This window comes from Eschrichtius robustus, chromosome 11 (genome assembly GCF_028021215.1).
Source record: "Eschrichtius robustus isolate mEscRob2 chromosome 11, mEscRob2.pri, whole genome shotgun sequence".
Lineage (NCBI taxonomy): Eukaryota > Metazoa > Chordata > Mammalia > Artiodactyla > Eschrichtiidae > Eschrichtius > Eschrichtius robustus.
Genome location: NC_090834.1, coordinates 41,874,498 through 42,162,855, shown reverse-complemented (window position 1 = coordinate 42,162,855; position 288,358 = coordinate 41,874,498). Strand labels below are relative to the sequence as shown.

The 288,358-nt window shown below is 43.2% G+C and overlaps 1 protein-coding gene across 1 annotated transcript; it reads left to right on the top strand.

The window, feature by feature from the left end:
• The first annotated feature begins 142,177 nt into the window (after positions 1 to 142,177).
• AMOTL1 (angiomotin like 1) lies at positions 142,178 to 250,216 on the top strand. The gene is made up of 13 exons (XM_068554604.1): positions 142,178 to 142,472; positions 176,590 to 176,736; positions 181,065 to 182,001; positions 198,271 to 198,562; positions 206,251 to 206,395; positions 207,583 to 207,672; positions 226,227 to 226,372; positions 229,772 to 229,921; positions 235,484 to 235,674; positions 238,475 to 238,600; positions 239,690 to 239,916; positions 243,042 to 243,317; positions 244,419 to 250,216. The coding sequence occupies exons 1-13, from the start codon at positions 142,424 to 142,426 to the stop codon at positions 244,523 to 244,525; spliced, it is 2,883 nt and encodes a 960-aa protein (XP_068410705.1). The 5' UTR covers positions 142,178 to 142,423; the 3' UTR covers positions 244,526 to 250,216.
• Positions 250,217 to 288,358: the final 38,142 nt, after the last annotated feature.

Here is a 288,358-nt window from a genome sequence, read left to right as displayed (position 1 = left end):
ACTGGTGTGAGGTGATACCTCATTGTAGTTTTGATTTGCATTTGTCTAATAATTAGTGCTGTTGAGCAGCTTTTCATGTGCTTCTTGGCCATCTCTATGTCTTCTTTGGAGAAATGTCTATTTAGGTCTTCTGCCCATTTTTGGATTGGCTTGTTTGTTTTGTAAATATTGAGCTGCATGAGCTGTTTATATATTTTGGAGATTAATGCTTTGTCCATTGATTTGTTTGCAAATATTTTCTCCCATTCTGAAGGTTGTCTTTTCATCTTGTATATGGTTTCCTTTGCTGTGCAAAAGCTTTGAAGTTTCATTAGGTTCCATTTGTTTATTTTTGTTTTTATTTCCATTACTCTAGGAGGTGGATCAAAAAAGATCTTGCTGTGATTTATGTCAAAGAGTGTTCTTCCTATGTTTTCCTCTAAGGGTTTTATAGTGTCCTGTCTTACAATTAGGTCTCTAATCCATTTTGAGTTTATTTCTGTGTATGGTGTGAGGGAGTGTTCTAATTTCATTCTTTTACATGTAGCTGTCCAGTTTTCCCAGCACTACTTATTGAAGAGACTGTCTTCTCTCCATTGTATATCCTTGCCTCCTTTGTCATAGATTAGTTGACCATAGGTGCGTGGGTTTATCTCTGGGCTTTCTATATTGTTCCATTGATCTGTATTTCTGTTTTTGTGCCAGTACCATATTGTCTTGATTACTGTAGCTTTGTAGTATAGTCTGAAGTCAGGGAGTCTGATTCCTCCAGATCCGTTTTTTTCCCTCAAGACTGCTTTGGCTATTCGGGGTCTTTTTTGTCTCCATACAAATTAAAAAATTTTTTTGTTCTAGTTCAGTAAAAAATGCCATTGGTAATTTGGTAGGGATTGCATTGAATCTGTAGATTGCTTTGGATAGTATAGTCATTTTCACAATATTGATTCTTCCAATCCAAGAACATGGTATACTCTCTCCATCTGTTGGTATCATCTTTAGTTTCTTTCATCAGTGTCTTATAGTTTTCTGCATACAGGCCTTTTGTCTCCCTAGGTAGGTTTATTCCTAGGTATTTTATTCTTTTTGTTGCAATGGTAAATGGGAGTGTTTCCTTAATTTCTCTTTCAGATTTTTCATCATTAGTATATAGGAATGCAAGAGATTTCTGTGCATTAATTTTGTATCCTGCAACTTTACCAAATTCATTGATAGCTCTAGTAGTTTTCTGCTGGTGTCTTTTGGATTCTCTATGTATGCTATCATGTCATCTGCAAACAGTGACAGTTTTACTTCTTCTTTTCCAATTTGTATTCTTTTTATTTCTTTTGCTTCTCTGATTGCCGTGGCTAGGACTTCCAAAACTATCTTGAATAATGGTGGTGAGAGTGGACATCCTTGTCTTGTTCCTGATCTTTGAGGAAACGCTTTCAGTTTTTCACCGTTGTGAATGATGTTTGCTGTAGGTTTGTCGTATATGACCTTTATTATGTTGAGGTAGGTTCCCTGTATGCCCACTTTCTAGATAGTTTTTATCATAAATGGGTGTTGAATTTTGTCAAAAGCTTTTTCTGCATCTATTGAGATGATCATATGGTTTTTCTTCTTTGTTAAAATGGTGTATCACATTGATTGATTTGCATATATTGAAGAATCCTTGCATCCCTGGGATAAACCCCACTTGATCATGGTGTATGATCCTTTTAATGTGCTGTTGGATTCTGTCTGCTAGTATTTTATTGAGGAATTTTGCATCTATATTTATCAGTGATATTGGTCTGTAATTTTCTTTTTTTTGTAGTATCTTTGGTTTTGGTATCAGGGTGATGGTGGCCTCATAGAATGAGTTTGAGAGTGTTCCTTCCTCCTTAATTTTTGGAAGAGTTTGAGAAGGATGGGTGTTAGCTCTTCTCTAAGTGTTCTATAGAATTCACGTGTGACGCCACCTGGTCCTGGACTTTTGTTTGTTGGAAGATTTTTAATCACAGTTTCAATTTCATTACTTGTGATTGGTCTGTTCATATTTTCTATTTCTTCCTGGTTCAGTCTCGGAAGGTTATACCTTTCTAAGAATTTGTCCATTTCTTCCAGGTTGTCCATTTTATTGGCATAGAGTAGTTTGTAGTAGTCTCTTAGGATGTTTTGTATTTCTGCGGTGTCTGTTGTAACTTCTTTTCCATTTCGAATTTTATTGATTTGATTCCTCTCCCTATTTTTCTTGATGAGTCTGGCTAATGGTTTATCAATTTTGTTTTTCTTCTCAAAGAACCAGCTTTCAGTTTTATTGATCTTTGCTATTGTTTTCTTTCTTTCTATTTCATTTATTTCTGCTCTGATCTTTATGATTTCTTTCCTTCTGCTAACTTTGGGTTTTGTTTGTTCTTCTTTCTCTAGTTCCTTTAGGTTTAAGGTTAGATTGTTTACTTGAGATTTTTCTTGTCTCTTGAGGTAGGCTTGTATAGCTATAAACTTCCCTCTTAGAACTGCTTTTGCTGAATCCCATAGGTTTTGGATCATCGTGTTTTCACTGTCATTTTTCTCTAGGTTTTTTTTTATTTCCTCTCTGATTTCTTCAGTGATCTCTTGGTTATTTAGTAATGTATTGTTTAGCCTCCATGCGTTTGTGTTTTTTACGTTTTGTTCCCTGTAATTGATTTGTAATCTCATAGCGTTGTGGTCAGAAAAGATGCTTGATATGATTTCAATTTTCTTAAATTTACTGAGGCTTGATTTGTGACCCAAGATATGATCTATCCTGGAGAATGTTCCGTGTGTACATGAGAAGAAAGTGTAGTCTGCTGTTTTTGGATGGAATGTCCTATAAATATCAATTAAATCTATCTGGGCTATTGTGTCATTTTAAGCTTGAGTTTCCTTATTAATTTTCTGTTTGGAAGATCTGTCCATTGGTATAAGTGAGGTGGTAAGGTCCCCTACTATTACTGTGTTACTGTCGATTTCCTCTTTTATAGCTGTTAGCAGTTGCCTTATATATTGAGGTGCTCCTATGTTGGGTGCATATATATTTATAATTGTTATATCTTCTTCTTGGATTGATCCCTTGATCATTATATAGTGTCCTTCCTTGTCTCTTGTAAGATTCTTTATTTTAAAGTCTATTTTATCTGATATGAGTATTGCTACTTCAGCTTTCTTTTGATTTCCATTTGCATGGAATATCTTTTTCCATCCCCTCACTTTCAGTCGGTATGTGTCCCTAGGTCTGAAGTGGGTCTCTGGTAGACAGCATATATATGGGTCTTGTTTTTTTATCCACTCAGCAAGACTGTGTCTTTTGGTTGGAGCATTTAATCCATTCAAGTTTAAAGTAATTATCAATATGTATGTTCCTATGTCCGTTTTCTTAATTGTTTTGGGTTTGTTTTTGTAGGTCCTTTTCTTCTCTTGTGTTTCCTACTTAGAGAAGTTCCTTTAGCATTTGTTGTAGAGCTGGTTTGGTGGTGCTGAATTCCCTAGCTTTTACTTGTCTGTAAAACTTTTGATTTCTGCATCGAATCTGAATGAGATCCTTGCCAGGTAGAGTAATATTGGTTGTTCTTCCCTTTCACCACTTTAAGTATATCATGCCACTCCCTTCTGGTTTGTAGAGTTTCTGCTGAGAAATGAGCTGTTAACCTTATGGGAGTTCCCTCATATGTTATTTGTCATTTTTCCCTTGCTGCTTTCAATAATTTTTCTTTGTCTTTAATTTTTGCCAATTTGATTATTATGTGTCTTGGCGTGTTTCTCTTTGGGTTTACCCTGTATGGGACTCTCTGCAATTCCTGGACTTGGGTGGCTATTTCCTTTCCCATGTTAAGGAAGTTTTCGATTATAATCTCTTCAAATATTATCTCGGGTCTTTCTCTCTCTCTTCTCCTTCTGGGACCCCTATAATGTGAATGTTGTTGTATTTCATGTTGTCCCAGAGGTCTCTTAGGCTGTCTTCATTTCTTTTCATTCTTTTTTCTTTATTCTGTTCTATGGCAGAGAATTCCACCATTCTGTCTTCCAGGTCACTTATCTGTTCTTCTGCCTCAGTTATTCTGCTATTGATTCCTTCCAGTGTAGTTTTCATTTCAGTTATTGTATTGTTCATCTCTGTTTGTTTGTTCTTTAATTCTTCTAGGTCTTTGTTAAACATTTCTTGCATCTTCTCGATCTTTGCCTCCATTCTTTTTCCGAGGTCGTGGATCATCTTCACTATCATTATTCTGAATTCTTTTTCTGGAAGGTTGCCTATCTCCACTTCATTTAGCTGTTTTCTGGGGTTTTATCTTGTTCTTTTATCTGGTACATAGCCCTCTGCCTTTTCATCTTGTCTATCTTTCTGTGAATGTGGTTTTTGTTCCACAGGATTGGAAACTGCAGGACTAGTTCTTGTTGCTTCTGCTGTCTGCCCTCTGGTGGATGAGGCTTTCTAAGAGGCTTCTACACGTTTCCTGATGGGAGGGACTGGTGGTGGGTAGAGCAGGCTGTTGCTCTGGTGGGCAGAGCTCAGTAAAACTTTAATTCACTTGACTGCTGATGGGTGGGGCTGGGTTCCCTCCCTGTTGGTTGTTTGGCCTGAGGCGACCCACCACTGGAAACTTCCTGGGCTCTTTGGTAAGGCTAATGGCGGACTCTGGGAGGGCTCAGACCAAGGAGTACTTCCCAGAACTTCCACCACCAGTGTCCCTGTCCTCATGGTGAGACAGAGCCACTCCCTGCCTCTGCAGGAGACCCTCCAACACCAGCAGGTAGGTCTGGTTCAGTCTCCTGTGGGGTCACTGCTCCTTCCCCTCTGTCCCGATGCACACCCTACTTTGTGTGTGCCCTCCAAGAGCGGAGTCTGTTTCCCCTAGTCCTGTCGAAGTCTTGCAATCAAATCCCACTAGCCTTCAAAGTATGATTCTCTAGGAATTCCTCCTCCCATTGCCAGACCCCCAGGTTGGGAAGCCTGACATGGGGCTCAGAACCTTCACTGCAGTGGGTGGAATTCTGTGGTATATGTGTTCTCAGTTTGTGAATCACCCACCCAGCAGTTATGGGATTTTATTTTATTGTGATTGTGCCTCTCCTACTGTCTCATTGTGGCTTCTCCTTTGTCTTTGTATGTGGAGTATCTTTTTTGGTAAGTTCCAGTGTCTTCCTGTTGATGATTGTTCAGCAGTTAGTTGTGATTCCAGTGTTCTCGCAAGAGGGAGTGAGAGCACGTCCTTCTTGCCATTTGTATTTTTTGTTTGTGTTTTTCTTGACTTCTATAAGGCTTTTGTATTTTAAAGATATTAATACTTTGTCATACTTTGGTAGCTATGCCCCTAATTTACCATGTGCTTTTAAATTTTGTTTATGTTGTCTTTTCAGCTTCAGAAATTTTAAGTTTATATATTCAAATGATCACTGTTTTCTGTTAATGTTATGAAAGCAGAGTGTGATTTGAAACCTAGAAAATCTATGCCTGTCTAGATATTTGACAAATATGACCTTTTTTTGGTTTTTATTTCCTTTCCTATAGTGCTGTGCATCCATCTAGATTATATTTTAGTGTAAAGTGAGTACTGTATCTAAGCTATTTTCCCCAAATCTGGAAGAGAATTGATGGGTTTAAAAGAGAACCAAATATAAATCCTGAAAATGAAAAATAGAATCATTGAAATAAATACCTCAATCGATTTGTTAACTGTAGACTAAAAACAGACAAAGAGAGGATTAATAAATCAGAAAGCAGACTTTAGGAAATCAGTAGATTTAGAATGCAGTACAAAGAGCTACACGTGGAGTGTAAAATGAGATGCCTCACCACACATTTGGTAGAAGTTCCAGAAATAGGAAATACAAAAAACAGGTAGAAGGTGGAGGCAATTTTCAAGAGATAATGCCTTCAAGTGTTCCAAAATTGGAACACACATTCTTAGAGTGAAAAAAAATCACAAGGAGAATAAATAAGAAAGTTTCATACTTAATACAGTTTGATGAAATTATAGAACATCAAGTATAAGGGAAAATCTTAAAAGATTTCCAAGAAGAAGTGTAGAGTTGCAGACCACCTGCAAAGAAGCAATGACACTGCCTGTAGCGTAAATGAGAAAAAAATTGAATAATATCTTTAAAGTCTTGAGAGAAAAGAATAATGAAGCTAGAACTCTATGTGCAGCTAAATGAACTTTGAAGAATGAGTGATAAATTAAAAAATTCAAATATAATGAGGGTTTACTGCCCACAGACCCTTGCTGAAAGAGCTACTAAAGAATGTACTTCAGTAAAGAGAAAACAAACCCACTGAACAAAGCAAAGATGAGTAAAGAAATTAGTAAAATATGTTGTAAATCTAAACTAATATTGGTTGTTTAAGCTCATACAACTCAATAAGAACAACAACAAACAAAATTGAAAAATGGGCGAAGACCTAAATAGACACTTCTCCAAAGAAGACATATAGATGGCCAATAGGTACATGAAAAGATGCTTATCATTGTTAATTATTAGAGAAATGCAAATGAAAACTGCAATGAGGTACCACCTCACATGGGTCAGAATGACCATGGTTAAAAAGTCTACAAATAGCAAATGCTGGAAAAAAAGGTGTGGAAAAAAAAAAAGGAACCCTCCTATAATGTTGATGGGAGTGTAATTTGGTGCAGCCACTATGGAAAACAGTATGGAGTTCCTTAAAAAACTAAAAACAGAGTTGTCATGTGATTCAGCAATCTCACTTCTACACACACATCCAGACAAAACTATAAATCAAAGAAGATAAAGGCACCCCTATGTTCAGAGCAGCACTATTCACAATAGCCAAGACATGGAAACAACCTAAGTGTCCATCAACTGATGAGTGGATAAAGAAGATGTGGTATATATACACAATGCAATATTACTTAGCCATAAAAAAGAATGAAATAATGCCATTTGCAGCAACATGAATGGGCCTAGAGATTATCATACTAAGTGAAGTAAGTCAGACAGAGAAAGACAAATATCATGATATCCCTTATATGTGGAAACTAAAAGAATGATACAAAAAAAATTTATTTACAAAACAGAAACAGACTCACAGACATAGAAAACAAACTTACAGTTTCCAAAGGGAAAAGGTTGGGGGGGAGGGTAAATTAGGAATTTGGGAGTAACATACACACAGTACTATATATTAAATAGATAAACAACAAGGACCTAGTGTATAGCAGAGGGAACTATACTCAATATTTTGTAATAACCTATATGGGAAAAGAATATATACATTCTTTTTCAGATTTTATATATATATATATATATATATATATATATATATATATATATATATATATATATATATATATATATATATATTCCTTGCTGTATTATTTTAAAGCAAATCTATACATCTTACAATTAAAATCTGGCTCTTTGTGGGGAGAGACTGGTAGAAAAAAGTTTTAGCAAGACTCATGAAGAAAAAGAGAAGGCAGAAATAAAATAATGTTAGGGATAAAAAATGCACAGTAGAGATTTTAAAATATCATGTTAATAACACCAATAACACCATTATGCCAATAATTTTGAACACTTGAAAGAAAGGTATAATTTTCTAGAACTATGTAAATTAAGACAATTTACCCCAAAAGAAATAGAAAAATTTACTATAGTATAGTGGTTAAGAGCATAGCTCCTACAGCCAGACTGCCTGTGTTTGATTTTGGCTCTGCTGTTACTGTGTGAGCTTCAGCAAGCTACCTAACCTTTCTTTGCCTTAGTTTCCTCATATGTAAAATGGGAATAATAACTACACCTAGATCATAAGACTGTTGTGTTGATTAAACAAATATTTGTTGTTGAAATGCTTAGATTAGAACAAGGGCCTCGTACTGTGTAAGTGTTACCTACTGCTAATATGGTAGTGACAAAATAACAAGAGATTGCATCAGTAGTCAAAAATGTCCTTCCTGAAAAGGAAACAGGGCCAGAAAGATTTACAGCTGAGTTTTACTATAGTCAAGGAACAATTAATTCCTATCTTATACAAACTATTCCAGAGAGTAGACAAGTAGACAAAGCCATTCTGTTTATTTTATAAGGCAATATAATTTGATTCTCAAACCAAAGACAGTATGAAAAAGAAAACCACATGCCAACCTCACTTATAAACATAGATGTAAAAAATCCAAGTAAAATATTAACAGATCCAGTTTAGCTGAATAGAAGAATACATTTAAAAAATATAACCTAGCATGATTTATCCCAGGGATGTACAGAAGTTTTAACTTAAGAAAATCTGTCAGTGTAATTCACCATGTTAGCAGGGTAAAAGAGACAATCCACATGATCACTGAAAAGGTGCAGACTAAGCTTTCAAGAAAATTTAGTACTAATTTGTGACTTAAAAAGACAATTCTTAACAAAGTGTAGATAGAAGAAAACTTGAACATCCTTGACTTGAAAAAAGGCATCTAATAAAAACGTACATCATATCATAATAAATTTTATCATATTACATAAAACAAGTGCTTAGAAGCTTTCCATTAAAGTCAAAAACAAGACAAAGTTATCCACTACCACATCATCAATACTGTGTTATAATTACATCTAATATAAATTATCATTATTTATTCATGGTATGATTGTCTATTTAGAAAACCTAAGAAATTCTTCAGAACTAATAAAATCACTCAACAGGACAGATCATATAAAACTACCTTCAAAAACAAATAGCATTTCCACAGGCTAGCATTATACAAAGAAATTGAAAAAAAATCTAATTTAGCAATAAAAGTAATTTGATGCCTAAGAGTAAATAAAACAAAAACTTTGTAAAATTTTTTGCTGAGAAAATTTCAAAAATGGTATTGAAAAACATATAAAAAGCTTTTAAAAAGTAAACAGATATACAGTACTCATGAATAGGAAGATTCAATATGGTAAAGATGGTAACGCTCCTCCAAATAAATCTAAATTTTTAATGCAATTCCAATAAAAATCCTAACATGGTTTTTCATAAAACTTGTAAAGTTATCTCAAAATTAATGTGATAGAATAAAAGCCCCAAAATATCCAATGTAATTCTGAAAAAGAATAACAAGAAAAGAATGCTTATTCCACCCATTATCAGAGTTTATTTTAAAGCTAAATAAGTAAAACAGTGTGGCTTTGGTTGAGTCATAGATAAAAGATCAGTTGTGCAGATTAGAAATTCCAAAGCAAGTACATGTATGGAAACTTATTTAATGGAGCTGGCATTACAGATCTGAAAGGAAAGGACGAATGACTTAATCAAAGGGACCAGGTAGCTGGGCTTCCTACACAAAGAAAATTAGATTTTCATCTTACATGAAAAACAAAAAGAAATTTCATGTAGATTAAAGACCTAACCATTAAAAACAAAAATTGTAACAATTAGAAGAAAACGGAATATTTTTAAGATATTAGGGTAAGGAAATGTATTTTATATATTCTTAAGCAATACATAAAAAAAGCATAAATTGAAAAAATTGTTAACTTTGACCATGTCAAAATGTAAGCTTCCAAATGACAAATGAGATAGTAGTAATGTTAAAAGACAAACAGCAGACTGAAACAATATATTTGTAACACATACAATAAGAAAAGGATTATTACCCCAAAAATGTGAAAAAAATGCTATCAAGTTAATTAAAAAAAAAAAAAAACACCCAATAGAAAAGTGGGCAAAAAGATGAACAAGCAATTCACGGTAAAAGAAACCAAATGACTAATGAATACATGAGATGTTGTTCAAGTTCACTAGTAATAAGGAAAATTCAAAATAAAATACTAATGAGATTTAATTTCACTTCCTAACATTGGAAAAAATTTAAAAGTCTTCTGATACTAATTGTTGTTAAGAATGTAAGAAAACAAACTTAAACATCGTTTCTGGAGTGTGAAGTCGTACAACCATATTGGAAGGCCTATACCCTACAAACCAGCAATTCTACTTTGAGGTATGTACTTTCGAGAGTCTCCTGTACATGTGTAAAGGAAGAGAATGAATAAAATATCCTACAGTCATACTATAGAATACTATATAGAAGTTAAAAGAAAGGAGCTAGCTTGTTCTATGTAGATCTACATGAATGGTTCTCAAAAATAATGTTGGGAGACTCAGGCTTAGAGAATGAACTTATGGTTACCGGGGTGGGGAAGGGGGAAGGGGAGGGATAGATAGGGAGTTTGGGATTGACATGTACACACTGTTATATTTAAAATAAATAATCAACAAGGATAAAAAAGGCACAAAAAAACCCCAAAATGGACCTCCCTTATGGTCCAGTGGTTAAGAATCCACCTGCCAACGGGTTCGATCCCTGGTCTGGGAAGATCCCACATGCCGTGGGGCAGCTAAGCCCACGTGTCACAACTACTGAAGCCCATGTGCTCTGGGACCCGTGAGCCACAACTACTGAGCCTGCGCACCACAACCACTGAAGCCCGTGTGCCCTAGAGCCCTTGCGCCACAACTACTGAGCCCGCGTGCTGTAACTACTGAAGCCCGCATGCTGCAACTACTGAAACCTGCATGCCTAGAGCCCGTACTCCACAACAAGAGAAGCCACTGCAATGAGAAGCATGTGGACCGCAATGGAGAAGAGACCCCATTCACCTCAACTAGAGAAAGCCAGGGTGCAGCAACGAAGACCCAGCCCAGAAAAAAAACAAAACAAAACACAAAGATAATGTTGGGGTTTTTTTCAGCTTTATTGAAGTATAATTGACAAACAAAATTGTAAGATATTTAGAGTGAACATCAAGGTAGCTTTTAAGTGTATACAGTGTGAAAGGAGTTTCACCATCTAGTTAACTATCACATTCATCCCCTCAAATATTTATCTTTTTTCAAAAACAATGTTGAGTGAAAAAAACAAGTTATAGAATGATGTGTATATTATGCCACTAACGGAAAAAATTTAAAATGCAGTGAAATACCATATTTTCCTGGTTGTATAGGTGTGAGTGTACACACATAAAAAGGAAAATGTGGAGATGGGAGATTAGACACTAAATTGAAGACAGTGCTTGCATCTATGAGGTAGGGATGGTTGTGAGACAGTAGATAGGCATGCTAAATGAAGGGAATCTTTTTTAAAAAATTTTATTGAAATATAGTTGATTTACAATGTTGTGTTAATTTCAGATGTACAGCAAAGTGATTCAATTATACATATGTATATCATATATATATATATATATTCTTTTTTAGGTTCTTTTCCATTATAGGTTATTGCAAGATATTGAGCATAGTTCCCTGTGCTACACAGTAAGTCCTTGTTGGTTGTCTATTTTATATATAGTAGTGTGTATATTTTCATCCCAAACTCCTAATTTATCCCTCCCCAACTCCTTTCCCCTTTCATAACTGTGAGTTTGTTTTCTATGTCTGTGAGACTATTTCTGTTTTGTAAATAAGTTCATTTGTGCCATATTTTAGGTTCCACATATAAGCAGTATTGTGTGGTACTTGTCTCTCTCTGTCTAACTTAATTCACTTAGTATGATAATCTCTAGGTCCATCCATGTTGCTGCAAATAGCATTATTTGAATGAAGGGAATCTAATTTCAATTCTATATGTTTTTTAAAAATGAATCAAATATCACACAATGGTAACAACTGTGAATTCTGTGTTGAGGATATGTGTGTGTTTAGACCTCAGTCTAATAATGGGAAAGCCATCAGATAAATCCCAAGAAGGACATTCTACAAAATGTGTGACCAGTACTCCTCATACAGTCAAGGACATCAAAAACAAGAAAAGTCTGAGATTCTGTAGGCGTCAAGAAGAGCCTAAGGAGACATGATAACTAAGTATAATATAGTATCTTAGATCTGATCCTGGAACAACACAAGGACATTAGGAAATAACTAAGGAAATCTGAATAAAGTATGGATTTTTGTTAACAATAATGTAACAATATTGTTACATTAATTGTGACAAATGCACAGTATTGCTATAAGATATTAGTAATTGTGGAAACACGGTGTGGGGTATATGGGAACTCTTTGTACCACCTCCTCAAATTTGTGTGTGTGTGTGTGTGTGTGTGTGTGTGTGTACAGTTTATTATATGTCTCTTATGCCATAACCTTCTTTCTTTTTTTTAAGGCTTAGGGAGTACAAAATTTTAAATAATAAACACAGATTACACATTGTGGTTTTTGGTCATAAATTGTCGAGATCTATATTCATTTGCCTACATAATATCTCCACTTGGATTTTTTTTTACTTTTTCAATTTTATATAATTCATTTTTTCATACAGCAGGTTCTTATTAGTCATAAATTTTATACACATCAGTGTATACATGTCAATCCCAATTGCCCAATTCAGCACACCACTACCCCCACTCCCCGACAGCTTTCCCCCCTTGGTGTCCATACGTTTGTTCTGTACATCTGTGTCTCAATTTCTGCTCTGCAAAACGATTCATCTGTACCATTTTTCTAGGTTCCACATATATTCATTAATATACAATATTTGTTTTTCTCTTTCTGACTTACTTCACTCTGTATGACAGTCTTTAGATCCATCCACGTCTCAACAAATGACCCAATATCGTTCCTTTTTATGGCTGACTAATATTCCATTGTATATATGTACCACTTCTTCTTTATCCATTCGTCTGTTGATGGGCATTTAGGTTGCTTCCATGACCTGGCTATTGTAAATAGTGCTGCAATGAACACTGGCATGCATGTGCCTTTTTGAATTATGTTTTCACTGGGTATATGCCCAGTAGTGGGATTGCTGGATCATATGGTAATTCTATTTTTAGTTTTTTAAGGAACCACCGTACTGTTCTCCATAGTGGCTGTATCAATTTACATTCCCACCAACACTGCAAGAGGGTTCCATTTTCTCCACACCCTCTCCAGCATTTGTTGTTTGTAGATTTTCTGATGATGCCCATTCTAACTGGTGTGAGGTGATACCTCATTGTGGTTTTGATTTGCATTTCTCTAATAATTAGCGATGTTGAGCAGTTTTTCATGTGCTTCTTAGCCATCTGTATGTCTTCCTTGGAGAAATGTCTATTTAGGTCTTCTGCCCATTTTTGGATTGGGTTGTTTGTTTTCTTAATATTGAGCTGCCTGAGCTGTTTGTGTATTTTGGAGATTAATGCTTTGTCCATTGATCTGTTTGCAAATATTTTCTCCCATTCTGAGGGTTGTCTTTTTGTCTTGTTTATGGTTTTCTTTGCTGTGCAAAAGCTTTGAAGTTTCATTAGGTCCCATTTGTGTATTTTTGTTTTTATTTCCATTACTCTAGGAGGTGGATCAAAAAAGATCTTGCTGTGATTTATGTCAAAGAGTGTTCTTCCTATGCTTTCCTCTAAGAGTTTTATAGTGTCTGGTCTTACATTTAGGTCTCTAATCCATTTTGAGTTTATTTCTGTGTATGGTGTGAGGGAGTGTTCTAATTTCATTCTTTTACATGTAGCTGTCCAGTTTTCCCAGCACCACTTATTGAAGAGACTGTCTTCTCTCCATTGTATATCCTTGCCTCCTTTGTCATAGATTAGTTGACCATAGGTGCGTGGGTTTATCTCTGGGCTTTCTATCCTGTTCCATTGATCTATGTTTCTGTTTTTTGTGCCAGTACCATATTGTCTTCATTACTGTAGCTTTGTAGTATAGTCTGAAGTCAGGGAGTCTGATTCCTCCAGCTCCGTTTTTTCCCCTCAAGACTGCTTTGGCTATTCAGGGTCTTTTGTGTCTCCATACAAATTTTAAGATTTTTTGTTCTAGTTCCATAAAAAAATGCCATTGGTAATTTGGTAGGGATTGCACTGAATCTGTAGATTGCTTTGGGTAGTATAGTCATTTTCACAGTATTGATTCCTCCAATCCAAGAACATGGTATGTCTCTCCATCTGTTGTATCATCTTTAATTTCTTTCATCAGTGTCTTATAGTTTTCTGCATACAGGTCTTTTATCTCCCTAGGTAGGTTTATTCCTAAGTATTTTATTCTTTTTGTTGCAGTGGTAAATGGGAGTGTTTCCTTAATTTCTCTGTCAGATTTTTCATCAGTAGTGTATAGGAATGCAAGAGATTTCTGTGCATTAATGTTGTATCCTGCAACTTTACCAAATTCATTGATTAGCTCTTGTAGTTTTCTGGTGGCATCTTTAGGATTTTCTATGTATAGTATCATGTCATCTGCGAACAGTGACAGTTTTACTTCTTCTTTTCCGGTTTAATTTCCTTTTATTTCTTTTTCTTCTCTGATTGCCATGGCTAGAATTTCCAAAACTATACTGAATAATAGTGGTGAGAGTGGACATCCTTGTCTTGTTCCTGATCTTAGAGGAAACCCTTTCAGTTTCTCACCACTGAGAATGATGTTTGCTGTTGGTTTGTCATATACGGCCTTTATTTTGTTGAGGTAGGTTCCCTCTATGCCCACTTTCTGCAGAGTTTTTATCATAAATGGATGTTGAATTTTGTCAAAAGCTTTTTCAGCATCTATTGAGATGATCATATGGTTTTTCTTCTTCAATTTGTTAATATGGTGTATCACACTGATTGATTTGCATATATTGAAGAATCCTTGCATCCCTGGGATAAATCCCACTTGATCATGGTGTATGATCCTTTTAATGTGTTGTTGTATTCTGTTTGCTAGTATTTTGTTGAAGATTTTTGCGTCTATATTCATCAGTGATATTGGTCTGTAACTTTCTTTTTTTATAGTGTCTTTGTCTGGTTTTGGTATCAGGGTGATGGTGGCCTCATAGAATGAGTTTGAGAGTGTTCCTTCCTCCTTAATTTTTTGGAAGAGTTTGAGAAGGATGGGTGTTAGCTCTTCTCTAAATGTTCGATAGAATTCACCTTTGAAGCCATCTGGTCCTGGACTTTTGTTTGTTGGAAGATTTTTAATCACAGTTTCAATTTCATTACTTGTGATTGGTCTGTTCATATTTTCTATTTCTTCCTAGTTCAGCCTTGGAAGGTTATACCTTTCTAAGAATTTGTCCATTTCTCCCAGGTTGTCCATTTTATTGGCATAGAGTTGCTTGTAGTAGTCTCTTAGGATGCTTTGTATTTCTGCGGTGTCTGTTGTAACTTCTCCTTTTTCATTTTTAACTTTATTGATTTGAGACCTCTCCCTCTTTTTCTTGATGAGTCTGGCTAATGGTTTATCAATTTTGTTTATCTTCTCAAAGAACCAGCTTTCAGTTTTATTGATCTTTGTTATTGTTTTCTTTCTTTCTATTTCATTTATTTCTGCTCTGATCTTTATGATTTCTTTCCTTCTGCTAACTTTGGGTTTTGTTTGTTCTTCTTTCTCTAGTTCCTTTAGGTTTAAGGTTAGATTGTTTATTTGAGATTTTTCTTGTTTCTTGAGGTAGGCTTGTACAGCTATAAACTTCCCTCTTAGAACTGCTTTTGCTGCATCCCATAGGTTTTGGATCATCGTGTTTTCATTGTCATTTTTCTCTAGGTATTTTTTGATTTCCTCTTTGATTACTTCAGTGATCTCTTGGTTATTTAGTAATGTATTGTTTAGCCTCCATGTGTTTGTGTTTTATACGTTTTGTTCCTTGTAATTCATTTCTAATCTCATAGAGTTTTGGTCAGAAAAGATGCTTGATATGATTTCAGTTTTCTTAAGTTTACCAAGACTTGATTTGTGACCCAAGATGTGATCTATCCTGGAGAATGTTCCGTGCACACTTGAGAAGAAAGTGTAGTCTGCTGTTTTTGGATGGAATGTCCTATAAATATCAATTAAATCTATCTGATCTACTGTGTCTTTTAAAGCTTCTGTTTCCTTATTTATTTTCATTTGGATGATCTGTACATTGGTGTAAGTGAGGTGGTAAAGTCCCCCACTATTATTGTGTTACTGTCGATTTCCTCTTTTATAGCTGTTTTCAGTTGCCTTATGTATTGAGGTGCTCCTATGTTGGGTGCATATATATTTATAATTGTTATATCTTCTTCTTGGATTGATCCCTTGATCATTATGTAGTGTCCTTCCTTGTCTCTTGTAACATTCTTTATTTTAAAGACTATTTTATCTGATATGAGTATTGCTACTTCAGCTTTCTTTTGATTTCCATTTGCATGGAATATCTTTTTCCATCCCCTCACTTTCAGTCGGTATGTGTCCCTAGGTCTGAAGTGGGTCTCTGGTAGACAGCATATATATGGGTCTTGTTTTTGTATCCATTCAGCGAGCCTGTGTCTTTTGGTTGGAGCATTTAATCCATTCAAGTTTAAGGTAATTTTCAATATGTATGTTCCTATGACCATTTTCTTAATTGTTTTGGGTTTGTTTTTGTAGGTCCTTTTCTTCTCTTGTGTTTCCTACTTAGAGAAGTTCCTTTAGCATTTGTTGTAGAGCTGGTTTGGTGGTGCTGAATTCCCTAGCTTTTACTTGTCTGTAAAGCTTTTGATTTCTCCATCGAATCTGAATGAGATCCTTGCCAGGTAGAGTAATATTGGTTGTAGGTTCTTCCCTTTCACCACTTTAAGTATATCGTGCCACTCCCTTCAGGCTTGTAGAGTTTCTGCTGAGAAATGAGCTGTTAACCTTATGGGAGCTCCCTTGTATATTATTTGTCGTTTTTCCCTTGCTACTTTCAATAATTTTTCTTTGTCTTTAATTTTTGCCAATTTGATTATTATGTGTCTTGGCGTGTTTCTCCTTGGGTTTACCCTGTATGGGACTCTCTGCGATTCCTGGACTTGGGTAGCTATTTCCTTTCCCATGTTAAGGAAGTTTTCAACTATAATCTTCAAATATTTTCTCAAGTCCTTTCTCTCTGTCTTCTCCTTCTTGGGCCCCTATAATGTGAATGTTGTTGTGTTTAATGTTGTCCCAGAGGTCTCTTAGGCTGTCTTCATTTCTTTTCATTCTTTTTTCTTTATTCTGTTCCATGGCAGTGAATTCCACCATTCTGTCTTCCAGGTCTGTCTTCCAGGTCACTTATCTGTTCTTCTGCCTCAGTTATTCTGCTACTGATTCCTTCTAGTGTAGTTTTCATTTCAGTTATTGTATTGTTCATCTCTGTTTGTTTGTTCTTTAATTCTTCAAGGTCTTTGTTAAACATTTCTTGCATCTTCTCTTTCTTTGCCTCCATTCTTTTTCTGAGGTCCTGGATCATCTTCACTATCATTATTCTGAATTCTTTTTCTGGAAGGTTGCCTATCTCCACTTCATTGAGTTGTTTTTCTGGGGTTTTATCTTGTTCCTTCATCTGGTACATAGCCCTCTGCCTTTTCATCTTGTCTATCTTTCTGTGAATGTGGTTTTTGTTCCACAGGCTGCAGGATTGTAGTTCTTGTTGCTTCTGCTGTCTGACCTCTGGTGGATGAGGCTATCTCCACCGCCTCAACTTTAAATCTAAATCTATTCTAAAATAGAAAAGTATATTTAAAAGCAGAATAGGTACAGTATTATTCCAGTTTTGTGTGTATGTATGAGTATACAGAGAAAAAGACCAGCAAAATATTTATCAAAAATTCCTAGAGGGGTGGGATAGGGAGTGTGGGAGGGAGGGAGATGCAAGAGGGAAGATATATGGGAACATATGTATATGTATAACTGATTCACTTTGTTATAAAGCAGAAACTAACGCACAATTGAAAAAAAAATTTCAGACAATGATTAGGTCTGGATGGTGGGCTTATGTATGGGCTTTCCTTTTCTCTTTAATTCTTTTATTTTTCTTAATCTCCCACTTTTCCAATTGCTTTTGATATCTGAGAAAAAATGCCAATTTTCAATCTCCTGCCATTTATTTTATGGCAGGTATGATATATTGATACATATCAGGTATCAGGACCATCACTAAGACCTGACATTGTTCCTATCTACACATGGGAGTTATTGGCCCCATCCTCCTAACACCTCTTTCCTAGATTTTCCAGGGGTGCTTGCTAAACGTGTGAAACTCTAAGCTCTATGCCAGGAATTTCCAGAGAAGAAGCCAGAGAATTTATTTTTAAAAAAGCCTCTAGGTGATTTTTTTTTTTTTTTTTATAGTTCAGATACGTTTAGAAAAGTGACTCACCTAGTTTTCTCCCTAACTCTAAGGCTCAGCTCAGCATCAGCTTCACTGTCGAGCTTTCTCTATCCATGTCAGGCACTTAAGATCTCACACACAGGACTCCATCACTGCTCTCCTTGTAATGTATTCTAGTTAGTTGTTTACACGTTTGTCTCTCTGACTGTTCTGCATATTTTTTGTGATCTCAGTGAGAGCTCACGGTAGGTTCTCAATATGTGTTCCTTGGATAAATGTGCGAAAGGATAGATAGGTGGATGAGCTGCTTTTAAATAAATGGGGTGATTCTGAGAATTCCACCAGCATCCATCTTCAAGCCCCTCAAGAATGGTGTCCCTGGTTGCTTTGTGATGGGTGGGGTGAGCCTCTTTTATCACCTCTGTAGAATAATGCATGATAATATTCATTTTATTCCATAACATATTGCTTTAGGCTTGGATAATGGTCAGAGAAACTGGTAGTGTAAATATGTTTCTGAATATCTGGGAAATTATCCAAACCCAAACTCACATTTGGTGAGTAGCGCTTACAGTGGGGCAGGCTACTCAATGCTTAGAGCTGTGCTATCCAATATGGCAGCTTCTAGCCACATGTAGCCTTGGAAATTTAAAGAAATTAAAACTAAATGAAATAAAAAATTCAGTTAAAAAAAATTTTACGTTTATTTATTTGTCTTTGTCAAGTCTTAGTTGTGGCATGTGGGATCTTTTTGTTGCAGTGCATGGGCTCTTTCATTGTGGTGTGGGGCTTCCCTAGATGCGGTGCGGGCTTTTCTCTAGTTGTGGCCAATGGGCTCCAGAGCACACAGGCTCAGTAGTTGCAATGCACAGGCTTAGTTGCCCTGCGGCATGTGGGATCTTAATTCCCCGCCCAGGGATCGAACCCACGTCCCTTGAATTGGAAGGCAGATTCTTAACCACTGGACCACCAGGGAAGTCGCTAAAACTTCAGTTTCTTGTTCACACATTTCAGGTGCTCGAAGGCCACATATGGTAGTGCCTACTGTATTACAAAGTATATAGAATATTTCCATGATCACAGAAAGTTCTGCAGGAGAGTGCTGACATAGATTATTCCTCTCTATCCTTCAAAATCCAAATCCGATACTTCTTTAACACAAGGCTTTTCCTTATCCCTCCAAGCAAAGTTCTGTTTGGTTCACAGTGGCTTGTCCAAGGCACCAGGAATCAGAGAGGAAAAAAATGTGGTTACTGCCTTGCTAGAGCTTACAGGAGGTTCTCAACTGGGGTGATTTGGATGCCAGGGGACATTGGCAATGTCTAGAGACATTTTTGGTTATCATAATGTATGTGAGTGTGTGTTGTGTGTGTATGCATGTGTGTGATACTGGCATGTTACAAGTGGGTAGGGGTCAGGGATGCTGTTGAACATTCTGCAAAGTTCCAGGACAGCCCCTCCCCTAGTCAAACATTCATCTGGCCCGAAATGTCAATAGTACTGAAGTTGAGACACCCTGGCTTAAAGCCTTGTTGGAGAGAGGAACCCACGAGCAGACAATGCCAAAGCAATGTGGGAAGTGAAGAGAGAGGAGTGGTGTACAGAAATGGGGTAGGAAGATTCTTGAGCTGAGTCTGGAAGGAGCTGGAGGATTAGTCCCTCCATCTATGGTCCCATAACCCTTTGCACATTCCTCTCTATGGCACCTAGCACAGGTTCACACAGCCTTCTCCCTGTTACTCTGTGAATTCGTCAAGGGCAGGTCCTGTGTCTAATTCACTGACGTGTGTGCAGTGTGTTCAGTGATGGGCCCACACAGTAGAAACACAAGTTTGCACAGGTGAACAAATGATGGGTGGACCTAATCTCTCTCACCTCTCCCCAAACAGAGGTGTCTCTTGATGTGTCCTGATGTGAATTATTTTGCTGGCTGAGGAAGCATCTTCTAAAACAAGGTGCCAGTGTTGAGTTAAATTTGTCACCAGAGTCTTCAGAGAGAACCCTCTCCTCGGGCAGCTGTTCCTGAGAGATGAATTGGGGGATTTAGTTCACATACTTTAGTGGTTTGAAACGCAGCACATATCTGCCTCCTTGGCAGCATTAATTCATCATGGAGTGTGTCATCAAGGCCAAACAGCCGATGCTGAAAACATAGCAACAATTTCCCCTCGGGATGCCATGCATCTGGAGCCAGGGAACAAGGCACCTCTGTGGAGAAGAGATAATCAAGCCCCAATTTAATGCAGTGATTCCCTTGGAATTTTAGAGACTTTCCTGTTATTCTCCAGTATGTTGGAAAAAAATTCCTGGAGCAATGTGAGCAAATACCACCTTACCTTTTCCTTTCCTTGAAGATACTTGTACCTGTTAAGCCCTTGATTCAGATTTTTATAAAACCTCATCCTGAGCTAATTAGAAGTGTCTTGGGTTGCAAATCACATTTTACACAAAGATTTAACATCCAGAATAGACATACAGGCTTACAAATCACAAAGGAGAAGAGAAACAATTCAGTAAAATGTAGGCAAAGATAGAGGCAGGCAATTCACAGAAGAGGAAAGCCAGGTGGTCAATAAATGTCTGAAAAAGTTGCTCACCTTCACTAGTAATCAGGAAAATGACAATTAAACAACAATGGGATACCATTTCATACCTGTTATGTAGGCAAAAATTAAAATCTGAAATACAGAGAGTTGGTGAGGATGTGGGGGAAGAGGAACCCTCATGTGTTGCTGGTAAGAATATAAATTAGCACAACCATTCTGGAGAGTAATTTGGCAATTTCTGGTAAAGTTGAGAATGTTCAGACCCTCTGAGCCTGGATGCAGCACTGTTTGAATAGTGAATGTTGGAAACAAGGTAAATATCCATCAGTAGGAGAGTAGATAAATAGAGTAGAATACTATTCAACAGTTAAGATGAATGAAATATATTGATATATACTAATGTGCAAATCTCTCCAAAACACATACACCATTGAATGAAAAAAGCAATTCACAGAATTATATGCACGACATGAAAACATTTATATAAAAATCTTAAAAAGTCAAAATAATGCTATCCAGTGCTTATTTATATATATGTAATAAAAGTTAAAAAAAAACATATGCACAAATGGCATACACCAAATTCATGAAATTGGTTATCTCTGATGAAGGGGGAGAATGGAACAGTGAGGTGAACAAATAAGACTTCTAACTCTATCTTGTGAAGTTCTATTTATTTATTTTTTAAATGAGGAGCAAAAGTAGCAAAATGTTCCCAGTAGTTAATTCCAGGTGGAGGGTTATAGGGGTTATTCCTGTTGCCCTCCAGATCCACACTTCACCATTCTCCACCCTGCGATGCCCCAGGAGGCTGGTCTCTCTGCTCAGATTCTCGGCCTTCTGGCTCCCACTGGGTTCATCCAGCTGGGAACAGGGGCAGAGATGGGAGGGAGGGAGTCAGGGTATTTATTCCTCCACTCCTTCCCTCTCTGCAGAAATGCAAGCTCCTATTAGGAAGCCCTCTCTGTCAGGTTCTGGTAACAGGTCCCCACCTTGTGCCTTTAAGGTGCTAAGGTTTCCTGAATCCTTGGGGTACAGCACTATCTCTCGTGGCTTTCCTATACCTTGCTCACTCCTTTGCCATATATTTCCTGTCAGGACGCTTCTTGATACAAAGGTATGAGATGTTTGCTATTCCTCTGCAATTTTTGTATTTTAAAAACTATACCAAAAAAAAAAAAAAAGAAGAAGAAGAAGAAGTATCAGAGATATAAGGAGTTGAGAGGGCAGAAGCCAAAAAGCATGAAAACTTTCTCAAGAACCTGGGATGCCTCGAGGAACTAGACATTAGGTAAATGAGGACCTTCATGCTGGTGTTTTATGTGAATCGTGTCCCCCTGCTTCCCCTCTCCCATGGGTCACACAGGAGTCCTACCCTCCTGCAGAGATGCAGCCTGGAACACTCGCCCCTGCCTGCCGTCAGCTTGACGTGTAACAGAGGCATTGCTCTAAGCCAGCAATTTACGCTCCCTAATTGGTTTTGTTTGATAAACTTGACTGCTCTGTCAACCACTGAGCCAGATGACGGAGGTGCAGAGTCATCAGAGCCATCCCTGCTGCCGAGGGCTTTACTGCCTAGAGGCAACATCACTCCACAAGGTGGGACATTTTTATAGGAAGCAGAAACTTTTTATTTTATTCTATTGTGATAAGAACACTTAATATGAGATGTGCCCTCAACAAATATTTAAGTGTACGATACATAATTTTTGACTATAGGTACAATGTTGTACAGCAGATCTCTAGAGCTTATTATTCATCTTGCTTAACTGAAACTTGATGCCCATTGATTATTAACTCTCCATTTCCCTCTGTCCCCAGCCCGGTGACCACCATTCCACTCTTTGATTCTATAAATGTGACTGTTTTAGATACCGCATGTAAGTGGAATCATGCAGTATTTGTCTTTCTGTGACTGGCTTATTTCAATTAGCATAGTGTCCTCAAGTTTCCTCTATGTTGTTGCATATTGTAGAATTTTCTTTTTTTGAAAGACTGAATAGTATTCTGTTGTATGTATCTATCATAGTTATTCACTTGTTGATGGACATTTAGGTTGATTTCACATCGTGGCTGTTGTAAACAGGGCTGCGATGAATATAGGAGACTATACTATACTTTTCCTCAATGCACTACCTAATTAAGGAAACAGTACTTTTTTTACGTTGCTTCCAGTTTCTGAGCAAAAGTTACTCATAAAGGGGGAAAATGGGTGGTTTGGAACAAGGATGAAAAGGAGTATTTTTTATTTTGAGTTTTCAAAATGTTCAACTATATTCTAATAAAATAAATAAATTAGAAGAAAAAAAAAAAGAACATAGGAGGCTAATATCTCTTCAAGTCCCTGATCTCAATTATTTTGGATAATACCCACAAGTAGGATTACTAGATCATATGGTAGCTCTATTTTTAATTTTTTGGAGGGACTTCCATAATGTTTTTCACAGCAGTACACCATTTTGCATTCCCATAAATAGTGTGCATTTTTCCAATTCTTCACATCCTTGTTATCTTTTGTTTTCTCAATAATAGCATCCTGACACGTGTGCAGTAAAACCTCATTTTGGTTTTGATTTGCATTTCCCAGAGGATTGGTGACTTTGAGCATTTTTTCATGAACCTTTTGGGCATTTGTATGTCTTCTTTGGAGAAATGTCTATTCAAGTCCTTAGCCTGTTTTCAAATTGGGTTATTAGGGGTTTTTTGCTATTGAGTGGTAAGAGTTCCTTGTATATTTTGGAGACTAACCCCTTATCAGATTATATATAGTTGCAAACCAGGTATATGATTTGCAAATATTTTCTCCCGTTCCATAGGTTGCCTTTTCACTGTCAATTATTCCTTTGTTGTGCAGAAGCTTTAGTTTGATGTAGTCCCAGTTGTTTATTTTTGTTTTTGTTGCCTGTGCTTTTGGTGTCATACCCATGAAATCGTTGCCAATAGCAATGGCACGAAGATTTTCCCCAATGTTTTCTTTTAGAAGTTTTACAGTTGTAGGTCTTGCACTTATGTCTTTAATCCATTTTGAGTTGATTTTTGTGTACAGTGTAAGAGTCAGAATCTGACAAGACAGGGATTTGCCTCAGTCTCAGGGGGAGCACAGAACAGAACTCAGTGAGGTCTTCCGTGCAGAAATGAAGACTAGGCTGAGATTTACCAGGAGAGTCTAACTCTCATTAGTTCAGGAAATCATGGTTGAACACCGTCTGTGAGGGATACTGATGAAGTCTCCACCTTCAGGAGCACTGCTGGCCAATAAAACTTTGTGCTGATGAGAAAGTTCTATTTGATACCACTTGCCACGTGTGCTTATTAAGCACGTGAAATGTGGCTATTACAATGAAGAAACTGAATTTTAAAATTTTACTTAATTTAAATTAAAATTTAAAAGCTATGTGTGGGTCATGGTGATCATATTGGACAGTGCAGTTCTAAAAAGTCACAATCTATCAGGACAAACAGCAGGTTATAATTACAATGATTATATGATATTGAAATCATAAATAATCTTTTTTTCATTCGGTAGCCATTTCTTGCCAAGGGGGAGAGTGGGTGGGAGAGGGAAGGATTGGGAGTATGGGATTAGCAGATGCAAACTATTATATATAGGATGGATAAACAACAAGGTCCTACTGTATAGCACAGAGAAGTATATTCAATACCCTGTGATAAACCATAGTGGAAAAGAATATGAAAAAGAATATATATATATGTATATGTGTATATATATATGTATAACTGAGTCACTTTGCTCTACAGGAGAAATTAATACAACATAGTAAATCAACTATACTTCAATAAATTTTTTTTAAAAAAACCAACATTTCTTGAGGATGTGATATGGGCTGGCACCACAACACAGAGATGATTTGGCCTTGGCCTCTGTCACCAAGAGGCCCACAGCCTAATAGAACTTTAACACTAGCCAGGTCAAATCCCCCCTTTTGAGAATGTTTTTGTAACATGTAGAACACCTGGATATAAATAAACCTCACTGAAACTAAGGTCTTTAACTGCATGGGACTGGGGAGTATTTAGTCTAGCCCACTCTGAGCCTGGGAATCTTGACTGTGATCATCAGTTGTGATCATCAAATGCACATTTACACAAATATGACCATATTGGTAATGATCCTTTAACTGCAATTATAATAAGATCACTGAGGATTTGATGGTAATGCACCCACGACCAAGGGTAAGAACACACTCAGTTTACACATCACTATGTACATCTATACAAGCCAACTATAAGACACACAAGGGATTCTGATACTGATTCCTCATAAGTAAGAGTTGATAAAAGCTCTTAAGCAGCACGGCTGGGTTTAAACGTCTGGCCCTGTCTGGATTATCCTCTCTGTGTTTCACTTTGTTCTTATCAGAACTTGAGCCATGCAATCTGTGCTGGAACATTCCCTTCCTCCTTCACGGCTTTTGTTACTCACATCTTTTTTGCTTTCTGCACTTACTCAAAGCATGTGCTTTCTCAGCCATTTCTAGGAAAGGTTTTGTTAGATGCAGCTGTGACTCTGTCTCTAAATTGGACCCTCTGCGCCTGGACCTGCATTCTCTGCCTCCGCTGTGTTCTTTCAGTGGGATGACCTTTCTTCTAAGTGCTGTGGTCACGGGAGCATCATTTTAAACTCATTAACCATTAAACATAGCCCGTTCTGCTCTCTCGACTGCTACATGAAGGGCCTTGTTGCTAAGTCATGTACAAGATGATGTGGAATATGTACAGACTGGTCACTGACAATTCCTTACACCATGCAGTGGGCGTCTTTTGGGAACATCAGCCTCTTTCTCTGACCAACTCCCATCTTCCCCCCTGTACATGGTCACCATGGGTGGCAGCTATGATCGTAGTGTGTGTCCCCACCCACTGTGGCCAGAGATGACTGCTCTTGAGGCGAGCACCTGGTCCAAGATTCCTTCTCTGAGAATTTAGAACTAGAGGGCAGGGGAGAGAGAGAGAGAGACGGACTCTACCCAAGACAGCATGGGGTTGGAACTGTAGAGCACAAATGGAGATCAGATAAAGTCAGTCCACAGAGAGTGATAATGATGAAGCAAATGCACACAGAGACACAACTTTCCCTACAGCATTCCACAGCCTAATCTCTGTTCTTCCCCCGGCCAAGCTGCATTATTACCTTCTGTCTACAAGACATCCTTATTTCCTTAAAACCAATTTCCCCTGAGTTTGTTGAAGTAAGTTGGAGCAAGGTGATTTCTGCCCACACACACACACACACACACACACACACACCATAGAAGCTCAGCAAATGGAAGGTGTGGCTGGGAGAGTTTTAATATGACCTCTGTTGATTTCTATCCCTGGTATCCATGCTTCTGTGTGTTCCCCTCACCCTGAGTTGTGGGAGGGAACAGTAACTTGCTTCTAACCCATAAACTATAGCAAGAGGAGGGAAGTTTGCAGTCCCTAATCAGTTGATTTTAAGTTAATCAAATAAGAGCTTATTCTGGGTGGGTCTGACCTAGTCAGGTGAACCCTTGAAAGAGGGTCTAAAAATCAGAGACTCATTTGTTTCCTCTAATCTTAAAGAAACAAATGAATGAGTTCTATAGCTACAAAAAACTGATTTCTATTGTATGGGAACAAAATTTGCCGCCGCAAAATGTCTCTTTGGCATGTGGATGATTTTGAGCTGAAAACAATCGAGGCCTAAAAGACTCAGGAAGAAACTTTGACCTTCCCCCTTAGCTGCCTAAAGAATTTAGATAGCAGACCTGTTCCCAGAATAGAGCATCACCAGAGATATCTGCAAAGAATACAGTCTGGGGTGGTGGGGAAACTCTAGGCCAGGGCTAGAGATCAGAATCCACCCTGTGTCCCATTGTCTCTGCGTGGCCCAGCAAACATTTATTTACCAAACATTTGCTTTTCTATCTTCGTGTGAATTGCCTTCTTCCCCTTGAAGTCCCAACCACAACTCTCAACATCCTCTTTGGTCTTTAGCTGAAAATAGTATTTAAGGTGAGGGTCTCAGCCATTTTCGTTAGTGACTCAGTTTTCCTGGGGCTCTCCCATGTACACATGTTATTAAACTCTTGTGTGATTTTCTTTTGTTAATTCTCATGTCAGTTTAATTCTTAGACCAGCCACAAAAGCCTAGAAGGGTAGACAAAAACGTCTTCCTCCCTGACCCTACCAACAACCACATGAGGTTGGAAGAGGACCCCAAACCTCAGACAAGACCACAGGCCTGGCTGAGACCCCAGACTTGTGAGACCCTGAGCTGAGGATCCAGTTACACCATGCCTGGACTTCTGCTCTAGGGAAACTGTTTTAAGTTTTAAGCTGTTAGGTTTGTGATGATTTGTTACACAGAAATAGAAAACTAAGAAGGCAAATGAATGGCTGTGTTTTGTCTTATTCGAGTCTCCTTCTTCCCCCCTTTCTCCTTTAAAAACAAACTAGCACTGTCTTGCACATCTGATCTGTAATTGTCTCGATGGACCCTAAGAGGTCAGATTAGCTATATTCCTAGTTCTTTTTTTTTTTTTTTGAATTTTTGAATTTTATTTAATTTATTTTTTTATACAGCAGGTTCTTATTAGTCATCAATTTTATACACATTTGTGTATACATGTCAATACCAATCACCCAATTCATCACACCACTACCACCAACCCCCGCTGCTTTCCCCCCTTGGTGTCTATACATTTGTTCTCTACATCTGTGTCTCAATTTCTGCCCTGCAAACCGATTCATCTGTACCATTTTTCTAGGTTCCACATATATGCGTTAATATACGATATTTGTTTTTCTCTTTCTGACTTACTTCACTCTGTATGACAGTCTCTAGATCCATCCACGTCTCTACAAATGACCCAATTTCGTTCCTTTTTATGGCTGAATAACATTCCATTGTATATATGTACCACATCTTCTTTATCCATTCATCCGATGATGGACACTTAGGTTGCTTCCATGTTCGTCTTGTTTATGGTTTCCTTTGCTGTGCAAAAGCTTTGAAGTTTCATTAGGTCCGATTTGTGTATTTTTGTTTTTATTTCCATTTCTCTAGGAGCTGGGTCAAAAAGGATCTTTCTGTGATTTATGTCATAGAGTGTTCTGCCTATGTTTTCCTCTAAGAGTTTGATAGTGTCTGGCCTTACATTTAGGTCTTTAATCCATTTTGAGTTTATTTTTGTGTATGGTGTTAGGAAGTGTTATAATTTCATACTTTTACATGTAGCTGCCCAGTTTTCCCAGCACCACTTACTTGGGGTTTTATCTTGTTCCTTCATCTGGTACGTAGCCCTCTGCCTTTTCATCTTGTCTATCTTTCTGTGAATGTGGTTTTTGTTCCACAGGCTGCAAGATTGTAGTTCTTCTTGCTTCTGCTGTCTTCCCTCTGATGGATGAGGCTATTTAAGAGGCTTGTGCAAGTTTCCTGATGGGAGGGACTGATGGTGGGTAGAGCTGTTTCTCTGGTGGGCAGAGCTCAGTAAAACTTTAATCCTCTTGAATGCTGATGAATGGGGCTGTGTTCCCTCCCTGTTGGTTGTTTGGCCTGAGGTGACCCAACACTGGGACTTACAGGCTCTTTGGTGGGTCCCATGGCAGATTCTGGGAGGGCTCACACCAAGGATTACCTGCCAGAACTTCTGCCGCCAGTGTCCCTGTCCCCACGGCGAACCACAGCCACCCACCACCTCTGCAGGAAACCATCCAACACCAGCAAGTAGGCCTGGTTCAGTGTCCCCTGGGGTCACTGCTCTTTCCCCTGGGTCCCAATGTGCACACTACTTTGTGTGTGCCCTCCTAGAGTGGAGTCTCTGTTTCCCCCAGTCCTGTCAGAGTCCTGCAATCAAATCCTGCTAGCCTTCAAAGTCTGATTCTCTGGGAATTCCTCCTTCCGTTGCCAGACCCCCAGGTTCAGAAGCCTGATGTGGGCTCAGAGCCTTCACTCCAGTGGGTGGACTTCTGTGCTATAAGTGTTCTCCAGTTTGTGAGTCACCTACCGAGCAGTTATGGGATTTGATTTTATTGTGATTGCGCCCCTCCTACCGTTTCATTGTGGCTTCTCCTTTGTCTTTGTATGTGGGGTATCTTTTTTGTTGAGTTCCAGTGTCTTCCTGTCGATGATTGTTCAGCAGTTTGTTGTAATTTTGGTGTTCTCGCAAGAGGGAGTGAGAGCACGTTCTTCTACTTTGCCATCTTGGTTCAGGCTCACTATATTCCTAGTTCTTACTTTTTCATCCTTTAGCCTTTTACTTCAACAGAATCTTATGAAGATCATTACTCAGCTCTGACTGTCACAGAATTGGTGGCTTGTCATAAAGAATAGCTCTGCCACTGGCAGCAGTGAGAAGAGAGTGGGAGAAGGAGATTTTTAGGAATGCCTGATCCCCAGGACAAAAGCCCACAGGAAATTGTGCTGGCCCTGACACAAAACATGGGCATGAGGCTTACTGATGGGACTTTCCTCATTTCTTCGTAGACATAAGGTTCTCTGGGGAAATTAGGCAGAAATTCTGCTTTGGCAGGAAGAACCCTGGCTTACTGCCCACCTCTTAATCCAGCTCACTGCCCCATTGGCCAGCATCCAGAATTTATGGGCATCAGCAGGCCCCTGCCTATTCAGAACTTTTCTGGAAACCATGAAACCTAAGAGGCTTGAGATTTTGATGTTGAGGCTGTTGAATCCTCCAGTAACCAACCCAATTGTAAAAGAGTAATAATATATGATGCCCACATAATATTTTACAGCTTCTAAAGTACTTTAAGCTACATTTATCATTTGGTTCTTTCTATAGCCCTGGAAGCAAATCAGATATCATCATCCCTGTTTTACGGATGAGGACATTGAGGCCCAGAGATGTTACATGACCTGCCCAAGATCACACAGCTCACTGAGTGGCAGAACCAAGACCAGAAGCCAAGTCTTTCCTCACAGTGAGTCCTGGCTCATTTACTCCTTCCACAAAGAGGTGCCATGGATCTTCCAGATGTCAGGCACTGTACTGTGCCCAGGGGATGTAGCCATGGACAGAGCAGGTGTAGTCCTGAGCCATCAAATAAACAGCCCCAGGAATCTTTAGTTAAAATGTGATCATGAAGGAGAGGTACAAGATTCTCTGAGAGTTTATTAGAGGGCTCCCTAGTCTAGTTTGCAGAGGTGGGAAAGTTTCTTCAGAGGTAATCACATTTAAGCTGAGATCTGAGAGCCAAAAATTAATAACTGAGAGAAGATTGGCAGTGGGGATACAATTCTAGACAGAGAGAAGAGTCTGGCATCTTCATGGAAGAATAAATTATGTTAATATGGTTGTAAGCAAGAAACTGGGAAGAGTGGGGCAAGATGAAGCTGGAGAGGAGGGCAGGGATAGACCACAAGTGCCTAAAAGTTCTAGTTAAATGTTTCAAAAAGCAATGGGAAGCATATATAAAAGATAACTAATAAGAACCTACTGTAGATGTGATAGAGAGAGGACCTTCAAGATGGCGGAGGAGTAAGACATGGAGATCACCTTCCTCCCCACAAATACATCAGAAATACATCTACATGTGGAACAACTCCTACAGAACACCTACTAAACGCTGGCAGAAGATCTCAGACTTCCCAAAAGGCAAGAAACTCCCCACGTACCTGGGTAGGGCAAAAGAAAAAAGAAAAAACAGGGACAAAAGAATAAGGTTGGGACCTGCCCCTCTGGGAAGGAGCTGTGAAGGAGGAAAAGTTTCCACACACTAGGAAGCCCCTTCACTGGCAGAGGTGGGGGTGGGCAGGGGGAAACTTCAGAGCCACGGAGGAGATCGCAGCAACGGGGGTGCAGAGGGCAAAACAGAGAGACTCCTGCCCAGAGGATTGGTGCTGACCAGCACTCACCAGCCCGAGAGGCTTGTCTGCTCACCCACTGGGACAGGTGGGGGCTGGGAACTGAAGCTCCAGCTTAGGAGGTCAGATCCCAGGGAGAGGACTGGGGTTGGCTGCATGAACACAGCCTGAAGGGGGCTAGTGCGCCACAGCTAGCTGGGAGGGAGTCTGGGAAAAAGTCTGGAACTGCCTAAGAGGCAAGAGACCGTTGTTTTGGGGTGCACGAGGAGAAGAGATTAAAAGTACCACCTAAACGAGCTTCAGAGACGGGCGCAAGCTGCGGCTATTAGCGCAGACACCAGAGACGGGCATGAAATGCTAACTCTGCTGCTGCAGCCACCAAGAAGCCTGTGTGCAAGCACAGGTCACTATCCACACCTCTCCTCCCAGGAACCTATGGAGCCTGCCACCGCCAGGGTCCCATGATCTGGGGACAACTTCCCTGGGAGAACACAGAGCATGCCTCAGGCTGTTGCAACATCATGCTGGCCTCTGCCACAGCAGGCTCACCCCACGTTCTGTACCCCTCGCTCCCCCCAGCCTGAGTGAGCTAGAGCCCCCTAATCAGCTGCTCCTTTAACCCCCTCCTGTCTGGGCAAAGAACTGATGCCAGAGGGCAACCTACATGCAGAGGCAGGGCCAAATGCAAACCTGAACCCCAGGAGCTGTGCAAACAAAGAAGAGAAAGGGAAATTTCTCTGTGCAGCCTCAGGAGCAGTGGATAAAATCTCCACAATCAACTTGATGTACCCTGCATTTGTGGAATACCTGAATAGACAACAAATCATCCCAAAATTGAGGCGGTGGACTTTGGGAGCAAATATAGACTTGGGGTTTGCTGTATGCGACTGACTAGTTTCTGATTTATATGTTTATCTTAGTTTAGTTTTTAGTGCTTTTTATCATTGGTGGATTTGTTTATTTGTTTGGTTGCTCTCTTCTTTTTTTTAAATACATTTTTTATTTTTTATTTTAATAACATATTTTTAAATTTTTTATTTTAACAACTTTATTTATTATATTTTTTTCTTTCTTTCTTTCTTTTTTTCCCTTTTCTTCTGAGCCGTGTGGCTGACAGGGTCTTGGTGCTCTAGCTGGGTGTCATGCCTGAGCCTCAGAGGTGGGAGAGCTGAGTTCAGGACATTGGACCACCAGAGCGCTCCTGGCCCCACATAATATCAATCGGTGAGAGCTCTCCAAGAACTATGTCTCAACACTAAGACCCAGCTCCACTCAACTACCAGCAAGCTTTGGTGCTGGACACCCCATGCCAAACAACTAGCAGGACAGGAACACAACCCCACCCATTAGCAGAGAGGTTGCCTAAAATCATAATAAGGTCACAGACACCCCAAAACACACCACAGGATGCAGTCCTGCCCACCAGAAAGACAAGATCCAGCGTCATCCACCAGAACACAGACACGAGTACCCTCCACTAGGAAGCCTACAGAACCCACTGACCCAAACTTACCCACTGGGGGCAGACACCAAAAAAAACGGGAATTACAAACCTGCAGCCTGAGAAAAGGAGACCCCAAACGCAGTAAGTTAAGCAAAATGAGAAGACAGAGAAATACACAGCAGATGAAGGAGCAAGGTAAAAACCCACCCTACCAAACAAATGAAGAGGAAATAGGCAGTCTACCTGAAAAAGAATTCAGAGTATTGATAGTAAAGGTGATCCAAAATCTTGGAAATAGAGTGGAGAAAATACAAGAAACGTTTAACAAGGACCTAGAAGAACTAAAGAGCAAACAAGCAATGATGAACAACACAATAAATGAAATTAAAATTCTCTAGAAGGAATCAATAGCAGAATAACTGAGGCAGAAGAATGGATAAGTGACCTGGAAGATAAAATAGTGGAAATAACTACTGCAGAGCGGAATAAAGAAAAAAGAATGAAAAGAACTGAGGACAGTCTCAGAGACCTCTGGGACAACATTAAACACACCAACATTCGAATTATAGGGGTCCCAGAAGAAGAAGAGAAAAAGAAAGGGACTGAGAAAATATTTGAGGAGATTATAGTTGAAAAATTCCCTAATATGGGAAGGGAAATAGTCAAGTCCAGGAAGCACAGAGAGTCCCATACAGGATAAATCCAAGGAGAAACACGCCAAGACACATATTAATCAAACTATTAAAAATTAAATATAAAGAAAAAATATTAAAAACCGCAAGGAAAAAGCAACAAATAACATACAAGGGAATCCCTATAAGGTTAACGGCTGATCTTTCAGCAGAAACTCTGCAAGCCAGAAGGGAGTGGCAGGACATCTTTAAAGTGATGAAAGGGAAAAAAGCCTACAACCAAGATTAATCTACCGAGCAAGGATCTTATACAGACTCGATGGAGAAATTAAAACCTTTACAGACAAGCAAAAGCTAAGAGAATTCAGCACAACCAAACCAGCTTTACAACAAATGCTAAAGGAACTTCTCTAGGCAGGAAACACAAGAGAAGGAAAACACCTACAGTAACAAACCCAAAACAATTAAGAAAATGATAATAGGAACATACATATCGATAATTACCTTAAATGTAAATGGATTAAATGTTCCAACCAAAAGACATAGAGTGGCTGAATGGATACAAAAACAAGACCCATATATATGCTGTCTACAAGAGACCCACTTCAGACCTAGGGACACATACAGACGGAAAGTGAGGGGATAGAGAAAGATATTCCATGCAAATGAAAATCAAAAGAAAGCTGGAGTAGCAATTCTCATATAAGTTAAGCTAGACTTTAAAATAAAGACTATTACAAGAGACAAAGAAGGACACTACATAATGATCAAGGGATCAATCCAAGAAGAAGATATAACAATTGTATATATTTATGCACCCAACATAGGAGCACCTCAATACACAAGGCAAATGCTAACAGCCATAAAAGGGGAAATCGACAGTAACACAATAATAGTGGGGGACTTTAACACCCCACTTTCACCAACGGACAGATCAACCAAAATGAAAATAAATAAGGAAACACAAGCTTTAAATGACACATTAAACAAGATGGACTTAATTGATATTTATAGGACAGTCCATCCGAAAACAACAGAATGCACTTTCTTCTCAAGTGCTCATGGAACATTCTCCAGGGTAGATTATATCTTGGGTCACAAATGAAGCCTTGGTAAATTTAAGAAAATTGAAGTCATATCAAGTATCTTTTCCAACCACAATGCTATGAGACTAGATATCAATTACAGGAAAAAAACTGTAAAAAACACAAACACATGGAAGCTAAAGAATACATTACTAAATAACCAAGAGATCACTGAAGAAATCAAAGAGGAAATCAAAAAATACCTAGAAAAACATGACAATGAAAACACGATGGCCCAAAACCTAAGGGATGCAGCAAAAGCAGTTCTGAAAGGGCAGTTTATAGCAACAAAATCCTACCTCAAGAAAAAAGAAATATCTCAAATAAACAACCTAACCTTACACCTAAAGCAATTAGAGAAAGAAGAACAAAAAACCCCAAAGTTAGCGGAAGGAAAGAAATCATAAAGATCAGATCAGAAATAAATGAAAAAGAAGTGAAGGAAACAAGAGCAAAGATCAATAAAACTAAAAGCTGGTTCTTTGAGCAGAAAAACAAAATTGATAAACCATTAGCCAGATTCATCAAGAGAAAAAGGGAGAACTCAAATCAATAGAATTAAAAATGAAAAAGGAGAAGTAACAACCAACACTGCAGAAATACAAAGGATCATGAGAGATTACTACAAGCAACTATATGCCAATAAAATGGACAACCTGGAAGAAAGGGACAAATTCTTAGAAATGCACAACCTTCTGAGACTGAACCAGGAAGAAATAGAAAATATGAACAGACCACTCACAAGCACTGAAATTGAAACTGTGGTTAAAAATCTTACAACAAACAAAGGCCCAGGACCAGATGGCTTCACAGGCGAATTCTATCAATCATTTAGAGAAGAGCTAACACCTATCCTTCTCAAAATCTTCCAAAATACAGCAGAGGGAGGAACACTCTGAAACTCATTCTACGAGGCCACCATCACCCTGACACCAAAACCAGATAAAGATGTCCCAAAGAAAGAAAACTACAGGCCAATATCACTGATGAACATAGATGTAAATATGCTCAGCAAAATACTAGCAAACAGAATTCAACAGCACATTAAAAGGATCATACACCATGATCAAGTGGGGTTTATCCCAGGAATGCAAGGATTCTTCAATATACGCCAATCAATCAATGTGATACAACATATTAATAAATTGAAGGAGAAAAACCATATGATCATCTCAATAGATGCAGAAAAAGCTTTTGACAAAATTCAACACCCATTTATGATAAAAACCCTCCAGAAAATAGGCATAGAGGGAACTTTCCCCAACATAATAAAGGCCATATATGACAAACCCACAGCCAACATTGTCCTCAATGGTGAAAAACTGAAAGCCTTTCCACAAAGATCAGGAACAAGACAAGGTTGCCGACTCTCACGACTATTTTTCAACATAGTTTTGGAAGCTTTAGCCACAGCAATCAGAGAAGAAAAAGAAATAAAAGGAATCCAAATCGGAAAAGAAGAAGTAAAGCTGTCACTGTATGCAGATACTGTACATAGAGATTCCTAAAGATGCTACCAGAAAACTACTAGAGCTAATCAATGAATTTGGTAAATCAGCAGGATACAAAATTAATGTACAGAAATCTCTTGCATTTCTATACACTAATGATGAAAACCTGAAAGTGAAATTAAGAAAACACTCCCATTTGCCATTGCAACAAAAAGAATAAAATATCTAGGAATAAACCTACCTAAGGAGACAAAAGACCTTTATGCAGAAAATTATAAGACACTGATGAAAGAAATTAAAGATGATAAAAATAGATGGAGAGATATACCATGTTCTTGGATTGGAAGAATCAACATTGTGAAATTGACTCTACTACCCAAAGCAATCTACAGATTCAATGCAATCCCTATCAAACTACCACTGACATTTTTCACAGAACTAGAATAAAAAATTTCACAATTTGTATGGAAACACAAAAGATCCCGAATAGCCAAAGCATCTTGAGAAAGAAAAACAGAGCTGGAGGAATCAGGCTCCCTGACTTCAGACTATACTACAAAGCTACAGTAATCAAGACAGTATGGTACTGGCACAAAAACAGAAATGTAGATCAATGGAACAAGATAGAAAGCCCAGAGATAAACCCACGTGCCTACGGTCACCTTATCTTTGATAAAGGAAGCAAGAATATACAGTGGAGAAAAGACAACCTCTTCAATAAGTGGTGCTGGGAAAACTGGACAGCTACATGTAAAAGAATGAAATTAGAACACTCCCTAGCACCATACGCAAAAATAAACTCAAAATGGATTAAAGACCTAAATGTAAGGCCAAACACTATCAAACTCTTACAGGAAAACTTAGACAGAACACTCTGTGACATAAATTACAGCAAGATCTTTTTTGACCCACCACCTAGAGAAATGGAAATAAAAACAAAAATAAACAAATGGGACCTAATGAATCTTCAAAGCTTTTGCACAGCAAAGGAAACCAAAAACAAGACCAAAAGACAACCCTCAGAATGGGAGAAACTATTTGCAAATGAAGCAACTGACAAAGGATTCATCTCCAAAATATACAAGCGGCTCATGCAGCTCAATATCAAAAAAACAATCAACCTAATCCAAAAATGGGCAGAAGACCTAAATAGACATTTCTCCAAAGAAGATATACAGATTGCCAACATACACATAAAAGGATGCTCAACATCACTAATAGTTAGAGAAATGCAAATCAAAACTACAATGAGGTATCACCTCACACTTGTCAGAATGGCCATCATCAAAATATCTACCAACAATAAATGCTGGAGAGGGTATGGAGAAAAGGGAACCCTCTTGCACTGTTGGTGGGAATGGAAATTGATACAGCAACTATGGAGAACAGTATGGAGGTTCCTTAAAAAACTGAAAATAGAACTACCATATGACCCAGCAATCCCACTACTGGGCATATACCCTGAGAAAACCATAATTCAAAAAGAGTCATGTACCACAATGTTCATTGCAGCACACTTTACAATAGCCAGGACATGGAAGCAACCTAAGTGTCCATCGGCAGATGAATGGATAAAGAAGATGTGGCACATATATACAATGGAATATTACTCAGCCATAAAAGGAAACAAAACTGAGTTATTTGTAGTGAGGTGGATGGACCTAGAGTCTGTCATACAAAGTGAAGTAAGTCAGAAAGAGAAAAGCAAATACCATATGCTAACACATACATACGGAATCTAAAAAAAAAAAAAGATGGTCATGAAGAACCTAGGGGCAGGACAGGAATAAAGACACAGACTTGGAGAATGGACTTGAGGTCATGGGGAGGGGGAAGGGTAAGCTGGGAAGAAGTGAGAGAGTGGCATGGACATATATACACTACCAAATGTAAAACAGATAGCTAGTGGGAAGCAGCCGCATAGCACAGGGAGATCAGCTCGGTGCTTTGTGACCACCTAGAGGGGTGGGATAGGGAGGGTGGGAGGGAGACGCAAGCGGGAGGCAATATGGGGTTATATGTATACGTATAGCTGATTCACTTTGTTATACAGCAGAAACTAGCACAACAATGTAAAGCAATTATACTCCAATAAAGATGTTAAAAAGAAATAAAAAATAAAATACATGTATTGTTATTTTATTGTGTATCCCTTAAACCCATAGTTTTTGTTATATCTTGATTTCACTAGCAACAATCTTTACCAACAATAACATTTTCCAGGAATGTAATCCATATGGTTAACAAGAGTTATTATTTCCAAAATATGGAGTAACATGTGCAGATGGGCTGTTTCTACAATAAGCTACATTTAGGATCATGTTGTAAAAAGAGGTTTTATGCCTGCATAATGGGAACTGAATTGCCATTTCTTAGAAAAAAATCCAAGAATGTCCTACAAGGACAGACAAATTTATGATAACTACTGTTCATTGAGTGTCTTCTGGTTCCCAGGGACATGCTTGATACTTGACCTATATTATCATAGTTAATCTCATATTGGACCCTCAAGATAGCTATTATTATACCCATTTTTTTAAAAAATGAGAAAATTTCACCAAGGAGGGAAAGCAGTGGTGGTGGTGGTGGTGGTATGAATTGGGAGATTGGGATTGACATATATACACCAATATGTATAAAATAGGTAACTAATAAGAACCTGCTGTATAAAAAAAATAATAAAATTAAAAAAAAAAAAAGAACCTGCTGTATAGTACAGGGAACTCTATTTGGTGCTCTGTAATGACCTATATAGGAATGGAGTCTAGAAGAGAGTGGATATATGTATATGCATGGCTGACTTACTTTGCTGTGCAGCAGAAACTAACACAACATTGTAAACCAACTATACTCCAATTAAAAAATTAATTAAAAAACAAAGCGATGTGAAACTTTGATGGTGTTTAACCAGAAGAGTTACATATACAGATTTGTGTTTTTAAAATATTGCTCTGCCTGCTGTGTAAGAAACTGGCTGAAGGTAGAGGAAGGCAAGAGCGGAAATGAGGAGACAAATGAAGAGCTACTGCCATAGTCCAGGGTAAAGGTGTGGTGAGAATGATGGCAACGGGATGCAGGGAAGCAGACGGGTTCCATGATTGGATATGGCTGTGGTGAGGGAGAAACACCCTCAAAGACTTTCCTCTCTCTATGGTGCTATCTCCCAGGGTACATTTCTTGTGTTTGCTTTCCTTCTTCCAGAACAAAGACAAAACCAGGCCCTTCCACGCAGCAGCTGGAACACAAAGGTAACACAGCTAGACTTCAGCTTTGTCTCAGAAAAGCTCTCCAAATATCCCATCATTAGGGATTCCCACAGTATTGGGAAAGGAGGCAAAATGTTCCCATTTGATTCTCACCTGTTTGATCCAGCTCTTTCAAGAAGACATTGAACTTCTCCCCAGGCAGGGGAAAAAAAAAAAAAAACTTGTTATATAACACAAATGGGAAAATGTCATGTTACATAAAATGTTCAAAATACTATATTTATGATAACCCATTGGTCTTAGCACAGTTTCTGAATACCAAGGCTGCTGGTGTTAGCAATGATAATATAATTATTTAGAATTAGAAAAAAAATTGTCCTTACATTTTCTACTCAAAATTCTAGGTTGGAGGGGGCAATTTGTATGTAAGAAGAGTCAGGGCACCGCTGAGAGTGACAAATTGGAAAGAAAGGAATTGGGGGGCATTCAATTCATGTCTATTAAAGAGTGGTGTAGTAGAAAATACATGGGCTTTCGAATCTGAGCTTGGTTCACATTCTGCTTCTTCCATTTCTTAGCTGCATGATGTTGAATAAATGTCACCCTTTCTGTATCACGAACGGCGATAAAAACTGATAAAACCTCTAGTCCCAGGTTATTATGAAAAGTAAGACAATGCATTCACAACCAATACAGGTATAATATAAGCTACAAGAATGTATTGTACAACACGGGGAATATAGCCAATATCTTATAATAACTATAAATGGAGTATAATCTTTAAAAATTGTAAATCACTATACTGTACACCTGTAACTTATATCACATTGTACAGCAACTGTATTTCAATAAAAAAATAGTACCTGACACAGAGTAAACATTCAATAAATGTTAGTGGCAATGTTGTCATGCTTATGTTTAAAGGAAAAGAGATTTTGACTGTTGGTAGTGAATGGAAAATTCTTCACTCTCACTAGCAATGATAGAAAAGATCATTTCAATTTCAAAGTGAATGTTTTGATTTTCAAAAAAATCAACGAATATTTATTGAACATCTACTATGTGCTAATCATTTTGCAAGGTGATGTGAGAGGACCAAAGAGGCATTAAGACAAACATACAGATGAGTGGGTGAGACATAAAGTAAGACCCAGAAAGGGAGCTCAGTTAGGTCCAGGTGGGCTAAGTTGCAGGTGAGGACAGAGAGGGTGGGTATTCTCATAAGTGAGAATTGCTATCTGGAGGGGGTGGCAGGGCTGGGACACTGGCTGGTGATAAGATCCACTTTCCTCATGTCTGAATGCAACCCGTAACTGCTAGTTTGGAAAAAATAAGGAAGAACAGTTTCCTCAAGCAATTAAGAGTTGTTTTGGAATGGGTTGGAATAAAATACGTCAGTTTCAGGATGTGTGAGATTACTGCTCTGACATTTACCCGTAAAACCAGAGTCATTTGACCTTTATCTAAAAGGTATAACTTCGTGAGTTTTCAACAATAAAAAAAAAAATCTGCTTTAGAAATAGCTGCCAGAGAAAATAAGCCTGAACAGACCCCATCGTGAAAGATCTGAGGGCTCCAACCGATTTTCAATTCAATTCAAAGTCATGAGTAAGTTCTGAACATCTTCTCTGTGGCAGTCCCGTGGGTATAATGCTCTGTTGAGGATCTCATGGGCTAGTGGAGGGGACAGGCATGTCAACAGATAAATTATGAAACAGCGTGCAGGGTACAGCTGTAGAGATGTGTTCTAGGTTCAGAGGTCACACAAAGGAGAGGGTGATGTTGAGGGCAGGTGGGGATGTCCAAGCTGGGTTTGAGGAGAGAACAGTAGGATTCAACAGAAGGATGAGGGAACGGGGAGGTAAGAAATGGTGTTCATGAAATATACGCAGTTGGGAACTCCAAACAAGCCTCCCGTCTCCCAGCTCCCAGGAGGACAAAGCCACGGCCAACCTCTCATGCTTTCTGATTCACACAACTTTGAACCAACTCTGCCCCAAATACCTTCTCACCATTATTCAGGATGTCTACTTTTAGCTACAAGTTTTGATCCTTGTTTACAAACAGACACATATTTTAAGCTGTAGCTGCTCATTTATACTTGAGTGCAGATGAGTTCCATGTGCTGTATCAGGAGAAGGTTTAAGATATTTAAAGAACAGGAATGTCTGAACCCCAACTAGAAAGCTTGATTATGTTCAGCCCCTCCCCACCGACTCCCATTGGCTTCAAAACCTTCGCTCAATTACTTGTATATTTAAAAACTTACAAATCTGCTGGCTTTTAATTATGTTGACTTTGCTATATTTGTTGTTGATTACATTTCCTTTTTCTTGGGTACATTAGTAAGACCCTCTAGCAAATATCAAGATGAGTCATTTAATCTTAACATTAGCCAGAATTTGGTCTTTACCTATAGTCTGTTTCTTCTTTTCAGATACAGCACTCTGAGAAAGTCAAAGCAAAGTCAAAGAAAAAGACTCCTTTCTTCCTTTTTTTTTTTTTAATTAAGCTTACCTGGAAATGCACAAACTGTGTTCCATTCCTCCTGTGGCTCAGACCCAGATCCTCAGAGAAGAGCATGTGCCTGTCTCTATAATTGCTTAGGTTGCTATGTGCGTTCCCAAGCCATTCTCCTAGCCATGCAAATACACATTTTGTGACTTGCCAGGTATTATGTGCTATTGTTCTTGGCAAAATACTTTGTTCCATTACTCTCCTGCCCAGAGGCAGAGAGGACAGAGGACGCCTAGAAGTCAACCTGCCAATTCTATTCCTCCATATAATTTAGAAGGTTCTGGGAACAGGACAATGTGTCATCAAAGTAGCACTTCCATGAGATATTCAGTAGAAACAAAATATTGAAGTTCTTGGGTGATAAGAACCTTGGGAAGCCCCAAATCTCAGCAAGATTGACCATCTCTGCAAAGCGGCTGTTGGCAATGTTGCCCGCTTCAGAGAGAGTCTCAGAGAAGGGACTGTAGGCTGGCTTCAGGTGTCTCTGGAGATGGCCATGCATTTTTCTAATTATGAAAGAGTCAGAATATTCCTGAGGTTTGGTGGGAAGCGGGTGGGGGCAAGAATGAAGGGAACCGACCTTCAATAGAAGGTCCAGAGGATCTAAAGCTATTTAGGAGGCCAAGGACAGTGCATCCTTGCTTTCAGCAGTGGCATGCTGAGGAAAGGGCAGCAGGAGCAGGTGGGGAGAAGCAGCTTTGTCTCTCTCTGGACTAAGAGAAGGTACCAGCATGCACATATAGATGGGCAGGGCTTCTGAGCAGACACACACTTGACTCCAATCTGCTGTTCTTTGTATCCCATAAAACCTCATTCTGGGAGGAATTATCTCAAGATGATTATACTCTTCGAACCCCAAGGAGAGTCCTTTGGGGGACCTTGGTCCTCACCCACAGGTCCCTAGTGACAGGCACATCATGTTTAGGAGATGCAGGGTTGCTAGGGAGAAGGCATCCATTACTCCAGATGGCATCACTGACTTTGGAGAAACTGCCACCATTATTCAGGACTTTAGGGGAAATCTTTGGAATACTAATGAATGAGGTCAAGTAAATCCTTCAGGATAATATCAGTGGTCTCAGGGGTGTCCTGGAAGGACAAGAACAACATAGCTGGAAGAGAATAGAGTGATGACATTTGAAACTGGGATAGTTTCTCAGGTATATAATAGATGAAAGTTTGCATGATGTCCATACGGATTGAAGAGGAATGGAATATGTCATACAGAGGGAACTGGAAATGATGTCAGCTGGCTTTGGTCCCACTGTCCTGTCCTCTCTAGACTGTCTTACAGTCTGCCTTCCAAGTTGATAGACCTAAAATACAAATCTGGCCATGCCACTTCCAATAAAAAGCGATTCAATAGCTCTAGTCATCTCCATTCGGGAAAGTTCACACACTTAGCATAACCCAGGGATCTCACTGATGTGGAACTGGCTTCTTCTCCAGCCTCAACTCTTTGCTTATTACCCATTGCCCCACCCCCACCCTGAACTTTTACCCTTTGCTCTGTTCTTACTGAACAATTTACCTGCAAAAGCCATGCTCTTTAAAGACTGTACACATGCACATGCTACTCCCTTGGTGTGGCATATCTTTTTTTTTAAGTCATCAAGACTAAATGCAAGGGACTTCCCCAGTGGTGCAGTGGTTAAGAATCCACCTTCCAATGCAGGGGACATGGGTTCGATCCCTGGCAAGGGAACTAGATCCCACATGCATGCCACAACTAAGAGTTCACATGCCACAAATAAGGAGCCTGCTGGCAGCAACTAAGGAGCACACATGCCGCAACTAATGGAGCCAGTGAGCCGCAACTAAGGAGCCCACCTACCACAATTAAGACCCAGTGCAACCAAAAAAAAAGAAAGATCCACTCAAGGAGAATTAATTACTAACCACCTCTCCCTATTTGTTGCTTCATGCACCCACTCTCCTAGTGTAGTTGACCCTTATTAGTTAATTTCAGATTTAAATTCCATGAGTTTGAATGCTATCAAGCAATGGAAACATCCATGACATATAAGAATTTGCTAATTTTGCCAAGGCTGTAGTTTGTGTTATACATGCTGGGAGACAGGTTTCTAGAAGGTGGTTCGTAGCTAGTGAGAGAATTTAGTCAACCACCCAGCATTTGCCTTTCAGAGTGACGTGTCCTCCCTGCTTGTGGTCACATAGGCAGTAATCTCATGGAGGGATGAAAACTTGTTGACCCCTACCTACAATATTACCTATTCAGCCCTATACAAACATATTTTCATGTAACCCTTAATGAAACTCCCATGAGTTCTTATGAAAATTCCCATTTTACAGGTAAGGAAATTGAGACAAATATTTTTCCCACATTTAAACAGCTAGTGGGACTTCTCTGGTGGCGCAGTGGTTAAGAATCCGCCTACCATTGCAGGGGACACGGGTTCGATCCCTAGTCTGGGAAGATCCCACATGCCGCGGAGCAACTAAGCCCATGCGCCACAACTACTGAGCCCACGCACTGCAACTACTGAAGCCCACGTGCCTAGAGCCTGTGCTCCGCAACAAGAGAAGCCAATGCAATGAGAAGCCCGCACACCGCAACAAAGAGTAGCCCCCGCTTGCCACAACTAGAAAAAGCCCACGCACAGCAATGAAGACCCAACATAGCCCCCCCCCAAAAAAAGAAGAAAGTATATAAACAGTCAGCAAGTGAAGTCAGGAATCAAACCCAGGTTCAAAACCAACAGAATGGAACAGAGAACATACAACTAGAACTAGTGATTTCTGAAGTTGGTGAAAAGGGACAAAGACTCTGAAGAAATTTAAGAATGGGATTCTTCTTTAGAAAAGGTTTTAAGTAAATGAAACAGTGGGGAAAATTATGTTAGAGAAGAATTTGCCAATTTGAGGATTCTTGAGGGTATCCTCACAAAGTTTCTGGACACAGATCTTTAGGAATAGCACTTAATGTTAAGGATCTGCACTTCCATGGCCTCCATGTTCCTAAATCCAAGTCAACCCACAGACTTCTATAGCACTGGGCAGAGTTGATCACATTTCTTCCTGGAAGTGCTTTCTTTGCCTGGCTTCTGGGACACCAAGCTCACCTGGTTCTCTTCCCTCCTCACTGACTACTCCTTCTCAGTTTCCTTTGCTGGTTCCTCCTCATCTCTCCAGCCTCTGAATGTCAGAGCATCCAGGGGCCCCTTGGGTCTATTCTCCTTTGTACCTACACCCTTCTTGTTCGTCCTTTCTAGTCTCCTGGTTTTACATCTCTCCTATATGCTGACAACTTCCCTTGAACTCCAGACAACCATATTTCAATGCCTGCCAGACATCTCCGTGTGGATACCTGACAGACAGCTCAAACATGAAATGTCTCTGAATGTTTATCTTCTCCTTCAAACCTGTTCTATTTTCATTCTTTCACAGCGTAGTTGATGACAATATCCTTCTAGTTGCTTCGGACAAAAACCTTGAGTCATCATTGATTCCTTTCTTTCTTACGCCTCACGTCCAATCTATCAGGAGATTTCTGTCAGCTCGAACTTCAACATAGACCCAGAACTTGGCCACTTCTCACCATCCCTATTGCTATCACCTGGCCCAGATCATTGCGCTTCTCTCGTGGATTATATGGGAGCTTCCTAACCATTTCCTTTCTTCTACTCTTGCCACCCACTCCCAACCTCCACTGTCTGCTCTCAAAACAGCAGCTAGAGGATGCTATTAAAACATAAATCAGGGCTTCCCTGGTGGCACAGTGGTTAAGAATCCGCCTGCCAATGCAGGGGACACGGGTTCGAGCCCTGGTCTGGGGAGATCCCACTTGCCGCAGAGCAACTAAGCCCGTGTGCCATGACTACTGAGCCTGCACTCTAGAGCTCGCGTGCCACAACCACTGAGCCCGCGTGCCACAACTACTGAAGCCTGAGCGCCTAGAGCCCATGCTCCACAACAAGAGAAGCTACTGCAATGAGAAGCCCGTGCACGGCAACGGAGAGTAGCCCCCACTCGCCGCAAGCAGAGAAAGCCCACGCACAGCGACAAAGACCCAATGCAACCAAAAATAAAAATTAAAAAAAAAAATTTATTAAAAATCCCCCATAAATCAGATGATGTCACTTTGTTAAAAATATCTCTAAGGCCTCCTTTGTTCAAAAACCTTGCTATTTCTCAGAGTGGAAGCCAAAGTCCTTACACTGACTTATCATTCTCTCCTGACACCATCGCCTACTGACATACCATATACCACTTCTTTTTTTTTTTTTTTAATTATTTATTTATTTTTGGTGTGTTGCGTCTTCGTTTCCGTGCGAGGGCTTTCTCTAGTTGCGGCAAGCGGGGGCCACTCTTTATCGCGGAGCGCGGGCCTCTCTCTACCGCGGCGTCTCTTGTTGCAGAGCACAGGCTCCAGACGCGCAGGCTCAGTAGTTGTGGCTCACGGGCCCAGTTGCTCCGTGGCATGTGGGATCTTCCCAGACCAGGGCTCGAACCCGTGTCCCCTGCATTGGCAGGCAGATTCTCAACCACTGCACCACCAGGGAAGCCCCTACCACTTCTTTACTTACTAGGCTTATCATTTCTTTTCCCTTCCATCAGAGAGCAGGGATTTTGCTCTGTTTTATTTATTACTACTTATTATGTATCTCCTACCTAGGCAACACTAGGAGACATTGGGTGTTCAGAAAGTATTTGCCTAATGTTGCAATGGGATCTTATTGAAGGCCAGTACTTAGTGATGTGATTCTCGGTGTCTATCACGTGGGTGGTGGATACCCTCATGGCAGGGAGTAAGGCGCAAGTTAACATGGGAAATAAATTAAGAGCAGTATAACTGTGACAGGCGTTATTTGTGATACTGGTTTCCCAAATGGAAACTTCATTCTTAATGAAATCCTTTTTTCAAATGAGACTTCTTTCTCATTTCTCATTTTCTCAACCAGAGCAAACAAACCAGGCCAATGCCAATTTTACCATCAAATGTCAGTAGAAAGTCACCTGTCTGCTGCTTTACCAGGAGTCGGTAATTGCCTGGGCACCCAAGGGAGGTGGGTGGTGGTGAGGACAGATATGGCCTATCTCTCACCAAGACTGTTGATGGAGAATGGGCTAAATTCACCAAGCTCTGAGTGAAATTTTTTAGGTTCTTTTTTTTCCCTCTAAAGAATCTGATTCTTTTTTACAGAGCTTTAGTGTAACCACAGCAGAGATAAGTTTCATGTTACACAGTAGACATGTTCCCAACAAGCTGCAAATCAACACTCCATGAATTCAATTATGTGAAAGGAGGGGTGCTTACTCTTAACAGGACCCTGGGTAGGGGTTTAGGGGTTACAGGGGACGCTGGGTCTCCCACTTCCAGGGGAGCTCCCTCCATCTCTCGGTAAAATGGGTTAATAGTATCTAAGTCACAGGGTTGTTGAGATTATCTGAGATCATCAGTATATATGAAAGTAATTTGTAGAGTATAAAGTGATGTCTAAGTGTTGGTCTGTGACTGAGCAGTAAAACGTTTTCATAAATCAAAATGCTCCTCCCATAATCCTCCCATCATTTATCTACCTTGTAAGTTTCGATCTTTACATACCAACCTGGGTCAGATTTTTATTGTTGTTTTTGTATTTTTATGTTTTAATCTCCATTTCTGTTGTGAAAACTGAAATTGTGTCTAGTCAGTTCCATTATTTTGCTAGATTAGTTTATGCAAAGAACCAGGTGTTTCAGGTCAACATCTGCTCAGACTGATGATTTTCTGAACTTCCCCAGGCCTTCCCCAAATTGCTCAGGTTGGCCACTTTTATGGATTGAATTGTGTCCCCCTCCCCCACAAAAAGATGTGTTGAAGTCCTAACTCTCAGTACGTGTAAGTGTGACTTTATTTGGAAATAGGGTCTTGGTAGATGTAATCAAGGTTGTTGGGTGAGCCTTAATCCAATAACTTGTGTCCTTATATGAGAAAGAGAGACACAAACTGACACACAGAGGGAAAACAACGTGATGACACACAGGGAGATCTCTAAGTGATGACGAAGATCAGGGTGATGTGTGCAAAAGCCAGGGATTGCCAGCAACGACAGAAGCCAAGAGAAAAGCATGGAACAGATTGTCTTTTAGAGCCTTCAGAGAGAGCACGGGCCTTTGATTTGGGACTTCTAACCTCCAGAGCTATGAGAGAGTAAATTTCTGTTAAGTCACTCAGTTTGTGGTATTTGCATGGCAGCCCTAGCAAACTAAACACAGCTGTTTCTCCCATTGGCCCATTTGAGGTGGGCCTGGTCACTGTGATGGGCACCATGGCTTATTGCTCTGGGTTTGATAAATGACCTTCCAAGTCAAGTCAGAGACCAATGTAAACTTGAAATAAGTGGTCTGGAGTGAAAGTCCCATCCATTTATGTTCCTGAATGAGCAGGCTTACATCCTCTGTCATATAACTAACTGGCTGTACCAATGAACTACTAGTGTGAAAACAACACGCTTCTTGTTGGTTTTTCTCTCCCACCACTCTCTTTCCACTTTAATTGTGAGTGGTTAAAAAAAAAAAAAAAAAGCAATTTGATGGTTTTTTGTTTTATAACATTAAAAAATTTTTTTTGAACTTAGGAAAAGCTGCATCATTTATTTCAACACTTTAGGGTAAGGTAGATGCATAATTTTTTTTTTCAAATGTCTCTGGGGAGCATATAAATGTGTTGTTAGAAAGTCTCTATTTTGACTTGTCTTCATGCTTTGATGCCATTCCAAGATTTATTTACCTCTTTGAAATGCATGTATATTCCCTTTTACAATATCTTATAATGTTATATTTTTATTAGTGAAAAAAAAAATGAAAGGGAAAGCTATATCAGGCTTATCTCAACCTGAAAGAGAAAAACTCAGAAAACAATTTAGTGACCTTCTGCTCTGGTGGCCCACAGTCCTGGCTGCACTTCATAATTACCTGGGGTCCTTTCAAAATATTGTCACTTGATTTCTACCCCTATTGATTCTGATTTAATTGATTCGAGATGGGGCTTGGACTTTGGCACTGTTTTAATTGCCCCAGACAATTCTCACCTGTAGCTAGGATTCAGACCCAGAGAGCTGGTCCGACCATCTCATTTCACAGAAAGGTCGAGATCAAGCGAGGTTAGTGACTTGCCCAGGATCAGAAAGCCAAGTGTCCTGCCACTGCATCCCCAGAGCATTCTGCTCTTCCTTCTCCGTCTGGATAATTCCTGGTCACTCATCAAGGCTTAGCTCAAGTGTTGATTGCTCTTGGGGCCTTTTCTGACCCATCAACTCTCAGCTTCTCAGGCCAGGTCAAGACCTTTCCTCTGTCCCCTTACCTTTCACAATCACTGCCCTTGTCATATACTTTGTTTCTATTCTTTTTTTAAAAATTTGAATATAGTTGATTTATAATATTACATTAGTTTCAGGTGTACTACATAAAGATTCAAAATTTTTATAGATTATACTCCATTTAAAGTTATTATAAAATATTGGTTATATTCCCTGTGTTGTATAATATATCCTTGTAGTTTATTTATTTTATACACAATAGTTTGTATCTCTTAGTCCTTTACCCTTACCTTGACCCTCCCCCTTCCCTCTTCCCACTGGTAACCACTAGTTGTTCTCTATATCTGTGATCCAGTTCCTGTTTTGTTATATTCTTTGTTTGTTTTATTTTTAGATTCCACATTTAAGTAATAACATGCAGTGTTTGTCTTTCTCTGTCTGACTTATTTCACTTAGCATAGTACCCTCCAAGTCCATCCGTGTTGTTGCAAATTCTTTTCTGTAGCTGAGTAATATTCCATTGTATATATATACCACATCTTCTTTATCCATTTGTCTGTTGATGAACACTTAGGTTGCTTCCATATCATGGGAATTGTAAATAATGCTGCTATGAACATTGGGATGCATGTATCTTTTCAAATTAACGTTTTTGGTTTTTTTGGATACATACCCAGGAGTGGAATTGCTGGGTCATATGGTAGTCCTATTTTTAGCTTTTGAGAAACCTCCATACTGTTTTCCATAGTGGCTGCACCAATTTACATGCCCACCAACAGTGTACGAGGGTTCCTTTATCTCCACATACTTATCGACATTTTTTATTTGTGGTCTTTTTGATGATAGCCTTTCTGACAGGTGTGAGGTAATATCTCACTATGGTTTTGATTTGCATTTCTCTGATAGTTAGTGATGTTGAGCATCTTGTCATGTGCATGTTGGCACCTGTCTTCTTTGGAAAAATGTCTATTCAGGTCTTCAGCCCATTTTTAAAATCAGGTTGTTTTTTTGACATTGAGTTGTAAGAGCTATTTATATATATTGGATATGAACCCATTATCGGTCATATAATTTGCAAATATTTTCTCCCATTCAGGTTGTTCTTTCATTTTGGCAATGGTTTCCTTTGCTGTGCAAAAGCTTTTAAGTTTAATTAGGTCCCATTTGTTTATTTTTGCTTTTGTTTCCTTCGCCCTAGGAGACAGATCAAAAGAATATTGCTGTGATTCATGTCAAAGAGTATTCTGCCTATGTTTTCTTCTAGGAGTGTTATGGTTTCTGGTCTTACATTTAGGTCTTTAATCCATCTTGAGTTTATTTTTGTATACAGTGTTAAAGAATATTCTAATTTCAGGAATCCCCTGGCAGTCCAGTTGTTAGGACTCCACCCTTTCACTGCCAAAGGCCTGGGTTCAATCCCTGGTTGGGGAACTAAGATCCCACAAGCCATACAGTGCAGCCAAGAAAAAAAAAGAATCCTCTAATTTCATTCTTTTACATGTAGCTGTCTAGTTTTCCCAGCACTACTTATTGAAGAGATTGTCTTTTCTCCTTTGCATACTCTTGTTAATTGACCATAAGTGCATGGGTTTATTTCTGGGCTCTTTATTCTGTTCCATGACCTATGTGTCTGTTTTTGTGTCAGTACCATACAGTTTGGATGACTATAGCTTTGTAGCATAGTCTAAAGTCAGGGAGCATGATACTTCCAACTCTGTTCTTTCTCAAGGTTGTTTTGATTATTCAGGGTCTTTGTATTTCCACACAAATTTTAGAATTATTTGTTGTAGTTCTGTGAAAAATGCCATTGGTATTTTGATAGGGATTTCATTGAATCTGTAGATTACTTTGGGCAGTATGGTCATTTTAATAATATTAATTTTTCCAACCCATGTACATGGTATATCTTTCTATTTGTGTCATCTTCAGTTTCTCTCATTAGTGTCTTACAGTTTTCTGAGTATAGGTCTTTTACCTCCTTAGTTAGATTTATTCCTAGTTATTTTATCCTTATCACACATTTTGAGTTATAGGGCTTTCTTTCCACTAAAGAGTAAGCTCCTCTGGGGAGACAGGAAATAGCCAGGTGGAAAATCATAAGAACTTGCTCCAAAGTTCAACAAAGGAGAACCCCACAGTACTTGCAGTTTCCTAATTTGCATATAATTCTTATGGTCAAATTCATCTCTGATCACTGTTAAGTTCTCTTGCCCTTTTGCTTGTACTTATTTTTTAATGTTTATTGGATTTTTTAATTAAAAAACTAATTCATACTCTTGGTCAGAAATTTGGAAAACATTAAAAATTACAGAAATAAAATAAAATTCCCACTGAATCACCACATGAAAGCTTGTTGTTAGTGTGATTCCTCAATTAAGCAAACATTTATTGAGTGTCTATCATATGCCACTTGGTGTCAACAGCTGGGTTCAAGCCAATGCTCCATCTCTGTGTCCTTTCATTTATAAAATGTGCTTTGTTTGTAAAATGCTCATTCTCACAACGATTCCATTAAGTATTATTATTTGCACATGAGCAAACTGAAGTTCGAAGAGGTTGTCTATGTTTCTTAGCTTATAAGCACAAGTTCTGGGATTAGCACCCAGGTCAGGCTGACTCCAAAGCCCATGCCTTCTCCTCCACTGGAAGCATTCAATTGCCAAACTCTGAAGGCCTGGTCAGTTCAAAAGAGCAGTGAGATTCTGAGCTCTGCTGGTTACCATAGAGCCCATCGATAAGAATGAGTAAGTAGGGCCATCACAGACGGCTGCACAGGTTGTGCACTGTCAACCCCAGGAGGTGTCATTCACATTACAGTCCACATGAACTGCTATCCCAGACACTGTGCACTGACATAGACTTGAAGACTGGAACCTGCACTGAACTCAGGACTGTAGCCCTGAGCTGAGCTGGAACATCTGCAGGATGTGGAGTGACACTGAGGGCTAGATCGCCTCAGGTGGATGGTCAAGCCCCATGGCTCACTGAGCCATGAGATTGAAATACTGCACTCATGCTGGCCTTCTGAAATGTTCTCTGAAATGCTGCCAGTAAAAAGGAACAAGAGGAGGAGGCCTGGAGAGCTCTGCAGAGCAAGTCAAAGGCCATGTTTACTCATCTCAGGGAAAAGCACTTTCTCTGAGCACAGAGCAGGAGGATATGTTGATAGGCTGGCTGCAGGAGAAGCAAGGCTCCAAGGGGCACTGAGAAGGCTCAGTGGGGACTGCTTCTTGGGCCAGGGAGCTTGCAGCATGTGCCTCCAAGGCTGCTTGAGAAACATCCAAGCTGGTTCCCGGGCATCTTGGGGAAGTGAACAAAGCTGACAGGGCTTTCTTCTCAGCAGGAAAGTGGTGGCCATATCCTCATAGAACTTCAGAGCAAGAAACAAAGAGGTCTCCCCCAAACCCAGAAAGACCATTAGGAGGAAGGGTTGCAAGGGTGGTGGGAAGATAAAAACAACAAAAGAAACCTGTAAGACAGGCAGATTGCTGAGTTTTAATAATCAACATTGTCATTCTAACAAACCCTGGCATTTCTGTGGCATTTGCAAAGCATTTTCATACTCTTTTCCCATTTGGTCTTCATAACTGCTCTATGAGGTCATTGTCATTGCCATTTTACTAATGAGGAAATTGAGGTTCAGAGAGACCTGCGATCTGGCCGTTACATGGCAGGTGCCACAAACAGAGCCTGGCCTCCATGTACAGCCAAAGCTCCTGATGACAAATCTGAGCTCCCATCATAGGGGAGAGCTTCAAAACTCACAGTGGGAAGTGTGAGCCTTGGGAAGTGTGGCCTTGGGAACCATTGGAAGGAATGGTTAGAATAAAGCCCTAGAAAAGCACAGGTGAGTCTCAGCAGGCTGGTTCATTTTTGATCTTGCAGGGGATGGCGCCCTGATCTCTCAAGATCTGGCCCCTGCCCACTCTCTAGAGTCTTTACCTCCTATTATCTCTTATTTCTGAAGCTCCCAACTGCCTGAAGCTTAGCCATCATGAACTGCTATTCTGCTCTGTTCATGTGGAAGATAGTTCTTCCCCTGACTAGTTTCTAATCAGCAGTTGCCTCTTCCAGGAAGCCCACCCTGATCCTCAGAGTGGGTGCTCATGCTCTGAGTTCCCATAGCTTCCTTTTGCATACTTCTCTCAAAGCAATGATCAATTGGTTATTAGCTATCTTGGTAGTTCTCAGCGCCACCTCCAACAGAGATCCCCCATTACTGCTAGCAAAGCCTTCATCCTCTCTCACCTGGTGATAGCCTCACTTCTGCTTTTGTTCCTTTACAGTCCATCCTGCACGTGGCAGTCGGAAGCAGCTTTCTAGATATAAATGAGAACATATCACTCCGCTGCTTAAAACCCTCTATTGCCAAAGCTGACAACTTACAACTTGTTGGCTGAGTGGTGCTGCACGTGTTTTTGTAAATAAAGTTTTATTGAAACACAGCCATGCTCATTTATTTATGTATTGTCAATGACTGCTTTTGCACTGCAACAGCAGAGCTGAGTAGTTGCCACAGAGACCCTTTGATCTGCTAGGCCCCCAATATTTACCATCTAGCCTTTTACAGAAAAACTTTGTTGAAAAACTCCTGCTCTATTGGTTTCCCATCTGTTTGGGTTATCTGTTACATAACAAACCACCCCAAAACTTAGTGGACTGAACAGCAGCAATCATTAATTTTGCTCATGAGTGGGCAATTAGCACATGGCTCATAGGAACAATGCTTCTCTGCTCCATGTGGGGTCAGCTGGGTGCCTGACTGGGGTGAGGGGTCCACTTCTTCTTTTTTTTAAATTTATTTTATTCAAGTATCGTTGATTGACAATGTTGTGTTAATTTCTGCTGTACAGCAAAGTGATTCAGTTATACATATATATATATATATATATATATACATTCTTTTTCATATTCTTTTCCACTATGGTTTATCCCAGGATATTCAATATAGTTCCCTGTGCTATACAGTAAGACCTTGTTGTTTATCCATTCTACATATAATAGTTCACATCTGCTAAACCCAAACTCCCAATCTATCCTTCCCCCACTGCCCCTCCCCACTTGGCAACCACAAGTCTGTTCTCTATGTCTGTGAGTCTGTTTCTGTTTTATAGATAGGCTCATCTGTGTCGTATTTTAGATTCCACATATAAGTGATATCATATGATATTTGTTTTTCTCTGTCTGACTTACTTCACTTAGTATGACAATCTCTAAGTCCATCCATGTTGCTGCAAATGGCATTATTTCATTCTTTTTCATGGTTGAGTAGTAGTCCATTGCATATGTATACCACATCTTCTTTATCCATTCATCTGCCAATGGACATTTAGGTTGCTTCCATGTCTTGGCTATTGTAAATTGTGCTGCTATAAACAGAGGGGTGTATGTTTGTTTTTGAATTATAGTTTTCTCAGGGTATATGCCCAGGAGTGGGATTGCTGGGTCATGTGGCAACTCTACTTTTAGCTTTTTAAGGAACCTCCATACTGTTCTCCACCAACAGTGTAGGAGGGTTCTGTTTTTCTCCATACCCTCTCCAACATTTGTTATTTGTAGACTTTTTGATGATGGCCATTCTGACTGGTGTGAGGTGATACCTCATTGCAGTTTTGATTTACATTTCTCTAATAATTAGCAATGATGAGCATCTTCTCACGTGCCTGTTGGCCACCTGTATGTCATCTTTGGTGAAATGTATTTAGGTCTTCTGCCCATTTCTCAATTGGGTTGTTCATTTTTTTGTTATTGAGTTGGATGAGCTGTTTGTATATTTTGGAAATTAAGCCCTTTTCAGTCGCATCATTGGCAAATATTTTCTCCCAGACTGTAGGTTGTCTTTTCATTTTGTTTATGGTTTCCTTTGCTGCCCAAAAGCTTGTAAGTTTGGTTAGGTCCCATTTATTTATTTTTGCTTTTATTTCTATTGCCTTGGGAGACTGAGCCGGGTCCGCTTCTTGAATGGCCCACTCCCATGGCTCACATGTTGATACTGCCTGTTGTCTGAGAGCTCAGTTGGAGCTCTTGTTTCTCTCTGCGTGGGCCTCTCCAAGGAGCTGTTAGGATTTCCTTGCAGTTTGGGTTCCAAGGGTAAGTTTCTAAGGGACAGGAAGTGGAAGCCCCCAGTCTCTTAAGCATCACATCTCCTGAATTCTATTGGTCAGGCAGCCAGATTCAAGGCAGAGAGACATAGACCACCAACTTCTTGATGGGATCATACATGGAATAAAATCCAGGCTCTCCATAAGCCGACCACTGTCTCCCACTTTGCTGTCATCTCTGCATGCGTCCCCTTATTCACTTTGCTCCAGCCACACTCACCTTCTTGCTGCCCCTCAAACATGCTGAATGGGTTGCTTTTTGGCCTTTGTCCTGGCTCTTCCATGTGCCTAATCCCACTGGTACCCTCCTGGCTGCACCTTCCCATCTCTCAGCTTTATCGTCACCTGCCTGGAGAGGCCCTCCTCCACCTTCTTGTCTAACACAGACCCCACCCCAGTTGCTCCCTCTCGAACACATACATTTTCTTCTTAGCACTTATCTACCTGAAATTCTCTTGTTTCTTGTTATGTGCTATTTATTTATTTACATGTTTACTGTCAGCATTCCCCTCCCACAACAGAATGTAGAGACCTTCAGGGGGGAGGGATGATTTAGGAGTTTGGGATTAACATATACACACTACTATAGATAAAATAGGTAACCAACAAGGACCTACTGTATAGCACAGGGAACTACACTCAATATTTTGTAATAATCTATAAGGGAAAAGAATCTGAAAAAGAATATATATATATAACTGAATCACCTTACTGTACATCTGAAACTAACACAACATTATAAATCAACTAACTTCAATGTAAAAAAAAAAAACAAAAAAGAATGTAGAGACCTTCAATTCAAGGCAGAAAGCCTGTTTATTTGTTGATATATGCCCATCACCCAGCACAGGCCTGGATCAAAGGGAGCACTCGATAAAAATGTGTTGGCACAAGGGCTAACTGTTCTCCTGACTACACTGTGAGCCCCTTAAGGACAGGTCCCACCAAGTCTGGTGCAGTCCCGGACACACCATGGGTGCTTATTAAATAACTATTGAATGAATCAGGCTCGAATATACTTAAATCAGAAATGAGAAATCCAGAGATAGGTAGCAATTCGCCCCTTCCCCACCGCTTGCCGATTAAGCTGCAGGAACAGCCCTGAAAGAGTCTCTCGGAGAGTTGGTTGGACTCTGTAGCTAACAGCATGTGCTCTCTCCATCCCACATCTCTCCCTTCTCCCTTCTTACCTCTCCCTACAACTGTCTCTCAATCTCAAATGGCTCTGAGGCTGCCCTCAGGATGTGAGCGGTCCACAGGGTGCTCCATGGCTGGGTGCTCATAAGCTCCAGGTACCACTGTTGGTCCTGAGACCTTCCCAAATGTTTGCATCGGCTCCAGGGTGGTCCCAAGATGAACTTAGGACCTAGACCTCTGACTAAGGCCAGAAATGGAGCCCTTAATGTGATAAGGTGAGACTTCCAGCGCTTAGCCATGAGTAGCTCTGTCCAACCAACATTTATCGAGTGAATGAATGAATGTAGGGGCAACCCCTGTCCCCCATCTGGTCAGAGATTCTCTATCCTGAGGTTAAAGGAGGAAGGCACAGGCCTGGCTGTGAGTCCCAGGGTCTGAGTCCCAGGCCAATGGCTGTTCCACTCCTGCCTAGCCCCTGCAGTGACAAGGCCTGGCCCTTCCTATGTCTCCTCCTGTTCACCCTGAGCGTCAGGCACCTCTCTGTCACATCTCTACACTACCCCGTGGGCCAGGAACAGTGAACTCTGCTGCTGGGAACCTTGGGAAGGAAGGACACCCACACACACATATATTCTGAAAAAAAGAAGAAAATGGGCCAGAAGATCACTCTGGGCTCTTGCTTCAAGAGAAGAAGGGTTTCTCTCTCCTTAGAAAAACCTACTCACAAAGGCATAAAGCAGAAGGAGCCTGGCAATTTCGTTTTAAATAAAGTCCTTCTCCTAAATTATCGTATTTCAAATTGGAATCACATCTCCCCGCCCTTGGCCCCCACCCCAGTGCTCTTTCTTCAGTGTGCAGATGCACTGGTTAAAAGCCACCCGTGATGGGTCTGCCACCAGCTAGTTCTGAAGAGACATGCCCAATTAAAACAGACAACATTTTCAAAGACCCCAGTCAGGCATTTCATCTCAGTACTTTCTCCGGCGTGTCAGTGTCACCTGCGGCACTTCTTCCTCTTTTTTTAAAAATTCTTCCCCCGATATGAAATTTAGGTCAGTAACTGCATAATCCACAACAACAACCCTGGCTGCCTGTCTCCCTCCTCCCACTTCTGGAGTTAGATGTTTGGAAATACATAATTGGGCCCAAATGCTGCCCCTGGCTGACTTCAGTGTTTTGGTGAGAACCCAGCCCGGGAATGCTGAGTGGCTGGTGAGCTCTGCTGCCCGCAGGACCTGTGATGAGAAAAGGGCCCAAAAGTTGGTTGTGTGACTCAATCATGAAGTCAAGCCATGCTCCCAGCCCAGGGGGCCAGCTGAGCTGTCTCATTGTGATATTAAATTCTCTGCCCCACCTTGCAAATCAACGGTGTCGCCCTGGGAGGGCCACCAGCCCTCTCCGGGTCCAGTCTTTTATCCATAAAAGGAGGCGAGCTGGCTGGATCTCTACACCATCCCTTGCTCTTTTGCGCCAGTACTTCTGTGCTTTGACAGAGCCTTCTGGGGGCAGGTGCCCTCTCAGGGGATACAGATCTCTCCCACTAATCAGCTGAAGGTGAATCTGTGTCCACTTGTTTCTCTGGATGCCTTGGTGCGAATGTCCAAATCCCAGGGAGATGGAGAGATGGGTGTCTGGAAAGAGGGGCCTCCCTCAGCCAGACGAGGCAAGGGAATTGGCTTCCTTCCTATATTTAAGCCAGGGCGAGCACTGTGCCTGCCATAGAGACAGCATATTTTCTCAAACAGGAAAGTAAACTCTGTGCTTGGACAGTAGGCTGACTGGAGCCAGAGCCAGGGGAAGAGGACCTAGGAAACGTTTTCCTGCACTACTCCTGTCTCCGACTGGCTTCTCGTGCACAAGAAGACTTCCGACATTTACTAGGTGAACTCGGGAAAAACTTTTCACTCGACGTTTTTCCATGGGAGAAAGCAGGGGAGACTGATGTAGGAACAGTCACCTGGTTCTGTCTGACAGACCGTCTGGCCCAGTACTGAGGCCCAACAGGGCACATTGGGACCCAATGGGGTGGGCTGTGGTCATTCATCCTCTCTGGGTCACACTCAGCTACAGGGACCTATTGCTAGAAGAGATCTTATGATGTTATACAGTCCAACCTCTCCAATCTGCAGATGAGGAAACAGGCCCAGACAGGCGAAGTGACTTCCATGTTCACACAGAGTTACTGACCTAGTTGGTAGACCAGAGATTCCTGACTGTCAGACTAAGATAATCTCCATTATCCTATGGCCTTTATGTTATCTTAGTTTTCTTCTTCCCTGTTTGAGAATTAATTTAACTCAATTCAAGGGATGTTAATGGAGCACCGGCCTTGTCCCAGGCACTGTGTGGGGCACTGGGGTTGAGAAGTGAAAGAGTCACAGACTCTGATCATAAGAAGTTCACTGTATTCTAGGCAGGAAATTTCTGTAGCGAAGGAAGTGCAGGTCAGCATGATAAACCCTTGCCTGAGCTCCAGGAGCACATATACCTTCATCAGTAATTGCACCAGCTACATTGAATTATAAGTGATGTCCATTCGACACTGAGATCTTGGAACACAAGGACTTGGCTTATTAATTTTGTGTCCTCAGTGCCCAAGACAGTGTCTGATACATGGTGGGTACTTAGTAAATATATTTTTTAAAATAAATGAGTAAATGTTTCGCTCAAACATAGTAATCTGGCAAGTTACTGAACATTCCTATGCTTCCGTTTCCTCATGTATAAAATAAGGATAAGTATTTCTTTTTCCAACTCTGGTGGACTAGTTTGTATCAGAATAACTCTCTTGCTAAAAAAATTATAAAAGAGGAACTTTATATATTTAAGTTATATTAAATATACCTATTTAAGAGCATATGTGTATATATACATATACCCTTACATAAATATATATATTTAAAATTATATTGTATATAGATAAAATATAATTTTTAAAGGGTATTGGCAAGAACAAGGAAGTTAGGACTCAAATGGTCAAAATTCCAAAGAGAAGGAAAAAGGGGAATTTGCCCAACATTTGGAACCAGTTTTTTCCCTAAGGTATTTGCTGGTTTCCAGCAGCAGCCAAGAGGCCAAGAGCAGGAAATGACAGCTAAGGAGCTGAGAAGCTGAGCAGGGTTTCAGTAGTCACTCAGGTTTTGAAGTTAAAAATTAGCATTATCTGTCCCCAGGGTGGAGAGACCCTAATAAACATACTGAAAGGTAACACCCTAGGAACAAAGGTGAATTGGAAACACCAGTCATCACAGACTGAGGCACAGTTTAGCATCAGCTTAATCTCAGAATCTATGAACCTGACCTGCTTCTATCCTGACTGCCTACAGAAGCTAAAGTAAACCCTCTCTAGAGAAAGATAACATCTCCAGAGCCTTGAACTATTTCTACCATTTTCCACGCACTATTACTAGCATTCAATCCCAAATCATCAGACATACCAGGAATCAAGAACAGAAAGGATCAAAACCAAGAGAAAAATTGACAAGAGAAATAGACCAATGAGAGATCCAGCTTTTGGAATTATCAAACATACATAAAATAGGTATAACAATAATGCTTACTAAATGAGCTAATGCATGTTTAATGCTCAGAATAATGCCTGGCACAGTGAGCCTAAGATACGTGCATGTTAAATATAAAATCAATACTTTGTTAAATATAAAATCAACACTGTTAAATATAAAATCAACACATGGGGGTTCTGTCAGGAGAAAATTTCATTCACCCAGCAGACACTTATTGGATCAGGTAGGCACTGTGCTAGGCCCTGTGATTACAAACAAGGTGAGGACCCTGACTTCAAGATGGTCACAGCTGGATGAAGAGAGAAATTGTAACCGAGCAGAACCCTTTGGGGCCTTCCCAGGACAGATCCCTCCCCCCAGGTCCTCTGCTTTAGCTCCTCTCTGAAGTACCTAGATAATAGTATCAGATGCACATTTCCTGAGTTGTTTTACAGACGCTAAAACTACCACCAAATGGAAGAAATTAACTCCTTGATGACCGTGAGCATATAGTCCCCAGACCTACTGGCACCTAAGGATTGGTAATGTTAACCCCTGTGACATCACCCTGTTACCTCACCATCAACCAATCAGAGAATTGTGCACAAGCTGATCACTACCTTGGGACTCCCCTCCCTCACCTTCCCTTTAAAAATGCTTCCCTAAAGCCCATCGGGGAGTTCCAGTGTTTTGAGCACTAGCTGCCTTGGACTCCTTGCTTGGTGCCCTGCAATAAACACTGCACTCTTCTTCACCACAATCTGGTGTCAGTAGATTGGCTTTACTGTGCATGAGCGAGCAGACCCAAGTTTGGTTCAGTAACAAAATTTATCAGCATGGGAGGATCTCATAAGGTTGTTCTAAAGAAAAGAGGGAAAGGAAGAATCACAGTACATGGGGCCAATGGATCTAAGTAAACAGAACAGAGAGGTAAATAATATGGCGGGCACTGTGGCCAGGGGGATGGCCACCTGGAGTCTGATGCCTTCCCATAGCCCTTGCCATTGGTTGGGATCATCTCCCATTCCTGAGGCAGCTGTAATTGTTAATAGCATCCCCATTTTATATAACAGAAAGCAGAGGCTCAGAGAGGTTAAGGGATTTGCCCTGGTTGGTCAAAGCAGAGTTGGTGCTCAGATTTCCTAACTGCCATCCAGTATTCTTCTTCCTTCTCTATTATACTGTTTCAGAATATGGGACTCCAGGCCAAGGTGAAGATATATAGCATATAGTAAGACTCACTCTAATATTTTAAATGCTATTATTTTTAAATGCTATTACTTTTTAAAAATTTTTTAAATTAAATGCTATTATTTAAAAAAAAATTTTATTGGAGTTGATTTACAATGTTGTGTTAGTTGCAGGTGTACAGCAAAGTGAATCAGGTTTATATATATATGTATATATACAACAAAGAATAGATATATAGCCATTCTTTTTCAGATTCTTTTCCCATAAGTGTTATTACAGAATATTGAATATAGTTCCCTGTGCTATAAGGTAGGTCCTTGTTAGCTATCTATTTTATATATAGTAGTGTGTATATGTTAATACCAATATCTTAATTTATCACTTTTTCCCACGTTTCCCCTTGGGTAAATATAAGTTTGATTTCAAGATCCGTGAGTCTGTTTCTGTTTTGGAAATAAGTTCATTTGTGTCATTTTTTTAATTCGATTCCACATATAAGCAATATCATATGATATTTGTCTTTCCCTGTCTGACTTACTTCACTTAGTATGATAATCTCTAGGTCCTTCCATGTTGCTGCAAATGGCATTATTTCATTCTTTTTTATGGTTGAGTAATATTCCATTGTACATATGTACCACATCTCCTTTTTTTTTTAACCCATCCCTGCCCCCTACGCCTGGCAAACACAAACATGCTCTCTTTTTCTATGACCTCAGTTTTAGACTCCACATGAAAATGAGATTATACAGTATCTGTCTTTATCTCTCTGACTTGTTTCACTTAGCATAATGCGCTCAAGTTTCATTCATGTTGTTGTAAAAGGAAGGATTTTCTTCTTCTTTTTTTTTAATTTAATTTTATTTAGATATTTTTTATACATCAGGTTCTTATTAGTTATCTATTTTATACATATTAGTGTATATATATCAATCCCAATCACCCAATTCATCCCATCACCACCCCCCACTATCCCCCCTTGGTGTCCATATGTTTGTTCTCTATATCTGTGTCTCTATTTCTGCCTTGCGAACCGGTTCATCTGTACCATTTTTCTAGATTCCACATATATGCGTTAATATATGAAATTTGTTTTTCTCCTGATTTACTTCACTCTGTATGACAGTCTCTAGGTCCATCCACGTCTCTACAAGTGACCCAATATCGTTCCTTTATATGGCTGAGTAATATTCCATTGTATATATGTACCACATCTTCTTTACCCATTCATCTGTCGATGGGCATTTAAGTTGCTTCCATGACCTGGCTATCGTAAATTGTACCGCAATGAACATTGTGGTGCATGTGTCTTTTTGGATTATGGTTTTCTCTGGGTATATGCCCAGTAGTGGGATTGCTGGGTCATATGGTAATTCTATTTTCAGTTTTTTAAGGAACCTCCATACCTTCTCCATAGTGGCTGTAACAATTTACATTCTCACCAACAGTGCAAGAGGGTTCCCTTTTCTCCACACCCTCTCCAGCATTTGTTGTTTGTAGATTTTCTGATGATGCCCATTCTAAATGGTGTGAGGTGATACCTCATTGTAGTTTTGATTTGCATTTCTCTAATAATTAGTGATGTTGAGCAGATTTTCATGTACTTCTTGGCCATCTGTATGTCTTCTTTGGAGAAATGCCTATTTGGGTCTTCTGCCCATTTTTGGATTGGCTTGTTTGTTTTGTAAATATTGAGCTGCATGAGCTGTTTATATATTTTGGAGATTAACCCTTTGGCCATTGATTCGTTTGCAAATATTTTTTCCCATTCTGAGGGTTGTCTTTTCGTCTTGTTTGTAGTTTCCTTTGCTTTGCAAAAGCTTTTAAGTTTCATTAGGTTCCATTTGTTTATTTTTGTTTTTATTTCCATTACTCTAGGAGGTGGATCAAAAAAGATCTTGCTGTGATTGTGTCAAAGAGTGTTCTTCCTATGTTTTCCTCTAAGAGTTTTATACTGTCTGGTCTTACATTTAGGTCTGTAATCCATTTTGAGTTTATGTTTGTGTATGGTGTTAGGGAGTGTTCTAATTTCATTCTTTTACATGTAGCTGTCCAGTTTTCCCAGCACCACTTATTGAAGAGACTGTCTTTTCTCCATTGTATATCCTTGCCTCCTTTGTCATAGATTAGTTGACCATAGGTGTATGGGTTAATGTCTGGGCTTTCTAGCTTGTTCCATAGATCTATATTTCTGTTTTTGTGTGAGTACCATATTTTCTTGATTGCTATAGCTTTGTAGTATAGTCTGAAGTCAGGGAATCTGATTCCTCCAGCCCCGTTTTTTTCCCCCAAGATTGCTTTGGCTATTCGGGGCCTTTTGTGTCTCCATACAAATTTTAAGATTTTTCGTTCTAGTCCTGTAAAAAAATGCCATTGGTAATTTTTTAGGGATTGCATTGAATCTGTAGATTGCTTTAGGTATTATAGTCATTTTCACACTATTGATTCTTCCAATCCAAGAACATAGTATATCTCTCCATCTGTTTGTGTCATCTTTGATTTCTTTCATCAGTGTCTTATAGTTTTCTGCATACAGGTCTTTTACCTCCTTAGCTAGGTTTATTCCTAGGTATTTTATTCTGTTTTTGCAATGGTGAATGGGATTGTTTCCTTAATTTTTCTTTCTGATCTTTTGTTGTTAGTGTATAGGAATGCAAGAGATTTCTGTGCATTAATTTTGTATCCTGCAACGTTACCAAATTCATTGATTAGCTCTAGTAGTTTTCTGGTGGCATCTCTAGGGTTATCTATGTATAGTGTCATGTCATCTGCAAACAGTGACAGTTTTACTTCTTCTTTTCCAATTTGTATTCCTTTTATTTCTTTTTCTTCTCTGATTGCCATGGCTAGGACTTCCAAAACTATGTTGAATAATAGTGGTGAGAGTGGACATCCTTGTCTTGTTCCTGATCTTAGAGGAAATGCTTTCAGTTTTTCACCATTGAGAATGATGTTTGCTGTGGGTTTGTTGTACACAGCCTTTATTATGTTGAGGTAGGTTCCCTCTATGCCCACTTTCTGGAGAGTTCTTATCATAAATAGGTGCTGAATTTTGTCAAAAGCTTTTTCTGCATCTACTGAGATGATCATATGGTTTTTATTCTTCAATTTGTTAATATGGTGTATCACATTGATTGATTTGCATATATTGAAGAATCATTGCATCTCTGGGATAAGTTCTACTTGATCATGGTGTATGATCCTTGTAATCTGTTGCTGGATTCTCTTTGCTAGTATTTTTTTGAGGAATTTTGTATCTATATCCATCAGTGGTATTGGTTTGTAATTTTCTTTTTTGTAGTATCTTTGTCTGGTTTTGGTATCAGGGTCATGTTGGCCTCATAGAATGAGTTTGGCAGTGTTCCTTCCTCTGCAATTGTTTAGAAAAATTTGAGAAGGATGGGTGTTAGCTCTTCTCTAAATGTTTGATAGAATTCACCCGTGAAGCCATCTGGTCCTGCTCTTTTGTTTGTTGGAAGATCTTTAATCACAGTTTCAATTACACTACTTGTGATTTGTCTGTTCATATTTTCTGTATCTTCCTGGTTCAGTCTTGGAAAGTTATACCTTTCTAAGAATTTGTCCATTTTTTCCAGGTTGTCCATTTTATTGGCATAGAGTTGCTTGTAGTAGTCTCTTAGGATGCTTTGTATTTCTGTGGTGTCCATTGTAACTTCTCCTTTTTCATTTCTAACTTTATTGATTTGGGTCCTCTCCCTCCTTTTCTTGATGAGTCTGACTAAAGATTTATCAATTTTGTTTATCTTTTCAAAGAACCAGCTTTTAGTTTTATTGATCTTTGCTATTGTTTTCTTTGTTTCTATTTCATTTATTTCTGCTCTGATCTTTATGATATCTTTCCTTCTACTAACTTTTGGTTTTGTTTTTTCTTCTTTCTCTGGTTCCTTTAGGTTTAAGGTTAGATTGTTTATTTGAGATTTTTCTTGTTCCTTGAGGTAGGATTGTATTGCTATAAACTTCCTTCTTAGAACTGCTTTTGCTGTATCCCATAGGTTTTGGATTGTCTTGTTTTTGTGGTCATTTGTCTCTAGGTTTTTTTTTTATTTCCTCTTTGATTTCTTCAGTGATCTCTTGGTTATTTAGTAATATATTGTTTAGCCTCCATATGTTTGTGTTTAGGTTTTTTCCCCTGTAATTGATTTCTAATCTCATAGAGTTGTGGTAAGACATGATGCTTGATATGATTTCAATTTTCTTAAGTTTACTGAGACTTGATTTGTTACCCAAGATGTGATCTATCTTGGAGAATGTTCCGTGCGCACTTGATAAGAAAGTGTAATCTGCTGTTTTTGGATGGAATGTCCTATAAATATCAATTAAATATATCTGTTCTATTGTGTCTTTTAAAGCTTGTGTTTCCTTATTAATTTTCTGTCTGGATGATCTCTCCATTGGTGCAGGTGAGGTGTTAAAATTCCCCACTATTATTGTGTTACTGTCGATTTCCTCTTTTTTAGCTGTTAGCATTTGCCTTGTGTATGGAGGTGCTCCTATGTTGGGTGCATAAATATTTAAAATTGTTATATCTTCTTCTTGGATTGATCCCTTGATCATTATGTAGTGTCTTTCTTTGTCTCTTGTAACATTCTTTATTTTAAAGTCTATTTTGTCTGATATGAGCATTGCTACTCCAGCTTTCTTTTGATTTCCATTTGCATGGAATATCTTTTTCCATCCCCTCACTTTCAGTCTGTATGTGTCCCTCAGTCTGAAGTGGGTCTCTTGTAGACAGCATATATATGGGTCTTATTTTTGTATCCATTCAGCGAGCCTGTGTCTTTTGGTTGGAGCATTTAATCCATTCACATTTAAGGTCATTACCAGTATGTATGTTCCTATGACCATTTTCTTAATTGTTTTGGGTTTGTTTTTGTAGGTCCTTTTCTTCTCTTTTATTTCCCACTTAGAGAAGTTCCTTTAGCATTTGTTGTAGAGCTGGTTTGGTGGTGCTGAATTCTCTTTGCTTTTGCTTGTCTGTAAAACTTTTGCTTTCTCCAACGAATCTGAATTAGATCCTTGCCAGGTAGAGTGATCTTGATTGTAGGTTCTTCCCTTTCATCACTTTAAATATATCATGCCACTCCCTTCTGGCTTGTAGAGTTTCTGCTGAGAAATCAGCTGTTAATCTTATGGGATTTCCCTTGTATGTTATTTGTCATTTTTCCCTTGTTGCTTTCAATAACTTTTCTTTGTCTTTAATTTTTCCAGTTTGATTACTATGTGTCTCAGCATGTTTCTCCTTGAGTTTATCCTGCTTGGGACTCTCTGCACTTCCTGGACTTGGGTGGCTATTTTCTTTCCCATGTTAGGTAAGTTTTCACAATATTTTCTCGGGTCCTTTCTCCCTCTCTTCTCCTTCTGGGACCCCTATAATGCGAATGTTGTTGCATTTAATGTTGTCCCAGAGGTCTCTTAAGCTGTCTTCATTTCTTTTCATTCTTTTTTCTTTATTATGTTCTGCAGCACTGAATTCCACCATTCCATCTTCTAGGTCACTTATTCATTCTTCTGACTCCGTTATTCTGCTATTGATTCCTTCTAGTGTATTTTTCATTTCAGTTACTGTATTGTTCATCTCTGTTTGCTTGTTCTTTAATTTTTCTAGGTGTTTGTTCTTTAATTCTTCTAGGTCTTTGTTAAACATTTCTTGCATCTTTCCGATCTTTGCCTCCATTCTTTTTATGAGGTCCTGAATCATCTTCACTATTATTATTCTGAATTCTTTTTCTGGAAGGTTGCCTATCTCCACTTCATTTAGTTGTTTTTCTGGGGTTTCTACTTGTTCCTTCATCTGGTACATAGTCTCTGACTTTTCATTTTGTCTCTCTTTCTGTGAATGTGGTTTTCTTTCCACAGGCTGCAGAACTGTAGTTCTTGTTGCTTCTGCTGTCTGCCCTCTGGTGGATGAGGCTATCTCAGAGGCTTGTGCAAGCTTCCTGTTGGGAGGGACTGGTGGTGAGTAGAGCTCGGTGTTGCTCTGGTGAGCAGAGCTCAGTAAAGCTTTAATCCACTTGTCTGCTGATGGGTGGGGCTGGGTTCCCTCCCTGTTGGTTGTTTGGCCTGAGGCAACCCAGCACTGGAGCCTACCCAGCTATTTGGTGGGGCTAATTGTGGATTCTGGGAGGGCTCATGCCAAGGAATACTTCCCAGAACTTCTGCTGCCAGTGTCCTTGTCCCCACAGTGAGCCACAGCCACCCCCCACCTCTGCAGGAGACCTTCCACCACTAGCAGGTCGGTCTGGTTCAGTCTCCTATGGGGTCAGTGCTCCTTCCCCTGGGTCCTGATGCATACACTACTTTGTGTGTGCTCTGAGAGTCTCTGTTTCCCCCAGTCTTGTCAAAGTCCTGCAATCAAATCCTGCTAGCCTTCAAAGTCTGATTCTCTGGGAATTCCTCCTTCCATTGCTAGACCCCCAGGTTGGGAAGCCTGACATGGGGCTCAGTACCTTCACTCCAGTGGGTGGACTTCTGTGGTATAATTGTTCTACAGTTTGTGAGTCACCCACCTAGTGGTTATGGGATTTGATTTTATTTTGATTCTGCCCCTCCTACCATCTCATTGCGACTTTTCCTTTGTCTTTGGATGTGGGGTATCTTTTTTGGTGAGTTCCAGCATCTTCCTGTCAATGATTGTTCAGCAGTTAGTTGTGATTCTGGTGCTCTTGCAAGAGGAAGTGAGTACACGTCCTTCTGCTCCACCGTCTTGACCCACATCTTCTTTATCCATTCGTCTTTCAATAGATAAAATTTAAGTTGCTTCCCTGTCTTGGCTATTGTAAATAATGCTGCGATGAACTTTGGGTTGCATGTATCTTTTCGAATTATGGTTTTCTCCAGATATATACCCAGGAGTGGGATTGCTGGATCATATGGTAGTTCTATATTTAGTTTTTAAAGTAACCTCCATACTGTTCTGCATAATGGTTGAACCAATTTACATTCCCACAAACAGTGTAGGAGGGGTCCCTTTTATCCACACCTATTCCAGCATTTATTGTTTTTAGATATTTTGATGATGGCCATTCTGACCAGTGTGAGGTGATACCTCATTGTAGTTTTGATGTGCATTCCTCTAATAATTAGTGATGTTGAGCATCTTTTCATGTGCTTTTTGGTCATCTGTCTATCTTCTTTGGAGAAATAAATGTCTAATAGTTTACTTCTTTATCCTCCTGACATCCCAGACTCAGCTTCTAAAAGTCTGGAGACCCAGACTTCTTCCCAGCCGAGGGTCTGCAGCTGGGAGAGGCCGTGTTTGAGCTCCTTTCCAAGCAGGAACCCCTCCAGGACAAGATGCATGGCTGTGTTCCAGGAAGCTGGGCTTTAGAGCCCTTGACCCTCTGCAGCTCACTCCAGTTTCATGGAATGTCCCACAGTCAGATGGCTGTGGAAACCACAGAGCTGGACCCCGGAGCTTTCCCCACTAGCTTGCTGCTTGGAGGAATGGCCAGATCATAACTGCAGATTTATACTTTCTGAGAGCTGGAAGGTCCCTTCTCTCCTGGCCTGTATGACTTCTTCCATAGCTGTCTCCAATTGCTCTTGGCTTCTTCACCTGGGGGGTGGGGGGTGAGGGAAGAAAAAAGGCCCTGCCTAGGGAGCTGTGTTCTAAGGGAATAGACAGGATAGCTTACATATCCTAGCATAGTACCATGGCCCACCTGGCCAGGGTAAGAACAACATGCCCAGAATGGCATCTGTTGAAAGTGAAGCCTATTTTGAGGAGATGCTTGCTGTATCTATGAGATAATCTCTCCCACGGGGTGGATGCCAAGCCCTTCCAGGTAGTGAAGTGTCAAGTGTTCAAGCAGAGGGCTGAGCTGGAGGAGGCCTCCTGGGATGGCAGGTGGGGGTGGCTCCAGGGTGGATGGATGGAAAGGAAGAGTCATCCTGCCTCTATTTATGATACAGCAAGAATATGAGACAGAGGAACATGAGAAAGGCCGTTTGAGGTCACACATGTGACCACCTATACCAGATTCTCTTTCTGACATTTGTTTCTAGAGGTGTGCTGGACATGAAGCCTTCTTACCAGTCAGTGGTGCTTTCCCATGCAGCCTAGAAAAGAGGAGGGCTAGGAGGGGCTTCCCAGCTCCAAATCCCAGCCTCACTGCTGACCTGCAGTGTGACTTGAACCTTAACCTCTCTGAGTTTTAACTTCCATCCTGTAAAATGAATATATGGATACTTAACCTGCCAACCTCATAAGATTTTTCTGGGGGCAAAATCCCTGTCTACAAATCATTTGTTACTGATTCCATAGAGAAGCCTGTGCCAGAATGTAAATCAGTGGTCACTAAACACACAGTTTAGTTCAGAGGACAGTTGGTGTATGGTGAGGCCACTCAAGACGGCTGTTCTCTCACTCCCTGTACATCCCCTGCCTGACCAGTGCCTGCTTCACCTACACCTTACTCACAACACTGACCTTCCTGCATAATCGCCCCAGGCCCCAGTTAGTGACTGTTCTTATCAAAGGGGCAGTGAGAGGCATGCCCCTCTGCTGGTTTCCCTGGTAACCGATGAGCCAACCTGACATCAACTCCCCTTATAACTGGCAATCTCCCCCACCCCAGGAGTGAAGACTTCTGCCATGCCATGCCCTGCCCACCATCCACCACACAAGGTGGGGTGTCACTCCAGGACCTTGCTTGAGACATATACGCTCCCCCACCCATTAAACCACTGATGTCTCTGTTACTGATTCCAGGCTCTTTCTTCAGTGTTGAAGCTGGGCAAGTATAGCCTTGCAGGCCTATGGGATGCAGCCCAACAGTTTGTTTATCATAAGACTTCCTTGTTGAAGGAAGCAGTGCTGGGAGAGTTCCTTAGCCCTTTGAGTAGCACTGCTGTAAACATTATACTTATAGGTAGCTGTCGTCTTAAATGCCCTTATCCTAGCTACCATATTCTCTCCCCTGGTCACACCAGCCTAGGCACCTGTTGAACACCTATCATTTTTCAAGATGTAGCTCAAGCATCTCCCACCTATATCGCCAATCCCTTCCTCCTTGGGTCTCTGCTGTATGGCAATTATGAATGCAATATCTGTCCCCCAACTAGGCTGTGACATTCTTGAGGTCACATTCGTCTCTGTGTCCAGAGACTGGCACAGAGGAGGTGCCCAATGTGCACTCATCAAATGAAATAAAGTTTAGAAATATGAGATGTGATACAATGGAATATTACTCAGCCATGGAAATGAATGAAATAATGCCATTTGCAGCAACATGGATGGGCCTAGAGATTATATTAAGTGACGTAAGTCAGACAGAAAGACAAATAGCATATGATATCACTTATATGTGGAATCTAAAAGAAATGAGACAAATGAACTTATTTACAAAACAGAAATAGACTCACAGACATAGAAAACAAACGTATGGTTACTAGAGGGACTAGGGGTGGAGGGAGATAAATTAGGAATTTGGAATTAGCATATGCACACTACTGTATATAAAATAAGTAAGCAACAAGGACCTACTGTAGAGCACAGAGAACTATACATAATATCTTGTAATAACCTATAATGGAAAAGAATCTGAAAAAGAATACATCTATATAAATATATATGTATAACTTAATATGTATGTAATCACTTTGCTGTACACTTGAAACTAACAAAACATTGTAAATTAACTATACTTCGATTAAAAAAAATCTGAAAAAAAAATGAGATGTGCTCCTTCCTTGCCTATTTCTTAGGTGGGTGCCATTAAATCTGTTAAAGAGCCTGAACGGTCGAGGTGTGGTGGTTGAGAGGCAGCTCTGCTTGGAGGCTGGGAAATAAATGAGCCACTGACCCTTTGAAGTTGAAAGATTCTGTGGAGCTTTATTTATTCAACACACAAGTATTGGTCACCTACCATGTCCCAGTCATGGTGTGAGGCATTGGGGATACAACTATGAACTAAATGCAGTGTCAGCTCTCCAGAACCTGCACAACCTAGTCTCCATATGTCAGTATCACCTTATGGAAGGAAGGTGGAGTCTCGGATGCCTGGACTTCCACCATTGGTGTGTCCACCTCATGATGCTGGGTGTTAATAATATGGACTTGATCAAAGTCTTGCTTTCTGAGAAATCCCTCAGAGCCTCACTTGCAGGTAAGGAAGAGGATTGCTATTTAGATGGCAGAAGGGAGAGGTAAGGGTCAAGGAAGGGCAACAAAGGGTTGGGAGAGGGGAGACAAGGCTCAGTCTGATTTTTTCAAGGCAGAGCTTGCTCTCTCGGCATCTACCTGGCTACCCTCGTCCTATCTCTAGATGCCGCCCCTGCACTCACTTGTCCCTGCCTTCTTTGGACCACCTCCCTCCGTCTACATTTTACATCTTCATGGCACTCACTAAGCTCCTTTGTATTATAATAATTTGTTTATATGTCTGCTTCTCTTCCTGGGCTGTGAGTTCCCTGAGGCACAAACCAAGTTTCAGTTTTTTCATCTCTTGCCAAGTGTGTCTATTTCTTGAATAAATGGACAATTATCTCCACTTATACAAATGAAGACCCAGGTTCAGAAATACTGTGTCCTGCCTAATGTCACAGCACATGAGCCAGATCTTCTGAATCCAGCCACACCCAGCAGGATGGCCCTGGGGACTATAATTAGAAAATCCCTACTCCAGATCAACTTTCCTGTTTTGAGAAGTAGAAACTGAGGCCAACAAGGGGATCTGTGTTGTGAAAGTTTGAAAATAATGGCCTGCTGGGGGTTCTGAATCAAGTTCTCTGGTCTCCAGGTCAGTAAATCTGGAAGTCATTCTGGACATTGCCCTCTGCTTCACACGTCATCTTATATTCAAAGTATTCCTAAGCCGGGTGGATTCTGCCTCTTCACACCTCTCATTTCTCTCTCTCACCATTGTCACTGAATCAAATAAGACCCTCAGCAGCCTTCTAATTACTGGTCCTCCTCCAGTGACTCCTGCCGCAGCCAGAGTGGTCTTTCTAGAATGCAACCCCAATCATGTCCCTTCCCTTGTGGAAACCTTCCTATGGTGCCCAGTGTCCCAGGAATAAATCTAAAGCCTTACCTTGGCATCCTTTCCATCTGACTTCTCACCTCTCCAGCTCTTTCTCACCCTTCAACCCCTGTACTCAGGGAGCTCCCCCAGGCTATCTTCTCCCTGCCCAGCTCCAGCCTTTAAGACTTTCTCACTCTGCTCTGGAGCTTTGTGTTTCAGTCCTGAGCCCTGGGAACTAGATCTTTCTCTGACCAGTCCCTTTGGGTTGGTGAACTGGTTGCACATCTGCCTGGCTTTGCTTATTGTTTCAGACTCACGCTGATGCTCTGTCAACCCCTGTTCGCAGCTCTAAGAGCATTGCCATCCCTCCCTTCGTCCCCACCCCACTCCGTGAGCTTCTCCCACCCCCAAGTTGCCAGTCTGGATCTGAACATCCCAGTTCTCACTTGTCTGGAAGACCTATCAGAATGAATGAATGGCTGAACCAAGGAATGAATGAGTACATTTCTCTACTTTCTCCCCTACTTCCTGTTCAGATTCCCAGGGCCCTCATCTTATGCCATGGTTCTTAGACAAGTCTCGCTACAGCTCCTCTTAGCCCAGGCCTAATCTCCCTGAAGTGGCCCATTCTCCAAAATAATCTCAACTTTCCTTGCTCTATCCCCAAATCAAAATGTCCCTCCCTATCAGGGTGACTGATATGGAGAAAGGGTACAGGCATAAGCCTCAGGAGGCATAGAGTTTAGTCCCAGCCCTGTCCCTTAACTCCTGTGGAGCTGCCACTTAGAGGTTTCTCCTTCCAGAATCACTTGAGGCTCAGTAAGATCATAATCGTGGCAGATAGCCATTTGTGCAAAATTTAAGGCCCAGAGAAAAGCTGAAATTGTGGGCATGGCTTTCCTCTATCCTGATGCCCCAGGCCTGCCTGTCTTCCTGAATTGAAGCCCACCAACCCACTGCTTCTTTTCTGCTTTCCCCAGCTCCATGCCCAACTGGGCTTGGTAACGTAGACCTCCCCATCAGAACTGCCGATAGGGCAAGTCCTAGCAATGAGGCTGTCCCAGGCTTACACTGAAGCACTTTACCTTGTTTTATGGTACGCAGTCCTCACAACATCTTTCTGAGTCAGGCTGAGCCGGTATTAATATCCCCATTTTATAGCTAAGGAATCCAAACTCCAAAATGTGAAAAAACTTGTTCACGAACACAGAACTAAGTGGCAGAACCAGGATTCAACACCAGGTTTCTTGAACCTAAAGTTGTACTGCTGCCCCTATAGACCCAAGTAATGGAATTGACCAGGGCCCCTGACCCCTTTATTCCTTCCCTTCCTTCCCGCCTTCCTTCCATTTCCTGGAATGTTGGGAATATATAAAAACTGGCTCAGGGGCAGGGGACTTAATCCAAGGTGATGAGAGGTGTCTTTGACAGACACAGACCTCACAAAGAGCGTTGGGGGCCCAGGGCAGGGACCTGGCATGCCGCTTTGCTTGCAGACAGAAACATATATCTTTCAAGTGGACTTGTAAGCCTCATCCAAATAACCATGCAGGGGGAGGGGAGCAATCATCACCTCTACAGGAGAACGTGCTTCAGTTTGCCCACCCTGTATTAGATTCCATTCAACCTTGATGTGAAAAGCTCCCAGGGGTGAGAAAGACGACAGGTACCACTTCCAGGCCTCTCTCTCCTGAGGCTGTTTTGAAGAGCAGCCTGTCAGCCTGGCATTGGGGATGGCTGACATTCCTCTCTGAGGTGAACTAGGAGGGGTCTAGACCTGTCCCAACAGCTGTGGGTGAAGATTCTTGGCCCTCTAACCTGCAGAAGAGACTGGGGTAGCCTTGTGCAGACAGATTTGGGCTGGGCCCAGGCAGCTCCTCAAATGAGCCCTGGGCACCAAAGGAGAACAGCTCAGAAGTTCTCCTTTGCCAAGGAATCACCCACAGCAGCAGCCCCTGAGAATCCACCACACCCCCACTCCTGGCTGGTACCCGAGGCTAGGGTGCCCTGCCTTCACTGACCCTGGGTTCTAAGGCGATCCTGTGAGAGCAGCGCTTGCCCTGAAGTGGTCACTGACCAGTGTCATTTCACCGCTCTGTCTTGGTTTCCTCCGCTGCAAGGGCAATGTTAATACCCACCCTGCCCTGCGGTGAAGATGACAGGAGCTCATCCAAGTGAAAGTGTTTTGCAAATTCTAAGCTGTGATTATGGGAATGATTATTATCAGGATCATTAGGGTCATTGCCTGGTTTGGGCCCGGAGACCCAGCCAATGAATCCAGGAGGAGTCTGAAGACATCTGGGAGTCGTAGGGCCGTACTGATTAAAATGTGCCTGTCTGCCATTGAAGGGCTAGAGAGAGAAGGGGCCTGCTGTCCTTTCGGAGAGGGATGCGATAGAGCGTTTCCGGGTCCCCTTTCTGGAGGAAGAGAGATGGGATGGAAGTGCCAATGTAATGAGTTCCCTGCACACGCTGCTGAGCGCTGTTTATGGTCACAGCCCGGGGAACAGCACCTGCACCCAGCTGACACTAATTGGTTTCCATGGCAAGTGCGGCTCCTCGGCAGAAGTGCTAAATGGCTGGGCAGAGCTCCTGTTCCTGAGCCTCCCCAGATGGGACCCACAGAGGGGACGGGGGCTAAGAACCAGCCCCAGGCCCCTGGATTTCCATTCTCAGGGCTCAGCCCACTTAACCACTGGCACAGTTTCCGTCTACACAGCATCCAAGGCTCCCAGCGTAAGAGGACCTACAAACACCGATTCCATCACTTGTGGGGTCAGCTCTATGAGTCACATCAAATTGGGTGGATTCAAGAACGAACTCAAAGCAGCTTAATGTTCAAATCCAAGTACGATCACCTAAAAAAGTTTAATATTAAGAGTTTGGGTTCTAGGGTAAGATACACTTGGACTCAAATTCTAAGTCATCCATTTACAATTTGGGGGATCTAGAACAGGTTTTCTTATCTTTCAAATGGTAAAATATAATAGTACTAACCTCTTTGGGTTGTTGTGAGGAAAGAATGGGATAATAGAGGTGTCTGACAAGTAGCCAGTATTCAATACATTTTTGTGGTTTTGGATTTCTTCATCTAAGATGCTTTCACTCTAGAAGGCAGATAAATAAGGCACTGATTAAAATTATTTTTCATAAGAAAATTAGTCTAATTGCCCAAGCTAGAAACCGAGGTGTCATCCTTAATTCCTCCCTCGCCCTCACTCACGAAGGCCAATCAGCCAGGTCTAGCTCCCAAATATCTTTCATATCTGTTCCCTTTACAAGGCTGCTCACCAATTCAAGCTATGATAACATGCCACCTGTACTGCAATATTAGCCTCTTTATTGATCAGTTTATTCATCAAAGACATGTGCACTTGGCAATTAGAGTTCATCATATGAGATAACCACTGCTTCTAGAAGGAACAAAATGATGTGGTCCTGTGCTGCACTGCCCTAGGTAAGTGTACCATTTCAAGTAGACTGTTAAAATTGCTGAGCACGGCTTGAGGTTCTCCTTCACTTCCGGTTCATGATCTGGTTCCTGCCTCTCTCTCCAGCTTTCTCTCTTGATTCTCCCCTCATGGTACTGTGTAAGTTCATCAGACGGAATTATTTGCTGTTGGCTGGACAAGTCATGCTCTCTTTTTCTTTGCACATGTTATTCCCCCTGCTTTTAATACACTTCACCTTCTTCATCTGGGAAAATCCTACTGGTCATTTGGACTCAGCTGAGGTGTCACTTTCTTTGGGAAGCCTCTCCCCTCCTGCCCCCAACACACATACTTCAAGAGTAGATTAGGTGCCCCATCCCCTAAGCTCCCAGGACATCTTTTTAATTCATTATTTCAGAGCACTTGTCACACTCTTTGGTTGGTCTCCTCCCCTCCCCACCCCCACTCATCCACCCCATAGATGGCAAATGCCTTGAGGACAAAGATACATCTTAAAGCCTCTTTTCATATCACACTCCGAGTGGTACCTAAACAGGGGCAAGTGCTGCTGAACTTGGGGACGAGCACAGCCATTCTTTCAGAATTCCTGCAAAGGGCTGCCTTCTAGGGCTGCCTTAGAGCCTCTGCTTATTTTTGTAACCAGAGGTCAGTGGGCAACAGTCACCTACTGTAAATTTACAGCCCAAATTACTTCTCCAAGGCAGTCCAAATGGGGATTGAACTGATTTCAAGCTGAATTTCAATTTTTGTAACACCGAGTCTCTTTCATATTTGCCCTTATTTCTGGGGCACAGCTCTCAAAATGACAAATGGAAGCCTAAGATTCCCAGGTTCCCTCTCCTTACCATGCTGAGATGGCTGAAGCCTGCCTAAGTTCTCAGCCTCTTATCTGACGCTTTCTGCTTGGCTAATCAGCATGACACCATGCAACTTATGAATAGACAAATGCTTTGAGGAGAAAAGCATCTCAGATTGTCAAAATCACTTCACTGTGCTCCCTTCTCTCTTGGTCCTTCTATCCTGGCTCCCTTGGTGGTCCTGAACTTCAATTTGTGCTCAAAGCTCTGCTTAACCACTGCATTGCTTTCTGCTTGGCTTCTCAGTCTCTCAACCTAAACTAATTATGAGCTGGCAAATCCCTTGAGGAGAGGGTAAAATATCAGGCTCACCTCAACCAGAGTTTCCTCTTCACTCAGAGACCTTGTCCCCTCAAGTCCTGGCTTCCACAGTAACACTGTAATTTCTTCAGCTGTTTTTAAAGTATAGCCTTTCTGTTGTTTGTTTGTTTGTCAGTGGGAGGTTTGGTCTCTTGCAAATCAGTCTGATGCAGCTGACACCACTGAAAGTAAAGTCAGTTATTCCTCCTTTTTTAACAAAATTCCACTTAAAGGTGATTTTCACCTAAAGACAAATTCTGAATGGGTTTTTAAGATGATAAAAATTTATCTGAATTACTATATGGTGAAGGCTCATTATGAAGCAAATCAAACCCTATGAACTTGGGGTTCAAGAGAGAGAACAACCATTTAAATACTGTGGGCAATTCTGCTTAATAAACCAGTCTATGTAATAAATGTGCTCCAGAAGGAATGTGAGATGGGAGACATGAATCTCAGGCTCCCTCAGTCAGCTTCAGTTTGAGATACTTGCCATTCTAAATGTGATGCTAGATAAAAAGACACAGTACAATGCTTGTCTGTCTAAAAGGCAGCTACTTCATCTGAAGGAATGGCAGTTTACTTCTGTATAGGATGCAACGGTTGTGTTGGACTTAATGAAAAATAGCATTTCAGTCTCCAAAATGATAGTTTATAAGAGACTTTCTATGCTATTTTGAATTCTATGCAATTTTCTCCTTGTATGCTAACTCTCAAGGTCTAGCTCTGTGTCAAATTTAACTCAACCCATGTGACACCCATTTTTCTGCTTTAATTACCTCACAGAACCAGTGCTGAGGAAAAGAGCCTTTACGGAGAAGGGTCATCATTCCCTTCTAGAAGTTTGGGCGGTGGGAGCCACTCTCAGGAATAAGAAGAGTGGACAAAAATCCAGAGGCATTCTCTGCTCCCATGTCAACATGAAGTCAGGAGCTGAAAAAAAGCAATGGAAAGATACCTTAATCTTTGCTAATCCCCCACATTTAAAGAAATATCTTCAGCATGTTTTCCTTGGGTGATTAAAATGAAAAGGGCCTCTCTGGATGAATGGAGAACCTCAAGGATTGGGAAGTGGCAGCTCTGAAGGACATGGGCAGTGTACTGAGTGTCTAGGATCCACCGTTGGGGGGTGGGGGAAGGAGGGAAGCCTCAGCAGGAAAGCTGGGCTTCATCAAGCTTTACCTTAAGGATTGTGGGCATTTATTATAATTGTATACAAAATTTACTTTAAAATTTGATAAGCTATTTCAGGTGGGTGCGAGACCCTTATGCATGATATAAGAAAAGAAATTTTGTTTTTTTCTGAGGAGACGAGAGAAGAAAGAGGGAGAAGGGGTGGAGTTGGGAGGAGATGGGGTGTAAGGGAGATGGAGAAAGAGCCAGAAAGAAAGAGAGAGGCTAGGACAAGGTAGGTCGAAGATTCTGTGCTACTCCATGCTGGGGATGCTGAAGGAGGCTTTGAGAATCATGTTTTATATATGTTCCCTTTAAAGTCCTCCTATTAGTTTGCTAGCGCTGCCATAACAAAATACCACATACTGGGTGGCTTAAACAGAAGTGCATTGTCTCATAGCTCTGGAGGCTAGAAGTTCGAAACCCAAGGTGTCAGCAGGGTTGGTTCCTTCAGGGGGTCATGAGCTGTTCCATGCTTTTCCTCTAGCTTCTGGTGATTTGCTGGAAATCTTTGGTGTACCCTAGCTTGTAGAAGCATCACCCTAATCTCTGCCTTCATCTTCACATGGTTCTTCTTGGGTATAGGTCTGCCTCCAAATTTCCCCTTTTTATAAGGAAGCTAGTCATATTAGATTAGGGCCCACCTTAATGATTTCATTTTAACTTGATGACCTCTGTAAAGAACTTACCTCCAGATGAGATGGCGTTATGAGGTACTGAGGTTAGGACTCCAGTACCTCATAATGGGGGGGACACAATTCAATGCATAATAGCCTTCCTCTCACTCCTCACCAAATCACAAGGGCTCATAGGAGCTGGATTTTAGCAGAAGTCCCACAGCTAAGGCCATGTGCAGCCAGAGACAGCACAGGAGCTACAAGGAGCTCAGGGGGCGAAGGGGCCACGGGCTCACAGAATACTTGAAGAAGTCTTCACACATCTACTGGCTACCACACCAGGGTGTTACAGACAACTTTTCAGAAAATTCCATTGAAAGCACAGGTCAGTGTTTTATTACAATCTTGTGGCAAGTGAAAAGGCCTCCAGTCGACGAATTCAAAGATTCACTTTTGGTAGGGTTTTTTTTTAGGAGAAGAGAATAGTTACATCATTATTGGACTACAATACAAAAAGAAAAGAAAGATTATTTGGCTAAACATTTGGCTAAACAGTAAGACAACTGGCAAGTAGGAGGTTAGGTGATTAGATTCCCAGAACAAAGTTTAATCTAGTTAAAACTGATCAGAAAATTGATTAGTTAAGCATTTTATCAGGAACACTCATTTCTTCCCAGAAGTAGATTTTGAATTATATTAATCAAAAAGGTTCTGGGAATTTCCTGGTGGTCCAGTGGTTAGGACTCGGCGCTTTCACTGCCTAGGGCCCCGGGGAACTAAGATCCCACATGGCATACTACGAGGCCAAAAAAAAGAAAAAAAGGTTCTGTCCTAGACCAGATTTCAAATGTTTTATTTTTTCTCTGGCAGGGGTTCCTACCTATTCAGCTCCAGCTGACATCCAGGAGGCATTCTAAGAATCTCAAGTCCCACCAGCACCTCTTTCACACACACTTCTTCACCGCCTCTGCCCTCAGAGTCTGCCCTGCACTGTGTCCTCCACTGGAGCAGCTCCAGCCCTGCCTGTCTTCACGCTCCCGGAAATGGGAGTTATTCTCCTCTTACAAAATTCAGACTCCTTCTCAAGGAGTCTGCCTCTCACCTGACCTCAGTCCATCTCCTCTTGGCTCACTGTTCCCCATCCACAGGTCTACAGAACATCCTTCTGTTCTGTACACCTGTCCAGCTCACTGCTGTTTGGGGGTCTTTGCACTGGCTCTTCCCTCTGCCTAGAGCGTTCTCCTGCAGAGTCGGCTCCTCCCACCATTCGGAGCTCAGTTCCAAGATCCCTCCTCACAGATGCTTTCCTTATCCCTCTCCAAATGACCCTCCATCCTTTACCCTGTTTACTTTCTTCACAGCACTTAGCACCATCTGCCTTTGTCTTGTCCTGTTCTCTTGTCTGCCTTCCCTACCAGATTGTTAGATGCATCTGGACAAGAAACGGGTCTGTTCACCACAGTATCCAACTGTCTGGCTCATGTAATAGATGCTCAGTAAATTGTTGGTGCATGTTCAATAAATATCTGTTGGTGAATGTTTAATAAATATACGGAGAAACTGTGGCTCAGAGTAGTTAAGTAATTTGCATAACGTCACACAGCATTAAGTGATGTAGTGGGGAAACTATCAGTAGTTTGACTCACTCTAAAGGCCCTACTCTTTTCACTAATCTTCTCTGTCTTCTTTATCTGTTAACCCTGGGGGACCTCAACACTTTGTTGTTAGTCTATGGGCCAGACCCTGTAAGAGTTAATTTCCCCTCTCATTTCCTCTTGACCCAGAGGCCACAAATCCCTTCTGATGCTGTGGGTCCCCTGGACAGTCCTTTGATACCCAATTTGCTTGGAACTGGTTGCCCTTCCTTCCAAAGCATGAGATACTCATTGGGCATCCCCAAAGCCTCTCTTTTTTCTCCACCTCAGAAGCCTTTCACTCCACACTCATGCAGCAAATGGTCATTAAAAGCCTTCTCTGGGCCAGGCTTGTTCTAGGAGCTGCCAAGTCATCCCTACTTCTCTCAATCAGGGCTTTCTGTCACCCTGCTGCTTCATCTTATTTCCTTCTCAGTTTCTCTAAAACACAAATAAATCAGTAACCGCTTCTATCTTTTCTCTTCATAAGCCTCTTTCCTGCAGGCTCTCAGTTCCAGGGCCCTGTTAACACCTGCCTGGTCCTGTCCCTGGGGAGGCAGAAAACAATCCAGCCCAGCTCAGAACAAGCATTAGCATATCAAAAACTCTGGTTTACATTGTGGTTACTCCCACTCAGCACAACCCCTGAGGCTCAGATCCAAATAGATTCTGAGGCAAATGGTTTCATGTATTATATTTCCATAAAAGGTGCCTGGTAGGATGCAGACACACAAACCCTGTGGCAACATCTCCTCAAACTTTCTCTGTAAACTCCAACCCAGATACTGAGTGTTGGGCGGTGGAGGGGGTAAGTTGGACTTGCCTGGCCTTGTTTTTTCTCAGACTTTAGTCCAGGACAAGTCTAAAATTAGCCCCACCCCCTCCCAGTGCTAAAAGGCAGCTGGAGCAACATGGAGCCAGTTACTTTTAGAAACCATCGCTTTGGGGCTTAGGGCTGAGCAACAGAAACAGGTGTTGGAAACTGGGCCTGGAACCTGCAAGGCAGGAAAGAAGAGCCGGATCAAGTTCAGGAGGCTGGATCAGAATGCCAGATCCAGGGACAAGGGCTGCAAATCCAGACTCATGCAGTGGCCGCGGTCAAATCAAGGAGAAATAGCAAAAAACCAAGCCACAGCTGCCTGTAGCTCTTATTGCAATGCTAAGGCAGGGTGGGGCTGGGAGGTACAGGAAAGGAAGGAAGCAGACGTTTATTAGGTACAGTGTGTACCAAATGCTTTATATACGGTGTCTTGTGGAATCTCATTGGTAGGAACTATTACTTTGCCTCTTTTACCATTGACTAATGGAATGTCAGAGCTGTTCAGTAAGTTAGCCGATATCACACAACCAATATATGGCAAAGGAGGGACTCAAACCCTAGCTTATTTAACATAAGGCCTGGCTGCCTCTAGGAATAGCAGGAAGGGAGATTTCAGATCCACCCACAACCCATGAAAATGGACCACGAAGTTGCCTCACCAATATTTCTCACATCCTAATTTCCTGGGGAGCCTTGACAAAAGTACCAATGCCTGGGTACCATCACCCAGAGGTTCTATGTAATTGCTCTGGGGCAGGGCTTAAGAATAGGTATTTTACAATCTCCCAGCAGATTCTCTTATGCCACCTGGGTCAAGAACAAGGCTCTATGCTTGGTTGCTGATCGGTTCCCCTAGGGCAAGCTGGAGAAATAGGGTGGGGATAGATGTTTATGCCCGACTTATCTGGATTCCACTCCAGAGGCGCAGGCTACCTGGTCAGCCGTGGCATTTTCCGCAGAAGATTCTCTGGCTGAGGGTTGATCTTCTCAAATTCTGAAGTCAGTTAAAGAATTGAAACTCATTCCCACACTGTGCAGTAGAGTCTAACAACATCGTAAAGGAGCTATACTCCAATAAAAATTAATTTTAAAAAATTAAAAAAAAATACAAAGAAAGATGAAACTAAAAAAAAAAAAAAAAAAAATTAAAATGCTTTCCCACAAAGAGAGAGTGGAGGCCAGGAACCTGGGGACTTAGGATTCTATAAAGCAGACATTTTCAAAGAAGAGAGGAGTAGAATCAGCATCATCTATCATTCTAACATGTCACTGTGCCTATTTCACCAAACCTTTATAGAGGGAGGAGACTCCCTCAATGTAACTGGCAGGGCTCCCTGCCCAGGAGTAAGAAGTACAGGTGAGTCCACTTCTGATCTCACTCAGGAATGTCTATTCTGGCACATTTAACTCACAGCTTCTATGCAGTTTAGCACTTGATTATGTATCTTTGGTGCCCTTTTGAATTCTAATTGTTTCATATTTAATTACTTCAAGTCTTGCTTTCTTTGAAGTCTCCTGGAGGGCAGGGACTGTACCATGTAGGAGACAGAAAATAGCACCTGAAAAACCTCTCATAGTCTTAGCTGGGACATCTTTGGGTCCTCATGATTGCATACTGGCATCATCTTGGAAATTAAAAACAATACTAATGCCTGGGTCCCAATCCTTGAGAATGTGATTTAATTGGTCTGGGATGTGGCATGAACATCATGACTTTTCAAAGATGCACAGATAATTAGAATATGCACCCAAGACTGAGAAACAAAATTGAAGGATAATAAAAAGCTATGTGAGGGCTTCCCTGGTGGCACAGTGGTTGAGAATCTGCCTGCCAATGCAGGGGACATGGGTTCGAGCCCTGGTCTGGGAAGATCCCATATGCTGCGGAGCTACTAGGCCCATGAGCCACAACTACTGAGCCTGCGCATCTGGAGCCTGTGCTCCTCAACAAGAGAGGCCGTGATAGTGAGAGACCCGCGCACCGCGATGAAGAGTGGCCCCCGCTTGCCACAACTAGAGAAAGCCCTTGCACAGAAACGAAGACCCAACACAGCCATAAATAAATAAATAAACAAATCCTTTAAAAAAAAAAAAAAGCTATGTGAAAAAAAGTTACAAAAATGGTTATGTCTGTGAGGAGAAAAATGGGGTTATTTGATTTATTTTATTTTTTGCTAATCTGTGTTCTCTATTTGCTTCTCCACATTGGTTATATAATTTTAAAAGTAAGACTAAAACAAAAATGAAGCTGGATTAGGTATTCCTAAAATTGTTTAATTTTTTCAGAGATGGATCACTGATGATAACTTGTACCAAGTTGGAATGGGTCCTGATCAGACACTATTCACATTCACTCAGCAAATATTTATTGAGAGCCTGCTGTATTCCACATGATAGACACTGAACGTATAAGAGTGAATTTTACAAGCACAATCCCTGCTCTCATGAAGTCTACATCTAATGGGGAAGATTAACCATCAAACAAGCAAATACAGACTTCAAGAAGATGTTCTAGTAGGTAAAAACAGCTGAGTATTATATTGTTTTGTAAGTAACCATAACAGAAATTACAAATATCCAGCTTTCATATTCTCTCCTTTGTCCAAGGCAGACATTGCTTATTGATTATCTCACCCTTTTCTGCTGAAGCTCAGTACCCACTTCAACATAACCGATCAATCTGAGGTGGTGCTTGAAATAAAACATAAATACAATCCCAGGAAAGAGCTATGAATTATCTTGTTGAAAGTAAACTAGATGACTCAAAAGGTAATTGAAACCTTCTGGTATGGCCAAGTAGCTCCTCTTGGACCATACATCTTGTAGATAACAAATATAAACTCTGGGCAAAATATAAGAACACCTAGTTGAAGGTACTGGAGAGAAAAAAAAACCCGCAAACCCAGAGCAGACTGAACCATTGGAAGAAGAGAATGGCATGGGGTAAGCTTCCTGATTTACAACTTTTAGCCTAAGAATAAGGCCCTGTCTGTGATATGCAGGGCAGAAGGGAAGCCCTACATTCTATGAATAAACTCTGCCCAGATCTGTGGCTGACCCCAAACCACATATGTAAGAGGCAGACTTTAAGAGTCCCAGCTACAGCTAAAAGAGCTGAACTGAAATTCCAGCTGCTACTGGGGAGATAGAGTTTTGTAGTTTGAGTTCAGCCACTCTAAAGGCCTGAATAAAGAAAAGTCAATACTCACTAGGACAGCATAATAGAATCCAGACTTTTTACAATATATCATTCATAATGACCAAGATACACTCCAAAATTATTCAACATACAACAAAACAGATTTTAAAAAGAAAACACAATCAACAGAGTCCAACTCTAAGATGACTTAGGTGATGGAATTAGCAGACAAGAATTTTAAAGACGTTATTGTAACTATGCTCAAGTATGTAAAGGAAAATATGTCCATAATGAATGAAAATATAGAAAATCTTAGCAGATAAATAGAAATTATTTAAAAAGAATCAAATGAAAACATAAGAACTGAAAAATAAATATCAGAAATAAAAATGCGATAAGTGTGCTTAAAAGCACAAGGGAAATGAAAGAAGAAGAAGTCAATGAGCTAGAAGATAGATCATCAGAAATGATTCAAACTGAACAGAGATATAATAAATGGGCAGAGACTCATAGATCTTTGAAACAATATCAGAATGTCTTATATACATATAATTGGAGTCTCAGAAGGAGAGGAGAGAAAGAACAACACAGGAAAGTATTTGAATAAATAATGGGTGAAAAGTTTATAAATTTGGAAAAAGACAAATATTTATAGACTCTAAAACCTCAATAAGTGCCAAGAAAGATTAATATCAAAACCAAACCAAACAAAACAAGATAAAAACCTTCAGGCATATCATAATCAAACTGCTGAAAATCAACAACAAAGAGAAAATCAAGAAAACAAGGCTGAGAGAAATTGAAGATGTAGATAAATGGAGAGATACACTAAGTTAATGGATTGAATGATTCGGTATTGTTAAGATGGCAATTACCACATTGATCTATGGAGTCATTACAATCCTAATCATAATCCTAATATGCTTTTTAGTCAAAATTGACAAGCTGATTCTAAAATTTCTGTAGAAATGTAAGGAATTTAGAATATTCAAAGAAGTTTTGAAAAAAGAAATCAAAGGTGTAGACTTAACACTACTTGACTTCAAGACTTACCCTAAAGCTACAATAATCAAGACAGTGCAGTGCTGGCACAAGGATCAACAAACAGATGGATAGAACAGAATAAAGAGCCCAGAGATAGACCCATACTTAGACATTTATTTTATTTTTGACAAAGGTGTTAAAGCAACCCTATTGGGAAAGGAACAAATGGCGTTGAAATAATTACATATTCATATGGAAACAAATTAATCTTGCCCTAAATCATACTATCCACAAAAATCAGTTTGTGAAGGACCATAGACCCAAACATACAAGCCAGAGCTATAAAACTTCTAGAAGAAAACATAGGAGATTATCTTCATGACTTGGGGGAAGACAAAAGCCAAAAAAAAAAAAAAAAAAATTACACAATCAAAATTAAGTCTCTGTTCATCAGAAGAAATGTCATTAATAAAATGTATAGGCAAGCCACAGGGTTGGAGAAGCTATCTGCAAAACATGTCTGACAAAGAATTTGTGTTCTGAATATACTAAGTACTCCTAAAACTCAATAATAAAATGACAAACAACTCAATTTAAAAATGGTCAAAAGATTTGAACAGACACTTCACAAAAGGTGGTAAATTAATGGTCAGTAAGCACGTGAAAAAACGTTCAACATCTTTAGTCATCAAGGACATGCAAATTGAACCACTATGAGGTACCATTCCACACTCACCAGCATGGCTAAAATTAGACTGACAGCACCAAATGTTGTCAGAAAAATGTAAACGTACATGGTTGGTAGGAGGGGAAAAGGGTCAAAAAATTGAAAAAGATCTTCCAGTTTCATATAAATTAAATACATCCCCTTTCTAAGACCCAGCAATTCTACTCCTAGGTATTTACTAAAGGGATACCAAAACACATGTCCACAAAAAGCGTGTCCAAAAATGTTCATATTAGCTTTATTCATAACAGCCTCAAACTGGAGGACCAGGTGTCCATTAATAGGAGCCTGGATAAACCGTAGCATATTCATACAGTAAAATACTATTCATCAATGAAAAGAAACCAACAACATGGATGGATGAATCCCCAAAACATGCTGAGTGAACAGAAATTCCACAAAAGTATACAAATTGTACAATTTTATTTATATGAAGTACTAGAATAGGCAAAATTGATCAATGGTGAAAACATGAGAATATTGGATCTCTCTAGGAGTGTTAAGGCAGGAGTTTGCTGGGAAAGGACATGGGAAACTTTCTAGGGTGATGGTCAATGTTCTGTCCCTTGATAGGGTCTGGGTTGCACAGTGTGTGCATTTATAGGAACTCATCAAATGATATACTGACAATTTTTGCATTGCACTGTACACGATTTTCATCCGAAAAGAAATAAAGGAATTGTAAACAAATTTTGAACTCTGGTTAATAACATTGAAGTACTTTGGGGAATGTATTAATGTCTGCAACTTACTTGGGAATGTAATATCAAAAATAATTAAATGAGCGGCTGGATGGATAGAGAATTAATATATGATAAAGCAAATACAGTAAAGCGTCACTTGAAGAAACTATGTGGTATGTATATGGGTGTTCACTATAAAATTCTTTCAACACATTTCTAAGTTTGAACATTCTATAATGGAATGCTGAGAACAAAGATAACTGAAGAGAATTGGCAGATTGCCCATGAGATGGAGTCCCGGCCCTGGGGAAAGACACCAGAGTCTAGCTGATGTACAGGGGAACAGGGTAGGCAAAAGGGACTCATGGGTCCAGAAACTGGCTTTCTCTGCTCTATTCTAACTGTGGCGATGAACCTGGGGGCTGAGGCAAAGCAAAGGACCAAGTGCCTCTTGCATTCCATGAGACCCACTGGCTCATGTTCTCTGCAATTGCCTTGCTTACCAGATGGTGACTTTAAGAATTCTCAATGTATATAAATATCAAATCACTATGATGTACACTATGATGAACACATACAAAACTACTATGATATTGTATGTCAATTATACTGCAATTTAACAAAAAGTCCTCAACAGATCTGTTCTAGAAATCTGGAACAGAAGGGGCTGTCGGACACCATTTATTCTCTATCTACTGAGCGCCTGCTGTGTGCTACTCTCTGTGCAAGGCTCTGAGGAGTCTATGATAAACCGAATAAAAATGCCTCCTGCCCTTTGTTGATCTCAACATTGATGAAACTCTGCTCCTCTTCTACGTTTCTCACTACTTACACCCTGACTAGAAGACTTGCAAATCCTTCTACAAGCCATGTTGACATTTCTTAAATCTGTGAATTCAAAAACCCCTTTCTAATGTTGGAACTGAATATCTCTATCTCAACAGAAAGAGATTTTTTTCTTGTTTTACCCTCTCTGGAGTGAAGTTTGACACAGGAAGATCCCCAAAGTCTCAAAATAGTTCAGCAAGAAATTGGACACATGCCTAGTGACCCCAAGTCGCTGTACACTCTCCTAAAGTAGAGATGTGATAGAAAGGGCAGTCAGCTGCTAAGCTCAACCCTCTGCCCTACTTCCAACGGAGGTCACAGCCATTACCATGTCTTGTCCTGGCACCACAGCCAGAAGGTCTGCCCAAACTTTAGCCCAAGGACGTGACATCAAGCAGAGGTGCCTGGCTTCCTGGGTAGCTTGACATGACCTTGAATCTCATGTTACAAATCCGATTGCTCCAGCCTCACCTTTAACATACAAAAGAGAAAATTCCTGACTTAAACAAATGTCTCTTTTCCCAAATTTAGTGAAATGTGGGCACGTTATGAGCTAATATATTAATGTTACAAACGACCCCAAATGAGTTGAGTGGTACCAAAGACAATAAAAAGAAAATAAAAATAGGTTGCCTTCATTAAAAAGACTGTCAACTTTCCTTTCATACAGTGACTCATTGCCTTTGCAGAACTGAATATTTTCCCCTCTGCAAACTCCAGACCATCACTTATTTGTCATCTTTGTAGGCTTACGAATCACCAGCTCTGCAAATCTCTTAGCACAGTGATCCTTTCCAGCTTCTTACTGCCCCTCCTCCTGCCTGAAAGGTCTTTGCTTCTTCTCTCTCCCCTCCTTCCCCAAGAATTTTTACCCCTCAGACGTTTAAATACCTGTTTTCCTTCCTTAGAATGTTGGATTCTTGGGAGGTAATGATATGACTTAGGGAAATAAGTGTGTGGTTTCCCTACCCCTGGTGCTGGTGAAGGCGGTTAGTGCTTCCGGACTTTCTGAAGCTCTTTGAAAACAACAGGGCAAGTCAGATTCCAACGCTTCACCTTCTGAAGGCTGAGCGTGTCTGGGCAGCGGCTGCATAATTTGGATGGAGTCATCACTGGCGAGGCCGAGTTGGCTCAGCCAGGAAGCACTTGTTGCTCTTCTAAACTCCACGGCACCAGAGATGAAGTCACCTTTCTTCTTTTAAAAGCAACGGATCTGCCCTGTGAGTCCCTGTCACATCTGCAGGAACTCGGTGCTTTTTCCACAGCTGGGCACCAGGACCTTCTCTCAGGTAAGAAAGCTCCTCTTTAGTGGGTTTCCATTCAGGAAAGCTTGATTGGGGTGGGGGAGCACTTTTTAGGGCACCTCAGGGTAAAGTTGGAGTTGGGTCAAGGGACATTCTGGGTGAGGAGGACAGCTGGTTCCCAGGCAGCTGGTACCCACCTGGTGGGCTGGCAGGCCCTGGGCTGGGTGACCACTCAGCTCGGGCTGCAGTGGCATGGAAATCTAACCCGGGCTTGGTTTCAGGTGCCTGTTATAACAGTGGGACAATGAACCCTTTGGTGAAGCAACTACAAGTGGTCTCCTTAGGCTGGGGCTGTCCTACCTGCTTTGCCTTCCTACAACTGGCTTTGCGTTTTGGGTAGAACCCTTAGAGGGTCTCATGATAAAAGGGGATGTATAGAAAAGCAGCAGCTCTCTGGAGAGTCTACATTTGCTCATTCGCCGGCTTGAATTCTTCCCTTCTTCCTCAGAGTGTAGCAGGGACAAAGGCCCAGCCTCCTTGTCCTGACACGCAGGGACCTTGTGTAAACAATGGCTGTGCTCTCCTGTGGGGCAGAAGCATACAAACACGTCTTAGAGCCTGTCCGTGCAAGTTCTAAGTTTTGATGTGTGTGCGTGTGTGTGTATGGTCGACCTGTGGCCCTAGGGGCCCCTGAAATCTCCCTGCCACACTTTCTATGAGTTATGTGAGTCACTGCCACTAATTGAATCATACAGCTCTTATGAGCTCTGGAAGTCTCAATAAAGACATCTTGGTGATGACGGAGGTGCCTACAGGGTGATAAATGGCTTTTGAGAGAGTTGAACCACAGTAAAGTAAAAACACTGAGAATTGCAGGGTCCCTTTATGACCTGACACAGAACCCTGTCCCACACAGGATTCAGTGCTTTCATCTATAACCTCTGAAGGCAACAAAGAATCTCACTGAGATAAGAGATGCTTGTTTTGTTTTAAATGCAACTGCATACTGGCTGCGAGCGCCTGCTTACTCATCCACCTCAAATTTGGCACATCCAGAATTTATCCTTACCTGAAATCTGTGGAACCTCCCCCCACCCCCGTGTCCCCCAGCTACGTGAAAAGCACCTGGCTGTCCACGACAGATTTCTGGACTTCACCCTTGACCCCTCCTTCGCCCTCACATTCCCACATCTAGTGTGGCAACACGTCCCACAGATTCTGCCTCCATGTGATCTCTCAGAACCATCCACTCTCCCGCTTCCATGGCTACTTTAAGCCCTTATCACCTTCTCCAGGAATATGGAAACCTCTTATCCCAGCTTCCTCTCTCCAGCCTCATCTTCCCGGGGCAGCCAGAGTGATGATTCTACAGTGACTGATTGGCACCTGCACGATCCGATCCACCACTAGTCTGTTGATCTGTCTTCTTAATAGTCCTCAAAATTTTCCTCGCCTACCCATCCCACCACCCTACCTTGGTCCGTCCCACCAGCACTCTTTGCCTGAGTTATTGCAATAGCCGCTTAGCTGACCTCCCTGCTAACCAGGCTCACTCCCTTCCTAGTATAAGACACTTCAAGCTTCTAGTCTTCCCAAGAATTTTTAAATTTAATTTTATTTATTTATTTTTGGCTGCGTTGGGTCTTCGTTGCTGTGCGCCGGCTTTCTCTACTTGCAGCGACTGGGCGCTACACTTCGTTGCGGTGCGCGGGTTTCTCATTGCGGTGGCTTCTCTTGTTGCGGAACACAGGCTCTAGACAAGCGGGTTTCAGTAGTTGTGGCTGGCGGGCTCTAGAGCGCAGGCTCAGCAGTTGTCGCGCACGGACTTAGTTGCTCCGCGGCATGTGGGGTCTTCCCGGGCCAGGGCTCAAACCCGTGTCCCCTGCATTGACAGGCGGATTCTTAACTATTGCGCCGCCAGGGTAGTCCCTTCCCAAGCTTTTTAAGGACATTTCTTATAAGAGTAGAACTTGAATCACTTATTACCCTATCTGGGGTTTAGAAGCATTAGCATTTCTAGGACTCTTGTGGATACTTCAAGGAGGGAGGCAGAGAGAATGGGGGGAGATGGGAGATGTATACTGCAGTGGGATGATGGCTTGAAGAACACATAACGCTCAGGCCCTGGAACCATGCAGGTCTGCATTGGAATCCTAGCTCCCTACTTCCTAGTGTGGCTTTGACCAAATTGGTAAATTTTCTTAAGACTCATTTTCCTCAACTATGAAATGGAAATAATAATGCCTACTTCTCTGGGTGAATATGAATTAAATAAGAACATTTATGAAATACAGCCATTAAGAGTTTTTAGTTCCTTTCCTTCTTTCCTTCTCTTTTACAGCTTATAATCTCTATCATATATCTTGTAAGTATCCGTGTGTGTACGTATGTATGATTATCGAGTTTTGGCAAGGTGGGGAGGAGGAGTGGCAAAGAAATAGCTGAGAACTCTCTCAAGGAATTTGCGGTTCACTTAGAGAGGTAAAGCAAACTTACATAGTATGAAAACATCGATAAAAAAAGCATTCTGCCATCGTCATGTGTACAGTCCCAGTTGAGTACATAAGCGGGAAGAACTTGAGAAAACAGGTCTGTGAATACCTGCAGACAGAGTGTAAATAGATCTGTATCAAGCAATTTTAGATCTAGGCTCTTCGGGCACTTAAAAATCATTGGCCTCTCTGATGTTGAAGTAAAACTTTCCAGAAGGCTTTCCACTTTTAGAGTGATTTAAGGACATACGCATTAGAGTTTAAGTGACTTTACTCATTCATTCATTCATTCATCAAACACTTATTGAACACCTACTCTGTGCCAGGTCCTCTATTATACTCTTCCATGGGACATGGATAATTCTCCTCTTCTTGAATCAGGGATAGCCTTAAGGACTTGATGATCAATAGGATAAGAAGAAAGTGACCTTCAGGGACATCCATGGCTAGGTTCTCAGGAGCTCTGCAGCTTCCCCCTGGTTTTCTTGGCCCACTCACTCTGGGGGAAGCCAACCACCACATAAAGTCATGTGGTGGTAACCTGGCTCTCTGGGGTGGGGGGATCCCCCTGATTTGCAGTGTTTACCAGTTTTTATTCTATAAATACTCACTCCCACCAAGGCTGATTTCAAGCTACCAAAGTGACAGCACTGAATGCAGGGTTGGAAAGAAATACACAGAATCAGTTCTTACAAATTTGTACAAACCAGTCCCAGTGCATGACAGCCAGTTACCCTTGAGACCATCATCCTGTGAGAACACCCAACTTAACTAGATGGAGAGGCTCCATGGAGAGACGCCCAACCAGCCCCAGATTTTCCAGCCATTCAGATTTAGGCTACAGGAGAAAAGCCTTCAGACGACTCCAGACTCAGCCACTATCTGACTGCGGCTGTGTAGAAGACCCTGAGGGAGAACTTGGCAGCTCAGTCCAGTCACCCCACAGCATCCTGAGAGATGTGACAATTCATATTCTCTAGGTTTAGAGGTGGTTTGTTACACAGCAAAAATAACTGGAACAAGGTGGTATTCTTGTTTACCCAGAAGGCAGCCCAGATTAAGCCTCCAAGGGTGTGGAGGGGTAGAGGGATCTATCCAGAGAATTCTTTGTCCATGCATATTCTCAGGCCTCAGACCACTGAGGAAGAAAGCGTTTCATTTAAAAAGGCCTGGGACTTCCCTGGTGGCACAGTGGTTAAGAATCCACCTGCCAATGCAGGGAACATGGGTTCGAGCTCTGGTCTGGGAAGATCCCACATGCCGCGGAGCAACTAAGCCCGTGCGCCACAACTACTGAGACTGCGCTCTAGAGCCCACGAGCCACAACTACTGAGTCCGCGTGCCACAACTACTGACGCCCGCTTGCCTAGAGTCTGTGCTCCGCAACAAGAGAAGCCACCGCAATGAGAAGCCTGCACACCCCCGCTCGCTGCAACTAGAGAAAGCCCACGTGCAGCAACGAAGACCCAATGCAGCCAAAAATAAATAAATAAATTTAGAAAAATAAATAAATAAAAAGGCCTGAGAAAGAGACTCAATGACTTTATCACCCTTATAACTAAATCAGTGAAAGAAATCTCTCTCTCTTTCTCTCTCCCCCCCGACCCCTCATCATCTGCCCCATCACTTCCCCATCTAACTCAACTCACATAAAGCTCTGCTGGGATACCTCCCTTACCTGCTCTTTGGGCTCTGCTCCATCCTCCACATGGAATTTGCCGGGAGAAGCAGGCAGACAGAAAAAACCTGAAGTCAAGGAAACGCCCAGAGTCCAGAGCCCTGGAGGAAAGCAACTGAGACCCCTAGAAAAGAGCAGCCAAGAGGAGAATTTAAAAACAGGCTCTAGTGTAGACACAGGGATTAGTGGTCAAAGAATGAGTCTTTTTTTTTTTTTTTAGCAACTTTATTATTATTATTATTTTTGTTTAATTTTATTTAGTTTTTGGCTGCGTTGGGTCTTCGCTGCTGCGTGCGGGCTTTCTCTAGTTGTGGCGAACGGGGGCTACTCTTCATTGCGGTGCGCAGGCTTCTCATTGCGGTGGCTTCTCTTGTTGCGAAACACAGACTCTAGGTGTGCAGACTTCAGTAATTGCAGCACACGGGCTTCAGTAGTTGCAGCGTGTGGGCTCAGTAGCTGCAGCACACGGGCTCTAGGGCACAGGCTCAGTAGTTGTGGCACATGGGCTTAGTTGCTCCGCGGCATGTGGGATCTTCCCAGACCAGGGCTCGAACTCGTGTCCCCTGCATTGGCAGGCAGATTCTCAACCACTGCGCCACCAGGGAAGTCCCAAAGCATGAGTTTGGAAATCAGATGACCTGGGTTCCAATCTGGATCCTGACATTTTCTATTTGGTTGACCCTGGAAAGTATCTAGACATCTCTCTTCTCGGTTTCCTTTATCTTTTTAAATTGAAGTATAGTAGGTGATTAACAATGTTGTGTTAATTTCAGGCCACCAGCTCCACACAATGACCAGCAACCTGTCTCCGCCAGTGAAGGGTCTTCCTAGTGTGTGGAAACCTTTCCTCCTTCACAGCTCCCTCCCACAGGTGCAGGTCCCGTCCCTGTTCTTTTGTCTCTGTTTTTTCTTTTTTCTTTTGCCCTACCCAGGTACGTGGGGAGTTTCTTGTCTTTTGGGATGTCTGAGGTCTTCTGCCAGCGTTTAGTAGGTGCTCTGTAAGAGCTGTTCCACATGTAGATGTATTTCTGATGTATTTGTGGGGAGGAAGGTGATCTCCACTTCTTGCTCTTCTGCCATCTTGAAGCTCCTCCCCTATTTAGACTTAAAGTACAGGTTCTGGCCAACTTTTGTGAGCTATAGTTGCAATGACAATTTGTTTTCAATGCTCTTGCAATACTAATATGGGCTTCCTTTTTCCTCTGGGATTATATGGGCTCTTGCTTTATTACTGCAAGTGCCTCCTGGGCTGCTTGGTGGATGTGGAGTGGGTGATGTGTCCCTAGCCAGGCAATTTCTGGGGGGAAAAGTAATGTCAGGAAGGTAGTCTAGCCATACTAGATATTAAAGCATGTCATGACATTCACAATAATTAAAATACTTGTGCAACACTAGAGAGATCATGGAAAAGCATGAAGAGTCCAGAAATAGATCCAATAAACATAGCAATGTGGCATTTCAATCTAGTAGCACTGGGATAATTGATCACCACTTGGAAAGAGTCCACTTTTTAAAAAGTAGCCAATTATCCCAATACAGTTTATTGAGTAATCCATCTTTTCCCCACTGACTTGAAATGTCAATTTTTTTCATATACCAAATCAATTTTATTGATTATTTTTTAAACTTTTTATTCTAGTCAAACAGTTTATTCCAGGAATAAGATTACCCTCTTTGAATTACTTTAGCTTTATAATTTGTTGTGTTATCTGAGAAAGTAAATATCCTCTCAAACCCTGCCATTATTTTTCAAATCAAAAATTTCTAGGCTAATAACCAAAATATATAGTGTGAAAAAAAAGCCAGTCACAGCAAAAAAAAAGTATGTGCATGTGTGTTGGTATACTATTCATGTGTGTGTGTCTCTCTATATATACATATATTTGTGTGTATAAATACATGTGCATATATATACATACGTGTACATATATATTTGCATAGGCATAGACAATTTTTGGAAGGGCACACATGAATCTAAAATAGTTATTTCCAGGGAGTGAGATTGTTGGGGATTCTATTGATGAGTGAGACTTACTTTTTTCCACTTTGGAAAATTCTCTACTTTTTATGTATTCTTTAAAAAACAAATATGTATTTCTTTTATAATTAAAAACAGTACATGATTTTCTCTGCCAGAAACCCAAGCCTGTACAAGGGCATATCATGTATATTAGTGTTTCTCAATTGTGACTGCACGTTAGAATTACTTGGGAAGCTTTTAAGAAATACGGATGCCCAGGGACCTGCCCCCAGAGATTCTGATTTCACAGGTCTGGGAGAGGCTGTGGGCATCAGGGTATTTTAAAAGTACCCCAGGTAGTTATGATGTGCAGTCACGGTTGAGAACCACTCCTGTAGATAATGTGAGGCTTTAAAGGGTCCCCAGAAGGCCACTGCAATGAGGTCTTTTCAGAATATAGTTATTTGGGAATGCAACCCAAAGTAATCCATCACTTCTCTTATCAGGCTAAATGTAGGCATGAGATGGAGTGCAAACAAGTCCAGAGGGAGGTGGTGGAAAGAGCTTTGCTTGAATGTGTGTGAAAGCATCCATCTCTGTAGTAGGCCTTTTTGTTGAAAGGTATAGATTCATTCAGGCTTCCTCCATACATAAGGGATTCATATAAACTAATCATGACCATAAAAGATATAGGAATCTCATAGAAAACCAGAAATAGCAAAACAGCTGTGCCTCAGGAGCCCAGATTGTGTTTGATACTGGAAGTTTCCAACAGAGAACCAGGGTTACTTGGAGACCCTCCCATAGGAGGCTTTCAAAATTCTTTCATCTGGAGAACTGCTTTGTTAAAATGAAATGCCCTTTGGAAGCCTGATCTGGAAAACAGATCAAAGAGAATCCTGAAGAAACCTGAGAATTAACTGGAAACCCCACATTATTGTAACGCTTTCTGCTTCTTGTGTGTGTGTCTTCTTCTGATGCTTCTCCCTATCGACTGCCTGATTCTGCCTCTATAATACAGATAGAGGAACTGATTGGCCCAGCTAATCCACTGTGGTCTGTCTCTGGTTGGGCAAGCTTTTCCACACCATGTGACTACAGAGATGGAGCTAACAGTTCATGAGTCATACGCCTATTCATGCCTGGTCACCCGGGCCAGAGAGGGCCTGGGGAGAACAAGTGGGTGCACAAAGCTGCCTTGGGATTGCAGGCTGAAGGCGTGGGTAAGGCAGTTCCCCTTAGAATGGGAAAGTGGACGGAACATCCACCATGAGTAACCTGCCCAGGCCAAGCACTAAGTTGGTCATCGGTGAGTGCCAAATTGGAGGAGGTTTTCCATGGGGTGTGAAACTGTTTAAATTCAAGCAAAGATGTGAAAGAAAAACTGTCAGGAATGAATAGATGGCCCTTGCATGCTGTACATCTCCAAAGGTCTTTTCTTGCTCTATGAATCCAGGTCTTTAAAAGGTCTTAACAGCAGCCTAGGAGGTCAGGAGAATGGAATTCATGTTCCCTTGGGATTAGCTCTGGGCCACATGTGGCTTTTGAGCACTTGAGATGTGGCTGGTACGAATTGACTGTGCTGTAATTGACTGGGTTTTGAAGGCTGGGTATGAAAAAAAGAAATCTGACATTCTCATTAGTAATTTTTTGTATTGAATACATGTTGAAATACTATTTTGGATATAGTGGGTTAAAGAAAATATATTATTAAAATTAATTTCACCTGTATTACTTTTTTTAAAATGTGGCTATTAGAAACTTTAAAATGATACATGTGACTCACATTATCTTTCTCATGGGCAGCTGGGTTAGATGGTGGCTCTGCTATCTCCCCCTGCACAGGTCTGGCTGTAAAGATCTGTGTATGAACGACAGTTCTTTGCTGTGGGGCCCACATCAGTATATTATTCTTGGTTCATAATCAGAGCTGTGGCAGTTCATCTTGCTCTGGCTCTCTCTCTCTTTGCCCCATAGACTGCAGCCTGATTCCTTTTCTCAGACAGAACCACTTAATCCTCTCCTGTGGTTTTCCAACATCCCATACCCAGGCAGCATTGTTCACGACTCTGCCTCAGCAAGTCCTTACAGAACTTTGCTCTGCCTCTTGGCCTCTGTTATTCTTTCCTGCCTCATTTTCCCCCTTCCTTTCCAGGACCGGCACACAGCAAATGTTTCGCATTTGTATTCTTGCCCACTTTTTACAAATGTCCTTTTCCGGGATGGCTGTCCTTTTCCAGCAGCCTTCCTTTGGGGACAAATGACTCCTTCCTAATGCTTTGTCACAGTTTATCCTGGTTCCCCATGGAATGAAGTTTGTGGATGGGACTAAGTCACTTCTAGAAGTGTATCTACTTAAAGAGTTAATAATGATTTTAATAAAAACAACTACTGTTGCCATTTATTGAGTTTTATTACTGGCCAGGATCTATACGAGGTACATTATAGATATTTCTTATTTAACCGTGACAACAACTTCACAAAGTTCAATCCCCTATCACAGATGGGAAAAATTAGGTTCAATGACATTATATCCCTTGCCTACAGTTCTTGCTAGGAAATGGTGGACCTGTGATTTAAATCTAGATCTGTTCCCAAAGTCCTTGTTCTTACCCATTACATTAACACTGCCTCCTGGATGCTCTGTCACCTCCCAAGTTGGGCAACTCCAAGTTGGAATTCAATGTTGCCTATCAAGTGATATCTATAAGCAAATTTGCTGTTCATTTGCATATTGTTTTGATGATTCTGCAGCTGACATACAATTCTCATGAAACTCTGATAAAGATGGAATAATGGACTTTATGAGCTCTATTTCATACACTGGAAAAACTGAGCTCCAACAAGATGAAGTGATTCATCTGGGGTTACAATTTGAGTAGCAATCCCAAGCCAGGCAAGAAACCAGGTTTCTGAAAATATTTATTCTCTTTTTTCTTTGCTCATCAGGGTGTCCTTGGGCATTATGCTGCCTGGATGGCAGCATATGGTGGCAAATCATGTGTTATGCTTGCTGATTTAACGTGAGTTATGTGAAGAGTTTGCAGGCACAGACTCATTTGAGTTTCTCAGCTGTAGGTGTGTCAGTTTCACTCATTCAGCAAGCATTGCCTGAGCCCAAGTCTGGCCAGCCATTGTGCTAACGGTGGGCATGAAAGGGTGGATAAGATATGATTTTGTCCTAAGAAGACTACCTTCTAAAGAGGATGACAATCGTCTTGTAAAGAGAGTATTATCATCCAATGGAAAAGTGTGGTCTTAATGGACTATAAAAAGTTCTGAGAAGTGCAAAGGGAGAAGGAAATAACTCTGCCTGGGAAAGTTTCGTGGTGGAGGGAACTTCTGAGCTTGGTCTCAATGGACTGACTTTAGACATGAAAAGCCTGAGTCACTGAGAGTTCTGCAAAGGATCTCATCATCTTATAACTTCATTAAGTTTCCTAAAAATATGCTTGTTGCCACAGCTCCTTAGAGAGTAGTAGCATAGATTATTTATTGGAGTACTTCAAATATTAACATCAATAAATTCCACAGGAACTTCACAAATACTCTGCCAAGTTGGATAAGACAATCTGAAAGACTGGTTTTTAAGTTACTCAAACTTTCCAATTCTACAAAGTTGATAGGAATATGTGGAAACAAATACGAAACCCAGGGAAATCATGTCAACTCTCTAAACAGCCATTTCAGACAGAGGAAGACTCCGTGCCTCTAGCATTTCACATCTTTTTATCCACATAAAGAGATGTAATATTTCACAGTGGATATTTACAGTGTTCTACTCTCTCTTTTCTTCCATCCAAGCTTAAAAGTCTTGTATTTTAAGTGCCGTTGAATTTTATTGTTTAAATATTAAGAGCCCAGGGCTTCCCTGGTGGCGCAGTGGTTGAGAATCTGCCTGCCAATGCAGGGGACACGGGTTCGAGCCCTGGTCTGGGAAGATCCCACATGCCGCGGAGCAACTAGGCCCGTGAGCCACAACTACTGAGCCTGCGCGTCTGGAGCCTGTGCTCCGCAACGAGAGGCCGCGATAGTGAGAGGCCCGCGCACCGCGATGAAGAGTGGCCCCTGCTTGCCACAACTAGAGAAAGCCCTTGCACAGAAACGAAGACCCAACACAGCCACAAAAAAAAAAAAAAAAAAAAAAAAATGTATATATATAAATTAATTAATTAAAAAAAAAAGATATCGGAGGCAGAAATTTAAAAAAAAAAAAAATTAAGAGCCCAGATATATACTCTGATATATGTGGTTTATTTGGAGCTGAAAGGAAAACATCCTTCTAAGTTTAGAAATTGAAACTCATCAGAGCCAAACCCTTGGGGCAGCCCAAGAAGAGAGTGCCCTCTATCATACTGTGGTCCACAAGGTTGCCAATGATTGTTTTTTTCTGATAGCTGATACCAGGCTAGACCTAGTGCAAAGGATTGAAAGTTTGTGTTCCCTCAAAATCCGTATGTTGAAGTCCTAACCCCCAATGTGATTGCCTTAGGAAGTGGAGCCATTGGCAAGAACTTAGATCGTAAGGGTGGAGCTCTCATGCATGGGATTACTGCCCTTTTAAGAGGGACCCCCCCCCGCCAAGAGAGCGCTCTAGCTCTCCTTCTGCCAGGTGAGGATACGATAAGTCAGTAGTCTGAAATGGAAGAGAGTCACTCCAGAACCTGACCTTGCTGGTACCTTAAACCCAGACTTCCAGCCTCAAGAACTGTGAGGAATACATTTCTGTTGTTTATAAGCCACCCAGTCTGTGATACTTTGTCATAGCACCCCATCTTGACTAACACACCTAGATCCTAGATAATAGAGATCTTAGCTAGAAATTCCTAGTTGAGAAGGAAGATCCCATCTTGTGACCTCTTCCTTCTTGTGCTTCAATTTAGTCGTTTGGTTTGTTTCTGTGACCAGATAGATTTATACCCCCTACTCATAACCAAGATGGAACGTTCCTTCTGATTCCTGACTCACTGAAGAATAAGGTCCAGATCTGCTTGGAGAGTATTAGAACTGGGGTAAAATCTTGATATTCCTGGAAGAGAATCTCACCTTCAAGCAGCCTTTGAAGAATAGAACAAGGGGCAGGAGGTTCTAGGATGGCTCAGCGGCACTGAGGGTTGTTGGTGAATGTCAATATTTTGTTGAAAATTTTAAAATGAATTGCTTGACTGAAGAGTTCACAAATACAGTGGGCTGCCTGGGGAGAAAGTGAGGTCCTTCTCACTGGGTATTGAAGTACAGGCTGCATAGACATATACTGGAGAGTCATGCATAATGCAAGGGTTAGACTAAAGGTCCTAAGATCCCATCTAATTTCCAGATTCTATTATTTGCAGATCTTTGGTTTACTTTGTGCATGCCTCTAAGCTTGCACTTAGTACATTGTTCTGTAATAATATGTCCAGATATTTGTCTCCCCTACAAGGTTGAAAACTCTTTGAAGGAAGGGCTATACTTACCCTTTTCTATCCCAAGCACTTAGCACGGTGACTCGTACATAGGAGACACCAAGTAAATATTTATCAAATGAATGAATGAATTCATTTTATATATTTATATCTATACATACTTTTATGTATATCTTGATTTATAGTATAAGATATCAGCAAGTGGACCTGCTTGCTGTGAGGGTGTTCATATTCTTTAGAACCCATGGCTGCTTGAATGCCTGAATGATGGAATATGCCATCCGATTCCCTAAGCATGGCACTTCTAGTTAATTAATATCTTCTCTACTAATGGAGCCGTATTATGGCAGTTAAGGCAGAATCAAAGTATGGATAGGGTTTTTCAGAATTGCATTTCCAGATTAAGCCCCCCCTCTCCCACCCCAGAAATGACCCTGGAGGTTATTGGTTAGAGGTCCAGGTATGACTTGGCTGCATTAGGTGGGCAGGTATCTCCTGTGGATAGTCAGAAGTGTAGCTGCATGCCAGTCTTGGGGAGGGAGGCAGGTATATGATGGGCAGGGGCTCCAGGGGCATGCTGGGCAGAGGAGCAGGTATGCACACTGAAGTGGGATCATAAATGGGATAATCTCAGCCAGTTAGACTGGATGAGAAGGTCAGAATAAGGCCAGGAAACAAAGGCAGATAGGGTGCGGGTTTTAGGTGGAGAAATTGCCAAAGGAGCAGAGGAGGGGGATGAGGTTGCAAAGAGAATACTTTCCAAAGGGACATGTTAAACTGAGGGATGCTTGTGCCAAACACCATTCAGTACTATATTCATTCATTCGACAAACACATATTGGGTGTTTGCTTACCTTGCGAAGCCCCTGTACCAATGCTAGGGATACGAATAAATAGAATCTCTGCTCTTACATACATATACTATGAACTAAACTCTACAGGCATATTAACAGACAATTACAGTTCAGGGTGATACATGCTGTAATGAAGCAAGAACAGGGCAGTCTGGGGGGACACGTAACCAATTCTGAGATGTGAAGGATAAGTTGTATTTTGCAAGGTGAGGCAGGAAGAACACTCTTGCTCCAGCTCTGGGAATGGCTGAATATCCAAAGGACCAAGAGGGGAGCTAATTCAGGGACTGCAAATTGCAATAGTTGGGCTTTCTATGCCATGTTAAGTGGTCCAGACTTTCTCCTGGGAATAATGAATGATTAGAGTATTTTGATCAAGGAGTGACATGATCAGATTTGTGTTTTAAAAATATTACAACAAAGTGTGGAGAAAGGGTTGGAGGAAAGGAAGACCAGGACCCACAGAAGTCATTGTCATGTCTCAGTGAGAAGGGGTGGCGGCTGAGCTAAGGATGAGACAATGAAAGCAGAGGGGAGCTGCATCCTTGAGACATCTGAAAGTTAAACTGGACAAAGCTTGGTGATTGATTTGATGTGAGATGTAATCAATTAATCAAGGATGACCAGGGAATTCCCTGGCAGTCCAGTGGTTAGAACTCGGTGATTTCACTGCTGGGGCCCAGATTCAATCCCTGGTTGGGGAACTAAGATCCCACAAGCTGTGTGGCGCGCCCAGAAAAAAAAAAAAAAAGATAACCAGTTTCTGGCTTAGGCAGCTCTAGGGGTGGATCCAAAAAGAGTTCTGGTGGTCGGGGAGACCAAAGGCTAAACTCTTTAAGTCCAAAGGTCCATCTGGCCTCATACCCTCTCTTAAGGTAGACAGGTCTCCTTTGGGAGCTTAATGGGATGTAATAGCTGACTAGGGTCCTTACCCACACTGGCCATTATCATTTATTCATTCATTCAATCAACCAATATTTGTTAAATATCAATTATGTGTTCATATTATGCCAGTATTCCATAGATCCCAGTGTCCCACTCTGCAGGTGGCTTAGTTCTTCTCTTTCTCTCTCTCCCCACTCCACCTTTTTTTTTCTTTGCTATTTATTTATTTTTTTTCAGCTTTATTGAGGTGTAATTGACAAATAACATTGTAAGATATTTAAAGTGTACATCATGATGATTTGATATACATATACATTGTGAAATGATTCTCCCATCTAGTTAATACATCCATCATCTCACATATTTATCTTTTTTTCTTTTGGTGAGAACATTTAAATTACACTCTTTTAAAAAGTTTCTATTGGGCTTCCCTGGTGGCGCAGTGGTTAAGAATCCAATTCAGGGGACGCAGGTTCGAGCCCTGGTCCGGGAGGATCCCACGTGCCGCGGAGCAGCTGGGCCCGTGCGCCACAACTGCTGAGCCTGTGCTCTGGAGCCCGCGGGCCACGACTGCTGAGCCTGCGTGCCACGGCTGCTGAAGCCCGGGTGCCTGGAGCCCATGCTCCGCAGCGAGGGAGGCCGCCATGGTGAGGGGCCCGCGCACCACAGCGGAGGGTGGCCCCCGCTCGCCACAGCTGGAGAAGAGCCCGTGTGCAGCAACAAAGACCCAACATAGTCAAAAATAAGTAAATAAAATAGATAAGTTTATAAAAAAAAAGTTTCTATTATACAGCACAGTGTTATCAACTGTGGTCACTGTGTTATATATTAGATCTTCAGACCTTGTTCATCTTAGAGTTGAACGTTTCTACCCTTATACTAACCTTTCCCCTTAGCAACCACTTTTCTACTCTCTATTTCTATTAGTTCCACTTTTCTTTTCATTTTAGATTTCACATGTACATGATAGGGTGCAGTATTTGTCTTTCCCTGTCTGGCTTATTTCACTTAGCATAATGCCCTCCAGGTTCATCCATGTTGTTGTAAATGGCAGGATATCTTTCTTTCTCATGGCTGAATAATATTCCATTGTATATATATTCCACATCTTTATCTATTCATCCATTGACAAGACACTTAGGTTGTTTCCATATCTTGGCTATTGTGAATAATACATCAATAAACATGGACTATAGATATCTCTTTGAAAAAATGCTTCTCAAAGTCAGAGTTACAACTGTTAAGTTTTCAATAGACTTTCCCACTCATGCCATCCACCCTATCTTGTTGTATATATTATTGTTTGAGCTGCCATGTGCTATTTTAGACAAAACTATTTCCTCACTTCTTATTCCTATGGCTCCATAAATTTTTTTTTTTTTTTTTTTTTTGTCTTTTAGTTTCTTTTTCATGGACTTAGTCTTTGATAGAATTTTGACTTGGATAGGGGTTAAAAATTTTATAGAAAACTCTGAATAAGTTGTTTTATATGGCCAGGAGTCTGGAAAATATTTTCTAGCCTCCAGAGTTTCATGAGCCACTCTGGGGCTTCCTGTGACTGATGTGATGGTGTTAGAGTTTCAGTAACAGATGTGATTGATCAGTCTTCCTTGAAATACTTGTGTTTGATGCAATTCATTTCACATTTTGTGCGTGGCTTTCCCAAGCCGAGGTGTGAAATTCAAGCATCAGAGAAACCTGCAGGGTTTTTGAGTTGAAGTCAATAAAACACTCAACATGAACCTATGTAGTTCAGATTAATATAATAAAATATATGGGTGTGAGAGCCTAACCTCACACATCTAGAAGATATCACATTGTGAATCTGTTTCCTTGGGGCCAGTGAGTGTCGAGGTCACTGGGCCAAGAGGGATGGAGAATCTACTTTGAAAACTACTCTCTTCTCCATTGATTAAGTAAATCTCTATTTTTAAAAAAATTTAATTTAATTTACTTATTTTACTTATTTACTTTAATAAATAAGCTCTATTTTTTATTTTTAAATAAATTTAATTTAATTTACTTATTTTTTTATACAGCAGATTCTTATTAGTTATCTATTTTATACACATAAAGTATATATATGTCAACCCCAATCTCCCAGTTCATCCCACCCCACCCCCTTTCCCCCTTTGGTGTCCATACGTTTGTTCTCTACATCTATGTCTCTATTTCTGCCTTGCAAACTGGTTCATCTGTACCATTTTTCTAGATTCCACATATATGCATTAATATACGATATTTGTTTTTCTCTTTCTGACTTACTTCACTCTTGTATGACAGTCTCTAGGTCCATCCACGTCTCTACAAATGACCCAATTTCGTTGCTTTTTATGGCTAAGTAATACTCCATTGTATATATGTACCACATGTTCTTTATCCATTCGCCTGTCGATGGGCATTTAGGTTGCTTCCATGACCTGGTTATTGTAAATAGTGCTGCAATGAACATTGGGGTGCATGTGTCTTTTTGAATTATGGTTTTCTCTGGGTATATGCCCAGTAGTGGGATTGCTGGGTCATATGGTAATTCTATTTTTAGTTTTTTAAGGAACCTCCATACCTGTAAATTGAATGTATCAATTTACATTCCCACCAACAGTGCAAGAGGGTTCCCTTTTCTCCACACCCTCTCCAGCATTTGCTGTTTGTAGATTTTCTGATGATGGCCATTCTGACCGGTGTGAGGTGATATCTCATTGTAGTTTTGATTTGCATTTCTCTAATAATTAGTGATGTTGAGCAGCTTTTCATGTGCCTCTTGGCCATCTGTATGTCTTCTTCGGAAAGATGTCTATTTAGGTCTTCTGCCCATTTTTGGATTGGGTTGTTTGTTTTCTTAATATTGAGCTGCATGAGCTGTTTATATATTTTGGAGATTAATACTTTGTCCGTTGATTCGTTTGCAAATAATCTCTCCCATTCTGAGTGTTGTCTTTTCGTCTTGTTTATGGTTTCCTTTGTTTGCAAAAGCTTTGAAGTTTCATTAGGTCCCATTTGTTTATTTTTGTTTTTATTTCCATTACTCTAGGAGGTGGATCAAAAAAGATCTTGCTGTGATTTATATCAAAAAGTGTTCTTCCTATGTTTTCTTCTAAGAGTTTTATAGTGTCCGGTCTTTAATCCATTTTGAGTTTATTTCTGTGTATGGTGTTAGGGAGTGTTCTAATTTCATTCTTTTACATGTAGCTGTCCAGTTTTCCCAGCACCACTTATTGAAGAGACTGTCTTTTCTCCATTGTATATCCTTGCCTCCTTTGTCATAGATTAGGTGACCATGGGTTTATCTCTGGGCTTTCTATCCTGTTCCATTGATCTATATTTCTGTTTTTGTGCCAGTACCATATTATCTTGATTACTGTAGCAGTAAAGCTCTATTTTTGTCAAACAAAGTTACTAGAATCTCCAACTCTCATGGGCACTGCAAGGATTAATAAAATGGTTTTGAGTGATCAGTGTATGGTAAATAAATGTTGCTTTTTAAGGATGTAGTATTATTGTTGATATTATTTCATAATTGGTAAAGATATAAGATGTTGACTATTTAGTTCATTTGATTAAATGATGATACCAGTAAGATCATGGCCCAGGTTTGGATTTCTATTCCAGACATGTTTTTAGTTCTGCACTAAAAGAGAACATGTCTTGTTCCAATGGCAGACTACCTCTAGCCTCAATCAGCCACCTCTCACATGCTGAGACTGATATCTCAATTTGCTAATGGACAAATAACACAGCTTTCTTGGCCTACTAATGTGGTTGGATAGGTCATCTTTGTATGTAAAAACATATTATTATAGACTGTAAGTCCTGGAAGACTGTGCAGATCTTTGACATCATCTAGTCCTAATTCCTTCATTTGAAGTTGAGGAAATTAAGCCCTGAGAGCGTAAATGTGTTTGCCCAAAGTCACCCAGTTAGTGCAAGAGTCAGGGCTAAAATCTGGATTTATTGTTAAGTCCAGTGTTTTCCCTATGGCATTATGCTATACCCATTCTGGTCTAGAATTCCCCTCTAAAATTTTTGGGTGCTTGCCTTGAACACAAATCCCTAGTGAGCCAGGACCCAATAAAGTGCAGTACAGTTGGACAGGCAGTGCAGGAACCTGCAGAGCAACTCTGAACAGCATTCTTGAGACCAAATCAAGCCAGCTGCTCTGATTACAACCATTGATAACTGGTGCCCATCATAATTAGGCTGATAGGATTTCTGCCCTGCTGGATGTCCCTCTGGCTGCATTCACAGATTAGGTCAATCAGTCATGTTCAGTTATTCAGCCACGTCCTTTGGAGGACTTGTTATGCATTATGAAGTCTCTTTGTAATGTAGGCAGAAGTTTGACCATGAGTTGTAATCTTCCCAGATACAGTTTACAGGTAGAGATTCCCAGGCTGGACTTCTTGCAGGCAGCCAGTAAGGCATCCTTTTTATGGAAAAACAAGAACCCTCCTGACATGGACTTTCTATCATGGTTTTCAAGAGGAAGTGGAAAATTGGTCTTCACGGTCCTTCTCAGCCCTGGGATTTTCCTTTAAAATAAAATGTATTATATACTTTTTTTCAGATTATAAAAGTAATGCATATTTATTATGGAAAATGCAGAAAGTTGCAAAGAAAATAAAAAGAACTCATATTTCCAATACAATGGGAAACACCTCCAAATTTTAGTTCAATTTTTCCAGTCTGTTTTTTAGGCCTATATAGAAGTATAAAGCTATTTATTTTTTAATGAAATTGATACCCTACCCTGAAATTCTAGGATTCTACAAAGCATGCAGAACTATACACAGTAAGTTCCTTGCTCAAAGCCTGGCCTGCAATAGTTGCTTCATAAACATTTGTTAACTGAATGAAGAGGGGAGCCACAGTGTGTAGACCTAAATAGCCTTGTCAGAAGATCTCACACTCAGACCATGCCCGAATCTTTATCTTTATTTTTTATTTTTTATTGAAGTATAGTTGATTTACAATGTTGTGTTAATTTCTGCTATACAGCAAAGTGACTCAGTTATACAAATATATACATTTTAAAATATTCTTTTCCATTATAGTTTATCCCAGGAGATTGAATATATTTCCCTGTGCTATACTGTAGGACCTTGTTATTTATCTATTTTATATTCTATATGTAATAGTTTGCATCTACTAACCCCAAACTCCCAGTCCATCCCCACACCCCGGGCGACCACAACTCTGTTCTCTATGTCTGTGAGTCTGTTTCTGCTTTGTAGATACGTTCATTTGTGTCATTTTTTAGGTTCCACATATATGTGATATGGTATTTGTCTTTCTCTTTCTGACTTACTTCACTTAGTATGATAATCTCTAATTGCATCCATGTTGCTACAAATGGCATTATTTCGTTCTTTTTTTATGGCTAAGTAGTCTTCCATTGTATATACATGTACCACATCTTCTTTATCCATTCATCCGTCGATGGACATTTAGGTTGTTTCCATGTCTTGGAATGCCCGAATCTTGACAACAGTCTTTGCATGCCAAAGAAACATAATAAACTAGAAACTGACCACTTTCCTTCAAGAAAGTGTCCCCTTTCCAGGAGAGCATCAGTAGTCATTTATCTCCATTTTTTCATGCTCATTATTTATTTCAGGAGATTCCCTTTGATCAGAGAGCTGTACATACAAGAGACTTGCTGCAAGCATGGACCTCAGTGAAAAATGGCCTTTGGAGGAAGGAACCTGGCTGTCTCATGCTGGAATTCATCATTTTGCCAACACCAGAGGGGGTATGGCTGCTTTCGCTGTCCCTGATACACGCGGTCCTCTTCAACCCCTGCACCCACTGTGTCAACCCAGCTGTACTCTGTACGTGCCCAGTGCTGTTTGCCTTTTCAAAGAAGCAGCCGGGTGGAGAGGAGAGGGCATGGACTTTGGTGTCAGACAGACCTGGGTTCAGATCTGGAATTTCCTTCTTATAAGCTATGTGGCCTTAAGAAAATAGATCGTTTCCTCAGCTCTAACATGAGAGTAAGAATACCTACTTGTACGGTTGTGATAAGCAGCACTGAGTAATGTAAGCTGTCATTGACTGAGCCCTTACCCTAGCTAGATGGGAAGTTAATCACATATCTTTGAACACCTACCATGTGTCAGGCACTATTTTCTTGCCCATCTCCCCCCTCCTCCCCTCTCCTCTCCTCTCCATGGCCCTGCAAAGATTAAAGTTGAGGATAATGCAACTGGTATAAACAGTCTAGGTCAGCTCACCTTCCTTCTGGTTCTGTGTCCTGGCATCTGATTAATGCAACTCAGCATTAATTGATGGGGATGTTGTTTACTGTCCTGGCATGGAGCATCCAAGTCTAAGAGTCACAACCCTGACACAGAGCAGTGGTCCTCTTTCAGATCTAAGAGTCTGCCCCATCCCCCATCCCCCAGATCTAATGGAGATCCACTTGGGCGGTAGGAGTCATTCTATGGATGGGAGAACAAAGGCCACTGAAGTTAACGCATTCACATGATGTTTTTAGAGAGGATATGCCTCCCATTTGTTGTTGTTTATTCATTCACTCAATAAGTATCAAGCACCTACTACGTGCCAAGCACTGGGAATACAAAAAAGAGAGTAAGATAGACACGGAGGTCACCAGACGACACTCTCTACTGTGCCCCATCTCTAAAGTGGGGTAACTTACACAGCAATAAACATTTACTGAGCTTCTGCACTGCATCAGGGTACATCTTCCAAGCAAGACAACCGCACACAATGGGAGATTCCCCAAAGCGAAGCTTGATACTCTAAGAGAGGACACTTGGATGCAGTCCAGACAAAAACCAATAGCTGTTCACTCCTGTGCCCTGTCGCATTGCCACCCTAGTCACGTTTAGAGGTCCTTAAGCCGGTGTCTCCTCACAGCCCGGCCCATGGAATAAAGTTGAACTTCCTCCGCTCAACATGCAGCCTTCCTTTCCTGATCTGACCCCTGCCTGCCTCTCTAGGCTCATCTCCTGCTGCTCCTCACTAAAAACAAACCCCTTTCTCATCACTGTATCGACCTCCCCCTGGATCCTTGAATACATCATGCTCTCACACACCTGTGCGCCTTTGCAAAGGCTGTCATTACTGTGTGCCTTCTACTTGGCCAGCTCCTGCTCGTCTTTGAAGTTCCAGCTTAAGTCATCTATTCTGGAATCTCTTCCTGCTGCTGCCACCTACCCACCCCCACCCTGATCTGAATGAGTGGTCCATCCTCAGTGCTGCCACAGAACTTGCAGATTCCTGTGTCACAGAGTTGCCACACTGTATTGTCATTGTCTATATCCTAGACAATGTGTGAGCTTCTTGGGGGCAGACATCTTGTTTTATTCACCTTTGCATCCCTTTCACAAGTAGCCTGGCAAATACTTGATGCATATTTGGTGGCTGGCCAGCTGGCTGGCTTGATGAATGAATGGATGGATGAATGAATGATGGCTAGGAACATATCCTCTACATATTTCTGCTTTCCTTGAGAATCTTTTTTGACTGTGGCAACCCAACTGGTCGCATAACTTCTTCTGGCACCACTACATCACTTCACCTTACTTTCAGCATACCTAGAGCATTTCATTCAGTGACCCCCTCTCCCCCCAGGACTTGTTAACCAAAGCTGGATGGCAGAGGAGAGAATTAAGTAGGTGTGGTTTGTCCGCTGGTGCTTTTGTAACTTAGGCAATAGAATCATCCATCATACAATTTTAGAGCAGAAAGAAGCCCTAGGGATCACTGTGACAAAGGGGTGGCTAGAAATTCTATTGTGACCAGCTCCAAGCATTATCACACACCTCCTCGAGTTCACCACATCATGCATCTACAATCTTTGGAGGTATGGCTGGCTCATAGGAAGGGGAACCAGATCTGTGTCTGGATCTACCTAATAGGGAGGCACTGCTCTTGGGTAAGTGATGAGCTTCTGGGGCGGATGGAAAAGCTCAGCTCGGGTGGGCAACAGATACCATGATATCTGGCCCCAGTTCAGACAATCAGTATGTGATGATGGAGGTGTCCAAGACAGAGTATGGTTGCCTTGCCATATGTGGGTGAAGCACTGTCACAGTGAATCATTGTGGCTGAAATGTGAAAGTCTTTGTGAGCAGCTGGATTAGGGTGGTTCTCAGAGGCCTAGGCTGCGTTTCAGGGAAAGGATGGAGGTCCTAAGAGGACTAGGTAGGGTGGCAAAATGGAAACATGGTGAAATGTTGAAATGAGATGAGAAAACTCACACTAGAAACAAACTCACACTAGAAACTCACACTAGAAACACAGCCCCGCTGTGCCAGACCTAAGTCAGAATTGGACGAATTACAAAAGCATATTTGTAATCATTTATTAGGTAGATACGTTACACCAGACATTATGCTATGCCCTTTACCCCCTATTTTTTAAAATTTATTTTTTTATTTTTATTTTTTGTTAAAATGTCTATTTAATTTTTACTTTTTGTTTTTAAAAAAATAATGGTAAAACTCTGAATTCTACCTAAATATGTATGGTAACATTTTTCACCTTTATTTTATTTATTTATTTATTTTTGATTAATTAATTAATTAATTATTTTTGGCTGTGTTGGGTCTTCGTTTCTGTGCGAGGGCTTTCTCCAGTTGTGGCAAGTGGGGGCCACTCTTCATCGCGGTGCGCGGGCCTCTCACTATCGCGGCCTCTCTTGTTGCAGAGCACAGGCTCCAGACGCGCAGGCTCAGCAGTTGTGGCTCACGGGCCCAGTTGCTCCGCAGCATGTGGGATCTTCCCAGACCAGGGCTCGAACCCGTGTCCCCTGCATTGGCAGGCAGATTCCCAACCACTGCACCACCAGGGAAGCCCAATATATCTATTCTTCTTGAAATTCTTTTCCCATTTAGTTTATTACAGAATATTAAGCAGAGTTCCCTGTGTTATACGTTAGGACCTTGTTGATTATCTCTTGCAAATATAGTAGTGGGTATACGTCAATCCCAAAGTGCCTTTTTTGTATAGATATAGACTGTCGCCATTCATTCTCACAAAAACCTGATTCTCCTTTTATGAATGAAAACACCTGAGCCTGAAGAGACTGAGAAACTTGCTCAAGGTCACTGGCAGAGGGGGGATTTGAACCGAGGTCTGCCTAACGCCAAGCTGCGCCAAGCTATTGCTCCACAACTCATCCTCCAACCCTCGCTACTCTGCCTTCTCAGTTAAAGGCTCCGGTGGCCCAGTTACAGATTTTGTATTGCTTACTTCATTGTCACAGTAGAAAAGAGCACTAGCTCTGAGCTGGGCCAGAAAACCAGCAGTTCTGTCGCAAGGTGTGGATTATCATTCAAGAGCCTCTGACGGCCGCCTCAGCTAATGCATTGCCAAGGCCTTGACCCACCTGCTTCAGAGGATCTTTCCTCCACCCCCTACCCCACATCCCCTGTTTCCCAACACTGGCCGGTCCCATCTGCTCCATCTCTGAGGCCCACTGTCAGCTAATGGGGTTTACATTTCCAGTGAGGTACCAGGGAAAGTCCTGGAAGTGTCCAGGCCTTGAGGTTTTATTCTTGGCTTTCTGGAGTCCTCCGAGAACTGCATTATCTGCTAGGGAGGCTCAGTCATCCTGGTGAGCCATGGGCCTTGAGACAGGGCCAGATCCATGCAACATCTGCCTCTGTGTTATCCTCAGAGCACTTCGGGCTGCCATGAGGGTGGGTCAGCCTCCAGGAAGCTGGCTGGGGAGAACCCAGGATGTCTGAGGGTGATACAGAATTTCTGCAGGAAAGTCCCTCTGCCACTCCCGCTTCCTACACTCTTAAAATACCCTCAAGGACGTGGGCCGGTGGTTATGCAAACTTATTTTAAAGGCTTGGAACACATTTTCCAAATGAAATCATATGCAGTGCCTGACACACAAAACAAAAGGGGGCCAGAGCGCTGTTTCTGATCGGCGCAGTGTAAGCTCCTCTGGCCGCTCCTTTGATTTGCCAGCTGCCACATCAGACGTGTGGGGATTTGTGCGGGAGGGGAGGCCTCCATAGCCCTTCTCAGTGAATCTATAAAACACTTCTTCCTGTTATAGATGTGCTCGCTCAGCTGTTTGGGAATCCTGCTGCCATTCACTCTTCCCAGGGGACCCAACCTGCTTAAGCTCCTCATTAGGGAAGAGTCAGGAAGCGTGGGAAACATAACCTGGCAGTAGGGGCCAGGTGTGTCTAGAAATTCAGTGGTGCTGTTCCCATTCTGGTTATAAAAACAGGAAGGAGCGGATTTCCCTCCTGGTCCCTCTCAAAGTCAGGGAGAGTTTTAACATGTCAGGAAGGAGGGAAGGAAATTTTTCTGAGTGTGGTCTGGGTGCCAAGCACTGCTGTGGGCATTATTTCATTTTATTCAAATCCTCATTGAAATCTCTTCAAGTAGTTATTATTATCCCCATTTTTCAGATGAGGAAACTGAGGCTTGGGAAGGCATGATAACTAAGGCACCATAAGACTCATATAGCAAACACCAGCAGAACTCACATTCACACTCAGGTCTTCATTCCCCAGAGCTCTGCTCTGTCCATTTCACTTTTCCATCAGCTTCAAAGGGCATCTCCACCTTTCCATGAAGCTTGATCCTTTGTGTCTATATCTTTTTTTTTTTTAATTTTTAATTTTATATTGGGGTAAAGTTGAGCTTTGTGTCTATTTCTCTTGCATACAGGGTCGTAAAAAGATTAATACAACAGAATCTGTTTTCCATGGTCTCCTATTGGCATTCGTTTTAACAAGTTTCATAAAGGTCATTTCTTTTTACAGAGGAGATACAGGCTAGGCAGGTTTGGAGACTTGTCAAGATTAATGGCAAAACTAAGGCCAGAACTCAGGCCTCTGATTCTCCTGCCAGCACCTAGGGTATGCTGACTGCTAAGGCCATAGCTTCTTGGAAAAACCATTTTAATGTGAAAAAAGAGAGACTCTTGTGCACCAGGTAGACTCTATTTGCAGCGTCTGAAAGAAGCGATTCCCTCTCAGGCCTCTGTCCAGGATACTGGGGTGGAAAATGGGAGATCAGGATGGTCTCTGCATCTCAGCAGAAGCTCAAATCCATCCTATGGATGTCTCTTGTAATGGTGTAGGCATAGATTTCAATGGCAGCAAATGTTTTTACCCTTAATCTTAACACAGGGTATTTTGTCTGATTTCACTCAATAGATCCAACTGAGTGTGAGCTGGAAATGTATGATTTTCCTCTGCAGGGACCTTTTTCTTTGTGTATTTTTGGAATGGTTTATTCTGATACATGGCCACATACACCTTCTAGTTGCTTCTTGGCTCAGCCAGAGTTTATTTCCTTTGATATGATGTTGAGTGGGGCGTCTTTTAAATCTTCATTTCTATTCCATAGTTGGTAAAAGGAATCCTGGTTGCAGGGGGCTGGATAGATCCAAGTTGTTTATATATTTCATAAAATGTCTTGCTTTTGTTAGTAGCATCTACTTCATGGTATTTGAATTTTTCAGAGACCATATTTAGCATTTTTACCAAAATGAATCCTTGGCTTCCTGTCAGACTTAATATCATATCATCTCTTGGCTTGTATTGTTTCTGCTAAGAGTAATGATTTTTTTTTCAGGTGAGATATAGTGAACTATTCTTCCTATAGAGCCCATTTCTTTTTTCTGGACGTCATCAAACACTTAAAGCAGTTATCTGAGACTTGATTTTCATTTAAGGGAAACAAAGCAACTATATTTTCTTTCTCCCTTTCATCAAGGATTATAAAAAAAGTGGGGTTGTAGTAAAATAAAAGAATATTAAACCCTAGGAGAAGGTGAGATGTCCTTTGGGCCAATTCAGCCCCGTAGCTAATGCTGAGACCAATAAATGCAAAATTCTCTTTGATGAAACTATATGGGTGGGTGCATATATTTTCCTGCTGTCCTCTGTTGGCTCGTCCTGAGAGGATGCAGATAAGAGACAGGATAACAGGAGAGAGTCATGCCTTGCTTAGAGCAGACACAGACCCACTCTTCCCTCCTAAATCAGTCCTGCCCATGCTCCCCAGGGTGAGGAGGGGAAAAGGGGCAAGCATTGCTTCTCCACTCTGTTCTGCTGTTAACTAGCAGAGGGCCTCCAGGAGATGGAAGACTACCTGCAGAGAAGGTGAGCAAAGGGCGATGCCAGGGTAGAGAGGGAGGCAGAGGTAAGGCTTAGCTCGCTTCTTCCTGTCTTTCGTGCTTGAGATTGGTGACTTCCCGGGGTAGATGTTGGGAAGGCTGTGCACAGATCCAAATGGCCTCTGGCTACCATTCTAACTTTTGTTATGGCATCAGGGCAGCTTTTTCTTGTAAAGGAATTGATAACATCCCTTGGCTGAAAAAAAAATTTCTCCCCATGTGGCATTTAGCCTTCACCCATCTCTTGCGGGAAGAAGCCACATCTGTATGAGACCCCATCTCCTCCTTTTCTCCACTGACCAAGGGGCTGTAGCCCCTGGGGGCCTCCAGAGTCAAAGCAGCCCATATAAACCTGCCCTCTCTGTGGCCTTTCCTCCAAGCAGAACCTGCAGTCAAGGCAGGCCCTGACACTGCTGCAGCAGAGGCCAGCCAGGGGCTGATGGCACGCCCAGACTCCTGTGGGCCATGGTCCTGGTCCATAGCTGCAGTCCTGCACACTAAGCAGGATATTAGCGATGGCTGTTTTGCTAGAAACCCCTCTTCTAGCCACCTGAAAAGCATTTGGAGTGTGCTTTTAGCTCTAAAAATGGATCTAAGAATTCCTTTGATCTTAGGGTTATGTTCAATGTTGCTATGTGAGCATACTTCATTTACAGAGGAATGAGGGTTACGATTAAGTGAGTTTTCCAGATAACTGAAGTATAACTCTTTAAATGCCTAAATTTTGTTCAGGATTTTACTGTTTTGTAATAGTTGATAAAACTTTTTTCCTATGATTTTTTATAAACTTTCTTGCCCTACTAACCAGAAAATAGTCACACCTTAGTTTATGACTGGGGTTGGACCAAAATCTCATTTAGAAATGTATTGTCTTTCATTTAGAAGCCATAATATGATATCCAACTTGTTTCAACAATTCATAAACATGTTTGAATATGCCTAAGAAATTATCTTTACCAGGGCACACAGGAAGGTGTGGATAGTGCTTCAGTTTGGGGATGGAGACTCTGATAGGACAGGAGAGAGGACTTCCATTTTTCAGTTTATACCCATGGGTACTAAATGTTTTTTCCTTCACCTTGAATATATATTATTTGCTTATATAATAAAAATTAATTTAAAACATTTAGAATTATATATAATATAATCTATATTACATAAGATTATTAATATTGATGAATAATATATTATTAACTTTATATATATAAAGAAATATTAAAGCTAGGGGTTGGGTTCCCAGGCTAGCTCCCAAAAGTCTGTTCAACTCATGATGTAGTGGGTAACAGCTAGAGTGGATATTAGACATCAGCCCCCTGTGTACTCTGTTTCTATGGAAAACCTGAGTCCCAGAAATAGTTCACCCTGAGCCCCAGAAACACTTCCTTCTTGCTGCTTTCTCCCCACCTGTCCCACCTTCTAATAAATGCTGCCCTAGAAATAGGATCAGAGACTCCTTCCCTGTCTTCAGTGGCCACGGCAGCAGGAAGCCCATTCTCCTCCAAGGACAGTCAAAAGAGGGGACTCCAGGGACTTCCCTGGTGGCGCAGTGGTTAAGAATCCGCCTACCAATGCAGGGGACATGGGTCCGAGCCCTGGTCTGGGAAGATCCCACATGCCACGGGAGCAACTAAGCCTGTGCGCCACAACTACTGAGGCTGTGCTCTAGAGCCCACAAGCCACAACTACTGAGCCCACGTGCTGCAACTACTGAAGCCCACGTGCCTAGAGCCCACGCTCCGCCACAAGAGAAGCCACTGCAATGAGAAGCCTGTGCACTGCAACGAAGACCCAATGCAGCCAAAAATAAATAAATAAAATAAATAAATTTATTAAAAAAAAAAAAGAGGGGACTCCAGCATGCCTAAGCCTTCTATGTGGGAGAGAAAGGCACTGTGCTTGGTCTGTCTCACACTTTTCCTGTTTGGCTTCTCCTGACAATACAATGAGATAAGTATTATTATCAGGAAACTGAGGCTTTGAGAGATCTAGTAACATCCCTATGATTTCTCCCCTAATAATTTGACAGCACTATTTCAACCTATAAGATTGTGCACTGTCCTTTATAACTCAGTGACCCTCCAGCAGAATCATTTCTTTATAAGAGGCCTATAAAAGTCAAGTGTAGGTAATGTCAAGTGTTGGACATTGCCTGAGGTTTAGTAAGGTCCTCTGAACCTATTAGAAGGTGAGCAACATGAGGGCAGGAACCTGTTCCGATCACTTTTGTATCTGCATTGCCTAGCACCAACCTGGAAGCGTGGTATATTCCCCATAAATATTGTTTGCTTAACAAGAAACATTATTGTTTGCTCTGCTCTGCTTCCTAAGACAGAAAATTGGAATCATATATTTTAGAAAAATTGTCAACAACAGATATTGAAACAAGAAAAATATTTTCTCATTAACCTTCAGTTGATTAGGAAATTTAAATAACTAAAGTGCTGTAAGAAAAGATCTTGGCTTACGAGCCATCCATTTATAGGAACAAATTGAAGGGGAATCCATTGTGAGTTAGAACAGTTTGGCAGGCCCCAGAACCTAATCACCTGGTAGAATATTTGTAATGCTCTTCCTATGTGGGAATGCCTGGTCCCAACTCCACATAACCAACTTTCAAGGCACCTCTTAGAAAGCGAACTAAAAGATGGGGTAATGTACATAGCCTTTAATTTGAAGCATAATCTGTGGTTTAGTGATTCCTTTCAGTAACTCAAAATTGTTAAAGGAGAGAAAAGAGCCCATTTTTTCTCAGCTGTAAAGGAGCATGCCATCTAATAAGAACTAACATTTACTTGATTTTCACAATGTGACAGTCTCTCTAAATGCTGTAGTTTATTGCATTCTCGCCACAACCTTATGAGTTAGATATGATTATTATCTCCGTTTTTATAGAAAACTAAGGTTAGCAGAAATTAAACTATTAGTTAATAGTGGAGCTGGTATTAGAACCAAGGTCTGGCTGACCCCAAAGCCCTCCGTAGACTGTCTCTCTTGGAATACAAAGGCTAGTTGCCTCCCGGTATGATGGGGAAATAGAGGAGACTGGTCCTGCAGACAGTCCCTCTGAGCTCACCCACTTATGGGTTCAGGGGTCAAAAGCTCCTATTCGGACCAAGAACTGACCGTTGGAATTTGGCAGTGTCAAGGCCAGTGCTGGGCTGCACTAATATCCACTTGAGGTTAGTGGTTACAAATTGAAAACAAGACCAGTCAGCATGATGGTGTGCTTCTCCAATGATGTTTCACTGGGTGATGGCAGAGAGAAGATGAAGAATTAGATTTTATTAGGGTTATGGTTTTCCCAAGGACTTAATATGGGGGGGGCAGGGAGAAGGAGAAAGAGAGAGAGGGGTAGAGAGGGAGAGATGGATTTGAAGGTGTATGTAAGAGAGAAATGATAATAATAAACCTAGAAACTAGGGTGGTTAAAAGAGGCAGGAAGGTCAAGAGAAGAGTGAGGAACAGAGAAAAGATCATGGGATAAGTAAATTATAGGAGCTGTTGGGGTCAAGGAGGCATTGGGTTAGGATAACAGAAAGAATAAGCTGGAAAGGTAGGAGGTGGTGGTTGGAGAGTGGGATGCTTGGCGTTGAGATTACAGTTGGTGTCAGTCTGAGAGCAGGGAGCTGGGATAGTTGGAGATCCAGGAAGGGAGAGGATGTTGAAGAGTTGAGAGACCAGCGTATGAGAAGAATCCATTAGGTAGAATTGGAAATAAGAATTATCATGGGAATGGTATTGGGTCAAGGAATGAGGTAGAATAACACAAGGGTCTGCAGATGGCTGCAGGGAATAGAGGTGGTGGGCCATGTGGTCTCTTATTTTCAAGGAGAGTCAGGTTTCCATCAGAGTAAGGAATTGAAAGAAACATTCAGAGAAGAGGCTGAGGATATTGGGGACTGTGATGAACCATGCATTCCTGAGGGCAAATAGAGGTTTCTAGGAGGTGGGAGGGGATGGACTGATGCGTGCAAACATTCCCCCAAGCACATTCACTTCTTGGATTTGAGAGCTCAGATTGTCAGGAGTGGGGGAAAAAGAAGAGGATAGAGAGAAGGGCTAGGCAGCTCAAGAATGGTTACTTTGGGGAGTTCCCTGATGGCCTAGTGGTTAGGATTCTGGGCTTTCACTGCTGTGGCCCTGGTTCAATCCCTGCAGAAGAAGAAGAATGGTTACCTTGGTGAGGAAGAAGGACGGTCTCAACCTGGTCCCCAGCCATTCCTCTGTGAGCACTCTGGCCAAAGTGGCTTCTTTCTGTCCTCCATGGTAATTTGGGTAATTTGTAAACTGACAGTGGAAAACCCAGAGATGACTGAGAGTTTACAGAATGAGAAGACCTTGGCACCGATCCGGGAGCCCTCAGGCTGCTGCAGCTGGTGATCTGATCAGTCTGAGACTATACAAGGCCCCCAGGATATTGCCCAGACTGTTGACTCTCCAACTATCAGTGTCCAAGGACAGGGATGGAGAAGAGACAACCATTTTCCATGTTTGCTCCTTCCTTCCTCTGGCTTTCTCTCAGCAGCTCTCTAGAGCACATCCCCATAGCCCAGGGCCCTCCCAGGCAAGCAGTCAGTCAGTCCTGGTGGAAAACACAAAATGCATCTTCAAAGGTTATTCAGGCCACTGACCCAAATAGGGAGACTCCCGCAATCTGACGTGAATTTCTTTAGGACCCTAACTTTCAGACCCTAACTTCTGTTCCTATATTCTGTATTTGAAACCGCTCAACAATAGAAGGACCACCGCTCTGCTCTCCCCACACACACCACACACACACACACACACACACACACACACACACCGATCACAGTTCTGTGCAGTCATCCATAAGTTACTTAACTTCTGAGCCCCAGTTTCCCTACCTGTGAAATGGAGACATATTGCCTTCCTTGCTCGAACCACGTAGTCTCTTAAGAGGAGGAAATATTGTTTGGAGTGGAGTTAGAATTCAGGTTCAAAAACAAGGAGATGGTTGGGAGTATTGAAAGCTCCTCCTTCCTTGCTGCAAGAAATATTCAAGCTCTGAAAATTCTGCCTCTCCCCATGAAAAGCACAGAAAAACGACTTCCCAAGCATTGGCGTAGGACAGACAGTACAAAAAAGCAGGGATTGTTTTAGAACTGGTTATGCTCTAATTTGTAATGAATGGTCGAAGAGGGTGGGGGTGGGGAAGCCACCCTCCAACCGGGAGTTGGGAGGCAGCGCGCGCGCCGCTGCCGAGCTTGACGGCCGCGGTCGCCTAGCAACGGGCGGCGGGGATGCGCGCGGGGCGCTCCATCGTGAGGGCGCGGGGAGCTCGCCGCCGCTGCTGCGCGCTCTCGGGTCTGCTGGACCCACCAGGAAACTCTGGGGCTCCTGGGCGCCGGGGCGTCGACGCTAGACCCAGCGGACGCCGCGATGCGCCCCGCGGGCTGAGGGCAGAGGATGAGGTCGCGGCCCTGCGCGCCCGGCCGGGCGATCCGTGGGGTCGCACCCACGGAAAGTTGGCGCGCACCTGCCCACGCCCGGAAGACGCTTGGTCCCTGGGTGGAACTGCCCCCGCTGCCAAGTTTCTTTGACAATTTCTTAGCCCCAGTGGATGGGGCATCTGGGACCCCGCGTGGCCCCCGGTTCACGGATTCCGGTCGCTGCGGGAGAGAAACCCGCGCTTTTCTAAGAGACCTACGCGGTAACTGATGCTTAATCCATTAGCCCTGAATGGTTGCGATTCTATTTTTTTTTTTTTTTTCTGCTTTTCTTCTTCCTCCAGACAGTGAGTTTGTGGAAGAAGCCTCATCCGCGCCCTACAGCCCCGAGGAGTTAGGTAAGTCTGCCCCCTTTGCTTTTTCTTCTCGAAATCCAGCCCGAGAACCGGGAATTTGGGGGGCGCCCGGGTCCAATCAGCCCGAGGGGCGGAGAGAAACGGCCAGGGAACACACTTCCCCAGCTGTACGTTCCCTTCGCGGTGAGAACTGGCCTATTCCTGGCGCGTGTGCTTTGGGGATGGCGGGGAAAGTGTCAGCTGTGCCGTGTGTGTGTGTGGAGCGCGGCACAACAAACTTCCCGACCTGGGGGCCTCTGCAAGCAGCCTGACTCATCCTGCCTGGAAGGATGCGGTGCGGGCTGGCTCAGTCTAGCCAGTACCTGCCACAAGAATGACATCGTGTGGCTAGTTCCTAACCTGAATTTAATGAAGTCCAGGGCCAAAAACGTTCTGGTAATTAAATTTCAAGACTTGGGAGCTGCGTTCCTCCCTGATTTGTTTCTCCTTCAGGTGTCTGGGAATAGGGCATTTCATCTTCCTGTGCCTGTCGTTCTGAGTGTAGATTTGTGGTGGGTGAAGGCGACAGTCTTGTCAGAGACAGACTTCCTCCTGTGAAGAGAAGGAAATTTGCATTGTCGGGATCCCTCTAAGTATTCCTGCCACCCAGTCTCACTTGGTGGCTTAGTGGTTGATGGTTTTTTGTTTTCTGTTTTGTGTTTTTCTCATTCTAGGGTTTAGTTAAGCTGCTAACAATCTGGACTGTCAAGTCTGTCCTTGCTGTTCTTTTATCACCAGCTTGCACATCTTGCCTGCCTTCCATGAAATGACAGCTGTTTAAAAATGTTTATCCATACTAAGGCTCTCAGCCTTGGGTACCGTGTGTCTGGTCAGCCTCTCCTCCTGGGCTGTATGTCCTCAGCAAGTCCCATACCACCTGAAGTAAAATTCCACCGCAGCAAGGACTTTCATCCTTTTCTAGGAGCCAGGTACCCAAAATAGGTCTGGATCAAGGATGGCGTTGTGAGGCAGGGAAGAGGACCTTGTTTTATTCAGAAGATGTGCTTCTGAAAAGTTGTGAGGCAATCACATCTCTGGAAATGGAATCATAAATTAAATGCATGAGCAAAACTAGCTTTTAAAGGTACACTATGGTGAGTCTTTTTATGAAATGAAAATGACATTTAAACCATAGCTTTGCATGAAGCAGTTTATTGAGAGAGCAGATTCTTGGTGATCTGCTCCACACGTGTTTAATTGTGTATTAATGACACCAGAATTGGCGCCATTGCATTCACAGAATGTTTTATGTACCAGAAAGGCCCAGGTGATTGACCCTTTTTTGTTTTCATCTCTTCCCTCCCCGCCCCCCAACAGACTGGACGGCCCAGCTGAGGTGCTGATCAGTAGGGGGAGCCCTTCCGATTAGCAGTAGAAAACTCAGAAAATAACCTTTTTTCTCTTCAGCCCTTCTGTGGGAAAAGCCCAGTTTCTCAAGAGGAAATGAGAGTGTTATAGGAATCCTGGTCCCTCCTGGGCTCTGGGATGGCAGGATGATGGAGAATATAAAACACAAGTCAGAGTTTGAGACCAGGGTTCTGGCTGCTTCACCTTCCTTAGCAGATATGTTAACCAGTCTGTTTTCTCATCTTTGAAAAGCTGGGGTTGTGCCGGGTGGCCTCTAAGCATCATCCAGTTCCAGCCTCCTGAGACCGTAACCCGAAGGAGGCCCATAGCTATCGGGTATTTATTATTTACATTCGGGTGCCATGCTGTTTGGGTGCGTGGTGGCTCCAGAGGGTTTTTCTCTTCCTGACAGAGCAGCTCATTGGATGAGACTGCATTGTTTCCATGCTATTCAGGTCAAAGAGGGAGCTGGCCTTTCTCCCTTGGAAAGAGTCGTGATACTTTTGGGTGCTTTTCTAAGACACACAGCAGGAAAGAGGCCTCCTACAGCAGTTGATGAGCTTGTCCAGCAGCCATTCTTTCTGGAGCAGAGAAGAGCACAGATTCACCCCCTGGCCAGGATCTAAGGGAACTGGAGAAGAGGTGGAGGGAGGTCATAAACACTTAGTTTGAATTCTATCACTGCACTTACCTGTGACCTTGGGCAGGTGGCTAAACGGCCCTCAGCCTCAGTTATCTCTCAACCTAATTGGAGACCTTGCATGGCTGGGATCAATGGTGTGTGTAGGGTCCTAGCCCCATGGGTAGTATGTGCAGGTATTCAGGAAGTGCTTATTGCTGTTACTTTATTAGTAGTATTCATTTGAAAGACACTTATTTCCCGTGCATGATGGAATAGCTCTCATCAATTGTCCCAACCTATTAACTAAAACTATTTTCATTTCTAGAAATTTCTCTGCAACTTACCTAGTCTCCAAACACAGATTCTTAGGAATGGTGATCAGGTCGATTGAATTATTTAGTGATTTATTCTTGGAGCAGCGTGTGGAATGGTGTTCCATCTGGGGTCTTCGGTGACGATCCCACTACTTTCTTGTGGCATGTGGCATGATAGGTAGTTGGTTTTGCCTCCAAATTTTCATGTAAGTCTCCAAATGAACTATGACTTGCTCTTTGGGGGATTTATTCTCAGTGTTGTGGCAAGATCATGTAATGGAATTAAGTAACCAAAAAGGGGTTTTTGAAAAGACTGGAAAAAGGAGCCTATCTCTAGATGAATGCTGTATTGAAGGTGTCCTCTGATGGAGAGTCCAGAAATATGCCCTTTCTCCTGTGATGGTACCACTTTCTACACCTTTCCATAGTCTTTCTATAGTCCCACCCATAGGTAGAAGTGATGGCCATCTGAGGGGGTGAGAAAGAATGCATGGAGAGTTGGGATGAACGCAGATGTGATCACGTCTGCCCGTCTAATAACCTTTATCAACTTCCCACCACCTGGAGGATAGACATTTGGTTAGCCATGGGAGGACCTCCATGATTTGCATTACCCCCAGCCACCATAACCTTCCAATTACATTGAACTATGGGACAGTCCTCTGAATGCAGCTCTCTTCCCGTTGCCTGCCTGCCTTTCCTCCCCCTTCTCTCTTCCTCCCCTGGCTGGCTCCTACCCCTCCTTCAACACTAAGCCCATGTGTCATGTACTCCTAGTGGTTCTTAACCCTAGATGTTAGAATCAGGGGAGCTATTAAAAGTCCCGAGACCAAGTCCTAACCAATCACATCAGAATCCCTGGAGTGTGGACCGAAGCATCAGTGTTTCATCAGTGTGTACTTTAAAAATTGGGTCTCAGTGATTCCAGTGTGTAGCCATGGTTGTTAGCTACCATACTAGGTTGTGGTCACCACACTTTTCTTTGCAAATCTAGCAGCCAGCCCAGTGCCTGGCACATGTAAGTCTTCAGTAAATGCTTGTTGAATGTGTGAGTGAGGGTCACCGCTGAGATGCTTTGTCTTTTCATGATTATATACTCCTAAGATTGGCCTCTCTGCTTGTCATAACAGTGCCTTGGGGCACTTGAATCCTTTGACCTTTGACCTATAGCTCTCTCCTTTGTTCATTCCTTAGGCTTAATCAGTTTATTTTCTTTCTTAAAAATTGAAATCCTAAAACCACTTTTTTAGTATAAAAGTAACACATGCTTACTTTAGAAAATTTGAACATTAGAAAGAATAGGGGAAAAGTTCACTCCCTCACCATCCAAAAGCACACGGATGGGTCCTTGTTTCCATAACTTTTCCCAATTTGCTGCCCTTATGGGAGTTGCCTGAGCCTCTGGCACACCTCATTGAGCTCAGTTGATGCTCTCTTTTGCTCAGACCCTGTGAACTTTCCTGAGTTCCAAAAGGAGTGCTCATGAGAATAGCATTCTTGGGAGAGAACAGGGCCAATGCCCCCAGGGCCAGTGTACCATGAGAAAGGTTTTTCTTGTGCTATTCTTGCCTTCCTCATTCAAGCAGGATGTAGGGGCTTTATTAGAATAAATGATAACAGTTGTGTAACTTCTTTAAAATAATGACTTAAATGTTTGCCAGCCCACCCCCTGGCCCTCCTAAAATAGGAGATGAGATTGCACTGTTGGATAAAAGTACTTATGTCTTTCAGAGCGCAGCAGCTGGTAAGTATAAAATTAGTCAGGATAGATAGGCTAACTGCTACAACAAACAAGCCCAAATGTCAGTGGCTTAACACCATAAAGGTGGTGTTTGTTGCTTGTGTTGTAGTCTGGTGTTGAGCTGTCGGAGGGCTCCGCTCCATGTGGTCATGGAGAGCCCCAGGCTCCTTCCCTGTCTTGGCTCCATCCTACCCTACAACATCAGGTTCCTTCACTGGATCCTTTGAATCCATTTGGCAGACAAGTCAATAAGGTGAGCAAGACCAAGGTATGCTCACCGACGGTTGTCTCAGCCTGGAGGTAACACATTGACCTTCCCTCATATTCCAAAGGCGGAAGCTAGTCCCATAACCTCATCCACATGGAAGGAGGCTGGGACATGTAGTCTAGTAATGTGCCAGGAAGAAAAGGAGTACACTTACATTGGTGATCACCAGCTGTCACATGCTTCTTATTGTTCTAACCACAATGACTGAGCTACATCCTGGTCTTTGTATTGTTTAGGGTACTGGTTTGGCTGCTACAACCAAGGCTAAAATGACAGTGATTGAAACAAGAAACAAGTTAAATTCTTTTTCACTTGGAGCGTAAGCAATCCAGTGCTGATATGGTGGCTTCGTTGTCCTCTGATAGTCTCAAATGGAGCTTCCATGCAGTGGGCTAAGGTGGCTGCTTCAGATCCCACCATCACATCCACATTCCAGTCTATAGGAAAGAGAGAAGGAAAGTGGAGAGCATAACCTAAAAGCTGCACGTATTATTTCACTTACATTCCTTTGGACTGAACTTTAGTCAGATGGCCATACCTAACTCCAAGAAGGCTGGGAAATCTGGGTGGGAGTAAGGTGGAGTCTATTACTGGAAGGATGATTGAGTAGGATACAGGGAGAAAGAGGTGCTGGATAACCAGTAATCTTTTCAACCAGTTCTAGGAAGCATGTCTTAGTGGTTAAGTGCATGGACTCGGAGTCATACTCTGTGTATGGTTTGAATTTTGTCCCACCTCTTATTTGCTCTATGACCTTGGGCAAGTTACTTCATCTACATCTGTTTCCTAACCTGTAAAGTCATGTGGTGGCTCTTTTCTGGTGTCGTTCCAGACCCACTCACCATCCTTCACTACCCTGGTCTGTGCCCTGGAAAACTTACCTTTTGGAATGTAGCCTCTGGCTTCCAGTTTGGCCAGTGAGAGGTACTGGCAGCATATGGGAGGGTGGAAACCAAGAGATGTCAGGGTACTTAGTCCCTTCCTGTCAGGCTGTGGGATCACGTGGCTGGATTAGTTTAGGCCACTGCTTCGTCTCTTACAGCATCAGATCGTGCTGGGTTCTGGAACCTTCCTTTCTGACTGAGGGGTGTTTCCCCGCGTGGCTTGCCCCAGGCTGCTCCTCCATCCCGTTTTCCCTTAACCCTGCCCAACACACTTTGATCAGCAGTCCCTTCATCAGACTCTCTTCAGTCACTTTTTTGAAGCATACCATCCATTTCCTGTTAGGACCCTAGCTGATATGATGGGGGTAATAATAGTATCAGCCTTAGACCATGGTGGTGAGGGCAAATGGGTTTTAGAAGGAACCCTTGAATGTCGTAACCATCATTAAATGTTTACTATATTTCACGTCCCTAGCCGAATGCTCCGATCCCTTCAGGCATGGTCATACCTTCTGAAAGACCTGACTTTTGACGTATAAATGAAATAATATGGCCATTCATCTCCTCTTCCCCATCCCCTGTTAGGAGGATGCAGCAAGACCTAAGAGTAGTGAACAAATCTCTTCCTGCATCCAAAGTTTTCTTCCCTCCCATCATATGGGGATGAATAAGGAGAAAGATCCCAGGCCTTTATTATTATTCACCTACTCTATGCTGGGCACTTTACAGGTGTAAACAGTCTACCCAGCTTCCCAGCTTGGGGTTTAAATCATGTCACCCACATTGATAGCCCCAAATATAATGATTTCCAAGGATTTGCCTGCCCGTATTACTAACAAATCAAGTCTTTCTCTAAAGCTACCCTCTAATTTTAGGCCCAAGAATTCTCAGGGGTGCTTGTTCACATCCACAGCTTCAGTTCTGGCTGCTCTAGCCTTTTGCCAAGGGAGGTGGAATCCAGATACACCTTACTGAGGCCAGTGGACACCTGGGTAACTGCTCCACGTCCTCTTTCTTCAGAAACCAGTGACCACACGACACAGCCATGGCTGCTGCTGCCCCTGCTTACACCAGAACCTGGAGGCTTGGTGTTCACCTGCTGGGAGCCTGACTGATTTCCCAGTGTCCTGCCCTGTGCTGGCCGCAGAGTGGGCCCAGGGCCTTCTAATCACTACACAAGCCCAGTCTCACCGATGGTCTGGGATCAAATTGGCTACCTTCCCAGCTCTGAGCTGGTCTCTAAACGGCCAGGGCCATTCACCCCATCCCTGGATCCACCCCCAGATCTCTCCACCCTTAAAAGCCTATCTGTCCTGCCTTCTTCCTCCCCCAGCTCCGGGCATAGCTTCTGAGAGGGAGGGAGTTTTCACCCCAGTTTAACTTTTCCTCAGGATGATTGACAGTGGAAAATTCAATTCCCTGCACAGGAAACCTCACCCTACCACAGGGGTGTGGTCTGGCCTCCCAGCTCCAACAAAACAATCACAGAAAGGCTCACCATTGTTATAGTTTCCTAAACCTGGGCACTCAGTCTCTTCCACAGTTGATCTTGTTAAGTTTATCAGCTCATTTCATCCTCAGAACAACTCAGTGAAGCAGAAGGAATTATTTTCACCTCATGGAGGAGGAAACAGAGGCTCAGAGGGGTTAATTTATCTGCCCAATGTCACACAGCTAGTTAAAGGTGAAACTTCCATTCAAAATATAATCTCTGGCGCCAGAGCCAATCTCAGTTTCTTGGAGAGGAGAATATACAAGTTGCCCTCCTCCCAGGCGGATTTGGTGGTGGGCTGAATGCTATAAATGATGCAAAAGGAACTAACCCAGGGCCTGCCAGCACAGTATATGGCTGTTCGGTACGTTCTCTGTTGAATAAATGAATGAGTAGTAGGTGCTCAAAGCCATATATATATATATATTTTTCTTTAGACCGCCAAATAATGATTAATATGCTCCAAAGGAATTTTCCATAACGGGATCTGAAGCAACAACCAGAAAAACTCTTCCTAGCTTCCTTCATTTAGTTCCTGCTCTGTATTACAGGGCCAAGTCCCTGGGACAGGAAACGTCTTATGGTTTCCTGATGGTACTGACGCCATTTCTAAAGGAAACTAGACCTTGGAAGCAGCACAGTTTGGGGCGGGACAGTGGCAGCCTGGAGGGGAATCTGAAAGCATAACTGAGGGCAGGTGGACTTGGGTCTGGGTGTAAAACTCAGCCCAACTCCCCTAATGTTTGTTTGTGAAGTGACACTACTCATTGCCCAGGAGGTAAGATTTTATTTCAGGGTGTTCTCCTTGGGAGGGAGAATGGAGTAGGAAGGGGAAAATGACAATCAATTCTGGGAGATAAAGGGTTATCTACCTTGGCTAAAAGAGCAAGGAAGGTGGTATGCAATAGTGGGATAAAATACAGACAACACACACACACACACACACACACACACACACACACATACACACACACACAGAGGAAAATGGAAAGGGCATTTTCCTTGCCGAAGAGATGTTTTACTAGAAAAATATAGGACTGTGTCCAGTCATTCCTGAATGTTAAACACAAACCACCTAGAAACCGTGATATTTCATCAATTGTTAAGGACTTCCGGAGTCTAAAGAGTGTAAAATAACCAGCTTGATCTGTTCAAGAATGCTATGATTATGGTTTCTGGGTCACATTCTTACTGAATGATCTTTCTGGAATATGTCCCGTTGGTTTTGGTTTCTCTCAAATCAGTTGTGCCCATGGTGGTTGCATTAAAATGGCTTGCTGGGACTTGTCAGCTCTCACTGTCTCTCCTGGGTTACCCTTTCCCCTTTTCTCCTTTCTCCCTGCTTCTGGCTCCCTGTCTCCCCCGCCCCCAGCCCCCACCTCCGCCTCAGTTCCCCTCAGTCTGTCCCCTCCCCCTTTCCCCTCTTGCTGCCTCCTTCCTGTTCCCATGTTAAGTTGGAATACAGACAGAAAAGGCAGTGCTTGCCTTGCTAGGGCCCTCTGCCAGAAAAATGGAACAGGTCAAATTATAAAAAAGAATTAAAAAAGAATGCTCTTTGGCAAAATGGGGGAAACAGATGTTCAGGGGTGGTTTTGCTGTCTCGGGCTGTCTGCCGCCTGCTGAAACACACTCCTTATAGGATAGCTACATACAGACATTCATCGTCATGGCACACATGTGGTTGTTTTAATGTCAAATCTGTATCTATATATTTGTCTCTGCTTAATTCTCCTCTCTCCGTGACCTTTGTAGCCCCAAATCCAGAGTTGGCAAGATTACTGACCACCTGATAGAAAGATTTATTTTCAGCCTCTTCTCAGAGGGTTTTTTTTTTTTTTTTTTGGCTAGGAAATTTTTATTTATTTAAAAAAAATTTATTGAAATATAAAGTTTTGTACAGCAAAGTGATTCAGTTATACTTTTATATATATATATATATATTATTTTTCAGATTATTTTCCCTTATAGATTATTACAAGATATTGAGTTCCCTGTGCTGTACAGTAGGTCCTTGTTGATTACCTATTTTATATATAGTAGTGTGTATATGTTAATCCCAAACTCCTAATTTATCCCTCCCCCCACTTTCCCCTTTGGTAACCACAAGTTTGTTTTACATGTCTGTGAGTCTATTTCTGTTCTGTAAATAAGTTCATTCGTATCATTTTTTTTTTTTAGATTCCACATATGAGTGACATCATAGGATATTTGTCTTTCTCTGCCTGACTTACTTAGTATGATAATCTCTAGGTCCATCCATGTTGTTACAAATGGCATTATTTCATTCTTTTTTTAATGGCTGAGTAATATTCCATTGTATATATATACCACATCTTTATCCATTGATCAGCTGATAGACATTTGTGTTGATTCCATGTCTTGGCTATTGTAAATAGTGCTGCAATAAACATTGGGATGCATGTATTTTTTCTAATTATAGTTTTCTCTGGATATATGCCCAGGAGTGGGATTGGTGGATCATATGGTAACATTATTTTTGTTTTTTTAAGGAACGTCCATACTGTTTGCACCAATTTACATTCCCACCAACAGTGTAGGAGGGTTGCCTTTTCTCCACACCCTCAGAGGGCTTTTTTTTAAGACTACCAGGAAGAGTGGACACTGGAGCTGCTTTCAGGTCACTGTAAATATTTTATGGAAGCTTCAGGTTCTTAAGAAAATAGAGAAGGAACTTGTTGGTGCAGAACCTGGTCTGAAATGAACCCTACGGAAAGTTCATGGTTGAAGGTCTCCTGCTGGGACTTGTAACCTGCCAGAGGTCCTTTGCTTCTGTCTCCCAAAAGGCTTGCTGTTTACTGGCTGTTGACCAAAGATAAAAGTCCATTACGTAGCCCCTGTGGTTGGCCAGCCAGAGAATTCAGACTATCTCCTTTAAAAAAATATTTCCCTTTTGGCTCTAAAAGCCATTTCCACCACAGACTCAAAAGAGGGATTCCAGATTCTGAACATTTGCTGTAGACTGAGGAGTGTGGCAGGCTGTAGACTGAGGAGTGTGGCAGGCTGTTTCCGTGCCTGTCGGACCCTTGTGTGGGTTAACTTCACATGCCCACCTGGTGCCTCCCCCTCTAGTGGTTCCCCCTTGTCGTGTAGGAGTGTAACGAGCATTCAGTGAGTTAGCACATCTAAAGCACTTAGAACAGTGCCTGACAGATGACCAGTGTTTAGTAAATGTTACCCTGATTTTACTGCTTTCCTTTTTCCCCACCTTCCTTCACGTCCCTCATCACTTTCAAGTATGTCTTCCTTCCCTGAGCTCCATTCTGTTTCTTCTCCCCTATTCTGTTCATCTAGTGACACTGAAAGAAAAGGGGAAAGAGAATCAATTATGAAAGTATAAAGCTAGAGCTACCACCAGCCCAAACAGTGCCTCTGAGCAAATTAGAAAACAGCATCCCCTCCAAGTGGATGGAGAGCAGAGGCCATGTTTCCAGTTTAGCGAGTAGAGGGCAAGCTAGATTTTGACACCTCTGCTTCATTCAATCCGTCAGCCCGGCACTCTTGTGCAGTGAACAACTTATGCAACTGGACATGGTAGCCTGGATTCCCCACTCCCAGCCTTCTCTTGGATATTTTTTCCCTTTTCTGGGAACTCTTTCAGTGTTGTGTAACTACTAGAAAGGCTAAATTCTTCCCTGAATAGTCCTTTTTTAAAAAAATAACAACAGAATATTTTTATTAGGTGTTAATTGGATACTTTAGATATGATACGAAGTTGGGATTATTAGTTGACTAGAATGCAAACAAGTAGACATATTTTTTTTCTAGATAACAGCCTCTGCTCAGTTATCTGACTGACATAGCATTAGGGCTATAGAAGTGAGCAAGGCAGTCACAGGCCTTGCTCACTGGAGAGAGGGCAGTCATTAAAATATAATTACACAAATTATTACTTAATTGCCCTTGTAACAAGTTCTTTTTTTTTGAATTTTATTTTTTTATACAGCAGGTTCTTATTAGCTATCTATTTTATACATATTAGTGTATACATGTCAATCCCAATCTCCCAATTCATCCCACCACCACCACCCCCCGCCACTTTCCCCCCTTGGTGTCCATACGTTTATTCTCTACATCTGTGTCTCTATTTCTGCCTTGCAAACCGGTTCTTCCGTACCATTTTTCTAGATTCCACATATATGCGTTAATACATGATATTTGTTTTTCTCTTTCTGACTTACTTCACTCTGTATGACAGTCTCTAGGTCCATCCACGTTTCTACAAATGACCCAATTTCGTTGCTTTTTATGGCTGAGTAATACTCCATTGTATATATGTACCACATCTTCTTTATCCATTCATCTGTCGATGGGCATCTAGGTTGCTTCCATGACCTGGCTATTGTAAATAGTGCTGCAATGAACATTGGGGTGCATGTGTCTTTTTGAATTATGGTTTTCTCTGGGTATATGCCCAGTAGTGGGATTGCTGAGTCATATGGTAATTCTATTTTTAGTTTTTTAAGGAACCTCCATACTGTTCTCCATAGTGGCTGTATCAATTGACATTCCCACCAACAGTGCAAGAGGGTTCCCTTTTCTCCACACCCTCTCCAGCATTTATTGTTTATAGGTTTTCTGATGAAGGCCATTCTGACCGGTGTGAGGTGATACCTCATTGTAGTTTTGATTTGTATTTCTCTAATAATTAGTGATATTGAGCATCTTTTCATGTGCCTCTTGGCCATCTGTATGTCTTCTTTGGAGAGATGTCTGTTTAGGTCTTCTGCCCATTTTTTGATTGGGTTGTTTGTTTTTTTAATATTGAGCTGCACTGAATAGTTCTTTTAAAATAGATTCCCCCAAATTATTTACATTATTTTCCCCAAGTTCCGATTTCCTGAATAAAAACTGTGTCTGAAACTTGCAATACTTACGCCAATAGTTAACCAAAAATTATTTACTCCAGTTCAAATGGCATTTTAGAATGTATTAAAATAAAAAGAGCTCATATTTGTGGAGTGCTTTTCATGTATAAGTGTCTTGCTAAGAACTTTATGTCAGGAATCTCAAAGCAATGCTGTGAAGCAGGTACTATTGTTTCCCTCATTTGACAGATGGGGAGCTGGAGCTTAGACAAGTTCAATAACTTTCCAAGTCACACCTGGGAAGTGGTGGAGCTGGGGCTTGAGCCTAGCTTTGTTCTCTCTTGCTGGGATTCCTAACCTCTGTCCTCAATTCCAGAGCAAGTTACTAGAACCCAAAACTCCTGATTCTCAGTGGCTGATTCTTGGCAGAACCATGATTTGCATCCAGGCCTATCTGACTGTAAAATTATGGGCTGACCCATTTACAATGCTGCCTACAACTTGCCACACACTGCAGGCTGGGCTTGGGGACACAAGGGTGAATGAGAAATAATCCTTCCCTGGGAGAGAAAGCCCAATTAATAGAAAAGTTTACAATGTGGTACTCTGGCTCCTCCAGACCAGTGGGCTCTTATTGACTGTGTGATCTTGTGTAGGTTATCTAAGCTTTCTAGGCTTTACCCATCTGTGATATGGGAATGCAAATACCTACTTCATAGGGTAGTTGGGAGGGATTAAATGAGATGATATATATATATATATATATATATATACACACACACACACACACGAAGTGATTAGCACATAGTTGGCACTCCATGAGTGGTTGCAATTATTTTTTATTATGGTGAGTGCTATATAGGAAGTATTCAAGGGACCATGGGACCCCTGAGAAGAGGAACCTGACTCAGTCATGGAGGTCAAGGGGAAGCCAGGCAGGCTTACTGGAGGTCATCCACCCTTCACAGCATATGCTGCAAGAGGAAAGGTACAGGGCATGAACAGATTATGTCTGTGTTAGGACAGCTGGTGGCAGCCAAAGTCAGCTCCTCCTCTGGGGTCCCCGAAAGTGAGTTCTGAATACTGGAGTGAAGGTGAATGAAGCGGAATCTTCTCCCTTGTACAAGCCCAGGTTGAGCTTGGAAACTCTACAAAGTGGGACTGTGACCTCATTATCTCTTTCCTCAAAATGCCGTGCACATCTTGATGACTCACAGGGTCTGTTTGTCCCACTCTTAAAAGGCTTTTAAATTTGGCATGGCAGGGTCCAGTGGGACAAAGCTGTTACACTGTGTCCATTTGAATTTCGCTCCTTTTTCCATTATGATCATCATTATTGCTTTTTACTACTGTCAGCTTGACATTGCACACTGTTTGCCAAATGAGAGACTGAGGAATCCTCTAAAGCAAGTATAGCGATATCACCCATGTAGGCAGGTAACTGTCAGAATTTGCAAAATCCAAACTGGGTATCCAAAAATAGAGGATACCCAGTTAAATTTCAGGTAAACAGCAAATGATTTTTTTTAGTAGTACATATATGTCCCTTGCAATATTTGGGACATAATATACTAAAACATTTTGTTGCTTATCTGATATTCACATCCAGCTGGTGGTGTTTGGCAGCTCTTGGTGTGGGAGAAGCATCTGGGGGTGCTCTGCTTTTCATGTCAGATTTTAGCTTGCTCTGCTAGAAGGTGTGGTAAAACATGGCTCAGGTCCTGTCACTGGGTATTTAGTCCCCACTGGACTCCACTTAGGTGCTTACGTTATTGAGAACTGATTGCTGATGGGTGCGCTATTTTATCAATTAGAAAACGGTTGTTGGAAATTAGCCCTTCCTACAGCAGAAATCCTGAACAGCTTCAGGGATTTGATGCATGCTCATTTTGCATAATATATAAACACAGGAGCATTTGCCTGCTCCTGGATGGGCTACATGACTTATGGAGTCTGGATATTGAGGTTTTGTTTTTTTCCATTCTCTCTTGCAACAGAAGCTCAGGTCTGGTCTACTCGTTTAGAGCATCTTAGTGTCCTCATTGGAGGGAACACCCAGTGCCCTCTTTCCTTAATGCATGGTCCCTCAGCCTGGGCTAGACCATCACCAGAGGGGGTGATGTATATATGGGGGAGGGGGTCCTGCCTCCTGAGAAAACCTAATTTATTGTTATGCAGTGATCATTATTATAACACTTTCTTTGAGGGAGCTGAAACCTGATTTCCTGTTTCTTGCACCCAGTTGTCCATGTTTTACCTTCTAGAGCTTTCAAACATTTTTTTTTTTTTTACTGTGACCCTACATAAAGATACATTTTACATTTAGACCCATACAAATTTGAATATAAATATAACTAAAACAGAAGTTTCATGGAATAGCAATTACTCCTTATTAGACTGGCTGCATCTGATATTTTCCACTTTGTTCTATTTTATTTATTTAAAGTGCTGGTTAACCTGTTCAGTTGATTTCCACTAATAGGTTGCCTACTACCGTTTGAAAAACAAAGCTCTAGAGTGTTTATAGTAAATACAGAGTCAGTCTGTACCTCTTTTCTTTCTGTAAGCTCTCAAAATATTTTAAGATGGCTATCAAATTGTATCTTAATCTTTTCTCCCTACTAGGTCTCTTGTTTTATTATTATTTTTTAATTGAAGTATAGTTGATTTACAATATTGTGTTAGTTTCAGGTGTAGAGCAAAGTGATTCAGCTATACATATACGTGTATATATATATATTCTTTTTTCTCTTCTTTGCCCTTATAGTTTATTACAAGATATTGAATATAGTTCCCTGTGCTATTCAGTAAGTCCTGTTGTTTATCTATTTTATACGTAGTAGTGTGCATCTGTTAATCCCATACTCCCACTTTATCCCTCTCCCTTGCCCCTTTGGTAACCATAAGTTTATTTTCTATGTCTGTGAGTCTATTTCTGTTTTGTAAATAAGTTCATGTGTACTATTTTTTTAGATTCCACATATAAGTGATATCATATAATATTTGTCTGACTTACTTCACTTAGTATGATAACGAATCTAAGTCCATCCATGTTGCTGCAAATGGCATTATTTCATTCTTTTTTTATGGCTGACTAGTATTCCATTGTATATATATAGCACATCTTCTTTATCCATTTATCTGTCGATGGCCGCTTAGGTTGCTTCCATGTCTTGGCTATTGTAAACAGTACTGCTATGCACATTGAGTTTCATGTATCTTTCCAAATTAGAGCTTTCCTCTTTTCTGGGTATATGCCCAGGAGTGGGATTGCCAGATCATATGGTAACTCTATTTTTAGTTTTTTAGGAAACATCCATACTGTTTTCCACAGTGGTTGCAGGTCTCTTTTTTAATATGCTCTGGTTTCTCCATCCATTCCCATCCTGCTCAACCTTTGCTGAGTGCTTTCGAAGAGGAAAGTTTTGTTTTAACCTGGCACCGAGAACTGAGCCTGACCTCACATATAACTTGACCAATATTTAGCATAGTGGAATCATCAGACCCCTTGACCTCAACCCCCCACCCAAGTTAATATCATTCCATTAATCAATACCCATCGGGTGTAGTTATTTAATTATTTTAAATTCACCTAAAATACCTAAGCTAGCCCATTTTTTCCTGTTTTGTTTGTAAAGATCTCTTGAGATATTTTTCCTAGCTGGGGTGTGGGAGGGGCTCAGATCAAGATGCCGACCATTCATATTTCCTGGCTCTACCAATTAAATATCCCCAAACTCGAGAAACGTCAACAGAAGAAGCTGTGTGTCTAGGACCGTCTAGCACAGCAATAATTAAAGCTTCTCTAAAATGGCCATATTTTGAAAGAAAATGGATAACAGGTTAGTAATCGTAGCTGATAATTGTGGAGTATGTGCTGCGTGTTAAGAGCTGAGAGCTTTACATGCAAGTGACTCATGAATTTCTCACAACCCTTTGAGGCGAATACTGTTGTAACCACTACTTCTCAAAAGAAGAAGAACTGAGCTTTAGTCAAGTCAAGTCATATAACTAATAAATGACAGAAGGGAAGTTGAGCCCAGGCCTGTCTCACTCCTCAGCTTGTGTTTTAGAATACTTAACTGCCCCCCACAGACTGAAAACCACCCCTGGTGGTTTTGAAATAGATGATGTATGTAACACGCTTAGGGCAGTGCATCTGTGGAGGCTTAGTAGAGTTTACTGCCTTCCCTAAAGAAAGGGAAGAACTTAGTAACAAGTTCAGGTCCCTAGCAGCCCCCAGGAGTCTGTGAAAAGTGTCTGCACCCACCACTGGCTGCACAGGGTCGGCTTCAGAGTGCTCTGCAGCGGTGCAGGGGGTCTGGAGCCCGGGGAGCATCTCTCCCGTCCAGGGGAGCCTGGAGAAGGAGCTGTGTGTGTGCGAGGCAATGTAGTGTAGCGTCAAGATCAAGAGCTCTGCTCTGAAGAACAGGTTTGAATCCTGGCCCTGTCACTTTTGAGCCATGTGATCTTGGGAGATTCCCATCACCTGGGGCCCAGCCTCTTTTCCTCATGTGTAAAACAAGGATAATGAAGCCTACCATGCAGAGTGTTATGTAGCGATGAAATGAGGTAACGTATGGAATCACCTGGTACAGAGGACACACTATTCCGTACTTGCTCACTCGAGACAGAAAACTGGGTTTTGATCATTCTCCTCCTACAATGCTTCTTGCCTGTTCCCTCGTTTAGGTTGGGATTCTGAGTGCACAGAAATGTAGGTCCCCAAATATCCTAAACCAGGGGTTCTCAAAGTGTGGTCCGTGGACCAGCAGCATCAGCATTGTCTGGGAACTTGTTAGATTAAAAGTGCAATTCTGGGGCTTCCCTGGTGGCACAGTGGTTGAGAATCTGCCTGCTAATGCAGGGGACACGGGTTCGAGCCCTGGTCTGGGAAGATCCCACATGCCGCAGAGCAACTAGGCCCGTGAGCCACAACTACTGAGCCTGCGCGTCTGGAGCCTGTGCTCCGCAACAAGAGAGGCCGCGATAGTGAGAGGCCCGCGCACTGCGATGAAGAGTGGGCCCCGCTCGCCGCAACTAGAGAAAGCCCCCGCACAGAAACGAAGACCCAACACAGCCATAAATAAATAAATAAATAAATAAATAAAAAAGAACCACTATGTCCGTCAAAAAAAAAAAAAAAAAAGTGCAATTCTTGGGCCCCACCCTGAACTGCTGAATCAGGAACTCAAGGGTGGGACCCAGCAGTCTGTTTTAGCAAGCTCTTGTGGTGACTTTGATGCAGCTCAAGTTTAAGAACCACTGCCTTACTGGCACTGAGCATCCTAGGTCTTCCCCTGTTTTCAACAAGACTCAGATGAAGGCTCTAGAGAGACTGCGTCTTTCACGTGGATATGGTGGTGACCAATGTGGAGTTCACCTTCAGGTTGTTTCCATTTAATCCTTTTATTATTCTTCATCCCAAATTGGTCATTTTCTGACGTTCCTTTTCTGTCTTCCACGTAATTTGAAACTCATGTTGTTTGAAACTCATAAGGTATTACATCCTAAAGGGTGACTGGAAAGGGACCATTCCCAGATGCTGGGTAAAGGAGGCTCGTAACATTCCTAAGGAACTCATCCCGGGATGCCCCAGACTGGATCCATGCAGGCCCTCCTCCCTTGGCCTCCTTTAAGCTCCTTCCTGCTTCAAGATCTCCGCACAGGCTGTTTGCTCAGCTGGGATCGTTCTTCCCCCTGTTCTTCGTCTCCTTGGAGAAGACTTCCCTTTCCACTCCCTCTAAGTAGTCACCTTCTCCCTCGTGAGTCTGTGTTATCGCACCCTGTTCCTTTTCTTCATCGCACGTAGACCAGTTTGAAATTATAGGTTTATTTATACACATTTTAATAAGCAGAGCCCATAGCAGGGTATTTGCACACCTAGTGGAGGGTGTGGCTTATTCAATGTAGTTGATATTTTTTGAATGAATGAATGAACCGCTGCAGCTTTCACATGGCTCTGCCTTCTTTCAAACTCTGTTGTGCTTTCGGTTAATCCTTTCAGTTAGTCCTTCTGTTTAGGACTTTATTTTTTCTAGTTATTTCTAATTATTCCCCTCCCAACCTTGGACTCTTCTGAAGACTCTGTTCTGCTTAGCATGATACTGGCTCTGTTGCTGACACACGATAAATAATTCCTGATTTCTGGATGGATCACCTATCACGTAAGATGGGAATTTTAACTCTTACCCTACCCTCCACCCCACTCTGAGATTATGCTGTAAAAGAAATTTTTCTCCTGAACTGAACCATCCAGAGTGGCCGGAGCCCATGGGAATGGTGAGAGTTTCCCCACTTCTCTGTCTTTGGCATTTAAAGTATAAGACGTGCTGGAAGGATGCTGGTCTTTAGTGCATATTCTAGAAAGAGAAGAGCTAGAACTGCTGTGTAGGCTATGGAGGGTCCATTCTTCTCACTGTTCTTTCTAGCTATGAACAGAGAGGACATGTTTTCGGCATAAAACACACCTGCATCCTTTTCAGAAAGGCGACTACAAGGGATCTTAATTAAGTCTGAACATTCTGATCAAAGTTATCTCCAGTTATTGTGACAGTCCTTGTTTTTAATAGCGATTGTATGTTGCTGTTGTTTTAGAAACTCAGTCCAGTTTTTAGAAAAAAAAAACAACACACGTATCTGTACCATCATTGGAAATAGAATAAAACCTAACTGGTTTTTTGTTCATGAAGAGAGAAATGGGAAGAAATTGCCGTAGTGTGATATATACTGTAGAACGAACAAAACTGAGGCTGCCTCCTATTAGTACGCAATTGGATTCACCCAACAGCTCAATGGAATGATCAGAATGGTTAGAAGCTTGGGAGCCTGTAAACTGGGCACCATTAACTAACTACTCATCTAATTCAGTGGTTCTCAACCGGGGGGGAAGTTTTGCCCATAGGAGACATTTGGCAATATTTGGAGACATTATTAGTTGGCACAACTTGGAGTGGGGGGTAGGGTGGTTTCCACTGGCATCGAGCGGGTAGAGGCCAGGGATACCGCTAAACATCCGACAATGCATAGGGCAGTCCCTACCACAGAGAAATCTCAACACCAAATGGCAAGAGTGCCAAGGTTGAGAAACCCCGAAATAACCAATTAGCCAGAAAATATGAGCTTTCAGTATTCCCGAGGTTTCTGTAGTAAGAGTAGCAAATGACAGAATGATCACCATTTATTAAATACCTGTGACATGCCAGGCGCTTTATATTCATAGCTACCGAGTGTCTCAGTCAGGATCTGACCCCAGGTTTATTTAGGGCCAACGTCTCTACTCTTTCTTTTTAGCTTTTTGGTGTAGGTGCATTTTGCCTGGACATGATGGTATCCACCTTCTGCTTCTTGGTTTTATATAGATCAGATTATGCGTTTAATGCCTATTATGTAATACGCTCAGAGAAGAAAGCTATGAGGCAAGAAGAGACCAGTGTGTCACCATGGGTGTGAAGCGGAAAACATCCAGACAAACAGGCCTCAGATCCATAACTCACTACATGAGCCAAACGCCCGTGGAGGGTGATAGCACGGAGCCTGGCCCTTAGTAGGTACTGAATACATATTTATTGGGCAATTTTTTCATACTCGACAGAGTCCTGGGGTAAAGCCCCAAATGGAGCAGGGCTTCAAGGGACCCATTCTGTTATATAACATTTAACTCCTCCTGGGAGCAGTTTACCCACCTCTAAGGCACCCGGTATTTCCAGAACTGCAGAGCGGTCTCACCTGTGCATCTTCTACTTGCCTTGCACATCTTCCTCTTTGTTTTTCACTGTCCATTCTCAGTCAGTCTGGCCTGGAAAAGGCTCATCCCTGACTCCACCTTCCTCACAGCAGTGCTCTCCTGGCATCCTCTGCTTTGGGCACTTCCAGGACTCCCTGCATTTTGCTCCTGTTAACAGTTTACAAGACGGGGGCAGGGCATATGTCAGAATCTCCAGAGGAGGAGCTTATTTGAGAACGGGATTTTATATTTGGAAGTAAGCAGGAAAAAAAAAAAAATACAACTATTGTCTCTGTAAAACAGAGAACTGAAAGAAAAGCTTGGAAGAAATCCTCTTGCCTGGCAATAATATATGGATTTGGCAAATCTGGGGTTGGCGTGACCATTTTATGTTTTGGAAAAGCAGAAGTTCAAAGAAAAAGTGTCGAGAAGCGCAGCAATGTGCGCTCTCCTTTCCCCTGCCTTTGCGAGTAATGACGTCCTTCCCTCAGCACTTGGATTTCTTGGAACCTGCCCTTTTCCCTCCCTGTATGAAGCCAGTCACTCCTGCATGCTCCCATAATGCTTTGTTTTTAACGTTTTAATATGTCACCCATTGTCCTTTACCTTTATCATATTAAGCTCTGATACAGTAAATGCTGCTGAAAGAGAAATGGAAGAGCACCTTGACCCCGGTGAACCAGTGGGAGGCCTTAGTCCTTGACCCTCAAATTTTGCTGTGCTTGGCATTGCTTACAGTGGATTCTATGACGACTCCATCCTTAGAGACCCTGAATCTCTAGAATTTGGAGGTGAGACATCAGGAATTTAAAATTTTACATGCCTTGGCTTATAAATCACACTTTGGGAAGCACTACAGAACTTGGGTTTCTATGTTCTAGAAACAAAACAAGCGTTTTGATTAAGACAGCCTGGCTGCATTGAGCCATTGGTTTGTTCACGCTACAGGTGTTCATTGAGAACCACTAATTGTAGTGTGACCTGTCCTAGGTGATGCCGGGCAGTAACTGTCCCTTTTGTGGACGTGCCTGTCCACTCTTTTTTTGCCGTTTGCTGTTTCCCTCCTGGCAAGCTCAGGCCCATTCTTAGGGCCCATCCTAGTCCAAGTAGCGGATGATAAAGACTTTTAAGGCTGTGTTTGGTGGGTGCAGAGAAGAAGAGTGGGGGGAGGGGAAGAGGATTCCCATTGTAATAGAGAATTAAATTCCTTGGTATTTCAAATCACTGGAGAAGGGAAGGGTTTCTTTTACTGAATGCCTATTATGTGCCCAGCACTTGACATACATTGTCTGATCCTCACAATAAGCCAATGAGCTAAATGTAATGATTCCCATTTTACAGAGGAGGTAGCTGAGGCTTATGTTTTGTTACTCTCCATGGCTAGAAATAGGTGGACCCGGGCTAGAACTCAGGACTTAACTCTAAAGACCATGCTCATCCTCCTCTTCCTGGATGCCTCTGTTCCCTCACTCTTCTTCCAGCCTCTGTGCTTGTCTGGAACATCCTGGTACCTGCCCTATCTGGAGTTAAAGACTGAGCTGTCTCTAAGAGTGCCAAAATTGCTCTGTCACCTTCTTAACTTTGCTAAGGGTGAGTAAAAGACAACTTGGGTCGCTTTATAGAAAGGATGCCGACCTATAGAGTGAGTATATAGATCCAAAATCATAGATGCTGACTGGTTCACTCCCTTACTGCTAGTAAAGCTGCATTCAGTTTTTATTGTAAACATACCTTGTTTCTATTTGGCCCCAACCTTAGTCAGAATCTGCAGCCAAATATACTATAAAATGTTATCGATGACCTCCTGCTGGTTAAATCTGAAGTCTTTTTCTCAGGCCTCAGTTCCTGAACAAGAGTTAGATATATTTGATGTAGAAGATTATTCATATTCTACATTTGATATAGTGATCATTAATGGTTGAGGAAATTAAGGTGAGTGGAGGGGGAAAATTGGCCTACTAAACTATTACTCGGTATCAATTTGAAAAGTCTAGGCTAGGTCCACCTGATTGAATCAGCAGATTCTGGAGCCCACAAGCTGTGCCTGTCACTTCCTCAGAAGTCTAGGAGTCTGTAGCATTTGATAGGGGGACCATCTTCTTAAAGCTTCCTCTGGCTTCCATGCCTGGAAACCTTCCTAGCTCTTCTACTTCCCCAGTGTCTGCCTCTTCTGCCTCCTTCTTTCCTGAATTTTCTGTCGTGGGCATTCTCCAAGTAAACTGATCTTCAAAGCTTCATCTCTTTTTTTCTCTGCATTTCTGTTCTTGACTTCTCACCCAGGCTCTTGCTCCTTATTTCTCTTGCCCAGAGGACAGGAAGCCTGTCAACATCTTTCTCAAACCAGTTCCCCCTCTCAACTCTGCTTCTTCCATCATTGGTTCATCCGTTGGACCAACTGGTTTATAAATGTTCCAAGAATGATCCATTCTTCCTATGACCCAGGCACAAAATCTGAGTTAACTTGATTACCTTGTTCTTTCTCCCAGGATAGCTGTCTAGTCAATGAAAAGAGTAAAATCTTGCTTCAAAGATTTTGTATCTTCCCTGTATTTGGTATCTTCAAAGATTTGTTATCTACATGGTATCTCTCTCTTCCTTTCTATCTCCCAACCTCGGTTGTCATTGCTTCCTGTAGCTATTTCCCAGATGGGCTCCCTATGTCCAGGGCTAATGGAGGGTTGCTTGAAATAATAGCAAATGTGTGCTGAGCACTTATATGCGTCGTGCTAAGTATTTTATATTTGTTGCTTTATTCAGTCCGTACAACCACCCTGTGAGGGTTGGTGCAATTTCCCTCATCTTGCAAATGAAGAAACTGAGGTTTAGAGAAGGTAGATGACTTGCCTAAGTGCCCACAGGTAGAGTGGTTGAGCTGTGACTCAACCACTCATTTCTGTTTTGTTCCAGTGGATGCTTGTAACTGTTAAATTCTGCTGCCTCTAAGGATATAGTATGGTATCTAATAGGGGGCAATTAATAAATGTTAGTTTCCTTCCTACTTTCCCTCCTTTTTCTATCCATCACCTCTCCCCCAGCCTGTGCTAAATTCATACAATGCCAGTGGCTCTGAGCTCCACCACTCTTCAAGGCTCTCCTTTCTCCTGCATGCAGTCAGTCCTCTCCACCAGGGGTCCGCTGGCCTCTTAGGAACCGGGCCGCACAGCAGGAGGTGAGTGGCGGCAAGCAAGCAAAGTTTCATCTGACGCTCCCCATCGCTCACATTACCGCCTGAACCATCCCCCAGCCCAGTCCTTGGAAAAATTGTCTTCCAGGAAACCGGTCCCTGGTGCCAAAAGGTTAGGGGACCGCTGCTCTCCACTTTTTCCAAGCATCTCCAGTGCTCTCCTGCTCTGTGGTTGCGTATTTTGTTATCTTAAATAAATAAATCCTTGAAGGGCTGGTTAGCTGCCGTTTCGTTTCTTTTATGTGTTATCGAGTACTAGGGTATCGGACTTTAAATGTGGTAGGTTTTTGGTAAATAATTGTTAAATTATTGCATTTGGGTTTTATCTTGAGAGCAGAGGTTACCGCACCATCAGGGATGTATCACAAGAAAAGACTGGAATCGGAGGGGCACACAACCCACCAGAATTGAGTGGAGGGGTCAAACTGCTGGCTGACTAGTTAGCTAATTGCCACAATCCAGGCGGGAATCCCTGAAAGAATTCTGGTCTAGAGAGAAGGCAGAGAGGAGAGGAGCACAAGGTAAGAGGTGTGGTTTGCCCTGGCTCTCCTATTAACATCTTCCTCAGCAACTGCAATACTATTTACCTGGCCTCTCCTCCTGTAAGCAGCAGAGCCAGCTCCTGGAAGCTAGGGAGAGATGTTACATGGTGTGGGTGGGTTTGGGGGTCCCCAGATCAAGGCTCCGGAGGTCTGCAATTGAGTATACTGGGGTGGGTGAGGAGTGTTACTCAGTGTAGCCTGATTTAAGAGGTGGGACAGAATCAGCAACATTCTCCCAGAATTACTTTAATCGCCTCCGCTCGGGCAGGCAACAGCCTAGAGGTTTGTGACCACTGGTTGTAATATCTGAGGCTGTAGAATCTGTTTTGGCCCTTCTGCTAGTCAACGGAGCCCAGAGCAGCAGCTTGTCGCCCAATCCCAGTGCATGATAGAGGCACGGGGGCTAGGGGAATGCAAAGAGAAAAGTCTGGCCACTTTTCATCTGGAAATTCCGCTTAAGAAGAAAAAAATCCTACACAGACCTGATCTGGACTTTGAGGGCAGATCGGGAAACCGATTTCGGCCGGAGTTGGCCTGGTGGGAAGGAAGAGAAAGTCAAAGGAAGAAGTGGAGTCTGACATGAATTAAACCTCGGCAGGGACCAAAACAAGGGAGGCCGTCGCCCTCCTAACTCTCGGGGAGACACGTCAGCTAGAGCTCGGGGCAATTTCAGCCGGCGATCTCCCGGGCCCCGGGAGGGGCGGCGGGAGCCTGAAGACGGGCTCTAGGGCCCAGCGGCCGGGCGCTGGGCGGGGGTGGAGTGTAGGGTTACAGTGACGATCCCGGACTACCCACCCCGGGCGGCGCGCGGGGCGCGGGGAGCGCGGGCGGCGGCGGGAGCGCACGCGACGCTCTAGGACCCAGCGGCGGTGGTCCGGTTTGGGGCTGGAGGGGAAGCCTCGGCGTGTCTCCTCTTCCTTGTGAATGGGGCTGCTTGTCGGGCGCCGCTTCCCCAGGCTGCCACACGCCATGCCCAGCGCGCTGCTTGGCGGCCGCCTTCCCCAGCCGCGGCACTGAACTAGCCATGGTCGCCTCATGTGGAGGGCAAAGTTGCGGCGGGGAACTTGTGAGTCTGCGGTGAAAGGTAACCAGTCCCCGCTCCGGGCGCAGGGCGGGCGCCTCCGACTCTCCCGCGCAGAGGACCCGGCCGATCGATGCTCCCCGCCCCCTGCCGCTCCGGGCCGGGGGCTCCTCTCCGGGAGTTCGGGGCGGAGATCGGCCCGGCTCCGGAACGACTTGGGCAGCCTTTTCGGTGCCGGGGGCCGGGAGTGCTTGCCACCGGAATATTGATCTCCCTTACCCAGACTGCTTTAGAAAAAGAAAAAGAAAAATGAGAACTCTGTTCTCGCGCCACTCTGCAGGCCCCGGCGCAGCGCCGCGCCTCCCCGCGCCCCCTCGAAGACTGGGAGTCGTTTGGCCGTCGTGGCCCGTGGCCGGGGCTGCAGGCGCGCCCTCGCCTTGGGGCTGGCCTTTCCAGAGGGGCGCTGCCATATGGCCTCCCTCTCCGCGACGCGCCGGCGCGCGGCTCTCCGGCGGCCGAGGGAGGCGGCGGAAGGGGTGGCCGGTGGCCGCTTCCCTGCGCGCGAGACAAAGGCGCGCACGGTGGCCCGCCCGACGCGCCGGACCCCTCCTGCAGCCCCAAAGTCTCGTGTCTGGCGGGTGGGGGCGGAGAAGGGGTCGCGCCGCGGAACCCCGGCCTCGGATCGCGTTCTCTGATTGCTTCTTCTTTGTTCTCCAGGGACAAGTTTCTTTGACAGAAACTGGGGAGTTAGATCCAGCTCTCCCTTGCTGTTCGTGTTGCTTCAAAAGAATCTGGTTTCAGGGGGAAAAACATTAAACTTTCCAAGTGGAGATGGCTCTTCTTGGAATGGGACTTTCGTGGCACTTCGGTCGATGACAGCTGGGCAGAGCGGGGCCCGCGCTGTGGCAGGGGCCGGACGTGCCCCGTGGGCAGCCGGGCTGGAGGACCGGGCGGCGGAACCGACGAGCGCTGGCTCGCACCCACCTCTAAGGGCCTCCGCCGCGGCGACCTTTCCAAGTTTCCCTCTTTAGGAGCCCAGGCTGAGAATCCGGCTGCCTGCCCGCAGCTCCCGCGCCTCGCCACGCCCTACTCTCTAGTATCTTGATTGGTGGCTATAAAGACTTTCCCTTTCCATTTTTGTTCGAAGGGTGTTTGCTTCTTTGGCTTCGGCGTCGGTTTCCTGTCCCCGAGTGGCACATGCTTTGGAAAATGCCCGGCTAGTGTGTGGATCACCTGAACTGGGGCTTCAGTAGACGTGGCCCTGATGATGGGCCTCGGAGCCTTTGAGGTTGGGACCGAACATTTTCCGCCCTCGGTCCCCCTCACTTCTTTTGCCCTGTCCTGATACAGTGCGGACATGGTTGCCCTTTTTCTTCTTCCGAGACATGTTAGGAGAATCGCGTTTTTGTACTGCTTATAAAGTCCTTGGTGGTGCTGGAGATAGTAGGTCACTAGAGCCATTTATGATCCCGGAAGATGCTTTGGACTACCCCAAACAATAACGTTACTTGCCATAAGCAAATACAACCAGAATAGAGGGATTATTAATAGCTAGTATTCCAAAAAGTTTCCTTCCTTTTCAGGAAGTGAAAAGTCTGGGCTTGAAATGTTGAATAGTCATTTCTCTCTCTCTGCTTCCAAAACTGGCCAGTGTGTCGCTGCCAAACTAAGATTTCCCCTGGCTGCCCACCACTCCGGCTGCCCACCACTCCGGGCTGCCCACCACTCCTGGACCCGGCAGCTCTCCGTGGACGTCCGACCCAAGTTAAGCACTGGTGTCTCTCTAGATTGCAAGTTCTTGAAGCATCTAGACCAGTGTGACATTTATCTCCCACGATGCTGCTCTGATCATCATAGTGCATCTACTATAATGCTTTTTATGGAAGCAACGTGAGCACAATACTTAATACACTTTGAACTGTTCTACAGAGGAGCAAAGGGTTGGAAACCACTGATTTGACCAGAATTAAAAGGAGTAGGGCATAGAGTAGAAGGCTTTAGAGCTGCCTGCCTCTACTCTCCCTGGTGGGGCGGGGAGGGGGGGGATGTTCAGTTTCTGGATGGGTATACTTTGCTTTTGTGAGATACATTTTTCAAGATAAATGAGGAAACCCTTGTGAACTCTGCAAGTGGATAGGAGGAGAGAAGGTGCTCTTAACTCCACTCCCCACTCCCTTCTTTTTATTAGTATTTTTAGTTTTTAAAAAAATGTTTATTTATTTAGCTGCACCGGGTCTTTGTTGCAGGATCCCTGCATTGGGAGCACAGAGTCTTAACCACTGGACCACCGGGGAAGTCCCCTCTCCCTTCTTTTTAAAATGCACACAAGTCTTGGTCTTTTGGTTCTGTGTGATGGTGGGGGGTGAAGAATACTAATGTACTGAAGGGCATGTGGAGATCAAAGCACTTAAAAATACAAGCTAATGGAGGACTTCTGGTTTACATGAGATTTTAAAGTGCTGTTAAGAAAAGCACAGGAATGCAGAAATGTGAGTGATTTTCTGGGAAGGCACTCTGCTGATTAGACTTGAGAGTGTCTGCCCTTGGCCAGTTCGTCTGGAGGCTTCTGTGGATAGAGCTCTGCTTTTTTTTTTTTTTTTTTTTTGATGTCTACCCCTGTGGAGAAGTGTGGACCTAGGGCCTGGGGGAAAGATGGCCGACCTAATTGAAATTAGATGGCAGTCTGGCTGGTGAGAGTTCTGTTGAAAAGTACAGCCCCTGGGTACCAGTGCTTCATAGCAATTTGTGAAAGTGCTTTGAAAATGATAAAGCACTGTATAACATAAAGCTTTTTAAAGAAAAAAATAATGAACGACTTAGAAAACAAGGGAATTGCTAGTAAAAATCGTAAAAATCTGATTTTCCAGGCCAATACATTAAAAAGGAAGTGACTTTGTAAGACCCATTAGTAGTCCTGATAAGCAAAATTCTCCCAAAGTAACATCCCCACTCCTTCCAAGTAGCTATCTGCATTTTAAATGCATATGGAAGCTTAGATCAGGAAATTCTCTAGTGTTTTGAATAATTTTTCTCCTCCTATTCTTTCATTAATTTTGGTAGGTTCTCATGTCCCAGAATTCACTAGGCAATAGAATACTTGAAAAGCGAGGGGTAACTTGGAGGTCAAGTAAGAGGACATATTTAATTATAAGGTTTGTTGGAAATAGTCTAAGGTTGTTGAGGTTTTTATTTGTTTGCTTAGTGATTTAAAAAAATTTTTTTATTTTGTTGGTTTGTTTTGTCTTGGAGGGAAGGCAACATTTAAATCTTGGCCATTGTGGCTAGATCTGTACACTACATTTTCTGGAACGGAGGCACGCCTGGGCTTGTGTGTTGGCACCATTCTGAGTTCTTCTCTAACTTGTGAGGCCCTTGGCCTCCATCCTTGCGAAATCTTAGGGTATATTCATTCCAGGCTCTTAGGACCAGACTCCTGGACTCCCAAAGTGTCTCACACACACATCAGGCATTTTTTCTCCCTTTATTGGTGGGGCTGGGGGAGTAGCTCTAACGTGTTAGGAAATGTATCCCTGTTAAGCCTCTGGAGAATTGGGTTTAACTTAAAAAAAAATAATAAAGTCACATGGTCCTACTGTGTGTGTTTAAATCTGTATTTGGGACTTCACTGGCCAGTAGTGCAGCTATGTACCCCTCTTTTCTTGTTTGTTTTGTTTTTAAGTAAAATGCCTGTAGCTCACTTGTTTGTTTGTTTAACTTTTAGTTTTGAAATGATTATAACTTTACGGGAAGTTGCAAAAATAGTAGAGAGGTCCCTTGTACTCTTCACCCAGTTTCCCCCATTGGTAGCATCTCACATAACCAGAGTACAACAGTAGAACCAGGAAATGGACCTTGGTACGATCCAGACCATATTCAGATTTCACTAGTTTTACATGTAAACACTTGGGTTTGTGTGTGTTATCCTCCTGTGCAATTTTTTTTCACATGTGTACCTTCCTGTAGCTACCACTACAATCAAGATGCAGAGTTATTCTATCACCTCAAAGCTCTGCTTTGTGCCACCCCTTTATGGTCACCCTCCCCTTCCCCCTGTCCCATCTCTAAACTGTAGTAACCACTGTTCTCCTGTATAATTTTGAGAATATTACATACATAAAATTATGCAGTATGTGATCTTTATGAGATTAGCTTTTTCACTCAGCATAATACCCTTGAGATCCACCCAAACTATTGCTTTATCACTAGTTTGTTCCTTTTTATTGCTGAGTAGTATTCCCTGGTGTGGATATACCACAGTTTGCTTAAGCATTTACCCACCGAAAGACACCTGGTTGTTTTCAGTTTTTGGCTCTTACAGTTAAAGATGCTATGAACGTTCATGTACAGGTTTTGGTGAGGACAAAGTTTTTGTTTCTCTGGAACAAATGCCTAGGATTGGGATTGCTGGGTTTTGTATGGTAGGTGTATGTTTAGTTTTTAAAGAAATTGTCCAACTTTTCCAGTGTCTACCATTTTACATTCCCACCAGCAATCTGTGAGAGATGCAGTTTCTCTGCATCCTCACCAGCTTTTGTTTATTATTTTAGCTGTCCCAGTAAATTTTTTAATCTCGTCATGGTTTTAATTTGCATTCCCTAATGGCTAATGATGTTGGACGTCTTTTCATGTGCTTGTTTGCCATCTGTATATCCTCCGTGGTGAAATGTCTGCTCCTGTCTTGCCGTGTTCTAACTGGATTATTATTATTATTATTTTTTGCCATTGAACTTTGAGAATTCTTTATATATTCCAGATATGAGTCCTTTGTCGGATATGTGGCTTGTGTATATATTTTTTTCAGTATGTAGCCTGTCTTTTCATTTGCAGGAAAAAATTTTTTAATTTTGCTAATGTCCAATTTATAGATTTTTTTCCTTTTATGGATTGTGCTTTCGGTGTCACATCTAAGAACATTTTGCCTAGGTTAATATTCCAAAGATTTTCTATTTTTTTAAAAAAAAATTCATAGTTTTACATTTTATATTCAAATTGTAGTTCATTTTTACCCTCTTAAGAATGTATATGTCTTGCTATCCATCTTATAAACCATCTCTTAGGTGTTGATTATGTATTTACTTCTCCGGAAGCACATGGGTGAATCAGGCATAGTTCCCACTCTCCAGAGCTCGCTATTGGTGAGGTGGTATGTGGACATTCCCAGGTGTTAATATTATGATAGAAGAGAAGAGTGTGATGTATTTGGGAGCACAGAGAAGAGAAGCAGCAGGGAGGTCTCGCTTTGATCAGGTGGTCAGGGAGGGCTTCCCTGGGCATGTTGCCCAAGCACGGTGGGAAGAAAATGGGTTCTTGCCTTTGATCTAGTTTTTGGATATTTTACTGGCATGAATTCTTCAGTGTGTGTTACCTTGGATCTTGAACACAGGCTGAAGGACTTTGGGTAAACTGAGTGGTTGAGGGCTTTTTTGAACAGCACATGGCATAATAGGTTAAAAAAAAAAAAAAGAAAATGCAGTACTTAAAACTGAGTATGAGCAAGGTTGAATTGATTTAAAGTTAGAATATGTGTCAAAATGAAGAAGGCAGTAGTATTTTGGATTGTTTAGGGTCAGATGGACTTAGTTTGCTTCCTGGCCCTCCCACCTCCTTTCTGTGTGATCTCAGGGCGTGTGACCCATGCAACTTCATGGAGACAGTGGAGACAGTAATGGTTCTTACCTGGTGGAGTTGCATGCAGGTGAAATGAATTGATGCATATATAGCACTTAGCTCAGTGCTGGCACATTCAAAGCATTCAGTAAATGCCTATTATTATCATTAGTAGTAGTAGTAGTAGTAGTAGTAAAATAGCAGAAAGACAAATGGTTTTATAACGTTATGTGTTTTCTCATATATCTTTTTCTTTGAGAAACTGGAATCCCAGTTCTTACTCATAGAAACTTACCTTTTCACACTTGGGAAAACTGTGTTGTATACCAAATACTATTTATTTATTTATTTAAAATTTTATTTTGTGTCCTTATAGTTAATTTACAATGTAGTGTTAATTTCTGCTGTACAGCAAAGTGATTCAGTTATATATATATATATATTCTTTTTCATATTCTTTTCCATTATGGTTTATTACAGGATATTGAATATAGTTCCCTGTGCTATACAGTAGGACCTTGTTGTTTACAAATATTATTTATTGATTGAGGTTAGAAGCTAGGATACTCTATTCACAATCTAGTGCTCCTTATAGAATATACCTTTTCCCTACCTCTAAACCAAGAGTTTCTGAGTAACGAGCAATTTTCTCTCCGCCCTGACCACAGGAGGTGGTAGGAGGTGTGTGCTGTCCTGAGCTAGTTCAGAGTTTGGGGTCCTTATTACCCGAGGTACAGTAAGCCAGGGCTGATGTCACTGTGTCCCAGACTTCACTACTGGCAGCTCCCTTTCCTTTCCCTTGATGACCAAGTTGTTTATTTCCCAGAGGAAACGGACTGCGCCTTAGATGTACAGTTGTAGAGCAGTGGTTCTTAAACGTGGGTGGACATCGGAATCGTCAAGAGGGCTTATTTAAAACCAGACTGCCGGGCCCCAGCCTCAGACTTTCTGTTTCAGCAGGTCTTGGATGGGGCCTGAGAATTTGCATTTCTAACAAGTTTCCAGGTGATATTGTCGCTGCTGGTTCAGGGACCACACTTTGAGAAGCACTATTTTAGAGCATAGGCCCCTATAAATTAGACCTTGACTGAGATACCTTAACTCTTTGGAACTGAGTCTGTTCATGCTTAATGGTTGAGATCGACATAGATTTGATTTCTGAGGTTCCTAGTTGATGTACATGACTGTATCCTTTCCTCTAATCCCTCTTCCATGCCTTCCCCCTTCCCCACCCCGACTTTTCCTTCTCTCTGCTGTCTTTTGATCTCTCAGTCCTTGGAAGACATGCCAGGTTATGGTACATGGTGACCATATACCAGCCATATCGCCTTGGCTAATTCACTTAACTTCTGTAAAATAAATGTGTTTACTAATGCTTATATCCTAAGGTTATGGTGAGGCTTACCTGAGATAATGCATGTTAAAGGGCCGTATAAGAGGTAAAGCATGGTGCAAAATTTGTTTTTTTATTATTTTGAGCGTCCTTGATTTCCCTTTGGAAGAGTGTCCTTGGATTTGGAGGTGGACTGCCTCTCCTCATGTTGAGTTCCACTGCTGCTGGGGGGATTCGGTAAAGATTGCTTAGAAATCTGCAGGGACATTGTGGAGAAGTTTCCTGCAGTGGACTGGCGGTTGGGCTAGGGTCTCTGAGGGCTTTCCAAGCTGCGATGTTTTGGAGGCTCATTGATGTGTAGTTGTAATGACCAGAGAAGAGCTCAGGGCTGGAAAAAAGCTTGAGCAGATGCTGCACTATTAAGAGAGTCCGCTTCCTCTCAGTGGAGAATTAGAATTCCATGATTTTTTCCTCGCAGCTTAATCTGGACCCCAGATTTTTTTTTCTTTTTTCTTTTTTTTAGGTTCTAGATCTACACCTTCCATGTTAACCACTAGCCACATGTGGTCATCTAAATTAATGAAAATTAAACGAAACTAAACATTCAGGTCCTCAGTCATACTGGCCACGATTCAAGTGCCTAAGAGCCATGGCCATCATTACAGCAAGTTCCACTGGCCAGTGCTATTCTGGAGGGATGTTAGCCCTGTTTGTCTGAAGGCAGCCTCATTGGGCTTCAAATCGTGGGACCGGGGCACGTTTTTGAGTGAAATGTACCACTCTTCCCTCGGAAGTCTGGTGTGACTGATGGGGAGAAAATACCACGGGGATACTGCCCTGTCAGCTTGAACCTCACTTTGCCACTTGGCAATTCGGAGGCTCATTTCGTTTGGAAGGTGGGTCAGCAAGGCGTCTGGGCATGGAGCTTATCAAGTTAGCAGGCTGTTATCAAGGGGGGTGGTCGACTGTTTCTAGGGGATGTTCGAGGCTTTGGTTCAGTTCGTGGGATTCTTCCAGGAATCTGGTCCTTGAGAGAAACAAATGGAAATGTTAGGCTGGATTTAGCCCTGAGACCCCCTTCTCCTGGGGAGGATCCCGAGGCGGCCTGGACTCCTCCGCCTTGGGTCGGCTGCCCTGTTGAACCAGCCTTTGTCCGTGGGAGGCTGGGGGCTCACTCGTCTGGTTTGTGGCGCCAGTTTGGACTCGCTCGGATGCCATTCCGCGCTGCGTCATCCTCACTGTTGCCTCCTTTGAAGATGTTCTGTTAACTGTCAAGTTCCTTTCCTTACTCGCCCACATCCAGTCCGTCACCAGGGCCTCGCAGTTGACCCCCAGGATGGTTCTTGCCTACGTCCCCGCCCTTCACGTGTCTCCACAACCCAACCAGCTGGACTCCTCATTACCTGGACTCTGTGGGAGCCACGTGACAGGTGTCCCCCCTTTGCTGTCTTACACGTCTTCTGATGAACTCTGTCCTTCCTCCCTCCCTCCCTCCACCCCTCTCAGGGCAGGCAGATCAGGACAAGGGTGACAGATGTCATGTCTTTCAGGCTCACTCTGCATCCTCAGTGTGACGTGGGGCGCACACACACCCTGTGGCCCTGTGCCCGGGAGGAAGGAGGCATCTCCCTTCCAGCTGCTGCTTCTCAGCTGTAAGGGCTGCTCCGGATGGTGTGGCCCAGGAACGGAACCCCTGAGAGCAGGCGTGAGGCAGGCCTTTCCCTTCCTTCCGTGAGCTGTGCTCTGAAGGGCTCTGACCACCAAGTTTCTAGTGAGTGAGCCTTTCTATCTGGCAAGTCTGGGGAAAGGAGAGAATGTAAAATTCTCTAGTAAGGCCCTGTTTCCTGAGGGACGGGTCCCTAAAATCACTGCAATTAGGTTGCTCATCCTGGTGATGTGGGAAAAGGTTGAAAGATGTGAGGGCAGTTTGTTCACTCGTATGAACTCTGTAATTTATAATCAATCCTCATTTTAGGGCTGTTAGGTTTGTTTTCAGTATTGGATATTACAGGCAGTACTTTGTCTTTGACATACTTCTTTGCAAATGTACTAATATATATCTACTATAAATTCCTAGAATGATAACCATAGTATAAGTACATTTTGAATTTTAGTAGATATTGCCAAGTTGCCATCCAGGGATTCTATTTTTTTCCATAAATTCTCCCCGATTCAGTTTTGTTAACATTTTACCATCTGATAGACAAAAGGCTGTTATATTTTTAATTTTTATTTGTTTATTATGAGTGATATTTAGCATCGTTTTACATGTTTATAAACTATCTGTATCTGTTTTCCTGAAAACTTTCTATTTATGTTAAACTTTTGCTTATCCATTTATAAAATCTCCTCATACATTAAAGAATGAGCCATTAATTGTCAAAAAAAAAAAGATGTGAATGCAGCCAAGAGGGAGTGTCTGGGATCTTTTCTGAGGAATGGGGCAAGGAGGAGGAAGGATAGAAACAGAGACTAGGAAATGTGCTTTTTCAGATTTATGGAAACCCGTGGAGGCAGTGGACATTCCTTAGTGCATAGTAGTAAACTCACTGCAGAACACACTTAACCCCACTCTAGTTCCTGAAAGGAGAAATGGACTAATGTTCCTTTATCTGGAAGAGTAAAAGAAAATGTCTTCTGAAATCACAATAGGCTTAAATGAAGACACCTGGGAAAGTACTGTAACCAGCACAAAACCATTTACGCAAACCTTGAAGATAATGGGGGTGTGAGGTTAGAAGCTGGAGGTTTGTTAAAGGACAGAATCCTGTCAGACTCACACTTCTCCATGGTAGTGACTGGCCTGGTAGGTCCAAACTGCGTGGCAGCATGAAAAGTGGTGAATAAATTCACTTTAGCTAACTTCTAGATTTGCTCCTGTAAAATACTCATCCAAAAAAAGGAAACAGTATGTCTGAAAAGGTCTACTCCGAAATAGGGATTATCTTAGTCCTGAGTTTAGAGCTAAAATTTCCCGAAATTCTGAAGTTACTTACTTTCAACTTTCTCCAAAATAAATTCCAGGAATATGGAGTAGAAAAAAAATGGAAAGAAATACAAATATTTATATTTTAATGGCATTTGTTAACTGACCAAGATCACACTGTAGTTTAGGAACATAAAATGGGCTCCGTGTAATTAAGCTTGCTCATAAAGTGAACAGCTTTTGTAGGATGAAATTTAGTAGTTAGGCAGCAATCACACATATTCTAATTGAATCTACTCTGAATTAGTTTCAGCTTCTCTTAAGGATGGTACATGTTGAACATTTGAGGAGCATGACATTTCTTATTTGGGGACAGAATATAAATTAGGGAAAATTTTGGATACAGAAGCTCTCACTGCTCAATAAAAATTGTTGACTTACTAACTCTGGACTGTGCAAGTCAATAGTGAGGTGGAGAATTTGGTGAGGATACAGTAAAAGGATAGAGTTCCTCCATTTGACATTTGAGGGTCTGTCACGTGCATGGAACTGAACTCGGTGTGGGGTGTATGTCCTTTGCACCTATGGAATTTATATTCTAAAAAGAATGTAATGTTAGAAAACAGAAGGCAAATGAACTGGTTTATTCCACTCTGAGAAACGAAGGTCAAGAAATGATTAATAACTGCCTTTCAAGTATTCTGTGTTCACTGTGGACTACGTAAGAGGAAATGTGTTGAAATGACAGATATCGTGACTTCTAGAAGCATGGAAGAGCTCCCTGCCAGGGAGCTTGGGAGGGTACGGAGGACACAGACGCAACCAGGGAATTACTAGATGTGTGAGTGTGACTTAGTGGCTCACACTCAGTAGAGATGATGGGAGGTGGGCCTAATGGGCCAGTTGTGATGTGTTCATCTGTGGAGCTGAATCGTTAAGACTCCAGAGCTGGAACCCTGGAGTCACTTCCCACCGGTGCCACTCACTGGCTTTGTCATCTTGGGCAAATTACTTAACCTCTCTGTTAAGTAGTTTCCTCATATGTTAAATAGGGATAATAGTAACACCTACCTCAAAAGATCATTGTAAGAATTTATGTGTATTATGTGAGTTAAAATATGTAAAGTGCTAGGAACAATATCTGACACATTACAAGAGTCATGTGTTAGTTATCACCCATGTGTTCCATTGCTGTGCAACAAAGTGCCTCATCCTACTGGCTTCAAACACTCATTTATTCTGCTTCCAGATTCTGTGGGTCTGGACTTCAGACCAGATGAGATGGTTTGTTTCTGCTCCAGTGTGCTGGGAGGAGGCTGGGGGTGACTGGACGGTTTGGGATTGGGTTATCTGGAGACATTCACATGTCTGGCACCAGGGCTGGGATGCACTTGAAGGCTAGATCTGCAGACTGGAGCTCCTGCAAGTGGCCTTTTCTCACAGCATCAAGCTAGTCAGAATTCTTACGTGGTGGCTCAGAGCTCCAGATGTGAGTATCCCAGCAAACAAGATAGAAACTGCCCTGCCTTTTATGGTCTGATCTTGGAAGTCACCTAGAGTCATTTCTGTTGTTCTTTTTTGGGCAATGGACTTAAAAGCTTGCCTAAATCCAAGGGAGGGGGAGCTCATCTTTCTACAGGAGTGTCAAGGAATTTGCAGACGTGTATTAAACTGCTAAAGTCATCATAAGAATCATGTCGCCAATATTAAGATAAAGTATTAACAGTTGAGCACACAGTAAATCCTCAGCATTTGGACCACCTAGAGAATGTATTGTTCTGAAGATGTGAATTTTCTGTGTAGTTAAAGGTAAATGTGGCAGTTTTTCTGCAAGATTGATTCCCACCCCAACTCCGCCCCTCCACTCCCTCAGCTCTTGCCTTATGTAACTTTTTCTTGATGGTTCAGAATCATCATGAGAAACATCAATTAACGTGATGTGTTGTTTGAATTGAGGGTGGGGGGAGAAGGGTATATAGATAACACGAATATTTGCTGACAGTGATTCTCATTTTTTAAATGTAAGCACCACAGTTATCTTCCAAGAGGATGCTTTTCTACCCATTGTTGAAATAGGATAGTAACTAGAATAGGTAGTAATTGAAGGTGCAAAATGATGATAGAATTAGTGTAAAAATTCACGTACGTGTTCTATGTGCAAGAGGTACTGGGTGATACACTTGAAAGCCCTATGCTGATGACGTTTCCCATTTCTTAAAGATTTGGACTGTGAGAGCCCTGGACACTTGCTAGGTGGAAGTTGATCAGCACCCACAGAACAGACCAGAGTCATCAGCACTGCCAAGCAGTTCAGTGATAGAATATGCTCTGGATTGAGTTCTGAAAAAGTCATCTTGTTTAAAAAATGTTCGAATTGGCAGACTTCTTTTCATTGGCTATATGTAGCCCTCTAACGCCCTCGACTTAACTTGCAGCCTTAAAGACCTCCATGGCCTTTTACTTCAGCTCTTTTTCACTAAGAACTGCTCTTAGAGGAATCATCCAAAGATAGCTCAGAACCTTCACATAAATCAGCTGCTTTCTGAGTCTGATAGGGTGGCTAAATCAGTGTTGTCCTGGTCTTTTATTTTTGCTTTTTAAAAATTTCTTTTCTCTTTCTTTTTCTCCTGCCCTCCCCCTTTAAAAAAATCATAATCATATTTTAAGTCATAATTTAAAAATCATGATCCTTGGTTTGTGATGCACTGTCATTTTTAGTCTCCCTGGAGAAAGTGACAGCCAGTCTGAGAACTGGAAGTGGGTAGGAACAGAGCAGGTCTTAGACCTGAGGAATGCCATTTGTTGAAAAGGGACATGGAGCCCTGGAGGACCGGCAGGAAGCTCAGGTGGCTGGAATCGTGACCGACAAGGACCAGATCAGATTCAGTAGGTTCTCCCAGATGAGGGAGGGGAGCCCTCGGAAAACCACCAGGTGGGGCATGTGTCAGGGAGTCATATGAGACATGTTCTATGGCGACAGCACGGGTTATGTCTACATTCACCTTTCAATTTTCTCTTTGATTTGAGTGAGTTGTTCTATCTGGGAAGACCAGTGGAAAATTAGTGCTAGTTATACATCACTGTTTGCAAAATCTGCCTTATTTCATCATATAGAAAAAGGATTTAGGAATCTGTGATCTGTTGTTTGCTCATCCATTTAAGAAGCTAAGGAGAAAACAACCCTCAGGCTCTTAATTCTGGTTATCACCTAGAAATCTCCACTGAACTAAACTTAAGCCTCATCAATATAGCAGTGAAATCTGCTCACATTGATCACCTTTGTGTTGATTCAGACGGGAGATTCAGATCTCCAGAAATGTTACATTATGTTCCGGTCATATTGATTCAGGCTTTTTTTTCAGAGAAATTATTGTAAATCAGTTTTGAAACCCTTGACTTGGAGGAATTAGTCAGTTACTTGTTGCACTGGGCATTAGAGGAAATGTTCTAGCGGGTCTTTGTAGTCAACTGATACGTTATACATCTTGAAGCGAGGTCAGCCATTTTTATTCTTTGATTTTTCATTTTATTGGCCAGTTATAAGACTTACTGCTTGGGGATGAAAATAGGCTTTTAGTTGCCACCTGTGTTATGATCCTGAAGGACTAGGCTTTCTGGATCATAGGTAGTAAAGGGTCAGTGTTTTCCTCCATTGACAGTGAAAGGTTTGGACTCACTGCAGGAGATGCGGAGAAGAGATTTGGAGTTCACACCTTGACCTCCATCCTGTTATACCACCGGTGGATTGAAAGAAAAGTCATGGAACACAAGTGCCAAGGAGAGGAGGGTTTTTTAAATTATTTGTAATTCTCAGTACAAAGAACAAATCTGCCTCTCTCCCCGACTCCAAATAACTACCCTATTGTCCTTCTGTCTGAAGGTGGAACGTCCGGAGCAGCCGAGGGTGTTCAGGGTAGATTCTGGCTCCTGACACCTTCTCCAGGTCCACCTAGGCTCCTGTGTGCCAGGGTGGCCAGACAGGTTAGGAGTTTTGGAGAGCTTTTGGATGACACCATGTATTCTTTTATTTTGGTTTTTGATAGTAGGACCACAACATTATGCTTATTTTCTGAGGAATTGTGTGTTGTAAGATGTCTCTTATTCCAAATTCTTGGAAACTTGAAAATGTAATTTTAGTCTTGTTTGTCAGTCAGCTGAATAGTCTGACCTAAAACACTCTAAAAGCCTTCATCTCTGGTTTGTTTGAGCATCTTGCTGCTGTTCCTAAAAAGCGCACTGATTGGATCCTCTCTTGAAAGTGAAGTTTACGGCGATGATTCTTTCTTTTGTTGTTTTGTTTTTATTTTATTTTTTAATTAAAAAAATTTTTTTATATTCTTTTCCATTATGGTTTATTACAGGATAGTGACTATAGTTCCCTGTGCTATACAGTAGGACCTTGTTGTTTTTCCATTCTATGTATAATAGTTTGCATCTGCTAATCCCAAACTCCCACTCCAGCCTTCCCCCATCTCCTCCTTGGCAACCACAAGTCTGTTATCTATGTCCGTGAGTCTGCTTCTGTTTCGTAAATAAGTTCATTTGTGTCATATTTTAATTCCACAATAAGTGATATCATATGGTATTTGTCTTTCTCTTTCTGATTTACTTCACTTAGTATGATAATCTCTAGGTCCATCCAACAGCCTTGATTCTTGTTCCATTTCCCCATTCTCATAAAAAGAAGCTAAAATGTATTGAGCACTTACTGTGTGCTGGAACACTGCTCATAGCCCTTGCCATTGTCTCAGTTAAGCTTTGTAACAGTCCTATGTAGTAGGTCCTATTATCCCCATTTCTTGGTAAGGTAATGGGCACCAAGAAGTTAACTCATTTGCTCCAGTTCACATAGCTAATAAATGGTAGAGCCTGGATTCTTACATTGTTTAAGAAACAGATTTGTCGAGACAGAACAAAAAGCATGGCACATCCTTCCTTTCCATTCAGTGGGTATTTTCTCCTCTGTCGTTTTTATCCTTTAAATCTTTCTAATACTCAGGTCTTTTGGCTTGACAGCATCATTCTCTTTTCTCTTCAGTCATCATGTCTTAACATCCTTCCCTTTGTCCAAAGATTGCCTGACTTCCTGCCAGGCAAGTTATTACAGTTTCTTTTCTCCCCACCTCCTAATAGTAATCTCATGGAGGCTTTTTGCCAATCAAATATCATTGTTGATTTTTATTCCCTTTTATAAGAATTCCTCAAGGGCAAGAAGATGCATTCCTGTACAGGTGTTTTCTAGAGGGGCTGCTCTCTCTCTTCAGATGCATTTTCTGTAATCAACAGGATCGTTCTTCTGACAAATAGAGTTCAAGCAGCGCTTTGCATCAGAGGGCCTCTGTACGTCTTCTCTGTATGTCTCACCAGCTTTTGGGGGCTGTGGGCATCTTCCTTTGCCTGGGCAGGGAGGTAAATCATTTTCAAGTATGACTGGTTTGCAACCTTTTCCATCTTAAAATTCTCCTTAAGTTTCACATTTTTTGCTGGAAAAGGCTATAGAACATAGAACAGTGTTTCTCAAAGTGTGGCTTGTGGAACCCTGGGGGTTTCTGAGACCTAAAAGTTATCTTCTTAGTAATACTAAGACATGCGCCTTTTTCACTGTATTGACGTTTGCACTGATGGTCCAAAAGCAAAAGTGGGTAAAACTGCAGGTGGGTCCACATGAATCAAGGCAGTGGTCCCCGACTGTACTAGAAGTCAGGCTGCTTCTCACCAGCACACAATATAAAAAGCCCGTTTCACTTAAGAATGTTCTTGTTGAAGCAGTACAAATGATCAGTTCTGTTAAATCTCCGACCTCAAGTACATCTGTTTAGTGTCTTGTGTGACGAAGTGGGAAGTACGCATAAAGTGCTGCTGCAGCAAACTGAGGAGGAGCCCTTGTGTGACAAGCACTTGAATCGTGACCTTAATAGCAGCTTTTCTCAGTTTTAGTTGAAAGAACAATTGACAAACTATGGTTATTCTGAGTTAGATATTTGGTAGCTGTTTCCTCAAAAGTGAATAAAGGGAGACTGTTAGGTCAAGAAAATCAATGGACAGTATTTGTTACCAGTGATAAAACTCAAGATTTCAAGTGAAAATTAGAATCTTGGAAAACTTGGATTTGCCACCATGAGCTTGACAACTTCCCAATACGTAAAAGACTTTTTGATGGTTGCGATCTGTGTTGTAGTAAGAAATGTGATTTTGTCAATTTTGTCAATATTGCTTACTTGAAATATTTCCATGTATGGAAGATTTTGCATAGTTCGGTGAACCATTGTTTTCCCAATGACCGATGTATGATGTTAGGAAATCCTGCACTGGTAAAGAAAAGTCCCTTCAAAGTGAAAGATGGACCAGTAGATTTTAATGTAATAGAATATAGAGGAATATCCAAGAAAAGGTTTGTTTTTAAATTTACTTATTTTTTTATTGAAGTATAGTTGATTTATAATGTTGTGTTAGTTTCAGGTGTATAGCAAAGTGATTCAGTTATATGTATATATATTATATATATGTGTATATATAATATATATATTCTTTTTCAGATTCTTTTCCCATATAGGTTATTACAAGATATTGAATATAGTTCCCTGTGCTATACAGTAAGTCCTTGTTGTTTATCTATTTTATATATAGTAGTGTGTATATGCTACTCCCAGTCTCCTAATTTATCCCTCCCCTCCACCTTTCCTCTTTGGTAACCATAAGTTTGTTTTCTATGTCTGTGAGTCTGTTTCTGTTTTGTAAATAAGTTCATTCATATCACTTTTTTCAGATTCTACATATAAGTGTTATCAGATGATATTTGTCTTTCTCTGTGTGACTTACTTCATTTAGTATGACTTACTTCTAGGTCCATCCATGTTGCTGCAAAGGGCATCGTTTCATTCTTTTTTATGGCTGAGTAGTACTCCATTGTATATGTATACCACATTTCTTTATCCATTCATCTGTTGATGGACATTTAGTTTGCTTCCATGTCTTGGCGATTGTAAACAGTGCTGCAGTGAACACTGGGGTGCATGCATCTTTTCAAATTATGGTTTTCTCCGGATATATGCCCAGGAGTGGGATTGCTGGATCATATGGTAGCTCTATTTTTAGTTTCTTAAGGAACCTCCATACTGTCCTCTATATTGGCTGTACCAATTTACATTCCCATCAACAGTGTAGGAGGGTTCCCTTTTCTCCACACCCTCTCCAGCATTTACTGTTTGTAGATTTTTTGATGATGGCCATTCTGACCAGTGTGAGGTGATACCTCATTGTAGTTTTTTTTTGTTTGTTAAATATTTATTTATTTATCTTAGTTACAGCAGGCAGGCTCCTTAGTTGTGGCACTCAGGGTCCTTAGTTGTGGCATACGAATTGCAGCACGCATGTGGGATCTAGTTCCCTGACCAGGGATCGAACCCGGGCGCCCTGCATTGGGAGCATGGAGTCTTATCCACTGCGGCATCAGGGAAGTCCCTCATTGTAGTTTTGATTTGCATTTCTCTAATAATTAGTGATGATGAGCATCTTTTCATGTGCTTTTTGGCCATCCTTATGTCTTCTTTGTAGAAATGTCTATTTATACCTTCTGCCCATTTTTTGATTGGGTTTTTTGTTGTTTTGATATTGAGCTGCATGAGCTCTTTGTATATTTTGGAGATTAATCCCTTGTTGGTTGCTTCGTTTGCAAATATTTTCTCCCGTTCTGTGGGATATCTTTTAGTTTTTTTATGGTTTGCTTTGCCGAGCAAAAGCTTTTAAGTTAAATTAGGTCCCATTTGTTTATTTTTGTGTGACCCAGAGCATGACATTCCTGCTTTTTGTTTAGGAAAAAAGGAGATAATGAAACCTAATTCTCAGAGATGTGAGAATTATCTGAGATAATGTTTGTGTATCATGTCGTGCTCAGTAATGTTACTTTCTTTGCCTTCCTTCCCTATAATTAGATACCTGCTTGTTTTACATGACTTGCTGGCATAGTTGGCCCTGTGATTTCTCAGTGTCAGATTTAGAAGTATTTATCATATAATATGGTAGGCAGTTTCCCAGGCTTTTTCTCATCATGTTGAATTAAATGTATATTTTTGTATGATAACTTTTTTATTGTATCTTTGTAACAATATTTTAGATGTAGCTGAAATAGTCATATTCCCTTACCAGTCATTCGGGTTAGCTATTATGATATATAGGGCACTAAAACTATTGACTTCAAATCTGAATTTATTAAAAAGTAACACATTTATGCAAAGGATTTTTCACTTTAAAGGAGTCAGTGCAGATTGGTTGGCTGGTTGGTTTTAGGAAAAGTTGTCTCCTTTAATTGTTCATCATTGTTTGGATTCTTCAGATCTAACATGTTTTGGCTTAAAATGTGATCGATTTATAAAGTTTCAGTTTACCACAACTTTTCAGTTCATGTGTTGTATAAGATCTTATATGGCAGAGAAGTACAAGCTTCCCAAACCTGACTCTGCATTCAATTCAATTGTGAAGCATAGCCAAAAACTTCCTTTCTGGTCCGTACTTGTGGCAATCCCGATGTTACAGGTCTGACATGGGGGCTTGGAGGTGACATTTTAACATGTTCCATGAGTAACTTTGACACACCACAGATTTAGGATTCACTGTTAAAGTGGAGACGCCATCATGAAAATAATATGTGGTCAAGTGGAAGGGATGGGAAGGGTGGTTTCATCAACTGCCTTGGTGTTCTGGTGATTGGCAGGTGGTGTGCTCTTATTACTCTAAGCTTTTATAAGAAATAACACAAATCTGCCTCATATATACTGGCATTTATGCAGGCACGTATGGAGGGAAGGAAACTTTCCCAGAGCCCTTCCCCATTATCCACAAGCAAGGACATTTCATTAAAACTCCTCTAATATTAATATAAGAAATTAGGCAGGAAAAGAGGACTTAGAATTAAGTGTGCATTGCAATCCCGCTCCTGGGTATATATCTGAAAAAAAAAAAAAAACTAATTCAAAAAGATACATGCACCCCAGTGTTCGTAGCAGCATTATTTACAATTGCCAAGATATGGAAGCAACCTCAGTGTCCATCAACAGATGAGTGGATAAAGAAGATGTGGTAAATATGTATCTACAGACACACACAATGGAATACTACTCAGCCATAAGAAAGAATGACATTTTGCCATTCGCAGCAACATGGAAGGACTTGGAGGGTATTACGCTAAGTGAAATAAGTCAGACAATGACAAACACTGTATGATATTGCTTACATACAATACAATACAATAAACTAGTGAGTATAACAAAAAAGAAGCAGACTCAACAGATATAGAGAACAAACTAGTGGTTACCAGTGGGGAGAGGGAAGGGGGGAGGGGCAATATAGGGGTAGGGGATTAAGAGGTACAAACTATTAGGTATAAAATAAGGTACAAGGTTACATTGTACAACACCTGGAATATAGCCAATATTTTATAATAACTATGAATGAAGTATAAACTTTAAAAATTGTGAATCACTATGTTGTATACCTATAACTTTAATATTGTCTGTCAACTATACTTCAATTAAAAACATTAAGTGTGCATGATTGGGGGATCTTTGGAAGGCAGAATAGCATAGTAAAAAGAGCTTTGCTGTTGGAAGGGCTTAGGAGCTGTGCTGCTGGCTAGTTTTGTGACTCTGGACGTGACTTTACCACCGTGAGCCTGGTATCCCCGTCTGTACAATAGGAATAGGGTGACAATTAAATACAATAATTTTTATATCATCCCTGCACTTAATAGGCCCTCAGTAAACGGTAGTTCCTGCTATTATTGATTATACTCTTCTTACTAAAGGGATGTTTAATTTCTTGGGGAATATTGGTTGCTTTTAATTATGTAGCTCATCCATGAGCCGATACTGACTGATGAGGTGGGCGGGAGTGATAAGAAATGTACTCGCCCCTCCAGAGTCCCAGTGCCTGTGAAACGCTGCCGCCTGGCAGACCTCTCGGTGTCACTAAGCTGCAACAGCACGCTCTCTTAGGATCCGGCAGGCTGGAGGGTCCTAAGATCCTCGCGTGTGAACTGTTCCTCTCTCTGCAGTGTGGGTGAGAGGGAGCTTTGAGGAGCACATCTGTGCATTCAAGTTGTCACTTTAAGTCTTGGGGTTTATTTTAAGGCTCTTCATCCTGTTTGTTTTCCTTTGTTCCCAAAACATTAAGTACTTACTGTCTGCAAACAGTGATAGAAACACGTTTGAGCAATGGATCTTACCTGCTAATAATAATTGTTTTTCCTCACTGGGAACAAAATGTGAGCCAGGGCACCCGAAAGAATCCCTTTGTGGTATAAACAAATAGAGTATGTTTAAAGATTATTTAAATTTCAGTTATTAATATAGGACTTATTTATTAAAACTGATCCGAGTAAATAAGTTCTAGAGATCTATTATACAGCATAGTGCCTAGAGCTAACAGTACTGTATTGTATACTGAAAATTTGCTAAGAGGATAGATTAGGATCTTACCACACACATGCACACACACACACACACACAAATAATAGAGGGGGTGGGAGAAAACTTTGGGACGTGATGGATATGTCTGTGACCTTGATGGTGGTGATGGTTTTACGGTGTATGCTTATCCCCAAACTCATCGAGCTGTATACATTAAGTATGTACAGCTTTTTATGTGTTAATCATACCTTAATAAAGTGGTTTAAAAGAAGAAAACTTATCTGAGGAAAGGCATCTCTGAAGTCCAGGTACTTTTAGTTTTAGCTAAGTTAAACACCAAATACATCAACATGAAATATGAATTACGATATTATGTGTACTTGAGTCAAGATATTTATGTAGCCTTTGGATTTGATAGTAAAACCCAAATTTAAAAAATGATTTCCTCTTGGTAGATAGGGTCCTTTTATCGTGGACGCTCTCCTTGTATACTCCCTGTGACTCTGGGTGGTGGGACTGCGATGACTCCTTTTATGTATTTATTTTTTTTTACGGTGTGTGAGTGGATACCCTTAGAGGTCTCCTGACTGCACCAGCTCTCAGACATGTGAGGAAGCAGAAACCAAGGGCTGTATTTAGCACACAGTCCCAGGGCTCTGGGACCTGCCGTGGGTGTTGAGTGGAACCAAAGAACCCCTTTCTCTAAATGTGAATTTGTGTTTAAGCTACAAAATCCCTGTGATGTTGTTACCTCTAACATGTACAAAGCCCCTGCAGGATTTGGATCACAGCATGCTTGTAATTAACCTGTTTTAGCACTAGATGGCTTTCTCTCTTTTTTTTTCCCCCCCACTAGGTTTTACCAAGCCTTGGTCTCCTGAGTAGATTGAAAGAGACAACTCGCCTTTGAGTTAAGCGCTGTAGAATTAAGAATATGTTTGTAATTGGTTATTTAAAAATGTAGCTTAATTCCATTAATGTATATTTATTGAGTGCCCATTATGTGCTAGAAACTGATAGGGACTGTGAACATATGCCGATGGGTCACTGATTCAATAAATATGTACTGAGCACTTACTTTGATCTTATTCCTGCTGGAAACTGGAGATACAAGAGGTGAATAAGGCAAGGTCCTTGCTGTTAATCAACTTATAAGTTAATGGGGAGAGAAAAAAAACTAAAAAAATTAAATACACAGGCAGTGTAATATATTGCAGCATAAATATGCATGAAATGTGATGGGAATGCAGGTGAGTGGCATATACAAAATTTGGGGAGGAGGGGTAGATGGCTTCCTGGAGGAAGTGGCACTAGAGGAGGGCTTCCAGAGACATTTGGATAGTCAGGGTATATATTTTAGCATTTAGTGTGTGCCGAAGTAAGAGTTTCCTTGATCCGTATAGGGAGAAAGGCCCTCCAGATGGAGGAAACTTTGGGGGAACTGCAAGTATTTCTCTAGGTTTTGTGCAAAGGATATTTGGGGCAATAGACACGAGTTACTATAGTTCAAGGCAGGTTGTGCTAAGTCATGTAGTACTTACCATACAGTGTTGTGTTCTTAGAATAGGGGTCAGAACAATTAAAGTTTTTTGTAAAGTAAGTCTCTGTATCTATAAGAAGTTCTTTTTAAAAAAAATTTTATTGAAATATAGTTGATTTACAATGTTGTGTTAGTTTCAGGTGTACAGCAAAGTGATTCAGTTATACATAAATGTATATATTATTTCTTTACATTCTCTCCCATTATAGATTATTACAAGATATTGAGTATAGTTCCCTGTGCTATACAGTAGGTCCTTGTTGTTTATCTATTTTATATATAGTAGTATATGTATTTTAATCCCAAACTCCTAATTTATCCCTCCCCCACCCCCTTTGGTAACTGTAAATTTGTTTTCTATGTCTGTGAGTCTATTTCTGTTTTGTAAATAAGTTCATATGTATAATTTTTTTAGATTCCACATATAGACCTATGATATATGTCTATCAGAAGTCCTTGATTGTAAGTAGTGCAAAGTAACTTTGGCTAACTTAAGCAAAAGAAGAATTTATTGGAAGTACATTGGGCAGCTCACATATTAACGGGAAGGCTCAGAAAATGAGCAGGAACCTAGGTGAAGATATACCGGCAACCCAGGCAGGGGTAGGCTACTTGTCTTGTGATGATGGCGGCTACCATGGATACCAGTGTTGCTCCTGGACTCCTGGGGGTACTGTTACCATAGATACTTTTCCAACATCCTTTGTTTTTGTGTCATTTCCTCAAGATTCAAAGTCTTTGGTTGGAATATCAGTTGACTGGGCCTCGGTCCTCCTAACTGCTAGAACAGGGAGGGGACCTTTTGGCTTCTGTAATGGGAGGTAGACCCAGCTTCCAAGGCTCACACAGTGAGTTCAGGGTTCTCCAACACTATTAGTATTTAATTAGAGGTGATTGACTATCAGGGATATGATAGGTAGTAGTTGGAAGTTGAACCACCTAATTCTAAATTATTTTCCATTTCTGTAGTGTTATGAAAATAATGTACTAGTGCTTTTATTTATTTATTTTTATTAAAGTACAATTGATTTACAATGTTGTGTTAGTTCTGGTGTACAGCAAAGTGATTCAGTTATACATACATGTATGTATATATTCTTTTTCATATTCTTTTCTATTATGGTTTATTATAGGATACTGAATATAGTTCCCTGTACTATACAGTAGGACCTCATTGTTTATTTTATATATAGTAGTGTGTATCTGATAATCCCAAACTCTTAATTTATCCCTCCCTCACCCCCTTTCTGTTCTGTTCATTTGTATCATAGTTTAGATGTCATATGGTATTTGCCTTTCTCTTTCTGACTTCATTTAGTATGATAATCTCTAGGTCCACCCATGTTGCTGCAAATGGCATTATTTCGTTCCTTTTTATGGCTGAGTAATATTCCATTGTATATATGTAGCACATCTTCTTTATCCATTCATCTGTTGATGGGCACTTAACGTTACTTCCATGTCTTGGCTATTGTAAGTAGTGCTGCTATGGGCATTGGGGTGCATGTATCTTTTCGAATTAGAGTTTTCTCTGGATATATGCCCAGGAGTGGGATTGGTGGATCATATGATAACTCTATAGGCTTTTAAAACTAAATACTGAATTCTGGGTCTGCAGATACAGCTTCAACCTCCTCCTTACCCATACCCAAGCACCAATGAATTCTCCATTGCTTAAAGAGACCAAACACTTTGGTGACTCAGTCCCTATGCTTCACCTCTACCTTTTGGGGCTCATCTTTCCTCACTAGCACCCTCTCCTCACCCTGAAGCAGATGAACATCCTCCTTTTTTCCACTTCAGCTCAGGAGTCTCTTTCTCCTTGCCATTTTAGCTCCGAATCACCTCTGTCAATCATCAGGTAGTAACGAATTACTCCTGAGCCTGCAAAGCTTTGTGTCCCTTTGATAGAGCACTTACTCTGCAAAGAAGTTGCCTGCGTGTTGTCTCCAGAATGGAATCAAAATATCCTAAGGCTAAGGATGGTCTTACTCATTTCTTTGTTATTTATAGCTCACATCACAGGGCCCTGTTGAACTCAATTGTTACTTTAAAGGTTAAGCATACATTCTGTATTCTGGTTCACACTGATACTATCTCAGAGATATTTTTAAATAAGCATTACAAAGTTAAACTTCACACAACTTTAAAGGTATTCATCACAAATTCCACTTTGAGAGAGTCTAAATTAAATAGGTGTATTTATTTTTCTTGTTTTCTACAATGGATGGATTATTCCAGGGATTCAAATTCAAGTTCCATGCCCAGGAAGACCATATCTGTAGAGGCTGGGAATTTTAGAAATCTTCCCTGCTCCCACCTCCTCCCCACTCCCTCCATCTTGGGTTTCAAATAATTGTTCCTTGGGAGAAAGGGAGTGAGAAGGTATATTCAGGTGTGTACCTTCAGTTTAGTGTTGGAGATCCCTGTTTGCTTTTTCAGTGTGTGTGCTGCGTGCAGGCGTTCATAGAGGGGGGTGCCAGGACCTGTCTGCTTCCTTCAGGCCTCAGGTTCAAAAGTGTGGCTTGGCTTACCCCAGGGAGGGAGCTTGGCTTCACATGAGGGCTTGTGAACAGACTACCCCTTATTTTTCACGTACTGGTCGTGGAGTCTCCACGCTCCCTTTAAAAACATTGTTTCTAGGGCATCTGTCTCCCTGAGCAGAGTATTCTACTCCCCGGAGAAACCTCCAGTTCCGCCAGAATCCGACGGCTTAGTTGCTTACATTTAACTTTGAGGCCGCTGGCGCACTCAGTAAATTCCTTAGCTCTTTGAAAAGGAAGGTAGAAGCCACAGAATTGTTCTGTTGCTTGTGGTTAAAATCTCTGTTATAAGGTTAGAGGAGGTTATTCTAATCTCGACAGTGGAATTGTTTTTAAAGGCATTAGGTGGCTTTGGCTTCCATGAAGCTGGCAGAAAGTCTTGCACTTGGGCGCAGTGACACCTGGGAGTTTTTTCGCAGTGAGTGAAGGCCCCAGAGCAAAGGGGAGAGCGAGTGCTTCCTCATCTTAGAGAACTGACAGGGCCAGGGAATCATCGGGAACTCTCAGAGACTGGCTTTGAAGGGACCCTCTCATTAAACTTGGTAGTGACACCATCCCAGAGGATATGCCAAGTTCTCCATCAGTCAGCAGGTAGTAAGGGAACATATACCTTATACAGAAAGTAGCAAGTACCCGTATGGTGCCTTGTCTTCAAGCTTCACCAGGGCACTGGCACCAACATATATATATATATACATATGTGTATATATATATGTGTGTGTGTGTATATATATATATATATATATATTTATTTATTTATTTATTGAAGTATAGTTGATTTACAATGTTGTGTTTAATTTCTGCTGTATAGCAAGGTGACTCAGTTATACATATGCATATTCTTTTTCATATTCTTTTCCATTATGATTTATCATAGGATATTGAATATAGTTCCCTGTGCTATACAGTAGGACCTCGTTTATTCGTCCTATATGTAATAGTTTGCATCTGCTAATCCCAAACTCCTAGTCTTTCCCTCCCTCATCGCCCCTTCCCCTTGGCAACCACTAGTCTGTTCTGTGTATCCGTGAGTCTTTTTGTTTTTTAGATATGTGCATGTACTTAATGGTTGAGTAGTATTCCATTGTATATATGTACCACATCTTCTTTATCCATTCCTCTGTCGATGGTCATTTAGGTTGTTTCCATGTCTTGGCTATTGTGAATAGTGCTGCTGTGAACACAGGGGTGCATGTATCTTCTCAAATTAGAGTTCTGTCTGGGTATATGCCCAGGAGTGGGATTGTTGGATGCACCAGACTATATTAAGTGACTACTGCAAACTACTAGGCAGTTGATGTTTAAGTGCTCAGTTGTGCGCTTTCGATCATAATTTCCGTGGCCGTTGGGGGAAGGCAGGCCACTGTAGGGGAGGTAACCTGAAGAGGTAAATGTATTGGGATGAACTTTAGAGGACTTGGGGAGGGGAGTGTGCAGCTAGAGGATGGCATTCCCAGCAGGGCCTTGGAGAATGAGGGTGGCATGTTCACAGGATGCTGGGATGCTGAGGGGACCAGCAGGACTGTTGACAACTAAAGGAGGGGGCCGAGTGTAGACAGCCTTGAAAACCGAACAGAATTTGAACTTGAAGCCGTAGCCGATATGTTTATGTGCAAGGGAGTGGCATGCTGGCAGTGGAGTTTAATTAAGGACAGGTGATTCCCAGCTGTGTGAGTGCAGGATGATAGTGGGATGACTGTTTGAATGTCCTCTGGTGTTTACACCCGAAGGAGACTCCTGAGCCTCTTATGTTGGTCTATTTATGGATTCCGGATCTGATCTTAGGGAACGAATCAGTTACAGTGGAGGTGAAACAGATGAGCAGGTGACCAGGATTCTTGTTGTGCCTCTCGCCTCCCCCAGGAAACTCACTTCATTTTTACCTCGATTCATTTTTCCTTCAACAACGAGGCCTTTGTTATCCCTACTATGGAGGGAGGGAAAGAAGTCTTGTTCAGGGTCACATTACCTAAAGGCCTCTGGACAGTTACAAAGAAAGTGAGAGAGTAAAACCATAATGGGAAGGAAGTTTTCAGTGCTTTAGAAGCCAGACAAAAGTAGTCATGCTCGTAGAGAGAGAAGCAAAGGATTCTTGTTGAGAAATGACATGCAGTTTTTGCAAAGAGAAAGGAACTGTTCTTGTTGAAAGGGGTCATCATCAATATAAGGCAGAAACGTTGAACCCTCAAACTGAAATTGCAGAATTTCACCCTCTGCCGAGTACAGCACAAACAAATGTCTAGCTTTACTTCAGGCAGGAGCCCGAGGGGCTGCAAGCCCCCTGCCCAGAGGGAGACCCTGGGCAGGTTTGCTGTTGCTTCTGCCACTTTCCCCACGCAGACTAAAGCTGTGTGAGCCATGGTCCTTAGATGAAGGTTTGGGTTGAAAGTAGGTGACTGCAAGTTACTAAGTCAAGAGAACCTTACATGGAAACCCTGAGAGGCAACTCCATGTACAGATTACATAGAAGCAGAATCCTTGGTCAGCTGTGGACTCCCCTAAAACCTGCACTGTCACTTAGGCCCTGGGCCCCAGCCAGGCCTCGCAGCACTCACCGGGTAGGGGTGGTGTCCGGGCATCTCCTGTGGTTTCTCACAGTTCTTGCTCCCGGGGCTGGAGACCTGCTAACAAGGAAAACTGAATTTCTGCTTATGACAGGTATTTCTGTCCGGTTTCTGATTTCAGAGATCCTTGACCCCGTTGGTTAGATTATATGCCCTATGTTTTTACATAAGAAAACAGACTCAAATCGTGCTACCGGAGTTCCTAACAAAGATCCTGCACTAGAACAGGAACGGAAAGATTATGTGCACGTGGGACGGCGGATGGTGTCTCTCTTGCATTTCTACTGTGTAGCCCAGGAATGTCGTGCCAGCCTGTGATACACGTTATTGTCATTTTACCGTGTCTTACAGGTGAGGGAGCTGGAAGCGAAATGATGCCTTTCGGGTGTGGCAGTGCTGGGATAGCTCACTGGGTTGTCTGTTGGCTCAGTGGAGTGATGATTCCTGGGCCTGGCTGTCCGTAGGGTCTGTCCAGATCATCTGCTCAGCCGGACTTCTCTCTGCACTTCCAAGGAGAGGGGGCAGAGTGGGAACGGAACTCTCGGTCAGTGTGTGGCCACTGAGTCTTAGATGACTGTTCATATGGAGTTGGGCATCCTGTCCTTCAGTCTGCATAGGGGTGTGTGTGTGTGTGTGTGTGTGTGTGTGCGCGTGCGCGTACGAAGAGCATTAGTTCTTTCTTTCTTTCTTTCTTTTTTTTTAAGTATTTCTTTCTTTCTTTATTTTTGGCTGCGTTGGGTCTTCGTTGCTGTTCACGGGCTTTCTCTACTTGTGGCGAGCAGGGGTTACTCTTCGTTGCAGTGCACGGGCTTCTCATTGCGGTGGCTTCTCTTGTTGTGGAGCACGGGCTCTAGGCGCACGGGCTTCAGTAGTTGTGGCACGAGGGCTCAGTAGTTGTGGCTCGTGGGCTCTAGAGCGCGGGCTCAGTAGTTGTGGCACACGGGCTTAGTTGCTCCGCGGCATGTGGGATCTTCCCAGACCAGGGCTCGAACCCGTGTCTCCTGCATTGGCAGGCGGATTCTTAACCACTGCGCCACCAGGGAAGTCCTAGTTCTTTCTTAATACTGAGGCCTGCCGAAGAAATGGTGAGAGGCAGCGCATCTTTGGTGCCCTCTGAGCTCAGGCCCCCCCTTCCAGCTCTGCTCTCTCTATAGCGCCCTGTGGCCTGGAGCCCTGGGGCCTACTCTCACTCGGCAGGCCGTTGGATAAGGTGTGGAAAAGCAGTTTATACCAGTGTTGTGATGATGGGAATGGCTTACTGCAGGATTCTTAACTGGGCTCCATGTTGAAAGCATGTATCTATGCATATACACATTCCCTACACACACCTTTATACACCCATACATATACACATATATATTCTTAGGTAGGCCACAGTTTTATTGGCAGTTTACTCTCTGTTATCATTTAAAATTTTTAGTCACATGATTAGATGGTAGGACCCAAAGCGTTGTAATCTGCTGGCATGTGCCATTCCTGACCTAGATCGTAATAGAACACCACACTTTTTTTTTTTAATTGAATTGAAGTATAGTTGATGTACAATGTTGTGTAGTTTCAGGTGTACAGTAAAGTGATTCAGTTTTTATATATATATATAAAAATATATATATATATTCTTTTTCAGATTCTTTTCCGTTGTAAGTTATTGTAAGATATTGAATATAGTTCCGTGTGCTACACAGGAGGTCCTTGTTGTTTATCTATTTTGTATATAGTAATGTGTATCTGTCACACTTTCTTTACTCAAGCGTATGGGTCCTCAACTCCTCCTTGGCTCTGATTTGGTGGGAGAGGGGCGGAGGGTGCAGAAGGTGTGTTGGTGTTTTTTTGTTTCTTTGCCTGTGTGCACTGTTCGCCATCTAGCTTAGGGCTTCTCAGCGGTAGCTGCACATCGGAATCATATGAAGAGCCTTATAAAATACACATGCCTGGGCCCTGTCCCAGTGATTCTGATTGACTAGGTCTGGGTGAGACTGGGGTACTGGCATTGGCAAAGTCCCCCAGGTGATCCTAACAGGAGGCCAAGGTTGCTCTGTGCGTCTCTCCAACTTTCCACCAATATTTTCCACCTGCCTGAAGTAGAAGCCAGGCCAGGATTTGCCTTTGGATCCTAATTTTAGCCTTGACTTTTAGATTTATAGATGTAGAAGATGAGGCCCAGAAAGGGCTGAGTTTCTTTCCAGGGTAGTCCTTTCTGGGTTGGCCAAAAAGAGAACGCTGACAGATACTGTCACAGGCATTGGAACTGTCATTTTAGGCTGATCTTTATATAGTATGTCATTCATACTCGGTTTTTATTCATCCTTAAGATCTAAGTCACAACTACATTATTTATTTTAACATTGTAAGATAAATATTCTGGTTATCAAAATCTTTTTTCTCTTTTTCTCTCTAGTCTAAACATGCTTATGATACATGTGAGCACACGTGCAAATATTATTTCATGGGTTGAGGTAGAGAAACTCAGGAAGAAGTTGAGTAAATTTCCATCTTACAGCCTCTTAGAATAATTAGTTGCTTACTACTAGCTTTGGCCTTATGGGAAATGGGTAGATAACAATCCTAGCAAGAATTGCAAATGACCTGTTTGAAGTGATGGCTGAAAAACATGATTTTTCTTCTAATGGAATTATCTCTGGGGCAAGGATTTTTTTTTTTAATGTATTTTTATTGCATCGCAGGAGAACAACTCATGTTATCATGCTAAGTGACAGCAGCATGACACTGTATGATTCCAAATTTGTATGTACAAATCTTAATGTATAAAATTAAACAGAAACATACCATAAGACTAACAGCAGTTCTCTATATGATTGTATTATTGGTAATATATAATCATAAAAATGCATTTTCTTTCATTGTGAAAATCAGATACTGAAGTAGGATCAGTTTAAGCTCCTTGGCCTCTGTGCAGGTTTTCTTGACCTGTAGGCAGGGTTAGGCCCTTTGTCCTGAGCTCCCACTGTATCTAGAACAAGACTTTGTTAGAGCCAACGCTACCCTGCATTGTAACTGCCAGCCAACATGTCTGCTTCCTACTGAATTCTGAGACTCCTGACGGCAGAGTTCTTGTCTTGTTTATCGCTATAGCATGGCGCCTGGCACTTAGAACATGCCAGGCACACGTTGACTAAATGTTGAAACAATTTCTGTTGGAACTATAGACCAAAGTAATCAGATTTAATTCTGAGGCTTGGTATTGCCCACTCCTTTTCGGGTTCCACAGTCAGTAACACAAGCATCTCAGATAATATTTTCCCTAAAATCTTTGTCTACAACTCGGGTAAGTTGCCACCGTGAAATGGGTGCTGCTTGGGTGTCTGGGTGGGAAAATTCCTTTGAGGGCTATGGAGGCATCAGACAACTCTACCTAGTGGCATCCATCATTTGAGCATGCATCTACCTCCCTTACTGGGATTCCTTGCTCACCATGCAACTTCCACGTTGTAATTTGGCTTCTTGTGGAAATGTCAAAACAGTAAATGTGCTAGCTGGCCTGGAGGGCATAAGAGACGGTTCCCTCTGGCAGTTGTGTTTCTCATGGTAAATTAATGAATTGGCAAGATTTGGATTCTGATGACCCAATGAGGTGCCGCCACGTTGTGAAGTCTCTTGGCATGCTTTGTACCATCTATCTTATCTCCACCAACAGTGGAGAATCAGAGGGGAGGGCTCATTGTCCAGAATGCTGGGGAAAGGATATCCAGGATGGAAGGGAAGCTGTCGAGGTAAACTTTGGACACACGTGGACAGCTGTGGACAAACCTTCAGGTTTGGGTACAAGAAAGTTTTGATATGGATTAATTCCACACGTGACGAGGAGAAGACCAGGACAAACTATACAATGATCCATTATAGTTACACATTAACGGAAAAGGCACTAAGATGTCCTTAGCCATTAACTCTCTAAATTGTTTTTCCTTGTATTTGTAACTAATCTAATTGATATTCATGTTTAGCTACCATATACATATGTCTATATCTATGTATATATATAGTTTTTAGTAGAAAAGGCCTTTTATTTTTTTTTGAATTTTTGAATTTTATTTTATTTGTTTTTTTATACAGCAGTATCTTATTACTTATCTATTTTATACGTATCAGTGTATACATGTCAATCCCAATCTCCTAATTCATCACACCACCAGCCCCACCCCCTGCTGCTTTACCCCCTTGGTGTCATATGTTTGTTCTGTACATCTGTGTCTCTATTTCTGCCCTGCAAACCGGTTCATCTGTACCATTTTTCTAGGTTCCACATATATGCGTTAATATACGATATTTGTTTTTCTCTTTCTGACTGACTTCACTCTGTATGACAGTCTCTAGATCCAACCACGTCTCTACAAATGACCCAATTTCGTTCCTTTTATGGCTGAGTAATATTCCATTGTATATGTGTACCACATCTTCTTTATCCATTCGTCTGTCAATGGGCATTTAGATTGCTTCCGTGACCTGGCTATTGTAAATAGTGCTGCAATGAACATTGGGGTGCATGTGTCTTTTTGAATTATGGTTTTCTCTGGGTATATGCCCAGTAGTGGGATTGCTGGCTCATATGGTAATTCTATTTTCAGTTTTTTAAGGAACCTCCATACCTTCTCCATAGTGGCTGTATCAATTTACATTCCCACCAACAGTGCAAGAGGGTTCCCTTTCCTCCACACCCTCTCCAGCATTTGTTGTTTGTAGATTTTCTGATGATGCCCATTGTAACTGGTGTGAGATGATACCTCAGTGTAGTTTTGATTTGCATTTCTCTAATAATTAGTGATGTTGAGCAGCTTTTCATGTGCTTCTTAGCCATATGTATATCTTCTTTGGTGAAATGTCTGTTTAAGTCTTCCGCCCATTTTTGGATTGGGTTGTTTGTTTTTTTAATATTGAGCTGCATGAGCTGTTTATATATTTTGGAGATTAATCCTTTGTCAGTTAATTCATTTGCAAATATTTTCTCCAATTCTGAGGGCTGCTTTTTGTGTTGTTTGTAGTTTCCTTTGCTTTGCAAAAGCTTTGAAGTTTCATTAGGTCCCATTTGTTTATTTTTGTTTTTATTTCCATTCCTCTAGGAGGTGGATCAAAAAAGATTTTGCTGTGATTTACGTCAAAGAGTGTTCTTCCTGTTTTCCTCTAAGAGGTTTATAGTGTCTGGCCTTACATTTAGGTCTCTAATCCATTTTGAGCTTATTTTTGTGTATGGTGTTAGGGAGTGTTCTACTTTCATTCTTTTACATGTAGCTGTCCAGTTTTCCCAGCACCACTTACTGAAGAGACTGTCTTTTCTCCATTGTATATCCTTGCCTCCTTTGTCATAGATTAGTTGACCATAGGTGCGTGGCCTCCTTTGTCATAGATTAGTTGACCATAGGTGCGTGGGTTTATCTCTGGGCTTTCTGTCTTGTTCCTTTGATCTATATTTCTGTTTTTGTGCCAGTACCATATTGTCTTGATTACTGTAGCTTTGTAGTATAGTCTGAAGTCAGCGAGTCTGATTCCTCCAGCTCCGTTTTCTTCCCTCAAGACTGCTTTGGCTATTCGGGGTCTTTTGTGTCTCCATACAAATTTTAAGATTTTTTGTTCTAGTTATGTGAAAAATGCCACTGGTAATTTGATAGGGATTGCATTGAATCTGTAGATTGCTTTGGGTAGTATAGTCATTTTCACAATATCGATTCTTCTAATCCAAGAACATGGTATATCTCTCCATCTGTTTGTGTCATCTTTGATTTCTTTCATCAGTGTCTTATAGTTTTCTGAGTACAGGTCTTTTACCTCCTTAGGTAGGTTTATTCCTAGGTATTTTATTCTGTTTGTTGCAATGGTGAATGGGATTGTTTCCTTAATTTCTCTTTCTGATCTTTCATTGTTAGTGTATAGGAATGCCAGAGATTTCTGTGCATTAATTTTGTATCCTGCAACTTTACCAAATTCATTGATTAGCTCTAGTAGTTTTCTGGTGGCATCTTTAGGATTCTCTATGTATAGTATCATGTCATCTGCAAACAGTGACAGTTTTCCTTCTTCTTTTCCAATTTGTATTCCTTCCATTTCTTTTTCTTCTCTGATTGCCGTGGCTAGGACTTCCAAAATTACGTTGAATAATAGTGGCGAGAGTGGACATCCTTGTCTTGTTCCTGATCTTAGAAGAAATGCTTCAGTTTTTCACCATTGAGAATGATGTTTGCTGTGGGTTTGTCGTATGACCTTTATTATTTTGAGGTAGGTTCCCTCTATGCCCACTTTCTGTAGAGTTTTTATCATAAATGGGTGCTGAATTTTGTCAAAAGCTGTTTCTGCATCTATTGAGATGATCATATGGTTTTTACTCTTCAGTTTGTCAATATGGTGTATCACATTGATTGATTTGCGTATATTGAGGAATCCTTGGGGGCAAGGATTTTAATTAAAAAAAAAATAACCTGACTCTTTCCCCAGAGTAAACTAAGTTACTTTTCCCAGAAAGAGCCTTCAACTTGGTGCCCACGCAGAGAAACTAGTGCAGAGAGGAAAGACAGCCCAGACCCATCCCGCTGAGTGTTCCCACGATGTTGTAGATGCCAGATTGGTGTCGCTGTCGTGGTATCTCATGTTCAGTGACTGTAGAATTGAACACAGTGTCACATTTAATTGAAACAGGAAGCACACTCTGCTTTGAGTGTGAAGCAGATACAGAGGAGCTGAAAGGCCAGTGCCTGGCAGAGGGCCAGAACCCATGACCCAGGCTCACACTGCCACACAGGGCTCCAGAACTCTCAGAGTGGGGCTGAGCGCTCTGTCCTGGGTTGGGACAGGCCCTTGCTAACACGTGGTCTGGCAAAATGAACACCCCTCTCTGCATCTTTCATACATTCCAAGAGACAGCTGCCCTTCCCCTTTTAGTTTTCCTTTTCTGGCCTCCCTGCCTCCCTCTTTTCCCCCACCTTGACCTTTCCAAACTTAGTGACTTGTCCAGTTCCTCAGGGGACTTGATTTCTGCCAGTGTTTCTGCTGCTGCCCGTGGAAGTAGGTTGTGAGAAAGGGTCCCTGCCTTCGCTCAGCGTGTCTTGAAAATTGTTATTGTGACCTCATGGGTCATTTTGGTGGGTGGCTAGACTTGTGATGATTCTGAATAGTAACTTAGGAATTTTATGAATCGAAAAGACAGAGCTGCCACTGCCAGTGGAAATGTGTGTGGGAGAACAGCTAGTGTGAGTCACACGGCAAAGAGGGAGAGGAGGACTTCACTGGCACTAATATGCACTTTGCTTTCTGCCCCCAGGTCCCCCTCCTGCCTGTTACAGCCCCAGTAGTCCCATCCAGATTCTGGAAGACCCCAACTACTTTTTCCCAGACTTTCAGCTCTATTCTGGGAGGCATGAAGCATCTTTGACGGTGGAGGCAAACAGTAGCATCAGGGAAAAAGTTGGTAAGTTCTTTTATTGGCACTTGTGTTGGAAAAGCAGAACAATCTCATGTTTCTCATTTTTCGCTCTTTTGCATAATTTTTTCTGTATCCTTGTTTTAAGTATCAGCATATTCGATTATTGGTTGTCTCTGTATTGGTAGGTGCCTTATTTTTAATGTTTGGTAAACATTAACAAGGTTTTAATCGACTGTTTTACTATAATATGTGACCCTCTCAACAGAGTTCCTAAGTATGTAGGAACTTCAGAATTATACCATTTATGCCCTAATTTTCTTCTAATTCCTAAATATTCTTTTGTACTCTTTCCCAGAATCTTTCATTCCTTTTTTTCTTCTCTGCTTTCATTTATACCTCTTTTTGCAAATGATTCAGAAATTCAGAGAAATTCAAAACTATAGTCTGGAAGGAACTGCTTCCTTTGTAAAAACTTTCTGCCTATTTTTGAGGGTTTATGAGATTGGTTAAACCATGAAAAGGAAGCTTCAAAACCACTTTAAAGAAGATCTCAGGGTTCTTGCCAAATGTGCTTATGAAAAGGAAATTCAGTAGTTTTCATGCTTAATGAGACACGATTCCTTTTATTATTCATCCAAAAAAATCTTTTTCCTTTGGATATATATTTTTATTTGAATTTTTATTCATTTTATTTTAAAATGTTGATTTTTATTTGAATTTGCTTGTTTCATTAAGCCCTGAAGGTAAGGACTGTCCACTTTACTCTCCTAACCCCAGCACCTATCAGAATGCCTGAATATAACAGGTTGGCAGTTGGTATTTGTAGAGTGAGTGATGGCTCAACTCAACCCACACCGTTAATCGCTTTCCTAGGGTTGTTCATCACTTATTACAATTATTTGGCAATTCATTTTGTGTGGACTTTCAATGATCTGTTTCTGTTGTTTAAAAATTTTTGTTGTTGAACTTCTGGTTTATATCTCAGTTACTGTACACCTTCTCTGAAGGTGAGGAATAAGTTTGAATTCACTCCACATGCCGTCCTGTGAGGCAGATATGAAGCCTGACCATTATACAGAGCAGAGAGGTTCAGAGAAGCCAAGTAATTTGCCTGAGGTCACAGAGGTGTGATTTTGGGGTCTATCAGAGTTGAGCTTCAGGAACCAGTCTGTAAAGTTCTTTATTTGGCAATTATTTTTTCTCTTATTTTTTTTTTAACCATTTTTTTAATTGAAGTATGGTTAGTTTACAATGCTATGTTAGTTTCAGGTGTGCAGCAAAGTGATTCAGTTATATGTATATCTATCTATCTATCTATATATCTATTCTTTTTCAGATTCTTTTCCATAATAGGTTATTACAAGATACTGAATATAGTTCCCTGTGCTATACAGTAGGTCCTTGTTGTTTATCGCTTTCATGTATAGTAGTGTGTATATGTTAATCCCAAACTTCTAATTTATCCCTGTCCCCCACAGTTCTTTCCTGAATGCCTTCTGTATATTGGGGTAGTATTCTAGGCACTGGGTATACAGCATGTGAACGTAACAGATAAAACTCTCTATTCTCTGGTGCTTGAATTCTAGTAGACAAATACAGATAAATACAGTGTTGATCAAAAGGAGAAGAGGCCAGAGGCAAGAGATATTAGGCTGCTCAGGACATTTAGACAACTGGTTAGGGAACTGGAACCCGGGGAGTAGCTGAGGGCATGGAAGCTGGGGCTGCAGTCTTTGCTGTTACAGAGACACTCAAAATGTCATCTACGGTCGCCTTTTCTCATATTTTAATACTGAAAAGTGTAAGAGGGATGTAATCCTTGACAGAATCCCTTGCCAAAAGAAGGCAATAAACCCAATGACATACGTCTAGGTATATACACATGTATATGTGTATTTCTATGTCTTGTTAAGCGTATCACACCACCTTCATTTTTTCTCATTTCACTGTGGACTGAAAAGTGCTTGGCACTTGATTAAATGTAGGGAGCAAAGGAGACAAAAGGATCAAAACTGAATCTGAAATTTCTATCTGGTTGACTCTGATGAGGATGCCATTCATAGAAAAAAAAAAAAGGCAACCTTGGGGAAGAAAGACAGTTTGGGGGAAAATGATGTGTCCTGTGCATATGTAGAAACAAAGAACCATCACTGCATGGAATTGTAAGAGTGAAGGCTGCTATCTCTAAGCCTGCTTATCTCTAAGGGGCTAGCTCAGCTCCCTCTATTGGCAGGGGAGGATGTTGAGCTCTAAGAGAGCAAGTGATTTGCTCAAAGTCTTGCCAGTAGTAAGTAGTAGAATTTTTACTATCCTAACACTATAAATATCCTCAATACACTACTTCTTAGTACTATTGTGAAATGGGGTAAATTATATATTTCATGGTGCTCAGATATTCTTTTACTGGTTACATGTTTGACCCCCATTACATGCAGGCACTGAGTTGTGTGCTAGGGATACCCAGGTGAGGAGGCAAGATCTTTGCTTTTAAGGAGTTTAGAGTCTGTATACATAAGTAATTGCCGTCTATTGTGATGATTGCTCTAAGGGAGGTATAATAATGGAGCCCGGACGTTGGAGAAGGAGGGCTCAAGCCTGCTGGGCTACAGCAGGCAAGGTTTTACTTAGAAGATAGCTTTGGAGCCATCACTCAAAGCGTGTCTAGGAATTTCCCAAGAAGGGTGTGGTGAGATGCATCTTTCTAGGCAGAGGGATGAATGGGAGCAAAGTCCTGGAGGCCAGAGAGAGCTAGCATGTCCGGGAACGTCTTAGGGTATTGCTGGAACTTGAACTCCAAGGGGTTGCCGGTGAGGGGGCCAGTGATGGCATGAAATGTTGCTGGATAGATAAAGCAATGCCTGCTACACCCTGTGATGGAGTGTCAGTTTCATCCTATAATTAACTGTTGAGGAATTTTGTGCAGAGGAGTGATATGATTAAGTTTTCTGGTTTGAACAATCTTAGGGCAGTGGGGAAGATAAGTTGGAGTCTGAGGGGGTGGGTTTGGAAGTGGGAAAGGGACTAGTGTCAGAGAAATAGATGAGGTGGCTGTTGGAATGGTTTGGGTATGGGGCTCCATGGGCTTGTCATGCGGAATGAACACAGATTTCGTTGTGGAATGAGTCGGATCCCAGATCTGTCTCTTCCTACCTCTGCGACCTTGGTGATTTACCTTCTCTAAACCTCTCTCCTTATCTGTAAGATGGGGGAATTAATACCTGCCTCATGCGATTATATGTGGACTAGACTAAATAAAGGAGGGAATTTAGTACAATACCTGGCACATCATATGCTCCTTAAAAATGGTTTTTGTGGTTGTACTGTGGTAATTGATAATGAACTTGGAGACTGGCAGGGGAATAAAGGGGAGAGTTGGGAGAGATGTTTCATTTCGGAGGTAGAATTGACAGGCAGGCGCTGACCAAATGTTGGGGGTAAGGGAGAGGAAGGAATTTTGGAAAACTCAGGTTTCTGGCTTGGCAAAGAGTAGACGAGGCAGGGATACAGGGTTTGTTTGGATGGGCTGAGGAAGACACGTTGAGTTTGGAGGACCTGTGGGCCATCGGCTGGTGGTTGTAAATGGGTGGGCCATGGGTCAGTAGGTTCAGACGAGCGGTGGATGAGATGAGAATCTGTCGAAGTGAGGGTGGGTGAGTGCTCAGGGCAGAGCTGTGGGAAAGAATTTAACGGGCAGGTGGAGAAAAAGGAGCCAGAGATGGAGTGTACAGAAAGCAGCAGGATCCCGAACCACGAGAGGGGGTGGCCTGGATGCTGAGTGAGGAGAGCATTTCAAGAAGTGGGTGATCAACATGCTAAATGCTTCAGAAAGGTTAGGCTGGAAAGTTCTCCCTGGGAATGATTACTAATCAGAGCAGTAGGGAGGGCAGTGGACGGCGCGTTCGGAAAGTGGAGATGGCAAGTATCGATTGCTTTCTGAGGACGATTAGAAGCGGAGGAGAGATGCAGGGTGGCAATTAGAGGTTTATGTAGAGCCATGAAAAGATGGTTTCTTTTTGTTTGGTTCTGAGTTTTGCTTGTTTTTTTTCCTTTTTCTTTTTCTTTTTTAAGACGGAAAAGACTTGACCTGTTTATATGGTGAAGAGAAGGGGTCAGTGGGGAGCTTGAAGGAAAGGGAGGGCTTGAAGGCCTGAGCAAGGTCTAGGAGGAAACAGTAGGCAAGGGAAGGGAGAGCAGTAGAGACACTTTGATTTGGAGAGATGCTTCCATGAGAAACTGTAGGGTAAATGGGAGTGACGGTGTATTGGAAACCTTTAAGTGCCTCTGTCATTAGAAAGTTCGTTATTCACCATGTACGTCCAGACCTATATCCGCGTGGAACAGCCTGACATCTTTTTCCCATGTTTACCTTCTAGTTGAGGATCCTCTTTGTAACTTCCACCCGCCGAACTTCCCGAGGATCTCAGAGGTGGAAATGAGAGGTTCCGAGGATGCGGCAGCTGGAACAGTGTTACAGCGGCTGATCCAGGAGCAACTGCGCTATGGTACCCCGACCGAGAACATGAACTTGCTGGCCATTCAGCATCAGGCCACAGGGAGTGCAGGACCAGCCCACCCCACAAACAACTTTTCTTCCACGGAAAACCTCACTCAAGAAGACCCACAAATGGTCTACCAGTCGGCACGCCAGGAACCGCAGGGTCAGGAACACCAGGTGGACAACACGGTGATGGAGAAACAGGTGCGGTCCACGCAGCCTCAGCAGAACAACGAGGAGCTGCCCACGTATGAGGAGGCCAAGGCGCAGTCCCAGTTCTTCCGGGGGCAGCAGCCGCCGCCACCGCAGCAGCAGCAGCAGCAGCAGGGGGCCGTGGGTCACGGCTACTACATGGCCGGGGGCGCCAGTCAGAAGGCGCGGACTGAGGGCAGGCCCACGGTGAACCGCGCCAACAGCGGGCAGGCGCACAAGGACGAGGCGCTGAAGGAACTCAAGCAGGGCCACGTCCGCTCTCTCAGTGAGAGGATCATGCAGCTGTCGTTGGAGAGGAACGGGGCAAAGCAACACCTCCCTGGCCCAGGGACCGGAAAGGGGTTCAAGGCGGGCGGGGGGCCCTCCCCAGCCCAGCCTGCAGCTAAAGTGCCGGACCCCCGAGGTCCTCCACCCGAGTACCCCTTCAAGACCAAGCAAATGATGTCCCCGGTGGGCAAGACCCAGGAGCATGGACTTTTCTACAGTGACCAGCACCCGGGGATGCTTCACGAGATGGTCAAGCCTTACCCTGCTCCCCAGCCTGCGAGGACGGAAGTGGCCGTCCTGAGGTACCAGCCACCCCCAGAGTATGGGGTAACGAGGTGATTATCGAGCCTAGAAGTTTTTTTTGTTTAATTAAAAAAAATTCTTTTTTATTGAAGTATAGTTGATGTGTATTATATGTTACAGGTGTACGGTATAGTGATTCACCATTTTTATATCAAGCCTAGAAGTTTTTTTTTTTTTAATTAAAAAAAATTCTTTTTTATTGAAGTATAGTTGATGTGTATTATATGTTACAGGTGTACGGTATAGTGATTCACCATTTTTATATCAAGCCTAGAAGTTTTTTTTTTGTTTAATTAAAAAAAATTCTTTTTTATTGAAGTATAGTTGATGTGTATTATATGTTACAGGTGTACGGTATAGTGATTCACCATTTTTATATCAAGCCTAGAAGTTTTTTTTGTTTAATTAAAAAAAATTCTTTTTTATTGAAGTATAGTTGATGTGTATTATATGTTACAGGTGTACGGTATAGTGATTCACCATTTTTAAAGGTTATACTTCATTTATAGTTATTATAAAATATTGACTGTATTCCCCATGTTGTACGATATATCCTCGTAGCTTATTTTATACCTAATAGTGTGTACCTCTTAATCCCCTGCCCCTACGTTGTCCTTCCCCCCTTCCCTCTCCTCACTGGTAACCACTAGTTTGTTCTTTATACCTGTGAGTCTGCTTCTTTTTTCTTGTATTCACTAGTTTGTTGTATTTTTTAGATTCTACATGTAAGTGATAACAGACAGTATTTGTCTTTCTCTGTCTGACTTAACTTCACTTATTATGATAATCTCTGGGTCCATCCGTGTTGCTGCAAATGGCATTATTTCATTCTTTTTTTTTTTTAAATAAATTTATTTATTTATTTACTTATATTTATTTTTGACTGTATTGGGTCTTCGTTGCTGCACGTGGGCTTTCTCTAGTTGCGGCGAGCGGGGACTACTCTTTGTCGCGGTGCACGGGCTTCTCATTGTGGTGGCTCCTCTCTTGTTGTGGAGCACGGGCTCTAGGTGCACGGGCTTCAGTAGTTGTGGCACGAGGGCTCAGTAGTTGTGGCTCACGGGCTTAGTTGCTCCGCGGCACGTGGGATCTTCCTGGACCAGGGCTCAAACCCATGTCCCCTGCATTGTCAGGCGGATTCCTAACCACTGTGCCACCAGGGCAGCCCCTGTTTCATTCTTCTTTTATGGCTGAGTAATATTCCATTGTATATATATGCCACATCTTTATCCATTGGTCAGCTGATGGATACTTGTGTTGCTTCCATATCTTGGCAATTGTAAATAATGCTGCTGTGAACATTGGGGTGCGTGTATCTTTTCAAATTAGTTTTTTGTTTTTTTCCGATACATACCCAGGAGTGGAATTGCTGGTTCATATGGTAGTTCTATTTTTAGTTTTTTGAGAAACCTCCATACTGTTTTCCATAGTAAGCCTAGTGGTTTAATTCATGTTTTTAGCACTCATTATTTTCAAGGCGTGTTAGGTTTTTATCGTCGTTTTTTTTCTTGTGCATAATATTTAATAAGCAACATTTTGGCCAAAATATGCAGAGTGAAACAGAAAAGAGGGCAATTGGGTATTTCCTCCAAATGTAACAGAAGGCAGTTGGGGATTTATGAGTTTAGGAGAGGAGCCTCTATTGCTGGCCGTCCTTGGGAGCTCAGCCCAAGTGGCCTGGCAGAGCAGCAATTTTCCTGGCTGGCTTTGTGGAGCGTGTCCAAACTCCTGGAACATATTATTACCATGGGGTTTTATAGAGTCTTTCTTCATTGTAGATTTTAAAGGAAAATGTAGTCTGAATTCTAGAACAGAGGAGTTAAAGGGACCATAGGAATCATATAGCCCCACCCCCGTATTCAACAGATGAGAAACTAAATTCCCACAGTACTCGACTCTGAGGCAGCTGGAGCAAGGCTCAAGTATCCTGACTGTCAAAACCTGATTCCTCCATTGCCTTAATTCCTCCTACATCTGACTGATGGATTCAACAACGCTTACCGAGTGTGTACTCTGTGCAACCCTGTACTTGGTCCAGAGATGAAGATATGGTTCCTACCCTCAAGGTCCTTCCAGCATCGTCTTGGGGGAAACCGGCATCTTAACAGATCCTCGTGGTGCGGTGTGCTGTTTTAGGATAGAAATATGCAGAGAGCATTAGGGCACCAGAGAGGGTAGTGTGACTCACAGCTGTAGGGCTTAGGGAGAGCTTCACAGAGGAGGTGACATTTGAGTTGGGTCTTGAAGAATAAATAAGAGTTGTGGGGTAGAGGTGAAGTAGCAGTAGGTACTATGCAGGGGAGATGCCATTTCTTCAGACAAAAAGCTTTGGAGGTTTTGTCTGGCATGAGCTGCAATAATGCAGAGCACTGGTGGGGTAAAAAGTAGCAGAAGATGTGTTTGGACAGGGAAGTTGAGACCAGTCGGTGAAGGTCTTTGAGTTCCATACTAAAGAGTTCAGAATTTATCCATAAACAATTAGGAGAACCAGTGTTTTTCAGTAGATACTATGTTGATGTTTACTAGGCTGACTTCAATGGCAGCGAAGGATGAATTAGAGGAAGGAGATACTGGAGGCCAGGAGGGCCTCAGGGACCGGGTCAATTGTCCAGATAAGACTTGGTGAGGGTGGCCTAGGTTTGAGGCCATAGGTATAGAGGAGCCTTATATGCTAAGAGAAATAGAATTGACATCATTTAATGATTGATTAGCTGTGGACGTTGAGGAATAATAAGGCAGCTGGAAATAAGGCAATTGGAAAACAAACTCTCAGGAGAGAAACTGGGGCTGGAGATACACATTTGGGAATCGCCAGCATTTAGATGTTCCTGAGCTTGCTCTGCTCAGGTAGAGCATGGAGCATGGGAAGAGAAGACAAGTGACCACTGCTTATCATGGATATGTCTTCATTCTCACCAAAGGCTTTATTCATCTGTTTCTAAATCAAATGAGCTGAGACTTCCCCGTGCCACCCCAATGGCAGTGTGCAGGGCATACTTTGGCTGTACATCTTGCAAAAAGGGAGTGACTGGGCCTTGGCAGAGAGAGTGAGCTGGCTGATCGACCTGCCACTTACTTCCCAGCTGCTGACACATTTCCCTGCATTCGGTGGGGGATGGCAGCTGTGAAGCACTATACCAACCTTTAGGCCCCTGACAGGCAGCAGAACTTAGTGGGCACAGTCTGACCCCACTGGGGAATCAAGATGGGGCCTGGGAGGGCTCTTATTCTTACCGTTTTATGGTTCCTTAAGCCAGGGAGAAATCTAAACTTAAAAACTATCAGGTTTGAAGAAGAAAAATAAATCTTCAAATCTCTCATTTTTAGAACATTGATTTGTCAGAGTTAAATAATCCATGATGTTTATCCCAGAATCATATCAGAGTTTGGTTTGTGGTAGTTCACATTTGTTTAAGTCAGCCTCTAGAGCCTGATAGAAAGTGAAAATATCCCCAGACGAAGTCTCCTTCCTTCTGCTTGGCTTTATTCTTTGTTAAATGGCCATGCATAAAGTGGATCATTTTGCTTTTTGTCATTTGGCAGTAGATGTGCTGTGAGTGGCAGACACGGTAAGGGGAGGAGGGAAGCTCTTCCTAGAGGGCTACCCAGTTATTGGTGGGCGGTGTCATTTGTCTCAAAGTTATGACATCAAAAAGAAGAAGAAATGTATGAAGGATTTGACCTGACTGCCAGGCTTGACAGCTGGGTCCACATGACACATCAAAATGTCCCAGAAGATGTAACAGACAGGCCATTGAGGCTGGGCCGCAGAGCTACAAGGCGCCTTTGTGAGCCTGGCCACGCCTAGCCAGCATGACTCCAGCAGTGCAGCCTTTGGCAGACAGGGTAAACAAAGTTGCGTCCACACCAGCCCTGCTTCAGACACCTTCAATGTGGCCTGAGCTCCAAGGGTTGGATCTGAATTTCATCAGTGTGTGATGTTCAAGTTATCTTTGACCCACGAGAAGAGCAGGGCTCTTTTTAATTTCACTGACACATTCCCTTATGCTTAATGGGTTATCAGTTTGTCATTAATAGTGATGGTTTGGGAAGCTGCAGGCTGTTGGGTCAATACATCATAGACTCCTCTGAGTCAGAGAGGCCTCTGACTGAGATTACTGGGTCCACGTCTGGGCCACGTGCTGCAAAAATGGCCTCAGTGTGTTGTGAATGTTCAGTGTTCTGATCCAACCCATCGGGCTGTCGAGACTTCAGTTCTTTTTGCCTAGAGGTGGAAAGGTCCAAAGAGCATAGAGCTTAAGATAAGATGAGGAAGAACTTGGAGTTCTTTTGCCTTCATTACTGAGTCACCATAGCTTACAAATTCTCTCACCTGCTCTGATCTGCTAACGATGGGAGATGTGGTGGGTTATGGGCTCCTTTTGTGGGAAACCCCATGGAGAGACCACCAGTCAAGGTGTGCTTGACTTGCACACCTTGGCCTTCTTCGTGAGTGTGCTAGTGAGGCTGGGGAGATGGAGGGACTAGGGCGACCTGGCCCTACTGAGGTGGCTGGTGGGGACCTCCAGGGACCATGAACGGCCATGGATAGAGACGACTCTGGTTTTGTTCCTGCCCCATCTTCTGTTTCCTTCAACCTGAAAGTGGAAATGGATATAAATAAGGACAAGGTGAGAATTGGACAGGTTGTTCTATGGAGAATTAGGCTTTAAAAAAAATAAATAAAAGGAAGAATTTTGATATTAACTCTGACACATTTTGTGGAAACAGAGCACTTCTAAGAGTTGTGACTTGGCTTATGCAGTCTGTACCGTTAATAGAAGTGAATGCACGAATGAATACCAGTGGATGATCTGATTTTCATCAAAGCAGTTTGGAGCACATTTGTCAAATGTATGTTTGTTTTCCAAAGAAATCTGTCCATATTTCCAAAAGTGGAAACTAAAGATGCTAAAAAATTAAAGCATCCTACTTCCTTAATACAACCACTGTTAACATTTTTCCTGTACAAATTAATTTTTTCACATGTTGTAATCATAGATTATATTCCATTTAGTATCTTAGCTCTTTTTAGATAGTATTGTATTACAAGTCTTTTTCTACAATGTTTGTTTTCATAACCATCCTTTCTATCGCTGCATAATATTTCATAAATTATATCATTTACATCTTTTTCTCTATAAATAGTATAGAGACCATCATCATGCACATCGAATTTTCCATATTTTGGTTTACTTCTTTAGGCATCATTATTTAGAAATGAAATTATTGGGTACATTTTAGTTAAATATTTAATGACTTCTGATACCAGATAACTTTACGAAAACATTATAGTGCCTGTTTCACTGCCCTATGACCAACATTAGTCATTATAATTACAAAAACATTGCTAATGTAATAGGCAAATTGTGTTAATTTTTAATTTTCATTTGCAATTATTAGCTTGGTTAATTTGGGTGGGGGGAGTGTATTTGGCTAGTTAGATTGATTTGATTTTGAAAATTGGCCCTTGGTATTTTCGTGTTCATATGATCTGTATACTTTCATGGCTTCAGAATAAACTAAAACCTGTTTTCTCTAATACTTGCTCTGATTTTCCAGTTTCTGGAACTCCATCTCCACCCTTCTCAGGTAACAATGGAACAGAGGCAGTGGTAGCACAGGCTTCTGAGCGCCTGCGGTCTGCCAGGCACGGTGTGGGTCACCCCCCCCCGCCATCTTCACAACAGTTCTCAGGGATGGATACTCTGAATATCCCCATGTTATGATATGGGGATTTATGATATGATAAAAACTTAGGCTGAGAGAGAGGGGTAAAAGTAACTTCGTCACGGGCACCAGATTGGAAGTGCGGGAGCCGGGCTGCAGCCCTGGACCTCTCTGCCCCACAGTGCCTCTCCCATGAGTGTAAACACTCAACCACTGCCAAAGATTTCCGGTTTTATTTGGCATCACTTAGCCGGTGAATTTCTAATCAGATTTATATGTCACACCTGATGTCCAGCCTGTGTTCTGCCCCCCTGTTTTTTTTCAGGAGGACCAGGATCCCCTTTCTCTCCAGATACCTCGGAAGACTTAGGAACACACTGAACCTTGCTGACAGCTGTAGGTTGTGAGCTTCGGCTGTCTTTGGTTTGCTTTCATTTGGAGGTCGGGGACTTTGAAGCAGTATACCAGCAGTATATGGAGTTGTTTGCTTTAGCCTGTGTTTAGCAGAATGTTTCCGTTATGGAAGATGATAAGTACTCTTTTAGTGATTTTTATGATTTTTTATGTTTCAGGCAGTATCAGAAAAAGACTAAAAATGACTTCTGTCAGTGAAAGGCACTCTCTTGCCTGTCCATTACCTTTTCTGCCCTTTATCTTGGCTGCATCTTGCCTTTCAGCATATGGGGTTTGATTTACTAGCTTCCCAGAAGCAGAGGGAAGAGTGATAACTGTTTATTGATAGTTTATTCATCTATGAATGTATTCATTTTATTCTTGGTGTGTAGATAGATACTATAAAAGCAAGGAGTGGTGGCGTTTGACCCAGCCCTTCTGTCCTGGGCTGATACGAGCATCTTCTTACAAGATGACGTCAGAGCCGCCGGTGCCGTGGATCCCCTTCCACAGAGCACATTTGCTCCTTCTCTTCACAAGCCAGCATCACCACCACCATCCTTCCCATCAGTGCAAGGGCCTCGCGGTTTCCTGCACTAATGGAGGGACCCTATAGTGTGACTGGTCCCCCAAATCGCTCATGTTTTCCTTTAAAAAATGCCCTGTACCTTTTCCCCTAGATAAACCTCCTGGTGTGGTTTTATTTAGCATAGAGTCAAAGTTCCTGACACGCTCGCTGGGAGCATGTCAAAAGACAGTGCAGGGAGGAGGGAGGGAACAAAGAGGGCACAGCCCTGGGGCACATGTGGCGAATTAGAGAGAGAGAGAAAGCCTCTCCCCAAGAACCCACATCGATCCAACAGTGCAGCCAGAATGCAGTTTACAACGTGAACAAGCGTAAAGATACGGGCTAAAGAACAGGTCTTACTCTGGGTGGGCGTGAGGTCTGGAATGTGCTGTAGTACAAGAAAGAATGTTGGATGGTCCCGTCTTACTCTGAGTTGGAAATGGCTGGAGGACGAAGGAGGATTTTTGGAGTAAGTGTGTTTCCAAAGTGCTGATTTGCAGTTTAGACAGTTATGAAAATGAATTGCTCTGTGGCATCAAAATGTGAGCTAGACCCAAGGCTATTGGATTAACAAGTATGCGTTGCTCTTAACAAAAGTGAGACCAGGGAGTGTTATGTACATTCCACCAGCTAAACATGTGTTTTGAATACCAGCATTAAAGCTCAGGAGTTCGTACAATTTTTAAGCTGAATTATGGCTGGATGAGCCAAATAAAATGCCCTGTTTATTGTGAGAAGCAACTCTGCAGTGTGGGAATTTCAAAAGGCTAGGGTCAAGTTCAGGTTACTTTCTCAGGAAATCTAACACAGTTCCAGCAGCAATGCATTAAATGAGTGGCTTCTCCAAACAAGAGGATTATCCATACGCATCCTGCATAGCAATAATTTTGATATTAGCTTACCCAAGACCCTAGTCTCAATTTGAACATTGATGGGTCTCGTGTCTGCACCACCAAAGGGATCCAGGTGGGAAGGCTGTGGGTTTGGGAAAAGAAGATTTGAGGGGTTTTGAGTCCTGGCTCTCCCACTTTGTAGCAAATTGAATACGTTCTCAGAGCCTCAGTTTCCTTATCTGCAACTTGTTTCAGCTGATTTTTCCTAAAACTAACTGATTTTCTTCCTTACATAAATGAAACATGTTCATTGTAGAAAATCTAGAAATACAGGTAACTCCCACTTCCTCCACTCCCTAAAAAAAAAAGAAGGAAAATAGAAATTACCTGCAGTCCCATTATCCAGCCGTAACCATTGTTAAATACTCCGTTCACTGTTGCTTTGAGGGTTAGAAAATTATAAGAAAATACTCTAAGTTGGAAATCTCTAGGTAGATAAGAGGTATTTTTATTGAGTGAGAAGTCTTAAAATTTGAACCTCTTCACAGCCAAGAAGCCCTTTGTTATTTTCATCTCATTTTAAAATTCTTTTATTTTATTTTGTTTACTTTCTCTGATTATTAGAATAACAGTGCTGATTTTGTTGGCTTATCTTTATTTTCTAATTTTTCTCATTTTCTGGCTTATCTTTATTTTCTAATTTTTCTATAACATATATTACTTAGTGAAATTTTTTTTGAATCGCCATCCGTGTTCATTGTAGAAATTGTATAAAGAACAGAAAAATATGAAGAGTGAAAAAAAATCCCTAATTTCATCACCTAGAGATAGTCATTCTGACCTTTTGTCATAGTTCCTTCTAGTCATTTTTCTATATATTATTTTTTACTCAGGTGAAATCCTAATATGTATCATATCTTGAGAATTTTAAAGAATCTTTGCTTAGAGGCTCAGTAAACATTCATTGAACTGAATTAATGTTGATAAATGGAAAAAAGTTGTTTTGATTTTACTTCTCTACTAATAAGTTTGCTTTGGGAAATGTATTTAGCTGTTTGCATTTTCTCTTTTGAATTACTTGATCATATCCTTCATCTGTTTATCCATTGATGTTTCTTTTCCTGTTATGTTTTGGACAGTTTTTGTCAGTCACACAAGCCATATTTATTAAGTATTAGCATGATGGCCTAATTGTAGATAAATATATAGCTTAATATATTGAATATAGTTTGCTGATCACCATTGATGCTTGGGGATCTGGGGACAGTAGAGTGGGGACTGCTAGTCTGTTTGCATGAATTGTTCCGTTGCTCACTGATTTCTGGAATTGTCTCCAAAATGAGGCCTTTGGTGTACATGCAACGCGGACTAGATCAGTGCTGAACAATAGAAATATAATGTGAGGAGGGGAAGGAGGGGTGGGATAAATTGGGAGATTGGGATTGACACATACACACTACTATATATAAGACAGATAACCAATAAGGACCTACTGTGTAGCACAGGGAACTCTCCTCAATACTCTGTAATGACCTATATGGGAAAAGAATCTAAAAGAATCAGTGTATAACTGATTCACTTTGCTGTACAGCAGAAACGAACACAACACTGTAAATCAAGTACACACCAATAAAAATTTTTAAAAAAAATGGCTAAATTAAAAAAAAAATAAAGACATTGACATCCTTAAAAAAAAAGAAATATAATCTGGGTCACATATCTAATTAAAATTTTTCTTGCAGCCACATTTTTAAAAAGTTAAAAGAAACAGGTGAAATTAATTTAAAAACATGTTTTAGATAACCCATTTTTAAAGATTGAAGTATAGTTGATTTACAATGTTGTGTTAGTTTCTGCTGTACAGCAAAGTGATTCAGTTATACATACATATATACATTCTTTAAAAACATTTTTCTCTATTATGGTTTATCACAGGATATTGAATATAGTTCCCTGTGCTATACAGTAGGACCTTGTTGTTTACCTATTTTATATATAGTAGTTTGTATCTGCTAATTCCAAACTCCTAATTTATCCCTCCCTGCCTTCCCCTTTGGTAACCGTAAGTTTGTTTTCTATGTCTGTGAGTCTATTTCTGTTTTGTCAATAAGTTCATTTGTATCATTTTTTAAGATTCCAGTTATAAGCGATATCATATGATATTTGTCTTTGTCTGACTTACTTCACTTAGTATGATAATCTCTAGGTCCATCCATATTGCTGCAAATGGCATTATTTCTTTCTTTTTTATGGCTGAGTAATATTCCATTGTGCATGTATACCACATCTTCTTTATCCATTCATCTGTCAGTGGACACTTAGGTTGCTTCCATATTTTGGCTATTGTAAATAGTGCTGCTATGAACATTGGGGTGCATGTGTCTTTTCCAAATATATGCCCAGGAGCAGAATTGCTGGATCATATGGTAACTCTAGTTGTAGTTTTTCAAGGAACCTCCATAGAGTTAGTTAATCCATTTAAAAACATATTTTTAGATACATGTTTTAGTTAACCCATTATATGCAAAATATTATGATTTCAACAGGTAATCAACATAAAAAACTATTAATGAGATGTTTTACATTTTTTGTGCTGTCCTCAAATTTTGATGTGCCTTTTATACTTCCTGCACATCTCAGTTCAGATGAGTCACGTTTCAGGTGTTCAGTAACCACATGTGGTTTGTGGCTACTATTTTGGACAGCACATGTCTAGAAGAAAGTGAGAATCTGTGTTCAAGAGAGAGTGTCCTGACGTTTACAGGCGTCACCTTTATACTCTTGTTCTGCATTGCATTGCAAGAAAACATTTCAGAAATGGAAGATTCTATGGTGCTAGCATTTGCTTTTATTCCTTGTTGAAGCTTTAGTGTTAGGGACTGGAATTCTCAACACATAGTGTTTGAAGAGGAAGCGACACCCAAGGGTGCATTTGTCCCTTGCCTTTCTCCTAACACCCATTAGCAGTGTGTGATAATAGCAGAGGCTAGCAGTTATTAAGTATCAATAGTTTCCTAATGATAGACACTATGTGCAGTGCTTTATATGCATTATCTCATTTAATTCTCACAACAACTCGAGGTAGATATTGTTATTATCACCATTTAAAGGTGACAAAGAAGTTAAAAACTTGCCCATGGTTACTTGGCTACAAAGAAGCAGAAGCAGGGAAAAGAGACCCCATATTAAGGAACAGTGCTCTCCTGTACCAACATGGGGCAAAAGCCCTGGTGTGGTGGAAGTATGCGGGTTCCAACCCCCAGTTCATAGCCCATTGTTTTGCTTTATAAAGACTGAGATCTCTGGCTTGTGATCCTCTGAGCCTTAGTTTGCATACTTTAAAAATAGAATAATAATATATGGTGTGAGAGCAGGGAATGCCCAAGCTTGTGAGAATGAAATGACAGTGGATGTAAAGTGCTATTCATGGCACATTTAGTACAGGTATAATGTAAACACATACATTTAAACAAGCTTATTTATGAAGGCTTATTGTATGCAGAGAGAAGCAAATGGACTGTTGATTAGCTGTCTCCAATGACCTTGTTTCCCCAGTCCAAATAACCTTGTCACTCCAGTTTTTTTTTTTTTTTTTTTTTTTAATAAATTTATTTATTTATTTATTTATTTTTGGCTGTGTTGGGTCGTAGCTGTGTGTGGGCTTTTCTCCCGTTGGAGCTAGCGGGGACTAACTCTTTGTTGTGGTGTGAGGGCTTCTCATTGCGGTGGCTTCTCTCGTTGCGGAGCACGGGCTCCAGGCGCGTGGGCTTCAGTAATTGTGACACATGGGCTCAGCAGTTATGGCTCGTGGGCTCTAGAGCGCAGGCTCAGTAGTTGTGGCTCGCGGGCTTAGTTGCTCCGCAGCATGTGGAATCTTCCCGGACCAGGGCTCGAACCCGCGTACCCTGCATTGGCAGGCGGATTCTTAACCACTGCGCCACCAGGGAAGTCCGTCACTCCAGTTTTGAGCTGCATTTTGTGACTGCTCAGTACATGAGAACGGCAGTGACGTGGAGCTATGTTATTATATTGGCAATGTCATGATTAGAGATTCTACCTATATTATCCAGAACAAATCTAAATACCAGAGGTCTCTTCCTTAATAAAACAATGTTGAAGGTTGAGTCAGTCTTTGAAAGTGCATCAAGCATATATGGTCTCCTAACTTTCCCTTGGGTTCAGGGGCCAAATCAATTGACAAAAATGTACTGGGTACCAACTTAGTATAAGTCATGATTTTCTACCCTCAAAAAAACATGCATGCTAATAATTAGGGAGGAGAATACACACATGCGTAAAAAATTAAATAATATCGTATTTAAAAATTCAAGAGAAGGTAGGTTGTCAGGTGTGTTATTCAGGCAAGGTTGTAAGTTTGGAAGCAAGAAGCGGGTGTAGATTCTGGGGTCAGGCTATGCCTGGCATGGTCCAAGTCACTGACGATGGAAGACCAGCCTGCATGACTTCCCAGTATGACCCCCTATTTTGTCTCTTAGATGTGGCTCTTTAAATGCTCCTTGATTCTTGTTTCTAATACATCACCGTGGGCTTGGGGCAAAGAGGCTTTTTCAGCCCTGCTCAGATGTATTCAAATAACTGGTCAGTTCAGTGGCATGTGGGAAGAGGTCACTTTCTGTGGTGTCCCGAAGCTCATTTGGTTCCTTGAGAAAGGAGCAGGACCTGTTGGTTGTCCTGCCTTGGTTTGTGTGAGGATTAAGCAAGGTGATGAAATGTGCTGCCTGGCAGATGGCATAGACCCTCAACAAATGTGAGTTGAATGCTCTCTGTAGAAGGGACATTGACCTATGAAAGATAGTAACGTTGAAGGTAAGTAACAGTCCAAGAGAACAACTCAGGGGCAGGTTTCTAGGCTTCATGCTTCCCCCGAGGTGGCTCAAGCCTACAAAAAGCTCTGATGCTGTTGTTAGGACGTGAGCCATGGATGTGGTCGTGGCTCAAACTGAGCCACAGGAACGCGCGAGCAGAGGACAAAGGGCGGCTGCCTTCCCTCCCTGCTTTCACCTGGTCTGTTCAGGGAAAGAGTGAACTACAAGGACTCTGAAACTGAAAAGCCTGGCCTTTGATCTCCTTTATGTTTCTATTATCTCTGTTGCATTTTGCAGGTTACTTAGCGTCCCGTGCCTTGTGTTCTCATCTAGATACAGAGACTTGACAATGATGCCTGTTTTATAAGGCAATTATAAAGGTCAGAATGAGATGATGCATGTAGTGGTGCATACCACAGTGACCGGTATGTAAAAAGTGCCCAGTAAATGTTAACCATAACAGAAAAAAATTATTGGACTGCTCATGAAAGCCACGCTCAGGGCTAGGCTCTGGGATACAGATGACAATAATTACAATAATGGTGATAATAGCTAACATTTGTCCACTGCTTAATTTGTGCCTGGCTTTATACATATTAACTCTTTAAGTCCTTTAACGATAAGCCAAGTGGTGGATGGTCCCAGGAGACACATGATGTCAAGTAAACTAGCTCTCTGCCTTCACTTTCTAACAGGGGGAGTAGGCTCCCAAATAGACGATTGTGGCATAGAATTCTATTCACAAGTAGTTTCTCAATAAATGTTGGTTCCCATCTCCTCTTTTTCCCTTTTCTCTGTGTCCCCGTTACGAGGAAGGGTTTATCCTGATGGTGGCCAATCAGTAGCGTTATCTTTGGAAGCTGGGGGTAGCTTGTTTCATAGCACTGGTATGATCGTGACATTTTCCTGCCCTCCCCCACCATTCTTTCCTCTTCATTTACCCTCAGCCAGATTTGCCTTGTACAGACCTTTGAGCCTACCAGCCCCAGCTGGCTCAGTAGCGAAGCCACGGAACAGAGGTCCATTGTAATACGGTGCTTCTTGAATGTGTAACCGAGTTATTTTGTGAGGCCGGTGTTCTCTATTTAATAGAAGACTTCCCATTTTGAAAAACCCATTCTTTCTGTCTCCAAGCTTGGCAGACACCCTTTTCCTGCATTGCCACTCAGGTAACTCGTCACTGTCATGGATGGCTTAGGCTGGCATTATGAAAAAACCTCCCTTTTTGTTATATAAAGGAAAAGGATGACCGAGAAGATAAGCCCATCACTGACTGTGAGTTCCAAATCCCAGAGCCCAATAAATGTTAAAAGGTAGAAGCCCCAGCCTGAAGCTGCCTGGGTCAAAGGCAAGCCCGGATGCCTCATCTGTGCCCACTTCAGCTCCAAGGAGACGTGCCACGCTTGTCGTTTGCGTTGGATGAAGTGAGAAGGGAGAACCGAGGAGGTAGGGATGGGTGTCTGCTTTTGAATTGAGGCAGTGTAATTTGTGGCATTTTGTCTCTTGCCAAGGTAACCTCTTTCCATGAAAATTGCACCGTAGTATTTAGCCAGCCTGCGGGAATGCACGTACTCACTAAGGATCTATGGTTTTCTGGGTCCACGACTGATAGGAGTTCCTGTGATCTGGGGTGAAAGATGGGCGTTGTGAAGAGCAGCCTGGGGCATCTCACTCTCGCTATGGAGGTGGACTTTGTACACACAGACTTCCTCATACACACGGGGCGACACATATTCACATACACTTCAGTGTGGAAGGGGCACAAATTCATCAGAATGCAGAAATGGTTTATTTCAGAACGGCCAGATAGTTAAGTATTCAATAATAGGTGCGGAGAGGGAGGGAGGAGGGAAGGTTTACACTTCCCCATCGACAGCACTCCTTTCTGAAATCTGAGGCACTTAAGGAATAAAGAACCACATTGAGCTCCATGGTTCTCTACCTTGACTTGGGGAACTTAGATCCCAGCTATTTTAACATGAAATGGATGGGGCGCCTAGATCGAAGGCATACGGAAATCTAGTTGGGAACTATCTCCTAAGCCCCGGTAGAGTGCTCTGACATTGGTTACCAGAGCAGAGCTTGTGGTTAGTCACTCTGGTGGGATCTGCTGGGTTCCTTTTGTGGTCATCTTTAAGAGTAACTGCATCTCCGTGTAGGAAGGGCTAAGGTGGCCGTTGTCAACTTTTCTGCTAGAGTTTGACATTTAGCTGCCAGGAGTCAGCATTCAGAGGATGCTTAAAATGCCCTAAGAGATACTTACAAAATGAGAGATATGGAGGCTGACAGGGTCCAAAAACGTTCCAGCAAATATACTCAAAAGGAAATATAAGGCCAGCTGAGCTCCCGAGAAAAAGTGTAGTAGCTCTGAGAGTTCTGGCCACGGATGGCCACAAGTAATGGGAAGTGGCACAGGAAACTGTAACGGAGTAGAAGGATCTCAACCCCTTGATAGAGGAAGTTGATGATTTGGGGGTTGCTGATAATTCTTAGCACCCTAGTTCCCAGACTGAGATCTAAAGGTTGAAGGGGACAGCAAGAAAACCGTTTTTCCCAAGTCTGCAGAAGAGCGACAGCCGTGGTTGGAAAACTAGAGGCCAAGACTGTCTTTGCTGTTTATACCTATAGAAATTGTTGTTAGGAGCCCTTGGCTTAGGCTGAAAGAAAATACAATGATTCTTATGAAACAGCTTAACAGAATCATGAGGAGGGGATCGTTAGGGAGGGGCGACAGAAGGTGGAAATTCAAGTAAAGGAGCTAATACCCAGAATTTGAACCATCAAGGGACACCTCTGTGTGTTCTTTTTTTTTTTTTTTTTTTTTTTTTTGCGGTTGAAGCATCTTTACTTTGATTAACTGAAAGTAAAACACACTTGCCTAAAGATATAGTCACCAAAGTGACAGAGTGGCATGGACATATATACACTGCCGGATGTAAAATAGATAGCTAGTGGGAAGCAGCTGAATAGTCGGGTTTAACCTGGTTAAAATCAGACTTCCGATCCTTAGACCTCCTTATCTCAGCAAATCAGAACACGCAAAGTTTATTCCTTCCCTAGGACTTTCCCATTTCATTAAATGGTACCCCTGTCCATTTGTGTGGACCCCAGAATCTAGGAGTAATTTAAAATTTTTTCTCACTTTGTCTCTCCCCATACGTAATATAAATAAAACATACCCCAGATCCATGTACTATTTCTTTTCTGCTGCTACCCTCTGAGCCTTCGTCAGGTCTCACCTTGACCACACCCAGGCCTCCTCACTGGGCACCTTTGGTCCATCCTTGCCAACGTACATCCCATCTACACGCCACTCAGAGTGGAAGCAGCTCCCCCACTGGCCCCCCTTCACACTCTAAGGGAAGGGCTGGCCTTGGCTCGCAGAGACCCTCGCCCATCCCGCTGGCCTTATCTTGTGCTGCTTTTGCTGGCTGTGCTCTGTATCGACTTGCTTTCTTCCAGTTGATCTTCTCCTCTGAGTCCTGCCTTAAGCCCCACTCGCAGGCGATTCCTCTACCTGGAACACTTTTCCCACTTCTCTACCCCCTGCCCCCAACCACTTTTTCCTCCTTGTCTGTCAACAGACTTCAACTCAAGCGTCCACCCCTGACCTCTCGGTATGACCTAGCCACTCAGTCATTCCCTGTCCCTGTCACCCTGATTCTTTGGAGAGGGCTCATTACTTTTCAATCCCTGGCTTTGTGTGTTTATCGTGTGATGGTGTGTGCCTGTCTCTCTCCCCGAGAACGTAAGCTTCATGAGAGCAGGGACCTTGTCTGTCTGCTCCACTCTTTCCTCGGTGACCAGAGCAGTGCCGATTCCGATGGGGAAGAGCACATTAAATATCTGTGGGATGGAGGGTTGAAGCTGCTTCACTCAACCTAGCTTGGACCGTGCGTCAGTGATGACCCCTGGCAGTAGAAACCATCCATAGTGCCCGTGTGGTTGGGCTTCCCTCCTCTCCCCACCACGGCCCTGGGGTCTGACTGCTGGTCTTCTGTTCCCTTGCAGCCGCCCCTGCCAGCTTCCTTTCCCGTCAACGGTGCAGCAGCACAGCCCGATGTCCTCCCAGAACTCCTCCGTCAGCGGGCCGCTGCACTCGGTGTCCCTGCCACCTCCACCTCCGATGACCCTGGCAGCCTCGCAGCCCACGCCAGCCGCCTCCCCCAGCCAGCAGCTTGGTCCGGATGCATTTGCGATCGTGGAGCGAGCCCAGCAGATGGTGGAGATCCTAACCGAGGAGAACCGGGTGCTGCACCAGGAACTTCAGGGTTACTACGACAACACCGACAAGCTCCACAAGGTACCGGACTTCCCCAGGGGAGGGGAGGGAGAAAGTTCTCTGGAAGGGGAACACAATTCCTTACCTGCCCGTGGGGGGTTGATTCCCTGACTCACTGGCCAAAGTTTAACTAGACCCCTTTTTATGCCAGGCGCCGTGCAAGGCTTTAGGGAGACAAAAATAAATATGCCACGGTGCCTGCCTTGGAGGAGCTTATAGTCCAAAAGGGGCAGAGTTGCCTAAGTTAAACCTGCAGTAGGACGTCAAGAGGCTGCAGGGGGGGCAGCAGAGGTGCCCCTGGACCTGAGACTCAGAGGCTGAGTAGCATTTGATGGACAGTGTGGAAAAGGGGACACCGAGAGTAACACAAAGCAGTGAGTTGAGAGAGACAGGTTTTTCCTTTAAATCTGGGATCTCAGACAGGAACCTTGTGACTGCCATGTTGGTTTCATTAGCTGGTTTCTGCAAAAAGCAGCGATGTCTCAGCACTGAGGGCAGAGTACAGGTTACCGCGTGCTCTCCTTATGCTTATGACTTAACAGGTGGGGAGATGCTGCGTAATTCCAGCCTGTGTCATTGTCGTGGGAATATTAGGATGTACGGCAGCCTTCATTCTTAGGGCCTTACGCTGAAAGCCAAAGTCAGCAGGAAGACATCCAGCGAGAGTGAAATCACAGGCAGTGATTTCATGATGACCCACATGCCAGCACCTGAAATGCTGCAGGTAGAAAGGAAGAGGTGAGGGGCAAAAGTCATAGGATTTTTTTTTTTTTTTTTAAGCAATGTTTTTTTAAAATTTTATTTATTTATTTATTTTTAACATCTTCATTGGGGTATAATTGCTTTACAATGTTGTGTTAGTTTCTGCTATATAACAAAGTGAATCAGCTATACATATACATATATCCCCTCCCTCTTGCGTCTCCCTCCCACCCTCCCTATCCCACCCAGTCATAGGATCTTTTCGGGCAGCAGAGCCCCAGGGCACTCGAGTTTCCTTTCTGGAGGCAAGGAGGCATGTGTGGTAGAAGGCATCTCGCAAGAGTCTGGGTGCCTGCTCTGTCCTGGGCTGTCAGGGGCTTTTGTAAAGAGGGAGGGTGAGAATGTAAACTCACCTGGCTACAGAAGCATTGCCACTTGGTTCTGTGTAACAGGACATGCTCCTGGCTGACCCGTGGTGCTCACTGTGCAGTGTTGATCTCTCAGTTAAGCCTGGCCTTTCTGCTGGTCCGGGGGTCAGAACAGTCAGCCCCTGTGATTCCCTGAGGGCTGGCAGCAGTCGGCTGGGAGCAGTGGGTGGAATGATGCAAACATTCACAGACAGGACCTGCCCCAGCTCATTTGTGCAGAGCTTCCACCGAGAGGGTCTGGAGCTCCCTGGAGTCAAGACCAGGCTTGGCCCGGAGAAGTCTGGCTGCGTTTATTGGAGGGGAACAAATGAGGGCCGGGAACCAGCGGGCTGCTAAGGATGGCGGTCTCACTCCCAGCCTCAGTCGTACCCTTAGAAGTTGGGAAACACGTGCTGGCTCCTGGTCTTGGCTGGAAGTCACTGCTTAGGCCCAGGCTTGCCTCTGATGCTTCCTGGGGCAGCTTATTTCCTGGTACAGTCTGAAAATTGGGAAGGGCCAACTCAGCATTTCCTGGGAAATCAGTCATTTTTTTCTTCTCCCTGGTGAAGCCCTATGGCAGACGCTTTCAGGAGCCGTGCAGACTCACCTGAGGGCAGAGTGTGGTTCTCTGTCTTTTCCATGGATATTTTTGAACAGTTGCAGGGAGGATGCATAAACTGGGAGGTCTTGTGATTCTTTGTTGACTTTTTATTAAGATACACTTTTTTATGGACCTGTAACATACATCTTTTTTTTTTTTTTTTTGGCCGCACGTCATGTGGGGTCTTAGTTCCCCGACCAGTGTTCGAACCTGCGCCCCCTGCGTTGGATGCATGGCATCTTAACCACTGGATCGCCAGGGAAGTCCCCTATACATCTATTTCTTGATGTTGATGCCCATTTCTATTTTGAAAACCAAAATCAGCCTCCCAGTGACTCATTTTCCCTGCACAGGGGATGACTCTTTTTTTTTTTTTTTTTTAATTAATTAATTTATTTTTATTTTTGGCTGTGTTGGGTCTTCGTTGCTGCACGTGGGCTTTCTCTAGCTGCGGTGAGGAGGGGTCTACTCTTCGTTGTGGTGCGCGGGCTTCTCATTGCGGAGGCTTCTCTTGTTGCGGAGCACAGGCTCTAGGCGCGCGGGCTTCAGTAGTTGTGGCATGCGGGCTCAGTAGTTGTGACTCTCGGGCTCTAGAGCGCAGGCTCAGTAGCTGTGGCGCACGGGCGTAGTTGCTCCGCGGCATGTGGGATCCTCCCGGACCAGGGCTCGAACCCGTGTCCCCTGCATTGGTAGGCGGATTCTTAACCACTGTGCCACCAGGGAAGCCCAGGGATGACTCTTAAACTTTGTGACCAAAAGCATTTTGATGACTTAAGGAGAAAAATCAAAAGCTGTGTCCCTTCTGGATTCCCAGACTCCTTCAGTCCCTTGAATGTTATGAATGGTTCCATAAATATTATATTTCATTAACCTGTCATATGTCGAGCTGGAATCGTCAGTTTGAAAACTCAGGTTTTGATGGATACTTGCCATATTTATCACTAAGTTCCGCAACTCTTCTCAGCAGCTAGGGCCAAGAGACAGAGAGCGGCATGAAATCGTGACTTGACGGTTGAAGGCTTGTGTTCCCGAGGTCCTCCTAGTCCAGGCCTCACGGCTCCGCTGTGTCTCAGCAGCTGCTTATTTGAGCCTCAGGTCTAGGGAGAGGCCTGTCCAGTGAGGTGACTTTACTCCTTGGGGATGCTGACCCCCGCTTTGGGTGGAACCACAGTGCTGCGCCGTAGGGTGTGGTTGCCCAGTGCCGGCAGGAACATCCAACCTAGAATCCTTCCTCACGGCTTCGGGGGCACTCGCACAGATTCATCGTCAGGGCAGAACCAAAAATAGATGAATTTTTAATTGCAGTGCTTAGGCTGCGTGCACTGAGCCAGGAACACAGCAGGAAACAACGACTAAACTCAGAGGCTGCCAAAGTACCGCCTGGAAACGAAGACCCTGTTTCCAGAGAGGCACAAGGCGGTGATTATCCCTGTTAGTGTTGGAATGATGGCTGGGGACCCCCAGAAAGAGCAGTGGTCTTTCATTATTTCCTTTTGGGCACTCATTTTGCTTCTTTTTCCTCCCAGTTTCCCTGAAACATAGTTCATGGACGGAATTTCCAGCTGGACCAGACTATGAGCTGGTTGGCCTCAGAAGCCATCAGGGTGGAGATGGACGTTTGAAGGGAAAGGGCGCCATGTTTACCGTCCCCCCGGGCTTGCTTTAGCAAAGACCCTCTTCTTTTGTCAGCGAAACAGTGGTGGCTGTGATCGGGCAGTCTGAGGCTTGGATGGCAGGCCTGTCTTCGATTCTGTAGGTCCCGGAGCTGTGCATGTGAAGGTGTCAGGGAGCAAGCCAGTTTCTAGAACTGGGAAGGGCTGAGATTTTCTCCGGACACTTTTTTGTGCATTTGCTTCATGGCAGCAATGCCAGTGAAAGCTGTGTGAGGCTTTCCCCTCTGCTCGTAGTTCTGTTTCTAGGCCAGGGAATGCTTCTCCATGTGATTTCAGGGGATCTTGCAAGCCTGGCCTAAGAGCTTCCTGATGTCTAGGCTGGAAGGGAGGATGGGAGCTGTGGAGGCAAACCCAGTATCCTCTTCACACGGTCATCCTCAGACTCTGAACTGGCCCAGATGTCTGTATATCAAAGGCAGCCTCTCCACCTCCCTTCGCCTCTGACACACATCAAGGGGAACTGAAGATGTTCTACACACATCAAGGGGAACTGAAGATGTTCTGGAGCTGCCGATGTGAAGAAGAGGGTGTGGTTCTCCTTCTGAAGGAGTGTGCAGTCAGAAACTGTAGAGCTTTAGACTAAAAATTATTAAAATAATTCTAGTCCAGTTTCCCACCCCTTAGAAGCCCTTGCTTCATGCCTCCGAAAAGAAGTTGTTCATTTTTTACTTGAATGTTGCTAGAAAAGAGAAGCTCACTACTGGGTAGACTTTTGGGAAAGGTAGTTAGGAAATTCTTCCATATGTTGAATCGTTGTCTCATCTGATTAACTTGCTGCGTTTAGTCGTACTTCTGTCCTCTCCGGTCACACTGAAGAAGACTCATCTGTCTCCACCACGACAGGTATCGCTTCTTACAGGAAATACATTGTCCAGAACTATGACCCTTGCCCTTTCTCTCTTGGTAGCTACAAGCACATAACCCTGACCCAGTTCCTGTCTGCCTGAGTATCTGAGACGGTAGACTATGCTGTCTCAGGGACGCTGCAGTTTCCCTTTATAGCGCGTGGACGGAAGTTCTTTTCATGAAAGGAAAGAATCCACAACCGGGTGTAGTTTTATCAATGTCCAAGTCTGTCTTTAGGAGTTATAAATATAAAGATTGAGTAAACCGTCAGTACTTTTGTCATAAGAAGGCACAGGTCTAGGGCTGTAGGGACTGTTTCTGCCCTCAAGTAGCTGACAGTCAAATCAGAGACACAAAATGCATCAGAATTCCAGTCAGGTGAATACAACAGATGAAAGTATGTGACATCAGATGGAGGGAAGTTCCTATGGGTGACCTAGTTGAGGAAGGCATCCTAGTTGCCCTGGGCTTGAAGCATGAGCAGTGTCTCACGGTGGACCCCTCAGGGTTTCTGGTGCCCTCAGCTTCCTTGGGGACTAGGTGATGCCTTCGGTCTAGATGGGGATGGTCCAACTGTCCAAACACAAAGGCCACCTTTTACAGATGGAATTAACGTAGAAATGGTGGTATGTTTTGGAGCCATCTCTTCTGAAAACAAAATTAAAAGGAAGGAGCATAATTTGCGGTAGGGCTGTGAACAGGATTCAGGACATGCTGTTCTTTCTGCTGCCACGTGACCAATCGTTCATGATATCTTTGGAAGAGATAGAAAGGCCTTGTTGAAATGAGGGGACTGTGGAACAACCAACTGTGCTATGAGGAGGCCTTTGGGAGCATCCCCTGGTGCCAAAGGGAGCCTTGGTGTTGGGCCCCTCCCTGGTTGGAGGCCACTGAGTAGAAGGCCTGATGTCCTCCAGCCTCTTCACCTACCTCTTCTCAGATGTGTCTTGGCTCCGTCTGTAACCTCCGGGGCATTGACCACATTCGGTCTCCTTCTTAAAGTTTTTGGCTTCCCGGCTGCAATGGCACCCCTGGCATCAGTCTCTCTCTTGGGTTCTCCTGCCTCACCTTCTCCTGCAGTGTCAGCGCTCCCATCCTTGACCCTCTGATCTTCTGTTGATCTCCCTAAGTGGTCTCACTTTGTGACTTCATCTGTCATCTATGCACAGTGAAACAACTGCCCACCTGACTTTCGGACCTGTCTCTTTCCTGCTAACTGTTCTGCAGGCACTTCAGACATGGTATCTCCAAAACCAGACTTTTGGTTTTGGTAAACCTGTTTCTCTTATCATTTATCTTGGTTAAGTCTTGTTACTCTGTCTTCTAAGCTATGAATGTCTGTGATTTCTTTCTCCCTTACCGTCCAGAACAGTCACAGAGACCTATTGATTCTACTCTTCAGTGTCTTTGGAATTTGTCCTTTTAGTTATCTGGGTTCATGCCCTTGTCCTGTCATTAAGCTGTTTATGTTCGCTTCTTACTTGGACTCCTTTCTCCTGCCTTCTCTCCCTACACCCACCCTGCAACCCCATCCTTTAATATGATCTCCATAAAACCTCAGGTGCGATTTATGCTGCTCTCCCCTCCCCAAGCTCTCCCCCGCCACCCCACAATTACCTCTGCCCGTAAAGTCCTTCCTTATGGCGCTTGCTCCTGCCACTTGCCCCTTGCTGTCATCCCCAGATGACCTGTCGTGTCAGAGACATGCACTTCCCTTCGTGGCTCTGTCTTGGCTCATGCCCTGTCTTCTGCCAAGAATGCCAAAGCCCTTTGGCCTTTTCTTTTCTGCTTGGCAAATTCCGGTTCATCCCTCAGGACTCATTTAAAATGGCATTTTCTCTGGAATCTTTTTTATAGAAATCCCTTCTCACCCCTGCAAAATTAATAACTTTGTCTCTAGGCTACCATAGCATTAAATCACCACACCCCTTGTCACATTGCACTGTAGAAGCATATGTATCTGCATACAGGCCAGCTCTAGGCTGTGAGACCCTAAAGACCAGGAATTGTCTTATATCTGTTTCCTCGGCACACAGACACATAATAAGTGTGCAATAGGTATCTGTTAGGGTATGTATTACTTATAGGAGTCTCAGCAGGGACTTTTTGATCTGGGCAATTGGAGTTCCGGCAGTCGAGGTGTCTGCTTTATGGTGACATAGCTCTCCGTGGAGGGACCAAAACACGGTGCAGGTCTCTTGGTGCCCAGGGAGAGGCGCTGATGTTCTCAACCCTGCCACTTTGCCTCTGATTCCAACTTTTGGTAGCCAGGTTTGCAGGTACTCTTTCCCCTTTCTCCTGCATTTATGTTATACAACAATAAAATAGGATTTATTAATTTCTACTTTAAAACGTGCTATTATGTTAGACTCCTGTTCTATCAGTTATAGCTACTTGTTATAGATTTATATATGCCATAGATTAAAGGCTCTCCCAGTTACAGGTCTTGATTTCGTGAAATAAAAAAAAAAAAAAAAAAATTGGTTTTTATCCCATGTCTTTCAACTCCCACATATAAAGAGGTTTTCTATGGTTTACAGTTAGATACAAATCCATTAGTCCTTTATACAGATAATTTCATAGACAAAGGGATAACAAGGCCGAGCGATGAAACCTCTCTTCGTGTGGATTTTATGTTCCTTTGGGGATGGGTAGGAGGGTCTCAGGAGAGCACTGTACTTGGAGTCAGGAAATTAGGGTTCTACTTGTGATCCTTTAGTTTTCCCGTACTTTAATATTTTCCTCACATTAACTAGGAAAAATGATAACAGTTGTAAATTGCCATACTTAATATAAGCGGTTTAAGTTATGTTTATTTTATGTTTATTATTTTTTTAAACATTATATTTTACATTATTTTAGTTTTTGGCTGTGTTGGGTCTTTGCTGATGCACGCGGGCTTTCTCTACTTGCATCAAGCAGGCTGCACTTCATTGCAGTGCGCGGGCTTCTCATTGTGGTGGCTTCTCTTGTTGTGGAGCACGGGCTCTAGGCACGCGGGCTTCAGTAGTTGTGGCACATGGCTCAGTAGTTGTGGCTCGCGGGCTCTAGAGCGCAGGCTCAGTGGTTGTGGCTCGCAGGCTTAATTGCTCTGCACCAATTGGGATCTTCCCGGACCAGAGCTCAAACCCACGTCCCCTGCATTGGCAGGTGGATTCTTAACCATTGCGCCACCAGGGAAGTCCTAAGTTATGTTTAAATTCACCCCTTCCTGATATTTGTACCAAGAGACTATTACCAGGTGACATCAGATGGTCCCACCAGACTTGTGAGTCTGTAATTCACAGGATCCTAATGTGGCCCTGGGAAACAGATGGGGGGGGGGTGGAGTCGGTTGCAGGATTTGGTAGACAAACTTAAGACACAGAAAGGCTGCACTGAAGATACAGCCTTCACAGCCGGAGCATCGAAGAATCAGCATAGCTAAGGCATGGGTGGGAATGTCAGAAGTCTCACTTTCGTGCTGCTTCATTCTTTCAGTTTGAAAAAGAACTTCAGAGAATCTCGGAAGCCTATGAGAGCCTGGTCAAGTCTACCACCAAGCGAGAGTCGCTGGACAAGGCGATGAGAAACAAACTCGAAGGCGAGATTCGAAGGCTCCATGATTTCAACAGAGACCTCCGAGGCATGTCAAGTTCACTCATGTTTTCTCTACCCTAAACGCCCCGTTTAGCTGACAGCCTGACTTCAGGTCCAAGTTATGTTACATAACCTTGTAAATCCCAACCCCCTGGGAAAGGGGCACCAGAGAGCAGAAGTGTTCTTTTCACGTTGTAGGTTGTAGGTTGCAGCACTTAGCCTGAGAAGTGACAACCTCTATGCACGAGGCCCTGACAGGGAGGGAGTATGTGTGCAACTCCTTCTTGCTTTAAAAGTACTTAACGTGACTTGTGTTGTGAATGGGAATGTCTGAAAAGACCAATGTTCCATGCACAACCCTTGCCACATCAAGCTGAGGCATTTAGTTGCATTCTTTGAAAGCCAACAGTTAACACTTGCTTGATGTATAGTGTAGAAGGCAGAGTTAGACACATGTCCCTCTTGGAGAAAAAAAAAACCCACAGTTGTGAAAAGAGTAGATATATATCAACTTCCTGAAAGCTATGGGCCCCCTGTTACAGGATCTTGGCAACCTCCAACATGCAGAATGATCTGACCCATGAAATTATACTTCACTTTCAGTCAGCCAAGCCATTTTTCAGTTCCCTCGTGTCAAAAGACTCAGTGTACTGGCAGTCTGTAGCTGGAACCTACCTTTTTTTTTTTTTTTATTACTGCAAACCCTTTAGTCTTGGGTATTATGTAAGCTCAATAAAGACTTGTTAGGCTGAATTATTTAATTGAATAGATGAAGATTGACCAAATGGCATGAGCAAGCCTAGAACTCACTGAGTAGAATCTTCATCCATTAGGTCATCTTGACTTGTTTCCTGGTATTTATTTGTTATTTTTAATTTTTTGCTTCCCAGCTATAGGGGGCTGATGGTCAAGGTTAGACGAGGGCTGGGTTTGAGGCCAAGGGGACTCAACCCCTTTTCGAGGACTCTGCTGGCCTTGCAGGAACCTGTTCTTCTCTGCCTGCCACTGGTGCGCACCTTGGCATTAGATTGCATAAAGGCACAGCGTGGCGTCTAAGGACTTTTCCTTTTGATGTTCTGGAGCGTCTTGTCCCCCCCCCAAGAGTTGTTCAATTTGGGGCTCCTCCCTGGGCATCTCTCCCTACCCAGCTCTCAGCACCCAGGTCATTTGCCTGTTGGAGGATGACTTAAATGCACGTGCATTTCTTTGTAATCGTTTCCTCTCTGTGCACAGATCGACTGGAGACTGCCAACAGGCAGCTGTCCAGCAGGGAGTATGACGGACACGAAGACAGAGCGGCCGAGGGGCTTTACGCTTCCCAGAGTGAGTCTCCATGCTTACCTATCCCAACTGGGTAGTTCTAAAAACTGGGGGCCTGAGGAAAGAACCCTGTTAGTTTTAAGTAAGTTTTGTGCTGCTTGCTTTTTGTTTGTTAATTTAACATATAAGCTGTTAGGCTGAAGATGAGACCCACCTAGGTCCGCCAGAGACAAAGCCAAGGTTGATGTGTATTATTTCAGTAATGTTTATTCTGACCTCCTTACCTACAGTTTCTGTTTCTCCCTAATGCCCTCCATGGGTATTATAGAGTACTTCCTGGCACTCGCCACTTGGACTAAGACACAGTTCTTTTTCCCCATGGAAAGGGAAGGAAGCCTGTGGTGGGATTTGCTCTTTTGTCACATTCTGTGTGTGCCTAGGTTGAGCAGTTCTGGACTGGCTGCCCCTGGCATCATGAAGCCACCTAAATGTTCCCAGCACGTGTCTCAGTAGGTGATCCTCGCTTGCAAACCATTGAGCCCATTTCAGCCAGGAATAAAATGGCTTCCTGTGCCTCGAGATTTATTGGGAGAATATTCTATTAATTTCACCAGAGACAAATGATAGAAGCAAGTGGGTTTTGAGAAACCATCGATTAAGTTTCGAATTTCTGCACATTCATTCACTGTCCAAGTCAGAAGTGTAAAACTCCAACTGGCTTTTTTGGGAAACTGTTTAGAAAACTGAATTCATTTCTCTGTCATAATTCTCAACAACATTGTGAGTTAAGTGCTCACAAACTAAAGACAGTTTGAACAACAAAAAGTCCTGTGCTCAGACTCTGGCCATCCATTGTATAATGGTGGTATTCTGATGCCTGGGTCCCTCAACACAGCTCTACATTTTCAAGGCTGGGAAACAATTGGTTAAACTTTCTAATTTCCAGTACTATTCGTTGGGGTTAAGCTCCTTTGTTTTTCCCAGATTTACTCGTGATTGCACTCCAGTTTGAGTCTCAGGTTCATTTTTTAAATTCTATTTTGGCAAATGGACACTAATACAGTCTTGGGCTTTTGCATCAGATTCCTTTGCAGTCTTGCAGTTAGGTGAATTGGCCCGTGCTCCAGACTCACATACAAAGCTATATATATCAGCGTCTTGAATTATTCACTTTCCTAACAAAAGTTATTTCTTCTCATGGGTGCAGTAGATTTACCATTTCATCTGAGCTTTCATTTGAAAAATGAGTCCTCTGTACTATTTGCACTTAGAATTTTGACACCTTAATTTTGGGCGATCGTGTGCTTAGGTAGAGTAAGTTTCTTTGTGGCAGTTATGTCAGTGATGTCACTTTGCTGATACTCTGCCTTCTTGTCAGGGGATATTATTTTGTCACTTAGTTTGGGTCAAAATGGAAACGTCAGTGAGTTTCATCTGATGGGCATTTGCTGTAGCCTCCTAGCCTAGGCTGTGCTAATGGACTAATAGGTTTTGGTGTCGTGTGAGTTCAGAAATGTTCCCAAAGATTTTAACCTTCTGGCTCAAAACTAAAACATCAATAACGTAGGCAAAGAGGCCCTTCCAGCTTTATAGGGAATGATTTGTTCTGTGCAAACATATGCTGCTGTGTTCCAGAGGCGTAAACAAGAGAGTCTAGGGGCATTTTTCAACTGTTGAAATGTGCCTCAGTGTTGACATGTGATATAATTGCATCTTGGCAGGACATTTGAAGCAGGTTTGCTAACAGTGATATCTAACCAATTTTTCAGTACCTGGTCTTTTCAGAACACGTTGTGCCTTCCTCACAGCTTTATAATTATTTGCATTAGCTTTTCATCTCCTGGTGTAGCCAAGAGATGGACTTGAGATGTTATTTCAAATTTACAATAGGTTTTTTTCTTAGTGAATTGGAAGAACTCTTTGTATATGAAGAAAATTAACATGTCCTCTGACAAATATAGTGCAGATATTTTCTCCAGTTGTTTTTTTTATCTTTGAATATAGTGTTCTTTATCTTACAGAAGATTTTTCAAGTGACTGTATTTATGCCTTCTAGGTTTTATGTCATACTTAGAAATGCTTTTTCCACTCCAAAATTATAAACATATTCACCTATGTTTTCTTCAAGTATGTTTATGATTTCATTGTTTGCAAGGCTTATATTTTAAAAGCTAATTAGGGAGGCACAGAAGAAGAGAAATTCATGAAGAACTAACCTGTAGGCAAGGAGACTAGTTAACAGATATTTTAGTATCTGGGCAAGAGAGGTAGAGGTCCTGAACTAAGACAGAAGTAGTAGTGGAAGGTAGGAGACAGATAAACAAGTGACAAATTAGTAGGACTTGCTGACCAATTGAAAAATGACAGTGAGAGAGAGAGAAAAGAGTGTGACTAGAGCCACTAGATGTATGATCATCCTTTACCAATAAAAAGCAGGAGGAGCAGGAGGAGTTGGGATTAAGTAACCAGTGAAGGTTTGAGCATGTTGAGTCATCTCATGCCCATAGCTAAGTGAGCAGGTGTAATAACAAAGGTGCAGACATACCCTGGAGGCTGGTGATGGGTGGTGCTCTCTGTCAGGCTTTCCTTTTAGCACGTGGGCACAGAATGGCAGGCACAAATGACTATCTCTCTTCGCAATTATTAATGTGTTCAGTTATCTGTATAGTTTTTTAGAAGCTCTATTGTAAGAGTACTTTTCAGTGCCTAGTAATCATAATTATAAACATTGGGCACTCGAGAGGAGCCATCCTTTTTTTTTTTTTTTTTTAACATCTTTATTGGAGCATAATTGCTTTACAACGGTGTGTTAGTTTCTGCTACATATGTCCCCATATCTCTTCCCTCTTGCATCTCCCTCCCTCCCAACCCTCCCTATCCCACCCCTCTAGGTGGTCACACAGCACCACCGAGCTGATCTCCCTGTGCTATGCGGTTGCTTCCCACTAGCTATCTATTTTACTCCTTTTCAAATGAGCCTTTTGAGATTATAATGCTTGGCTAAGAGAAAGGCAAGTCTGACTGCATAGCAAATAGTAGTGACTTCTCTGGATCATGCCTACCAGGAGCTAAGGCTATGGTGGGAAGCCCCTGACAACCACCTTGGCCAGTGGAAAAGTTAGAAGGAAAGGGAATAATAACATGTTTGACTTTTTTGCTCGGTGTTCAAGTTGAAGCTCGGGGTCCAGGTCCAAGAACACCCAAGGCACTCTTGAAGCATGAGCGGTCAGGAGGACTTCTGTAAACTCTCAGCTAACGGAAGGGGAACATCCTTCCTGGCATGATTTCTAAATTTCCCTGCTGCCCAGAGTAGTTTTTCTTTAAAGAAACAGAATTCTGCTCTTTAGTTGGAGCCTGACGAAGGCCTGGAAGGACTGCCTTGGTCATTACCACTTAGCTCTACAGGTTGAAATGAACATTCAATAGGGCGATAATCGTGCTTCTCTTGGACATGAGATTTGTCTGTATTAAAAATCTTGCTGAATGAAGTGCTTAGGAATTTGATGAGTCTGAGGAGTGTTTTTCCCTATCACCTCATGGCGTTGTGTTTTTCTCTTTGGAGGAATTCAAAAATGTGTGCGTGTGTTTTCTGGTTTTACTTATTTGTTTTTCCAAATATGTTTGCAGCCAAATTGCTCCTTAAAAACAGAGCATCTAGCCAATTTCCTTTCTTATCTGACTGAGTGAAACTGGGACTTCTTGGTCCTTTAGCTTTTTTAACTTACTGAGATTCCTAGTTTTCCCATTCACTTATTTGTCACATGTATGTGTGCGTGCTTGTGTACACACACACACACACCAAACACAGGCCACTGTCCACTAAACACAGTGCCCTGGGAATGTCTGTCATCATTCTTAGCTCTGTCTTCTAAATAAGTGAAACGTTTTAACTGTTTCTTTCTGAAAATTGGTAACTCTGCAGAATTTCCATCACTAGTAGGTCAGAAAGCCAAAAATAAAATATTAGATGTGGGGAAACTAGACTGGCACAGATGATCTTCTTATATTCTTGAGTGGAGGGGGAGCTGATTAGCTCTGGCAAACTTGTATTATTCCAGGATGAAACCCAGTCATGTTACAGGATGGCCATCAACTCATCTCCCCACCACCACCCCCTTAGGATTCTTTAGGCCCTATGGATTCAGCATATTCGATTAAACTGAAGTCTATGTAAGTCAGATTCTGGCTTTTGTTAAATGTCCCTGTCCAAGAAAAAAAGGTTTTTTGGACATTCATTTATTTGTTTAAATTAATAAGTAATGGGTGTAAATCAGTCAAGACTAATTCATAGGATTTGATTTCCCTTATAATCCCCATGGGTTTAAAAATGAACCAAAAAAGAGTGTGGGACCACTCCATTAAAAATAATAATAACTTGCCATTTTCAATGTATCTTATAATCGTCATCTTACCCTTGAATTTTGTCTTAGGTACTTTGATTTTCTGTCTCTTATAGAACATTAAAGAGACAAAAATAATTTCCTAAAAGAAAATCCCTCTGGTTTTTGTATTTCCTCTAAGGGCTTGTGTGAAACACAAAGCAGAAACTACAATGACATAAACATTAATTCTGTTGACCTACATAGAGCATAAGGAGCTTATTCTGAATCCTCACTGGGTGTCATTACATCATGTTGTGGGTTTCTATCAGGCTTCAGTAGGAAGGAGAGGTTAGATGTTATCACACGTGGATGCACCGGGCTTCTTCCCCCTCTGTGGGCCTGCTGGTGCTTGCAGCTCCTGACTCAGTGGGAAACCCCTACTATAAGCACCTACTCTGCCTACATTCTCTATGGGCACCATTCCTTTGCATGGATCTCCTCCACTAGGTGAGAGAACTATAGGCATTCTTTACCAACATCCATCCCCAACCCTCATTAAAACCCTTTGGATCTTTATGTACCTGGCACTCAATAAATGTTTATTGAGGGACTGAGTAAAAGTGGGAAATCCCTGTAACAACAGGCTTGAAATTCTCATCATGGTGCATCAGTATCAAAATGTTCTTTTTAGCTCAATGTCTCCCAGTCATGTTGGGAGCTACCTCTGGTTTTGCTCAGTTATTTCAAGCTATTAGGCGAAATTATTAATGAACTACCTTCAGAATAAGAAGCAACTTAAAAATGCCTGATTTTTTTTTTTTTTTTGCCTTCCACCTTCCCCCTTTCCTTCCTTCCTTGGTTTTTCAAATAGGAAGATATCCAGGTAAGGGAAATCTTCTACTATGAGGAACAGTAGTATTTTTTCATGAAAATGACTGCTCTATATACTACAATATAGTTGACTTCTGGTTCCCTGACTCCTTCTCTTTACTCTGCTATGGTTATGTTGGAGATGAGAGCTGGCTATGGTATATGAAAGTTTTTGTAGCAGCTGGCCATATTTTCACACTAACCAATCCATAGACCATGCCAGACACCACAGATCAGCTACTGGGCAAAGGGGGAGGAATCGTCCACGAAGCCTGCCAAGGTGCATCTCTTAAACCAAGAAAATGTTCTTGCCCTAAATTAATGATTCTCCTTTTAAGGAGATGATCTTTTAGATGACGTCTATATTTAGTAGGACTGTGCCATTCTAAAAAGCAAAGGTTTTGTAGGCATGGGCTAAAGCAACTAATGTTGGATCAGTTACTGTATCTTCTGGTTCCTGGGCTCTCACTGACATGTTCAGTGACCTGAAGTTAGATGCTTAATCTCCCTGTACCTACATTTCCTCTAAAGAAATAGAGGAATAAATCTCCCCATTTAGGCAGCAGAGCTCTTCGGGCTAATCGGTGATAGGAAATGCAAAGAAGACTTTATACCACGCATTTATTCTGCAACACTTCTTCCTGCTCCTTTGCAACCTTCCTCCACCTTCTCTGAAAGGACCTGCCAGTTTTCAGGGTGGGGTCAATGGGCCGTGTTCCCAAAGAATGCCTGGGTGGCCCGCCGAGCCTTGCTGGGTTTGGAAGGCAGAGCATATGAGTGCTTAAGCCGCTTGATCAACCTTGACAGGCAGCACCAAGAAACTTCAAACCTCCATGACAACCAGCAGCGCACCCAGGCTGCAGGGCATCTGTTTATGTTCCATCAAATCTTCTCCCCAAGTGTGAAAAGTAATGTTCCTCAATTTAGACCGATTTTCCGTTCTTAAAAAACCAGAACTGATGGCAGAACGGTCTCTTGGTCATGTGTTGATATCCAGTGTCTAACAGGTGAACGTGGCTTATGATTTTCACCTTGTTGGTTTTTAAATTATTTATTTGCTTAGCATTCCTGTTTGGGGATTGAAAAATCAAGTTTCTTGAACTTCATTACGATCTGTGTTCCTTGCACTCGTAGCTAGACGGATGGATGGAGGAAGCACAGACTGAAAAACAGACTGAAACTCATTTGCATTTCATGTGGCATCAGGGACCCCTCACTTTCGCTGGCAGTTCAGAGGCAAGAAATCCACGTTCAGGTCTCGGCTCAAATTAAATGGCAGTTATTCAGAGAAGGCTGCCTGAGATAGGATCCGGTCTTCCTTTTATATACTCCGCCAGTAGCCTGTTCCCTTTGTAAACAGTCATCATACTGCAAATAAGGAACTGTTTGGATGATCATCTTCTCTCTTCCCTTACTAAACTGTCCACACCATGAGGGCACGGACCCTGACTGTCATCCTCACCATCGTATTCCCAGGTCACTGTGTTTCAGAAGCTGGCACAGTGCCTGGTGCTTAGAAGCATTTAATAAACATTTATTGGATGTTGAATGAAATGATGACCATTATCACGTATTCAAAAAGAGTTATTGGCTACCTACCATGCATGCGCAGTGTTCTAGGCCATAGGTCAGCAAACTCTTTCCGTAAAGGGCCAGAATGTAAATAATTCTCTGCTTGGGGGCCATAACTACTCAACTCTGTCCCCGTAGCCCCAAAGCCACCATAGACGAGCCATGGACAAGTGGCCTGGATTTGGCCTGCAGAGCATAGTCTGTGAACCTCTGCTCCAGGCACTGGTCATGGAAGAGAAAGGGAAAGAAGAAACCCCAGCAAAAGGAGGATGGAAAATAAAGAACTTCAGAAGTATTTAGGTCTTATTTTGTAAATTGTGCTAATTTATAAATCAGGATATAACTGTTATTTTCTTTCCTGGGAGAGTTCCACAGTCATCTTTTACTTAATTCCTAATCGGGTGAGCGTGATTATTTCACATTAGATAAACTGAGACACATACAAATGCAGTCACAAACCTTAGTTACCCCAGTGGGGATCCACAATTAGCTAACGATGGAGACAGGGCTGGGCAGGACAGCTCTGTGGTTAGCCACGGCTAGTAACTGCCTGGGTAGTGAGGTCTCAGGGGTGCCTCTCCCAGCAGGACCATAAATCCTCCCATAAGCATCCTGCTGTGAGATGATGTCTGCAGATCTTATATACCAGGCTTGGAAAGGACCTGAAAGGTTACCAGCGATACACGTGTCCTCTGAACCAGAGCTCATTAAAAGGCCATCTGATGGCCGTTGTGAGTGACAGTGTTTCCGGAGGCTGTTGATCTAATGGTTCAAAGTTTATCTTCAGGTGGAGTTGCAGGGGTGCTCCCTTGTCATCTAGCCTTCAGGTCCTGGTTCAGGTCATCTAACGGCAGTAACAACTGCCACCACGAACTGAGCACTTTCTGTGAGCCAAGCACTGTGCTAGCCTCTGTAGGTACACCGTCTCTGTTCATCCTCCAAGCAGCCCTGTGAGGTAGGTGTTACAGGTATTTAATAGATGAGGAAACTGGGGCAAAGGAAGGTTAAGCAACTTGTTCATGGTCATACAGGCAGGTAAGTGGAGAAGACAGGTTTTGAACCCAGGGCATCCTGACTCTGTAGAGCTACTTCCTGTGTACCAGGGAGGTGGGAAGAGGTGGCAGGGTTGGACTCCCCATGATTTTAGAGCTCATTTAGCGTGGCCTCCATGCTTTGTTAAAGAAGAAACTGTGACCAAGGATGATCAGATGACTTGTCCAAGGCCCCCTAGGCGCTTAATGCAAGACCATGACAAGAACACCTCCTTTTTCTTGTTTTTTCCTTCCCCTTCTCCAAAGGTCATCTCTGTTGGCTCTGGGGGTGGTGAAAGATTTCACATTTTTACCCAGAGAAGAATCCAGCCTTAGTAAGCGAACATAAATAATTCTTGTACTAGAAGTCTTACTGCAAATTATTTAGCCCAGTACTGTGACTTAATAATAATGTATTCAAGTCATCTCAAATGAGTTCTAACTACTGGAATGAACATTCTGTGTTTCTGACTTCTACATCTGTCTTTGAACCAGAGCCAATTATAATAAAAGGCCTTGCTGGATAATCCACTACAGATACAAAAACAAAAAAACTGTTGAGACCAGCATAGAGTTTAGACTCTTAAAAGTTTTCTCAAAATGTCTATGAAATTAAACTCTTTGTTATCTGGATGATAAGAATAAAAAATTAGCAGAATACAATGAGTAACCCTGTGGTATAGTTTCTTACAATTAGTTTTTGAAATTATTTTTGGTTCATGAATTGGAGGGAGAACATACAGTTGTATCTTAATGGAATCCAAGAACTTTGACAGGACAAAGTGTTTGCTTTAAGTTCAGAAAATTTGGTCTTGGACCATTAAAAATAAGCTTGCATCTGCTACTAATTTTCTTCTTGCCGACAAAGACTGTGGTTTGGTAGAAAGAAGAAGAATAAAAGGATCTGCTCAAAGCAAGTTACAAAAATGACAATGGGAGGGGTCGCAGAAGTTAAAGGAAGGGAGAACATATAATTGCAGGTGATGCATTTCTTTCTCCCTGGTCAGTCCTAGATTGAGTCACTTCTGTCCCAGATATTACAGTTTCCCCGGCATCAACTTCTATCTTTCAGCCAGGTTTTGGCGTTAAGCCATATCTGCCCTTCAAAGGGCCCATTTAGAAAACATCGTTTTATTATACATATTATGATAATGCTTTAATTAAACCAAATATAGGTATATAATATATACCTATATGTACATACAATAAAGTGTACACATTTTAAGTGTACAGTGCCATGAAATGTGACAATGGCCACAGTCCAGCCCCAGCACAGGTGCAGCTCTGTCCTCTGCAGTGAGTGGCCTCCCACGCCATCTGTCTGCCTGCCTCACTTTTCACTCCTGTCAGGTCATTGCTCTCTGCATTATATCCAGGCTTCATGGCTGTTTTCTGCAGGGGCAGCCAGATTGTCTGGTAGGGTCTTACTTTGTCATACCTGGAAATAGACGCGTATGTTATTTATCTTTCTTGTATTAAGAAAAGAGAACGCAAAAAAGGACTTCTGTGGAGGTTACAGAAAGTGTAAGTTATCAGGTTTAGTTGATAATCGATTCACGCGTAGGTGTATAGTCAAAATCAAATGCCCTGTGCATCCTGTATTTATGTGGCATTTTTAATTCATTGCTTAATGTGTTATTACGCTGTCTGCAGTGACACAGAAGTAGCAATACATTTTTACTTCAAGTTAAAAAAAAATAAAGTGGAAGGTTGAACAGTACATGTGGAAGCTGAGCTGGATGAATGGGTGTATATTCAGTCAAGTGAGTTTGCAGGCTACATATGTATAAATCTAGGCAGGTAAAAAAATACCTATGATTTATACCTGGGTGTATAAGTATAGTTTCTAAAATAAAAATGCAATATGAAGAATGAGTAGATTAGAAAAAGTTATATTAAGAGAGCTTTTACTGGTATTCAAATAAATACTTTACCAAATCATACCTGAGATATTTTTCGTTTGGTGCTACAAAAAGTAGCACTTTGGGGTGTTAAACTCACTTCCTGGATATTAAAGAGCAATAGATAAATTAAGTATGTTAAGACCAAAATGTGTTGTTTTCCTCCATTAGATTAATAGAAGATTTTGTGGTTAGGCTTTGTTACTTTCCAGTGATAAGCATCTGAAAAGGATCATTATTGAGTTTTATTTTAAATATCCAGTTAGAATTTGATCTTGTATCGATAGGATCCTCTTATTCAGTGACTGTTGCCTAAACTTGTCATATTTCTTTCTTCACATATGCAACACTTCCGCTATCTTAGATTCCTAAAGTCCTACAAAGATAGAGGGGTTTAGACACATTATGAAGTAAGCCCAGTAGGAAGGATAAGTCAGACAGACATCAGCCACTGTACCTGAAGTACAAGCAGAATATGGTATAAAGACTCGTGAAAGAACTACTTCCCCCAGCAAAGTGTATGTGTGCAGGTTCTCCCATACAGGAGAGATCTGTTTTACTGAAGGAATCAGAAAAGCTTCGTGCAGTGTGTAGCCTTTAGGGTGGGCCTGGGAAACTAATTTGCATGTTAGAGTAATTTTGCTGCCATAATACTTTGTAAAAGGGAAAGTTTCTCTTTTCCTTTTAACTTGGAGCAACAAAGATTGAATAAATCCTTCACGCTTCAGGCTTTGCCTCCCTTTCTCGTATTGATTCATTTCGCCAAAAAAATGTCTTCCCTACATGTTAACAACAGCCATTTCCACAAATCTGTGTTTCTCTTGTGATGTCTGAGCCACTGGCTTTCAAACTCAGAGCTCTTGTTTAAAAGGAAGCGTATCTGGAAGCCCAGTATGTAAAACGCATGAAACCCGAACAGATTTCTGGTTGAGACAGGGGTGCGTTTGTCAGAAGCCTCCTCCTTCCTACGTGGCCCACTGCACCCCTTTTCTCCTCTCCCCATCCTTCTCTTTCCCAGGGCTCCGCAGAACAGAGTTTAGTTGAACTCCCCTTCTTAATTTTCTTTATTACAGAATTCGTTTTAAAACAGTTCACTCTCAGCCATTTAAAACAAGCCCTGGCTGGAGTGTCCCTGTGTTTGTTAACAGACCTATTTAGTCTCCCACTCACAACCCTTGTCTCCCGTTGCCTGGAACCATGGCAACCTGCACATGCATACAGGGAAGGCAGAGAGCCCAACACCCTTTTCTGAAATAACGAGCTTCCTTACCTGAGAAACTTTATCAGCAAATTTTTAAAAGATAACAGAAAGCCAAACCAGGGGCGTATGGGGTCAGCTTTGTATTCTATCGCTTTTTCATTTCTGAATGAATGAGTGTGGCTTTTAAAGGTAGGTTATCTCTTATGTTGTTTTGCATCAAATAAACCTCATGTGAACATATCACTCTTACACGATGTGAACATTGCTCTGTTTGGCTTATATTTTGGGGATCTCTTTCTGGGTTTGCCAGTTTGACACTCAAACTGGGGTGAAGGGGTGAGGGCAGATATAAGAATGAGCTTCCGAGGGTAGCATGTCTTTGAGGCAGAATGAACCTAAATAGCTTTGCGGATAGTGAAGTAGTTGGAATACCTTCCTATTATCTTTCCACTCCCACAACCTCAAAAGAAGACTTCCAAGGGGATCTGACTTCAGTTACCCCATAAATCATAGCTGACCCTCGGAATAGTCTCCTTCCCAGCAGCTGCTCAGAATTATAAGATATGGTGCCGGGATATGGAACTCAGGGCCAAAGAATCCTGAGGAAGAAGAAACAGGAGGAAACATTTTAGGAAGAGATAATATGGCAAGTAATTATTCAGACATCTTTTCAGAAGAGGGAGTCCATTTTATCAGCATGGTGAAGTGACTAGTTACCAGAGTCGGTGCCATTAGTGTTGGTCAGGCTTGTCCTAAGGCATTACTATCAAGTCCTTTCTTGGTGGAGATGGGAATAGAGGTGTAAAGAAACAACAGAGAGTGTCTTAGTGATCTTTTGGTTACAAAAAGAAAAATCCAACTGGGCTAGCTTAGGCCCAGATAAGAGGAATTTTTTTTTTTTTTTTAAAAGAAGTATCTTTGTATGTGAAGGAGGCCCCAGGCAGGACGTGTAGGCAGGCCTCGCAGGGGCCAGGGGCCAGGGGCCGGGGGTCTGGGCTGGCCTGTTTGTGAGAATCAAGGGGCAGATGGTTTTGGGGGGCTCCGTGTTTGTCCGTGTGGCTCTGTTTCCCGCTCTCCCTCTCACCGTGGACTCTCATCCATCTCTCCATGTCCACGTGCTTGAGTCCTCAGTCTCCACCGTGTGCTTGCTCTGTTTCTCTAGTGCACGCGCGGGATGTGCTCACTAGCCTCAGAGCTCGGCTGCCTCTCCGTGTCTGCGTCCCCCTCTCGCCCAGGCTCCCCCTCACACGGTCCCAGACCAGAGACTCTCCGTGACTCTGCTCGGGTCACAGGGCCCTTCAGGTTTGATCCTGTCAAATGGGGGGTGGTGGGTAGGGGAAGGTGAGCAGGGTCTTGTGATGCAGACGGGCTGCTCAGAACTTAGCCCTGTGAAGGGAGGAGTGTAGTAGACATGCTTCCAAGTGGAGTGTTGTCTGAGCAGCCACTGTGAAAGCTGTCTACTCCAGGTGAGGACACTCTTGCCTCTTTTTGTTTTTTAATTGAAGTATAGTTAACCTACAATTTTGTGTTAGTTTCAGGTGTACAGCAAGGTGGTTCTGTTTTATATATATATATATATGTATGTATGTAGGTATATATATGTGTATGTACGTATACATATATAGTCCTTTTCAGATTCTTTTTTATTATAGGTTATTACAAGATATTGAGTATAGTTCCCTGTGCTGTACAGTAGGTCCTTGTTGGTTATCTATATATAGTCGTGTGTATCTGTTAATCCCAAACTCCTAATTTATCTCCTCCTTACCATCCCCTTTGGTAACCATAAGTTTGTTTTCTATGTCTGTGAGTCTATTTCTGTTTTGTAAATAAGTTCATTTGTATCATTTTTTTTACATTCCACATATAGGTGATATCATGCTATTTGGAGAAAGAGCTCTCTTCTGCCTTCCAAGCATTCTAGTGAATTAATCACCCCTTGGTCAAGCTGGTGGCAGCCAGACTCCTCTGTCCCTCCAGCTGTATTGGGCTTAGGGAAAAACTCATCAAAAACCCATTATATCAGGAAAGGCCTAGAAAATTAATTCCTCCTTGAGAAGGGCCAGGTTACAACATTGCACCCCGCCATGAGCTCCAGCCATAAGTTGGAGCACTGCATTAAAAACCAGCAGCGCAGCGCACGGTGCCCTGACACCTCCACTGCCAGATCCCACGCCCATGTTCCCTCTGTTTCTCAACAGAGGTTACTAGGGTCCACCACCCAATGGTTCAGCTAGCAGTCAAGCTTAGTGCTCAGATAGTAATTGCAGAAACTCTTTCACCAGACTGTCCACTTCGAACCTTACGCAGAGCTGGCAAAGGAGGGTAAGATGGAAGGGGAACATCTTTGAATTCTGGGCCCTGTTCTCATTTCCATCCACTTCTGCTCTTTTTCAAGCAAAGAGACTAATCTAGGGGTAGAGGCACAAAAGCAACTACCATTTGACCTGTTGCAAGTATCATAGCTCATCTTGCTTCAGATTTTTCAGTTGTCAAGTAGAGTTGATATAAGGACTCAGGAAGTGAGGTTCTGTTGTAAAACTGAAGGCACAGTGCCTGGGTGTCATGTGTCTTAGCTCTTGCTGTTTATTAAGTATCTGTTATGTGCCAAGCCCCATAGTAGGTGTTTTACAGGTCATCATTTTAATCCTCGTCACAGTCCTGCAAAATAGGTCTTCTTAGTTCCATCTGAGGAGATGGAGTCTGGAGAGGGGAAGTCACGTGTCCAAGGTGAACCAGTATGTTGAAGGTGCCAGAATCACACCAGGTCGGCCTGGCTACAAAGCCCATGCCATCGCTGTGGTTTCCAGAATAAACTGTGTGCGAGCAGACATCCTCTGTGTAAATGGGACCGGAGCCATCAGGCTAAACAACGCCCTGCTCCACACAGTTGAGGGTAATTCATATCCACTGAGTAAACAGACCATTCTGGGCAAGAGTTCCCTTGTGTCAACTTGCCTGTTCTAGGAATTCTCAGTATATACATTGGAGCACAGCCAAAAGTTCAGTGTGAGGCTGATCTTTGTTGAGATCCATCCCAAGGGGGCTGAGCTAATAAACAGACTGAAAGGACTTTTCCTGTGAGGTGGTTTCACTCATGGGACTCACCCTTGGCATCTCCCAAGAGATAACTTTTTCCAGTGGTTCTGACACACCGAGTTCCCGTGTCTCCAGGGAGTTAAGGGGCACAGTGACCCCCACCACATAGGCTCACTGCCCGGACACCACCTCCTCCTCACACCCTGGCCTGAGGTAGGGGTCCTTCCTGTGTTGTTGCAGTCCCTGCGCAAGCATCTGTTAGAGCAGCTGGTCACATTGCCTCTGCCTGTGTCCCTGCCTCTCTTCCCACCTGGCTGAGAGCAGAATGCTCCGTCCTCCACCCCATGTAGCCCAAGAATTTATCACAATTTTTCGACAACAACAATAACCTTGGCATTATCACAGTTGACATTTACTGGGTACTTAACTATATGCACTTTGAAGTGGGTACTGTTGTGATCCTCACCTTAAAGGCAAGAAAACTGAAGCACAAAGACGTTCGTTTACTTCATGTCACAAAACCATAAGTGGTAGAGCTGGATATGAACCTGGGAAGCTTGATTCTAGATCCATGCTTTTATCTAGTTCTCTGTAATGCCTCCATGTAGCAGATGCTTAATTAATTAATATTTGCAAAGGGGCGCACATGAGGATTAATTGCTGTATTTTGAGATACAGGATATGATTTGTGACATACTTAAATTTGTGCCACAGTGAGCTGTGTTACAATGGCGCTCTCCCACGCCTCCTGCTTCTGTTATCCTGTGGGTCTTCATCCCCGCACGCTTGCACAGCAGAGGCACTATAGCGCCGTGCCTGTGAACATGCATTAGAGAGAGGCCGATGCCGGTTCTCGCTCTCCCACTGACGAGCGTCACTTCTGTGGACACGTTACTTATCCTTTCTTAATGTCATGTTCCTCCACTGGAAGATGGAAATAATAATAGCGCCTACCTCTTAGAGTAAACTTAAAGGAAATAATATAAATGGAGTAATTAAAGGGAATAATATAAGTCACCATTCCTGGAACACAGTACCCATTCAACAAACATGAGCGGGTTTTGTTATTATCGCAACTGTCATGAACATCGGTTTTTAAAACTTTGCCATCGAGAACACTACTTCCTGTCAATGGACAAGGAGTTCTGAGCCAGTGTGAGTGATACTAACTGATATTACTTCAGCCTGAAGTCTAAAGTCACCAAACTCAGGACAAAGATGTTTGGACCCATGAATTCCAGAGACCTGAAAAGCATTCCAGACCTAATGGATGGAGTCTTCGTCCGATACCCACATCTTTGTCCTGATGTGCACACTGTGAGGTTCAGGGAGCCTGGGCAGAGAAGGGAACCAGAGACGTTCAAGGTCAGTACCAGCCATCTGATGAGTGGTGGCTTCAGAGGTAGAGTGGACTGCTGCATAACAAAGGCTGTCAGGAGATCCCAAGGATGCCAAATGCTAAACGCTAACAAGAGCTGCCATTTATTATACCATCGGCAATGAACTTGGCACACAGTAGAGAGTCATTCATTCATTCCTTCATTCATTCAACAATATTTATTGAGTCAGACAATGTTCTAGGCTCAGGAAATCAATAATGACCTAAACAGGTAAAGTCTTAGATATTTAGGTCCTTTTTTACTTTATATGCATCATTTCTGTCAACAGAGTCATCACAACAACACCATGATCTAAATGTTATCTTTCCTGTTTGATAGATGAGGGAGCTGAGACTCAAAGAGGTTATACTGTACCCAAAGCCTCAGAGCTGGAAAGTGGTGAACCTAGGATTTGAACCCAGTTCTTTCTGATGCTAAAGTCCATTCTCTATCCGCAATATGATACTGCCTATCAAGGGAATAGCAACTGTTGGATGCGTGTGTGTGTGTGTGTGTGTGTGTGTGTGCGCCTGCGCATGTGTGTTGGAGGGGAGGGGAATTCATTAATTCAGAAATCCAAATGTTTGTCATTGTGATACAGCAATAATTATGACCATCAATTTGAAAACTGCAAGAAGCTCTGGTTTTGGCCTCTAGACTTTGCCTCTGGCCAAAATTGATGTGTCCTTGACTGCCCTCAACAAAGACAAGAACTGTTAAGCTTAGGTTGACAAGCAGGTAGAAGCTCTGAAATCGGTGGTTCATTGCCAGGCCTGCCCACTGAGTAACTAATTCCGGGGTGCCCTCCAGAGCCTGGACAAGGGCAGTGGGCACCATGCCTGTTCAGATGTTGTCCAAACCCAGGGAGTTAGTGCTCAAATGTCAGTAATTTTGCACAGAAAGCGTGAAATGCTCTGGTCCGCCCTGGGCAGTGGATGGTAGGGCCCAGAGCCAGTGGGCTGCTCCTGGCCCATTTGTTTAGGCCTCTTGCATGCCCGCTCTCCATGCACTGGGAAGGAAATTTCGGAGGCAGCATTTCATGCCACTGAAAGGGAGAAAGGAGGAGGGCAGTTGGTCATTGCAATGGGGTATAAGAGCCCAAAAGTAATGCTCTCTTCTGGGTCAGAATCTTGGTGGCCTCGTTTTGTTTCCGAGAGGTGCCGTTATTTCTAGGCATCACAGCCAAGGCTCGCTTTACAAGTCTGCTCCTTCATTCTGTTCGTTCCGAAGCTGTTCCGTTGCACCCTTTCCCGTCGACATAAGCTCACAAAGCAAGGGCAGTGCAGTCAAGCGGGAAGGACGTTGTAGTGGCCATCAGCAGACCCGGAATCTGGCCCTGGCTCTACCCCAGCTGGCGGGGCACCTTGGATGAGTGCCTTTGCTCCTGGGCTTTCCTTTCCTCACCCGTAAAACAAAGGGGGCGGAACTGGATGGTGATGTTTCCTATGACCCCTTCCGGCTTTAAAATTGCGAGTTGTTTATTGAGTATTGGCAGCCTTAAAGTGTCTTTGCCCTGTATTCAAAACCACATTTTTCCCGCTCCTTACAGACAGCGTTCTTTCTATTGCTTCAGTGCCCATGAGGCTGGTCCTTAATGTTTGATAACTCTGCTGAATGAATGGATGGCTATACAAGGAAATCATGAATGAGTGAAACCGCTGTCACGTGCTTGCATAGCTTTCAGACTTTGGTTCTTGGTGTTTCAGTTTGGTTTGCTAGGAGGACTAGATAACCAGTACGAGGCATCTGAGTGGTGTGGGCACAGAGAAATCAATTTCTAACTGTTGTTGCTCTTACCCTTATAATTATACACCCTGTTTTCTACAAATTTGGAAGAGTGTGCATAGGGTTTTGTAACCACCTTTTTTCAACAATGACGATATTTTTCCTCATCACTAATATTCTCTTACTTAGCTTTACTGGGTGCATCCTATTCTATTGTAGGGTTTACTGTAGTTTATTTAACCAATCCCTTAATCTTACACAGTAAGTCCATTCAAGTTTTTCCACATTATAATCAGCATATCTAAATATTCTAAATTACTTTAAAAATAAAATATACAGGCATACCTTATTTTATTGCGCTTTGTTTTATTGCATTTTTTGCAAATTAAAGGTCTGTGGCTACCGTGCTTTGAGCAAGTCTCTTGGCGCCATTTTTCCAACAGCATCTACTCCACGTGTCTATGTTATGTTTTGGTAATTCTCACAGTATCTCAGACTTTTTCATTATTATTATACTTGTCATGGTGATATGTGATCAGTGATCTTTGATGTTACTGTTTTCATTGTTTTGGCATTTTTTAGCAATAAAGTATTTTTTAATTAAGGTACCTACATTGTTTTTTAGACATAATGCTATTATTGCGCATTTAATAGACTACGGTATAGTGTAAACATAACTTTTATATACACTGGGAAACCAAAAAAAAATCACATGACTTGCTTTACTACGGTGGTCTGGAACGGAACCCGCAACATCTCTGAGGCATGCCTGCATTGCTTTTGTAACAGGAGAAATGTTTTCAGTAAATAATACTGATCTCGTGACAGCGGGGGCCCTGCCTGCTTAAGGAAACTGGTGGATGAGTCTATAGGAGAGCTGTGTGGAAGCCACTGCGAGGCAGCCTCTCCTCTCCCTGTGCAGAGCAGCAGTGATCACCGGCAGCTACAGTGTCACTGAGTGAGAGGAAAGCTGTTTCCCCACATCCAGAGCACTTTGTCTTTCCTCTCTTGAGCAGAACTAAGAGAAAAGGTGAGGCCAGGTCATATGGAAGAGGACCCAGCCAGAGACTGGAGGCCTGGGTTGAAGCTCCCCTCTACTGGTGGCCTCAGAGCGAAAGCTTAACCTTCTGGACCTTGGTTTATTTTTCTATGAATGAGAGCGTTAGTATTATCGTTAGTATTATCGTTAGTATTGCCTGCCTTTCCATCACTGGTTTGGAAGGTAGAAGCTGGAGAGCTTGTGAGCCTGAAAGGAAATCATAGGTCCAAGGTTAATTTGAAGCCTTAAAGTAAATGTTGTACAGAAGTGAGCCCCTGAGAACACAGCGTCACTGGTTCTTTTTGTGCCGTCCATCTCTGGAACTGTGACCTGGACTATACCTATAGTTGACAGTGGTTTTTGAGAAAATCCTTGCTTTACACACCACCACTGTGAATAGGGAGCAAAGGCAGTAATTCAACCCTCTACTTTTTGTATGCTTTTTTTACTTTTAATCCTTGCCAGATGTAGACTGGCAATGAGCCCAGAGGGTGAGGTTGTTCTGATAGAGGTCGTTTTGTTCCCATCTCCCTTCTAGACAAAGAATTCTTGAAGGAAAAGGAGAAGTTAGAAATGGAGTTAGCGGCAGTGCGGACCGCGAGTGAGGACCACCGGAGACACATCGAGATCCTGGACCAGGCTCTGAGCAACGCCCAGGCCAGGGTCATCAAGCTGGAAGAGGAGGTGAGCCCGCGGGGTGGGGCATGGGGTGGGGTGCGGTGCGCAGAGCGCCGAGGGCCTCCGTTTCCGTTTCCTAACCCAGCAACTTTAACCACAGCCAACTCCAAGGGAGTTGAGTCAGGCGAGCGATGTAGGTGACCTCCCAAATAAAAATGAATAAAAACAGAATTTATCCACCCCAGAGCCGGGCAGAGGATGAGAGGCAGACGTGAATAACCATCAGCAAAGAGTTCAGTCTCAGCCATAAACCCAGGCTGCTGCCCACTGGCTGGCAGGTGTCCAAGGCTGAAAATAAATGGAAGGACTGGGAACCACTGGTGCCTGTGGAGAAAAGAGACTCAATTAACAGTTCAAGTGCTGTGTCTCTGGGCTCTCGATTGCGTAAAAAAGGCCAAGTCTTCTGATGGGGTGGGATTGGGGTGGTGTTCAGCAAACCTGTCTCCAATTTTCAGAAGTTGGCTTGGCCGGGTAATGACCCCCCAATCCAGGAAACGTTGATGCCGCTCAAGCGTGATGGGTTTAGCGGTTTCTGATGAAATCCAGCCTTTAGGTGAAGTTTCAAGAAGTAGACTTTGCCTTTAAGCCTGACTGGGGAAGTAGAATGACCACTCCTGAGGTGCCGGCTAGGGGATCCGGGCTGTAGACACAGCAGCACAGGGGAGCCTCTTGCATCCGCTGTGTGTGGTGAGGCTGAGCCGAGCAGACCCACCGTGGAGAGTAGAAACTCAAAGTCACAGAGCGGCATGACCGAGATATTCTCCACCAGGACCGAGTTGGTGCTTGGCACGCAGGAAACAGCACTGTTATTAATCCAACTGCTGTTGCTGTTGTTGTCGACAATAAAAAGCTGTTCCTTCAGGAAACATCTCCTGGCGCCAGGTGGCTTGGGTGTCTCGGCAAACTTCAGCTTCAAGGCTAATGCAGCTAAAGGGGAAGATTGTTAAGTCAGTAGGATCTTGTCCGTTCAACCTGTCCCATTAAACCCCACAAGTCCTATGTACAGTTTTAATACTAGCATGAGGATCCCAGGCAACAGCCCCAGAATCTCTTCCTTGTCACCAGCAAGCAACTCATTAAATAGGAGAACATCTGCTACAGAAAGTGACCTTAACCCCTGAGGGACAGGAGGTCTGCTTTGAGGAAGGGAGGCCAGAACTCATTCTGAGGGCACTTATCAAGGCTCCATCTCCATGTATGGAGCAAAGGAAAGTGATAATTTTGAAATATTTTAATTTTAATATTTCTGTTAAAGCAAAAGTTGTGAACTCCTTGAAGACAGGTTCTTTATAATCAGCATTATGGGTCTTTTCTCGTCATTATATCTATATAGGATCTGTGTTTGATTGATTGTATGTAACTTCTCCAAAATGTCTCATGTGTCTGGCTTCCAGTGTCCCTTCTTGTTCTTATTAAAGTTTCTTTTGAAGGATCTTAACTCAGTTTAGATGGCTCACACTGAGCGCTTACCATAACTTCCCATGATGGTTAAGGGCTTGGACTCTAGAGGCAGACCACGTGAGTCAGATGGGTGGTGTATCAGCTGTGTGACCTTGAGTGAGTCACCAACCTATTCAGTCCTCAGTTTTCTCACTCGTTAAATGGAGGTAATAAAAGAGTTTACCTTCTATTGTTATTGGGCGGATTAAACGGGATACTGCATATAAAGCACAAAGCTTGGCATGGTAGTGCCTGCAAAATGTTGGCTGATTAATTACTGTTACCACTACTCATCGTCATCATTATATACTCCTTGCTAGACTTAAGGTTGATCCAAGGGTGAATGAGAGAGATCGATGCCTCCAAGAAGCTTGCAGTTGGTTAGTGATAATATTAACTCATTCATTTAACAAATACTTATTGAGTACCAACTGGATGCCAGGTACTGTTCCAGGCCTTAGGGACATATTGTGCACTCTGCCCCAAGCAGACAAATCTCATGGCACTTATATTCTAGGAGCTACACACTCAGAGAATGGTATACAGTCTATGACATGGTAAGTGGTGTATGAATGGTACTCACAAAATAGTTTATCAGATGAGGCTTTTCTAGCATAGGAACCTGCAGTTAGTAGGACCTCAAACAATCAAAGGCACAGTGAATGAAAGAGTCAGATGAAAACTAATCCCACGAGCAGGTATAGAAAAGGCTATAAGTTTCTGTCCGTGACCCCCGGCAAAAGGTCAGAAGCACCTCGTTTTTTATCGCAGTGGTTTTGGCTAGGGCACAGGCATTGCTCCTGGCAGGGTTGCCTGCTAAGTCAGAAACCACCCTTTGCAGCGAGCACTTAAATCGCTAGCATGTTCCAACTTGCCAGTGCAATCATGGGTTGAACTCAGGATCTGAATCACCTGCAAGGCATCTGCATGTCCAGGTGCAGAGTGACAGGAAATAGCATCTGGTGTCTTCTCACCCAGGACCAGATCAAGGAAAAGCCTCAGTCTGATTTTTGGCACCAGTCAATCCCCAGAAAGTTAGAAATGTGCCTGGGATTTATGAACATGGGCCAAACTCCTAATTGGAAGAAAACAAAGTCTGAGGGTCAGAATTTGAAGTGGTTGATCAGTGAGTCTAAATCCATACCTGATGTGACATTTACATAAATCAATTTTTACCTTAATTTGCCTCTCCTCAGTGATTGTGTGGTTTGCGTGTTCATTAGGCCTTTCCTGTCTCTCCAGGGCTGTCATCCATAAAGGGCTCTGACTTCTTTAGGAGAAAATTACTCCACAAGTATCTATAATCAGATATTGTCATACTCATTCACACATACACAAATGGGTACACATGCATAAATACATACAGACACAATTTTTCTAATAGTAATTGGTAGTTATAGAAAATTTGAAAAATACAGAAGAGAGTAAAGAAGATGAGAAATTATTATTCTGCCATACAGACAAACACAGTTGATGCTTTTATTTCCTTTCAGTCCTTTTTCATACATAGATGATAGATAGACAGATAGATAGATAGGCAGGCATAGTTGTGATAATGTTGTATATAATTTTTGATTCTGGATTTTTCAGTTAACATTATAGAATAAGCATTTCCTTATAACATTTAAAAAATCTTTATTAACCTCATTTCCAATGCCTGCTGATGCTATAATGGCTAAGCAATAACCGTGGATTGAGCTCAGAGCTGTATAAATGACTGAAAGCAGGTGTCCTGTTAGGGTCTTCAGTTCCTAGCATCCCAGCTGTTTTAGGTGTAACTGGTGGCCTTCGTGTAAATCTTTTCTGTCCCAGCACACCTGAGGGATAGGAGTGGCGAAGGTACGTGCACTTGTAGTTTAAATAGCGTCTCGAGGTAGTCTGACACACACACCCCCCATCTCCACCCCAGCTTTGAGGATCACTGTCTAAATTCCATGTTCCTTTTTACTCTCCTCCTCCGCTCAGCTCCGAGAGAAGCAGGCATACGTGGAGAAGGTTGAGAAGCTGCAGCAGGCCCTGACCCAGCTGCAGTCCGCGTGCGAGAAGCGGGAACAGATGGAGCGAAGACTGCGCACCTGGCTGGAGAGGGAGCTGGACGCGCTGAGGACCCAGCAGGTGAGGGGCGGGGCGGGGCGGGGCGGGGCGGGGCGGGGCGGGGCCCTCGGAGTCTGGCGCATGCGTTCTGTGAACGCCGTGGAGCCGAGCACCTGCTGCCTGCCAGGCTCTGCGCTCTGAGCTGAGGATTCAGGGGTAAACGAGAGCTTTCTGTCCTCCGTGGTCCAGCACAGCGGCCAGTGGAGGAGCCAGCCAGCCCACTCACTGGAGAGACAAACGTCTTGACAGGGAGAAAGCGGTGACCCCTGGGGGCTGGGTATGGGGGAATGCGAGTGCAGACGACTTCACAGCGGAGGACATTTGAGTTGGACTTGGAAGGATGAGTTTGTTGGCCATTCTGGGGGAAGCGTCGGAGGTAGAGGAGGAGTATGCATGGAGGAGAGAGATGAGAGGCACATGGTGGGTCCAGGACAGCTGGGGGCAGCCAGCTGGGGGAGCATACCAGCTGGAGGCAACGGCCAGTTCGTGGAGGGCTTTTGGTCAGGTTGAGAGACTGGATTTTTTTTTTTTTCCTGTAGGATCAGGGGAGGAGCCCTCTGGCGGTGTCAGAGGAGGGGCTGGAGGAACAGATGTTGAAGTCAGGGAGGCCAGCCTGAAGGCTGTTAGTGTCATCTACGGTGTAGTGGGAGTCCCCGGGGGACCTAGAACGGGGGTGAAATTGGGAGGACCAGATCATCAGTGAGTTTTCAGAGGTAAAGGACAGGAAGGAGTCAGGACTATCCCTAGAAAATAATATTGGCCATAAGCTCCTTGTCCTTCTGCCTCTCCCTGTTTCTCCTGGTAACAGCTGTTCATGTAATTCAGCTACAAATAAACTCAGAGTAAAACACCCCAGCCCAGGGTCCTCGTGGGCCTTGGCAAGAGGAGAAGTCCTATAGCTGGGCCGGGCTCCGTTACAAGCGGGTCAAGGGCTCCTGGTGTGTCATCAGCCAGCGCCGTGGGCAAAGCCCCCTATGCAGTTGGAGAAGAATGTGCTCTAAGTTTGGAACCAGGGAAATGCGAGACAGGACTCCATGGAATTATCTGGTGGATAGGGCATAGTGGTTATGGTTGAAACACTTAAAAACACTTGAAAGCATATGCTCTGGCCAGCTCAGCCCTTTCTCATGGCAGCGCACACAGTTCCCTCTGGGTGTGTGTACTTGGCTGGAGATGGAGGTGTTAGCGAGATTGCCCAGAAAATCAAGGAACCCACCCAGGCCCCTACCAACTTGGCTTAATTGATAGCTCACAGGGAAAAGTGAGTCTGTCTCTGGATTTCTGATCCTTCTAACCTGTGCCGCATTCCCTGACATTTCAGGGCCACCCTTCAGCCATTTTCTGTTGCTCAGTTATTGAGATCGTAAGTTCTCCAACTGGAGGGCAGGCTCTCTGGTGTCTGGTACTGTGCTGGCACCTGGTGGGTATTTATGAGTCTTTGGCTGACAGAATGGGCACATCTCAGTATTTAGAGCAAAAAAGAATGTTCTTTTCCAGTTAATGTGCCACCCACACCCTACAGTTAAATTACTTATCCCGGGATCTTCTATTTTGAGTGCTATGAAAACACTCTTCATTCACTTCAGCTACTATATGTATTCTAAACTATATCTCTCCCATTGATTGCTTTTGGGATTTGTGCCAGTGGTATTGCTGTTATAGGCAGTACTCTAATGAGCTGCCTTTTTACGTCTCCTTGCAAAAAAATGTAAGAGTTTCCCAAGAGGATATACTTAAAAATGGGATTTCTGCATAACAAATACATATGCTAAACATCACTAGATATTGCCAGATCACTGCAAAGTAAATATACCAATTTATCCAAAACGTATAAGAATGTCTTCCTGTACATTATCATCAACGTTTAGTTTTGCAAGATGTCTTTTTCTTTAAAAAAAAAAGGGGGGGGGGAATGAAAGAAACCAAACTCAGCTCCATTATCCTCGTTGTGTATCAAGAAGAAATGTGAAGGAAGCATTATTTGAAAAATTTCTCTATTGCCACAGAGGACCATTCCCATATGCACACTCAGACCCACACACACTCAGGCCCCGTTTTTTTTCCTCAGAGCAGCAAACACAACTTCCCCACTGTTTGTAAAGGATGCTGTCAGATTTCGGCTGCCTGTGGAGGACAGAAGTTTCAGAATCAGGGCTCTCCTGGGGAATGACGTGGCTTGCATTTTGGACTTGTCTTCGGGAGCTGATAGCAGATCCCCAGCTGTGTACGGCTGACATGAGACCAGAGAGGGGGAGACAATCTTGAAACAGAACTTTGCTGCCCAGCATCTCTTTAAAATAATATTACAATTGTTTTTTTAACGGGAGTGTTAATCTATCTCCTCTGTTATGAAAGGCACTTGGGGATTTCCCTACTTTTCCCTGCTTTTGCCTACTCATTAAAAAGATGAGTATTATTTTTTATTTTTTCCTTTAATACTTCATTTTCTCATTTTACCAATGAGCATACATTATTCTATAACCAGAAAAGGCAAAAATGTTGTTACAAAGAAGTCCACCAAAATACCTTAATAGTTCCACGTGGCCGATACTATAGTTTGGTCCAACTCCTGCCTGGAGTCTGTGGACAAGTGTGGCGATGACAGCTCTGCTGGCCCCCAGCAGGGATGACCAGCGTCCACTCTGGAGCGTGGGGTCACCCGAGAAACTCTGCCTCTCTGATCTGCTTCCTCCTATTTACTCTGAGGAGCTCACACATGTGTCCACCCCGGATGTGGGCAACCCACCTCGCGCACTGCTCCTTCACCCCGGTGTCACCGAGGCATTTATCTGACCCCATGAGAAGGCATACTGAGGTCACACAAAATAAATAAAGCCCCTTGTCATCTCTCCCCTCAACAAAGCAGTGAGACCACACTGCCTGCCTCTTCCCATAGAGAATCATTCTGAAGGGACCGTTGAGAGAACAGCTTAGAGCACTTTTGAATCAACACTCCACACAAGGGCTCTGCCCTAGACCCACGCCAGGACACAGCTGAGCCTCTCTACCCTGCCCTCTCCACACAGAGCCCCCAAGTGAGCTCCAGTTACTCCTGCAAGTTATTCCTTCTGGAACCTTCCAGAAGGGTGGGTAGGCTGGAGGTGAGCAGAGTGGCATAGAATCGTGAACTGAGTCAGAGCATAGGCTCTGGGGTTAGGCTGCCTTCTCCTATTACAAAAGGAATCTTTCTGAGCCTTCACTTCCTTGTCTCTAAAATGGGGCACATAAATTATATTTACCATATACTTGTAACTACAAATAAGAAAATCTGCACAAAGTACTTACACAGTGCCTGACACTTAGCACTTGGTGAAGGAAGAATAACTATCATTGCTGTTCTCATCATTACCTTCAGAGTCTTTTGATGGCTTAGGGCATCTTTGGTGCTCAGATTACTCCAACTTTTCCAATCCCATTGAAAAAAAAAGTGACAGGTGTGGCTGGACTGAGAAGGGCGGAGAGAGAAGATAGGTCAGGACACTAGGACCAGCAGGAAAGAGCAGCTCTCAATGAACAGGTTCTGTTGTTAGAAGTAATCTCCCTCTACTTTGGGAGGCAAAGTGTGGTACTTAAGCATTACTAGAAGCTGGGGGGAAGTGAAATAGAAATAATGGTAAAAGAGGAAGGGAAATTAACATTTTTAAGAACTCACAATCTTTCCTTTCTGGAAAAGAGCTGAAAGTAATTTTCACATCTTACTTCCACAGTAGTCTTAAGAGGTAGAAGAAAGAAGGGGGGAATGTTCTTGAAGGGCAAAACAAGGCCCAGGGCAGCTAAGAGACCAGCCCAAGGTCATGTAGCAAATTAAGGCCTTTCTCCCAGGTGAACACGCTGAGGGCAAAGGTTTTTATCTGTATTGTTCACTGTGGTATCCCCTGCACAGGGTGCATGCTTAGTAAATATTTGGTGACTAGCTGAACGGGCAGCAAAAGCTGGCCTGCCTCACCCTTAATCTGTTTTTCTGGCCAACGTACATACCCATTAGACTGTGCTATCTCTGAACGCTTGAGTGTCTAAATTCTTGCGTTTATTTAAACAGCTCTTAAGGACCTGAGCAGGTCACCAGCTGAGATGACAACACAAGGGATTTGGATAGAAACTGACAGACATAGATGGCAGCTAAGTGAGGCTGTGGGATCTTTTTCTTGGAAAGTTTCTAAAAACAGGGTAGTTTCTCATCTCAGTGGACTGGTTTGTTTGTCCTCCTGCCCTGAGGCCGGGTGCCTGGCTTGATGGGGTCAGTGACTTCCTACGCAGGCTGATGAGGACAGGTACACGCCTTCCACTCTATTCTGGCTTAAATGCCGGCCACTGGCAAGCTACCACTGGATCCTAGAATAATTTGTATTTGTAGCTTTCAAGAATCAAATAGAAGCATATGGTGTACAAAAAGCCCGTAGGCCCGTTTGTTCTCTTCTGTCTGGTGGCATTAGGTTCCAGCAGTGCAGCTCAAATGCCCAGCTGTTGCTCTGGGTAATTTATGTGGTTCAGGGTGAAAGGTACCTCTCACCTTGCAAACAACTCTGTATTTGAAGTTTGTGATCACTGGGAAACAGGAGGGGAATGCATGTCCCAGGACAGAGAAGAGCTGGGATGAAATCGTTCTCCCCTTGAGTAGCTCAGGCCCGACTGGTCTCCTAACCCTGAGTTCCCGAGATGACGCATCTCCACCACTGGCCAGAAGTCAAACCTCCTCGTCCTCTAAGTCATCTGTTTAGAGGAAATAGTATCCCTGAGTTAGAAGGGAAAAAATCTGAAAAGTGAATATCCTCAGCTCATGAGCTATTCAGATAACACAGCCGCTTTGTGTTGTGTTATCTGAATAACACTTCTCTCTTATGGACACAGATGGAGAGAAAGGGCTGGGAAATGAGCTTGACTTGCCTTAGAGGTTTTTCTGGTAGCACTGTACTTTGGTTAGCCCTTTAAAGTGTATTAAGTGCTTTCATGTTTATTATCCTATCTGATTGCTGGGCTTCCATCTGGGGCAGGTCTTAATTTCTGTTTCCCAGATGAGAGGCTGGGCAAGCATGCCCTTAAGTCATCTCACTCCCACGTCCGGTGCCTTCACATTCTATCTCCCAGCCTCAGGGGAAGCAAACAGCTGAATCACTTCCTTGAACTCTGGAGAAAGTGCCCTAGACCAGGAGGCCAAACTTCGTTCTGGCTCTTGGTATAAATTAACTGCAAGACATTGGACAAGCCACTTCCTGTCATGCAAAGCTGGATATAGGCACACAGACTCGGGTTTGAACCCTGACCCTGCTACTGATCAGCTTAAAGACAAGGAATAGTTCATTCAATCTCTCAGCAGCTTAGTTTTTCCATCTGTAAAATTGGGATAATACTCTCTGTTTTATACAGCTCGCGGAGAATTAAATGAGATAGAGGAAGTGGGGATAGAGGTTAATGGTGTCAGAGTCCACCCCCATTCGGGTCATCAGTGCTGGAGAGGGAGCAAGGGTGTGACTGTGCTGCAGGATCTAGGTGAACCATGTGTGCTGCACGTGGGTAACTGCCCACCCAGGGTCTACTTTATAGCCCCGATTCAGCATCAAGATGTTACTTCTTTCGCATCTCCAGAAACATGGAAACGGCCAGCCAGCCAGCCTGCCGGAATACAATGCCCCGGCCCTCATGGAACTCGTAAGGGAGAAGGAAGAGCGGATCCTGGCGCTGGAGGCTGACATGACCAAGTGGGAGCAGAAGTACGTAGAGGAGAGCGCCATCCGGCACTTCGCCATGAACGCTGCAGCCACTGCAGCGGCCGAGAGGTGAGTCCCATGGAACTGTGCTGCTCGGAAAAGCACAGCTGGAAAAACACAGTGTCCAGAGGGGTTCAGGGATGCATCCCAGGGAGGGAGAGCAGTTAAAAATAATTATAAAGTGGCTGTAATGCTAGTTGGAGACCAAGGTGGTATAATGTTTCTGAGGATGATTTTGGCAATATGTACCTCTCCTTTGGTTCCAAAATTCTAGTTCTCGACATTTATCTTAAGGAAATCATTATATTATATAAGTGCCTGAAGTTATATAAGTTTTTATCCCAGTGTGGTTGTAAACATCAATACATTTAAAATAGCCTAGAGCCCAACAAGAGGGATTCATTCAATAATTTAAACTCCATCCACACAGCGGAGTACTATGTGGTCTTTAAGAATGATGCTGGGAAAGTATACTTTATACTCTTTTAAACAGTGGGTATGTTTCATGGACCAGACAAGAATATGCAATCCTCATAACAGCCCTGAGAGTGGGAACTATTATTATCCTCATTTTGTAGGTGAAGAAATGAGGCTTAGAAAGATGCAGTAGTTTATTCCAGATCACACTGGTAGTAAGTGTTGCAATTTGTCTGACTTAAAGCCTGATTTCGCTTGGTTTGCAGTAGTTTTCTGCTGCTGTCAGTTATTACCTCTGGATGGATGGGGACCCTTTCCACCATCCCTGCCTCCCCCCATTCTTTGCTTCCACATGTATCTATTGAGCACCTAACAGTTCCATGGGGAACTACCCTCCCCTCTACTGACCACTGCTTCCCACAGTCTTGGGAAAAATCAGTTCAGAGGAGGTCATGTCTTTAGCTCCAATCTTAATGTTCTTTTAAGAACATTAAGAACATTAGCATCGCTTTTCTGTTGACAAAAAGGAACAAAAGGAAACTGAAGAATTTTTGAGAAAGGTCAAAATTCTAAGCTCTTATTGCCTAGATCTACATGGCTACATAAAAATTGGTAAAAATGACTATTTCCAGCCATTAGTTTTGTGACTTTTCAGCTACTGTTACATACTTCATGTTTACAGGCAGTGTGATATTTGTATACCAACTGATTTTGCCATCTTGGTGCATTTTGGCACCACTGATCAGAAGATTGAGAGGCTGGGCCTATTTTGTGTGGGTGGAGAAGCTTTTGAAACTTTTTGAGCATTTCAAAGCAATGTAATATTTTGCTGAGAGTTGTGTGTATTTACCTTTGAAGTCATTTTCATCTAGTTGTACCTGCCGTCGACAGTATAAACTTGAATTTTTAAATTTGTCTCCAGCTCTACGCAAATTCTCCAAAAATAAATCAGTTGAAAATGTTTCTGGCCACTAATTCCTATATTGATGATTTTTGTGTACCATGCAGTGAATTTATAATTTTGTCAGTATGTTTAAAGCATTTTGCTGGTTTTCTGTGTTATTTGGCTTTCTGATTGGTTTTCAGTCAGTTTGCACTTAGCCACATTCTCACATGTGCCCTCTTCGTTGGTTTATTTTATCATTCATGTACCTTTGCTGAGGCCTTCTTCATAAAGATACAGGGAACTTGGGAGCGTAGAGCGATGGTTACGGGCATGGACTTTGGAGTCAGAGATATCTGGATTTGAATCCCTTTCCACCTTCACTAACTGGGTGTTCTTGCAAAGTCACCCATTTGTTCATCTGTGAAATGAGGATAGTAATGCCTCCTGCACAAGTTCCTGAGAGAACTAAATGAGATACCACGGGTAGCGTGCTTCACCCAGGCCCAGGCATGAAGGAAACGCTCGTTCATGGATAGCTGTTGTTAAAAGAGGCAAAAGAAGGGCCCCCTGTTTTTGCTTTTTTGGGTGTTCTAGAAAAGAGCTGTAAGATTTTAAATATGAATATGATTGTAACACTGGAATATGAAGTTAAAGGGATGTGAAATATTTGGGTGGATGATTTCTTACTAGTTTAAGATTCACTGATCAGAGACATTATTGGGCCTTTCGGCCTAAGACATACTTGGATCTCTTAGATGGCACAATTATCTTATTTTTACCAGTCGTCATTAATTAGGAGTAATTCAATTGACAAAACCAGTGGCAGGAGGAACAGTTAGCTTTGACCAGTGGTTTTCGGTCAGGCATCTGTTCCCGGCTACACTGCTTTGCAGTCTCCCTCTGTCTGTCCCTCCCCTCACTCTACCCCCTCGACTGGACTTTCCAAGGACAGGGTGTGTGTCTTCTTCATCTTTGTGCCCTGCTGCCCAGCACGGTTGTCACTCTGAACGGAGCTGAATCCTAGGCAGGGGCTCATAAAAGCGGTGAGCTCGAATGCAAACGTGAAGGGGACTTCAGCCGGAACCTCTCTGTCCAGGAGGGCCAGTCTCCGTTTCAAGGATTTACTGAGTCCCCATTTACTGTAAAATACTTGAAATACCTGCTATATGGGTGAGAAGTAGAAATAAAACTTTAACTCTGATTGAGAAAGGAGAAGTGAGTATGAACGATTACAAGCATAGAAATACTAACCATTATGGTAATATCAGTATCCACCTGTCAGGAGGTTAAACCTGTAGATGTGCAGTAGTGTCCGTATTCAGAGCACGCCACATAGCTTAGAATTCAATGTCATTAGTAGAAGGGGCAGGGAATTTGGATTTGGGGGTTTTATTTTGTTTTCCTTAGATACTGTCTTAGTTCCAGCAATTTAGGGAGAGAATTGGCCAGGATTTAGGAGAGGTCAAGGGGTGAAGGAGTCTGTGGAGAGAGATTTTTAGTGTGGCACCCTTGGACCCCTCCCCGCGAGGACTGACATCATTCTCTGTGCGCATCCTGTGTTGCCAGGGACACCACGATCATCAACCACTCGAGGAACGGCAGCTATGGCGAGAGCTCGCTGGAGGCCCACATCTGGCAGGAGGAGGAGGAGGTGGTGCAGGCCACCAGGAGATGTCAGGACATGGAGTACACGTAAGGGAAAGCTGTGCGCGGCCACCAGGCTCCACTCTGGGCACTTACCTCAAGACCCCAGTGGGGCCCCCAGCCTGACGTTTGCACTCACACTTCAGCCCTTTCCTGTTCTGAACAGCTTCAAGCTTAGGTTCTCCCTCACACCCTGACCCAGAGAGAAAGGAAAGAGTCCACTCAACAACGGGCCTGGAGCCTGAAGTCTCTGGGGGCTAATTTCACGTCAGATGCAGGTTTTAAGATGCAGGCTAATAACAAGAATTTAGATGCCCATGTGTTTTCTAGGTGTCTGTCTCTACAACATTCTAGACATTACCAGCTGGACAGGGGAAACATCATATCCCAAAGTCTCAGAGATTTTGAGCCAGGATTTATATATTCCAGCCAGAAATAAAGAACTTATATAGCTAATGCATTCTTCTCATGGACTAAACAAGACGTCCAGCGGGCTTGGTGACATAATGGAGCTAGCCTGCCGCCCACCCCCAGCCCTCCCCGCGGAGCCCTGGGAAGCTGAGCTTCTCATTTTGCAGATGTGAAAGTAGGACTGAGTGGCTGAGTCGTTGGTAAGCTCAGCAAGTTACTATTTGGGTTGTGAAAAGAACTCACGTGTTTTCTGATTCTCATCTTTGACCTTCAGGGAGGAAAACATCATCTTCTCACAGAAAACCTGTCCGTCTATTTTTTTTTTCCTCAGAAAATAGGGAAATTGACTCTCCTGACCAGCCCACCCTGTGTGAGCCTCGAGTTTGTGTGCTTTCCTACTGCTTCTGCACACCTCCCACTGCCAGGGTCCCAGACACACTTCAGTCCAGGAGGTCCCTGCTGGGTGGCCATGGTCACTCAAACTGTGTGTCCTTGGGGTCCCAGGACATCCCAGAGTCTCCTGAGGGGCCAGAGAAGGTGCACCCTTTTCAGCTACTACAAAAGATCCGTCTTCTGCAATTTGGAGATTGTAACTGAAGACTTAACACTGCGCTTAACTCTCTGTCCTTGAATTATAATTAAAGTCCCTGGGCATCCTGAGAGAAATGTTCATGTTATTCTAGCCAAATGGCTTTTGATCATGACTGTTTTGTTTTGTTACCACAGTATTAAAAATCTCCATGCCAAAATCATAGAGAAGGATGCCATGATTAAGGTCCTCCAGCAGCGATCCCGTAAAGACGCCGGGAAGACGGACTCCTCCAGCCTGCGGCCCGCTCGCTCTGTCCCATCCATCGCTGCAGCCACTGGGACTCACTCCCGCCAGACCTCGCTCACCAGCAGCCAGTTAGCCGAGGAGAGGAAGGAGGAGAAGACCTGGAAGGGGAGCATAGGTGAGCCCCGCCCCTCCTCAGGCGAGCCCCGCCCCTCCCCTCCTCCCGTGAGCCCCGCCCCCTCAGGCAAGTCCCGCCCCTCCTGTGGTGCCGCTCTGAAGAGGAACCACACAAACATTGAGAGGCACCTCATCTGGCCAAAGGAGTTCAGACACCCTTGTGAAAGCAGAAATATTGAGTATTCCCAAGTCTCAGTTTACTCGTATGTAAAGCGGGGAAGGATAATCAATGACACTTTGGTGGTGGAAGCAAAGACCACCCCACCAGAGTCGCTGTTAACCACGGGTTGATTCACATCATAATTATCATCATTATTGTTGAAAGTTGAGGTGACCCTTAATGTAAAATGTTCTAATGGGAAAAACCCAGAGACCTCAGGCCTCTGAATTTGGCTCTGCCCCAGACCAGTGGTAAGACTGCTCCACCTCTGCTTCTGTGTCTCGCAGAGCAGGGCGGTGTCTGGAGGTGTCTGCCCTGCTGTACCCCATGGGGTCATGGCAAGGGCAAAATGAGATCATGGAGAGAAAGCGCTTGGGAAGTGGTGCTCTCGAGTGCAAAGTTCTGGTGGCGGTGGTTTTGTTGGATTGTTGTTACACAGGCAGAATGTTGAGGAGAGTTCTGCAAACGTGGTCTCAGCCCTGAACACGTTTCCTGGGGTGACGGGGGCTGGCTGGGTCTGGAGAGAAGCGGCAGAGCCGCCCGGCTCGCAGGCAGCGCTCCCTGACACGCATCCTCCGCTCTTGTCCCCGGCTCTCCACAACCCCAGGGGCCTGGCCCTTCTTTGATGCATTTCCCCGGCTCAGAGTGTGTTTTGTTTATCTAAGGAGCCGAGAGGCTGTTTTTCTCAGCACAGAACCCCAGAGGAGCCTGGCTGCTTCGTGCCAAAGGGGATAAGAGCTTCCAGAACGAACGTGACAGACTTGGGGTGATCAAAGGCACCCAGCCACAATCTCTGTTTGAAGTTCCCCCAAGGGTTACTTCTGCAGCCCCTGCCCTCCAAGGAAATGCACTTCAAAGAGGACGTGTGTGGACAGCAGCTGGGATCTTCAAAGACCCTCCCAAGGACACTTAGCTCCCCAGCCCAGTTAGAGAGCCTTGGAAGTGGTGCTCAGGCAGGCCTGGTAGGGGAGTCTGAATGTGCTCAGCTCCCATAGAAACCTCCCTGGCAGAGGCCAGTCTGTGACATCCAGCCAGGCAGGCATTTCGCTGGGGTCTGTGCCTGTACCCTTAGCATTTGATGTGTCTCAACCAGGCCTGGGAGCCAGAGGACCCGGCTGCGGGAAGAGTTGCCGTGTTCTCTGCACTGGTGTTCCTCCTCGTTATTGTGATTGGGGTCCACGTGTCACAGAAACAGAGCGGGGGGCTTCCCTGGTGGCGCAGTGGTTGAGAATCTGCCTGCCGATGCAGGGGACACGGGTTCGAGCCCTGGTCTGGGAAGATCCCACGTGCCGCGGAGCAACTAAGCCCGTGCGCCACAACTACTGAGCCTGCGCGTCTGGAGCCTGTGCTCCGCAACAAGAGAGGCCGCGATAGTGAGAGGCCCGCGCACCGCGATGAAGAGTGGCCCCCGCTTGCTGCAACTAGAGAAAGCCCTTGCACAGAAACGAAGACCCAACACAGCCATAAACAAACAAACAAACAAACAATAAATAAATAAATAAATAACAAAACAGAGCGGGGCCCTCTGAGGTTCCAGGCAGAGGCACACAGTCAATTCGCGAAGGTACAGTGCACAGTCCCCAAAGTGTTTCCACAGTCTCTTGCCTGAGGGGCTCTGGAAAGAGGTAGAGGTGATGACATATACCTTCCTGATGGCTCAGGGGCTCCCAGGTGAGAAGACAGGCCAGTGACTTGGTTCCACAAAACATCCTTGCCAGACGGTGGCTTTTCACCAGACAGGGCGATGAGGTGGAAAGAACAGAGTGTGCTTAAAGGCAGGCACAGCTGGCTTCCAATCCCATTTCTGCTCTTGACACTTCTAACTGTGAGATACTTATTTCTCAAAGCTTCCGTTTCCTTTTCTGTAAGACAAAGGATCACAACAGGCCCTACCTCATATGAAATGAGATGTTGTGTGTGAAGCACCTAGCCAAAGCCCCTCGCTACTCAAGGTGTGGTCCTTGGACCACGGCACCACCCTCTCCTGGGAGCTAGTTAGAGAAGCAGACTCTCAGGCCCCACCCACTGACTTGAATCTTCATCTTAACAATATATCCAAGTAATTGATATGCACATTACATTTTGAGAAGCATTGCTGTAGACAGACTGGATTGAGTTGCATTCTGTTACGAATGGGCACCTTGAAATAGCCCTGGCAAAGAGACGTTATGAACTGCTGGCTCGTCAAATAAGTGAACAGACACTCGATTGTGCTTATCGCGTTTTCTACAGGCTAGTGTTCTGGAGTGCTGGCACTTTTCTGAACGTGGGCCGTATTTCACCATCATAACAGTGGCTGTCCTGTCCAGCTTTGTAGGAAGACATTGAGGAAAAGGGACACCACAGCACATCATGCCTCCCTTTTCCCCAGCCAGCCCGCCCTCTTCCTGCCCGAGCCTCTCTGTTCTTGGGGCAGGCAGGGAGGGAGAAGAGGGCTGAGTGGTCCTTCCCAGGAGCCCAGCTGGCTTCCTACTTCTTGGAGGACATGGCTCTCCATTGCAAGGATCTCTTTGGGGAATATTGTACACAGCTCTGTGTTGCCCTGGCCAGGAAGCATGTTTGTTTTGACCCGGGGCCTGTAGGAGACCATCCGTTACCAAGAGTGGAGGGGTGTCGGGGGCTATTAGGCAGAGCTGCAGGCTGATGGGACCGTGTCTAGGAGCAGGGAAGCCTTCACATTTTCTGAAGCACACAGCCACTGCTCAGGACTAGCCCTCCTGGGCCATATTAGGTAAAGCAAGCATCGCCTCTAGAACACTTTGCAGGAATGCCCTCACCCCTCGACACTCTGCCTGTAAGGCGCCTCTTCTCCATTCTTCCATAGCACCCTAAGAATTATAGTATCCTGTCATTTGTCATGTTATATTAGAACCAATTTACTTGACAACTCCTCCCCCACCCCAGATTAGGTTTTTTGGTTTTGTTTTCAAAGAATGGCATTGAAAAAGCTGTTCTTCCGCCCTCAGGGTTGCTGCTGGGGAAGGAGCCCCACGAACACGCATCCACCCCCATGCTGCCCACCCCGCCTGCCACAGCGCTATCTCCTGCGGCCCTTGCCACCTCGGCCAGCAGCGCCCACGCGAAGACAGGCAGCAAGGACAGCAGCACACAGACGGACAAGAGCGCCGAGCTCTTCTGGCCCAGTGTGGCCTCCCTGCCCACGCGCGGCCGGCTGAGCGGAACCCCTTCCAACAGCCCGGTCCTGAAGCACCCAGCGGCCAAGGGCACGGCAGAGAAGCTGGGTATGAGGTCCCCGCCTCCTCTCACACTCCGGGGGATCCTCAGCGCTCCCTGGCCTGAGAGGGGGAGGCTTTTGTTGAGCTGGGGAGGGAGCAGGGCTGCCAGTCAACTCTCACTTTACCAGGTTATCTTATGATTATGGTTACCCTCATGCACTTAGGCTCTGCATGCCCTTTATTATTCTGGAATTAAAACGTGTGTAGATACTCCTAACTTATTACCATTTAAAGGAGTCCACAAGTTGCATCTGTCCTTTTAGTGTATGCTTTGTAACTAGCCCTTCCCCAGAAGGTGTGCAAACAGACCCTCCAGGGGATGTTAGGGAATTAGTTCCCCGCCCCCCCGCCGCCAGTATGTTTGGGAGCTGGTACCAGGCACCAGGTCCATCAAGAGCATCAGGTACAAAGACATTGCCTTCAAGGTGTTTACTCGTCAAGGATTCGGGGTCGAGAGCACCTCCTGATTGAGGGAGAAGGTAGATTTAAAGTAGGCGAACTGGCCCAGTACTCAGGCCAGTTCTAAGGAGTTGCTGTCAAATATTTAAGAGAAGACAGCTTAGGAGGAGCTTGGCGATGAGTCCAGAAGTATCCGTGGAAAGAATAGACTTGGCTTTGGACTGTTCATAGTCATGGGGTGAGGAGGAGGTGGGATCTACTGGACATAAATGAATTGTTTCCTCCAAAGGGGTTCCCTGTGTTCATCCTCCAAAATAGACAAGTAAACACAATGTTATTTTCGGAGATTTAATTCTTGGGATGCCCTTTTGCAAGGAAGGCAGGGAACATGTGAGAAGGTCCTGGCTCGTGGCGTGCACTTGATAGTTTAGAGGAGAGGAGGAGAGCGGGGGTGAGGGCTCCGCACAAAGTCCCGATGCCACTTTCACCCACTCAGACCTCTCCCATCACGTCCTGGTTCTGTTCTTTGTGTCCGAATCCCAGGGCCAGTCATTTAGCTTTGGTCCACCGTGGGCTGGGCTCCTACGGCCTTACCTGCGTGCACCGATGGTGAGGGGTGGTACTTAAATGGTTCCGTTTTAGAGAGGGCTGGGAAGGCTGTGCTCCTCCTGGGGAACAGGCTGCTAACGTGTCCCTTCTGTTTGGCAGAGAATTCTCCTGGCCACGGGAAGTCACCAGACCACAAAGGTCGCGTCAGCAGCTTGCTCCACAAGCCCGAGTTCCCTGACGGGGAGATGATGGAAGTTCTCATCTAACACCGGCATCCCTGTTGAATTTGGCAGCAGAACATTGACAAGCAAGGAACGTGGCAAAGAGAAAGAAAGATCGAGAAGGTTGTGGACGGGAAATCAGGAATGATTTGAACTGATCAGGATTTCAGATTAATGAGAACACTTTTTATAAATGTTAAAAACCAAACAAAACAAAAACAGGAGACCTACATGACTGAAAATGAAGAGGATGTCGTGGATTTTTACTGCATATGGTGGGAGAGAGAAGATGCATGTAGGTTTGGAAACAAAGAAGAAATAGGAAATGGAATTTTTCCGTTGTGCAGAAAATGTATCTCTTGGGGAGGGTCTGTGTACACCCATTCTCTGGTTATAAACAGATAAACCTGAGCACAGATCTTCCTTGAAATACGCCCATTCTCCTTGCCTCTTAGCGTGTTTTGTTTGAGAAGAACCTCCTAGAAATCTCGGAGAGTCCGTCTTGATATAATGTAATATCACCTGTGCCCTCCACAGGGTGTCCTTGCTTGGTTTGGACTTCTTAGCTTGTCTGGATTGAGCAGTACTTTCTAAACAGGATGGGAGCTCTCTGGTCTTGGTGTTCATCCTTCCTCACTTCTCTGAGTTCATCTCTGTCTCTGCTTCATACTCTTTAATTTTACCCTTTTTTCCTTCTTTTTTTTTTTTTCCTTTTGCAACAAGCCATGACAGAATTCCTTTGTTCTGGGGTTTATCAGAGCAGTAACTGAAGGGTCATCATTCATCGTGACCAGTGAGACAAAGCCGTATGGCGGGTCCCCTGGCCGCTTCCTCCACCTTTGAGGAGTTGGGCTGCAGTGGTTGATCTCATTCTGACCATGAACTAGGTAAGCTCCGACTAGGCGGAAGATCGATGAGCACTGTGACGTCTTGCATTAAGCTCACGGCCCCGACTTTTTTCTCTCTCACATCAGCTCTTGCGTGGAGTTTGGTTATCTCCACCTCATTGCTCTGTTGAGGTAAGACTTTCAGGACTGCACTCTGGGCAACGAGTGACACTTGACTTGGTGGCATCCAGAATCTCCCCAGGCACCTTGTCCCGCTTTCTACTGTTTGTGGCCACCGCTCTGCCCGCCCCTCGCATCCCTCTGGGCATTGTGGGTGAGCACGCAGAGTCTGTGACTGTCAGCACGGGCGTGTCAGCACATCAGTTCTGCCCTGCCAGGAACTTGCTTTGTCACCTAACAGGCCAGTGTCTATACAGTGTGGTCAGGTTTTTCAAGATTTCAGTTGGGAGCAACTTGTCCAAAGTAAGACGGAAACACCAGGTCAAAGAGCCAGGAGTGAGTGAGGTCGTGGGCCTCATCCCTGTGCTGTAAGGTTTCCCATCTGACTCCTCAGATATCGGCTTTCTTTACAAATCTAGAAGGTGCTGGATCAGAAGAGAGAAGCTAGTCAGGCCGTCAGATGCTCATGCAGGATCCTGATAGTTTTTTCCCTGCAGGGTAGCTGGATCTGTGTTTTCCGAGGTCCCTTTCCTCATGCTTACGTAAGGGAGGAAAAAAAAACAAAAAAGCCCCAGGTCTGAGGCTTTTTCAAGTCCCACCCAAAGGAAACCCTGAAGACAGCATCACTTAGGAAATTTTGCTTGGGTAGCTCATTTTAGAGTTGGTCTTTGCAGTGTAACCTGGGTGAAGCTTCCCCAAATTGAGGTGGTGGAAGGATGACAGAGGTGTGAGCTGGAGAGGGAGAGGTGGGGAAGGAAACCAATGGCTTTGCCCAGGGGGCCTCTGAGCTGCCTAGTGGTCAGGAGAGTAAGCAGAACGGGTGCTGCTCAAGCCCCGCTCTGCGGTAGGCGCTGTGCATCACGCCGGTTGCCTCCTGCAGTCCCACGTTAAGCATCGCTGAGGATTGTGCAGCCTGGGGAACCAGAGCAGCCCTGGGTGTGAGGAGGGAGCAGCGAGGCCCCATGGCGGGTGTGGGGGCCAGGTGAGTATGGACACGTCGGGGCAGGGATGGGGCAGACAGATCCCCATCCCAGGCTCAGCTCCCCGTCACTTTTTATAGGTCATGAGGCTCAGTTGATGGCAACTAACTCTCTGAAGGACATTTTGACCCCTGATTAACGTGGGGGATGGAAAGAAAACGTCTAGAAATAAGAGGGCACGTCACGTCTGCCAGCCCCCATCATCCGTGTCTGGGCTACCCCAAACATGGGCTGTGTCCGCTAGAAACGGGTGAGAGTGACAGCCGCAGCCCAGTCTCCCGCAAAGCCTCATCTTTATGCCCCAGCGCATCTTGTCGGCAGCTCAGGCACAAGGCTCATCTGCTTTCCTTGGTCCCCCGCGTTGCCAGGCGTGTTAATTGTCAGAATGCAAACACAGATGTCACCATTTTTCAGTTGTGCTGTAGTCTCTTAATCTTTTTTTCTTCTAACCTGCTAAGACTCCTCCATAAGAAGAGGGACCTATGATTTTGAAATGTCTTCTTTTATGGGCCCTGACACTTCGTCTTCATAGCTCGAAGCCTTGCTTGCATTTAGGAGAAATGCAGATACTGAACTCCCACTGTGTGTTCTGGCAGTTGACAATATATGATCTCATTGGATTTTCAGAAAATAATCCTAGCTCCATTTTTTTAGTGCCAACTGTATGCAGGCACTGGGGTAAGTCCCTTTTAATGAGTCCTCAGACCACGTGGGAGCAGGGGCGAGTTTATCCTCCTTATTTCACGGAGGAGGAAACTGGGGCTCAGGAGGTCAAGTCCCTTCCCCAGGAGAGGCTGGGATCTGAACCGAGGCTTTGGGAGAGGAGCTGTGCCTTCGACACAGGCTGGACTGCCTCTGACCTGGGGATGATAAGTGCCACAGCTTGACCCGCTCTGTCCCCTGTATGTGATGTGTGCACTCGTAGACACACACACACACACACACACAGAAACACACACACACAGCTTCCTGCCCCCTTACCACCCCGGGAGCTACGAAATAGGACTAGAGCTCAGAACTGCTAGAACTGCCCATAAACACAGGTATAGGTAGGAGTCTTTGTGTTCCGTTGTAAGCAGGACCACAAAGTCTGGTTAAAAAGCACTTACTTGAGAGTGGTCCAGAGGCCGGGCCTTCTCCAGAACTTTTCAGTGGTGTCTGATTCTGAACTTGCGGGCCCTGTCTCAGGGTGAAGGGTAAAGGCCTCGGCCTTGTGTGATGACGTGCTGGAGTAACTCCGCTTCTTCCTTCAGTGTGTCGCCTGGTGGTTTCTGCATGCTGCCCAGGGTTCTGTATGCAGCAGGAGGTGTTGCTGCTTTCCGGCACTAATGTCAGAGCGTGTGCAGAACCTTTCCTTATAGCTTTTTCTTCTTAGCTTTTCTTCTGCTTCCCGGAGTTGGGAAGCCAGGCACAGTGTCATGCTCAGTCTGCTTGGAGCAGGCATGCAGGACAGGGCTGCCACGTCCCTCCCAGGGCTTGGGGTGGAGGGCAGAGAGTGGAGGCATGTCTCTCTTCTTCAGTTTTGCAGAACTTGCTTTTTGGAACCTATGTGTGCACTTGACTATGCAGGACTTGGGTTGGATCGAGACAGTTGCTCCCAATGGGTTGTGAACTTGGAAGAGAGAGTTCATTGGTTCTTTTGCTCAGCGGGGAGGCTGTTGCAATGCCCCCTGCAGAGAAGCCAGCCATCACTGCTGTTCGTTCTCTCCCGGGTTTGCCCGCAGCCTCCTGTGTCCTTATGATGCTGAGTGCTGACGATTGCAGGTGGCTCCTGCGTCCTCGTCTGTAGCTGATGGCAAGAGAAATTCTCCCTACAGCAGCCTGAGTCTCAGAGACTGATGTGAACACAGACGTCAGGTGGGGCAGGGCCCCGGGGGCTGTGGAGACTAGGTGGAGGAGTTGCAAGGTTTTGAGGCAGGGAGCTCACGCTTGGGCTGCTGGGAGCTGAGCAAAGAGGTATGTTTTCCAGAACAAAGTCCTGCTGCGTGTCTGCACTGGTGCCGGTGGGGCATGCTTCTCTCTGCCCCCAGTGATCTCACACTCCTCCTAAGCCTAGGAGGACCGTGGTACAAGGGAGCTGGGCGAGTGTTCTTAAACGGAGAATGTCCAGCCCACAGTTGCCTGCTTCTCCTCCACAAGTCTGACACAGCCATGGTTTACGCTTTATAAATGTTGGTTTTCTCTTCTTTTTTCTTGCTGATTAATCAGTGGGTTTAAAATGTCTTCATTCAACATGAGGATTGTTTAATGGGTTTGCCTCTGGTGTGTGGCTCCATGGGAGATGGGCAGAGTAATTAAGAAGTTACCAGAAGCTGATCAGCTGGGAGCATGGAAAAGTCAGCATTTCAGTAAATGGATTTCTTCTGGAACTATCAATAATGAGCAATTTTTTTTCTGTCCCTTTTAAGTAGTATCCCCTTTTCTTATTTGGTAATTTAATGGTATAAAGTCCATTGGTATATGTCAGTGCATACATATGAGCTGTGCCTATAAGGTTGTATGTCGAGTTTCTTTTCTTAATATCCAGAAGATCCAAGTGTTTCATCTCACCCCACGTTGCTTAAGAGGTGACCCTTTGCGAGACTCTGTGCTAAGTAGAAACATTTTGCAGACGCCTCTGTTAGAATGGATTCGGGGGCCTGGCATGTTCCCCTGGTTATCCTTAGAGATGAGAAATCATCATCCTTTGAAGGCAGGTTTAAGTTTGGAAATAATCCCGAGTCATTCACTCAGTTGGATAAATAAAGATGGGTGATTAAGGTAAGTCACATCCTTTTAGCTTTTTTTTAAAAAGAAGTCCTTAAGATGTTCCTGAGGGATGAGTCTTTGGACCCTCAGAGGCTTTCAGAGTGACCACTTCAAAGGAGGACAGTAATCGTTAGTACGTGTACCCTCCAGAGGGTTCGTTTTTAAAAACCTGCTCTCTTGCCACGCCTTGTCTGTGTTCACGTCTCTGCGTACACGCGGGTGTAAGTGCACATTCATGAGTAGCCGCCTCCAGTAGGAATTCTGTAAAACCCTGTTAGACTTAAATGCATGTTATTGTCATGTTAGGCCAAGACTGAGGTGTTTCTTTGTCATGAAACTTCGCTTCCTCACAGAATTAAAATATTGTTTTTTCAATATAATGAAGTACATATACAGTATTTTCTTGTATCAGCTCCCGAAGTTTTTGGTGCCCAGTGGTGTGTTTACATGTGGTTTGCCTAAGATTCCGTTCACATAGAGACACCTGTAAGTATTTATTACAAACCGGAATGTAAGCAAATTGATCCATAGTGATTTTCTTTGAATTAAGGTGTTTTCCCCTTTTGCGGAGGGGGAGGGGAGGTTCCTTCTCCGCGTGAGGCGCATGCAGAATCTGGGACATTCTGTGAGGCTGGGCAGGCCGTGCACCCACCTCAGCCAAAGCTCCAACGGCCCCGGGTGCCGCCACACTTCCCGCCAGCTGTGTGTGCCATCGCCCTGTTTGGTGGCGTGTGCTGTGTTCCCTCCAGCAGACTCTGATGTAAGATTCTGGCATCTTCATATTGCTAGTCTGTATTGAAGCAGAGGTGGAGGGTACAGAGCTGCACGGCCAGCTGGGTCTGTGTCCAGAGCGGGGAAATCCAAGAAGACGGCTTGTCCCTCACAGCAAATGTTGATACTGTTGGTCAGCCAAAGATTTTCCTATTCTTTGCTGCTTAAACTTGTGCCTTAATATTGTATATAATAAATGGATAAAACGGCTGTCTCCCTCACGCTTGCTCTTTTCTGACCCAAGGAACTTATATACCAGGTGCTCAATAAATGTTGGTTGAATTTCATCTCATTTTACTGCTGGAAGCAGCCTCACTTGCTGTTTTGCTTGCAGAGGCAAGAGGCATCCCGCGTGCTGCCCTCCGTCCCCCCAGCCCCTGTGGGCCTCGTGCTGTTGATCCCGAGGAGGAAATGAGTCATCCAAACCCCTGGAACTTGCCGTCCACCCCGCCACCCACCCCTCCAGACAAATACAGAAGGAGGAAACGCGGGGACGTGGGCCCGGGAGACGGTGGCCACTTTGATCACATCTGAGTGTCCTCTTTGGGCGTTCCTGGGTTCAGGGCCTGCCAGTGACCACCGTCACTCAGGAATTTACCCAAGCAGCCTGGGCCCTGAGTCTGGGCTGGAGTCGGAAGCGTCTCTGCGCCCCATGATGGACGTGGCAGATGTCGCTGCCTTCTTAGTGTCTTGGGGTCACAGGAAATGTGGGGGGCTTTGGTAGAAAGAAGTCACATGGTAAAGTGGTGAAATTCAGGTGGGAGCCACAGTGGCTGAAGCAGGAGAAAGGGACAAATTCCGTGAGAGTTCCCAAGTGAAGGGTCCCCCCCTCCCCCCGCCGGGAACACTGCTGGGGAGGACGAGGTGCCCTCTGTTTGTTTTCTAGTTGTGTCTCTTTGAGCAGAAGCCTCTTGCGCCCGCCCCTGGCCCAAGCATGGGTAGAGCTTCCTAAATGTGAGCGTAGGGAGAGCGAGGGATGCACCTCTTGTCCCCCAGTGACGGCCGGTGTGGTTTGCACGCATTACCATCTTCAGTCCTCACAACAACCTGGGCATCCCCATTTTAAAGACAAGGAAACTGAGGCTCAAACAACTTTGGGCAAGTAACGTGCGAACGATGGCAGAATTTGAACCCAGATCTACCTGACCAGGAGCCCGTGCACTTGCAGTGAAAGGTGGGTAGGGGCTGGGAGCTTGGGTTCTGACCTGTCCTGCCTTCTACCCAAAGGAATTCTCTGCAGGGGCCCCCAGATCCCTGCACGCGTGCAGATGTGACTCGTGAGAGTAAAGGGCAAACTTGGCAGCTCCCCAACCTCCACCTCCCGGGACTACTCCGGAAAGACAGCTGGAGGCCCCGCATGCCTCAGGGCTCAGACGAGGACGCTTCCGAGCTGGCATCCACTTCTGCCATCTCCCTGCCCTGATCCCGTGCTTGCCACTTGTGGGAGGTGCCCAGGCCTCTGTCCTGGATCCTGGGCTGGGGCCTCTGCACTGCGGAGAATGGGAGCAATGCCTTTTAGATTGCCTGGTCTCATCGTAATCAGGAGTCACGTCCCAGATGAGAAATAAATCAGGAGTTCTGAAATTCCTTTCTTAAAATATACAAAGCTCAGTGATGAAATAAAAGGAGCTTTAGGTCTTTAAAGATTGTTGCCGTTTTCCTGTTTCTGTGGCCCTTTTATCAGGCACAGCCATGTCTCCGATGTGCTTGCTTCCTTTACCTGCCCTGTTCTTGGCAGGCAGACATTCTCTCTTAGCGAGTCTGTCTCCCTCAAAACTCTCCCCTTAAGCAGCCCAGAAGGAGACCCTTCCCGTGTGGTGTGGATTTCTATCAAAGGGTGACTCTTCCCAAGTTCCTGATGTGAAACCAGAGGGCTCACAGACTATGTAGTTGGGTTATTTGGAGTAAAATAATGTGAATCTTAGTCCTAGTGTTGGAAACATACTACGGAACTTTACATCCTGATTGGTTTCAGCCCTCTGACTGTTTGAGGGAGGGAGGACCTAACATTTATTGAGTTGGCTTTGGAATATTGCTTCACCTTAACAACCTCCAAGGTAGGTGAAGGCATCTTCATTCCTGAGTTTCAGATGAGGAAGTAGGCTCACGAGAAGTGTAGTGTGTGTCGGGCTGCACGTCCAGCCCAGGCCGGCTTGTTTTAAGTCCCCATCCTTCTCTCCTGTACTGCATTGTGGCCTTTGACTTTAGTGGATTTTATTTTTAATGGTTTGTTTGCTTGTTTTTGGGTTTAATAGTTATAGAGAGAATTGGTAGGCAAGTGGCTAGTTGAAAAAAAAAACACTTTATAGAGAGAATTGGTAGGCAAATGGCTCTTTTCAGAAATGTATTTCCAGCAGCAGGCCTGTGTAGATGGGCAGGCTGGATCCAAGCCTCTGGTCTCTTTGTAAGATGAGGACTTAATGTAGAGCAGCTTGACTGTGTACTGATGCAGGTACACTTGGGGGGCAGCACCAGGGAGAAGGTACCCAAGGTAGATGTGGTCGCAGGGCCCACTTTCAGGCTGGGGTCCCACTCTTGTTTTTCCTCAGGCACAACCTGAGCCCACAGAACTGCGGTCCAGAGATGCTGAGGGTAAAACGGAAGTGCCTTTTTTTTTTTCCGGTCAGATGAAGTCCTGGATTGTCCCTGAGAGACGTCTCTGTGTGGGTTTCCCCAGACCTGGTCCAGACCTGGCGCCTTCCCTTCCACCTCTGTGCTCTTCTCGCTGTCCCATCCTCTCCGTCACCTCTGCTGGGAACCCAACTCATCTGAGCTCCTCCCTCCCGCCCCCTGTTCCTGGCTACTCACTCCACCTTCCCATGTTGTTTCTCTCCTTTCATCCTCTCCATCCTCACGGCCTTAGCTCCAGACCTCATCTCTCACTTGGACAATTTCAGGAGCCTTCCGCCTCCCACTGCTCCCACTGCATCCCTGACACGGACACCAGAGAAACGAGGAATAACCGGCGTTTATTTATCGTCATTATGCACCCCACGCTCCTGTGAGCCACCCCTACCTTAGGATATTGAATTCTTACGGTCACTCGGAGGCCGGCACTGTTATGAGATCCCCATTTTACTGGAGGAGAAACTAAGAGGCAGAGAACGTAAGTCTCTTGCCCCAAATTCTAGAGCTTGTGGATGGCAGGGCTGGGATCCAAACCTGGCAGGCTAGCTCCAGAGACTCCAGGCCACCTGTTTCCCCTCAAGCTGTTAAAGTCTGATCACATCACGCCCTCGAGGGGAACCACAACAGAATTATTAGCTCCCAGTGGCCTTCAGAAGAACGTCCAAAGTGCTGATAAAGACTTCATGCTCCATAATCCTCGGCCTCGGCCCAGGCCCCAGGCTGGTTTCCCGCCACTTCCCTCCCTCTCCGGCCCTCAAGTCACCCCGCCGCCACCTCCATGCCCTGAATCTGCTCTGTGCGTTTCCGTTCCGGCCCTTGGCTCGGAGTCCGGCTCTCTGTCTGTCCAAGTCCTACTCGTCCTTTAAAGTGGAGTTCCAATGTCTCTTCCGTCAGGGAGGTGATCCAGACCCCAGGGGTCAACATGCATCGGCCTTCCTCCATTAGGAGCTGAACCACCTCGAGAAAGTTGCTGAACTTCTCAGAACGTCTCACCTGTAAGATGACATGGGGGTGGTACCGTGTCTGTTTCTCCACTAATATGAATCGGGCCCTAGTCCATTTCATGACACTCTACAGGGGCTCGAGCACATGTTGACCAAATGAGTCAACCCTGAGGATTTCATGGGGGAAGAGTTGGAAAGTGCCTACACATGGTAGGCCCTCCCCACAGGACGGCTCTGAGCATTGTGGCATCTCCCAGCCTCAGTCTACCTCCTATTACAGTGAACTGCATACAGGAGTGTCTGTCGTCAGCTCGTCCATCTGGGGTAGGAACCCTGTCCTGTAGCCAGAGTAGATGCTCATAAAGATTTGAACCGGGGCTTCCCTGGTGGCGCAGTGGTTGAGAATCTGCCTGCCAATGCAGGGGACACGGGTTCGAGCCCTGGTCTGGGAAGATCCCACATGCCGCAGAACAGCTGGGCCCGTGAGCCACAACTGCTGAGCCTGCGCGTCTGGAGCCTGTGCTCCGCGACAGGAGAGGCTGCGACAGTGAGAGGCCTGCGCACCGCGATGAAGAGTGGCCCGCGCTTGCCACAACTAGAGAAAGCCCTCGCACAGAAACGAAGACCCAACACAGCCATAAATAAAATAAATAAATAAAATTAAAAAAAAAAAAAAAAAAAAAGATTTGAACTGAATGTGAATTCTCCCAAGCGTCTTGCACGTGTTCAGCGACTGTTTTCAGGGAAACCGGCAGAAGAAACCAGAGTAAAATCAAACTTAAAAATGATGCAAGTAATCCACGTTTGTTATAAAAAGAACAATCCCATGACATGGAAGTGTACAAAACAGAAGCCACTCCCCGCTCTAAATCCCTGTAAGTCACCACCGTGAACAGTTGTATACAACCAAATAGGTAGGTATACAGATGTGAGAATGAATATTCATTTTAAAATAAGACCATGCTATTTCACACAAAATTCTTTTTCACTCAATAATAGATCACAGGCAGATTTCTCTACCAACATATATAGGTCTATCTTCCTATCTTTGGTGGCTGCATAATGTTCCTTTGTATGGAAGAGGGGAGTTGATTGAAGTCCATGCTCCGTTGCTGCCCCCCCACCCCCAGCTTCCCTACAGCATTTTCCCAGCAGTTAAGGGAGAGCTAACTGCTAAGAAAGAGGCCAAAACTTACAATTTGTGTCAGGCTTGGCCAAACGCTGTCCCCAAGTTCCTCCAGGGCGTCGTAACATTTCCATTGGCCTGTCCAAGCACGATGACTTTGGGACCCCAAGGACTTGACAGTGCCATGGCCCCAGTGGATGGTTCAGGCCCAGCCTAGCCTGGCCTGCCCTGTTTCTACCCAGAAAACCTGCCAGCTCTGACAGGCTCATTTTCCATCCAATGTCCTAGCCTTTGGCCCAGAGAAGGACACATTTTCCTGGCATTATCCAGCTCAACACGAGCCCAGTCTGACTTTGTCCAGTGATGTTGGTCATGTTGATCCCTGTCTTGTCCCTGGCATTTTCATTTTGCAGAGTGTCTATCAGATTTTTACAAATATTTAGCTTTAGGAATAGCCTGTAAACAGAAGCCCAGTTCACAATTCACTTATCATGTTATTACTGAAAATTAATTACGTGCCCAGCACATGTCAGATCCTGGGGGCGGCAGGGGGGCGAGCCAGGAGGTACAGATTGTTCTGGCGATTCCAGCCCTGAAGGAAGAGGAGGGGAGACTGAGATGAACTGACCACCTACTGTGAGCCAAGCATTTTACATCAGTCACTGCATTGGGTCTTCAGGACAGCAAGTACAGGGAGATTCGGAGAGGTTCAGCAAATGACCCAGGGTCCACCCTTACCCAGGTAAGTGGCCGGGTGGCATATGAGCCTAGGTTTGGGTGCATAAAAGTCAAGATTTTCCCATTCTACCATGCAGCCTCTGCATTAAAGTCTAATTGAGGTCCCGGGTACAGGAAACAAATTGCTCCTTGCTCATCTTTGTTGGGGCAGGTACACCAGGTCCCTGGACAGATCTGTTAAGACCCCACCACACTCAGCAATTGCGAATCAAGCATTTGGCTGATGGTACTCAGCCATGTGCTGCCGTCCCCAGCCGGGGTGAGGGGGTTCTATGGGAAGAACAGAGGTTCCACCAACGTTTGCATGTGGTAGTCTCACAGTTGGGACCCAGTGAGAGAACCCAGGCTGAATCTTTTCCCCCTTCTTTTTTTTTTGGGGGGGGGGCGGTGTTAAATTTTTTTAATTTAATTTTTATTTTATGCTGGAATATAGTTGATTCACAGTGTTGTGTCTGTTTCAGGTGTACAGCTAAGTAATTCAGTTATACATATGCATATATCCATTCTTCTTCAGATTCTTTCTTTCCCCCCTTCTGCCGTCTCTAAGAGCTCCACAGCCACCAGCAGGGCCCATCGGCTGTCCTGTCCCAGCCTTTCCAGAAGAGCCACGGAGAGGGGATCCGCAAAGGAGCCCGTGATGTTCCCTGCCCTCCTCTCTCGCTGGTCTATTTACTTTCTCAATCCCATTTCACCTGGAAGGGAGGTAGTTGGAGGCAATAACCATAAGCAGTATTTTTATTTATTTAAAAAAATTTGGAGGGAATTCCCTGGCAGTCCAGTGGTTGGGACTTTACGCTTTCATTGCCAAAGTTCTGGGTTCGATCCCTGGTCGGGGAACTAAAATCCCACAAGCCGTGCAGTACAGCCAAAATAATAATAATAATAATTTTTAAATTAGATGTCAATAGTTTATATCTTGAAAAACAAAAAATCTCTTTCCCGCTGTCACGTCACTGCTCCCCTTTCCTACAGAATTCACAGACTCAGGCTTGGGCACATGTCACAACTGTCCAGGAACGTGCAACTGACGTCATGCATCAGTAATAAACAGACGTAATCAACGGAAAAGGCAGAGCCAGCCACTGCTCAAGTCGTCTGTGCCTCTCAGTCAAGACCATCACAGCGATCTGGAGAGGAGCGCATTTCGTTAGGGCTTCTGGTAACAAAAAAAACACCACCACCCACATTTGCTTTCTGTAGAGTAACACCAGGCATCCAATGAGTGGCTGATAAATGTGAAATCTCTACTTAGTAACATGCCCACACTGTGCAAAATGCGTTTCTTCTAAAGAACCTAAGTGTGTCTTTTACTGCTATTTAGTTATATGCTATTAGAGCTGTCTAGGGATGGCTATGTGATTCCTTGTTACACAGCTAAGAGAATGGGAACAGAGAACTGGGGCACCTTCCCAAGGTCATGGTGAAGTGCCAGCAGAGCCAGATTAGAGCTGGGCTCCCCTGCAGCCCTTTTAGTGCTTTTTGGGCAGAGGGATCCCTCTGTGCTGAGGCTGTGTGGGCATCGGGTCTTTTCAGAGCCCTGCCCCATTTCCTGCCTGGGGATCAGTAAACCAAGAAGTGATGGGTGTGATGTGAATCGGTCAGGCCATCACCTGAGAAGAGCTTCACATCTAACGCGTATGTCTAAGGAGTCAAGAGATATCATACAGGCATAATTCCAGGCTCAGAGGTTGGGATTTCTCCCAGTGTCAGAGCCAGGCAGCTAGGGCCCAGGACTGTGGGATCACAGCAAACAATGCTTGAGGACTCTTCCTTTGACAGCCTCAAAACCTATGACTTTACAGCAGTGCTGAGACGAGAATGACCACAGCAGCAAGATGGCAGATGAAAACAGACAAGGGCCTCTCCCAGGGATAACAGAGCTGATGGCAGATGCAGGGCCCCTTTGCATTTGAGAAACAGGGTTGGAGAGACACCTCCCATCACAGTCGGGTAGGGACCACCTGTAGCAGCTGATTCTTCAGGATTCTCAGTATGTGGAGGATGTACAAAGCATCCCAAATAACTCGTGATTCACACTGAGAAACACGCTTAAAGGGAACACACACACATTAGTTCAACAAACCTTTATTGTGTTAGATGAAAGATGCAAAGATAAATAAGATGCTGTACCTGCCTTCCGTGCCCCACGCCCCCAAGCTCATAGTCCGGGTGAAAAGACCAGAGGGGACCACAGTACCATGTATAGTAAATGTCAAACTCATGGGTTGTACAGGTTGTTCTGTTGGTCTAAAGAAGTGGGGAAATAGGCAGGCGACGTGTGAGTTGAACGTGGATGAGTGAGAAAAGGAGACAGTGCTGAGGTCAGAGGGCAGAGGGGACAGTGGGCACAGAGGCAGGGCGTGCCCAGGAAACCACGGCTCTGGTCTGCAGGGGCTGGTGGGGATGAGTCTGGGTGGTCCTCTAGGTCCGTGAGCTGCCGTGCCAAAGATTCTGGCCCTTGTCCTGTGGCCATAGATGTTGGGAGTGGGCAAAAGTATATTTAATCAGGAATGTGATCCGATCGACGCTGTTTTATAGAAAGATAACCAAGGGTATTGAGTCCACACTATGAGGAAGGGACAATAATGACATTGGGTGTTTCCATTTCTATGGCCATGTCACAATTACTCCCAAACTTAGCAGCATAAAACAACCATTTATTTTGCTCAAAACTGCACTTTGGGCAGGGCTTGGGGTGGGGGGGGGGTGGTATTTCATCTCTGCTTGGCTCAGCTGAGGTGGCTCAAAAGCATGGAAGCTACAAGAGTGGGGAGTCCCGGTGCATCTCCCTCCGTGGTCTCTCCCAGAGTCTCTCCAGTGTGGCATCTTCAGGGTGGTTGGACATCTTATGTGGTAGCTCAGGGTGTCAAAGGCGTATATATATGTAGAGAGAGAGAGAGAGAGAGAGAGGGAGGGAGGTAGCGCACCCAGCAGAAGACATAATGCCTTTTATGACCTGGCCTCAGATGTCACGCAGAATCACTCTGCCACGTCTATTCAAGGCATTTACAAGGACCTGCCAGGGTTCAAGGGCAGGTGGGGGGCAAGCAGGATAGACTTTACCTCTTCAAGTGTTTGAAATGGCAAGGTTCTAGAAGAGCACAAGGGACTAGAGATATTACTATTGCCGTGACCATTTTGGAAAATAAAGTCTGTCACACCAGGTACATGCCAGACCCAGTATCCTAAGTTATACATACATTTTCTCATCTTACTCTCCCCTCTACCTATGAAGTAGGTATTATCCTGCCCATTTTAGATATCAGGAAATTGAGGCTTGAAGATGTTAAGAGGTCTGCCTGAAATCACACACCAAGAAGTGATGGAGCTGGATTCTGTGTGCAAGTCTAATGACCCCAAGGTCTCTTGCCCTCTCCCTGCTGCAGCTTCAGGCGTGGGAAAGAAAGCACGGAGACAGACTAATTCAAAGTCATTGTTCTGCCAAGGAATGTTGTCACCACTAAGAAGGGCAGGTGATTTATGAGCTGAATAGGAAACTGAATCAACAGAGCTGCAGACCAATTGAATTTGTGTTGTGTCTGCATCATAGATGCCAGATGACAAGCATTTCCTGTGGTCATCAGTGCAACTACCAAGCAGGCAGAGCTGACAGTTGCCACTTACCAAGTGCCAGGCTCTGTGCTATGTACTTTTTGTGCATTAACTAATTTAATATTCACAGTAACCCTATGGGACAAGTATTATTGTTGCCTCTGTTGTTAGGCTTAAAGGCATTAATTAATGTTGCATGGAGAGGGCATCACCCCCAAGGGCCTCCCACCTCCCTTCCATGAATCCCTTCGCCATCCAGCAACATGATGTCATGAATAGATGAACCAATGGTCTCCCCTCTCAGGGGCACCACCAGCCATGGAGTGGTTAGGAAGGCCCCTCTCTGGAGTCAGACTGGTCAACTGGAAACCGGCTCCACCATTTACTAGCTGTGTGAGCCTGGGCCAGTCACTTAACCTCTCAGTGCCTCAGTGTCCTCATCTATAACATGAGGATACAGTCTGTTTCTCATAGAGATTCCCATCAGGAGTATAAGACATGTCTGGACAGTACCCAGTGTAGACCTTGGCCTGGAGAGAGCACACGATGGATGTCAGCTATTGTTCTTAGTGTGGTGGTGCCAAGGGCTCCTTGGGATTGACTTGTAGACGGTGAGTTCTTATGGTCCAGGGACATGCATTGTTTTCTTCAGAGGGCCAGGAAACAACTTGTTTTACTAGCCTTGTTGGGGTGGAGGTGGGGGTCAATCTGTCCAGCCTGGCGCAAGGGGTAAGCCAACCAATGAGATGAGGTGGCGGGGGGGAGGGAGGAGTTTGCAGACACCGTGCAGCTTCATGGACGCTGCAAAGTGCAGAGAGCTGGTCCCAAAGCCAGGGTTGTAGCTGACGCACTGAGTCAGGGCCCACGCAGCTGTGTCCCGTGATGGGGGGAGGCCCTGGATTTAGGCTCCCGTGCTTTGGGTTAACAAAGGAGCTACGGACGAGGAAGCAGGAGCCACCTATGATTGTCAGCATCTTACTACCTGTGACTTCCATTCTTAGGCAAACCCGCTTTTGCTTTCAAGGAGAAAGAAGAGAGCTCTCTGGTTGTACACAGGGAGGTACACAGTCCTCCCTTGCACTCTGCATCCCCCCGTATGCTGACCTTTTCGGCTTGAGCCAGGCTGCAGTCCCTCCCTGGTGGTAGAGCTGGCATCTGGCAGACAGGCACCCCACATTTTGGAAGCAACGTTGAGAGAGAACATAGCGGAGAGGAGTGACCGGGAGCTTCCGGGCTGGGTTCCTGCCCTTGGTTCCTGTCGTCCCAGCCCCAGAGCGCTCCTGTCCTTCTGGTGATTTGGTTAGGTGCCAGAACATCTCTCCTCTTGCCCAAGCTGGCAACTTGGGTCCTTCTGGTCCCAAGTAAGGTAAGCACAGGAGGGCTCCTGGCTCAGCCCAGGCAGCTTGCTTCTCACGCCCACAATGAGGATGGAGAATCCACAGCATGGCCTCCTTCCAAACATCTCAAAACCAGACCCCAGTGTGTCGTCACTGGAGACCCCCATTGTCAGACCTACGATGGTTCCAAATATGAGAACGTCCGCCCCTCTTTCTATAGTATCACCTCTGCAGGCTTCCTTGTCAGCTAAATCTGCCCTTTGTTCCTTTCATTTCCTTTCCTTTTTGAAAAACAAGAATCAACATTAAAGACTATAGATATGCCTTAGATTTCCACCTTCTTGACAGTAGCCATGGGCCTCCGGAGAGTCCCGAGATGAGGAATGATCCCTTCCGCCTCGCTGTGCATTTCAAGTGGGAGTTTTACAAAACTTCTGTTTATACACAGCCTTCAAAGAGCATGTCAATTTTGTGTTCTGAAAATCTCCATCCCTCCCTTTTCTCACCTCCTTTGAACTTGGCCAGCATCTCCCGCAGGAGATCTGAGCGTGGGCTTTCTGCCTTTCTGACGTTTGTTTGCTGGCTTGTTTTTACCTTTCATCTTTCCCACAAGGATTCCAGGTGGCTAACAGCAAAGTACACACACACAGAATGGTTAATAAAATAAAAACCGGAGACCCTTGATGTTTGTGATTTCAAATTCCCAGTTTCAGCTCTTCTTTAATCATGCTGAAGATCGGTGACATAAGAGAATTTTGAAATCTCTTAAAAGTCGAGCCACTTGGCCTCAGACCTTTCCTAGGAGGCAGGACAGTCTGCACACTTCAGAGTCAATAAAGTGTTGCAGGCTCACCCCACTCTCTCCCCAAGGCCAGCAGCGCCATCTAGGACACAGCCAGAAGCAGGCCAGGGAGGCAGGCCTCCTGATGCAACTCATCTGCCTGCCTGACTCATGAGGTCCCAGCCAAGGCTGTGCTGATGCCAAAGGGGATGTTTGTGGGGAAGGGCAGGAGTGTCGATACATTTCAATGTGTTCTCCTGCCCCTAGTGTGTTTGATAGTCAGATGCAACTTTGAGAATTTCTATAAGTGCTGGAGAGGGTGTGGAGAAAAGGGAACCCTCTTACACCGTTGGTGGGAATGTAAATTTGTTCAGCCACAATGGAGAACAGTACGGAGGTTCCTTAAAAAACTAAAAATTCCATCAACATTTTGTTCCATCAACAGATGAATGGATCAAGATATGCGGTATACACACACACACACACACACACACACACACACACACACAATGGAATATTATTCAGCTATAAAAAAGAATGAAATAATACCATTTGTAGCAACATGGATGGACCTAGAGATTATCATATTGAGTGAAGTAAAATATCATATGATATCACTTATCTGTGGAATCTAAAAAGTAATACAAATGAATTTATTTACAAAGCAGAAACAGGGTCACAGACATAGAAAACAAATTTATGGTTACCAAAGGGGAGGGAGGGGGAGGGATAAATTAGGAGTTTGAGATTAACAGATACACACCACTATATACAAAATTGATAAATATTAAGGATTTGCTGTATAGCACAGGGAACTATATTCAATATCTTGTAATAACCTATAATGAAAAACCATCCGAAAAAAATATATATGTATTCCCTGAATTACCTTGCTGTACACCTGAAACTAACACAATATTGTAAATCAACTATACTTCAATAAAAAATTTTAAAATAAAAGAATTTCTAAGTGACAAATCTCCATAGTACCTCCTTCTGTACAGAAGGCTGCCAAAGCCTCCTGTTTGGGTCTGGGATTTTGCCCCACTTCCCAGGTAATAAGCTAGCCTGTTTCTGTTCCATGGAGGCTGGCAGAAGACAGGACACTCCTGAGTCGGAGACAAAGGACTTTGTTATTCGCGGCACAGAAAGTAGTGTGAGCACCATGTAGGTGTCCGTTTTCCATGCCCTCACGTCACACAGGGTCATGCAGAGGGGCCCAGGTGGATGCTGTCCACGCAGTGGGTTTGCATCGAAGCTGGAGCTCACTGAGCTTGAGGCAACCACTGATTTTATAGAGTGTGGTAAGCAAGCTTCCTCTTTGTCCGGAGAGAGACATTATCCCATTCCTCAAGGTTGCTTGCTGCAAATACAAACAACCCTGAAAAATGGTCTAGGTAAAGAACAGTGAGGGCCTTGCATTCTTGGCATACCCAAGATAGATCATCCCTCTCGACAACTTTCCTGTTAAGAATTCGGGGTGGGATTTCTCCAGCTGCCCAGTCTCCTCAGGCTGCAACCAGGACGGCAGAGGGTTTCTCGGCTCTTGGTCTGTGACTTCCACATTCCCAGCCCAGCCTTTGGCTCCACAGCTCTGACTGCTGACCAGACATAACAACAGCAATGATAGTGGCTGAACTTTGTGGAGCCCGGACTGTACCTGGCACCGTGCCAAGCCCTCTGCATACATTATTTCATTTAATCCTCACAACAACCTTTGAAAAAGTGTGACCCCCCCTCCCTACCCACTATTGACAGATGAGGAAACCAAGGCTCAGAGAAGCTAAGGAATTTGCTGCCTGTCAGCCAGCTAGTAAGTGATAGAGGCCAGTTTTGGTCCACAGTCTGGCTGCCTCCACAGTCCATGCTTGTTATCTTCCCACGGGTGCTTCTCTTCCTTTCCTGGTCAAGAAGGAATGGGCTTATTCTTTTTCTTTCTTTCTCCCTTCCTTCCTTCCTTCCTTTCTTCTTCTTTATTGCTATTATTATTATTCGCAAATTCTTCTTCACTGAAGGGCATCTTCCTCTGACCTCCAACCTCTATCCCTACCCAAAGGCCTGGCTGGGATTCAGCAGCTTCTCATAGACTTTGGAATTAGGCTGAGCAAAGGTACCTAAAGGGGCCAACTGAGCCAGAGCAGCCCTCAAGGCTGATCTTCTGGGCTTCTGGAACCACCCATCATGGCTCTACTTCCTCACAGAGGAGTGACTGCAGCCATGCCAGGGCTGCTGAGAGCTCAAACGGCACCTTTAGCAAAGTAGAAAAAGGCACTCTCCCTCAAGGCACTTGATTACCATTTGCTGGAAAACTATGATTATGCACATTCATATCTAGGGAGATGCCTAAGTTCAAGTCACCTCTTGCAATTGGCTAGTGCCCAACCTATGCAACCATACTGGTCAGGCCGAGTCACACAGACCTGGTTCTACACTAGTTCTGCCATTTACCAGCTGAGTGATCTCAGGCAGGTTACTGGATTCACTGAAGCTCAGTTTCTGATAGCCTGTAGTGTTGCCCCCTTGTCTAACTTGTTCACAGTTTTGAAGAGGGAAATAAGAAAGAGCTGTTGCTTAAGACCCAGGGGAGAATTTTCTTCTTGGGATAAGATGGAAATATTAAAAATCAGAGACTGGGACCTAGTCCCAGAAGGACATGCAACCCTCCCTACCTCCCCATCCAGCCACAGGGGGGATAATGGGAGTCCTTTTAAGTCCTTATGTGGTTTTTTGTCCCAGTGAGAGAGGAATTGGGCTAGTAATTGAGGTTTGTCTTTTGTTTCCTCTGCTCCTACCTTTTCAGTGACCTATTCTTTCCACAAATCTTACCCCTTTCCCACCCTGCTCCTCTTCCCATTACTTTTTTATTCTTTCTTACTCCTATTCAAGTCTACTTTCAAAAAATGATTGGTAAGTCTTAATGATTCTTTGGAAAGTTGCCTCCAAATAACTTTAGGCCAAAGAAACCCTCAAATCTAATCAGTGCATTTGGACCTCAGGGAAAGCTATTTGGGAGCCAGTTCCTGCATATGACATGGAAATATCACCAAGAAGATGACCATCTGTTCCACCTTTGAAAAACCTATAATAAGGGAGACAGCCTGGTGTCAGAGCTTGCTCCTCTGACAGTAGCCCCCTCTAGTGGTCCACCGTGGGAATGGCCACCATTCTCACTCTAGGATCTGGACTTGGAAGTTCTGCCAGTCCAGTGCTGGCTCCCGCCAGATGCCCAACCCTTTAAACAGTCATAGCAATGAGGTGAGACATTATTTGGGTTTCATGGTCATCTTCTGATGTCTAGAGGGAAGAACTTCACTCCGATTATTCAAGAGCTGTGGTCTCTAGGTCAAGCTCAGTCATTAGCTGGGGCAACTCTTAACCTCAGTTTCCTTATCTGTAAAATAGGATGAAAGATGCCTGGTGTCTGTCTCTCATAATACTGTTGTGAGGATCAAAAGAAAGAGTAAGGGACAAGGGAGGTGAAAGCTCTTTGAAAACTGCATCCATAAATGTCATGATGGTTCTAGTATGCTGTCCTAATAGAGGAGCCACTAGCCACATGTGACTATTTAAATTTAAATCGATTAAAATTAAATGAAAATAAAAATTCAGTGCTTCAGTCACACTGGTCACATTTCAAGTGCTCAGTAGCCACGTGTGGCTAGTGGCTACCATACTACAGAGCACAGATCTAGAACACTTCTATCATCACAGAAAGTTCTGTTGGACAGCCCTGCAGCCTAGAGAATTGAAGAACAAGCTTTACATCCCCCAATTCTGCTCTGCCCTACAAGAAGAAAGCTCTCATGCAGCAGTTTGTAAGTCTAGGAAGACGCCTAGATCACAGTCACCTGGGGGGTACAACCCAATTTGGCATGGATTCATTCATTGTGTGTGTGTATGTGGGTGTGTGTGTGTCCCATACAAATACACACACACACACACACACACACACACACAGAACCTGCTATGCGTCTGCCAAGCACTGTGCTAAGCTCATTGTCCTACCAGGAGGAGGGCCTGGGTCGCTGAAGTGTATTTCTGCGTCAGGGTCTCTGGATAACAGACTATGAGCGGTGAAAGGAAATTTCATTCGCATGTCAACGTCCTGCCTCACAGACACACAACTGAAGTAGCTCCTGTTGCCTCTGGGAAGACTTTCCTGCTCTCTCCACACTAGGCTGTGAGACCACCTCCTATTCACTCCCATATTCCCCTGTTCTTCCTTTTTCATTGCACTTATTATATTGTATTGCAGCTTGCCGGTTTGATTGTTTTCTGTTAAAATGTAAGCTCTCTGAGTCAGGGGACCAGGTCTGTCTTACAGTCTCTTGTGTCTTCAGCCTCCCATACAGGGCCTGACTCATACATAGTAGATGCTCAAAAACTATTAATTAATGGGTGGTATTTATAGGTGGGTGGATTTCTTTGTTCCTTCATTCGGGGTCCTATATTCCCCCGCATAAAGCCCTCAGTTATGGAACTGCTGGAGATTCTCTTTACGCTGGGTCACCAAATCCTTTGGCCATATCCCTCGCCCTAAAAGGGAGGCACAAGTTGAGTGGGAAAGGCACAACTTGATTTCTGTTTCTGGCAGTTCGGTTGATGAAAACAACTAAAATGCTGGATAAAAGTTTTAAATCGTATTTTTAAAAACATTGCTGATCCACACAAAAACTTGTACACAAATATTTATAGCAGCCTTATTCATAATAGCCCAAAGTGGAAACAACCCACATGTCTCTCATTTGATGAAGAACAAAATTTGGTATATCTATGCAATAGAATGCTATTCAGCAATTAAAAGGAATGAAGTATTAATACAACAATGGTGAACCTTGAAGCAATCTGCTAAGTGAAGGAAATCGGTCATAAAATACCACATATTACATGATTTCATTTAGATAAAATATCCAAAATAGGCAAATCTATAAAGACAAAAAGTAGGGCACTGGTTGCCTAAGGCTGGGAGAAAGGAAGATTTACTGCTAATGGGCACAAGGTTTCTCTTTGGGGTGACAGAACTGCTCTAAAATTAGACTGCAGTGATTGTTGCATAACTCTGTGAATCTACTGAAAACCTGGCTTCTCTGATGAATTTTATCAAAAGCTTAAAAAAGCAATTATTACCAATCCTTCACAAACTTTTCCCAACGCCCCCCAAAATAGAACAGGAGGGAACACTTCCCAACCCATTCCATGAGGTCAGTATTACCCTGATACCAAAACCAGAAAGGACATTACAAAAAATAAAGAACAACTACAGACTAATATCTTTTTGAATATGAGCTAAAATCCTCAACAAAATAGTAAAAACTAAACCCACCAACATATAGAAAGGATTATATACCATAATTAATCTATCTATCTCAGGATGCAAGGCTTGTTGAACTTCCAAAAGTAATTAATGTAATAAACCATATTAATAGAATAAAAGACAAAAACAGCATGATCTTCTTAATAGATGCAGAAAAAGCATTTGACAAATACAACATCTTTTCATGATAAAAACATGCAATAAAATAGGAATAGAAGGGAAACTTCCTCAACCTGATACGGGCAATTACCAAAAACCCACAGCTAACATCATACTTAATGGTGAAAGACTAAATGTTTTTCCCTCGAGTTCAGCAACAAAAAAAGGATGTCTGCTCTCATCACTTCTATTCAATATTGTATTGAAAGTTCTAGCCAGGGCAATCAGACAAGAAAAAGAAATAAAAGCCATCCAGATTGGAAAGGAAAAAGTAAAACTATTTCTATTCACAGATGACATGATCACGTATATTGAACATCCTGAAGAATTCAAAGCAACTGCAGGAACAAGAAAAACAATTAGAACTAATAAATAAGCTTACCAAGATGTAGGATGCAAGATAAATATACAAAAATCAACTGTATTTCTATACACTAGCAATGAATAACCTGAAAATGAAATTAATAATACAATTCCATTTACAATAGTATCAAAAAGATTAAAATATTTAGGAATAAATATAACAAGATTATTATAAAATCTGTACACTGAAAACTATAAAACACTCTTTAAAGAAATTAAAGTAACCTATGGAAAAACATACATGTTCATGGAGCAGAAGACTTAATTAATATTGTTAAGATGGCACTAGTCCCCCAAATTATTTACAGATGCAACATAATCCTTATCAAAATCCCAGCTGCCTTTTTTGCAGAAATCAACAGGTCAATCATAAAATCTATATAGAAATGCAAGAGATCTAGAATATATCAAACAATCTTGAAAAAGAACAAAGTTGGAGGACTCACACTTCTCAATTTCAAAACTTACTACAAAGCTACATTATCAAGACAGTGTGGTACTGACGTAAGTTCAGACGTATGGATCAATAGAATGGAATTGAGTCTAGTAATAAACCCTTACATTTATGGTCTCTTGTCCTCAGTTCCTGAAGTCAGAGCCACAAAGGCAAAATGGGTGTCTTGTTATTTATAACAGCGGTCCCCAACCTTTTTGGCACCAGGGACCGGTCTCGTGGAAGACAATTTTTCTATGGACCGGTGGCGGGGGTGGGGGGGGGGGGATGGTTCAGGCGGTAATTGGAGCGATGGGGAGCGGCAGATAACGCTTCGCTCGCTCGCTGCTCACCTCCTGCTGTGTGGCCGGGTTCCTAACAGGCCACTGACCGGTGCCGGTCCATGGCCCGGGGGTTGGGGACCCCTGATTTATAGCAAGCCATTTTCCACCATAACTGGGTTTAGGTTAATGAGGTGACTTTTGGAAAGCAGGTAAGGATGAGGGCTGGTTGCCATGGGAACCAACCCTGAAGACAGTGTTTGAACTTTCAGTCCCACTCCTCATACTCCAGGGAGTGGGGAGGGACTAGAGGTTAAATCGATCACCAGTGGTCAATGATCTAATCAATCATGCCTATGTAATGAAGCATCCATAAAAACCCAAAAGGAGGAAGTCCAGAGAGCTTCCAGCTTGTGGAACCAGAACACTTCCAAGTGCCACCATGCCAGACTCCAAACTCCATGAGGACAGAAGCTCCTTTGTTCAGGACCTCTCCCCATGTATCGCTTCATCCGGCTGTTGATTTGTATCCTTTAATACCCTTTAAGATACGTTGGTAATCTGGTAAGTAAACAGGTTTCTTGAGCTCTATGAGCTGCTTTAGCAAATTAATTGACCCCGAAGAGGTAACAATCTGGACTTGTGACTGGTGTCTGGAGCCACTCTAGCAGATTAAACAAACCCCAGGAGGAAGTCTTTGGAACCTCCAATCTGTAGCCAGTTGCTCTGGGCTTGCCATTGGTGTCTTAAGTGGGGGTGGGGTGGGGGACAGACTCGTAGGACTGAGCCTTCAGACTGGAACCTGAAAGTGTCAGGATTGAGTTAAACTGTAGGACACCCAACTGGTGTCTGGAGAATTGCTTGGTGGTGTGTGGGAACCACCTCTCACTGCCATCCCTCCACCCACACCCCACGTTGGAATTGGTCCCAGAACTTTTAATGCACTTAGCGTATTTCAGAAAGAAGTACAAGGCAGGCTCTGGGCCTTTATAAACCGGGTCTTTGCTGACACAGCAGAGCATAAGCCCAGTGAAGCAGCAGTCTCACTGCTCCCAGTGTCTTCCTTTTGCCCTGAGAGCAGCCGCAGTCAGTCCCTAGGACAGGCACGGTCTTTGTGGGGTGATGTCATTTGTGGCTCAGACGATGGGCTATGGGATCAAAGAGACCTGGATTCAAACCTTGATTTTGATGTTCCTACAAACTTTGGACAACTTAATCTCTGAGTTTCAGCTTCTGCACCTGTTTGGGGACATCATTTGTCTCCCAGGGTTGCTGCTGGCAACCTGCAACCTGTTTACTTAGATAACCCACATCAAGTTCCCAGCACAGGCCTGGTGCATATGGAGCAGTCAGCAAATGCCAGGTATTCTTATTACTCATTTTGCTTTATAGAGATTTGGCAGATCTGCTTGCAGGATGTAGGAAAGAGAGAGGAGGATTTTTTTCTCTCTCTGTGCTTTGATGATCCTGCAGGTACTCAGGAAGAGAATCCAGACAGCCTCTTTCTGGCTGCAGATTCCTTATGGAAAATGGGCCTAAAATGGCCCTAGAGAGTCCCATGGCTGTTAAAGGAAGTAAACGCTGGAAGGCTTACTATACATATACTACTCCTCAGGCCCTCCACACCCCAGGAGATGCCAGTTCCCATTCAATGTTCAGCTTTTATGAGTATTTTTAAAACTTTCCTTTGAACATATCTGTAGGATGGTGTCCTCAAATGTCTTGTCCAGGTGACAAAGTTCTTTATTAACAGATGCAAGGAATGGCTACATCCATTGCATACCTCATCTTAACATGGTTCTCTTAATGATCCGCCTATTTTTGAGAATGGTGCTTCTTCTCTCAAGTTTCTGATGGCTCTGAAATGTTGATGCTTTCATTTCATTAACAATGGCTTCCTAGGCCAAATGTTGGAAAATCTCAAAGAAAGGGGAACTCATTCACTCATTTATGCATACCATAAGCAGTGGGATTCTCATACTGATTACCAGTTCCCTGCTCTCTGGGATTTCTGTTAGTTGACTCAGTATCAGCTATGTACTGAGAACTGTGCTAGGTCCGGAGTGCACCAGGGTGAACCTGCTAGATGTAGCTTCTGATCCAGTGGGGGCTACAGACTCCTACATAGACAGTTATGATGCAGGGGGATGACCTGAAAGAATGGGACGAGAGTGGGTGTTGGCTGATGAACGAGAAGAGTTCTTTCTGCCCCAGAGTGGGAGCAGAAAGAGGTGTGGGATAGAACAGAATTGCAGGTTGGGTTCTTGGGAAGAAGGTGCTGAGATGGAGTTTAGGGGGTGAGACGTTCCATGGGGTCAACTCCTGGGAAAGGAAGGCGAAGGAAGCAGGACGGGGCCAAGGAAGAAACTGAGCTGCAATGCAGTCTCAACAAGCCTCAGTCCACCGGGTGTGGGGCTCTGGAGAGAAGATTGCCTGTCACAGGGTTCCTCGTGGGGTTGACACCACTGGGTCTGTCCCTCCCCCGCCTCCCTCAGCGGCTGGATGCGGCAGCTGTGTGGCTGTCAGCGGTGCCGTCCACTCATGCATTCCTCACGACAGGGCAGCAAGAGCTTCCCTGAAGGGGGACCTGGGTCTTCTAGCATCATGTCTGTCTCAGAGGGACGACTCCTAGAATAGATAACATCTAAACCAAGATGTGAAGGACAGACACCAGGTACAAAGGTGGGACAGGTGGGGAGTGGGAACAGGTAGAGGGAATAGCCTGTGTGGAAGCTTGGAGGGACTGAAACAGGCCGAGTTCTGGGGAGGCGTGGCCAGGGGTGCAGTGTACAGACATGAGATTGGAAAAGTGGGAAGGGGGCTCGTGGGTCACATGCATGGGGTGTGGACTTCATCCTAAGGGCCATGAGATGCACTTACAGGTGAGTCCACTGTGGCCTCCACTCTGGTTGGTAGGTTGGGAGATGAGGACAGTTGGGGATCAGAGGGATGGAGGCTGGAGGCCCTGTAGGGAGAGTGTGGGTCCCCGGGGAATGCCCCCAGGGAAGGGTGCCTCCTGGGAAGGATACCTCCCTCCATGTGGAAGTGTGGACTGGCCCATGGCTTCCTCTGAGGGAGGAGGCGGAGGCCTCCTGAGCCTTGGGGATGCCTGGCATCTTCTGCCGTTGCACCGTTGGGAGAGGTCCAACTCCACATTTCTCCACCCACGGCCCATCTTATTCCTCTATATCCTCATCAGTTTCCTCTTTCTCATAACATTTTGAAGCAAATCCCAGACATTATGTAATTTAGTCCATAAATATTTCAGGATATATCCCTAAAGATAAGGATATTAAAAACAATAAAATAAAACCATGGAAAACAGTATGGAGGTTCCTCAAAAAACTAAAAAGAGAGTTGTCATATGATCCAGCAATCCTACTCCTGGGCAATACCCAGACAAAGCTATAATTGGAAAACATACATGCACCCCTATGTTCATAGTGGCACTATTTACAATAGCCAAGACATGGAAACAACCTGAATGCCCATCAACAGATGAATGGATAAAGAAGATGTGGTACATATATACAATGGAATATTACTTGGCCATAAGAAAGAATGAAATAATGCCATTTGCAGCAACATGGATGGGCCTAGAGATGATCATGCTAAGCGAAGTAAGTCAGAAAGAGAAAGACAAATACCATGTGATATCACTTATATGTAGAATGTAAAAATACAACATAAATGAACATATCTATGAAACAGAAACAGATTCACAGATATAGAGAACCTGTGGTTGCCAAGGGGGAGGGGATTGGGGGAGGGAATGATTGGGAGTTTGGGATTAGCAGATGCAAACTATTATATATAGGACGGATAAATGACAAGGTCCTACTGTATAACACAGGAAACTATATTCAATATCCTGTGCTAAACCATAATGGAAAAGAATATGAAAAAGAGTATATGCGTATAATTGATACATAGGTATATATGTATTTCTTGCTATACAGCAGAAATTAACACAACATTGTAAATCAACTATACTTTAATAAAATTAATAAAAAAAAAAAACCACAATACTAATATCACCTAAAGAAATTTCATGGTTTCTTGATATCAAATGGGATATCAAACTTTCACTTGTCTCGAAATGTAATAGATGTTAACCTTTTACAGTTGGTTCAAATCAGCATCCAAGCAAGGTCCACTGACTGTGTTTGGCTGATATATTTTTGTCTCTTTTAATTTACATGTTTCTCTCTCATCACTCTTCCCCTCCACCCACAAACCACCCCCACTCCCACAATTTATTTTTTGAAGAAACTGAGTCATTTGTTTGATTTCATTTGTCCAGAGTCTGGATTTTGCTAATTACATCCCCAAAGCATATATTTAACACGGTCCTCTGAATTTTCTCTAAATCGTGAATGAGGAAAATTTTGAATCTAATAAGATGGAGTTTTGGACAGGACTAGACTGGACTGGATTTTAATTCCTCAACTTCACAGGCACACCTTGGGACCTGCCTAGCATGCTGGTAATAGATGGGGAAGAGATTCCACAGGGCACAGGTGAAGGCAGAGATTAGGGAAAATTAAAGCAGCAACGTGCTTGTGTCCTGTACAACTGATCAACAAACTAAGAACCAAAGCAACTATGAATACCACAAACATTCTGATGTTGATCTCCAACTCAGTTCCAGTTGATTTCTTGGATGTGCCTATGGATGCTTTCTTTCCTTGAAGTTCTGCCCTATTCTTTTTTTTTTTTTTTAAGTATAGTTGATTTACAAAGTTTCGGTATACAGTAAAGTGATTCAGTTATATACACACACACACACACACATATATATATACATATACATAATACATATATATATTCTTCTCCAGATTCTTTTCCATAATAGATTATTGCAAGATATAGAATATAGTTCCCTGTTCTATACAGTAGGTTCTTATACATAGATTCTATTCCCATATAGGTCATTACAGAGTATTGAGTAGATTTCCATGCGCTATACAGTAGGTTCTTTTTAGTTATCTATTTTATATATAGTAGTGTACATGTCAATCCCAATCTCCCAATTTACCCCTTCCAGCTCCCCCCTTCCCCTCTTGGTAACCATAAGTTTGTTTTCTATATCTGTGACTCTATTGCTGTTTTGTAGTAGGTTCACTTGTACCATTTTTTTTAGACTCCACATGTAAGTGACATCATATGCTATTTGTCTTTCAATGAGAGAAAACTTGGTGATAGACTTGGAACTAGAGCAAGAGGATTGTGCTGGAGATGACAGTTGAATCTAGCTTGTGCAGCCAGACAACTGGCAGGGCCATTGGCCAACACAAGTGACAATGCAAAAAAATAAAGGATCATGTGTTCATTTTGAACTGTCTGAGTCTGAAATGCCACTGAAATGTTTAAGTAAAGACGTCAAGGAAGCAATTGAATGAATGCATCTAGAAGTCAGAGGAAATACCTGGGCTGGAGAAGTAAATATATTCGTTATTTGTAGGTGGGCATTAAACCTATATGTTTGAGGTTTGCGGGGGGGGAGATCACATGGAAAAAGTACTGAGAGGGCTTAGGCTGAAGCCTTGAGGAACTTCATGGGAGGAATTGAATGGGAAAGGTCAGCCTTCGATGGAGACAGAAAAGGAAAAACCAAAATAGTAGAAGGAAAACCAGAAGAGAGTGGTGTTCCAGGAACCAAGATTGGATCTGTGTTTTAGAAGGACCCCTATGGCCATTGTATCGTGGATGGTTAGAGTCAGAGAGATGGGTCAGGTGTGCCTTTTTTTTAAATCTAAACACTGACGACCTTCAGTCACAGCAAACAAGTAGCCTGAAGTGTGAGCTTTCTGCCTCACTGCTTCACTGATGTAACTGAGCTTTGCTGCCTACAGGAATAAGAGACCCCGAGGAATCAAACGACTGTTTAGTGAGTCACTGGAAAGAATTCTTGATCTTATGTTTCTCTTCCTTTGTTTGTTTCAAATGCAATTTTGCTACACTGAACCCATTTGAAAATAGCTATATCTATGGAAAATTAGGACTAGAGAGCCACTCAGGCTCCTTTTGCTTTAAACCTCGAGTACCTTGTTACCTCACATGAAACAGCAGCAATTATTCTTTTATAGGTCTTCCCAGTTTTCAAACTACATTTGAAATCCCCGTGCAATGAAGATGAAACAGTTCAACTGAAAAGTGGGGACAAAGTTACATTTTCTTGAAAGGGAACAAGTTTTTTTTTTTTAGCTCCAGCTGCTTCATTAAGAACATTTGATGTCCAGGAAAGAAAAAAGCTACTGGAAAATGGGGCAGGGAAACTTCTCCCACTGTAGCTACTCAGTTTGGATGAGCATATTCCTAAGCATTTTGTAGGAGGCAGTTTTCAGAAGCATTATTCATTCATTCCATAAATATTTATGGACCATCTATTTTGATCCAGGCATTGGGCAAGGCACTAGGATGGTCAAAAGCATCTCCAGCATTCCCTTTTAATGCATGACTCTGTGCAGTTGCAAAGAGGAACAGAAAGAGCCAGAGCAGTTGAAGTCTGGGCAGCTGAAGGCATCGGCATAGCTAAGGCAGCGAGTCTTTGAGTGTTCCGAGACTAAACCTGTCTACAGCAGCAGATCCACCATGACTCAAGGAAGTCATCCCTGCTGTGTCCTGATATGTACCAGAATGGAACCTGGATGATGAAGGTGATCCAGAAACAGGACGATGGAGGAGGAGAGGGCAGACCCGGACACGCACACCCTGGCCACTTGCCTCACCAATCGTAGGGAAGCCTTGTTCCTAAGGCATCATGTTGGTGTGCTGCTGGTGTGCTGTGTACAATCCAATAAAGATGGGTAATGGTGACCCTGATAAGAACTACACGAACACCGTCACACTTAATCCTCACAGCTACCTTATGCAGTGCTTACGCTTATTATTCCCATTTTAGAGAACAGGAAACGATGACCTAGGTAAGTAGTCACTTGCCTAAGAAGATGCAATAGCGTGAATGCTCGGCCCAGACCTCCCTGACTCCCAGGCCGTGCTCTGAGCCCCCATGTGATTGGGGCCAACCCAGACTTAATAAACCCGGCCATGCTGACTCCATAACCTGTGTTTGTTTCTGCTCCATTCGTCCTTTTGCAGTTCTTATGATACCTTGAATTAAAAGAGCCCTTTCGGCATGATTTGGGACAAGTTTCTGGCAGGATGGACCAACAGCTGGAGACACCAAGCAACAGCTGGAGTTACCATTCCAGGGCCAAGATGGGGCAGACAAGGGGAACGGTGCCCTTTTGAGAACAATCCTGAACAAGGCCCATTTCATGACGTTCACCTATAGTTGGTCCTCCCAAGGCTTTAGGAGGTGTGACAGCTGCATACACTGAGGTTCAGATATAAATTCCGCAGCAGGCAAATGGAGGAGCTGGTACGCAAACCACTGTCTTGCCTCTAGGGCTGCTACCTCTGCACTTGGTGAATAACAGATGCCTGTCATTTACACGTGTGCCATCTGGAGAGAAAGTCCCCGGATGTGCAAATATGTAGCCGGCCAGGCAGGCTTTGTTATCATTTGTTTTCTTTAAATCTCAGAGATGAAAACCTGGTAGTTCCTCCTGAATCTGAGCATGAATGAGTCCTTGGGAGAGATGGGTTTGGGGGTTAAATCAGCCAGTTTCACTGAGGTCTAGGTGTGTGTGTGTGCGCGCTGGGCTGTTATATAATCTTGGTAAGTATCAGTACCAGGTGTGGGTGTGGCACCCTGTGGATTATCGGTGTCTTGTTTTTCACTATTTAAAAATATACATTTTGGGGGTGGCTAGCCTTTTGCAAGGGTGCTTTTCCTGCAGTGTGTTTTCCTGGCTCTGTGCAGAGTCTGGGTCCTGTCCTGAGGACTATAGGCCTCGCTTGACAGATCCATTCATTGGGTTAATTAATAGTGACTGAATACCTGCTCGAGGCATGTACAGTCAGGCCATTGAAAATGGCTGTTCTCTTGCTCTCTGTACATCCCCTGCTTGACCAGTCCCTGTTTCATTCACATGACTATCCAATCCTCTAAATTATAGGGTTTAATCAGTAACTGCCTCGTGCTTGCTCCCTGCCCCAGCCACTGGTTTCCCCGGTAACTGATGAGCCAACCTGCTATCAAATCCCCCTGTAAATGGTAGCCTCCTTCTCCCCCAAGACGCGAAGATTGCTGTCCTGTCCTGCCTGCCGTTTACCGTCCATGGTGGTGTGTCCCTCCAGGACCCTGTTGCTTTGGACGTATAAGATCCCCTGTCCAATAAACCACTGATGTCTCTGTTGCTGTCTCTGGGCTCTTCGGTGTTGAGGCTGGGCAACTACATGGCCTGCAGGCCTGCGAGGTGCAGCCCAACAAGGCGTACAGGTGGATTCTGGAACTTGTCTGTCTGGGCTGGAGTCCTCACTGGTCTACTTAGTAACTCTGCAAATCTGGTTAAGTTCCTTAAATTCTTTGTGCCTCAGTTTCCACATCTGTAAAAAGAAGATAAATAATAGATCACGCCTTGTGAACTGGTATGGGGATTAAATGAGTTACTGTTTCAGCGCAGAGAGCTCTGCCTGTCTATTGCTCATGACACAGAGAAGCACAATGCCATGAACATGCCCTCCGGGGCTGGCAGTCCAGCTGCAGGGCTAACACTTTGTAAACAGTGTAACACAAGGTCAGAGCAATATGTATCCTGAGATAGGAGCAACAGAGCATCGTGGGGAGGATACTGGACTTGATGGGCTGTTTCTTTTTCTAAGATTTTTTTTCTTAAGTGTCCTGTTCTTCCCTTGTAGTTTTCATGATGTCATTTTTCTAAGGCACAGCCTTCTAGATGTTTAGAAAAAGCCACTGATCTCTCAGTCCAAGCTCCTTATTTTACAGCTAAGGTAACTAGGCCCAGAGAGGTGGAGTGTATTGCCCAGGGTCCAGAGCTTTTTTATGGTAGAACTGAGTCCCAGACCATTGCTCTTTTCCATTAGTCTAAACAGCTTTTTAATGTGTTGGATCTCTAATGTAAAGGGCACAGAGTTCACCTTAACAGCCGTCTGTCCACTAGAGCATGAGGCTGGGAGGAGAGAGATATTTAAAATATGCAGAATGGGGACTTCCCTGGCAGCCCAGTGGTCAAGACTTCACTTTCCAATGCAGGGGGTGTGGGTTCGATCCCTGGTCCAGGAGCTAAGATCTTACATGCCTTGGGGCCAAAAAAAACAAAGAACCATAAGACAGAAGCCATATTGTAACAAATTCAATAAAGACTTTAAAAATGGCCCACATCAAAAATAAAAAAAATTTAAAAAAATGCAAGTTTAATAAATAAATAAAATAAAATCTGCAGAATGTCTAGAATCCTCATCTGGGCTCAGAGGTTTACCTAGCACCCCAGGGAAAGTCTTTTTCAAGACTTCCAAGGACAAAAAAACCTGGAGGGGAAGGGGCTGTGCATATGTGTGCCAGCCTAGAAGACATGTAGAACAGTGTTTAGTGGCTACCAAGGCCTGGGAACCTGTAAGTTGTAATAACTCAATTAGTTATTAGTGCCTGCCATGGCCCAGGTACTTTGCTAGACATCAGAAATGCCAAAGTAAACAAGACAGTCATAGACCCTGCTTTCATGGAGAAGAGGTTCTCAACATGGGGCAATTTTGCCCTCCAGGGGATATTTGGCAATGTCTGCAGGCATTTTTTTGTTTGTTTAAAGCATCTTTTTATTTTTATTTTATTTTATTTTTTTAAACATCTTTATTAGAGTATAATTGCTTTACAATGGTGTGTTAGTTTCTGCTTTATAACAAAGTGAATCAGCTATACATATACATATATCCCCACATCTCCTCCCTCTTGCGTCTCCCTCCCTCCCTCCCTATCCCACCCCTCTAGGTGGTCACAAAGCACCGAGCTGATCTCCCTGTGCGATGTGACTGCCTCCCACTAGCTATCTATTTTACGTTTGGGAGTGCATATATGTCCATGCCACTCTCTCACTTCGTCTCAGCTTCCCCTTCGCCCTCCCCGTGTCCTCAAGTTCATTCTCTAGTAGGTCTCTGCAGGCATTTTTTTAAAAATTTATTTATTTTTTATTTTTTTGGCTGTGTTGGGTCTTCGTTTCTACGTGAGGGCTTTCTCTAGTTGTGGCAAGCGGGGGCCACTCTTCATTGCGGTGCACGGGCCTCTCACTGTTGCTGGCCTCTCTTGTTGCGGAGCACAGGCTCCAGACGTGCAGGCTCAGTAGTTGTGGCTCATGGGCCTAGTTGCTCCGCGGCATGTGGGATCTTCCCAGACCAGGGCTTGAACCCGTGTCCCCTGCATTGGCAGGCAGATTCTCAGCCACTGCGCCACCAGGGAAGCCCTCTGAAGGCATTTTTGATTCTCATGATTTGGGTGGGTGGCAGGGTTGCTACAGGGGTGCCGTCAGCATCCAAGAATACATAGGGGAGCCCCCATGACAAAGAATGGTTCTGCCAAAAATGTCAACAGTGCCGAGGTTGAGAAGACCTGTCATTAAGCATAAAGTCCATGCCAATTAAACAAGTAGTTAAAGTGTAATTAGTGTCACCGTAGAGGAAGCTCAAGACACTGTAAGAACCTCTACTAGGAGGACTTAACCTAGAGAGCAAGGCAGGTCTCTGAGAATATGGGATGTTTAAACTAAACCCCCAAGGAAGAGTGGGGTGTTGCGATGCAAGGGAGGAGGGATGGGAGACCCAGGAAATGGGGGAGAGGGAGTACAGAGACCTGGAGGAGAAACAGATCTCTCTTAAGGAATCAAGAGTTGTTTAGCGTGGCTGGAGCAGTCTGAAAGTGGAGGTCACAAAAGATGAGTCACAGAGCTTCTCATAAGACATCCCATTGATACGCATTAGGTGTCTACCAGGAACCGTGCCCTGTTCCCATGCTGGCGAGTCCTACCTGAACCCACTAAGAGCACTGCCTTGGAAGAGCTTCTAGTCTCAAGAAGTGAAGGATTTTGGCTTTTATCCTAAGGGCAAGGGGAAGTCATGGAAAGGCTTTATCCAGGAGATGACAGAGTAAGATTACCTCTTTGGAAAGCATGCAGAGGATGGAATTGAGGGCAACAAGAGTGGAGGCAGGAGGACCAGTTGGAGGTTGTTACCATAGTCCAGATGGCGGATGAAGATGGCCTGAGTCAACAATGGCACCAACCATTATCGCAAAAGCAAAAGGGCCAGAAAACAGGGGCCAATCAGTGAATGATCAGATTCAGTTTCCTAATGCTGCTGTAGCAAACAACTGCAAGCTTAGTGGCTTAAATCATCACACATTTATCCTCTTACAGTTCTGGAGGTTGGAAGTCTAAAATCAAGGTTTGGACCGGGCTGCATTCATTCTGGAGACTCTGGGGAAGAATCTTGTTTTCTTGCCTTTTCCAGCTTCTAAAGGTTACCTGCATTCCTTGGCTCGTGGTCCCTGCTTCCGTTGTCATATTTCTGTATTCTCCTCCACTTCCACTGTCACATCATCTTCTCTGGCTCAGATCCTCCTATCTTCCTCTTAAAAAGATCCTGTGATTATACTGGGCTGCCAGGATAATCGATGATAATCTCTCCTATTTTAAGATTCTTAACTTTCACCTGCAAAGTGCCTTTTGCCGAGGTAACATATTCATAAATTCCAGGGATTAGGACATGGACATGTTGAGGGGGCCATCATTCAGACTACTACAGGTCTCTCACAGCTGTTGCATCCTTGTTCATTACTGTGAAGACCACTCACATTCCTTGCGGATGGATGAGCCCCATTGGTTCTTCTGGAAATGTCAGTCCCACCACCCCTGCCCCCTTAGTCACTCCCTGCATGGGCTCTTTTGGTTCCCACCAACAGACTCAATGATTTTCAAAAGGGTGTTCTGAGTCAGGGTGACAAAATTAAGGGCTTCCAGGCTCAGATCCACATTTGTCCCCAAGACTCTATACCTAGATGTTAAGCTGAGGGGCAGACTCACCTTTCCATTCATTTATTCCAGCGTGATGAAAGAGGTTAAAAAACAAAACAAACAAAAACCCCAACAAACAAAATAAACAAACAAAAACCCCTCTGATTTACCATGATCAGTTATGCTTCTTTTAAGATGCTATCGTTGCCATGGTGACCAGAGGCTAAAGAGAGTCTCACCTCTTTCCCGTTTCCCACCCCTCTATACATTTCCTCAGCAAGTCTCCATTGCATTCATTTATGGATATCTCAGGGGCACTCTCCTACCTAAAGAAAATCCTCTTTCTGCTTTCTGCAGGTGGGCATCTCTCTGACCAGTGAATCCAGCCTCCAGGATTGACAGGGCATAAGCTGGCAGCTCTTGACCTGCCTCCTCCAGACAGATGGAGGAGGAACTGGCTGATGTGCTCCCAATGAATAAATAATAAGCATCCTGCTGCCAAGTCTCTGTGTGCTGTGAGTGTCAATGCCTGCAATGGGGAGAGATGTGGGGAGGGATCAAGGGAGGATGGAGCTGGTCCAGGGCCCAGAGAGAACAAGAGCCACTGAATCCTCTTGTTAGAACCCCTCTTCTGCACTCCATTCCACGATGACACATCACGTCCCGTGATTACATACCTCATGCCCCCCACTGCCATGGTCTGGTGTCCATCAAGGCCCAGGAGGCTGGACTGGAGAGACTGAGGTGTAAGATCTAGGACGGAAAGATGTGATGTTGTTTTCAGCTGTGTGACTTCAGGCAGGGCAATCTGCCAAGCACAGCCTCCCCATCTGCAAGCTGTGATCAAGACCTCTGCCCCACCTGCTCTGTGGGATCCTTGTGAGTGAGGGTCAGATCAGATCACTGGTATGAAGGTGCTTTCTGAACTTGGTATGAGACTGCACACATGATGATGATGATGATGATGGTGGTGGTAGTGGTGACAATGTCATAAAATTGGAATCATACCGTATGTAGCCTTTTCAGACTGGTTTCTGTCACTTAGCACTTAGGTTTCCTCCATGGATTTTCATGGCTTGATAACGCATTACTTTTTATGGCTGAGTTGTATTCCACTGTATGGATATGCCACACTTAGTTTACCTATTCACCTATTGAGGGATATCTTGGTTGCTTCTGAGTTTAAAGCAGCTATAAATATTCATGTGCAGGTCTTGTGTGGACATAAGTTTTCAACTCATTTGGGTAAGTATCTGGGAGCATGACGATCGCTAGATCATATGGCAAGCTCATGTTTAACTTTGTAAGAAACTGCCAAATTGTCTTCTAAAACGGCTGAACCACTTTGCATTCCCATCAGCAATGAATGAGAGTTTCTGTTACACCACATTCTTGCAAGCATCTGCTGTTGCCATTGCTTTGGATTTAAGCCACTCTAATAGGTCTGTAGTAGTATCTTATTGTTTTAATTTGCAATTCCCTAACAACATATAATGTCGAGCATTTTTTCATACGTTTATGTGCCATCTGTATGTCTTCACTGGCAAGCTGTCTGTTTAGAATTCTTGGCCATTTTAAAATTAGGTTGTTTTCTTGTTGTTGAGTTTTAAAGGTTCTTTGTGTACTTTGTTAACAATCCTTTATCAGATATGTGTTTTGCTGAGATTTTCTCCCAGTCTGTGCCCGTTTTTTCATTCCCTTAATAGTGTCTTTCGCAGAGCAGTTTTTACAATTTTAATGAAGTCCAACTTATCAGTTTTTTCTTTCATGGATTGTGCTCTTGGTGTTGTATCTAAAAAGCTATTGCCAAATGCAAAATCATTTAGATTTTTTCCTATGTTATCTTCTAGAAGTTTTATAGATTTGTGTTTTACAAAGGTAAAGTCTATGGTCCATTTTGAGTTAATTTTTGTGAAAGATGTAAAGTCCATGTCTAGATTCACTGTTTTGCATGTGGATGTCCTGTTGGTCCAGCACTATTTGTTCAAAAGACTATCCTTTCCCCATTGAATTGCCTTTGTTCTTTTGTCAACGATCAGTTGACTATATTTGTGTGTGTCTCTATCTGGACTCTCTATTCTGTTCCATTGATCTGTTTGTCTATTCTTTCACCAGTACCACACTGTCTTGATTACTGTAGCTCTATAGTAAGTCTTCAGATCAGGTGGTGTCAGTCCTCCAATTCTGTTCTTCAGTACTCCGTTAGTTATTCTCAGTCTTTTTAGTAGTAACTTTAGAATTGTTCGTTGATATCCACAAATAGCTTGCTGGGCTTTTGATTTCAATTGCATTTTTGATCAAGCTGGGAAGAACTGACATTTCTACATATTTGAGTCTTTCTATTCATAAACATGGAATACCTTCTCAATTTATTTAGTTCTTCTTTGACTTCTATCGTCAGGGTTTTGTAGTTTTCCTCATATAGATCTTATAGAAATGTTGTTAGATTTATCTCTAAGTATTTCTATTTTGGGGGGTGCTAATGTAAATGGTGCTGTGTTTTTTATTTTAAATCCCAGTTGTTCATTGGCTGGTATATAAGAAAGCAATTAACTTTGTATCCTGCAAGCTTGCTATAGTCATTTATTAGTTTTGGGAGTTTTTTGGTTGATTCTTTGGGATTTTCTATAGAGACAATTATGTCATCTGCAAACACAAATGGTTTTATTTCTTCGTTCCCAGTTTGTATACCTGTTACTTCTTTTTCTTTTTTCTTTTTTTTTTTCTGCTTTATTACATTAGCTAGGACTTCCAGTACAATGTTGAAAAGAGTATTGAGAGGGCACATCCTTGCCTTGTTCTTGGTCATAGGGAGAAAGCATCTAGTTTCTCACCATCAGGTATGATGTTAACTGTAGATTTTTGGTAGATATTATTTTTTGTTGAATTTTTAAAGTTGAGGTATAGTTGATTTACAATATGGCAGCTCTTCCTTATCAAGTTGAGGCGGCTCCCCTCTATACCTAGTTTTCTGAGACTTTTCATCATGAAATGGGTGTTGGATTTTGTCAAATGCTTTTTCTGCATGTATTGATATAATCATACTTTTTTTTCTTCCTTAGCTTGTTGATGTGGTTGATCACATTAGTTGATTTTAGAATGTTTAACCAGCTTTTTACACATTGTTTGATTTGATCTTCTAATATTTTGTTGAGGATTTTTGCATCTATGTTCATTTTTTAGAAGCTCTTCATGTGAGCCAAATATAGTTTGGTTGAGGGTCACTGACATAGAGAAACACTCAGCCATGTATTCTGAGAAGTATATGTCTGGGGATATTCATTGAAGCATTGTTCATAATAGATAATATTGGAAAACACGTAAGTGTCCATTAATAGAAAACTAGCTAAATCAACTATGGTACATTCATACTGTAGAACACTGACAGTTAAAATAGAATGGGTAGACTTATACATACCGACTTGTTAAGATGTCTGGAAGATATTTTTAAATGAAAAAAGGTATGTTGTAAAATAATTGCTAGTATAATCCTATTTTTATTTACCTCCTCAAAATTGTATATTTCTCCATGTTTGTAGGTATGTAAGGGCATAGAGAAAGGCCTGGAAGGAGGAATTAATAAATTGATTACTCTGGGAAAAGTAGTGAGATTGAATTGGGGTCTCATTATCTTTATTACTTAGAATTTTTACAGTGACAATGTATTAGTATAGTATTTGTGCACTAAAATATATTTTTAAATTAAGATGGTGCTTACTAAGTCCCAGGCCCTGTGAAAAGTTGCAAAAACTCCAAAATGAATAATACATGGTCCCTGTTCTAAAGGGCTTATAATCTGATGGAAGAGATAGACCTGTAAGAACAAGAACAATAAAATATTATTCATACTATGGTGAAAATCTGTACAGGTCACAGCGGGAGTTTAAAGGAGGAAGAATCAATTAATTCTACCTTTGGGTGGGTGGTCGGGATAAGGAAAGGCATCATGGAGGTAGCAACCCAGAGCTGCATCTTAAAAGATGAGTCATGTTAAATTATTTAACCCAGGAGGCCACTAGACAGAGATGGCTCTAATATCATGGTCGCCTACATAGCAAACCAAAACCCAAGATTTTAGAGGCTTCAAGGTTACAAAATCAAAACCCAAAGACAACTAATCACAGACAACTGGGCTTTAAGCTATAGCCAATCAGTAATGTCCTTGCTTTGTTTCCACCTTCTCTCTGTAGAAGTTTCTCCCCGGCTCCTGTCGTTGGAGCACTCCTAACCACTTCTGGTTTGGCGCTGTTCAATTCAAATCAATAAATATTCAAAGAAACCCTTCACATTTTTAATATGCTTCAGTTTAACTTTGAACAGTAGAGAGTTGCCAGGCCCTTGGGGTGTGGGTATGGGGTGGAGTGGTGAACCCTGGGAGGGAGGGAGGCTGGATGGGAGTTCCAGGCAGAGAGGACCTTGTGCACAAAGGCGAGGAGGCATGTTTGGTGTGTTTGGGGATTGTGTGGTTATGTCAAATGTTCAAAACAGGTAAGACAGAAGGTAAGACGGAAGAGGCACAGGGAACTACGTTCAATATCCTGGGATAAACCATAATGGAAAAGAATATAAAAAAGAATGTATATATATATGTATAACTGAATCACTTTGCTGTACGGCAGAAATTAACACAACATTGTAAACCAACCATACTTCAATAAGATTAATTTAAAAAAAAAAGACTGAAGAGGTTAGCCCAGGGCTTGGGGCACGGAGGGTGCGCCTTCATGTTCAGAAAGTCACAGGGAGAAGGGGTATCACGTGCCATGCGCAGTGCTGGGTTTGCATAGCCTTGAAATGAACATGCCTCGGGAGAAAGCAGCTCCTGTGACTGTGTCTTGTGTTCTAAATCCAGTTCCCCCACTTCAGAGCAATGGAATCATTCTCAAATTATACCCGGCCCTCCGTCTCCTCATTTCTAAAATGGAGATCAGCATATCTCCCTCATAGGGCCCTTGTGTATAACATATGATATAAAACATAGGATCACCAGCAGTGAGAGTCCCCTCGCTTCCCTCTCCCACGCCCCCTCCTGTCTTCCCCGTAGGCAGGCACTCCTCACACAGACCCTCCTTCTTCCTCCCCAAGCCCAGTCCAAGATCCAGGGGCCAGAGGAAAGCCTCTGCCCCCGCAGGAGGAAGTGGAAAGTCAGTGTGGGAAAGGGCTCCAGGAGCGGCAAGGGTCTCCTGAATCTGGGGATGAGAAGTTGGTGGCAGAGGAGATCTGGGCCAGTGTCCTGACCCCCAGTCCCACACCGCAGGGAGCTCTGGTTTCTCCTCTCTAGCTGTTTCTGGGAACTGTGCCTGCAAATATTTCTCTCTGGATTCATCTGCACTTTCAAAACCTCTGAATTAAAATGTTCTAAGCTACCACGAACTAAGAACCCAGCTGGCTCCTTTAAAGGTCACCCTAAAATCTTTACAAGCAAAAGGAATTAGGTTTTCCTCTGAACACTGTGTCCTTAATAATAACACTCCTGGGCACTTGTCTCCGTGTTATGCGTTTCAAAATGCCTTGCCTGACCTCATCTCATCTGATTCTCTCAAAACGCCACAAGTAGCCGGGCGGGGCAGGTATTACCAGCCTCAGTTTACAGATGAAGAAACCAAAGCTCAGAGAGTATGTGTCCTACAGAGCTCGTCAGTAGCAGAAATGAGATCATCTCAGGGCTCTTCCCTCCATATAGGACAGGACATGGGCCCGCCCAGCCATGTGGCCATGGGAGACAAACACCCTCTGAGCAGCCGCGATGCAAAGGGAACCCAAATTTGGGAGACAGACAGCGCAGGGAGGTCCATATCTGACCCCATAATCTGTGTGGCCCCAGATGAGATGCTGTCTAGAGCTCATTTTTTCTCTTTACGAAACAGGAACAAGGCCCTGTGCCTAGATCATGGCATTTTGTAAAAGCCAAACCAGATGATGCCGAAGAGAGTGCTTTCAAAATATGGCACGCCAGTTGTATTGAGGGAGGAGGATTCTTCGGGCTGCTATCGATGCCATTGCTACTAGGGACAGCTACATTGCTGGCTACTTGGAGGACTGAACACATGCAGAGAGCCTGGTTCAGTGCCTGGCACACAGTAGGTACTCAGTAAGTGGAGTTATTTTCATTATGTGCTGTGAATCAGTAACTTCCCATTTGGTCTCCAGTTTTATGTCCCCCAGGACCATCGGGGATCCCTAACATCAGCTGGAGACAGCAGAGGTCCACAGAAAAAAAAGGCAATTTAACAGGTCAGTGGAATAGTGATCCATAGCCCCTGACCCTACAGAGACCAGGTGACCCGAGACCAGGTCCATTGGGCTCAGAGGGAGTTCTCCTGGTCTCAAAATTCATATCATGGAATAACAATACCATTCAGTTCCTGGGGATTTGTGGAAAATCTCTGCCTTTACTGCTTCGTCTTCCTGCCTGCCTGCAGGTCTTAGTGTGACTCCTTGGTTTCTGTGACTCAGTGAATGGGGACAGGGGAAGTGTCCGGAACACAAATCCGTACTTCTGGCATGAATGGCTTTTACTATTTTTGGAGGCTTTTCAATTCTGGGCTTAAATGAGGCTTTGGGAACTCTCTGGAATTTCCCCTATTCATGCCCCAATTAGCGGGGACAATAAAGGGTTATTTGTGTTTGCTTCTCCTCATAGCCAAGCTGGGGGCACCCATAAACAAGCAGTGGGGAAGTGATTTGGGGGCGGTAATGGGTCTGTTCTCCTAGCACTGGCATTCAAGGGCTGGAGAACATTCGTTCAACACATATTTATTGGTCCCTACTTTGAACTTGAAACTAAGCTGGGTTCTGGTAATACATCAATAAAAATAGGGTCCCTGACCTTAAGGAATTCATAGTTTATTAGCGAATGCCAGTAATTAGTCAGGCAAGTGCAGTTCAGTAGATAGGGGCTCTAGAAGCATGGGAAAGGTTTTTTAAACAATTCTGGGGTGTATGTCAGGAAAGGCTCAAGTGAAGAGTGAGAAAAAGGAAGCTAAAGATAGGATCCAATGGCACCATTATTACACGTAGGACCCTGGACAAATCTCTCCATCTCTATGGACTCCCATTTCTTTATGTAAGAGTAAAAGAGAATGGTTGCATTTTGCTATCTCTAAAGTAACTTACAACACCAAAATTCTGTGAAATTTTTAATTTAAATTTTCCAAAATATTAGTTGCATGCCCAAATAAAGCTACAGCTATCGAAATCTAAAAAAAAAAAAAAAAAAAAAATTCATCTATGTGTTTTAGAAACAAAAAAGATGGGGGGAAGGAATAAATCAGGAGTTTGGGATTAACATATACACACTACTATATACAAAATAGATAACCAACAAGGACCTACTGTACAGCACAGAGAACTATACTCAGTATCTTATAATAACCTATAAGGGAAAAGAATCTGAAAAAGAATATATATATAACTGAATCACTTTGCTGTACACCTGAAACTAACACAACATTGTAAATCAACTATACTAAAAAAAAAAAAAAGGTCATCTTTGTTGAAAAAAAATAAAATCAGGAAACCTTCCCCCCATAAAATAACATAAAAAAGATAGACTCCAATGGGATATTTAAGGGACAATATCCAATGGGATATTTAAGAGATAAGAGGAGCCACAGAGGAAACTGAGCAGTAGCCGTGAAACCAGGAGAAAACAGGACATGTAAGCAAGGAAGGAGAAAAAAACAAAGGGCAGAGTGCTCAACAGGAAGCCGCAAACTGAAAAGTGTTTGCTAGGGGCTTCCCTGGTGGCACAGTGGTTGAGAATCTGCCTGCCAATGCAGGGGACACGAGTTCGAGCCCTGGTCTGGGAAGATCCCACATGCTGCGGAGCAACTGGGCCCGAGAGCCACAACTGCTGAGCCTGCGCGTCTGGAGCCTGTGCTCCGCAACAAGAGAGGCCGTGATAGTGAGAGGCCCACGCACCGCGATGAAGAGGGGCCCCCGCTTGCCGCAACTAGAGGAAACCCTCGCACAGAAACGAAGATCCAACACAGCCATAAATAAATAAATAAGTGAAATTCTTAAAAAAAAAAAAAAAAGTGTGTGCTAGATTTGACCATCAGGTCAATGGAAATACTTAAGAGAGCAATTTCACTGGCGTGGTGAGGGAGAGAGACCCAGACCTCAGGGGTTATAGATGGGGCGGGATGTAAATATCAATCACTCTTTCAAGAAACCTGGCTGGAAATATGGCAAAATCTTGAATCTGGGTAAATACAGTACACAGGTGAACAATGTACTATTCTTGTCTGAAGAGATTTATACTAATTGTATTGTATTGGCTGAAGGAAAAAAGAGCAAGAGAGCAGTGGCTAGGTTGAATATGACTGGCAGAGGGTTTGCTTTTTTTAATGAGAGGCTTGAACATATTTAAATCCTGGTGAAAAGAAGGGGATAGAAGTTGAAAGGGAGAGAAGGGTGATTAAGGGAGAAGAAAGGGGGGGATGGAATCAAACACAAGGGGAAGGAATTGTCTTAATGACCAGGAGAAACACATCTTTTGAGAAGGATGAGGGCCAGAAAAATTGTGGAGATCCCTCTTGATTAGCCTTACTTTATCAAGTTAAGGCAAAGTTATCCAGTGGGAGTCATGGCCAGAGGAAAGTTCTAGAGCAGCTGTTGGAGGCAACAAGTAAGGCAGAGCAAGTGCAGGTGTGTAGTTCTGAATTTCGCAAAGATATTCCCCCACGCGCTCCCAGCCCTGCACCGAACCCTAAGTTCTGCCCAGTCCAGAACTAAGGGATGACCTTGTCATTTGCACCAAAGTTTTGTGTGTGATAGCTGTGGCTTCGGACTGGACTGCTGACTAGGGACCTGCAAAAGGCTTGCCAGATAGCCTTGAGGCCCTT

What these genes read in the sequence shown, in the direction of transcription:
- AMOTL1 (XM_068554604.1), top strand. Translation starts at nt 142,424, where the DNA reads ATGTGGAGGGCAAAGTTGCGGCGGGGAACTTGTGAGTCTGCGGTGAAA. An exon ending in GCCACTGCAGCGGCCGAGAG is followed by an intron (nt 235,675 to 238,474) that starts GTGAGTCCCATG and finishes CTGTGTTGCCAG; the next exon opens with GGACACCACGATCATCAACC. An exon ending in TGTCAGGACATGGAGTACAC is followed by an intron (nt 238,601 to 239,689) that starts GTAAGGGAAAGC and finishes TTGTTACCACAG; the next exon opens with TATTAAAAATCTCCATGCCA.